At 42.2% G+C, this 288,358-nt stretch overlaps 8 protein-coding genes and 2 long non-coding RNA genes across 14 annotated transcripts; 5 read left to right on the top strand and 5 right to left on the bottom strand.

The window, feature by feature from the left end:
- Positions 1-6,163: 6,163 nt before the first annotated feature.
- YWHAB (tyrosine 3-monooxygenase/tryptophan 5-monooxygenase activation protein beta) lies at positions 6,164-29,088 on the top strand. 3 transcript variants are annotated; one of them, XM_003253614.3, is made up of 6 exons: positions 6,164-6,457; positions 22,084-22,386; positions 24,550-24,673; positions 25,518-25,681; positions 26,564-26,659; positions 26,946-29,085. In XM_003253614.3, exons 2-6 carry the CDS (start codon positions 22,087-22,089, stop codon positions 27,000-27,002), a joined length of 741 nt encoding a protein of 246 aa, XP_003253662.1. In that variant the 5' UTR covers positions 6,164-6,457; positions 22,084-22,086; the 3' UTR covers positions 27,003-29,085. The 3 variants fall into 3 exon arrangements, with proteins under 3 accessions (XP_003253662.1, XP_030682240.1, XP_030682241.1); XM_030826380.1 differs by lacking the exon at positions 6,164-6,457 and adding an exon at positions 7,493-7,550 and having other exon boundaries at positions 26,946-29,088; XM_030826381.1 differs by lacking the exon at positions 6,164-6,457 and adding an exon at positions 8,138-8,315.
- A 1,515-nt stretch (positions 29,089-30,603) lies between these two features.
- PABPC1L (poly(A) binding protein cytoplasmic 1 like) lies at positions 30,604-57,391 on the top strand. 3 transcript variants are annotated; one of them, XM_030826377.1, is made up of 15 exons: positions 30,604-30,879; positions 33,147-33,340; positions 37,256-37,371; positions 39,738-39,877; positions 40,015-40,109; positions 42,428-42,565; positions 45,324-45,419; positions 48,746-49,012; positions 50,487-50,577; positions 51,202-51,330; positions 53,513-53,619; positions 54,719-54,812; positions 56,139-56,269; positions 56,749-56,823; positions 57,201-57,391. In XM_030826377.1, the coding sequence occupies exons 1-14, from the start codon at positions 30,687-30,689 to the stop codon at positions 56,815-56,817; spliced, it is 1,860 nt and encodes a 619-aa protein (XP_030682237.1). In that variant the 5' UTR covers positions 30,604-30,686; the 3' UTR covers positions 56,818-56,823; positions 57,201-57,391. The 3 variants fall into 3 exon arrangements, 2 of the variants coding, with proteins under 2 accessions (XP_030682237.1, XP_030682238.1); XR_004033049.1 differs by lacking the exon at positions 50,487-50,577 and having other exon boundaries at positions 48,804-49,012; positions 51,217-51,330; XM_030826378.1 differs by lacking the exon at positions 57,201-57,391 and having other exon boundaries at positions 30,687-30,879; positions 51,217-51,330; positions 56,749-56,817.
- Positions 57,392-60,173: 2,782 nt separating this feature from the next.
- Positions 60,174-77,571, bottom strand: TOMM34 (translocase of outer mitochondrial membrane 34). Its single transcript, XM_030826379.1, has 7 exons — positions 77,279-77,571; positions 73,508-73,607; positions 72,195-72,347; positions 68,951-69,120; positions 65,892-66,039; positions 61,499-61,625; positions 60,174-61,257 (listed from the first exon to the last, which is right to left on the bottom strand). Exons 1-7 carry the CDS (start codon positions 77,403-77,405, stop codon positions 61,153-61,155), a joined length of 930 nt encoding a protein of 309 aa, XP_030682239.1. The 5' UTR covers positions 77,406-77,571; the 3' UTR covers positions 60,174-61,152.
- A 46-nt stretch (positions 77,572-77,617) lies between these two features.
- LOC115837986 lies at positions 77,618-78,935 on the top strand. Its single transcript, XR_004033050.1, has 2 exons — positions 77,618-77,743; positions 78,445-78,935. It is a non-coding gene; the product is annotated as an uncharacterized LOC115837986 (long non-coding RNA).
- Positions 78,936-80,922: 1,987 nt separating this feature from the next.
- Positions 80,923-83,600, bottom strand: LOC115837957. The gene is made up of 3 exons (XR_004032997.1): positions 83,259-83,600; positions 82,696-82,819; positions 80,923-82,586 (listed from the first exon to the last, which is right to left on the bottom strand). It is a non-coding gene; the product is annotated as an uncharacterized LOC115837957 (long non-coding RNA).
- A 21-nt stretch (positions 83,601-83,621) lies between these two features.
- STK4 (serine/threonine kinase 4) lies at positions 83,622-200,170 on the top strand. The gene is made up of 11 exons (XM_003253617.4): positions 83,622-83,746; positions 89,095-89,175; positions 95,468-95,596; positions 98,904-99,018; positions 104,228-104,392; positions 112,146-112,313; positions 114,261-114,398; positions 117,480-117,608; positions 118,259-118,445; positions 144,285-144,442; positions 195,221-200,170. Exons 1-11 carry the CDS (start codon positions 83,712-83,714, stop codon positions 195,377-195,379), a joined length of 1,464 nt encoding a protein of 487 aa, XP_003253665.1. The 5' UTR covers positions 83,622-83,711; the 3' UTR covers positions 195,380-200,170.
- Positions 200,171-211,495: 11,325 nt separating this feature from the next.
- Positions 211,496-221,393, bottom strand: KCNS1 (potassium voltage-gated channel modifier subfamily S member 1). The gene is made up of 4 exons (XM_003253619.3): positions 221,187-221,393; positions 219,426-219,504; positions 217,918-218,960; positions 211,496-215,630 (listed from the first exon to the last, which is right to left on the bottom strand). Exons 2-4 carry the CDS (start codon positions 219,499-219,501, stop codon positions 215,160-215,162), a joined length of 1,590 nt encoding a protein of 529 aa, XP_003253667.1. The 5' UTR covers positions 219,502-219,504; positions 221,187-221,393; the 3' UTR covers positions 211,496-215,159.
- An 8,292-nt stretch (positions 221,394-229,685) lies between these two features.
- Positions 229,686-235,187, bottom strand: WFDC5 (WAP four-disulfide core domain 5). Its single transcript, XM_003253621.3, has 4 exons — positions 235,013-235,187; positions 230,839-230,979; positions 230,605-230,745; positions 229,686-230,217 (listed from the first exon to the last, which is right to left on the bottom strand). Exons 1-4 carry the CDS (start codon positions 235,095-235,097, stop codon positions 230,213-230,215), a joined length of 372 nt encoding a protein of 123 aa, XP_003253669.1. The 5' UTR covers positions 235,098-235,187; the 3' UTR covers positions 229,686-230,212.
- An 8,189-nt stretch (positions 235,188-243,376) lies between these two features.
- On the bottom strand, positions 243,377-244,412 carry WFDC12 (WAP four-disulfide core domain 12). The gene is made up of 3 exons (XM_003253622.1): positions 244,322-244,412; positions 244,060-244,218; positions 243,377-243,895 (listed from the first exon to the last, which is right to left on the bottom strand). Exons 1-3 carry the CDS (start codon positions 244,398-244,400, stop codon positions 243,798-243,800), a joined length of 336 nt encoding a protein of 111 aa, XP_003253670.1. The 5' UTR covers positions 244,401-244,412; the 3' UTR covers positions 243,377-243,797.
- Positions 244,413-270,583: 26,171 nt separating this feature from the next.
- On the top strand, positions 270,584-273,045 carry PI3 (peptidase inhibitor 3). Its single transcript, XM_003253623.3, has 3 exons — positions 270,584-271,503; positions 272,362-272,637; positions 272,871-273,045. The coding sequence occupies exons 1-2, from the start codon at positions 271,425-271,427 to the stop codon at positions 272,634-272,636; spliced, it is 354 nt and encodes a 117-aa protein (XP_003253671.1). The 5' UTR covers positions 270,584-271,424; the 3' UTR covers position 272,637; positions 272,871-273,045.
- The last annotated feature ends 15,313 nt before the right edge of the window (positions 273,046-288,358 follow it).

Raw genomic sequence — 288,358 nt, 5'->3', positions numbered from 1 at the left:
GCATGGTGGCACGCACCTATAATCTCAGCTACTTGAGAGGCTGAGGCAAGACTCGCTTGAACCTGGGAAGCAGAGTTTGCAGTGAGCCGAGATCATGCCACTGCACTCCAGCCTGAGCAACAGAGTGAGACTCTGTCTGGGAAAAAAAAAAGAATAGGTTCATGGATAAACACACTATGGTAGATTCATACAAGGGGATATTTTTTTTTTTATTTTTTATTTATTTTTTTTTTTTATTATACTTTAGGGTTTTAGGGTACATGTGCACAATGTGCAGGTTTGTTACATATGTATCCATGTGCCGTGTTGGTTTGCTGCACCCATTAACTTGTCATTTAGCATTAGGTATATCTCCTATTGCTGTCCCTCCCCCCTCCCCCCACCCCACAACAGTCCCCGGAGTGTGATGTTCACCTTCCTGTGTCCATGAGTTCTCATTGTTCAATTCCCACCTATGAGTGAGAACATGCGGTGTTTGGTTTTTTGTCCTTGCGATAGTTTACTGAGAATGATGTTTTCCAGTTTCATCCATGTCCCTACAAAGGACACGAACTCATCATTTTTTATGGCTGCATAGTATTCCATGGTGTATATGTGCCACATTTTCTTAATCCAGTCTATCGTTGTTGGACATTTGGGTTGGTTCCAACTCTTTGCTATTGTGAATAGTGTCGCAATAAACATACGTGTGCATGTGTCTTTATAGCAGCATGATTTATAGTCCTTTGGGTATATACCCAGTAATGGGATGGCTGGGTCAAATGGTATTTCTAGTTCGAGATCCCTGAGGAATCGCCACACTGACTTCCACAATGGTTGAACTAGTTTACAGTCCCACCAACAGTGTAAAAGTGTTCCTATTTCTCCACATCCTCTCCAGCACCTGTTGTTTCCTGATTTTTTAATGATGGCCATTCTAACTGGTGTGAGATGGTATCTCACTGTGGTTTTGATTTGCATTTCTCTGATGGCCAGTGATGATGAGCATTTCTTCATGTGTTTTCTGGCTGCATAAATGTCTTCTTTTGAGAAGTGTCTGTTCATGTCCTCTGCCCACTTTTTGATGGGGTTGTTTGTTTTTTTCTTGTAAATTTGTTTGAGTTCATTATAGATTCTGGATATTAGCCCTTTGTCAGATGAGTAGGTTGCAAAAATTTTCTCCCATTCTGTAGGTTGCCTGTTAATTCTGATGATAGTTTCTTTTGCTGTGCAGAAGCTCTTTAGTTTAATGAGATCCCATTTGTCGATTTTGGCTTTTGTTGCCATTGCTTTTGGTGTTTTAGACATGAAGTCCTTACCCACGCCTATGTCCTGAATGGTATTGCCTAGGTTTTCTTGTAGGATTTTAATGGTTTTAGGTCTAACATATAAGTCTTTAATACATCTTGAATTAATTTTTGTATAAGGTGTAAGGAAGGGATCCAGTTGCAGCTTTCTACATATGGCTAGCCAGTTTTCCCAGCACCATTTATTAAATAGGGAATCCTTTCCCCATTTCTTGTTTTTGTCAGGTTTGTCAAAGATCAGATAGTTGTAGCTATGCGGCATCATTTCTGAGGGCTCTGTTCTGTTCCATTGATCTATGTCTCTGTTGTGGTACCAGTACCATGCTGTTTTGGTTACTGTAGCCTTGTAGTATAGTTTAAAGTCAGGTAGCGTGATGCCTCCAGCTTTGTTCTTTTGGCTTAGGATTGACTTGGCGATGCGGGCTCTTTTTTGGTTCCATATGAACTTTAAAGTAGTTTTTTCCAATTCTGTGAAGAAAGTCATTGGTAGCTTGATGGGGATGGCATTGAATCTGTAAATTACCTTGGGCAGTATGGCCATTTTCACGATATTGATTCTTCCAACCCAAGAGCATGGAATGTTCTTCCATTTGTTTGTATCCTCTTTTATTTCATTGAGCAGTGGTTTGTAGTTCTCCTTGAAGAGGTCCTTCACATCCCTTGTAAGTTGGATTCCTAGGTATTTTATTGTCTTTGAAGCAATTGTGAATGGGAGTTCACTCATGATTTGGCTCTCTGTTTGTCTGTGATTGGTGTACAAGAATGCTTGTGATTTTTGTACATTAATTTTGTATCCTGAGACTTCGCTGAAGTTGCTAATCAGCTTAAGGAGATTTTGGGCTGAGACAATGGGGTTTTCTAGATATACAATCATGTCATCTGCAAACAGGGACAATTTGACTTCCTCTTTTCCTAATTGAATACCTTTTATTTCCTTCTCCTGCCTGATTGCTCTGGCCAGAACTTCCAGCACTATGTTGAACAGGAGCGGTGAGAGAGGGCATCCCTGTCTTGTGCCAGTTTTCAGAGGGAATGCTTCCAGTTTTTGCCCATTCAGTATGATATTGGCTGTGTGTTTGTCGTAGATAGCTCTTATTATTTTGAGATACGTCCCATCAATACCTAATTTATTGAGAGTTTTTAGCATGAAGGGTTGTTGAATTTTGTCAAAGGCCTTTTCTGCATCTATTGAGATAATCATGTGGTTTTTGTCTTTGGTTCTGTTTATATGTTGGATTACATTTATTGATTTGCGTATGTTGAACCAGCCTTGCATCCCAGGGATGAAGCCCACTTGATCATGGTGGATAAGCTTTTTGATGTGCTGTTGGATTCGGTTTGCCAGTATTTTATTGAGGATTTTTGCATCAATGTTCATCAAGGATATTGGTCTGAAATTCTCTTTTTTGGTTATGTCTCTGCACAAGGGGATATTTTTAAGCAATCAAAAGAAATAAGCTATCAAATCATAAAAAGACATGAAGGAAACTTAAATCACATTACTTAATAAAACAATCCAGTCAGAAAAGGCTACATATGGGCTGGGTACAATGGCTCACACTTTATTACCCAGCACTTTGGGAGGCCAAGGCTAGAGGATTGCTTGAGCCTGGGTGTTCAAGAGCAGCCTGGGCAACATGGCAAAACCCCATCTCTATAAAAAATACAAAAATTAGCTGGGCGTGGTAGCACACACCTGTAGTCCCAGCTACTAGGGAGGCTCAGGTGGGAGAATCACTTGAACCCGGGAGGTCGAGGCTGCAGTGAGCCGTGATTGCACTACTGCACTCCAGCCTGGGTGACAGAGTGAGATCCTGTCAAAAAAAAAAAAAAAAAGAAGGAAGGAAGGAAAGAAAGAAGGAAAGAAAGAGCAACATATTTTATGATGCAACTATATGATGTTCTAGAAAAGGTAAAACTATAGTGTAAAAGGTCTGTGGTTGCCAAAGGTTGGCGTGAGGGGAGGGAGTAAGGGATGAAGAGTTGAAGCAAAGATTTTTAGGACAGTAAAACTTTTATTTATATACATGACATTATGCATGTGTCAAAACCTATAGAACTATGTACAACATAAAGAATGAACCCCAATGTAAACTACAGACTTTAGTTAATAATGATGTATTAATACCGGCTCATCAATTGCAACAAATGTACCACTCTTAATACAAGATGTTAATAATAGGGGAAATTGTATGGAGGAGGGAGAGGGAATGTGGGAACTCTGTAATATCTGGTCAATTTTTCTGTAAACCCAAAACTGTTCTAAAAAATTAAGTCTATTGGCCAGGCACAGTGGCTTACACCTGTAATCCCAGCACTTTGGGAGGCCATGGCAGGAGGATCACTTGAGGCCAGGAGTTTGAGCCCAGCCTGGGCAACATAATCAGACCCTGTCTCTACAAAAACATTTTTAAAAATTAAGTCTATAATTTGAAAAAAGATTCATTGCAGTATATAAGGCTCAAGTATCACTTCTTTAAGGAAATCTTTCCTGCTTTTCCATCATATTCCCAAGATGGGTTAGGTGCTCTTCTCCCAAGCTCCCATAATACCCTGCACATATATTTATTTCTATGCTTGCACCTACCACATTGTATTTTAACATTTCTCTGTATCGCTGGCAGTTCATAGCTGTGGTTTGCTGACCCTCAGCCTAGAATGCAGAGATGGTGAAATAAGCTAATCCATGCAACCCTTTAACAGTCACCTAGGAATGCCTGAAAAAGGGCACTTCTGTTCCCTCCATGCACTGTTGATGTCATTTGTGGCATTAGCCCTCTGGTCCATTAGGTTATTTTATGGATGATGGCATAAGGCACAGTCACGTGACATTAAAGGTTACTTAGCCTGAGTAGTCTCTAGATTACTGGCCTAGGGTCTGCCAAAGACAATCCTCATGGGGAAGTTTTTGCACTAACCTCTCCAGGATTCAAATCCAATGGTTTTGACCCAAAACCATGCTGTTTACATTACACAACACGTTCTCAATCTTGTTCAACTTAAAAGGTGGCACAGTACAGGGGTCACTGGCACACATGCCTACATGACAGATAACATAAGTGACGAAAGCAGACTGAGGTCGAGAAGGGTCCCTGGCATTTGGGAAAGTCCATGCCCAGTCTAGAATAGGCAGCCACTCCTTGGCTTCAGCCAATTGTTGCCACACAGAAATTTGGACACAGTATTACCAGACAAGGCAGAGAGGCAGATTTCTGTTCACACAGAAACTTTTCAGTTTAAAAAACTGTTGGCAACTAAGTCAAACTGTTTAGAAATACTGGGGATGGCATATTGGGAGGGAAAGGAATCATCCAATTGAATTGGGGTATTTACGATGGGGGAGAAATAGCAGCTAAAGGATAAGGGCAGCTTTTGGAGAAGCCTGATTGTCACACTCAAGGAACTTATATATTGTCATCTAGGTCTGAGTGCACACCAAATAATTTAAGCAAGAACAGGACACGATTAGAATGGTATTTTTAAAAGATCACTTGGCAGTTGACGGGCGAGGCTGAGAGTAAAACGGTGAATTAGAAGTCTGTCATTTAGCTAAGTAAGGGTAAAGGCAAGACGGCAAAGGCCTGTTTACTTGGTTCTTTCTCCTACCCGACTGCAAACTCCAAGACAGCAGGGCCCCATCTGCCTTGTTCATTGCTGTGTCTCCAGCACTAAGCAAAAAGCCTGTTCAACATTTGTTGAAAGAATAAATGAACAGGACAGAGGGAAGGCGAGAGGCATTTTGAAGGACTGAGTTTAAAAATCAACTACCTTGAAGCCGGGCAAGGTGGCTCATGTCTGTAATCCCAGCACTTTGGGAGGCTGAGGCGGGTGGATCACCTGAGGTCAGGAGTTTGAGACCAGCCTGGCCAATATGGCGAAGCCCCGTGCCTACTAAAAATACAAAAACTAGCCGGGAGTGGTGGCATGCACCTGTTATCCCAGCTACTCAGGAGGCTGAGGCAGGAGAATTGCTTGAACCTGGGAGGCAGAGATTGCAGTGAGCCAAGATTGTGACACTGCCTGGGCGACAGAGACAGACTCTGTCTCAAAAGCAGAAACAAAACAAAACAAAACAACAAAATCAACTACCTTGAGAGGAGTAAAATGTTGGTGATTGTGAGAGCAGTCATGGAAGGGAGGGGAGCCATGGAGGCCTGTTTCCTTCCCTGAACTTCCTCAAGGAGAGGGCATCTTAAAGAAGAAATCATGTACACAGATTTTTGTGGGGTTTTTTTGGAGACAGGGTCTCACTCTGTCTCCCAGGTTGGAGTGCAGTGGCATGACCATAGCTCACTGCAGCCTACAACTCCTGGCCTCAAGCAATCCTCTCACCTGAGATTACAGGCGCGAACCACCGCGCTCGGCCCTACACAGGTTTTTAAAAAAGACGTTTGTGCGTTGGATTCCTGGCACTTCACGTGGCCTCTTCAGTCTACCGAAGAAGGAAAAAGTAAGTACCCTGAATGATTGAAAGGATTAAGTGAACACTGAGGGATGAGCAATTTCTGTTCTTCCCTGGCTCCAGTATACACACAGCAAGACGACTGACATCGGCCTCCGACCCAGTGAGGATTACTTTCGGGGTGGAGGGGGAACTGCTAAACCTCGACTCTTCGGGTCTGGCCCTGGCGCGTTTCCAGTCTCAGCAGAAAGGACAATCCCCATCCAGACCACACTCCTAGTCCTCCTTGTTCCCACACAGCCCCTATCTTGACCACCCCCAGCTCCGCCCTCTCTCCTCCCACCTCCTTTTCCCGTTCCCCCGCCCCATTTCCTTCTTCTCCGCCCACCTCCTCCTGGGTCCCTCCCCCGGCCATGCACCCTGCCCCGGCCGCTGCAACCCTGCCCTTCGCTCTTCTTCCTCCTCCCTTCCGTCTGCGCCCCTCCCGTGGGGCCGCGGCAACCCCGTGCCTCGCTTGCCCAATGAGAACACGGTTTGGGGCGGGGCGCGGCCAGGACCGGAGCGGAAGTGGTGATCGGAGCGGAAGCGGAGCTGCCGCCACCGCCGCCGCCGATTCCGGAGCCGGAGTAGCCGCCGCCGCCGCCGCCGCCGCTGCTGCAGCCACTGCAGGCACCGCTGCCGCCGCCTGAGGAGTGGGCTTGGGAAGGAAGAGGTCATCTCGCTCGGAGCTTCGCTCGGAAGAGTCTTTGTTCCCTGCAGCCCTCCCACGGTGAGTGCGGCGCGGGGTCCGACCGGGGCCCCCGGGGGGCCAAAGTCGAAGCCCCTCTTTGGCTGCTGCGACGACGGCGGCCCAGCGGGTGGGCCCCGGGGGGTAGCGGCGCGCTGCCTGTTTCGCTCCGCGCGGCCGCCAGCGGCGAGGCCAGACCTCGCAGCGGCCCCTCCCTGTTTCCGGGGCTGGGCCCTTTACCTCTTGGAGAGGCCCGGGCCGCCTGAGGTCCTGCCGGCCGGGCGGGGTGCAACTCCGTACTGCGCCGTAAGGGACAGCGGAGCCGGGGATCCCGGACCCTCCCTCACTATCTGCTTCGGTCCCCACGCGACCCCTCCCTGCGTCTTGGTCGGCAAGAACCGTCCCCTTCAGCCCTGTCACCTCTGCTCCGTGCTTTCTGGTTTCCCAAAAATAAAATTTAATCAAACGCGGGTGAGTTTTCTAGCCCCAATCCCCGTGTTTGACTCCTCTTGGATGAGTAAGGGGTTTAACCTTGGGAGACAGCAGTGGGGGAACCCCCTCCCATTTTGCAGTAAAACCATTTCATCATCCTTCATTGGTTATGGAGCCTGGCAGGACCCAAGATTTCCTAGGAAGGGAATTGGGTTTGAATCAAGAAAATGTGTTTGTTGGAGCCGGTTACTGAGTTAGGCCAGATCCCCAGGAAAAAATATCAGGGGATGAGAATCGGAGTATTTTCCCACAGTATTTACCTCATTTAATGCCAGATTCTTTTGTGTCTTTACCCCAAATTCCCCCATATTGTGTGTTAGCACGTTTTTCGGTCTGAAATTTGCCCGGTGGCTTCCTGGTCGGGGGGTGGGGAGCGGAGGGAAGAAGAGGTGGGAAGGTGAGTGCATCTTTGCCGCAAATGGAGAACTCCCATAGAATGGGGTTTTCAGAGGTGGCAGCCTTGGTAAGCAATTTGCCAACCTTCCCGTAAAATACATGTTTCTTGTCGTTGCCTTCATTGCATTTCTCTTTGGTAAGGCTAGATAGCTGGTCCTGATTTTGCTTGCCATGTGTGGGAGATGGAGTTTGGCAAGATGATGCTATGAACATAAAATCAACCTGCCTCGGGAACCAAAAGAGAAAGGTGAAGCACTTATAAGAATATGAAAATTGTCTGCATTTCTCATTCTGTCAGTTCATGTGAAGCCAGACACAGATGCAGTTTGTAGACCTGGACGCTGCAGCTTTTGCATTTTCATGTTGGAAATGTATATACGTATTTGTTCTTGGTGAATTTCTTCTTGACTGCTTCCAGTGTACCCTATTTCTTACTTAGGGATATCTCATTTGTTTGAGCCCTCATTTTTCTTGGATCCCTGTCCTTGGCAACACACAGTGTGTGAGTGTAAAACCTGTCAATCTTACTGGACCTAAGTTAGAAATTTAAGTGTGGCTTTCAAAATGGAAGGCTAATAATCCTGTAGCAACTGCAGAATTATTTTCCTGGCCTGTCCGTCCAATGAGATAAGAAACCATTCACCTATCTTGCAGATGAAGTCTTTATGAGAAATGAGGTGATTTGGCCTAGACTATACACCTAGTTTTTTTCAAATTGAATATTCTCATTCATCAGTAGCAAATATTTATGGATTGCCAGCCCCTGGAGTATGACTCCTACCCGATAATCTTTTGTACATTTCACGTCTTGCAGTGCTTGTTATATTGAAGCCATTTTAGAATTGGAGCGCTATAGATCAGGGAGGCAGCCTCTATAAAACCAGGCTGAGCAAATTCCCATGATGCTGGTTCTCTAGGCAGAGTCTCCAGAGATTTGGGCCGCTACAAAAAGTACATTTTGCCCATTTGGCTGTGGATAGAGAAGCAGGAAGAGCACTGGACTTGGAGTCAGGTAAATTTGGTTGAAATCTTGCCTGCAATATTTTCTAGCTTTCTGAACAGCATGTTAATCTCTGGTTCTTGGTTTTCTTATTTCCAGGGTTATCATTTTTTATAAACTGTAAATTGTTTTACAGTTTATAAAAATGTAAATTTTATAAACCTTTTTTATAAACTGAAAATTGTTAAATATAAGCTTTTGGTTTGTTTTTTAATCAGAGTTCACTATTAATGGCTTTTTCTCTCCAGTTAACATCTGATGACACTAAACCCTGCTTTGTACACATGTTGCTTTCAAAAAATGGTATATTATTATAGGACTTTATTTTGCATATAGGCAAATCCAGTCTTTCTGAATCATTTTCTCGTCTATATAGCACAAATGGTAATGCAGCTTTTGATATATTTTTGTTGTGACAAGCTCAATAATGAAAATAAGCATCTGGGATATAGTTGGGGTTCGATAGATGTTATTTGACCATCTGCATGAATATACACGTGTATAGATTAGACATAGCATATATGCTGTTCATGGACATTTATATAGAATCCATCCATTTGTGATTTATTCGCCAACTAATGAGGTGGTATCAGACAATTAGTCTATAATAATAGTTACCACTTACAGTACTTACTGTGTGCTAAGCTTTCTTTAAGCACTTTAAGCATATTAGCTCACTCTTCATAACAACCAATGAAAGGTAAGACTGTTAGCCCCATTTTACAGATGAGGAAACTAAGACACTGAGAAGAATAATTTTCCCGAGGTCTCACACACAGTGCAAGGTAAGTGCCAGAACCAGGAATGAAACCAGGTGATCTGGTTCTGAGGAATGATATTATAGATTTCTACATGTGGTAGAGACAGCACATGTATATGCTTTATGTGAACACCATTTAGTCCTTAATTTTTCTTTACACCAGTCCTAATAAAGTAAACGTTTGAATGGGAATATTAGCTATTTTTGAAGATAGATACAGGACAATTTATTGTGGAGCATATACCCATTCTGGCCTGTAGGGATGATAATTGCTAGCATGCATCAGGAAGCAAGCTTGTGAACAATCCAGTTTTTCTAGTACTTGCTTCATATTAGGGAGAAAGTCATCAGTTACTTTGGCATAGAATTTTGGGCTCTTCATCTAATAGAATTTGATTGTGACCATTAATTTTTGTTTATCTTACTACTTCATCAGTAGATGTTCAGATTTTTCTCATTTTATTGGCAGGGAGGAAATGAGGAAACATAGCTACGTAAATAGAGAGAAACTTCTAAATTAAAACATCCTGTTGTGCTACCTGCTGTTTCGGTGTCAACAAACTGAGTTTTCCTTTAAATGCTGGTACCTTAGAGAATCAACTAAAATTTCCTTGTAAAGATACTTTTAAGTTCCTTGTTTCTACATTTTTCTAGGGATAGGGAAAGATGACAATTCACTAGTTAAGGGGCAAGAAATTATGGTTATATAATAGCAACCTTTAAGCGTCAGAATCCTTTTGATCTCTATGTGAATATGATCTTAGCAGTCATCTGTATGTCATGATGGAGAAACTAATGGTTGGAGCTGGATTCTGAGGGAATTTTTCTAAGGGGAATACTTGAGGAAACATAGACTAAAAGTGCTTTCTGTCTCATGATATGTGTGCTGAAGGCCAATCATCTTACTGCTTTCTCTTCTAAAAGATTTTCTAATAGAGGTGTGGTTATATGTATCTAATACTCGTAATAAGATGTAAATGATCAGTAGCCTCAAGTCATTCCTAGCAGACTGTAGGTTAGTTGACTTTTTTTTTTTAAATTCTGGCCAGTTCCTTATTATGTAAGTTTTTCCCGTACCGGTTAGTTTATTTTATTGTTTTCCCTAAGAGAACCAACAGGAAGTTATTTCCGAATGGCCTTGACCAGGACAAGAAGATCGAAGGCTACAATAAAGTAGATACGAGTCCTATTATTATTATTTGCCCTCAGCTAAGAGCTTTCCTTTAAAATTTGACATTTTGATGAGTCTTTGGCATGTTTTTATGCTGTTTTTAACTCCTTGATTTTGTTTTTATTTTTAAAGCTAGATACATTAGCTTAATAGGCCTGTTTTAAAATTTCACTGTTAACAATCTTGTATAGTTCTTTTAAAAACTGACAATTCTCTCTTTTCCTTAAGTAAGCATTGGAGATCATAACTGATCTTTAGGAGATAGGGTTACATAAAGGAAAGAGCATTAATTTTAAAATTAATGTTGGTTTAGATCCCAGATTTGCCATATATAGCTGTGTGACCCTGAATGAGTTAACTCTTTGCATTTATAAAAGGGGACAATGTCACCTGCCTCATAGGATACTTAGGATCAAATGGGTTTCTAGGAATCCCTGAGTGCTTTGCAGGCCATAAATGATGGATGGATATTTTTGTATTTACTAAACGAGTTAGCTGGTTTGGGTTTTTGTGTAGTGAACTTTTTGTATAGCGAACTGATTGGACTTCTGAATGGAGGAGATGGACAGAAAGTAATCCAAAGGCTTGTTGAAAGTCAGTTTGAATCTATAAATACAATGATTGGTAGCTGAAAAATGTTAGTCAGAATGTATAGTGTTGCCTCTTGATGAGAGCTGGCTGGCTTTTTTCAAAAAGTAGTCTTAAGACTATAAAAACAGTCTGTGTTTTATAGGTCAGATGTGTGCTACCTTCCTCTGTCCACATAGGAAATAATTGCTTTTTCACTTTTTAAGAATGCATCAGTTGATCAAGTAGTCACTCAGTGTGCTAGGCCTTGTGCTCCACATTGGGTGTCCAAAGATACAAATCTGGATTCCTACCCCTTTTTTTTTTTTTTTTTTTGTGAGATGGAGTCTTACTCTGTCTCCCAGGCTGGAGTGCAGTGGCACGATCTTGGCTCACTGCAACCTCTGAAGCCCGGGTTCAAGCATTTCTCCTGCTCAGCCTCCTGAGTAGCTGGGATTACAGGTGCCTGCCACTGCGCCCAGCTAATTTTTGTATTTTTAGTAGAGACAGGGTTTCACCATCTTGGCCAGGCTGGTTTTGAACTCCTGACCTTGTGATCCACCTGCCTCGGCCTCCCAAAGTGCTGGGATTACAGGCGTGAGCCACCGCACCTGGCCGGATTCCTACCTTAAGCTCACAATCCAGTGTGGGAGCCAGCAGAGACACTTGCATTGCAGTGAACTGTGATAAGGGCCATTTTAGAAATAAGCATAGGGAAATTGTTACATGCCTTTCTTTTAAAAGTCTTTAAAGAAAGCAGAGTACGTGTAAAGTTTCCCTTCACTGGCTGACCATTTGTTTTTTAAGTTTTGTGTGGAATGTACTGTGGATGCCATTTATTTGAGTGCTTACTGTTTTGCATCATAAACAGTTTTACTCCTTAGAGGAACCCTAGTAAGTAGATTTGCCCATCTTTTTTTTTTTTCTTCACAGAGTCTTGCTCTGTCGCCTAGGCTGGAGTGCAGTGGTGTGATCTCAGCTCACTGCAGCCTCCGCCTTCAGGCTGCCTCAGCCTCCCAAGTAGCTGGGATTACAGCCGCCTGCCACTATACCCGGCTAATTTTTTTATATTTTTAGTAGAGACGGGGTTTCACCATGTTGGCCAGGCTGGTCTTGAACTCAACCTCAAGTGATCACCCTCCTCGTTCTCCCAGAGTGCTGGGATTACAGGCGTGAGCCACCACGCCCAGCCCAGATTTGCCTGTATTATGGATGAGAAAACAAATTCACAGAGGTCACATAGCCTGTGGACTTGGTGTGCGGTACTGGTAAATCAGACTGATTGGCTTCATTATGTCAGTGGGCCCCAAACTGTAGAAATTATTCATAAGGTCAACCAATTGGGCTGTCTTTATGGATCAGAATTAACATAGTGTCTTTTGGATTGATTACTTAAAGCCAAGAAGTCAATTTATTGTCCTATCTACCATTAAGTCACATGTGTAACCTTGCGCCTGTCACTTAACATCCTCAGTAAGTTTAATCATGGCTAATTGGACATAATTAGCAATGATATTCAACAACTGATGCGAAAGAGGGAAGGAATTTTGAAATAATAGAAATGCAGTTTCTCTCCAAATTCAGTGTTCACTGGACATGGTGCTAATGACTTTGTATTACAGATATGCTGTGTTTTGTTTCCTAACAAAGAACCTGCAAATGTTTGAATGGAATTAAATTTATTGCAGGACTCTAAATTTTATGTGTAGAATGGCACACAGACAGTTTTATAGTGGGTGTTTTTTAGTGAGTAGTTTTCTCTGAGAGCCAGGAGTGTTTAACTTTTTCTGGGTAACACCCACTAACCACCTGGTCCCACTGACTTTCTCAGTCCCTCCTGCAGTAGCTTGGCATCTGATTTTTCTTCAGCAGAGAGACTCCAGAACTAAAACTTCTACTTTACAGTGCTGTGGATGCTCTGTCTGGAATGGTACATCTGTGAATGCTGTTCAGAATATGTGATCAGTTCCTTACCCCATTGAAACATTTGAGCCTAGATTTTTCAGATTTTCTTGTCAGTTTTCCTCCTCCTTCTTATTTCTTTATCTGCTTTGGCCTTTGATTTTTATTTCATCTAGAAAAACATACAGGCACTTTATTAATAACATCTCTTTTTAAGTCACAACCTAGCTACCTTTAAACCTCTTTCCTCTAATTCTTTCTGGTTGGTTTTCTAAGGAGAGGCATTGTAACCCTTAAACATGCGCTGTGTTTTTTTTTTTTAATTGATGCATAATAGATATACATGTGCTCTTTTCTTGTGTTTCTACCACTAGAGTTTAAGCTCTCTGAGGGGAAGACTACACTGCTTTCTTTTAAATTCCTCTCAATGAATAATCCAAAGAGTGCTTAGGAATGTGATAGTTTTTCATTTTGTAGTTATTTCAACACACATTGGATTATATGTGTTACATTTTTGTGAGGTAGCTTAAGAATAAAGAATAAGAATGGCTTATGAGCCTTTAACCAGCACTATATGGGCATTTGATGTTCATTATCTTATTTGATAATTATTAATGTCTCCTTTTAACACTGAGAAAACAAGATTCAGATAAGTTACAATGTGGAAATGTAGAAAAATCACCTACTTTCTCTTTAGAAGCTCAGATGTGTATGTAAGGCTTGCTAAAAGCAGACCCCACCATATATTTTATATGTATAGAGCTTGGGTAATTCCTGACATATAATAATGGAGTCCTCATTTGAAATTTCTAACAAATTATTAAACTCAAAGCTTATTATTTTAGAATTGAGCATGTTCTTTTCCTTGAAAACAAAACATAGCTGAAAGCCAGTGCTTCTAAAGGCCACAGCTGTCATTTTCAACTCTTTCTGTCTTTGCAGTGCCTTTATAAAAAAAAAAAAAATGGATTAGCAATAGGTAGTCTTCTTTTTCTTTTCTTTCTTTCTTTTTTGATTCTTATCCTAGGATGTCTGCTCTAGCCACTGGGAAATAACTTCTCAGTATTTTCACCCTGACAAGAAAGATGTCCCTTGGGGAAGGAATTGAGATAGAGGGGCTAGGCTGTTTCCTAGACCCGCCATTTTCAGCATTTATTATCTGATTTAGGATTTTGTTTCTTTGAAGAAAATCCTATTTTGTGAGTACCTTTAGAATTATTTTTCATAGCTGTTTATCTGCACTAGTGGTTTGTCTTTAAACAGAAAAACACCTTTTTTCTTAAAAAAAGAAATAGTACCAAATTTTTTTAAAAGTATTACATACTTGAAGAAAATTAAAAAGATAAGAAAATGAGGATATAATAATGTTATTACCTAAAGAGAGAACCAGTGTTAACCATTTGGTGTTAACCTTTCTGTTCGGGTTTGTTTGTTCTTTAGGGGATATTTTACAGAAATAAAATACTATTGTGCAGCTTCCTCCCCCCAGCCCCCATTGCTCTTAAATAAATCTTTTAATGACATTAAATCTCTTCTTTTGGTGGCCACGTAATCTTGTACCATCTATCTTCCCCCCTCCTCCCCTTTTGTTTTTTGAGATGGAGTTTCGCTCTTGTCGCCCAGGCTGGAGTGCAGTGGCGCAATCTCGGCTCACTGCAACCTCTACCTCCCAGGTTCAAGTGATTCTCCTGCCTCAGCCTCCCGAGTAGCTGGGATTACAGTCGTGCACCACCTCGGCTAATTTTTTTCTGTTTTTAGTAGAGACGGGGTTTCACCACGTTGGCCAGTCTGGTCTCGAACTCCTGACTTCAGGTGATCTGCCCACCTTGGCCTCCCAAAGTGCTGGGATTACACGCATGACCCAGTGCACCTGGCCAATCTCCTTATTTTTTAAACCATTCCTGTATTGTTGGATATTTAGATTTGCTTCCATTTTTTCACTAAGCAATCTCTGCGTTTATCAACAAATGCTTCCCAGTCCTGACTTGCTGCATCCAGTGGCTTAGAACAGATTGACAGCCATCATCATCATGTAGGTGTGCTGGAGAGCTCCTGTTCTCAAGCACATCAGTCTCTTCCTGAAATATGCCCAGCACAAGGAAAATCTCTTGGCTTACTGCAGGGTTGGGCCCTTTGTGGCCTCTAATGAGTTTGCCTGCACCAGTATCTTGATGCTTCTGCAGTGGTGCCAGGCCTGATGATGAGACTATAGTCTTTCAAAAACTTTTTAGGAGACAAAGAGTTATCTTGCTGACTTTTTTTTTAGTGGGAACCTCATTCAAAGTCTTGGAACAACAGGTCTTGATTAAAAGCCATCATGGCATATCACTAGAAAATTCAATTAGAAACTAATGGATAAACTTCAGTTACAGTTAACATGTATGTCCATTTTAACATAACATACTATCTGTACAAGATTAATCTAGACTTTGCTTTTCCTTCTCACAAAATTGTATATTTAAAAAGAAAATTCAAGCTTATGGTTTTCTGGGCGACTGCAGTGTAATAGTCGTGGAGAAGAATAATATTACTTCAGTTTGATTTTGCACTATCCGTTTTCCAAGGAAGATTTCCACATTTAGTATTCTTTAATTCCCTGCCCCTCATCTTCACAGCAACTCTCCTGAGGTAGATGCCATCTTCATTTTATGGATTGGAAGGCTGAGATTTAACATGCTCACATGGCTGTATAGTGGCACATTGCTCTGTGACACACAGTCCTGCTGCCTTCTGACTATACTACATGTAGGTACTCTGTGTTCCTTGTACTCTCCCAATAATGATTTGTAGAAAAACTTGATATTCATTTGCATATGAGTTTTGTGTTTAGCACAGTTATAAGCATTAAATGTGAAACAAATGTGAAGCTTTCCTTTGAGGGCACACACGTGAAGCTGTAAATGGTACAGTACTCATCTGTATCATAGAAAGGCATAAAGAAACCCTAGACCATGCAGTAGGCTATAAGTATATTCGGAGTCATAGGCAAGGTAAATCAATGAGGGCTAGGGCAGTCAGGGAAGGGTTTGTAGCCCTAGAAGAATGGATGGGGTTTGGATAGGCAGGCAGTAAATAGGAGAGCACTGTAGATGAAGGGAACTACAAAAGCAGTTTCAGACACGTTTGAGCATGGTGTTTATAGGGCATGCGGTGCTGGCCAGCCTGAGAGAAAGGTACATGTTGGAGAACAGTGGATGAGAAAGCCAAACAAGTAAAGAGGAGACAATTTATCAGGAATTTGAAAGCCAGGTAGAGCTTAAATTTGATGGAGTAGCCAAAAGGGAGTCATTGGAAGTTACTGAGTAAGGACAAAGGCAAGACTAGAGGTAATTTAGTAAGAGTAATTTTTTGTTTGTTTTGAGATAGGGTGTCTGTCACCCAGGCTGGAGTGCAGTGGTGCAATCGTGCCTCACTGCATCCCTGGCCTCCTAGCCTCAAGCGATCCTCCCATCTCAGCCTCCCAAGTAGCTGGGACCACAGGCATGAGCCACCACACCTGTCTAATATTTTATTTTTTATAGAGACAGGGTCTTACTATGTTACTGGTCTTGAACTCCTGGTCTCAAGCGATGCTCCAGCTTTGGCTTCCGAAAGCACTGGAATTATAGATGTGATCCGCCATGCCTGACTGGAAGAGTAATTTTGGAATTACTCTTTGAATTTCAGAGGGCACAGAAATCCAAGAAGGAACTAGATACAAATGTAATGAAGATTTAATATGCTTGCGAGGCTAATAGGTGCTTTGAATTATTTGAGAAAAGGGAGAACTCTACCAACTCTGCAGTTTTATGCTTACATTTCAGGATCAGTTCGTTCATTCAGCAGATATTTGTTCCTACCAATTATGTACAGGATGCTGTGGGAGATATGCCCAAAGGAGCTAATGGTGTAGGAAGGGAAATAGGAGATACTATATAAGTAATTTTAGTACTGAAGAAACGTGATAAGACATTGACAGGTATCAGCGAAATGCTTTGTAAGAATATATTCATCTTAGAGCAGTGGTGTCCTGTAGGAATAGAATGTAAGCCACATGTAATTTAAATTTTTCTGGTAGCTGCATTTAAAATCTTTTTTAAAGTGAAATTAATTCTATTTGTTTTTACTTAACCCATTATGAACAAAATATGATTTCAATATGTGGCACTAGCCACATTTTAAGTGAATAGCCACATGTGGCTATGGCTTAAACAGCTTAAAAAAGGCTTCATGGAAGGCATGGTATCTGAGCCACACTGTGAAGAATCTTGTATGCAGAGTAAATTTGGGAAAAGCCATTCCAGGTAGAGGGAGTGGCTTAGTGAGCAAAGATAGAAAAGCGTACTTTGTATGTAAGAAAACCATTTTGGCAGAAGCACATATGATGTGGAAAGCATGATGTGGGGGTCTGGAAGATAGGTTGGCAAGCTTTCACTGATAGGGGAGGAAATCTGACTATGCTTTTGGCGTCAGGGAACTTTAAGGAATTTTGAGCAGGAAGTGACTTGATCAGAGTTATAGGAAAATGGGTCTTATAGCAAAGGCATGGAGGGGGCTGTAGATAATGAGTGACTGAAAGCAGTGCCACTAGGGCAAGATTTTGGATGGGAGATTTATTGTAGATGTAGAAATAGGAACAATTTCATTTCTCCTTTGTTTGCTGCCTTCCTCCAAACTGCTGGGTGTTGTGTAACCCATTTCCTGTTGAAATTGGTCTGGTTGCTTCAAAATCCATGTTATATAAGTCAAAAGTTATGTAAGCAGTAGCCATCAGGACCTTTAGCTATGGATTTTGTTTGCTGTAAGTTGTTTCTGTATGTGTATAATTAAAAATATTTGAAACAGATAAATGGATACAGATTTTAAAAAGGTGTGCATTCAGTCTTTATCTTACCATGATGGTTCTCAATCTCTAAGAAATCTTGCAGTAATCTCAGAGAAGCTTAGAATAGCTGACCCCAAACAGAAAAGGTACATTCTATTTTGGGAAATAGGGAAGGCATATTTGGGAGGTCCCATTGAATAGTCCAGATTCTTTGGAGTAGTATGATTTAACTTTTAATCCTTGAGAAGGAGAGAAGTAAAAGGGGGGTAGCTTAATTTTGGGGCCTAGTAGCGCTGAAGAGGTTGATGGCATTATTCAGCAATGGCAATCCTTTATTACTCCATTATGTGATACCACATGGGATGGCTTAGCTCTGAATTGGCTTTTGGCCAGTACTTGATGATTTGGAGTCATCCATAGGTAGAGTTGCATAGGTACTGTTCTATGAACTTTGAAGTGGGCCTCTAAGTGACAGTTCTAACTTTGAATTAGTCTACAGACGGGAAATTTTCTAAAGGTTGTTGGGTCATTGAAAGTTGGCTTCTTTCTGGTGTACCTGGCACTTTTAGGAACCATGAAGTAGGGTTATTTAATGATGAAGATATTTATTGTCCTGATCTCAAAGACCTTATGGTCAAGAAAGTTAGACATATTAAGACAGTGGTCATCCTTTGGTATCCAGGGGGTGTTGGTTCCAGGACACCTGGGGATACCAAAATCTGAAGATACTTGTTTATTTTGTGTTTTTTTCCACTACGGTTGGTTGAATCTGTGTATCTGGAACCTGCAGATATGGAGGGCTGACTATATATAATTTTAAGATTGATAGAGTGTTTTTGATGTACTTGTATTAGAGTAGAACAGGTTGTCTTGTATCCAACAGCTCCGGCATCTCAATGTTTTAACCCAGCAAAAGTTTCTTTTGTTTTCACCCTGCGTGTCCAGTGCAGGTCTGCAGGAGTCTTGCACTATACAGTCACCCGGGGACTCAGGCTGACAAAAACTCTACAGTTGCATGACTGTACCACCTAGAATACATGGCCGTCTCAGTGGCTGCTGTGAGGGAAGAGAGCCTGGGGAGCCACACGTAGGATATTCACAGTGTTAGCCTGGAAGTAGCATCATTTCTACTTATCTTTCATTGGACAGAACTACCACGTGGCCTCTTCTAACTGCTGTGGGGGTAGTGGGAAATAGAAGGGAACAAATGGAATGTTTCTTGAGGATTACTCTCTCTACCTTAGCTTTATTCTAGTGTTGCGAGTGAAGATGTCAGATGGATCAAAGTGAGACTTGCCTCACTGAATGTAAGCTTACAATTAGTGAGCCTTATATAAGACACAGCTCTGCATGTGATTTAGATAATAAGTAGTAGGAAGAAAAATCATAGTTATGAACTGGAGAATCAATTCTTTCTGAATCACCTAGATTTTGAGTGTATCTTATTGTGCTCCCCAAAACATTTTTAGGTGATAAGGCCCTGTGTGTAGAATTTCTCTCTTGAAAATACAGAAATGACTTTTGAGGCAAAACCATTTTGTGAGTGGAGGTCATATCATACTTTCTTTTTTTTTTTTGAGATGGAATCTTGCTCTGTTGCCCAGGCTGGAGTGCAATGGCACGATCTCTGCTCACTGCAACCTCTGTCTTCTGGGTTCAAGCGATTCTCTTGCTCAGCCTCCCCAGTAGCTGGGACTATAGGCACGTGCCACCATGCCCAGCTAATTTTTTGTATTTGTAGTAGAGATGAGGTTTCACCGTGTTAGCCAGGATGGTCTTGATCTCCTGACCTCTTGATTCACCTGCCTCGGCCTCCCAAAGTGCTGGGATTACAGGCCTGAGCCACTGTGCCCAGCAGAATATGATTAATTTAAAAATAGCAAAGAGGCCAGGCACGGTGCCTCACACCTGTAATCCCAGCACTTTGGGAGGCCAAGGCGGGCAGATCACCTGTGTTCAGGCGTTCAAGACCAGCCTGAGCAACATAGTGAAACCCTGCCTCTACTAAAAATACAAAATCAGCCGAGTGTGTTGGCGCATGCCTGTAGTCCCAGCTACTCGGGTGGCTAAGGAGAATCACTTGAACCCAGGAGGCGGAGGTTGCGGTAAGCCGAGATCACGTCACTGCACTCCAGCCTGGGTGACAGAATAAGACTCCATCTCCAAACAATCATTTTCAGAGCCTTAAATTGTGATACCATGTATATAGTAATGAAAGAATTTGTTTTAAAAATACTGACATTGGCTAGGCACGGTGGGTCACGCCTGTAAGTCCCAGCACTTTGGGAGGCCAAGGCGGGCAGATCACCTGAGGTTAGGAGTTCAAGACCAGCCTGTCCAAAAATGGCGAAACCCTGTCTCTACTAAAAATACAAAAGTTAGCTGTGCCTGGTGGCACGCGCCTGTAATCCCAGCTACCCGGGGGCTAAGGCAGGAGAATTGCTTGAACCCTGGAGGTGGAGGTTGCAGTGAACCGAGATCGCACCACTGTACTCCAGCCTGGGTGACAGAGTGAGACTCTGTCTCAAACAAACAAACAAAGCACACAAAAAAACCTGACGTTACTACTACTGTTTAAAGTAGCATTTCATGTTTTTATAGCTCAAGATATTAGCATATTTTTATACTGTGTGGCACAGATTGATATATCAGTATTTAAACCAACAGTATGTAAAGTTAACTCTTCTTGTTTAGTAAATAACTTTTCAATTATTTTATCCAAAAATTACTTACTAAAATTACCACACTCTGTAAATGGTGATTATTGCAGTGGGGAATTGACTGCGGTGAGTTGGTAAGAGGTATTCACTGATTGGCATATGGATTTGATAAATTGATAAACTGAAGTCACTAGGATTTTTGTCTATTTCAGAAAAATTGTAAATGAACTCAGTTATGGTTCAGATGAATTCAGTTATGGTTTCAAGTTAAGTTGCTGTACATCTTATTATACACCCCTTTCTCTTGGAACCCATACCATATACAAAATTAGTGCCTGATATTTTTATATAATGCTTTATACTTTTCAGGGTGCCTTCACATGTATCAGGTCTTTTGTTCCTCATAACAGGCCCACTAAAAGAGTTGGTAGTGTTCTTTCTTTTGTTTTAGAGACGGGGGTCTCACATGGTTGCCCAGGCTGGAGTGTAATGGCACGGTCACAGCTTGCTGCATCCTGGAACTCTGGGCTCAAGTGATCCTCCCACCTCAGCCTCCTGAGTAGCTGGGACTACAGGTGCACACCACCACACCCAGCCAATTTTTTCTTCTTTTGTAGAGATGAGGTCTTATTCTGTTACAGACTGATTTGCCAGGATAATCTTGAACTCTTGGGTTCCCAGGCGTGAGTCACCACATCCACCCCTGGGTAGTGTTCTTATTGCCCGGTAAAGAAACTGAAGCTCTCAGGTTAAGTGATTTAACCAAGGTCATGCCACTTGTAAGTAAGTAGCAGAGCTAGTGCTAGATAGAGCCCAAGTCTGACTGCCCTTAGTTTATGTTCTTCCTGTGCAGTGTGTCCTAGTAACAAAGTTAGCAGATTACAGAAGATATGATAATAATCTTTCCCATCTTTCAGGTATCTACTGCTTGATGGGTGCAGCCAAATAGATCATTTAAAATCATATCTTTTGCTTCAGGATTGATTGAAACAATCATCATACTTACTTTTTCCTGTACTATGGAAAAAACAGGTTTAGTCAAAACCAGAGTTCCTTACAGGACAGTGAAGAGAGGACTTCCTGTATTACAGGATATCATTGGATTAAAGTCATTAAAACAAACAAACCAGACAATTACTGAGAGAAGTCAAGGACATATATATAGTAAGCATAAACTTTTTTTTGAGATGGAGTCTCACTCTGTTGCCCAGGCTGGAGTCCAGTGGCGTGATCTTGGCCACTGCAACCTCTGCCTTCTGGTTTCAAGCGATCCTCCTGCCTCAGCCTCCCAAGTAGCTGGGATTACAGATGCCTGCTACCACGCCCGGCTAATTTTTGTATTTTTGGTAGAGATGGGGTTTCACCATGTTAGTCAGGTTGGTCTTGAACTCCTGACCTCGTGATCTGCCCACCTCGGCTTCCCAGAGTGCTGGGATTACAGGCGTGAGCCACTGCACCTGGCTAGTAAGCATAAACTTGTAAAGAAATAGTTATTAAGCAGTCTGTATGTGCCAGGCAGGTGAATTAGGTTAATGGAAGAAAACAAAAGCTCTAGAGCCAGATAGATGTGAGCTGGAGTTCTGGCTGTCTACCATCTATTTGCATGTTGCTCTGGGCATATCACTTGCCTTCCCTCACCCTCCATTTCCTCACCCATAAGAAGGGGAAAGGAGTTGTTATGAATATACCTACTCTGGGACTGTTGGGAAGATTACTTGACCAAAATAATATAAAGGCCTTAGCAAAGTACTTAACCCTAGAGGTGTCTGATATATGATCAATATTGTTGATGGCATTTGGAACGAGATGTTTCACATTTAGTATGCTGCTTTCCAGATGGGTTGGAAGAAGATTCACACACGTTTCCTAGGCCCCGAAACCTGACATTTGCTCTTTTTCTCTTGCTCTTGTTCTAGGGAATGACAATGGATAAAAGTGAGCTGGTACAGAAAGCTAAACTCGCTGAGCAGGCTGAGCGCTATGATGATATGGCTGCAGCCATGAAGGCAGTCACAGAACAGGGGCATGAACTCTCCAATGAAGAGAGAAATCTGCTCTCTGTTGCCTACAAGAATGTGGTAGGCGCCCGCCGCTCTTCCTGGCGTGTCATCTCCAGCATTGAGCAGAAAACAGAGAGGAATGAGAAGAAGCAGCAGATGGGCAAAGAGTACCGTGAGAAGATAGAGGCAGAACTGCAGGACATCTGCAATGACGTTCTGGTAAGAGGCCAGTGCTTCTGCTTTGAACAGTGGTTTCTAAATAGTATTAATTTAATGTATAAATGCAGACTCTCAAAACAGCTTATGAGAGAGAGGTGTCTGAATATACTGGAAAGCTGCCGGCCATTCACAACTAATTTTTAAGCATATGATATAATTTTTGTCACCTATTGCCTGATCAAAGGTTGTACATCACTTCTGAGATATTTTCCTCTCCTATCAAAAAGACCTGTGAAAAACAGTGACATTTATTCAGCCTCCCTCCATCTTTTAAAATTGAGGCCAGATAGACAGGATTTTAATAGATACAGCTACAGATAGTCTATTGTGTATATTAGTCAGAGTAGTGATGTCATCGCCAGTAGGGGAGGGAGATGAAAAAGCTGAGCTGCCTTTCAGCCTCGCCCCAGTCATGCCTTCACACTGTAAAGTCCTACTTTGGTCTGAAAGTTAGGCACATCCATCAAGTTCGGCATGCATCCCAGAGCCAAATTCAAAGTGTTTTGGGCATTCTCCTCTCTTGTATTTTACATAAGCCCTTAGTCAGATGATTGATTCCCTCTGGCCGCCACTTGGGATTGAATGGGAGGGATACGTACTCTAAAACAAATCATAATCATATTGTCTTTCCCCCACATCCTGAGCCCATTGGGAACTTTCTTTTTCTTCTAGGTGAAATCAGGTAAAAATGAACTCAGTGAGGGCTGCTTTGAAGGGAAAAAGAATTCACACTTGGGGACCTACCACCTTCCCTGCTGGCTGCCTTTCCGAATTACTGCCCATGGCTCCTTTCTTTTGAAAACCAGTACAAAGCTTGTCAGCCATCAGGCAGCACCCCTTATCCCTAACCCATTAGGAGTTACACACTGTCTACAAAGAATATTAAAACGACTACCACCCCCTGCATCTTCTCACTGTGGTTGATTAAATCCCCTTATAACTAAGCTTTGCATTGAGCTTCTCTTTTTATTAGCCTCATGGCGTAAGAGTGTCATGACTAAATTTGTTGCCTGTTGGTAATTTGGGGGTTTGTTAATGGTGCACTAATTCCTGAATGTTAGGTACATCTGGTATTCAGATGAAGTATGTCATGCATTCCAAGGGCAAGAAAGTTCCATAATTCATGAAATGTAGACCAACTTTTAAGAGCATCTGAAAGAATGTGAAGAAGAGCTTGGTACTTACTGCCTCTTAACCAGTTTTTCAGGATGCCACATTCTAAAACAACTCTTCGAAAATATTGCTCTGTATACGAAGCTTGGACTCCTTCAGAACTACTTTTGTTGTAAGCATAAATGTTTAAAGGAATTTATTATTAATAGTATTAGCTACTCTTTGAGTGCTTACTACGTGCCAGGCAACGTGTTAAGCGCTTTATGTCTGTCAACTTATTTATCATTATAACTACCCTAGAAGATGGCTATACCCTAGAAGATGACCCTTCGTATAGCTGAGGAAACTGAGGCTCAAGGTGATTAGGTATTTGTCCAGAGTCATACAGATACAGATAGTAAGTGGCAGAAGAGGGATTTCTACCCAGGTCAGATTGACTTTAAACTTAGTTCTTGGCAGTTTTGCTCTGTTGTCACCTTTTTCCTCCAAGGAAAGATATTTTTTTCCCCTTTAATTATAGAAGTAATACCAGTTTGTGGGTTTAAAAAGGGTGGGGAGAACAAGTCAGAAGAATATAAATAAGAAAGTAAAAATCACTTATAATCTTGCCACCCAGAGAACCATTATTAACATACTCCTTCCAGGCTTTTCCCTTATGTATTTGTGAGCATGTACACATATGTATCTTAATGTTAAAATAGGATTCTTGTGGTATTTATAATCTGCTTTTTTTCACTCAGATTTCTTTTGAGAGCCTTTCCATTATCTGTGTAGCTCCGCATCATTTTAAAGGCCTACAAAGCATTTCATTGTATGGCTATACTTTAATTATCCCCTATGGATGGTCAAAGTGATTTTTAACAGAAGAATACAGGCATCTGCTGTAATGACCTGGGCTAAACAACATTTAGTAACTTGGATGAAAAATTGGTGTTTTTTTAATCTTCCAAAAAATTATTTAGAAGCAGTAGTGTGTATCTTGAATCTCAAACATAGTTTTAACATCTTGTGAATAATTCTAAATTCTTAACAATGTAAATCACTTTTTAGGAGCTGTTGGACAAATATCTTATTCCCAATGCTACACAACCAGAAAGTAAGGTGTTCTACTTGAAAATGAAAGGAGATTATTTTAGGTATCTTTCCGAAGTGGCATCTGGAGACAACAAACAAAGTAAGTAATATCTTTAAAAAGAAATTTGACCAGTAATGGAGCCAGTCTTCTTTCACAGGGACTTTTAATGATTTTTTGCTTCGTCTGTTCGCCATAGACACCAATGTCACAGTACTAAGAATTTAAAAGACCATAGCATTGTGATGAACGGGGTCATGGGTGGGCAAATAAAAATTTATCTGACAGGGAAATATGGAGGGCATTAAAAATCTGGTGCGCAGTATATTTAAAAAGATCTTTATCTTGAGTATTATTTATTAGCTCTCTTTTTAGCAGTGAAACTTTTTATACTTGGTGGTATGAAACTACCCTAGTGATGCATTGCTTTTATCACATGTGATGATCTTAACCACACTATTAAGTGCCTATGTGCCAAGTACTTTCGAGTCTCACTTACTCTTCACACAGCCTTACGAGTTAGGTGGCAGGCTGCCCATTTTTCAGATAAACTGAGGTTTATGGAGGTTTTTACTTGCCCCAAGCCACAGACCTAGGGAGTAAGAGCTGGGAATTAAAGTTTGGATCTATCGACTCTAAAGCCTGTGATCTTTGCACTAGAACATATGGTTTTTCACATTCTGTGTTGTTAGAGGTTATAGCTATATTTCTTAACTGCTTTAGTAGACTTTGTCATCATTGTTTTCCCCCAAAGCATTTAATATACAACTTGGTTTAGAATAAATATCTAACAAATGTATAATTGAATGGCAGAGACACTGACACCTCATTTGATAGGTCATTGCTCCTGCCCAATTTGGGACTGAGAAAATAATTTGATAGTTGGTCCAATGTGTGATACCTATGAAAGAACCAAGCCTTTAATATTTTCATCTTTGTGTTACAGCCACTGTGTCAAACTCCCAGCAGGCTTACCAGGAAGCATTTGAAATTAGTAAGAAAGAAATGCAACCTACACACCCAATTCGACTTGGTCTGGCACTTAATTTCTCAGTCTTTTACTATGAGATTCTAAACTCTCCTGAAAAGGCCTGTAGCCTGGCAAAAACGGTGAGAAAGACCCTTTGTGATATCTAACCATAGCAAAACAGTGCTTGTGTTATTAACTTCTTTTTATTCCTGAACATACTCATTGTCTTGGACTTTTTTTGAAAGATTTTCTGGGGGTGGGAGTGTATCTTTTATGAGATAAATACAGATCTGTTACTTTTTTAATTCATTCTCAATACCTTCTGCTGACTTTGATTACTGTTTTTTGCGGGGTGGTTGTAGAAAGTTCCAGGTAAATGTAGTTAGTTGTTTCTTACCAAGCTTTGGGCCTTGGTTATACATTGTAATTCTTGTACCAAGATTTGAGGTTATAGTTGTATAAAAGAAATACACACCACATTCTTGTTGTGTGTTGGATTACCTTCCATATTCTTCCTGTGGCCTTTTCTACATATTTTTTGTAGTCCCTCAACATGCACACAACTTTTTAAAAATATTTTTATTCGGGAAAGGTGCCTTAAAGTTCCATCACTTAAATCAGATTTAGTGATGTGAGTTTCACTTTATCCATTGTATCCAGACCTTTTGAGTTTTAGTTGAAATAAATAAATAATTTTAAATAGGAGATTGCTAGAAATGTCTTTGGTAATTAAAAAATCACACGCATTTGCCCAGAATGACTGTGCTAGGGTTAGCAGTAATACTGCTTAGTTATTAGGTACAGCAAAGTTCTTATCTCAGAATTTCTGTCATTGTTGGTTGGTGCTTTGTAAATATGCCATATACTTCTGCTGGAAACAGCTAACAGACAGGGTAATAACAGCCTAGGTTCCCCCAAAGTACTGTACAAGAAGATAAATTATATTCACTTAGCAGAAAAAAAGTGGGCTAAACTAGCTCCAGAGAACTTGTGAATTCTTTGCTAAAGGCTCTTTGTTTTAGGCATTTGATGAAGCAATTGCTGAATTGGATACACTGAATGAAGAGTCTTACAAAGACAGCACTCTGATCATGCAGTTACTTAGGGACAATCTCACTGTAAGTACTACTTCCACAGGGTTTATAGTCTCTTTCCTATTCACCTACTTAATAATTCACTGTTATCTTCAAGAGGGGATTTGTACCCTGTTAAATGTAGTTACAGTTTTAAGTTGTTAAATTTGTTATAAATGACTGCTGAAGTTTTGACCTTGGCAGTCATCCCTGTCTGCAGTGACACAGGAATAATTTTAAACTGTTGAGTGAGATAAGATTATACATACTGGGCCACCTACCTAGGGAACTTTTAGTAGCCCTGCTTTGATTATACTTCTTTCTCTTGCAGCTGTGGACATCGGAAAACCAGGGAGACGAAGGAGACGCTGGGGAGGGAGAGAACTAATGTTTCTCGTGCTTTGTGATCTGTTCAGTGTCACTCTGTACCCTCCACATATATCCCTTGTGCGATAAAAAAAAAAAAAAAAAAAAAAAGAATCGTACGTCGACTTTCGATTTTTCACAGCCTCAGCTTAGGAAAAATGGTTCATGGGATAAACAGCTGGTATTCGTATCTAAAACCCAGATTGGTCACATAAATGCCACGGCATTCCGAAGTTTTGATTTTGATTAACATTGACAGGATTACTGTGTGTTTAATTTTTTTTAAACTGAACACTGTGATTATGGGGTTTTGTAATTTAGCAGAACTCTTACTGGTAGAAAAAATAGACCTGAATTATGTGTAACTTTTGGAAGGTTTAATCTGATATCAAAATAATCATTGAAACACAATTCCATTGTAAAGTTGTACAGAAAGTTATAGAGATTATATTGTGATGCTGGAACTTGGAGTGAGACACACATCATTTGGCATTTGAGTTTAATGGTAATTCACAGTAATGCTGCCGTTGTTCGGGACTTAAAGACACTTGACCTGTTTGGGCTGTTGCCACTTAAAAGTTCATGACCACAAATGTCCACAGTGTCTTCCTCTGAGGAAACTCGAATCTTGAAATGGAAATTCTTTGTGGCAGATAACTGGCTTATGACACCTTGAAAAGTTCAAGTGCTCATATAACATACCAGACTGAACCCCCTTTCCTACAGCAATATGTTCACTATGTTACCAATTTGCAACTTGTGCTTCAATAGTGGAATCTATTTTCATTGTCAACACTGAGCTAAAGAAAAAAAGCCGTGTGTTTTATGAATGACCTTATCTGTTTCCTGGATAATACCTTTAAGAGTGATGTCCTGAGTCAGGCGTGGTGGTGCGTGCATCTAGTCCCAACTATTTGGGAGGCTGAGGCAAGAGGATTGCTTGAGCCCAGGAGTTTAAGGCTGTAGTGCCGTATGGTTGCACCTGGGAATAACTGCACTCCAGCCTGGGCAACATAGCGAGACCTCATCTCCAAAAAAGAAAACAAAACAAACAAAAAAGGATGTTCTGTAGAGATGGCCTTTCACTTGAGGAGTACTCAGTTTTCAGGTTCTTCCTAGCTCGGGGCTTTTAAATTTTGAAATCTAAACGTTCTTTCCCACCATCCTTTTTGCCTATTGACCTTGGTTTTCTCTTCTAAGTTTCTGTCCCTCTGCTTCCTTACTTTTTTTCCTTTTTGAATTCTATCTTTATCTGTCTTTTGTTCACCTTTTAATGCTATATATGGGCAGGGGTGAGAGACATTACTGAGCACCTTGGTGAGCAAGCCTGGCTTTAAAGAGTTGAGAAGTGCTTCTGGCACCAGAACTCTGTCTTCCTCCAGTTCTCAACACAGTGTTGCTCTTCAGTCATACCAGGATCTGAATCAAAAAAGTATTTTTAAATATCCATGATTTCTGCCTGTATTGAGGCTAGCCCTGATCATGCTTTTTGTGCCTGTCACCAGGTCTCCCAAGTGCACTCATCCAGCTCAGCGCTCAGATGTGTTTAAGGAGACCCTGTATTCAGGGAAGTTGCGTGGACACTGCAGTGGAGAGAATTGAGAATAGTCAGGCCTATCAGTCTCACAGAATCACCCCTCTAACTTTAATATTCCACCTAGCTGTAGAGTCCATCTGTTTGTCCATCTGCTGAAATGAGAAAAGAAAAATTTATGCACTGATTTAAAACCAAAAAAAAAGAAAAAAAACAACAAAAAAAAATCCCTCCTTTCTAGCTGAACAAAAATGTGCAGTTAATACTTGGCGCTTGAAAATGCAGTAGTGAATGTGGAACCAAGCCTGTCTGTATATCTGGTAGCTCTTTTCTTGCTTTGTTTTTTCTTACCAGTATTCTGCCTAACGTTTGCTTCTGTGATGGTTATATTGCCTAGCAAGCACACCCGTGGTTGTGAAAATAGTATAGCAAAAAAGAAAAATCCCCGGTTATTGATGTACTAGATTTGTGTATGTCTTTTAAACAGTTCTAGTTTCACCTTACACAGAATAATCAGGAAAAGTGTAAAAATTCAAAAGTGAAATAAAAATTTTATCAGTTAGTTGCCTGTCAATTGATGTGTCACCACCATCTCTGTTGCTACCAGACCTAGCTAACTATTCTGATCACACTTATTTTTAACTCTCTTTTCTTTAAAAATAGGCAAACAGTTTTATTTTATTATTTAGGACCAGAAGTCAAGGTGTTATCCAGGGGGAGAAATTACCATTAATTCAACAGCCTCTTTCCACCCGTTACTTGATACCTCTCTACTTTCCACAACAAACCATGCAGGTATTAGGTCCTCTTTCCTCTTTAGTGACTTCTAAGATTTGGTATGGACAGTTATTTTGCCTTGTATTCAAGCCCCCCATCCCTTCCCTATTTTTTAACCCTGAGATACAACCAAGCCAGTGAAATATGTTACCTGTGGTTGCATGAGGCTTGGTCATCACCAAGCTGGTGTCTCACCTGTCCTCACACTATGGTGGCCTGCAGAGCTGGTTCCTCACAGGATTTGCCCCTTCTGAAAACATCCACACTACCACAAGGAGAGAAAAAAATCGGGATAGAGGGGTCTTTTTTAGCCCAAGATTAGAATTAGTGCTTCCTTGCTACTCTGAGGCTGGACAGCCAGATGGGCACCTTCTGTCCCTAGCTGGGGAGCTGTTCCACCTGTTGAAGCCACACTCAACCAGAGGTCAGTGGGGGCCTACCTGCTTTGTTGGATCAGTGAGACCAGAAAAGTCCTATCAGAGGAAACGTGAAGTATTGGTGCTCAGTGGAGTAGTTTTTGTGTTGTTTTTAATGTCCCTATACCAGATTGACGCTGCAAGCTCAGATTCACAGTCTTGCTCTGTTTAGGTCTTGCTCTGCTATTAGTTCCCAACTGTCCGCATTTAGGCTGAGCCACAAGTAACTCAAGTGAACCTCCCTGGTGTAATGGATGTGTAATGGCTTAGCAGAGGGACAGGGAATGTCCCAGGAAAAGGGGTCTGGGTAATATGAGCCAGTACCAAGAAAGGCCTTAGTCTCCAGTTCTCACGTCTCAAAGCCATTTCCATCCTTGGTGCGAAACGGTGGGACTGGATCAGGCCGTTTGGAGGAAGACATCTTCAATGGAGCAGGATAAAATGCTCTACACAAACTTTGAAACAGTGGCCTCTTGGGAATTCCGCTTGTATGTGAAACGCAAAAAGCGCGGTCTGGGTCTCCTTTCATTCATGTCAGGAGGGAGTCATTCCCATTTTACAGAGAAGGGAAACGGGTTCAGAAAGATGATCTATTCCGGGGTTAGAACTCAATTCCCTGCGTCCTTTCCGTCCCGGTCCTCGGCCCTTTAAAAAGAGCTGGGGGTTTTGAGAGCCACTCAAGTCCCCGCAGCCCTGCTCAAGGCCAGGTTGAAGGCTTTTCCCGCCTCCCAGGGCGGGGTCAGAGGTGTCCTCACCTGTAGCTTTTAGATCCCCAAGTGCTCACAGGTGGGGTGCGGGCCCAGGAGGGATCCCGGGGAGGGACGTCCGAGCGCGCCCACGATTGGTGCGCAGGGACCCGGGGGGCGGTAAAGGGAAGGGGCGGGCCCGCGCCCAGGAAGGAGGGCTCCCGCCGGGTGAGCGCCGGGCCGCTGGGTGACCCGGCTCCTGCTTGCCCCGCAGCCCCGGCCCCCTGCCCACCATGAACGCCAGCGGCTCGGGCTACCCGCTCGCCTCACTCTACGTGGGCGATCTGCACCCCGACGTGACCGAGGCCATGCTCTATGAGAAATTCTCTCCCGCCGGCCCCATCCTGTCCATCCGCGTGTGCCGCGATGTGGCCACCCGGCGCTCGCTGGGCTACGCCTACATCAACTTCCAGCAGCCCGCGGACGGTGAGCCCTGGGGGATGGGGCGGGAGGGGACGGACCGACGGACAAGCAGGCGGACAGACAGAAGCCGGAACTGGGCCGCTTGCGCTTTCATCTTACACTTTGCAGCCGGGGAAACTGAGGCTCAAAGATAACAGGGCGTTGGCAGAGGCCTGGCCCCCGAGACGGGAATTGGTAATTAGTGTGGTTTACTGCTATTCCGCTACAGAGGAGAGAGATTAGGGCCGAGTGAAAACAGATACAGGCTTTGGGGGCGGGGTGGGGTGGGGTCAGGCGGACGAGGGATAGAAGCCCAGCAGCTGTGTGACTCTGGGCAAGTTACTCGACCATTCTGAGCTTCAGATGCCTGTCTGGAAAATGGGGGTCCTAGCTGCCTTATAGAGTGCTTGTGAGGATGAGAGATTCAAAGCACCTGGTGAGGAAGATGCCCAAGGCGGCACAGCTGGTGAGCGGGGAGGCAGGAGAACCCAGCCTTGGGCTCAGCCCTTTCCCAGCGCGACGTGAGATCCACACTGGGCGCCTTTACCTGCACGGGCTCTGAAAAACCGCTGCCTCCAGGCCGCAAGGCCGCTTTCTCAGAGCTGATAGCATTGATTAGAGCTTGTCCGATGAGTTTGCCTGCACTTCTGTTGAGAGTGGAGAGGATGAAGATAAGAGCACCGGGTTTCAAGGGCGTTCTGCCACTAGGGTGTGTTGGGCAAGACTTCACCGTCTGCACCTTTTCGTCTGCAAAATGGGGCTAAGGCTTATTCTCCGATAGCATAAAGAGTGGAGAACTGGTGTCTATGAAGTTATCTCTTGTATCACTTGTTACCTCGTAAATGCTCTTAAGTGATACGGGCGCGGTGGCTCACGCCTGTAATCCCAGCACCTTAGGAGGCCGAGGTGGGCAGATCACTTGAGGTCAGGAGTTCGAGACCAGCCTGGCCAACATAGCGAAACCCTGTCTCTACTAAAAATACAAAAAATAGCTGGGCATGATGGCGGGTGCCTGTAATCCCACCTTCTGGTGAGGCTGAGGCACGAGAATCGCTTGAATTCAGGAGGCAGAGGTTGCAGTGAGCCGAGACTGCGCCATTGCACTCCAGCCCGGGCGACAGAGCAAGACTCCATCTCAAAAAAAAACAACAACAACAAAAAAAATAGTAGCTTTAACATTCTGACGTAAGACTCCAGAAACTCACCCAAAAAATGCCCGGGGTCCACTAGAGGGATCCCTTGCGCCAGGTCGCCTGGGTGGACCGGGTAGTTCCCTGAGTGGGTGGTTTGCTAGGGAAGGGGTTTTTCCGCGGGGCCTGTTCCCCGCCCGTTACTGAGCTGGATTCCTGGGCACCTTTCTTTGTTCTGCTTTGCTCCACCTCCTGCCTCTTCCCGTCTTCCTCCAAGCCCTGTGAATAAAGTGGGACTTGCCCTTTTTGCCCCACCTCATAGATGGAAACCGTGCTGCAGAGAGAAGGGTTTTGCCCCAGGTATTTATGATAAGACTAGGTGGAGAAGCCGGGCTTCCTGAAACTTGCTCCACTGTGTTCCCCACAGCCCCCTTCCACGTCTCTGCACTAGCAGACTCCCTGAAACAGGTCATATGTATCACCCGGGAGGGACACAGGCTGCAGCAGTGGCCGGAGGCTGGGCATCGGCTGCTGTTTTGAGACATTATTTTGTGTCAGGCACAAAGTTACAAACAAGGCACCTTGCATACCTTCTTTATTTTTCAGTCCCTCCAACAACCTGGTAGTTGGCAGTATCTCCCTTTGTTAGGTGTGGAAAAGTAGGTAATATTATCATCATTCCCCCTTTACAGGTGAGGAACTGGCTCAGAGAGGTAACGTCCACTTTCCCCAGAGCCCGACTGCTTGAGATCTAACCTCAGCTCTGCCCTGCAGCACCTCTGAGTTTTAATTTCCTCAAAGTGCTTGTCATATGGACATTCTTATCCACTCAGTGTACTTTAGAAGCCAGAATAGACCTGACACTGCCACAGACCTTTCATGTTTCTTAGTCTCAGTTTTCCCATCTGTAAAATGGGGGGCAGGAATCCATGCTCATGTGGCTGCAGGGAGTTGAATGAGATCATAACTGGAAGGTTGGGGGAGCACCATACACACTAATTCTCAGCTTATCCTTCCTGAGCCTTTGGGCTCTTATCTTGGGTGGGACCCAGACAATGACTTTCTCTTTATTGGCTCCTAGTTAAGCACCTCGAGGGGTGGGTGATCAAGGTAAGAAAATTCCCTTAACTTGCTAATTTCTCTCTTCTTCCTTCTGTCCAGCGGAGCGGGCACTGGACACGATGAACTTTGAGATGCTCAAAGGCCAGCCTATTCGCATCATGTGGTCCCAGCGAGACCCAGGACTTCGCAAGTCAGGTGTGGGCAACATCTTCATCAAGAACCTGGAGGACTCCATTGACAACAAGGCTTTATATGATACCTTCTCCACCTTTGGGAACATCCTCTCTTGCAAGGTAGAGGATGAAGGGTGTATGTCTTTGGGTGGATCGGTGTCAACTACCTGCCTGGTAGAGGGATGACAAGCAACACCTCACTTTACAGTTTACAAGGTCCTTTCAGTCAAGTTTCAGGTACAGCAAGCACTGAATGATAGCCGTTCTTTCAGTTTCATCTTCCATGAATGATCAGACGTTACCTGTGTATCAGTCAGCTCTCGCTGTGTAACCACCCTCAAATTTAGTGGCTATCAACAACAATCATTTATTTAGCTCATAATTCCACAGTTGGCAATGGGCAAAGTTCAGCTGGGCAGTTCTTCTGGTCTTGGCTGGGTTCCCTCCTATGCCCACTGAAAGCTGAGTGGAAGCTCTCGCTGGGTATATGAGGGAGTGACTGGCTGTCAGCTGGAACATCTCGGCTTTCCTCCCTCTGGCCTTTTGTCCTCCAGTAGGCTAGTCCAGGCTATTCTCATGGTATTCTCATGGCAATGGCAGGGGCTCAGAAGACAAGAGTGGAAGCACACCAGGCCTCTTGAGAACTAAATGCAGAACTGGAACCATCACTTCCACTACATTTTTTTTTAATTGAGATGCAGTCTCACTCTGTTGCCTAGGCTGGAGTACAGTGGCGTGATCTCAGCTTACTGCAACTTCCTGGGTTCAAGCCTCCTGAGTTCAAATGATTCTCCTGCCTCAGCCTCCTGAGTAGCTGGGATTACAGGTGCAAGCCACCATACCCGGCTAATTTTTGTATTTTTAGTGGAGACAGGGTGGGTTTCACCATGTTGGCCAGGCTGGTCTCGAACTCCTGACCTTCTAGAGTGCTGGGATTACAGCCATGAGCCACCGCACCTGGCCACTTTCACTACATTCTATTGACCAAAGCAAGTCACAAGACCAGCCCACATTCAGAGTGAGAGGGGAGTAGAAATTATAGAATGAAGGGTGTGGCTACAGGAAAGCCATTAATTGGGGCCATCAAGGCAATTAAGTTATTAAATCTTGTTTTTAAGATTGTCTTACATTAGATGTAAGTTCCATCAGTGATCTTGTTCTTAGTCATTATTGTATCCCAATACTTAGAATAAGATGTGACACATATTAGGTACTCAATAAATATCTGTTGAGCCAGTGGAGGTATATCATTTGAGAAGGATTCTGATTATTTCTCCGACTTTCTATATAAGGATGTCGAGGATCAGCGGCCATATAGCAGGTCAGTATGTCTGGAACAGAGAGCTTAAACCTGGGGGTTCTGCTTCTAGATTTTATGAGGATGGTTGATTAGTTACCCTGTAGCCTTTGGAGTGTCTGCTATTCTAGGGAGGATTGGGACAGTTTTTGTAGCCTATGTGTCAGAACTTTTTGTTTGTTTGTTTTTTGTTTTTTGTTTTTTTTTTGAGGTGGAGTCTCACTCTGTTGCCCAGGCTGGAGTGAGTGCAGTGGCGCGATCTCGGCTCACTGCAACCTCCTCCTGCCAGGTTCACGCCATTCTCTTGCCTCAGCCTCCTGAGTAGCTGGGACTACAGGCGCCCGCCACCACGCCCAGCTAATTTTTTTGTATTTTTAGTAGAGACGGGGCTTCACCGTGTTAGCCAGGATGGTCTCAATCTCCTGACCTTGTGATCCGCCCGCCTCAGCCTCCCAAAGTGCTGGGATTACAGGAGTGAGCCACCGCGCCTGGCATGTCAGAACTTTTATCAAGTGCTATTGTGTGCCAAGCGTAATCCTGAAGTTCCCAATGAGGGCTCTCAAATTCCCGTCAATAAGAGGCTATCCCTGTGGCTCAGAGGAGCAGGTAGACTTAAGGAGATGTAGTAATGCACTAAGGGTTATCTGTGACAGAGAGACGGGGCTGTTTCCTGTCTTTGAGGATCAAAGGAAGAAAGAGACTCTTAACTGTGTATTAAGTTCTTCACAATAATAATGGCAGATTTATCACGTACTTTCTGTGTGTTAGGTTTTCTGCATACATGTATACTCCTTAAAAGGGTACCTGGCACACTGTTAAGCTTCTAAGTGATAACTGTAACAATCAAAGAATTACTTCTGTTGGCTGACCTTGGACAAGTCATTTATTCTCATTTTCCCTCTGGGGCTCAGAGGTTAAGAAATGCCTGGAAGGATTCTCGTGGCATAGATAACAAGGGAAGTATGTAATGCCCTTAGCAGGTTTTTGACCCACAGTGGGGACACAGTCAATGTGATTAAATCCGAATGGCCGAGCTGAGGCTTGAGTTGAAAGTGGAAGGACCCTGTTTCAGGATGAGAGGTGGAGGGGTATGTGCAAGGCATGGGTTTGGAAGCAAGATCTGTTGTGCAGCACCCATTGGGGAGCCTCAAATGCCAAGTTGATATAGTTCTGTGGATAGAAGCTACTAGAGATTGAAGGGATGTGGTCAGAATTACATTTTAGAAAGAGCATCCCAGTGGTAGTGTGCAAGTTAGGCTGAGAGGCAGTGCTTGTCATCAGGCAGAAAATGCCACTAGCTGAGCTGATCCTGTAGCCACAGGGATGAGTGGAGCCACAGTCACCTTGAAGTGGGGGTTAGTGGTCTTTCTGCGAGTTCAACAAGAGGGATGGGGACTATGTGAACTAGAAGGTCTTTCCCTGTTCTCAAGTTCTGTCCTGCTGGCCTGAGTCAGGAGGGTTACAGAATGGGAATAGGATATTGTGCATCTTTAAAAAAAATTGAGGCCGGATGCAGTGGCTCATGCTCCTAATCCCAGCACTTTGGGAGGCCAAAGTGGGTGGATCACCTGAGGTCGGGAGTCCAGGACCAGCCTAGCCAACATGGTGAAACTCCATCTCTACTAAAAATACAAAAAACTAGCCAGGCCTGGTGGCATGCACCTGTAATCTCAGCTACTCGGGAGGCTGAGGCAGGAGAATCACTTGAACCTGGGAGGTGGGGGTTGCAGGGAGCCAAGATTGCGCCATTGCACTCCAGCCTGGGCAACAAGAGTGAAACTCTATCTCAAAAAAAAAAAAAAAATTGAAATGAGTTTGTTGTTGCAGTAATTCATGAATTGGTAAAGTTTAAACAATGTGGAAAGGAAGAAAGTAAAAAAGAAGCTCCATTTCTTTCAGCCCTAGTTCCCAAAAGTGATATGAATATGTTTTATGTGTCATTTTCAAAATTTCCAATGTGTAGATGCCCACTTTAGCCTGAATGGATTTTTTTTTTCACTTAACAAGACTGTCAGCCATGTAATCTACCACATTCTCTTCAACTGTGCATATACAGTAGACTGGTATACCATCGAGGCTTCCCCTTGATGAATACCCAGGTTGTTTCTAGTTTGCTGATAGAAACAAGGATGCAGATATGGGGGTTTGAATCTAACCCTTTTGCCCATTGCCTTAGGAAGACAATTAAAAGCCAGTATGCAGTATAGATGAAACCTATGTTCATTTCGTTCTCCCTCTTAAATCTGTTTTTTCTTTTCTGTTTTTATTTTTTTGACACAGAGTCTCACTCTGTCACCCAGGATGGAGTTCAGTGGTGCAATATCAGCTCACTGCAACCTCCACCTCCTGGGTTCAAGCAATTCTCCTGCCTCAGCCTCCTGAGTAGCTGGGATTACAGGCACCCGCCACCACATCCGGCTAATTTTTTGTATTTTTAATAGAGATGGGGTTTCACCAGTTGTCCAGGCTGGTCTCGAACTCCTGATCTCAAGTGATACGCCCTCCTCGGCTCCCGAAGTGCTGGGATTACAGGCATGAGCCACTGCACCCAGCCTTCCTTAATCCGTTAATTTGAGTGGCGGCACTCTCTGAGCTTCCATATCCCATCCCTAACATGCAGGATTGCCTTTTCCATGCACACAGCAGGCATGCAGAGACTGGTCGTGATCACCTTTGCCATTCCTTTCTACCTGAACCCTCTGTCAGGACTCTTCCTGTCCTTCCTCCCTGTGGCCCAGGTGGCGTGTGACGAGCATGGCTCCCGGGGTTTCGGCTTTGTCCATTTTGAGACCCATGAGGCCGCACAGCAGGCCATCAACACCATGAATGGGATGCTGCTGAATGACCGCAAAGTGTGAGTGGCTGGGCCTGAGGGAGGGGCGGAGGCCGCAGGGACAGAAGCATGGCACCACTGACTAGGAATTGATGCTACCCTCAAGCTGCTAATGGGCACCAGGCACTTGAGTGGCAGGCAGCCCTCCTAGAAGTGTGGCCTCGGAGCAGCTGCTCAACCTCTCAGGGACTCTTTCCTCACAGAAAGATGGAGCTGATGATCTGCATTAGAGTATTGTTCTGAGTGGTAAAGGAAGTGGTGATTTTAAAACTCTAGAGGGACTGGCTAATGGTCATATCATCAATGGACTCAGTGTTTTCATCTGTTTTCCAGCCTTCTCAGTATGGGGTGTATGTGTGCGTGACAGGGTCTTGCTATGTAGCCCAGGCTGGACTGCAGTGGCACGAACACAGCTCACTGCAGCCTTGACCTCCTTGGCTCAAGTAATCCTCCTGTCTCAGCCTCCTTTGTAGCTGGGACCACAGGTGACCATATGCCACCATAGCTGGCTAATTTTTTGATTTTTTTTTTTTTTGGTAGAAATGGGGTCTCACTTTGTTGCCCAGGCTAGTCTTGAACTTTTGGGCTCAAGTGATCCTCCTGCCTCAGCCTCCTAAAGTGTCAAAATGCTGGGATTACAGGCATGAGCTACCGTGCCTGGCTTTTTCTTTAAACCTTTCGTGTTTCATGAGATTTTGGCAGAAAGAAAAGTAGGCATATGCTTAGCCTGCCCTCATCATACTGTTAACTTTGATATCATCCCCACTACACAGATGGGAAAACTGAGAGGCAGATAATAGAGAGAATCTGCCTCTGGCTGTTCCCTGCCCAGAATTTTGATTTTGCTCATCTGAGAGGCCAGCCCCCATGGTCAGAGCCATGGAGAGAAGGTGGCTTTGAGCTGGGGGATGCACTGAGAGTCATTTTGTCCAGGGTTACTCAGGGGAGGGTCCAGTCAACCTGTCAAACAGATCTTGGTGGGCTTTTCCCAGTTCTCAGAAGAATGCTCTCCATTAGCTCCAGTTTACTCAAGTTCACTTTTGCCACTCAGTTTTCTTCAAATTTTGGTGCCTGGTACAACTTTGTTTGTGCTAAACGTGCTATAGATACCATCAGAATTTATTTTTATTTTTAAAATCTGGGATACTCTCCTAGATGTGTTTACAAGAACTTGGAAATTGGCCGGGCGCGGTGGCTCACGCCTGTAATCCCAGCACTTTGGGAGGCCGAGGCGGGCGGATCACGAGGTCAGGAGATCGAGACCATCCTGGCTAACACGGTGAAACCCCGTCTCTACTAAAAATACAAAAAAATTAGCCGGGCGAGGTGGCAGGCGCCTGTAGTCCCAGCTACGCGGAAGGCTGAGGCAGGAGAATGGCGTGAACCCCGGGGGGCAGAGCCTGCAGTGAGCCGAGATCGCGCCACTGCACTCCAGCCTGGGTGAAAGAGCGAGACTCCTTCTCAAAAAAAAAAAAAAAAAAAAAAAAAAGAACTTGGAAATGAACTTTTAAAATTAATCTTGTGACTGGGTGTGGTGGCTCACACCTGTAACTCCAGCACTTTGGGAGGCAGAGGTGGGTGAATCACCTGAGGTCAGGAGTTCGAGACTAGCCTGGCCAACATGGTGAAACTCCATCTCTACCAAAAATACAAAAATTAGCTCTGTGTGGTGGCACATGCCTGTAATCCCAGCTACTTGGGAGGCTGAGTGAGGCAGGAGAATCGCCTGAACCCAGGAGGCGGAGCTTGCAGTGAGCTGAGATCGCACCACTGCACTCCAGCCTGGGCGATAGAGCGAAACTGAGTGTCAAAAACATAATAAATAAAAATAAAATTAATCTTGTATTTAAGTGATTTTAGTCAATGCCCCCCATAGCAACACTAGCATTGACTGCATCTGATTTACTTACCCCTGCTTCCCCAGTGCACCCAATACATGTTAATAAGCAAAGCCCCATGATGAGAATTTGAGTTCCAATTTTACAGCAATGAACTCTGAGGCTCAGAGAGGTTAAGTAGCTTGCCCAGGGTCACACAGCTAGGCAACTGCAAAGAGCGAGGATTCAAGCCCTTGTCTGTCTGACTCCCAGGCTCATTCTTCTGTGCTCTCAGCTGCCTGGTATATAATAGTAGTTATGTGTGCATTTGTCGCAAGAATGAAATCTTCTTAACCTTCTGCTGGGGACAAACTCTGGAACATAATATAACATCTTAGCTGTTGGAGGTAGCCGGGCCTTGGGGATGTTCTAAGGAGTATTGTCCTGCCCAGTTTCCTGATGAGGGATATGTAAGCCTGGAGAAGGGCAGCAGTTGAGCAGGAGTTGGCATGGGGGTGGCTGATGGCTGGTAGCTGTCCACAGCCATCAGCCAGTGTGTCGTGACCACAGCTTTGTGGGCCACTTCAAGTCTCGACGGGAGCGGGAGGCGGAGCTGGGGGCACGGGCCCTGGAGTTCACCAACATCTACGTGAAGAACCTCCCGGTGGATGTGGACGAGCAAGGCCTGCAGGACCTCTTCTCCCAGTTTGGTAGGTGTGTCCCCAAGGGAGCGGGGGTATCACTGTTTTTCCTCTTCCCTTCCAAAGTCTGGTAGGGAGGAGGGGCTCTCCTGGGGTTTCCTGAGGACTTCCCAGACTCCCCTTTGAGCCAGGTTGGTCCTTTGCAGGGAAAATGCTGAGTGTGAAGGTGATGAGGGACAACAGCGGCCACTCGCGGTGCTTTGGCTTTGTCAACTTTGAGAAGCATGAGGAAGCCCAGAAGGTAGGAGCCTCCCCATGGCTCTGTTCCACAGCAGGGGGACTGAGCTGGGACTAGGAAGAGGGCCCCAGCTCCCTATAGAGGGGAAGAAAGTCCCTCCCCGGCCTAAACCAAGAGGGTGGGAGAGTCCTGTGTGCAGGCAGAGCCCTTCCTTCCTGTGGTCAAAGGCCAAGGGCTTCATTCTTCTTTGGTCACTTCTAAGCCCTGAGGTCTGCAGAACCGAATATTTAGGTAGGAATGCAAAAGTCATTATTATATAAAAATATTTACTCATGAACTGACCACTTAAATCAGTTTCCACCAGGTGTGGTGGTGTGCACCTGTAGTCTCAGCCTACGTGGGAGGCTGAGGCAGGAGGACCCCTTGAGCCCAGTGGTTTGAGTCCAGCCTGGGCAACATAGCAAGACCCTGTCTCTAATTGTTTAAAAACTGTCCAGATGTGATGGCTCATGCTTGTAATCCCAGCACTTGGGGAGGCTGGGTGGGAAGACTGCTTGAGTTCAGGAGTTCGAGACCAGCTGGGCAAAACAGCAAGATGCCATCTTCACACACGAAAAGGCTTTCACACTTAGCAAAGAGGATTATTTTGTGCCATGAAATCCAACTCAAAGTAAGGACGTTGATGATGCTGTCATGCCACTATGAAAGAATTATGCTTGCTTCTTTGTTCGGATTATCCATGTGTAGTTACAGTTAGAACCTAAATTTTTTTAAGTTCTTTTTTTAATGTAGTTTTAGGTTCAGAGCAATGTTTAGTGGAAGGAACAGAGGTTTTCTGTATACCCCATTCCCCAACACATGAACAGCCTCTGCCATTATCAATGTCCTGCTCCCAAGGGTTACATCTGTTACAAGTGATTAACTTACTTTGACACATCATTAACACACAGTCCCAAGTTTACATTAGGATTTACTTTTGGTGTAGAGTCTAGGGGTTTGGACAAATGCATAATGACATGTATCCACTATTATGGTGTCATGCAGAGTACTTTCAGTGCCCTAAACATCCCCTGTGCTCCATCTGTTCATTCCTCCATGCCCCTTAACCCCTGGCAACCAGTGATCTTTTTACTGGCTCCGTAGTTTTGCCTTTTCAGGAACAGAGAGTATGTCACCTAGATTGGCTTCTTTCACTTAGTAATACACATTTAAAATATAGGAATATATAAATATTTACATTTTATTTTATTTTTATTAATTAATTAATTTATTTTTGAGACGGAGTCTCACTCTGTCGCCCAGGATGGAATGCAGTGATGTGATCGTGGCCCACTGCAACCTCCGCCTCCTGGGTTCAAGTGATTCTCCTGACTCAACCTCCTGAGTAGCTGGGACTACAGGTGCCCGCCACCATGCCCGGCTAATTTTTGTATTTTTAGTAGAGAAGGGGTTTCACCATGTTGGCCAGCCTGGTCTCGAACTCCTGACCTCAAGTGATCCACCCACCTTGGCCTCCCAAAGTCCTGGGATTACAGGCGTGAGCCACTGTGCCCAGCCATTTTACATTTTAAATGTGGGAAACTTTGCAAATCTAAATTTTATTTTATTTTTATTTTATTAAGACGGAGTCTCACTCTATCGCCCAGGCTGTAGTGCAATGGTATGATCTCAGCTCACTGCAACCTCCGCCTCCCAGTTTCAAGGGATTCTCCCACCTCAGCCTCCTAAGTAGCTGGGATTACAGACGCCTGCCACCATGCCTGGCTAATTTTTGTATTTTTAGTAGAGATGAGGTTTCACCAAGTTGGCCAGGCCGGTTTCAAACTTCTGTCCTCAAGTGATCCGCCAGCCTTGTCCTCCCAAAGTGCTGGGATTACCAGGTATGAGCCACTGTGCCTGGCCATCAGTTTTATTTCTTAAAATACACCCCCAGTCCGATTTTTTTTTTGAGACGGAGTTTCACTCTTGTTGCCCAGGCTGGAGTGCAATGGCGCAATCGCGAACTCGGCTCACTGCAACCTCCACCTCCCAGGTTCAAGCGATTCTCCTGCCTCAGCCTCCCGAGTAGCTGGGATTACAGGCATGTGCCTCTATGCCTGGCTAATTTTGTATTTTTAGTAGAGATGGGGTTTCTCCATGTTGGTCAGGCTAGTCTCGAACTCCTGACCTCAGATGATCCGTCCCCCTCGGCCTCCCAAAGTGCTGGGATTACAGGTGTGAGCCAAAGTGGATATACTTAAGTGGCCTTTGTCCTGGTACTGATTATTCTCAGCTGGTGTGGTCAGCCTGGTTTGCAGGTGGCCCCCTAGATCCAGAAGATGAGCCTGGGCCAGGGCCACATCTGAGTGGTTACCAAGCATGTTCCCTCCTCCTCTCCCCAGGCTGTGGTCCATATGAACGGGAAGGAGGTGAGTGGGCGGCTGCTGTACGCGGGCCGGGCCCAAAAGCGCATGGAGCGGCAGAATGAACTGAAGCGCCGGTTTGAGCAGATGAAGCAGGACCGGCTGAGGCGTTACCAGGTGAGGTCAGGCTTCCTCGTGGCAGCCACTTCTGTGTGAGAGCAGCTGTGTGTCGGGGGCCCTGAGTGGTGACTGTTTCCTCTAGTTAACCTACTTCTGGGCACTTGGCTCAAGGTGGGAATCGAATGAGCATGGGATGGCCCGCACTGCCTGATGTATAACAGTGAGAAACTGTGCACAACCCAACTGTCCAGCCATGATAGGGGTTAGTAGGGGTGCTGGGGACCTCTTGGTTAGAATAATCCTTCATGTGGGACTGGTTAGCATCCCACCCAGCCCACTCAATCCCAGTTGCATCCTCTAGTCTCAGACAACCAAAGTACCCCGCATATTGCCAGATGCCCCTAGAGGAAATCCTACTCCTGGTTGAGAATAATCAGGCCAAATATGTTACATCCAAAAGTTGGAATGTTGGAGAGCCTTTGAATTATATGGAGTTAATAATTAAAGTGAATATTGTAGGTTGGGCGTGGTGGCTCACGCCTGTAATCCCAACACTGGGAGGCTGAGACGAGTGGATCACCAGGTCAGGAGATCGAGACCATCCTGGCTAACACAGTGAAACCCTGTCTCTACTAAAAATACAAAAAATTAGCCGGGCGTGGTGGTGGGCGCCTGTAGTCCCAGCTACTTGGGAGGCTGAGGCGGGAGAATGGCGTGAACCCAGGAGGCGGAGCTTGCAGTGAGCTGAGAAAGCACCACTGCACTCCAGCCTGGGTGACTGAGTGAGACTCTGTCTCAAAAAAAAAAAAAAAAAAAAAGTGAATATTGTAAATATATTGTAGATCAGTGCAATTTAAAACTTCATTGGGAAGTGAACCCCTCTAAGGTTTTTTTTTTTTTTTTTTGAGACAGAGTATTGCTCTTGTCACCCAGGCTGGAGTGCAGTGGCACGATCTTGGTTCACTGCAACCTCTGACTCCTGGGTTCAAGAAAGTCTCCTGTCTCAGCCTCCCGAGTAGCTGGGATTACAGGTGCGTGCCACCATGCCCGGCTAATTTTTATATTTTTAGTAGAGATGGGGTTTCACCATGTTGCCCAGGCTGGTCTCGAACTCCTGACCTTGTGATCCGCCCGCCTCGGCCCCCCAAAGTGCTGGGATTACAGGTGTGAGCCACCGCGCCTGGCCTCATTTTTGTATTTTTAATAGAGATGGAGTTCATCATGTTGGCCAGGCTGGTCTCGAACTCCTGACCTCAGATGATCTGCCCGCTTCGGCCTCCCAAAGTTCTGGGATTACAGGCATGAGCCACCATGCCTGGCCCCCCTCTAAGATTTTTCATAAAAGTTCTAGATCCTTCATGGAGAGGGGCATATAAATATATACATCCACACAAAAACACGAACACATACTCAGTAGTCCTCAGTGAGGAGCAGTTTTGCCTCCTGGGGGACATTTGGCAATGTCTAGAATTTTCAGTGTCGTGTGGGTGGTGGGGTGCTACTGTCATCCGTGGGGTAGAGGCCAGGGATGCTGGCAGACATCCTACAGTGCCCAGGACAATGCTACAGCAAGGAACTATCTGGCACAAAATGTCACTAGGTCTGAGGCTGAGAAACACATACATCCTCTTATGTACATACAGTGTGTCCAGGGGCTTTCAGACCTGCAGAACAAAATACTCATCACATAATCTACGAGAGCAGGATGCCATGCTGTACAATTGTGTGGTCTCTGTTCTCTTGTACGTTCATACACTGTTGTGTTTGGGAGGTCTGGAAGGAGAAAAGTCAAGGTGCTAGAGGCAGCTGTCACTCAACAGTGAGGTGCACAGACTCTGAAGTTAGTCTGCCTGGGTTGTCCTGTCTCTGCCACTTAGCTACTGTATGATCTGGGGCAACCTATTTAGCTTCTTTGTGTTTCAGTTTTGTCTGTAAAACAAGGATAAAAGTTTCCTTCACGCAGCGTTGTTGTGAAGATTAAAAATCAAAATGTGGCCCAGCATGGTGGCTCATGCCTATAATCCCAACACTTTGGGAGGCCGAGGCAGGCAGATCACCTGAGGTCAGGAGTTCAAGACTGGCTTGACCAACATGGAGAAACCTGTCTCTATTAAAAAATACAAAGTTAGCTGGGCCTGGTTGCACATGCCTGTAATCCTAGCTACTTGGGAGGCTGAGGCAGGAGAATCACTTGAACCCAGGAGGCAGAGGTTGCACTGAGCCGAGATTGCACCATTGCACTCCAGCCTAGGCAACAAGAGCAAAAATCCATCTCAAAAAAAAAAAAAAAAAAAAAAGTCTTAAAAAAAATCAAAATGTATGGGAAAGCTCAGAGTGGCACCTGGCACCAGCATGAGTAAGTGCCCGAGGTTCCTGGGCTGGCAGGCGGTGGAGGGGCAGCTTGCCTGTGTTAGGGGTCTGGTCATGGGCCGGCCTGCGAGGAGCTCTGCCTCCTGCTGCCAGATGTCCACCATCTGGAGAGCTCGGCTTGGGCTTGCTCTGCACCTCAGCCTGCCACGGGACCTGGGACATCCTCGTGGGCCCCATCTGTGAAATGGGGAATAGCTGTGGTGAGGCTGGGACCAGTGCAGAAGTGTGAGAACTGCAGGGGAATTCGGGATGTGGGGACTACAGCTTGCATGTGATGGGCACGCTGAGGGATGTGGGTACCTGGGTGCTGAGGGAGACAGGGAGCAGGAGGCTGGGCTGGTGGGGCTCCCCGTGCCCCTTGTGCCTGTGTCAGCCCCCTGCTCTCCCCAAGGCAGTTGGGGCTTGGAGGGGAAGGAGCCATCCAGCAGTTTCTCTTCCCTCCCAGGGTGTGAACTTGTACGTGAAGAACCTGGACGACTCCATTGATGACGACGAACTGAGGAAAGAGTTCTCTCCCTATGGAGTGATTACCAGTGCGAAGGTGAGGGCTGGGGCACCTCCGGGGGACAGCGTTCCCTTCCATCCTCTCACCACCATCCCCCCACAACCCCACCCCTCTGCCCTCTCCCAGCGGCCTCCAGGGGGTTGGTGCCAGCTACCCCTTCTGGGGCTCTGCTGACCCCGTTGGAGCTTGTAGCCCATCTGCAGCCTTGTCTGGGCTGGAGGGGAAGAGGGTAGAAATATAGTCCCAGTCACACAGCTGGACTTGGGGCTCACTGTAACCTTGGCATTTATTGAGTGCCTACTGTATGCCAGATTCCAGAAATTCACATCTTAGTATTTCCATTGACTTTTGTTGTCTGGCCTCTGCCAGTGACATCACCCTCCTGGGCCTCCGTTTTCCCATCTGGAAAGTGAGAGGGCTGGACTTCGTCATTCTTCATTTGTTCTTACCTATTTCTGGAGCACCAATTGTGTGCCCAACCCTGTTAGGCCCCTGAGATATGGCAACTGGCCCATCTACTCAGCAGCTCTATGAGCTTTAGCAGATGTGTCTTATAGATAAGGACACTGGGCTCACTGGATGGCTTTCGACTCTGGCTTCTCATTACAACCCCCTGGGCAATTCTTAAATACACACACCTGAGTCAGGCATGGAACGTGGATCCCCGGGGTGTAGGGCCTGGTCTTTTTATTTTTTTTTAAAAGCTCCCAGAGGCTGGGCAATATGGCTCACGCCTGTAATCCCAGCACTTTGGGAGGCCGAGGCAGGCAGATTATGAGGTCAGGAGATCGAGACCATCCTCGCTAACACGATGAAACCCCATCTCTACTAAAAATACGAAAAATTAGCCGGGCATGGTGGCGGGTGCCTGTAGTCCCAGCTATTCCGGAGGCTGAGGCAGGAGAATGGCATGAACCCAGGAGGCAGAGCTTGCAGTGAGCCGAGATCGCACCACTGCACTCCAGCCTGGGCAACAGCGAGACTCCGTCTCAAAAAAAGAAAAGTGCCCAGATGGTTTTTAAGATGATCCGGTGTTTATTCATTCTATACTTAAATACCTGCTGTTTTACCAGGCTCTGTGGGAAACAGGAGCAAATCAGATGTGATCCTTGCTTTCGAGTAGCTTATAGTCTAGTGAGGAAGTCAGCCCGTCACTAACTCAAATGGATTATAAGATGGGGGACAGTATGGGAGGCAGAACTACAGGAGCTCAGTGGAACAGAAGGGAAGGCTGCCTGGAAGAAGTGGCAGTAGCAGCAATGTTTGACTTGGCTGTGAGGAGGTAGGGAGCTGGAGTGGGAATGAGAAATTTTCCAAAGAGATCAGTGTGAGTGACAGGATGGGGGGACCCGCCTGAATGATGTGATGTTGGGTTCTGAGGAAGTGGTCTAGAAGTTCTCTTTTGGCTATTGAGTCCAATTGTAAACATTCTTCAGGGAGCCTTGTGTTTGGAGGAAAAAAGGTTGTCTTTTAGGTTAAGATCCTTTTGAAAAATGCGAGAGAAGGCTGTGGTACATGTAAATTAGGTATCAGTAAATTTGATTACACATCATAAAAAGCTAAGGGCAACAGGATGAGACCTCATCTTTACAAAAAATGAACAAAATTAGGCATAGTGGTGCTTGTCTGCAGTCCCAGCTACTTGGGAGACTGAGTTGAGAGGATCACTTGAGGCTGGGAGGTTGAGGCTGCAGTTGAGCTGAGATTGCACCACTGCACTCCAGCCTGAGTGACAGAGTGAGATCCTGACTCAAAAGAAAAAAAAAAAAAAAAAAGGAAAGAAAAAAAGAAGATTTTAAAAATAACTCTAGTCCTTATGGGCTGTATGAGCCAGGCCAGTGTCTTGACCCTAAAAAATGATTAAAAACCCAGGGCCAGATGTGGTGGCTCCTGCCTGTAATCCCTGCACCTTGGGAGACCTAGGCAGGAGGATCTCTGGAGACCAGCCTGGGCAACATAGTGATTGCCGATCTCTACAAACTTAAAAAAAAAAAAAATTAGCTGGGTGTGGTGGTGTGTACCTATAGCCCTAACTACTTGGGAGGCTGAGGCAGGAGGATCCCTGGAGCCCAGGAGTTTGAGGCTGCAGTGAGCTATGATCATACCACTGCACTCCAGCCTGGATGACAGAGTGAGACTCCATCTCTTTAAAAAAAAGAAAAAAAAGACAAACCCTAAATGCCATGTGGGTTGGATTCTGGAAGAGAAAAAGAATATTAGGGGAAATAAGAGTGAAATTCCAATGAAGTCTGGAGTTCAGTTAATAGCATTATGGTTAATAGGAGCTAGTGGTATAAAACAGTTAATAGCATTGCACCAGTGTTAATTTTGTAGTTTTGAAAAATGTACTATGTTCACATTGGGGGAAACTGGGTGAAAGATATACAGCAGGCCAGGCATGGTGGCTCACGCCTGTAATCCCAGCACTTTGGGAGACTGAGGCAGGCAGTTCACTTGAGGTCAGGAGTTCAAGACCAGCCTGGCCAACATGGTGAAACCCTCTCTCTACTAAAAATACAAAAATTAGCCAGGTGTGATGGCGCACGCCTGTAGTCCCATCTACCCAGGAGGCTAAGGCAGGAGAATTGCTTGAACCCGGGAGGCTGAGGTTGCAGTTAGCCGAGATTGCGCCACTCCACTCCAGCCTGGGTGACAGAGTGAAACTGTGTCTCAAAAAAAAAAAAAAAAGATATACAGTAACCCTCTGTACTGTTTTTGTAACTTTTTCTGCAAAGTAAAAAGGTTATTTTAACAAAAAGGCTAAGAACCTCTTTCCCAAATTCCTAAAGAACTTGGCTTGGTACTTAGCAGAGGCAATAGAAGCTTACCAGAACCGTGTGTTGGGTTGAGTCCTAGCTAACATATGAACCACTGGCTGAGTGACCCCAGACAAGTCACTCTTTCGCGTCTCTCTTATCCCGGCTATAAAGTGAGAGCCGTGATGCCTCCCGCATCGGGAGGTTGTACATGTGAGGTGTGAAGACATGTAAAGTATCTGGCATGCAGCAGGCCTCATAGATGGGGGTGCGTGCTGCATCCCTCAAACAGCTCAGTAAATGGGGGTGCATGCTACGTCCCTCCATCACTCCTCAGTAAATGGGGGTGCATGCTACATCCCTCCATCACAGCTCAGTAAAGGGGAGTACACACTACATCCCTCCATCATAGCTCAGTAAACGGGGGTGCACACTACATCCCTCGAACACAGCTCAGTAAACAGGGGTGCACGCTACATCCCTCCATCACAGCTTTCTCGCGGGCCTGCCCAGTGCTGGGCTTGGCCCGTGGGGAGGAGGGAGGCAGCGCAGCCCCAGGAGCCTTCCTTCCCCACCCCAGCAGCTCTTGTCTTGTCTTGCTTTTAGGTGATGACAGAGGGTGGCCACAGCAAGGGGTTTGGCTTTGTGTGTTTTTCCTCCCCAGAAGAGGCGACAAAGGCCGTGACAGAGATGAACGGGCGCATCGTGGGCACCAAGCCACTCTACGTGGCGCTGGCCCAGCGCAAAGAGGAGCGGAAGGCCATTTTGACCAACCAGTACATGCAGCGCCTCTCCACCATGCGGACCCTGAGCAACCCCCTCCTGGGCTCCTTTCAGCAGCCCTCCAGCTACTTCCTGCCTGCCGTGCCCCAGGTGACGGCCTGCCCACAACTCCCACCACAGCCTTCTCCCCTGCCCCAGCCAGGCAGAGCATGAAAACTAGAGTTCTAGGGAAATGGAGGTTTCTAACTTGCTTCTGCCAAGGACTCATTAGGAAGTCTTTGTTTCCCTCTCTATAAAAGGGTGAGATAGTGTTAGTCAAATGGCATTTCCAGTGAGAGAAGCTCATGAATGTTGTGCTGAAAAAGACTCTTAATGATCCAGCAAGTTTGGGAAATGTTGCGTTAAGCAAAATAAACCTACATTTCCCCTCCCCTCCCCTCCCCTCCCCTCCCCTCCCCTCCCTTCCCTTCCCTTCCTTCACGGGGTCTCCATGTCACCCAGGCTGGAGAGCAATGGCATGATCGTGGCTCACTGCAGCCTTGAATTCCTGGGCTTCAGTGATCCTCCCACTGTAGCCTCCTGAGTAGGTGGGACTACAGGTGTGTGCCACCATGCCCAGCTAATATTTTTGTTTATTTTAAAGAAGGGGTCTCGCCATGTTGCCCAGGCTGGTCTCAATCTCCTGGGCTCAAGCAATCCTCCTGCCTTGGCTTCCCAAAGTGCTGGCATTACAGGAGTGAACCACCGTCCCCCACCCTACATTTTTTTAAAAATTAAATTAAATTTTTCTTTTTTTGGAGATGGAGTCTTGCTCTGTTGCCCAGAATGGAGTGCAGTGACACCATCTTGGCTCGCTGCAAACTGCCTCCTGGGTTCAAGAGATTCTTGTGCCTCAGCCTCCCGGGTAGCTGGGATTACAGGTGCGTGCCACCGCACTCGGCTAATTTTTTGTGTTTTTAGTAGAGACGGGGTTTCACCATGTTGGCCAGGCTGGTCTTGAACTCCTGACCTCAAGTGATCTGCCCTCCTTGACCTCCCAAAGTGCTGGGATTACAGGCATGAGCCACCATGATCAGCCCTAAATTTCTTTACTGTCTATGCTATTCTACCCTAAGATGCCGATATCTGCTGAGACTCTCCAAAACAGGCACAGATTATCCAGCATTTCCCCAGCTTAGATGGTCATTTTTTTGTGGGATGCCTGTTAACATCTCCCCTGGATGTTAATGTTCTGAGGAGCATGGTTTGGGAAAGGACCTCGTGGGACTTACAGGAAGTAGAAAGATGTGACCCATTAAAGGCCACCAGGGTGAGAACATTCCTCTCCTTTTAGCAGTTGCTTAAGCTACACAAGTTGGAGTAAGATGTCACCCTTTTTATCCAGGTCATTGGGCTAGCTGACAAGGAGCCAAGATTGAAATCTAAGATCTTTGTCCTGCAGGATTCAGGGCTAATGGACATCCTGAGATGGGAGGAAGGAGCTTTCATTTCAGTCTTGTGGGTCTTGACTCACCAGTCCCTGCAGGAGCCAGTGGAGTTCCTGCCATGGTGTCCCTGAGGAGGTGTAGCTTCTCACCTACCCTGCCGCCAAGCCCCTCAGTCTGGGTCTTCTTTTCCCATGCAGCCTCCAGCCCAGGCTGCATACTATGGCTGTGGCCCAGTGACACCCACCCAGCCTGCCCCCAGGTGGACGTCCCAGCCACCTAGGCCTTCCTGTGAGTGACCCAGCCCCTTCCATTCTCAGACTGGCCTATTGGTGTAGGCCCTGTGGGGCAGTCATAACACAGGGATGAAACCTGGCTCTGCCACTTCCCAAGGTGGGTGACTTCACTTCTCTGAGCCTCAGTTTCCTCTTCTGAGCATGGGCCTGAATGAGATGTGTGTAAATTACCAAGCGCAGTGGTGAGCCAATGAAAGACATGCAGCTAGCCACCAGCAGTCATCACCAAAGACACCTCTGATTTGTGACTCTGAAAATTCTTGCAAAGCTGAGAAGGTGAAATTCCTCTGGCTCTATTGTTGACCAAAGGCCCTCCTCTGTAAGAGTGAAATGCACGCTCACTTGAAACTGTCTTGAGGGACTAAGGTGTACGATCCTGGTGCTTATGCAGTTTGGGGCTCTAGGTAGACATGAACTGGCTTTGAAATTGTAGATTCCTACACTCCCCTTTTCTGGAGTTCTGGGTCTAAGTGAATTGACTCCTATTTCTGTTGTGAATGTTGTAGTTTCCCTTCCCATTCTCTTGGTGGCCCTGGAAGCTTCTAGGCACAGTGTGCCACCCTGATTATTCCCACCGCTCCATCCAACTTTTCTCTCTCTGTGGTGTCTGCACCACAAGCTGCCTACCCTCCAGGTGCCTCGATGGTCCGGCCACCAGTCGTGCCTCGGCGCCCGCTGGCCCCCATCAGCAGTGTCAGGCAGGCCTCCACCCAGGTGCCACGCACGGTGCCTCATACCCAGAGAGTAGGTGAGTGTGGGTAGGACCAAGGGGAATGGGGGCGGGGCAAAGTTGGCACTAGGAGTCAGGACCAGCCTCCATGGTGACCTTGCCATACACCCTCTTGGTGAGCAAAGCCGACTTCGGAGACTGTAGCGTGGTGGTTAGCTTGGCCTCAAGTTCCTGAGACCAACTGACTGGGCCCTTGCTGACTACTATATCTGATCATCTAATCTTTAAAATGGGGACAAAAATAGTACCCCCATTTTATTGTAGAGAATTTAAATTCTTTTTTTTCTTTTTGAGGCAGAGTTTCGTTCTTGTTGCCCAGGCTGGAGTGCAATGGCGTGATCTCTGCTCACTGCAACCTCCGCCTCCCAGGTTCAAGCAATTCTCCTGTCTCAGCTTCCCAAGTAGTTGGGATTGTAGGCATGTGCCACCATGCCTGGGTAATTTTAGTAGAGACGGGGTTTCTCCATGTTGGTCAGGTTGGTCTTGAACTCCCGATCTCAGGTGACCCGCCCTCCTCAGCCTCCCAAAGTGCTGGGATTACAGGCATGAGCCACCGTGCCCAGCCTTAATTTTTTTGTTGTTTGTTTGTTTGTGTGTTTTTGAGATCAAGTCTCACTCTGTCGCCCAGGCTGGAGTGTAATGGTGTGATCTCGGCTCACTGCAACCTCTGCCTCCTGGGTTCTAAGCAATTCTCCTGCCTCAGCCTCCCGAGTAGCTGGGATTACAGGCAAGCGCCACTATACCTGGCTAATTTCTGTATTTTTAGTAGAGACAGGGTTTCACCATGTTGGTCAGGCTGGTCTCGAACTCCTGACCTTAGGTGATCCACCAGCCTCGGCCTCCCAAAATGCTGGGATTACAGGCGTGAGCCACCATGCCCGGCTTGTCGTTGAGGATCAATGAGATCATGCATGCAAGGGCTTAGCACTGGGCCTCAAGCCAGGTAAGTATTGCAGTGACTATAAACAAGGGTGTAGATTGTGGCTGTATAGCAAGCGCATCTGTTCTTTCATTCTGCAAATGTTCTCACATCCACAGTGTGCTGGGGCCCCAAGCTCAGCACTGGAGGTTCTGCATGAACAAGGCATACTCAGTCCCTGGCCTTAGGTTGCTGCCAGGCCCTGACACCCCTGCTTATTCCGTTTTTACTGTGGTAAAATACACATAACAAAATTTACCACTTAACAATTTTTCAGTGTACAGATCAATGGCATTAAGTATATTCACACTGTTGTGCACTATCACCACTATCCACTCTCCAGAGCTCTGTTCATCTTGCAGAGCTGAAATTCTATACCCATCAAACCATAACTTCTCCTTCCTCCTCCCCCTAGCCCTTGGCAACTGTCATTCTACTTTGTCTCTGTGAATTTGACTGTTCTTGGTACCTCATATAAGTAGAATCATAGAGTATTTGTCTTTTTTGTGGCTAGTTTTTTTACTTTACATGTCTCAAGATGTATCTAGGTTGTAGCGTGTGTCAGAATCTCCTTATTAAGGCTAAATAATATTCCATTGTATGTATAGACCTCATTTTTACTTATTCATTTATCTATCAATGGACGCTTTTCTACCCTTTGGGTATTGTGAATAATGCTGCTGTGAAAATGGTTGTACAGGCTGGGCGTGGTGGCTCACGCCTGTAATCCCAGCACTTTGGGAGGCCGAGGCGGGTGGGTCATGAGGTCAGGAGTTCGAGACCAGCCTGACCAACATGGTGAAACTCTGTCTGTACTAAAAATACAAAAATTAGCCGGACGTGGTGGCATGTGCTTGTAATCCCAGCTACTTGGTAGGCTGAGACAAGAGAATTGATTGAACCCAGGAGGGGGAGGTTGCAGTGAGCCGAGATCACACCACTGCACTATAGCCTGGGTGACAGAGCAAGACTCCATCTCAGGAAAAAAAAAAAAACAGAAAGAAAATGTTTGTACAAATAGCTCTTTGAAACCCTGCTTCCAATTCTTTTGGGTGTATACCCAGACGTAAAATTGCTGGATGATATGGTAATTCTGTTTAACTTTTTGAGGAAGCCCTATACTGTTTTTCTGTAGTGGCTACATCATTTTACCTTCCTACCAACAGTGTACAGTGTTCTAATTTCTTTACATTCTTGTCAACTCTTGTTATTTTCTGTTTTGTTTTGTTTTTGGATAGCAGCTATTTGAACTCTGCTTTTGTTTGTTTGTTTGTTTTGCAGCCAACATTGGTACTCAGACCACAGGACCCGGTGGGGTAGGATGCTGTACACCAGGCCGGCCTCTCCTGCCGTACAAATGTTCCCCAGCAGCACATAGCACCTATCGGGTAAGGCCAGCCCAGCTGGCTGCTCTTAGCCTGGGCTCCTGGCCGCCTGGCTCAGAACCTTAGCTAAGGTGTTGGGCCTTGGCTTTTCTTTTCTTGGCTTGTAAAGTTTCATTTATTAATGTGTACAATCAATGAGAGATCACCCTTACAGCGAGAAGGGGAAAGAGGGCCAGTATTACGTTTTATTTACAATTTGTTTTGCCTCGGTTATTACCAAAATTAATTTGGATGTCGTTAGTATTTGTGATAAACACCAAGGAAAGGTATTCTAAGAATATGCTGATTATTGAAGGGATGTACTTAATCTTCAAAACAGAAAATACGTTCTGTAATCAAAGACTGTGTATTTATCTCCCTCTCCTAAAAAAAGGTCTAAAATTCAGCATTATCATACCCTATGTAGAATTTCAATGTGTCTCTTCTGAACTATTTCTTGCAAAATGAATGAGAATAGTCTTTAAACAGCAAAAATGTCTTTTTTTTTTTTTTTGGACAGGGTCTTTTTTTTGACAGCACCCAGGTTAGAGTGCAGTGGTGTGATCATAGCTCACTGCAGCCTTGATCTCCTAGGCTCAAGTGATCCTCCCACCTCAGTCTCCAAGTACAGGCATGTGACCCCATGCCTGGCTAATTTTGTGTATTTTTTGTAGAGACAGGGGTCTCACTGTGTTGCCAAAGCTGATCTCAAAGTTCTAGGATTATAGGTGTGAGTTACCACACCCGGCCAAAAATGTTTTAAAATTACCAAGATGTGAAAGGGTGAGAGGTGTGCTGGGGACGTGTCCATAAATCTACTTGATAAAAAGTGCTTTATTTGGCACAAAGTTATTGGTAACACAGGGCTTTCATTTATCAATGTTCATCAGGGGCCTTTATAAGTTTATAGCACTACAGGAAATGTCTAAGCTAGAGGCAGGACTTCGTCTTCTAATCCACTTTGCCCTTGTTGGGGACTCTCCACCCCACCTGATCATCCAGACCTTGCCCTCTGTTCCCCTCCTCCAGTGCCTCCCTGGCCTTCTGTTCACTTGCCAGGGTAAGTGTTTTGAGGACATGCCTGTCCACGGTGATTAAGGGATGTGTCCCCGGCACCATGCAGGTCCAGGAGCCGGCTGTGCACATCCCGGGACAGGAGCCCCTGACCGCGTCCATGCTGGCTGCTGCGCCCCTGCATGAGCAAAAGCAGATGATTGGTGAGTGGCTGGTTCTCCTACTCTGGAGCAAGAAGAGGAGGGCTGCGAGCTGGCTAGCCTGCTGGGAAACACCCTGAGTGGTGGTCCAATGTGAGGTCAAAGTCCAGCTTTGTCACCGACCCCCCTACTGGGTGACCGTGGCCAAGCTGACTATTCTCTAGGCACCTATTCTCTTGTCTTAAAACCCTGGTCAGACTGGATGGTCCTGAGGTTTCTTCCACTGCTGCTGTCCTGTGACTTTGAGGTTGGGAGACACTCCAGATGTGGGGAGATCAGGGAACAAAGGGAGGAGTGGGGGTATGGTCTTGGGTTTCTGCCGAGAAATGGCCTGTAGGTGGGAGTTAAAGTTCCTCACACCTCTCCTGAACGGGAGGAAGCTGCTGTTCACGTTTCCAGTGCTCAATGCAGGCAGGTGGGGAATCTGTGCATTTGGTAAATACATGATGTTCCCCATAGATTCTGGATTCCTTGTGCAATTCATCTCCACCCCTAGTGTCCATGGCAGGCCCTGATAAAAATGCTACTAGGTGAACACAAGCTTGTTCCTGGTTGGCAGGTTCTTTACTGCATAGCCACCAAGACCTCTAGATCCTTCACTGAAGGCCCCCATTACCACCGCCCCATTGTTTCCTCAGCTTACTTAGGGTTTTGCCACGTTACCCCTTCCCCTCACCCCAAATTTTTTTTTTTTTTTTCCTGAGATGGAGTCTTGCTCTGCTGCCCAGGCTGGAGTGCAGTGGCACGATTTCGGCTCACTGCAACCTCCACCTCCCGGGTTCAAGTGATTCTCCTGCCTCAGCCTTCTGAGTAGCTGGGTTTACAGGCACATGCCACCATGACCAGCTAAGTTTTGTATTTTTAGTAGAGATGGGGTTTCACCATGTTGGCCAGGCTGGTCTCAAACTCCTGATCTCAGGTGATCCGCCCACCTCAGCCTCCCAAAGTACTGTGATTACAGGTGTGAGCCACCATGCCTGGCCTCACCCAGAAACATTTTAAATGAGCTTAATGGAAGTAGAAGGCTTTGTTAGTAGTTCTCGGTAAACATCTTCACTTTCTTCATGGGAAGACCCTTTCCGCCCCCACTTAAGGCACCCAGTCCTGGCTGGGCCCTGGACACATTGCTGAGATGGGCTGACCACCAATACCAGGCCTGGTCATTAAAAGTACCTTATGTTAGAAGATCAAGTGTTAAATGTCATAGCCTAGAAGGAGCAGTTCTGGGAGAAGAACCCAGATGTCCTCAGTGCTCCACTCCATATGAGCCCTGGGATGCTGGGGTGTGAGCTAGGCAGTGCACGAGCCATTGGAGGGTGTTCCACACAGGGGAGCGTCTCTACCCCCTTATCCATGATGTCCACACCCAGCTGGCTGGCAAGATCACGGGCATGCTGCTGGAGATCGACAACTCGGAGCTGTTGCTCATGCTGGAGTCTCCAGAATCCCTCCATGCCAAGGTAAGCAAGAGCCTGGGCAGCAGGGAGCCCGAGGGGGCAGGAGGAGAGCTAACGACAAGGGCTCTCCTAGTGGAGCCAATGGGCAGCTGTTTGGCCAGATAAAGTGTTTCTTCTTGCTGATACCTGAAGGCCTGCTGAATCTTAGAGTGGAAGGGGCCTTAGGTAAGGGTTTGCTACTTCAGCCCTTCTGTAGACTAATCCTGTGTTGTTCTGTAGGTAGGTCTTTTGGTACAAGGAAGTGTGTTGTGACTGAGTGTAAGGGTTAAGGTTTTTCCAGCTGTTCAGCAGTGTACCTCTGTGTCAAAGGTGACAGACAGGGCCATGAGATCTTGCAAGCAGTTGTGGATGGGAGGGTTCCACAGAAACCATGTGGATGGAGGAGGATCCTGTATCCAGGATGCTGAGCCAGGGGGAGGTCAAGGCTCTTCTGTGACCTGCTAAGAGCTGCGCTAAGCGCCCCCGCCACTCATGTCTCACAGATCGACGAGGCAGTGGCCGTGCTGCAGGCACACCAGGCTGTGGAGCAGCCGAAGGCGTACATGCACTGAAACCAGGTGGGTGGAATGGTGGCAGAAGCAGCTGAGCCCGGGAGAAGCTGTAAGGAAATAGGCAGGGACTGACTTTCACAAACACTGAGAATTATGCTGTGTCCCTGGCTTTCTCTGAAGCACCAAGGAGTTTGGAGGAAGTCGTGAGAATCAGAGGAGATGATTAACTGTGATCCGAACGGGGGGTGGTGGAGGGTGAAGGAGGTGCCCTCTTGCCAGCTGCCCTGCCTGGCTTCATGCAGAATAGTTTGGGCTTTCCCGGGGCCCTGCCTGGCTCCATTCTGCCTGCCTGAAGGCCTGGCCAGGATGTAACCACCTTCTTTATTGAAGACTGGGTGTCTGCCATACTTTAAAAACACTTATTTTTACATTTTTATCCTCAGAAAAGGAAATCCTTGCTTCCATGGCTGCCAAAAGGACAGTGTTTCTGGCTCTCAGCCCTAAGGCCCTGCAAACTCTAACTTATTTCCCAATTAGTCTGTATCTATACTTGGGCTCTGTATGTGAATGAAGGTTGGTCACCCATCCAGCCTATTACCTTTTGCTTTATGTATTAAAAGTGCTGCAAAATCTGCCTTGCCTCCCAAGAGGCCCTTTTGTGTCTGAGGGAGGTGGGGACAGAGTAAAGGGTAGACATGACTGGGGTGGGCCTCTGGCTCTAAGAAACAGAAACCCTAAAGGAGTGCTGAAGTACACAGAGGGCATGTACACAAGAGCAGGAGAAGTGTCAGGAACTGACCCATCAACAGTACAATGGATGATGACCTGGATATCACACAATGGACCAGAGCTACAGGGGCCCCCATCTGATGTGCATGCAGCCCCTGGCTTGGGCACCCTGCAGGGCAAACACCCAGCTGCTTCTCGGCTGGCTAAGGGGTTGTGTAAAATAATTAACCCTTGTAGGAACACTTTAGGGTACCTTCCCAGGTCAGGATTTTCCTCCCCTGCAGGGAATGGGGAAGTCTCTCGAAAAGCTTCTTTGTGTCAGTTAGTGCTCACCTCCTATCAGGGACATACAGTCCAGGTCTTTGCCCTCTCCTGTACCCAAGCGGCCAAATGAAAGTGGCTACTATGACCCAAACAGACTGGGTTCTGCTAAAAATTCACCAGCAACACATCTGACTGAGTCCTCAGGGCTGCTCTGCCACTCTCAGGTCCTCACTCTTCCTGTTCTCCACTCCACAGACCTCCAACCTGTCTTCGCCATGCCCTGCCCACTTCTCTGGCTGCTTTTAATCTGTTGCCTGTGCAGATCCATCGTCTTCTCCCCAAATCCTGACTGCTGGCATTTCTTTAGTCTCAGTCCTGGGCCCTCTCCTTTTCTCATGCCATGTTCTCCTGAGCTATCTAATTTGCAAGCAGATCTTCAATTTGTACCCAGTCTAGGATGACTCCGTTTTTTAATTCAGCCCAGTCAACTCTTAAGAGCACCTGAGTCACCTCTCTCACATTCCACCGCCTACCTGCCATCAGCTCCTGGTTATCTCGCTAACATTCATGTCTAAAATCAAGCTTATGATTTAACTAAGTTCTCTTTCTTTTTCATTCCTTGGTTCTCTTTTTTTTTTGAGATGGAGTCTCACTCTGTCGCCCAGGCTGGAGTGCAGTGACGTGATCTCTGCTCACTGCAACCTCCACCTCCTGGGTTCAAGCAATTCTTCTGCCTCAGCCTCCAGAGTAGCTGGGACTACAGGTGCATTCCACCACACCCAGCTAATTTTTGTATTTTGAGTAGAGATGAGGTTTCACCATTGGTCAGGCTGATCTCAAACTCCTGACCTCAGTTGATCCACCCGCCTCGGGTGGGGTTTACAGGCCTGAGCCACCGTGCCCAGCCTTATTCTCTGATTTTCTCTTCCAGTGTTCTGTCTCCATAAATGGACCCACCATTCTGTATCAAAAGCCAAAATCAGAGGGTTTCCCCAGCCCTGCTGCCACACCACTTTCTCTCCTCCCATCTTCCAGCGAAAATCCACCAACATGACCTCCTACCAGATCCAAATCCACTACCACTACTTAGTGGAATAAATCCACTAATTTGAGCTAAGCTCAACCCCTGTGCTCACTGCCTTCTGCCAGTTAACTGCATCTACCCTGGCCCTCCCGCAGTCTGTCTCCACCATGCAGTCCTAAGGCTTCTTTCAAAATGCCTCTCTAATGTCTCATCCTTGCATAAAGCCTGCAGTAGCTTCCCATCATTAGAATAAGGACTACTTTACATAGCCTAGGAGACCCTGCATGATCTGCTCTCTGCCCTGTCATTCCCACCTAACGGTGTTTTACCTTCTCTGGGAGTTGGGGTAGAATTCCATTACGACCATTAAGACAGTCACATTGATAGCTGTGTGTCCCTCTCCTAGAAACATTAACCTATGAGAAGCAGAAGTTTTATTCCTCAAAGCATCTCTGGAAAAGACTAAATGATGTTAAGTTTCAAAGATGAGTGATGGGGATGAGGAAGCTTATGTTGTGTTCTTCAGACGTTTTTGAAGTACAAAATGAGTAGCCTCTTTGGGTTGTGCCGGCCCCACCCTGTGTCTTCACTAGCAAATCAAGTTGCTTGCCTTCTAGAGCTCAGAATGATGTAAATCAGTTGTGACTGGATGTCCTCACATCCGTCCTGCCTGCTTATGAGGAAATAAAAGGGTTACGGTGCCCCACTTTGAAACTGTCCCTTGACTGTGCTGATGGGGTTTGTCTGACTCTAACTCTGCTTCAGCCTGGATGTCTGTGACGGCTCAGACAACAGACTCATCCTTAAGAGAGCTCAGAGGTGGTGTGCTTAACACCGAGTGCTGCTTAGCACTGTGTGATGGGAGCCAAGGGATAATCAGACCGCTTTGTCTACTCTGCTCTATGGAATCCTAAAACTCTACTTCCATAAGGTGAAAACCAGCCCAGGAAAGGGAGGCAGCCCTTGATTCTAGCTAGATCCTAGAGCACTCTCCAGCCTCACCCCAGACCATGTTTTGTGAATTTCATCAGCCCTTTTAGGTCCCTGTACTCACTGGCCATGCTCACCGTTCTGTCCACGGTGCTTTCCCTCCCCTCTTCACTAGTTAACCTCCCCGTTTGGAACTCAATTCAACCTTTACTTACTCAGGGACCCCCTTCCCTCCACTGCATCAAATTTCCCCTTTTGGGCAGGGAAATCACTGATGACTGCTTCACAACACTCAGGCAAGCTGCAATTTTACATGTGTGTGGTTGTCTGATTAACTTCTTGCCTTCCCACTGGACTACCAGCCCTCTGAGAGCAGGGGCTGTGTCTATTCACTGCTATCTATCTCCCTAGCACTATTCACAATGCCTGGCCCATGCAGACATGTCAATAAATTTGTTCAACAAATGAATGAATGCCCAATAAGCAATAACTTTTATTATTACTACAGCGTTCCAGGTGCAAAGCTGAAAAGGCATAAATGAAAGCACAGCAGATACTGATGTAGAAGAAAGCTTTTTAATGCAACAGCTTAAACACACAGTTCAACAAAATCAGTCAGTTCAAATTAACTTCAACATATTACAAAGAACTATGAAGCCCAGAGAAGGCCACTGTTGGAACAAAAAGCCAAGTCCCTGCCCAGAAAGCATGGACACTGACCAAGGAGGCCTCCTTCCCCCTCCCACCTCCAGGAGGAGCAGCCACAATCACTGGGCTCTTTAAACAGCTTAGGTGCCTCTCTGTAGAAGGCAGCAGCACAGTCAAGGACAGCCATCCAAGGGTCAGGGCTCTGCCTTCCCACCAAAGGAGGGCCCGAACAGAAGGCACTGGGGCTCAGACACAGGAGACTGTGCAAGGACAGGACAGGGCAGGGACAGCAGCTGTATACCTGGAGAGACTGCAGCCCTGGAGAACCAGCTCAACAGGCTGCTTTGGATCAGGGCCTTAGGTTTATCCCCCTCCTTCCACCCCTGCCCAGGAGCTCAGGTTGTTCAGATGAACTGCAGTGAGGTGGGGTCTGGGAAAGCTACAAGGGCAGCACTCAGTCTGCAGCACACTTGGGCAGGACAAAGCCAAATGCTTTGCTGATGAGGATCTGTTGGTGTGATCAGCTAGCTGGGCCAGGGGGAATAGGGACAGAGCTTCAGCTTCATGCTTAGCTCTAGTGGGGACCTTTCTGGTGCAACAACCATGTCTTGTGTTTGACTACACTGAGCTTAATTTGAACAAGCAAAGTCTCTTACAGGGTGGGAGGCCATCAAGGGGCTGAGGAGGGGGCTTCAGAGCTCACTTGGGGCAGGCTGGGTTTCAGGAGTGGGCACAGAGCAGGTGGCCCATGGCTTCTCTGGGTAAGGTCAGGCAGGGGTTCCAGCTGCCCTGTTGGGTTTTTAGTGTAGGTTCTGCTTCACTTCCTGCCGCAACTTCTGTGCAGGACCATTCCTAGGCTCAATCTGTAGGAGGTTGCTGATGTCTGCAAAGCTGGATTTATAGTCCTAATAGAAGAAAAGACAAGAGTGTGGGGGAAGGTTCCTGGACTGGGGTGGGGATAGGTGCTGAGGCAGCAAAGTGTTTTCAAACCCCAGCCCGCAGGCCTGCTCTGAGTTATCCTGGGCCCAGGATGAGACGGAAAAGCTGCAGATATTGTCTCAGCTTGGCTATACCCTGTAAATGGTGACACTGGCATAAATCTCTGTAGCTATGTTGGGACCTTTTGGCCAGGATTTTTTTTTTTACCTTGAGTGCTTTGTGGGCTTGAGCCCGTCTGTAGAATGCCTTCACGTTCTTTCCATCCAGCTTGAGGGCTTCTGTGCAGTCCCTCACTGCTTCTGTATACTGCTTCAGGACCAAATAGCAGAGCGCTCTGAAGGGGAAAGACCATTTCAGAGGTTTCAGTCACTTCTTGTGGGCCACCCACATGCCATGCGGTAGTTTGAGAAGTGATCTCCAATTTGCTGAACACCTACTCTGTGCTGGCTACTTTGTATCTTCTTAAATCCTCACAACAATCCTAGCCCTTTTCACGGATGAAACATGCTAGAGCCTGGGCAACACAGGGAGACCCCATCTCTTAAAAAAAATAAAAAATAAAAAATAAAATCTGATTGTTACTGCCAAAATGCTTTCCAAAAAAGCTGAATACTTATTGACAGAGCCTATTTTCCTACAACTGTACCAACTTTGGGTCTTAAATTTTAATGTATGCCAATATGGAAGAAAACAGTATCTGTCTTAGTTGCTTAGTTGTGGGTAAAGCTGAACATCTTCAATAAGGGTTTTTAATCTTTTGAAATCAAACTTCTCTAACTTTTCCTTTAATGACTTCTGTAACATTTTTTTCCCTTCACATAAGACTACCTTCCCCACTGCGAGACAGTTAATCCATGTGTTCTTCTAGAACTTAATGGTTTCGCTTTTTACATTCCAAACTGTGATCCACTTAGAACTTACTTTAAAATAAGAAGTAAGGTAGGATTCAAGTTTAACTCTAACCTGGCCAACCCAACACCTCTTATTAAGTAATCTCTCTTTGCCCCAGACTTTATTATACACCAGATGCTCTCATGTCGTTGTTCTCATTTTTTTCTAACAAAGTTACCATGAATTTAAAGAAGAAAATTCTACTAGTCCTTTGTGATTGCATGGAATTCATAAATGAATGGAGAGAAAAAATCTTCTCCTTGTAACAACTTAAAAGACAGGCACAAATTCTTTGGCAATCCTCCCACTGAGAAGCAGAGGTGTATCTGCTCTCTCTCTCTGAATTCAGGCAGGCTCTGTGACTGCTCTGACCAACAGAGGACAGAGGAAGGGACACGATGTGTCTTCCAAGGTAAGGTCATAATAGGCCTTGCAGCTTCCACCTTGGTCTCTGGAAACACTCGCTCTTGGAGCCTTGAACTGACAGGGAAGAAGCCAACTACTCTGAGGCCACCACGCTCTCAGGAAGCTCATGCCAGCACACATGAAAAGGCTGCTAAGAAAGTGGAAAGAGGTGCCAGCTTGCTCTAGCAGTTCCATTGCCCGGCCATTTGAGTCAGGTAGTCCAGCTGCCAGACATTCGAGGAAGAAGGCTTTAGAGGATTCCAGCCCCAGCTACCATCTTGCTGACCCTGCATGAGAGACCCCAAATGAGAAATGCCCTTCCCTAATTCCTGACTCACAAATTACAAGCAAAATAAAATGGTTGTTGTAAACCACCAAGTTTTAAAATAGTAGCCCGTTTTAAACTTTGAATACAGAGGAATTCCTTTTTATTTGGAGATAGGGTCTTGCTCTCTCGCCCAGGCTGGAGTGCAGTGGCATGATCACAGCTCACTGCAACCTCCGCCTCCTGGGTTCAAGCGATTCTCCCACTTCAGCCTCCCGAGTAGCTGGGATTACAGTGCGTGCCACCATGCCCAGCTAACTTTTGTATTTTTTGGTAGAGATGGGGTTTCAACATGTTGGCCAGCCTGGTCTCAAACTTTTGACCTCAAGCGATCTGTCTACCTTGGCCTCCCAAAGTGCTGGGATTACAGGCATGAGCCACTGTGCCCGGCCTGAACATAGAGGAATTCTAAGGAAACTAAAGTTTCCTCCCAATGGGCTTAGCAATTTAAAGAAATAGCCGAGTGTCTGGGAAGTAGAGGAACCACAGTGTATCGTGACTTCGGAATAGAAATGTGGTGATTAATAGGGTCATGTGAGTCTTCTAAAGACTATATTTAAGATGAACAAAATGCATAACTTCAGGCAATAAAATAAACCCCCTTGACTTCTGGTAAATGAACTGACTCTGTATCCCGTCAGAAGGGTTTTAATTACAAAGGGGTTGGGAAATAACACAAGTGAGTGAAAGGGAAGTAAGCTTTGGAGTCACAAAGATCTGGCTTAAATCTCAGCCACCATGTACTAGTTGTTTAACTTTGTGGTCATTAATTCATCTTTCTGAGCCTGATTAGGTAACACAGGACAATGACCTAAGCTGAAGAACTGTTGTGAGTACAAATGAGATTGTTATGAGAGCTGTTTCAGGGCTGGCAAGTTGTAGGTGCTACGCACTCAGATGTCACCTGCACAAAGGGAGCCAAAGTAAGCCAAAGCCTGGGCACTGTGTCATTCAGATGAGTGTACATGAGGTGGAGCATTAGACTATATCCAAGACATTCCAGGACATGGTAAAATGTTAGCCACAATGGCTAAAAATTCAGTCTTGTCATTAGTCCTCTAGATTAAATTATAAATCCAATGCAATCACAACCAAAAGCTGTCCAACAAGATATTTTTTTGAATTTGCCAAAATGATCCAAAGGTTTAGCTAGAAGAACAAACATGGGAAAATACTAGAAATGTTCTGATTAAGAAGAATGAAGAAAAGACCAGCCCTATAAGATATTATAAAGCAAAAGTAATTAAAACAGTGTGGCACAGACACCCGCATGAGGAACAGTATCTAAACTAGACAAAACACAGCTCCAAATGTGGTAATGATCCAGAAAAATGAGTTAATGGAGGTGTCCAGCCGCATAGGTAAGCAAGGTGAAAGAGGGCCCAGAGATAGAGGAGTTAGAAGATGCCGCACAAATATGGAACAAATAGGCTGCAGGTTTCTTTTTCAAATTAGCCTGGCAGACTGAGGCCCCTCTGGTCCAATCAGCAATAAAACCACATAAAACCACAGGTGCAAAATTCCAAAATATAAGCTTTAAAACTACAAGTTCTCTTTCCAACTCATCGGGCGGCAAAACCTGATCTGAACTGACACGAAGCTATTTAGTTTCTCTATTCCACCCCATGTGAACATGGAATTTTCAAGTTTCACTGGCAGAAATACTAACAATTAACTTCTGCAAGCTGCCCCAGATGCTGCTGGGGTGTTACATAATTCAGACCATATTACCTCACTAAAATGGGAAACACTTCTTTTTTTCTTTTTTTGTGACAGAGTGTCGCTCTGTCACCCAGGCTGGAGTGCAGTGGCACAATCTTGGCTCACTGTAACCTCTGCCTCCTGGGTTCAAGTGATTCTCCTGCCTCAGCCTCCTGAGTAGCTGGGATCACAGGCATGTGCCACGGCGCCCAGCTGATTTTTTGTAGTAGAGATGGGGTTTTGCCATGTTGGCCAAGCTGGTCTCAAACTCCTGACCTCAAGTGATCCTCCCGGAGCCTCAGCCTCCCAAAGTGTTGGGATTACAGGCATTGAGCCACCGTGGCTGGAAAACACATTTTATCTCAAGAGTTTGGAATAAGGAACAATGTGTCTATATTAGATCCAAGATTTTTGAACTAGAGAGTGATACGTGTATGCTGGTAGGGAAGGATAAACAGATTTCTAACATTTTATAATAAATGTTTTATACTAAGCATTTGGTTTTGATATGGTCTCTTGCTGAATGTTTCAAGCTTCTGAGAGTAAAAGTAACAGGAAGATCTTGTTGAAGTCAGATTCCAATTCTGGTGCCAACATTTACTGGCTGGGTGAGTTTAAGGCAAAACCCTTCCTTCTCTGAGCCTCAATTTTCTCAACACTAAAAGAGAAAGACCACCTATACCTCCGAGCATTGTTGCAGAACAGTCACTCCTACACAGTGAAGGGACCGCACCCTGGCTCCCAGGCTCTCAGTCAGTGGTCACTGATGGCAGCTCCTGGTGCAGGGCTTTCTACAGGCCCACAAGTCTAACCCTTCAGGCTAGACTGTACCCGTCCTTCCTGCTCTCATGCCAGGCAATGGTTACTTCACACTTTGACTTCTGGGCCAGTGCTCTCTGACAGAAATGGTGCCAAAATTTCTAACAGGAGGGTCTTGGAGAAGGGTAGGGAGCAGCAGGGTGGGGCGGACAGGCTAAGAGACTTGTGTTAGGGTTGTGTTTGCAGAGCAGGCACACTGCTTTTAGTTACATTGTATGCTTATGAAAATTCTGGGGACAGGGGCCAACAAAGCCCAGGCTACCATTTGGCATCCCTCAGTTTCTACCCTTTTGAGAGAATGAATGCCACTGGCCATGTCTAGCTCACAACGTGGATGCCTATTTTCAGCCATAACATACTTGAGTAAATGCTAGGGATGAAGGGTCCGTTGCAGTCCAAGAGAAGACTATGGAACAAATGTCCTGAAATGCCCCAGGCCAGCAGCTATATAGGAGATACCTGTTGCTGTACGTGGCAGATTCCAGGTTACTACACAAGAGGCTTTCACTGTACTTCTCAATAGCTTTCTTATGGTTTCCCTTCTTTACAAGCTCATTGCCTTCTTCCTTCAGAACTTTGGCTTTCTCCACATCCCCAGCAGAAGGCACTAGATACAAATTCAGAAGAGGAAAAAAACCATGGAGCAGCACCCAACTGAGATCAGTGAGGTCTCTTCAGCATCGTCCCTTCCAAACTGTCTACAATCCTCTCCCCCAGAGATTTCCTCCCCTGTTGTAAATCATCCTTCCTGATTAATGACTTCCCCCAATTAATAGCTTCTGGGCAATTCAACAGTTTTTCATCAAGAACTTGGGGACTCCTGATATAAAAACATTTTTGCATGCACATAAAAATATATAAATGATAAAAAGCAACCCAGGTTCTAGCCTTGGCACTGCCTCTTGGTAGGTGGAAGATCTACCTTTTGGACTTCAGTTTCCTCACCTATAAAATAGGGCAATACTAATTCCACAGATGGCTATTTTCAGGGTCAAATCTGAGAGTATGTAAGAAAGTACAGAACACACTATAAACTTAAAGCAGGACAATAAGTAAATAAATATTAATAAATAAACATCTGGTAAAGAAAAGGTATAGCTTCTGGGCTGTGAGAAAAGGGAGAAGAGCCTGCTATTCCTCATTTCTGGTTTGGGCTGAGCCTGTGAGTATCCTCCTTCATCTAACACATGCAACTCTGCTCCAGCCTTCAAGGAGAGGAAGCAGAGAGAACAAGGTGAAATCCAAGCTGCTCAACTTGGTGTTCAGGCCCTTCACTGCTTGGCCCCAATTAATTATTCCAGCCTCGGCTCCATATCCTCTGCTTTTCAAATTTTTTAAAACTATCTTTATAAAATACTAAATATTTATGACCAGGGTAAGATGATAGGTTTACACCCTGAATTCATCGCCTGGTTTAAGAAAAAGAACATAACTAGGACCTTTGAAGTCCTGGGGGACCTTCCTCAATTCAATCCACTGCTGGAGGAAACTATTATCCCCAATTCTGTGCTTCTTCCCCACCTTTTTAAACAGTATAGCTATATACAACAGTACCCACAGACCATTTGCTGTTTACTTTGTTTTTGAACTTCATACAGAAGAATAAGTCTGTGTATTCTTTTATGACTTGGTTTTTCTTTTTCCCCTTAATGTTATATTCCTGAGATTCATCTGTGTTGATGCACAGACCTGCAGCTCCTTCATTTTCATTGCTGCAATACCAAAGCCGAATTGTCCATTCTCCCATTTATGGAGATCTGGGTTATCTCCAGTTGTTTTTTGCTATTACAGTCTTCTACGAACGTGTGTGTACGTCTCCCTGTGCATGTGCACACAGGTTTCTCTCGAAGTAGGGCTTCAGCTTCACTGGCACCCTGCAACACACCACTCTGCAGTCATCCTTATTCCTACTGTTCTCCCCATGCACTTTCATTCTCCAACTCTCTCCACTGTCTCTGCCAAGGATTCTCCTTCCTTCCCACCTGATGACCTCCTTCTTCAAGGTCCAGCTCAAGGCTTCACCTCCACTGCCACCCCTTCTGAGTCTTTCCCCGACTCTCTCATGCACTTAAGTCAGTTTCTATCCTGAAATCCTCAAACAGTAAGACTCTAAAGCACATGTTCTTCCTCCTTGTGTTTTAAGACACTGTTGACATGTCTCAGTCCCTGGGCCAAGACTACCTGTCCTCTGTGTCACACTGCTTAGCATACACATGGCTCAGTGACCCTGAAAGAATGAAATCAATGGTAGGTGCACTGATTGAAAGAATGAAATCAATGGTAGGTGCACTGATGGAAAGAATGCAATCAATGGTAGGTGCACTGATGCCATCAGGTTCATTAGCACCCCACATTTTCATCCTAGAGTGGGGAACACTTACCAGGCTCCCACAAACCAGAATGAATGCTACCCATGACCAGAGAGGTATTCTCCTGTAGACAGTGAGTAACTCTTGTCCTCCCCTAACACCTAAAGGTCACTTACACATGGCAGGGCTCCATCTCTGATCCCTTCTGCACCTCTAGCCTGAATCCCTAGCTTGCTGGACTGGGACCATTCCCCTGGAACATTAAAAGAGCTTCCTAGTGCCTGACAAATGGCCTCTTCATTTCATACAGTTGAGGTGAGGAGTCTCCTGTTTTTGGCTGCCCAGCTTGGATCTCCTTTCTCTTCTTCATCCTTCTCCAGGGATTCACACAGTGTACATGCTCCTGGGAAGCATCACCCTCTAGCTCTGGAGGTGGGGCAGGTGCCTCAGGGGTGACCTAATTACAAAATCTCATCCCCCGGTTATGGTGTGTACTTCAGGGAATGGCCTGTGACCATGAAGACCAGAATAGATTGAGAAATCGATTGAGAAAATATGTGAGCAAGAGTTTTTTTGGGAAAAAAAATCCTATCTTTTCCTAGTGAGCTATCAGAGAAAGACTTTCTCTGGTCATGAGGCATGGGGTATGGATGAGAGGCCAGGAACTGCTATAGCTATTTTGCTACTAGGAGGGAAGCCTGCCAAAGACAAAGCTGACACACAACAGAAAATAAAGCTGAGATAAGTACAGAAAAATGGAGTTAGTCTGTTAATACACTGAGCTGCTGGAGCAAACCTTGCCTGAATTCTCTCTGGATTTTTCAGTTTTATGAGCCAATAAATTCCCTATACTATTTTTACCATGTTGAGCTTTCTGTTTTTGCAACCAAAAACATCCTAAATACTACATCCCAAGTGCTACCAGAGGAAAGAGAAGGGAACTCACACTGCATGCCTATGTGCCAGGCTGGGAGTTTTACGTGTCTTATGTCGTTCAGTCCTCATGGTTGTGAGGAAGACTTTATCATCACCCTCACTATACAGCTGAGAAAACAATCTCTAAGAGGTGAAGACTTCTATTTTGTTTTATACTTTGTTCCAAAGATTATTTTTATAATTCAGCTAAACAATGCCAATTTTTGCAGGACTACTCTAAAGAAAACGGATAGCGGGAGATTGCAAGACTCTGGGCAGGGAGTCACAGCTCACCTCTGTTCTTTGTAGCTGTGGTTTCTTTGGATTTACTTTTAGCCATCTCTTTGTGGTTCTCCAAAGGCAAGGAATTCCACCTCTTCTGAGCAGAAACAGGCACCAAGGGGATAGAGGGCAGCTTCAGGCGCCACTCAGGCCCAAGCGAGTCCATGAGAGCTCTGGTCATTCTGGAAAAGAGGGCAGGATTGCAGGGAGGTTTCCAGCTGGGTCAAGAAGATATTTCTCCTTTCACACACCCGTGGGAGGTAGGCCTTTTCAGAAGAGCCAGAGGTGCCACCCTCCCCCTGGTCGGAACCACCTCTTTAGCTCCTCCAACATGTGCAATACAGGAACCGGAGTCTGCCACCCATAAACACCATCTCAGATCAGTCACCATGACACTCCTTGAGCTTGGTCAAACTATGTTACCTTTGAAGTGGTGATCTGTTGCTTGTTAAGGATACTTAAACCATGATCCAAAAAGACTATAGTTTCTCCAAGAAAGAATCGTACGTTTTGTTTCATATTTTGTCAATGAATCGAGTACACAACCATGCAAGCACCTGACATTTAATGCTCAGGCTTTTTAAAAAATGCAAAGCTTACGTCATTCTCAAATCTTACAACTCCTCAGGGGTTCCCAATTCCCTAGGCTAATGTGGCCTGTGAGATCTGGTCCCCACCCTTTCCTGTCCCCCTTCACTGTGAGCCACATTCCCTTCTGATCCTTCTGTTCAAGACTTTGCACATGCTTTTTCCTCTACCCAGAACAATCATTTCCATTTTGGAAAAAGATTGCCACCTTCCAGACACGGCTAACTCCAACTTATTCTTTGGATTTCAGCTTAAAATGCCACCCAGGGACCAAGTTCATTCTGTCAACTGATCTCCAGCACCTGGTATGTCACCTGGCAACCACCAAGGCCCAATCAGTTATGTGTTGAATGAGTGAATATGCTAAATGTATACTTTTTCTGCTCCTACAACCATGTTTCCTATATTACAAGAATAAAAACCACAGACTAATATCACTACAAATTCCAAGATGTCTCTGGCTAGGCTGTTTTCCTGGCGGCCAAGCTATTTCAAACCTCTGCTCTCCTCAAACCTGTTCCCTGGCCCTTCCCCTTTTTTAGAGCAAACTTCCTCATACCCCAAATACAAACCTGCCTGGGTGCCCAATCCTTCCTATTTCTCTCCTGTCACAACAGAAGAGACAATGGGACCAATCCTCCCACCTAGGCTCTGGATCCCATCTCCTCTTGCCTCTTTCAGGGACCACACCCAGGCAGCACCTCCCTCTCCCACATCTTCATCCGTCCTCTCTACTAACTCCAACAATCAGCATTTAAGTCCCTTTAACTCTTTCCTCACCTAATAAAACTACGCTGGACACCCCTTGCCATCACAGGTATACTCCCCGGCATCCCTTCAAGCCTGACTTTCTGAAAGCATTGCCCTCTGGCTCCTGATCCCACTGACCAGTTTCCATCAGAGCCACCAGTGACTTCATTGCTAAACCTTTAATGTAAGCTCCCTGGAACACCTGACACTAATGATGTCTACATCCTTATTGAAATACTCCTTCCCTTGGGACATAAATGCCCTGTTTCCTCCCACCTCTCCAGCTGCTGTTCCTCTGTAAGTCCCTCAAATGCTGGAATTTCTCAAAGCTCCATCCTCTTCATGCTTGCTGTGATGTTCTTTTTCTCTCTCACAGCCCTAATCCACCTCTATGCTGATGACCCTCAAATCCGTATGTCTGGCCTGTATTTTCTTCCTTTGCTCCATGTAAATACCCAACCGTCTTACTTAGATCTCTAGTCTTATGTCCCACAGTCACCTCCGACTGAATGTCAACAATCTGAGTGTCTTCTTCTATTCCTCCCTTCTCGCTATCCCGCAACCACTAAAGCTTGTTGATATACTTCCTGCATGTCCCCTGACTGGTCCCATTGTTTTCTCTCCACCCTCTCCCCTGGATTGCTGCACGGCTCCTTTCTATCCTGTTGCCCTTCATATCATCCCTCAACATGGCAGCAAAGAGCTTTTCTCTAAAATACATATCTGCTTGTGTTGCTCCAAGCTAAAGACCTTTTCATAAAGCCTGACTTGCTCAGGATTAAGTCCAAGCCCTGAACACTGGGTCTTATGTGACTTGGCCTCACCAACCTGTCCCAAGCTGAGCTCCTGCCTGCAGCACCATGTGAGACCGACTTCTTACAATTCCTGTGATCTGTCACACTTGCTCACCCTTGCACACGCTGCTCTGTCTTCTGGCTCACCCCCTACCCCATATCTCTCAGTCTTAGCTCACCTCCTCTGAAAAGCTCTCTCTGGCCTCCCCCTCTCCCTCTCAGCTAGCTAGGTGGCTTCTTTCTGGCCTCAGAGCCCCCTGTGCTGCCTCCTACCATGGCGCTTATCATGTTGTACTGTGCTTGCCTATTACTGACTGGTGTCCTCCTTGAGACCGGGACCTCTATGAGGGCAGGAAGACATATGTCTCAGTCATCAGCCCAGGTCCTAGAGCAAAGTCTGTCACATAATTGGTAGATTTTGTGGGATCAGATAAATTAAAAAGGAGGCAAAGAGAAAACAAAGAATGCTGGCAGACAAGTCAAGCCAGAAATAAAGCACTAAATACATACCATGAAGTCCTGTTAAGGGTTTGCTATTAGTGTAGTGTTTGGCTTTCTAGCCGCACATGCAGAGGGGAAACATGATCAGTTATACAAATGACAATATCCATGAGATAAAAGCCAATAACTGCTCAGAGACCAGAAAGGAAATGCACCTGGGGAACGGAACCTCTTGGAGGGGTCACAGTGCAATATACTGAACCATGTCCACAAACCATATCCTTTTAGGCTTGTCATAGCTGCTTGGGCTTGTGTCTTATTCTTCCAATTAGTGTTAGCGTTTTGAAGGTTAGTGGGGTCTGTACCTCTTTCTCATTTTGGTATCCCCCACTGAACCAGGCACAACACCTTAAACAGCGCACAATAAATATTACTGTGTACATAGACACTGTGAGGCACATGTAGGCAAATATCAGTCAATCAATCTTACTAATTCTGATTCCCTGAAAACCTGCTAAATACAAAAGCAGATTTTCCTTTCACACCTTCCCTTCATGCCCATCGGGAGTTTTCTAAGTGTAGCCAAAGGGATCCCCTCAGAAGACAGACAAGGCAATGGCCTGCAGCCAATCAAGAAGGACAGGGAGTTGCCGTGGAGACCACCTGCTGGGAATGGAGCTCACCTGTTGATGCCTTCTAGGGCTGACGTCACACTATCATCAATCTGCAGCACAGTCTTATAGTCAACATAGGCCATAGGGTACTTCTCCAGAGCCTCATATGCAGATGCTCGCCGCAGCAGGGGTTTAATGCTGAAGGGAACCAAGGCCAGTGCTCTAGAATAGGAGGCAAAAATGTCAACTGGCTGGCTGCTGAGCCACCAGGGTTTCCCTGCAGTTTCTTCCAGGCAGGGTTATCTGGAGCACTCAGCGTACAGGAAGTAATTTCTGGCTGAGAGACATGGCTAAAAACACCAAACCTCAGAACAGGGATTTTTCAACTTAGACTGAAGTGAGGAGGGGAAAGAGGGTGGAGAAACATGAATTTTGTTAAACGTGCATGCACGTGCATCAATTTTCAGTTTCAATTCCCCCCAAATCAAGAACAAAAGCCTCATGGCTTTCATGCTACTATGTTTTTTTACAGTTGTGATCTAGCGGGAATAACAAACAAGCTTTGGAGTCAGATGGGGTGGTGTCTGAATTCCACCTCTTCTGCTAACTATGTAACCCAGGTAAATCACTTTACTGCCCCAACCCTCAGCAACTAAGTTCTGGCCTGGGACACATGGTAAACGTACCCCACAGATTGGTTGTGAACACTCAAAGACGGAAATCTAGCACAGGGCATGGCACAAATTAATTCAGCACAGGCTCTGTGAGCATGCTCACACCCCTCCTGCTCTCCTGGCTATCACCAGGGCATGAGTCTAAAGCAATGTCAGAGGACATCAGATCTGAGAACACATTTCAGGTAAATGTGAGAGTTTAATGATGATAAAAGAATATTAGACTGGCTTGAAGAAAAAGAGGTATGAAACATTGTTCAGTGTCCTCTAAAACTGGTCATTCATGAATACCATTTTTTTCCTTTCTCCTGAGACAATCTATTAACCTCTATTCCTCCTTCTTTCCTTCGCTCCCTTCCCCTCACATACTCCCATCCCAGAAAAACACCTGGGGAAGCCAGTTACTGGTCTGCCACTCCACCTCATTCCCAGGTTTCAAACTGCACAAAGACTTTAAGGCCTGCTTCTAACTGCCCATCCCACTCCTTTTTCAGCAGCAGAGCCAAGACTCCAAAGACGCACGTCAGGGGCCATAAGGACCAAATAGAGACTCCCATTCTCAGTGACCTGGTGAAACTCAGTGACACTTTCTTAATATCTGTCCCAGATGTAATTGATGGGATCCTTCCAAAGAAGAAACAAGCCAGATTAACCCGGCCTCCTCTTCTGAGACTCTCAGGCATCCCAAAGTTACCCTCGGCCACTTACGAAGTGCAATCTTTGATGCAGTCTCTGCAGTTTCCATCCTTCAAGTGACACGCTGCTCGGTTGGAATAGAGAACACTTTCTTCTTCTGGGTCTGAAGAACCTGCCCAGGTAGAGTCGGAAGATGATCAGTTTGGGAAATGGGTGCCTCAGGGCATTAGGATACATTTCATACTCAGAGCTCTTCGGGCTTTGTGTTAAGGCAGTAGAGGTAACTATAACCTGATCAGGCTTGTTGGTCGGCTGGGCTGGCATGTTTGTCATTCTTATGTGACAGCAAGGACACTGAGCTTTCTGCCATTCAAAGGGAACCAAGTATTTCCTCATTCACTCATTCCAGCACTGAACTTGATAACAGACAAAAGATATACATGAAATAGCTAGCTTCTGCCTCAAAGAAATCCGTGCTGTAACTACTTGGGTTTGGGTGGGTAAGTGGATGGATAGGTGTGTATTTTATTACAAAAAGCATTTAAATCCAAGAAAGAAAAAAAAAGAAAAGAAAGGAAGGGAGGGAGGGAACAAGATGATAAACACATGATAAATGGATTGACCAAAAGTTGTAGGGGCACAAAAGACCCATGAAAGACATGAGACTAGTTTTACCTGGTCAAGCCAGAGAGGACTTTGTTAGGGAAATGATAATTGAGCTGGGTGTGATGGGAGTACAGAGAACTTAATCAGGAAAAAGCCTTAAGCTACCCCATGGGGAGAATTATTAGACATTTTTTGAGGCAGTCCTTACCCTCAGGAATCACAGAGGCTCAAGTCCTTCACTGTGGCCACAGTGATCTTTATTTATTTATTTTTTTTGAGACAGAGTCCCACTCTGTTGCCCAGGCTGGAAGTGCAGTGGAGTGATCTCCGCTCACTGCAACTCCACCTCCTGGGTTCAAGCAATTCTCCTGCCTCAGCCTCCTGAGTAGCTGGGATTACAGGCATCCGCCACCACGCCTGGTAGAGACAGGGTTTCACCATGTTGGCCAAGCTAGTCTTCAACTCCTGACCTCAGGCTATCCGCCTGCCTCAGCCTCCCAAAGTACTGGGATTACAGATGTGAGCCACCGTGCCCAACAAACAATGATTTTTATTTTTAAAGATAATTTTCAACCATTTCATACCCACTAGTGTGGGCCATAATTTTAAAAAGAATTGAAAACAGGGTCTCTTTTTGAAAATTTTGAAACATCCAGAAAACCATTATCTCAGAATCCACCACTAGATTTAGCACATGTTATATTAGTTCCCAACTTTTTTAATTTTTAGAGACAGGGTCTCCCTCTGTTGCCCAGGCTGGAGTGTAGTGGCACAATCATAGCTCACTGCAGCCTCGAACTCTTGGGCTCAAGTGATCTTCCCAGCTCAGCCTCCCAAGCAGATAGGACTACAGGTGTGTACCACCATGCCCAGTTAATTTTTAAAGTTTCTGTAGAGACAGAGTCCCACTGGTCCCACTGTGTTGCCCAGGTTGGTCTTGAATGCCTAGCCTCAAGTGATCCTCCTGCTTTGACCTCCCAAAGTGTTGGGATTATAGGCATGAGCCATGGCACCCAGCTCTTAAAAATTTTTTTGATAAGCTAAAACTCCAGCCATGCCCATCCTTATCCCTGTGCTCCCTCCCCAGACTCACAGAGGCCCATACAATCCTGAAGTTGGTATGTAACATTTTCAAGCATGTTCTACATTTATGTGTGTGTGTGTGTGTGTGTGTGTGTAACAGGTAAGATACCATTTTATGTCTATTAAAGCATTTCCTAAGAGGCATCATATTGCCTATCCTTCTGCAACTTACTTTTTTCACTAAGTATCCTGTTGCCATATTGGTATTTGATATCTTTCATTCAATACCAACAATAACAAGCATCTTCCCCTCTTGTTTTGCCAGGCCCAGCGACGGAAAGCACAAAGACCAGTAAAATATATCCTTGCCCTTAAGGAGCTAATAATAAGTACCCAAAACCTGTAATCCATCTTGAGTCACCAGAGTACGGTTGCTCAGAAACAGCAGTGGTGCGGTGGAAAGGGCATCAACCCTGCGATCCTGACAAGTCACTCCACCCCTCTGATCACACGTGCCCACCTACCACATGAGGATATCACTTCACAGACTTGCTGGAAGGGTTCATTGTGTTAGCCTGTTCCCTGAGCTCTCTTCGTGATCAAGAAGACTGACCAGAGAAATCAAGAGACTTGCCCAAAATTACCTAGAAAATCTGTAGCAGCAGCAGCAGAACCAAACTCTGGTCCTTGCTAAATCTAGATACCAGGCTAGCTTTTCTATGGACCCAGAATTAACCCATACAAATGTACAAGCTTTTCCAGACCAGCTGGGGTGAGATGAATGAAAATGGCAGCAACATCAATACCTCAGCTTCCTCAGCAACTTCATCAAGTAAGGCTGACATGAGGAAGTGGGCCTAAAGGAGAGTTTTCTAGAAAAAAAGAAGGGGGCAAAGGAGTGGTTTGAAACTGCAAAAAGTGCAGACAAAAAAAAAAAAGAATGAAATCTGGAAAGGATGTGAGGAGAGGTCTAGCAAAATGATTAAAAATTTGGACTTAGCATCAAAATCAAACAGATCCATATTCAAATCGTGGCTCTGCCATGTCTTCACTGTGTAACCCCGAGGGAGCCAATTTAACTCTCTTGGACTCCTCCTTTCTAAGCATCTTATCCACAGGGCCATAATAAAGATCAAAGGAGATCGTGTCTAAAATGTCTAGCACATGGTAAAGCACTCAACAGATGCTAGCCAAGTAAAGTAAAAAAAAAAAAAAAAAAAGGAAGGCGGCAAAGGGAAATGGGTACTGAACGGTGACTCACAGAAACCAGGATCCAAGGCTCCTTTCAAAAGTCAAGGCTTTAACTAATGAGCGTTTCTGATTAAGTCACTCTGAAGAAGGGGCTTTGGGCAAAGGTCTGCGGTATGCTGACGAAAGCTGGACGCTGGAAGAACTGGTAAGAATATGCTATTCTTCTGTTTCAAACTCTCCAGTAGCTTCCCATCCAGTAGCTTTCATGCCAAGCTTCCAGTTTGGCATGAAATCCAAACTCCTTAGCAGGGTTTAAAACACCTCCACAATAAATAAGGGTCTGCCTTCCTAACTGACCTCATGTCTCCCTATTCCCTGCCCTGGCTCACTATGCTTTGACCCCTGAAACACACCATGTTTATATCGCCTGGGGGGCCTTCCTGAACATTGCAGTTCCCTTCAGGACCGAAAACCTTGTGCGCTTGGCTTCTCATCATTTAGACATCACCTCAAATATCACTTCTTTAGGGATGTTGCCCTTGATCTCCTACTCCAGTCAACTCTATCACATCACCCTATTTGTCTTCTTCCCAACCCTGATTATCCCACAGGTCTCATTTACTTACTGACTCGCTTAAGACTCACGCCCTCCCCACCGCCCCCACAAGAATGCGCCGTCCTTGAGAGAAGGGACTTTTTGTGTCTTGTTACACAGGCGGTATATAACAGCTACTCAACAAATACTAACTGAAAAATGAATCGCTGCAGGGGAGGAGGGTTTAGCTCTATCCTCAGGGCTCAGAACGAGGCCTAAATAACTTAGGATGGGGGCCAACAGGGCAGTTAACAAGCAGGTGAAAAGAAAGGGCCGAGGAAGTTTCTGGTAGGATGCCGGAGTCGGAAGGGGCTGGAAGGGTGGGAGGGCCGGGCAGGACTGCTGGCCGCGGGCAGCGCGAGGCCCGGGCGTTGGTTGCGGGGGTTGGAGGAGCAGGCCCGGGGGCGAGATGGGGGCCGGGGTCATACCTTGCGCCTGCAGCACCCGCAGCGCGCGGTCGTAGAGCGCGGAGGCCTCGGCGTACTGGCCGTTGCGGAAACTCTCATTGCCGGCGGCGCGGAGCTCCTCCACAGAGTCTGGGAATTTGGGGGCCATCCCGGGGCGAGGCCAGCGAGTTTGGGGCGCCTTCCGTCCTCCCCCGTGTGGTGCGAGACACCCTCCACACGCAAGCGCCGGCGGCGAATATCTCCGCCCCACAGCGAACCCGGCGGCGAGGGGGCGGGTCGGGGGCGGGGCCTGCGAGACCTGGAGGCCCGGAGCGTCCCGCCCTCCGCGCGTGCTCGGTTTGGAACTTAGGCTCCCCTTGCACGCGGGGCGGCTGCATGCTCTGGGCTCCCTGCGTTGCTAGAACGCTGTGGATGACGCAGGGAAGGAGGCTGGCCCCGCTATCAGGGAGATTATGTCCTAGTGGGGTCCCCACAGGCCATTAACTGGTAAGCAAACGAAGACTCTAATTTCATGTGATTAGTGCTGTAAGGAAAACAAAACAAGATAATACAATGGAAAGTGACCACGTGTGGGCTATTTTAAATAAGGAGATGAGGGAAGGCCTTTCTCAGGGGATAATAATTGAGCTGACACCAGACAAGATTTAGGGAATGCTGTTCCAGCCAGAGGGATGGTAAGTGCAAAGGTTCCTAAGGCTAGAAAGTACCTGGCACCTAGTGCTCTATAGATATTTATTTAATAAATTAATGCACAGGTGGATTGATGGTGTCAAAGTCAACATATAGAGATGAATCTCTAAAGTTTAAATATTTTATTTGGGAATCAAGAATTGCAATTCAGGGCTTACACACAGACCAGGTTGTCTTTGGTATGTCAGAAGAACAAAGAGAAGGTTTGTAGATTTTATAAAACAGAAATGTTACATATTGCTCTTCAAGGAAATTTACTGGCACTAGTAAAGTGGGGGTTTATCAGCTTCTTGGGGTGCTGGCAAGCTTTGATTGGTAAGTGATAGTGGTGGATAAAACTCAGAATTGTAGCAGGCTGTTTCAGTAGCTATTAGATAAAACTGGTTTTAGGTTACAGCAGGCAGTTTTAGCAGCCAGGCTTGCAAAAAAATTGCTTTTTTGGAGCAATGTTATATGCCCTAAGTATTTGTTCCCCCGGCCTTTCAATTCTGTCTTAGTTGGATATGACAAGAATGACCCAATTCGTATGATCAGCTTTCAGAATGGATGAAGATCTTTCACGGAGGGTGACTTCAATTTATCTCCAGCCTCATCTGATGTCTCTATGTCCCACGCATTGCTATCTGCACACACTAAGTTCTTGCTTCCTAGCCTTTGCTTGTTATCTCCCTCTTCTGGATTTTTTTTCCTAAATACTTTTTCTCCTGCCTAATCCTGAATTAACTTAATAACATTCCATTCAAACTTCATCTTCTCTGAAAGCCTTTCCTGATTCCAGCCCCCTCCCCACCCCCCACTATGCTCCCTTTGCTCCCTATTGGTCGCTAGCTTTATCCCTAACTTTGCATTTGTCACCCTTTGATTGCCAGTTTGTAGTTTTCCTTAAACACTGCGAGGTCTTTAATGGCAGGAAGTGGGTCCTCTTTATCTTTGTTTATCCAAGACCCTAATAGGGTCTGGCATCCAATAAACGTCATTGATTGATAAAGATCTAGTCTCTACCTTCAGGAATTCAGTTATAATGATCTGCATACACTTAACTCCACCAGACTATAAGCTTTCTGAGGGCTGGATGGCTGTTCCATCTGAAATGCTTCCCCTTGCCCCCTGCTCCCACCAAGGATGAACACTAACTGTGGTGGGAAAACCAGATGAGGCCCATGCTGCTGGCTGGCTACTCAGTGACTTCCATCTTTGCTTCCAGGAGCCTGAATTTTGCCTGAGACTCTCCCAGGCTGGGGAAGTGAATCAGGATTGCTCTAAGTCAATTAGAAAAATGTAATTTTCTCTTGCCAGTGATTCATCAAGGGATGCACATGTGATGCTGATCTGGGCAATGAGATAAAAGGGAGTCTGAGGCCGGGCATGGTGGCTTACATCTGTAGTCCCAGCACTTTGGGAGGCCGAGGTGGGCGGATCACGAGGCAGGAGATCAAGGCCATCCTGGCTAACACAGTGAAACCCCGTCTCTACTAATAATACAAAAAATTAGCTGGGGTGGTGGCACGCACCTGTAGTCCCAGCTACTCAGGAGGCTGAGGCAGAATAGCTTGAACCCGGGAGGTGGAGGTTGCAGTGAGCTGAGATTGCACTGCTGCACTCCAGCCTGGGCGACAGAGCAACACTCTATCTCAAAAAAAAAAAAAAAAAAAAAAAAAAAAAAAAAGAGAGTCTGCTGGGTGTTTATGGGAAAGGTTTCCCTCCCCATAACAGAGAGGTACTGGGTCAAGTAGCCATTCTTGCTCTCTTTCTGCTTTGGGTAGTGCTGGGTTAAGGATATGATACCTGGAGGTGTGGCAGCCATTTTGCAACTGTGAGGCAATAAACACAAGTATGAAAAGCCAACATGCTGAGTAGGATGGGAGGGGAAAAAATGAAATCAATATTGCTGAGTCATTGAATCAACTGCTGACTTATTGGCTTATTAATAAACAATAAAGGCAAGGTGTGGTGGCTCACACCTGTAATCCCAGCTCTTTGGGAGGCCGAGGCGGGCAGATCACTTGAAGTCAGGAGTTCAAGACCAGCCTGGCCAACGTGGTGAAACCCCATCTCTACTAAAAATACAAACAGTAGCTGGGCGTGGTGGCACGCACCTGTAATCCCAGCTACTCAGGAGGCTGCCGCAGGAGAATTGCTTGAATCCAGGAGGTGGAAGTTGCAGTGAGCCCAGATCACCGGGCTGCTGCACTCCATCCTGGGCAATACGGCAAGACTCTGTCTCAAAACAAACAAACAAACAAACAGTAAATGCCATGGTGCTTTAAGCCAACATTCAGATGTTTTCACTTGCTTGCAGCTCAGTATTTCCTGAGTGGTTTATCGGATAAGTGTAGCTGTGGCAAATTTTATTTTCCAAAAATGGCCCCAATAATATTTCTGGTTCCCCAAGCTCTTCCAGACCCTTGCCACTGCCTTATGAGGGGGTGGAGTCTATGTCCCTTCTCCTTGAAACTGGGTGGGCCTTTGTGGCCCCCCTCCACAGTGGTAATGACATTAAGTATCTTCCACTAAAAGGCACTGCAGCATCCACTTGGCTCTCCCTCGGGAACATGCTTTAGAACCCAGGCTTTATTTTGTGAGGAAGCTCAAGAAAAGTGGAGATGCCCCCAGCCTTCAGACCCAAGTGAGCTTCCAGCCAACAGCTAGCACCAACCTGTCAGCTGTGTGAAATGCCTTTTGGACAGGGCTGATTGATCCTGATTGACACCATAAGCAGAGATTAGCCTTCCTGCTGAGCCATGCTCAAATTGTAGATTTCTGAGAAGAAAAAAAGACTGTTGCTCTATGCCTATAAACTCTGGGGTGGTTTCTTACACAGCAGTCAATACCTGGAAATCCCTTCCTGCAGTGCTTCTTATAAATACCAGGACTGATAAAAACAGTACTGAAATAATTTGAAGGAGGGACAGATGAGAGGGTCAGGGGAGGGACAAGGGAACAGAGAAGTCTTCTGGGAAGAGGTGTCTTTTTTGGTAAAATAGCTTTATTGAGATATAACTCATATATGTTCACCTATTGAAAGTGTACAATTCAATGCCTTTTAGTATATTCAGAGTTGTATAACCATTACCACAACCAATTTTAGAACATTTTCATCACCCCAAAATGAAATCTCACACCTTTTAATCGTCCCTTCCAATTTACCTATGCTCCCTTCCACCAGGGCCTTAGACGACCACAAATCCACCACAGGCTCTATAGATTTGCCTATTCTGAACATCTCCAAACCTGCCAAAGCTATGCCATTAAAAGGCACTACAGCAAACAGCATCATGCAACTTGCATCACACTGGGGGCCTGGCACAGAAGTGGTGGTGGTGGCATCAGGCAGGGCCTGATCCACGGGGTCCAGGGTGACCATGTGGGTCATGCAAATGGCATTACACAAATATGCCATGCTTGGCTAAGCTTTTTGTAGAAAAGGGGTTTCACCATATTGCCCAGGCTGGTCTTGAACTCCTGTTCTGCCTTGGCCTCCAAAAGTGCTGGGATTACAGATGCAAGCCATCACGGCCAGTCCCTTGAATACTGTTATGCAATTGTCCCCCATTTTCCGCCAGGTATTGGTTCCAGGATCTATTAGGATACTAAAATGTGAGTATACTCATGTACTATAGTTGACCCTGCAGAACTTATGGAAATGAAAAGTCAGCCCACCCTATACACAGGTTTCACATCCCATACTTTATTTTCCAACCATGTTTCATTGTGGATGCGGAACCGTCTGATAGGGAGGGCTGACTGTATTTATTGAAAAACAAAACAAAACAAAACAAGGGTTGTATTAGTGGACCCATGCAGTTCAAACCCTTGTTCATGGGTCAACTGTATATCCAGAGCTTATAGGAAAATACCTCTCCCAGTAACCCTGCTCAGCATTTCTCTCTTAAGCTATTATTATGATGAGCCACTGTTTGCTACTTAAATTTAAATTTAAATAAAAATGTGGCCTTTCAGTTATGCTAGCCACATTTAAAGTGCTCAACAGCCATATGTGGCTAATGGTTACTATTTCGGACAGCACATATTTAGAACATTCCCATCATTTCAGAAATTTTCATTGGGAACATTCTGTGGAAAAAGGGGGCCATCATAATGTGAGTCCATCTTCTGGAAAAATCCTGGGAAGGGGACAAAGGAGGGATGTTTGGCATTGTGTAATGGTAATTTGGTATTTAATTTTCAAAAATGTTTACCCAATTCCTATTCATCAGCCAGGTGTGGTGGCTCTTGCCTGTAATCCCAGCACTTTGGGAGGCTGAGGTGGGAGGACTGCTGGAGCCCAGGAGTTTGAGACCAGCCTGGGTAATAATAGGGAGATCCTATTTCTACAAAACACCAAAAACAAAACAACAACTTTGCTGTTGTGGAGTCAGGACAGTCCTGGGTTAAAACCTTTGCTCTCCTTAGCTGTGTAAACCGTGGGTCTCAGCTTTCTTATCTGATAACGGTAGGTACTTCTTCCTAGGGCTGTTTTGAGGATTAAGTGAAAGTCCGAGATTGTGTCTGGCACACAGTAGCTTCTCAGTAAATGTTTTCCTCCTATGTCAGGGAATGGCTCCTTTATCCCGTTTTGGGTCCATGGGTGGCCCTGAAAGGTGGGTGCTCAGGTGTTAAGTTCTGTAGATGGCATATCCTTGGGAAAAGCAAGGCAATTAAAAACAGAGAGGTTGTTCTGGTTGTTTTCTCCTATAACTTTCCCCATGGGTCAATTGGGTAGAATCTGCCATTTTCCTAATACTCACTGATGGTAGTGGCATTCGGAAGCACAATAGCTGAAGCCGGAGCTCTGAGTGGAGAAAAAGGTGTGTCTCTCAGGCCCAAAAAGAGGTTACACATCCATGGCTGTCCAGTTTGGTGGTGCAGGCCCTGAAATCAGACCAACCTGGATTTAAATCCCCAAACCTATACTCTAAGCTATGTGACCTTGGGCTAGATACTTCACCTCTCTGGTCTTATGAAATAGGAATAATAATAATACCGTCTAGGTTGTTAGGAGTATTAAATGAGGTAAAGCCCTGAAAGCGTGTAGGGACTGTATTAAATCATTAAATAAATAAAAATGGGGATGACCTTATAGGCTTGACATGAGGGATTAAATGAGAGAATATATGAAGACAAGTACACGGCAAATGCTTAATTAATGTTGCTTATTTTTATGTCTGCAAACTGACTTAAAGGGGAGGCCTTTAAGAAAGACAGTGGGGCAATTTGCGCGTTGATGCTCCGTAGCATCCTAGGAGAAAATGTGCAGGGGGCCCGTTGGGACCAGAGTTCAACCAGGTAAGTGGCAGAAAACCACAAATACCTCCAGGCGTTCCTGGGGCAGCGCCGCCTCACCAAAATCATGCAAAACTTGGTTTGCTAAGAATCGTCAGCTCTTCTAAAGGAGGCGCTTCACGCATCTCAGTCTGTGAAATGGGGCCCAGGACCCAGGTAGAAGTGCGTTCTCGGCCTGGGGACCGAGTATTTTGTGCGCTCCGGTATCGCAGCAAGACAGCGAGGCTGACACCCTAGAGACCAGCGGGCACCGCCTGCAGGCGCCTTCACCAATTGGCGGTTCCGGGTCCGCGCCCCACCGCGCCACAAGACTCACGCCCGAACCACGTGACCAGGGCCGTGGCTCCGCCCCACTCCCGCGCGGCGCTCCGCTTCCGGTAGGGGCGGAAAGCGGAAGTGTGGGAGGGTCTGCGGGGCGGGCTCAGGAGGTCCGCGGGGAGGATGGAGCAGTGAGCGGGTCTGGGCGGCTGCCGGCAGCGCCATGGAGACGGTACAGCTGAGGAACCCGCCGCGCCGGTGAGAGGCCACTGGCTAAGAGGACGGGCATGGGGGCAGGGGAAGAAAAAGCGGGAACTGGTTGAGGGGAGACACCTGTGTGGGAGTCCCCGGAGCGAAGCGACCCAGCTGATGGGACACCTGCTGAGTGAAGGGGGGGACGTCTGGTGGGTGAGGGTCCGGCTGAGAGGAGCATCTGCTAAGGGGGTTAGACTTGGGACCGGTTAGAGGGAGCACTCGCTGTGGTGAGACTCTGCTGAGGAACGTGGAGACAAGTTAGAGTACCTGCTGAGGCCGGGCCACTCGGGGGAACGTTATCCAAGCAGGGACTCACGGAGGTAGGGGCGAATGCTGAAGCAGAATCTGTGAGGGATCTCTTTAAGGAGGTGGATCGAGAACTGGCCAAGAGGAAGGCCGGGTGGACTTTCTAAGGGTCTCAAGTCCCACTTGAGGGGTGCGGTGGGGGGGATCTGTGGAGCGGAAAAGCTTTCCGCCTAAGGCTGAAAGCATGCGAGGAAAGGTTGAAGGTCTAGCAAGGGAGGGGATGGTGGAGGGTAGCATTTCAGAGGATGCTGTTGGTGGTGTCCCCACTGTAGGATGGCATCTTTTATTACTGATGTTCAGAGTGTCTTCCTAATGGTCTTCACATCCTCCTCAGCTCTTCAGAACCTGACATTGGGAGGTAGGTAAGGAAATAAGAGGATATTTTCGAGATGGGGAGACTGAGGTCCAGAGTGGTTGGGAAACGTGTTTCCTTCTTTACTCCGGGTCACTGAACCCTGCCAGACTGTGCCCTTTTCAGGCCTCAGTTGTTTTGTGAATATCAGCACCAGATCTAGTGGTACCTGGAATTGCTTTAGGTCAAGATCAGGATGATCCTAGAAAATCTCAACTCCTGGATTTCCCTTGTGGACATCCCGGGTCTTTTGCCACTCTGCCACATCTGGAGAAAGGTAGGGACTAGAGACCGAAGAAGTCATGCTTCTCTGAGGTTCAGTGTGGTTACTTCTATTTCACAGAGACGTCTGACTTCCTGCAGCAGAATGAGCTCTAAAGAAGGAAGTGTTCAGGGTGTGGAAGTGCAGGGCAACCAAGAGGTGAAAAGAAGGGATTGACTGCCTGGGCAGCACTCTTAGGGGTTGTTTGAGCTTGGGGGTGTTTGAGGTGCACAAACATTGCAGAAAGCAAATAGATGGTTGGGATGGGCTTTGGATTCACCCTAGCATAGTGTGCTGAGACTGTAATAGTAATGATTATTACACTCATATTGCACTTACCGGGTGCCAGGCACTGTTCTAAGTGCTTTCCATGTCTCCTGCTGAAGCATATGAAATTGCTGATGTTTGACCATCTTTGAACCATAAAAACGGTAACTTCATCTGGTTCAGTTTATTGACTCATTTGAACCTCACAACAATCCTGTGTGGTAGATATCCCTATATATCTGTTTTACAGATGATGAAACTGAGATACAGACAGGGTAGTGATTTGCTGGGAGAAGTCATAGCAAGTAAGAGGTAGAACTAGGATTTTAATATCCATGGGGTCTGGTCCAAAGTCCATGCTCTTTTTTCTTTTTTGAGACGGAGTCTCACTTTGTCGCCCAGTCTGGGGAGTGCAGTGGCGCAATCTCGGCTCGCTGCTATCTCTGCCTTCTGGGGTTCAAGCGATTCTCCTGCCTCAGCCTGCTGAGTAACTGGGACCACAGGTGCGTGCCACCACGCTTGGCTAATTTTTTGTAGTTTTAGTGCAGAAGGGGTTTCACCGTGTTAGCCAGGATGGTCTCTATCTCCTGACCTCGTGATCCGCCCATCTCAGCATCCCAAAGTGCTGGGATTACAGGCGAGAGCTACTGCGCCTGGCCATGCTCTTAACTGCCTCACTCTGATGCCTCTCTAAAAGTACCCCTGTTTCACAGGTCTCTGTGTATGTTAGCAGATATTTGCTATAGTACCATAGTGATCCAATTATAAATGCACACTAGTTATGTTTCTTTCTGAACTACGTTCGTTCTTCTTAGTTTCTTTCTCTGAGGCCTTGGTTTAATTGAAAAGAGGATTAGGAATCTGAGTTTTGTTTCCCCCTTTGCCCTGTGTTACATAATCTTGGGCAAAGGACTAAAGTTTCTTGGCATGCTCATTCTTGTATCTTTTGGATTTTAAAAAATGTATTAAACGCACAAGAGAAGAGCATTGCAGGACTGGGTTCTTAAGTGGCTGGTGATTCCCTGCTCATTGTAACTAGTAGATTGCCTAATTTGAAGCAGATCAATTTTATTATCATTTGTATCAGTTTATTAGGACATGACAAAGTATCATGGAGTGGGTGGTTTAAGCAACATAAATTTATTCTCTCACCGATCTGAAGGCTAGAGATCTGAAATCAAGGCATTGTCAGAGTTGTTTCTTTCCAGGCCTTTGCTTGGCTCGTAGATGACCATCTCCCTGTGTCTCCGTGTTTTTCCCTCTGTACCTGTCTGTGTCCTAATCTCCTCTTATAAGGACAACAGTCATATTGGATTAGGGCATGCCCATATGACCTCATTTTATCTTAATTAAGTCTTTAAAGGCCTTGTCTCCAAATACAGTCACATTCTTAGGTGGTGGGTATTAGGACTTCAACATACGAATTGGGGTAAGCTGAGGACAGAGTTTTATTATTTAAGATTCTGTCCATTTATCATGTATATTTGTTGTAATCCATGTCAAATTCTGTGTGGAAAAAGAAATAGTTACACATAAAATGAACTTTATGGGAGTTCTGAAATGGGAGAAAGCTTTGAGAATTAGCCAAACCTGTAAGTGACTACTTCATAGACACCATTATTTGTGTTTGGAAAGATACAGGTGTCTTTTCAGAAATTCAGATGGCATGTGTTTCCAACAATCCCAGTGCAGGAAATGCCCTTTGTGTTCGTGAGTTTGACATTTGTGTGTGTGTGATTAAGTGAATGATGACAGATTGGTGTCTCATATATGAGTTAATAATTTAAAAAAATGAGTTGCCATTAGATTAATGGTATAGTGGGAGGTGTAGAGTGCATTCCTGGGATGCTGGCCATCCACATGGCCATCTGACTTAGGAGAGGAGCATCCACCAGTATTTGGTCCATGGATGCTCTGTTGACCAGGCTTGTTCATTTATGAGCAAGTGCTGAAACTGTCTGGAACCTGGGGAAGTCCCAGATAAGAGAACTGCATTATCAGAGTCAGGCTGTTTTGGTAATAGTGTTTGTTCTGTGAAGAGTCATGGTATAAAATATTATGAGTCACTTATCAAAATATTTTTATAGAAATGTTGATAATTCAGTAATACTTTTTAGGTGAAATTCTGTTTTATTGTGATAATTCACAAAGATTGCTGGTGAAATTCGTGATTCCCATCATTAAATTTGTGGATCCATTTCCAAATATATTTTGACCACCTCTTGGTTATCAGGCACCGGAGATGTAATAGCGCCTTAATTTCAAGTTGTTTTTAATAGCCCAAGATCAAAAACAAACAAAAAAGCACTTAGGTTGTTTCAAAGAAGTATCCGAGCCGTCATATAAAGTTTGTCTGTCAAGGTATTATCAGAGGTTTGCAGCTGTCTCTCTCAAGGCAGTGGCAATTTCCTTTGTTATGCTGTGGTCCCTGAAGTAGTTGAAATAGTGACTTTTGCATTTTGTAAACCACAGAGAGTCAACACTTCAAAGAAACATATTTGATCTTCCTTTGTATAAGCTGTTTATACAACTTTGATTATACTTGAGAAATGAGGTATTGTCCAATGTTTATACAATTACAATTCAGGACTTTACCAAAAAAACCCTGGCATATGAGTTGTTCCTTCTGACTTCTGAGTTTATAGAAGTTTCAGTTCTGAAGTTTAAGAGGAGTTTCACTTCATCCCTTTTCATTTTGAAGGTAGGAGTTTTTATGATGTCATTGGTATTTAATTTTTAGGACCTTTTGATTTTCAAAGGTCACTGTGATCATTTTGTTCTGTTGATATCAAGTTAAGGCAGTTTTGACTTGGAGGAGTTCTCCGTTTCTCTAGTACATAGTCCTTGATATTCATAAACTTCTGTAAGATTGTCCTTTTGAGATCAGTGTTTATTGGTAGATACACTTGATGTGGTCAGGGTTTTTGTTGGTTTGTTTTATTTTTTGTCTTCTGATTTTAATGTGGTTTATTTAGGAAGATACACATTTGTGTGTGTGTGTATATGTGTGTGTATTTAAGTCTTTTCTTGTAATAATTGATATTATCCAGCTAGTCTAAACCTTTTTTTTTCTACAAAGAAGTCTCCAGTGTGACTACTTCCATATTTCACCATTTCCTCAGCTCTCTATTCTTTGTTGTTCTTTGTAGTTTCAGGAAGCCATTGTGTAGACCACACACACACACACACACACACACACACACACACACATATTCCTTGGCAAGTTCCTTCTTTAAGCTCATTAGTAATTTTCAGAGATCTCAGAGTTTTAAAAAAGTGTTAATTTACAACCTCCCATGTTTGTTATGATTGTCTAGCATAGTCAGAAATCTGAATTATCTGGAAATTGTGAGCAGCCAAGTACCTTTGATTTTTGGGACTAGTCAAAGGTATGTATCTACTCATAGGAAGGTCTTTGTGAGAATATCTGAAACTCTCAGCTGCCTAGTGATTTTTGACTTTTGATCATGTCTAAACGTACACTTTCCACTCTCTGTTTCTGTGATACCTATAGAATTTATGTGTTTTGACAAACTTAAAAAAAACTTGCTAATGGAAGAGCAAAGGTTTCCTGTGTCTTCCTTAGTCTGCAGTCCAATTCATAGTTATGTTTCAATTCATAGTTACCTTACATTAAACACCTTTTCTGAAGAGATAATTACATCATTTTAATTCATGAAATCTCAAGATTTAAATAGATTTTGAAGGATACATCGAATGCTTGAATCTACAGCATTTCAGCCACATCATTTTTTTTTTTTTTTTTTTTTTTTTTTGAGACGGTCTCTCTCTGTCACCCAAGCTTGAGTGTAGTGGCACAGTTTCGGCTCACAGCAAACTCTGCTTCCTGGGTTCACACCATTCTTATGCTTCAGCGTCCTGAGTAGCTAGGATTACAGGCGTGCGTCACCACAACCAGCTAATTTTTTTGTATTTTTAGTAGAGACGGGGTTTCACCATGTTAGCCAGAATGGTCTCGATCTCCTGATCTCATGATCCGCCTGCCTCGGCCTCCCAAGAAACCCTGTTTCTTAAAACAGTCTTAACTAGTGAAGACTGTATAGAGAAGTTCCTGAAATGCTAATTATAAAATAAATGATATATTTTATGTTCTAGTTGCTAGCAAATAAAATGTATTTTGTGTTTATATTTCTTTATTCACAGGCAGCTGAAAAAGTTGGATGAAGATAGTTTAACCAAACAACCAGAAGAAGTATTTGATGTCTTAGAGAAACTTGGAGAAGGGTGAGTGTAAAGAAACTATGGGTAGGCCATTGGGTCCCAGTCTTTCTCCTGCCCCAGAAGAAGCAGAAAGATATGAACCTTTCAGCATTGCTCTAGGTGGGGTAGAAGGTGAATTTACAGCTTGTGATGTCCTTCTTTGCTTTACTCCAATCCCTATTATAGACAGATTTAGTGATTCCTGGTCTTTTTAACACGAAGAATATCTATTGTTTTCTCTTTTGTAGAATCTGTATGATTTTATCTGCTTAACAGATAGCACTAATTAGATTATAATTCCATAAGAAATTTTTTAATTTGCTGTTCATAATTTCTGATTGGTATGCAATAACTGTTTCAATGAAAATCAATTTAATTTAGTATTTTAATATTTGCACCTTTGTGAAATATAGTAAATAAATCAAGCACTATCACCACCTTCACAGCTACTTAGGACATCCACAATCCTGGGTTGGGAGCCAGTGGATTTCGTGAAACACAGATTTGTTAATGCATTTGTAAGATACTGATGAAGTGATATTAGTAATGTGCAGTGACCATCATTGACTTTCATGATACAATTAAGTTTACATAATTTTTGTACTTTTATATATCATTTTAATTCAATCCTGTGTATTTATTCCTTCTTCTGTAATGACCAGGAAATTAAAATGTTAATGACACCATTTCTTAAGTTTTTCTTGTTAATTTTTGAATAGGTGATACAATCATATGATTCAAAATTTAAAAAAATATTAAGACGCATACAATAAAAAAAAAAAAACTGCCTCCTACCTCTCTATGTCTCGTAGCCACCCAGAATCACCGAGGGTAGCGGCTTCTTGTGTGTCTTTCAGAGACAGGCTATGTGCGTGCGGGCGCGCGCGTGTGTGTGTTTGTGTGTGTGTGTGTGTCTGTGTGTCTGTATTTTTAATCCCTTGGGAGTATTTCTGGTTCAAGGGAAGACCTGACATACTAACTTGTAAAAACAACTACCAACTGATGACAATATGCTCTTTAAAATCATTTCCTTTATGTCATTAGATTATTTTTTGGGTTTAGTATTTTTTATATTAGGAGACAGATTTACAACGTTAAACCCAATCCTGGATTACATGAAATGGTTTTTTTTTTTATGATTTACCTCCTTGTAAAAAACATTAGTCATCGTCTTTTTGTAAGTTGGAAAAATACTCTTTGGAATCCAGCAAGAAATCAAGCAGAGAAGGGAAGTAAAAATGACACACCAGCTGTGCTGTGAAAAGACAAGTCCAAGATGAATCTGAAGACTGCCAGTTGACTGGCATCATTAAAGGTATGGGGAAATGACAGTCCCTCTACATCTGTTGCCTGCCATTTTCAGCTTCAGCTTGCCATCCTTGCTATTTTCCCTAAGGCAGCAAGGCCGTGACCTTTAATCTAACAATGCTCATAAGTTATACTTAGAATAAGGTCAAGACTGATAGGCGTAATTGACTATGTAACTTATTTCTCTCATTTCTAATACAGTTTGCTCTTACTACTATAACGTGAGGCAGACCTGGGTTAAAATCCTTGCTCTACTGTTTACTGGTCATAATAGACAAGTGGGCTTAAGCAAATTGCTTACTATTTTGGAGGTTCACAATCCTCATCTGTAAAGTTGGGATAATAATATATCAATTCATAGAGTTAGGTTATTACCTGAGGTAATTGGGGTAAAGTATAGTGCTTATTACAATAATAATGTTCAGTAAGTGGCAACTATTGCTATTCTATTTTAAATGTATCAGCTGAAGCATTTTCAAGACCTCATCATGTCAAGTCTTAAAGTATCTTTAGGTGTTCTTATAGGTAGCTCTGTTTGAGCTGATTGGGTTTGTGGAATGTCTAAGGAGGATTATAGACAAAGAATATATCAGGAATATAATGTAAACAAAAAATAAGCTAACTATGATTTTTTAAATTGTATTTTATTTATTTGTTTATTTATTTATTTTTGTAGAGACGAGGTCTCACTGTGTTGCCCAGGCTGGTCTCGAACTCTTGGCCTTAAGTGATCCTCCTGCCTCAGCCTCCCAAAATGCTAGGATTAGAGACGGGAGCCACTGCACCTGGACAAATTGCGTTTTAGATCTATGGATGTCTTCTGCAAGGAATGTGGAAATTTCCCCATGAAGATATCACCAGGGAGAAAACAAAGCTTCAGATCTTTCTTCCCATACTATCGCCTTACTGTTGTAAATAATACCAGATTTCTGGTATTTCTTGGATTTCTGTTATTCTGACTGAATGAACCTAAGCAAGCCTCATTTAACTAGGAATATTTTGAAGGAAGACCTTCACTGCACTTCTTTTCCAAACATGTGACACAATGCTATTCTTTTTTTTTGAGATTAAGTCTTGGTCTGTCACCAGGCTGGAGTGCAATGTCACAATCTCAGCTCACTGCAACCTCTGCCTCCCAGGTTCAAGCAGTTCCCCTGCCTCAGCCTCCTGAGTAGCTGGGACTATAGGCACACACCACCACGCCTGGCTTATTTTTTGTATTTTAGTAGAGATGGGGTTTCACCATGTTGGCCAGGATGGTCTTGATCTCCTGATCTTGTGATCTGCCTGCCTCAGCCTCCCAAAGTGCTGGAATTACAGATGTGAGCCACCACGCCTGGCCAGTGCTATTCTTAAATTGTTCTGGAGGATGAATGGTTTGTGAACTCTCACTGACTTGTATCTTGTGAAATGAGCTCTGGCTAAAAAAACTGTTGGATTCTGGAGGCTGCAATCATTCTGTGTTATGAGGATCATATGGATCTGTGGCAGAATAGAGCCAAAGCTCCAGACCAGGATGGGTGGAGAGCACTTGGGAAGTATTTTCAAGTGGAGCCTAGCACCTTTTTTCTTCTACTTAAAGTTGTATACATTGACTCATTTAAATTTTTATCATAGAATGATAACAAAAGCATCTTGCCCATGGTTTCATAAAAAATGAGTGCTATTGTTAAGACTTGTATCTGGTTAATTTGGCCTCAGATACTGTAATATTTCCATTTTTCTACATAGATCCTTGCCTTGCATGGCTTATGTAAAACACCTACTTCTCCGTTCTCTGCTGTCAGTTGTAATTCATTGAATCATCGCATTTTGTTGTAGGGAATCAAGTTTTAAGGGACTTGCTTGTGAGTATGATTGCTGAAATCTTCTAACCCTCCCCCCCCATCCCCGCCTTCAGAATACTGTAAATGCAGTATATGGAATCAGGAATCTTAATTTCATATGAGCTATCAGAGTTTTCCTTGCTATCAGGATGCATAGGGAGGTATGAAGAGTGTTCTGGTCAAGATTGCTGAGTGAGTGTATGCAGAGAACTTTCTAATTCATAAGAATAATGAGTGAAAATTATTTTAAATATAAGGATATATAGACAGCTGTGGACAAGGGATAGGAAAGAAATCTAAATAATCAGCGGAGACTAAAGCATGCCTTATCCTTGTCAGGAGATTGCATTTGAGCTTCCTACATGAAGTTGGGGGCTGGAACTTGGCTCTCCGTCTGTGAACTAAAGCTGAAATAAATTTGCCTGACCACAACCAGAAAGTGTCATTTGCCTGTGGCCTAGGGAAAAATTGATATACTGGTTCGATAATAGGAACTGAGCTTGGATTGTATTTAAGTATGGTATCTTGAAGGGCAAAAACCCCAAACTCTGAATATAAGACCTGGTTTAAGTTGTATATCCCAGACGACTGTACTGAGAAAACCATGAAATCATCTGACAGTTGAGTGTGGTATAGAGGAAAATCATTCAAGAGAAAATGAAATCTGTGCAAGGAAATCTACTGCCATGAGATAATCAGCAGAATGGGAGAATTCACACTGAAGGAAAAAGAAATAATGGAGCAATCTCAAAAAGAATTTAATATGATTACAATTTTCAAAAAGATCAAGGAGGAGATAACATTTTTAAAAGAACATCACATTATTAACATGATTATTAACACATTTGCCCAAAGGCAGATAAAAAGTTGGGAATCTTGGCAATGAAAACTACAACAATTGAAGTTTTAAAAGCCCAATAAATTGGATAAACAGTAAACTAGACAAACTGAAAGGAGAATTTGTGAATTGAAAGATAGAAATGATACTGATCACAACATGCAGAGCAGAGAAATACAGTGTTGGAAACCAGGAAGACAACATAGATTGAGGAGGTCTAATACAGTTTCAGTAGGAATTCTAGAAGAAGATCCTAGAAGTGATAGAGGAAATAATCACATAATAATCCTGAGAGTTTTTCATTCTTGAGGAAAGACACGAGCCCTCAGATTGAAGAAGTTTATGAAGTGCCAGATCAACTCCTAGTTACATTACAGTAGAATAGTAGACTGTTAAGGACAAAAGAAACCTTAAAAGCTATGGGGAGATTACCCATGGAAAATGATAATCTGATGAAAGCAGACTTCTCAGCCACAATCGATGTTGGAACACTGCAACAACAGTGCTGAGGGAAAGCTGTTGTCAATCCGGTATCCAACCAAACTATCATTCTAGAGTGGAGGTGAAATAAAGACAGTTTCAGACATACAGGAGCTAATTTATCAAGAATGCCTTTGGATGGAAGTAACAATACCCAACAAACAGTGGCTAACCAATAAAGACATTAAGAACCAAATAATACATCTAGGGGTGTGAGATTCGAGAAGCGGTTAATTGGCTTGACAATGGTTTGACATCTGGGCAATTCTCATAGTCTCAAATGGCTGCATTAGTTTCAAGCATCATCCCTCGCATGGCAGTAACCAAAGTAAGAAGGGAAGTGGCAGGTGGAAATGGGCCTTCTTGTGTGCTTGTCTCCTACTAGGGAAGAAAGTCTTTCCCAGAAACCTTTCAGCAGAATTATCTTCAAATTTCAGTGGCCAGAACTGGGTGACATGTTTGCCACTAGTTCAGTCACCGGCAGAAGGGAATAGGAATTCTGTGAGTGGCTTGGACTACCATGGTATATCTCCTGGGACCAAGCACATCACCACTGTAACAAATTAGGAGGTTATTTTAGCAAGGAAGAAGGGACACATGCTCAACAGTTGGCTCTGTCTGGCAAAAAGTATTTGGTGTGATATTTAAGGATCATTATGCTGCTTTTGCAAGTATGACAGCTTCTAATGGAATGGAATTTTTTTTATGTGCTCTGCATAGACTTAAAAAGTTTTATGTTACTTTCACATTAAAACAGTTCATGAGCATCTATTTGGCAGTTAGAGTATTCTACTTTGACATAGTAGGTGGCACCGTTATTTTGATTTTTTTTTTCACCAAGACAGTGTGAAGATACAGGTGTGTTGGGAAATATGAAAGAGAGTTTACTCAGTATTGTTTCACGGACAGCTGCCCAGGATTCCAATGAAAATGTTATCTGTATAAAGTGATGATGGTATCTCATTTGACCATCACAAATGAGATACCATCACATCTTGTAAGGTAGTTTGTATTATTGTCATTTTACAGATGAGAAAATTCAGGTACAACAAGGTTAATAAGGTGTAAATGATAGCTAAATGTAGTGTTGGTAGGACTCAAATCCAGCTTCTTTACTTTCAAAATCTAGTGGACTTGTAGCCTCCAAATTGACTAGATACATAAACTTTCTTTTGATGTTGGGCTGTTAAGGGAAGATGGAGTAGGAAGCAAAGAGTGTGTGTGCTGTGTTTACCTGATACTAATATTAAACAGGCTTAGATTTTAATTAGTTTCCATAATATTTTAAGTATTATTGTAAGTAAGAGGAGCAAGGACAGAAAGATCTTGTGGTACTAGAGTGAATGCAATAAAACAAAGACTGCCACTTCCATATTGTACCCCAGTATAGATGCGGAGACATCATAAGCTTTGTTTTCAGACACACCTGGGTTCAGATCCTGGACTGATAACACAACTGGTTTCAAATCCTGGACTGATAACTTATGTGACCTTGGGCAAATCATAAACCCCTTTGAACCTTTTTACATCATCATCTCATCTTCATTTTTTGTAGGAATGAATTGAGATGGTGTACAGTCTCTAGCAGATAGCAGGCATGCAGTGCATGGCAGCTACTATATTACCATCTCATAATAATACATTCATTACAGTTATGAATGTGACGCTTTCAGGATGCCATTTTGTTGTAGTTCTCTTGACAGTTTTTTCCCGAAAAGTATTTTAGCTATCTTAGTTTTGCAAGTGTATATGTATTAGGCACTTAGGGATATATGTTAGAACTATCAGTTGCTTGTGTTTTACCACTTCTTATATCTTGGCTTGCTTTGACTTTATAAATGTTCTTCTTCTCCCAAATTTATAGGTCCTATGGCAGCGTATACAAAGCTATTCATAAAGAGACCGGTCAGATTGTTGCTATTAAGCAAGTTCCTGTGGAATCAGACCTCCAGGAGATAATCAAAGAAATCTCTATAATGCAGCAATGTGACAGGTAAAGGCATGTGGGCTTCCTTTGGGGAGAATGTGGTTTTGAATTAGCTATGATTGTGTAGAGTTTGATACCTAGAGACACATTTACTTAGATATTTTCAGAAGGGAGAATTCAATGGAATCACTGTGCATTTTCTTTTCAGAAAAAAATGTGATGATAATGGTTGTTTTTGTAGCTAAACCTCCGTAATTTTTATGCATGGTGTTTTGTTTTGTTTTGTTTCAATTTTTCTTTCTTTTTTTTTTTTTTGAGACAAAGTCTCGCTCTGTCGCCCAGGCTGGGGTGCAGCGGTGCAATCTCGGCTCATTGCAACCTCTACCTCCCAGGTTCAAGTGATTCTTAAGCCTCAGCCTCCCAAGTAGCTGGGACTACAGGCATGTGCCACTACTCCCAGCTAATATTTTTGTATTTTTAGTAGAGATAGAGTTTCACCATATTGGTCAGGCTGGTCTCAAATTCCTGACCATAAATGATCTGCCTGCCTTGGCCAAATCCCAAAGTACTGGGATTACAGGAGTGAGCCACCATGCCTGGCTTTTTTTCTTTTCTTCAGTGAGCCCTTTTAGAAACTAGGAAGAAGAGGCAGAAGGTGGTGCTTGCTTTTTTTTTTTTTTTTTTTTTTTTTTTTTGTGATAATGATCTTTTTTACTTCCTATTGAGAAAACATTTCTACAGAGATAGCTAAGAACAGATAATGCAAATGTTTTTTAGTTCTAGAAACCTTAGAATATCAGGTAAATCTATAAAAAAAGAGTAGTTATGTATATACTACTGTTTGTTCCTTCACATTAAAAAAAATTATTCTAGCTGAGAGTACTTAAGTATTTATTTTTGAGGAACTAACATTTGTCAAATGTTGTAAGCAGGAAGTCAGACCAAAAGACAACCACAGAAAATCACGTGGTTTGCTCTGAAATTCCATGACAACATGGGTTGGTCACTGATAGAGCAGGCTTCCCCAGCACTGTTTAGATTAGAGACAAACACAAAGTTAGGGGCAATGCCAACTCTAGGGAGTTGAAGATGGGTGAGAAATTCTCTCAGTTGAAGCTGCATTCATTCTTCTGAAGGCTTTTTGGTCAGCAGATCAACTTAGTACCCGCTGTTTGCAAAACTTCTACATTAAGGGTTGGGGGGCTACCTACCAAAAAATTAGTCCGGAAGCCTTTCCGTCTCACGGACTTGGGAATGTAGTCCTTTCTTTTTTCTCTCCCTCCTTTTTTTTTTCCCTTCTATTTTTGTGATTACTGTCTACTAGATAAAATGCCCATTTTTCTTGATTGGATTGACCAGATGAAGGTGGCAGTTTTCCATTTGCTTCTTTTTCAGATACATTTTGGAAGTTCTTTCCATTTGGCAAATTGGGACTTAGTCACTTTCGATAGACTGTGCAGGAGCTGTGTTCCAAACAGAGTATGGGAATGTCTTTAATTAAAGAAGAGATATTTTCAAGAGTCTACTCTGTGCTAAGCTCTGTAAGGAATACAGTGAAATACAGAGCAGAGTCCTTGTGCTCTGGGAGTTTATAGACTAACTGGACAGGCTAAGTGTATATATATATACATATATGTATATGTAGAAGAGAATCTAGCCAACAATGCAAGACTATGGAGAACATATTCCAGTAGTAAATACTTGATAGCAATGGCCTACAGTATTTAACTCCTGTCAGTATTGTATTACAGGGAGAGTAAATGTGTTGATATTTACCTTAGACGCTTTTTTCATTAATATTTAATGTGTGTGTGTGTTTTGCTGTCCTTGTCACTGGCGTGTTTCCCAAGGTTTGAAGAGGAAATTCTAAGAGTTCTGAGTTAATGAAGCCAATTTGGTTTTAGCATCAGTTGTTATGAAACTTTATTTGGCCATGATAACAATCTAGCCAGTTAAAGCTGGCAGTTCTCAGAGGGCACATTATTTTATTTTAATAGGATATTTGATATTTCTCTGAAATTTCTTGTTTGGTATCTCTCTTCCAGCTCGAGACCTAAAATTCCAGGTTTGATCCTGAACATTTTTTCTTTATAATAGGTTGTAGTGTGTGTATGTTTTCATTACAAAGTACATATGACTTCTTAGAAAAATTCAAAGGAATAGAAAAGAAAATCACTTTTCCTTTTGGAGAAATCATCTTTTTTTTTTTTTTTTTTTTTTTTTTTAAGACAGAGTCTCCTCGCTCTGTCGCCCAGGCTGGAGTGCAGTGGCGTGATCTCGGCTCACTGCAAGCTCCAGCTCCTGGGTTCATGCCATTCTCCTGCCTCAGCCTCCTGAGTAGTTGGGACTACAGGTGCCCGCCACCATGCCAGGCTAATTTTTTGTATTTTTAGTAGAGACAGAGTTTCACCGTGTTAGCCAGGATGGTCTCGATCTCCTGACCTCGGGATCTGCCCGCCTCAGCCTCCCAAAGTGCTGGGATTACAGATGTGAGCCACTGTGCCCGGCTGAAATCATCGTTCTTAAATACTGCTTGATACACATATTCTTCCAAATCACTTTGGAGTTTTACAATAATTACTGTTTCGTAGCCTGCTTTTTCGTTTGTTTGTTTTTGTAAACACAATATCTTCTCATGTTATCACATACTCCTCTATAACATTTTTCATGCATTCACGATATTTTATTATATGGCTATAGCATTCTTTGTTTTTTTTGAGATGGAGTCTTGCTCTGTCGCCCAGGCTGGAGTGCAGTGGCGCAATCTTGGCTCACTGCAACCTCCACCTCCTGGGTTCAAACAATTTTCCTGCCTCAGCCTCCCGAGTAGCAGGGACTACAGGTGCACACTGCCATGCCTGGCTAATTTTTTGTATTTTAGTAGAGACGGGGTTTCACCATCTTGCCCAGGCTGGTCGCAAACTCCTGAGCTGAGGCAATCTGCCCGTATCGGCCTCCCAAAGTGTTGGGATTACAGGCATGAGCCACTGCACCTGGCCCTGTATCATTATTTCTTAAATAAACTCCCTAATGTTGGATGGACATTTAGATGATATCTAAATTTCCACTTTTGTCAATAGTGCTATGATGGTAACTATTACTTTTTGAACATTTATAATTCTTTTTTGAGGATAAATTGTAGACATAGAAATGCTGGTTAAAGGATCCACCGTGTTTTTTATACTTTCGGGATTTACTACCCTCCAGAAAAGCTATACCATTTTCCATTCTTATCAAGAGGTTGCCCATTTTATCCTTAACTATGAATAATTGATCTTTCCAGATGAGGAATTAATTTTTATATGCTTAATAGCATGAATTAAGAGATGTTTGAAGGCCATTTTATTAATTTGTATTGTCTCTCTCTCTCTAGCCCTCATGTAGTCAAATATTATGGCAGTTATTTTAAGAACACAGACTTATGGATTGTTATGGAGTACTGTGGGGCTGGTTCTGTGTCTGATATCATTCGATTACGAAATAAAACGGTAGGTTTACCTTCTAGAACAATGCAACTGAGCTAGTTTCTTATGCCATCTTCTTTTCTCTGCCTCTTTTTCAGGGCGTTCTCCTACTAGAGAGACGACTGTCAGATTTCCCCTTTTCCATGGTTATTTTCCATCTTTATTCTTTTATGTCTCCTAAGTGTGACAGCTTTTTTTTTTTTTAAGAGACAAGAGTCCCCTGTCACCCAGGCTGGAGTGTAGTGGCACAGTCATAGCTCACTACAGTCATAGCTCTACCTCCTGGGCTCCAGTGATCCTCTCACTTCAGGCTCCTGAGTAGCTGGGACTACAGGCGTGTACCACCATGCCCAGCTAATGTTCTGTTTTGTTTTTTAATTTTTTTTTTTGTGGAGACGGGGGTCTCACTATGTTGCCCAGGCTGGTTTCGAACTCCTGGCCTCAAGCAATTTTCCCACCTCGGCCTCCCAAAGTGCTGGGATTACAAGTGTGACCCCCCCATGCCTGGCAATGTGGCAGTTTTGACACCAATTTAGTCCAGTGATTTTTAGCATGCTTTGGTTATTTCTTACTGGGAAAAAAATGACTGTTAAATCTTGGTTATAGAATGAATTTTAAATGTTTGAATTTGGATTTGGATTTGGGTTTCTGCTTCTACCTAGCATGTTCACAGATTAACTTCCTCTATTTCCTGTTAATCAGAAAATAATCCCCTTAATGAAAGATGATTTGCTGATACTGTGGTTGCCAGTGTAAGACCTAGGAGTCATGGGTTCTAGTTCTGGTTCAGTTACTTAATCTCTTTATGTATTCATTCAGTAAGTATTTCTTGAACACTGTTTTAGGCCTGAAGGATCTAATAGTAAATAAAACAGATGACAACTCTGCTGTCATGGTAGTGTACTTTGGAATAGGGCAACAAAAGCAAATTAATGGTAACTATTAATAGAAAAGATATAATAATGATGTATACTATGAAGAAAATGAATGAGGATGAAGTGATGGTAAAGTTGTGGAGACTGGTGGGCTATTTTAGAGTAGATAGTTGAGGAAGATCACTCAGAAGTGGTGATGTTTACAGGAAGACTCAAATGACAAAAAGGAGCTAAGAGTCTTGAAGGAACATTGTAGGTGGGCAGTAACGAGTGCAAAGACCTTGAGGCTGGAATGAGTTTGGCATGTCTGAGTGATAGAAGGGCTACCATGACTAGAAGGGAATAGGCAAAGGAGAAGCTGTAGGAGATGAGGTTTGACAGGTGGGCAGGGCTAGATGGTATTGGATATTGTAGGTCATGGGAATGAGTTTGAATATTATCCCAGGTACGATAGGAAACCATTGCTGGATTCTAAGCAAGTGAGCAAGTCATCTGATGAATGTTTTAGAAAGATAACTCTGGGGCTGGGTGTGGTACCTCATGCCTGTAATCCCAGCACTTGGGGAGGCTGAGGCGGAGGATTACTTCAGTCTAGGAGTTCGAGGCCAGCTTGGGCAACATAGTGAGACCTCGTCTCTACAAAAGAAAAAAGAAAAAAAAAATTTGTCAAGTGTGGTGTCCTGCGCCTGTAGTCCCAGCTAACTTTTGGGGTGTGATGGAGGTTGAAGTGGGAGTATTGCTTGAGCCCAGGAGGTTAAGGCTGCTGTGAGCTGTGATTGCGCCACTGCACTGCAGCCTGGGCAGCAGACCAAGACTCTGTTTCAAAAAATAAAAAAGATAACTCTGACTTCTGGGTAGATTGTGGGTGGATAAGAGGAGAAGCAGGGAAAATCTTAGCCTGTAGTTTTTTTGTCTTAATAAGAAAAATAAGAATAATAATATCTGTATTACATATTTGCAAAGTTGGGAAAATTAATTTAAATATGTAAAAGTACTTTGTAAATTGTGAGGTGCTACACAAATTATAAGGTGAGGATGTTTTAAAACTGAGTTATAACTTTTGGATTATTCATATACTATCTTCTTAATTTACATTATTCAGAATTAGTGTGTTTGCTTAATCAAATAGCAAGTTCTTTAGGAATAATATCCTAACATAAGATATATGTAAAGAAGTTCCAAAACTGGAATAATTTATTGAATTAAACATTGGACTTCAGGGCTTCTTATATGCAGCATTAAGTCAATTTATTTCAGGTGTTTTAAACCAGTCCAAAATTAATTTTGATGGCACTTTTGGTTGTTTTTTTTTTTTTGCCATTGTAATAGTAGGTTATTATATTTAAGAAATTTTAACTTAATTACTCAGTGCTGGTTTTTTTTTTTTTTTTTTTTTTGAGACAGTCTCCTTGCTGTGTTGCCCAGGCTGGAGTGCAGTGGTGTGATCTCAGCTCAGTGCAAGCTCCGCCTCCCAGGTTCATGCCATTCTCCTGCCTCAGCCTCCCTAGTAACTGTACTCCCTAGTATAGGCGCCCGCCACCACGCCTGGCTAATTTTTTGTGTATTTTTAGTAGAGACGGGGTTTCACCGTGTTAACCAGGATGGTCACGATCTCCTGACCTCGTGATCTGCCTGCCTCGGCCTCCCAAAGTGTTGGGATTACAGGCGTGAGCCACCGTGCCTGACCTAAGTGCTGATTTTTAAATTACTACGCGTTATTTTGCCAAATGTTATAACTTTGCCCCGTCCACCATGATATCCACTAGCTGCGTGTGGTTATTAAGGACTTAAAATGTGGCTAGTCTGAACTGAGATATGCTGTAAATATAAATTATACACCAGAGTTTGAAGAATTATTGCCAAAAAAATTGTAAACAAAAATCTTTGATTTTTTCATATTGATGACATGGTGGAGTGATAATATTTTGGATAAATATGGTTAAGTAAAGCAGATTTTCAAAATTAATTCTTTCTTTCTTTTTTCTTTTCTTTTTTTTTTTTTTTTTTTTTAAGATAGAGTCTTGCTCTGTTGCCCAGGCTGGAGTGCAGTGGTGTGATCATAGGTCACTGTATGTTGGAACTACTGGGCTCAAGTGATCCTCCTGCCTCAGCCTCCTGAGTAGCTGGGATTACAGCACCAGCCACTGCGTCTGCTTGTTTCCTTTTTCAATGTGGCTATTAGAAAATTAAAAATTATATTTGTGGTTCCCATTATATTTCTATTAGGCAGTGCTACTTTAGCTGATTAACTTAGCTGGTTAGAATAAAGAGGTGGTAAGTCAAGTCATGACCTTTGTTCTCTTCCACTATAGAAGGCACCCCAGACTCTAGCCTACTACCTTGCCAATAGTGTTTGCCTGGACTTTAGTGAAAGCTTTATCATTTCTCTCTGACCTTTGGCATAAATGACTTAACTTGTCTGTGCCTCAGCTTCATTATGTATAAAATGATGATGATAATAATAGTTCCTCTACCTCATTTAGTTGTTATAAGGATGAAATGAGATTACAAACATAGTGCTTAGCATAGAGTAAACTCTTAGTAATGGTTAGCCTTTATTTATTTATTTATTTATTTATTTTTGAGACAGAGTCTGGCTGTGTCACTCAGGCTGGAGTGCACACGATCTCAGCTCACTGCAACCTCCACCTCCCGGGTTCAAGTAATTCTCCTGCTTCAGCCTCCTGAGTAGCTGGATTACAGGCGCCTGCCACCATGCCCGGCTAATTTTTGTATTTTTAGTAGCGACAGGGTTTTACCATGTTGGCCAGGCTGGTCTTGAACTCCTGGCCTCAAGTGATCTGTCTGCCTCGGCCTCCCAAAGTGCTGAGATTACAGGCATGTGCCACTGTGCGTGGCTTTTTTCCATATTATTAGCATAGTACCTGGCACTTATTAAATATTGATTGATAATATTAGAGGTGTTAAATTATGACATCTTAATTGATTTTATGATACTCTTAAAGAAAAGTTATATTCCTATTTTATAGATTGGGAAACAGGCTAAGAGAAGGTCAGTAACTTGCTTAAGTCACATGAAAGTAGAGCCAAGAGTAAAAGCTATGTCTTCCTAGTCCCAAATCCTATATTTTTTGCACCAGAGCGCACTGCATTTCACATCTGAGTTGTTTGTCAGAAGGGGAACTGTGTAACAGTTTGTTGATAGATTTTGTTTAGGACTGGTGTTGGGTCTGCAGAAAGTCTATATTGGACAGATCAGATATTCTATACTAGTTTTTAGCATTCTCACTTTCATTTATTTATCATCGTTCAACAGATATTTTTTTCAGTGCCTACTGTGTGCCGGGTGGCTTTATTGGTATTAGGGAAACAAAAGTAAACAAATCAGACATTTTTAGGAGCTTGTGTTTCTAACAGGGATGACATCACATACATAGATAAATAATGGGTAATATGTCAGATGGTAGTATACTGCAGTGACAAGGTAATTTAAGGGAATAGAGTATGAGCTAGAAATGGAGTAAGAAAGCCCTCTCTATTTTCTGAGGAGGTGATATTTGGGCAGATTACAAACTGAGGAAGCAAACTGGATAGACATCAGGATGAAGAGAATAGGCAGTTGAAAAGTCCCAGAAAGGGGAATGTGCTTAGAGTGTTTGAGGAACAGCAAGGAAGCAAGCCCTTGTTGAAACAGATTGAGCAGGGTAGAAAGTAGTAGAAGATGAAGTTAAAGAGGTAGCTGGGAGCCAGATCATGTAAAGCCTTGGTAAGGACTGACTTTCGTTTTAAGTGAGTTAGGAAGACATTGGTAGGTTTTGACTCTGGCTCACATTTTAATTATAGCTTCTGTGTGGAAAATACATTGTAGAGTGTCAAGAGCAGAAGCAAAGAAGCCAGTGAGGAGATTATGAGAATAGTGCAGGCAGGACACAATGGTGACTTGGACCATGGTGATTACAGACAGTGTATTTGGATATACAGTATTTTGAAGATAGAGAAAAGTCAAGGATGACTTCAAGGTTTTTGACCAGAGCAACTGAAAGAATAAAGTTTCCTTTTACTGAGAGAGGGAGGACTGTGGGAGAAGTAGAAGATTGGATGGATCAGAGGGAGAGGGGTAAGGTGATAGACATAGAGTTTGATTTTGACATGTTATGCTTATCATGCTGGCTAGGTATTCTAGTTGGAGATAAATAAATCTGATTGAGGGGAGATCTGGTATGGAAATATAGCCTTGGGAGTGGTCAATGTATCTATGGTATAAGCAGTCAAATGCTGTTCACAGGTTGAATAAGATCTGTTTATATTAAAGAAAGGTGTTTGGATCTGATTTTTTGTCCTTTTTCTAATGCGCTGATGTAAACTGATAGAATTTGAACTTCTTATTCTTTTTTCAGTTAACAGAAGATGAAATAGCTACAATATTACAATCAACTCTTAAGGGACTTGAATACCTTCATTTTATGAGAAAAATACACCGAGATATCAAGGCAGGAAATATTTTGCTAAATACAGAAGGACATGCAAAACTTGCAGATTTTGGGGTAGCAGGTCAACTTACAGTAAGTAAAAATATTACTTGTATTGATAATTTTCAGTTCTGTCCTGAGAAGCAGTTCCTTTTATTTACCTATTTTTAAAATATAATACTTGACTTAATTGTATTAGTAAAAAATCACAATCTGCCAATAAGTTACAAAAGAGCTAGTCAGTGGGTTATTTTAGATCTTTTCCTGGGGTTCAGGTCACATAGCTTAACTTTGTTTAACTTTTATAAAGATGAAAAGTAAAACAAGAAATGATAGATTACTCTAGTGCACTACATCAACATATTTATAAAAGGAAGAAAAATTAAGTCCAAACTTCTTTCCTTGACTAAGACATAACATCATCTCATTCAACTTCCAGGTAGTACTTGGCAGTTACTGTACTGAAAACACTCTCTTCGTTTGAGTCCAGAATACAGTCTCTTGATTCTTCTCCTGCGTAGCTAGTGCATGGAAGTGAAAAAAGAAAAAAAAAAAAAACTTGTTTTCAAAATAGGAAGTCTAGAATTATTTGATTCTATAAAATACATAAGTATATATGAAAGTATATATAGAAAAATAGAAACAGTTCTAGGCAGGTATACTCTAAAATTTGCAAAAATATTACATATCAAGTGGTTTTCTTGGGTGGTAGAATGAATATATATAGTGTGTGTTTAGAACTGGTGTTATGTGCAGTTTTTATTTTTTTATTTTTTTTTTATTATAAGTCTGCCTGGGACATGTTAGGGAGCCTCAGGTATTATAACAGCACAGAAATTGCTTTGATGTTTAAAATAAATTAGAACCTTATTCAGTATTATGATTTGTGGGCTCTCCGAAAGGTTTTGTTGTTAACACACAAGTAAACAGTACCAGACAATATTACCTAAACCACAGTCTTAGTCAGGAAACCAAACTGAAAAAATACACCCTCTGATGGTCTATAAAATAATATAATATTGGCCAGATGCAGTGGCTCATGCCTGTAATCCCAGCACTTTTGGAGGCTAAGGTAGGAGGATCACTTGAGGTTAGGAGTTGAAGACCAGCCTGGCCAACATGGTGAAACCCCGTCTCCACTAAAAATACAAAAATTAACTGGACATGGTAGCGCATGCCTGTAATCTCAGCTACTTGGGAGGCTGAACCTGGGAGATTACGCCATTGCACCCTGCATTCCAGCCTGGGCAACAGAGTGAGACTCCATCTCAAAAAAAAAAAATGTGTATGTATGTGTGTGTATATATATATGTGTGTGTGTGTATATATATGTGTATATATATATATACACGTGTGTGTGTATATATATATATATATATATATGAGTATCCATTCCATTTAGTAATAATTTTAGTAATTGATTGATTACCCAATAATGACTTACAGTGTTCTTATTGCTGTAATGCCTGCCGTGGCAGAATTTTTCTCCCCTTTTAATGTGTACAATTCAGTGTTTAGTATATTCACAAAATTGTGCAACTATTACCAATGTCTAATTCCAGAACATTTTCATCATCCTCAAAATAAACTGTACCCTTTAGCTGTTAGTCCCTATTCTCCTCCCAGCCCTTGACAACCACTAATCTACTTTCTGTCAGTATAGATTTGCCTATTCTGAATATTTCATATAAATAGAATCATACACAATGTGCCCTTTTGTTTCTGGCTTCTTTTGTTTAACATAATGTTTTCGAGTTTATCTGTGTTGTAACATGCATCAATTCTTCATTCCTTTTTATTGCTCAGTAATATTCCGTCATGGCTGTAACACATTTTGTTTACTTATTCATTGGTTGAATATTTAGATCGTTTCTGCTTTTTGGCTGTTAGGAATAATGCTACTGTGAAATTTGTATACAGGTTTTTATGTGAACCTTTGTTTTCATATGATACACAGAGTTGCTGGGTCACATGGTAACTCTGTGTTTAATTTTTTAAGGAACTGCCAAACTGTTTTCCAAAGTGGCTCACCATTTTGTGTTCCCTGCTGATGTATGAGAATTCCAACTTCTCAGCATCCTCGCCAACATTTTCTTTTTTGTGTTCTTGATTATAACCATCCTAGTGAGTATGAGGTAGTATCTGTTTGTGGTCTTGATTTGCATTTTACTAATGACTAGTGATGTTGACTGTCATTTTTTCTGCTTATTGGACATTTGTGTATCTTTGGGAAAATGTCTATTTAAATCTTTTGCCCATTTTTAATTGGGTTATTTACCTTGTTATTGTTGAATTGTAAGAGTTCTTTATATATTTTAGATATAAGTCTCATGTACATGACTTGCAAATATTTTCTCTCATTCTGTGGGTTGTCTTGAAGGTGTCCTTTGAAATACGAAATTTTTAAATTTTGGTCATGTCTAGTTTCTTTTTTCTTTTGTTGCTTGTGCTTCTGGTGTCACATCTAAGAAATCATTAGCTAATGCAGGGTCATGGAGATTTACTCCTATGATTTCTTTGAAGTGTTTAATAGTTCTAGCTCTTATATTTAGATCTGTAATCTGTTTTGAGTTAGTTTTCATGGTGTGAGATAGGCATCCAGTTTCATTTTTTTACATGTTGATATGTAGTTGTTCCAACATTTGTTGAAAAGACTGTTTTTTCTTTGTTGAAATGTATGAGTTTATTTCTATGCCTTCAATTCTATTCCGTTGACCTATATGTCTGTCCTTGCACCAGTTCTATGCTGTCTTGATTACTGTAAGTTTGAAGTAAGTTTTGAAATTGGTTAAGTGTGAGTGTTCCAACTTTGTCCTTCTATTTCAAGATTGTTTTGGCTATTCTGGGTCCCTTGTATTTCCACATAAATTTTAGGATCAGCTTGTCAATTTCTGCAGAAAAGGCCATTGGGATTTTGGTAGACATTATTTTGAATCTTAAATCAGCTTGAAAATACTGCCATTTTGGCAATATTGTCTTCTGATCTATGAACATAAGCTGTCTTTCCATTTATTTAGATTTTCTTTAATTCTTTTGGCAATGTTTTATAATTTGCAGTGTACAAGTTTTGCATGTATTTGGTTAAATTCATTCCTAAGTAGTTTGTACTTTTTGATGCTATTTTAAATGGATTTGCCTTATTTTCAGATTGTTCATTGCTAGTGTAACATACAATTGATTTTTGTATATTATCTTGTGTGCTGGCACCTTGCTGGACTTGTGTTTTTTTTTTTTTAAATTAACTGTGAACATGTATGTTGTTTTGTTAAAAAAAATGAGATTTTTTTTCCTTCACTAAAATAAACTGAAACTGTAGTATAAGATGATCTGACTTGGCTGTTTGGCTGTGAAACCTCCAGTACTACCAAGTTTAGGCCCCTCTCCGATCTCTTGTCTAGAGGCTGTAGGCCTCGTTGGCAGCCTTCTGGGAAGTGGTGGCGGTGGTGGCAGTGGGGATTGTTAGCATGTTAATGCTCATTTAATGTTCCTGATTCACAACACCACCCACACTCTCTATAGTCTAGAGATCCTCGGTTTCACTCTGCAGAGAGTACACCTCCAGTCTAATGCCAGGGTGGGGCGACGGAAGCCCACTAGTTGGGAAAGGAAGGTTTAGGGTGCTGAGCTGCTGCTTAACTCTTTCAACCCAGGCTTCCTATTTGGACGTCCGTTTTCACCCCTCTTTTCTCTACCTGATGCCACCAATTTCTAAGCCTTTTGGAGGGGTTGGTGTTAAAATCAGATTGTTTCCTAGTTTTCCTGGCGACTGACTGAGGATTCCATCTTATAGTCTGTTCAGTTAGTTACTATTGGGCCATCTGCTCTCCAGCTTTTAAAATTTTGTGACTGTGATTGTTTTCCCCTTTGTTTTTTTATTCTTGTAGATTTACTCTTAAAAAACAATCCTTTTAGTATCTTTTTGAGTGAGTTTTGAGAGATAGTGAAAGTAAAATGTATTTGCTCAAGCTGTCATCTTTACCCAAGACTCTGTAATATTATTTCTGGTGGCAACATGGGTATTTCATTGTATGGATATGGCATGATTTATTTAACTCTTTCCCTACAGTTGGATGTTGGGTGCCCATTAAGGTTGCTTAGAGTTTTCCCACCACTATAAACATAAACTCTGTGATTAACATTCTTGCAACTAAATTTTGTAGCATTTCCTTGAGTAAATCCTTAGGATATTACATTGGAATCTGGGTCAGAAAATATGTGAATGTATATTGGCAAAGTGCTTTTGATGCATAGTGCTGAATTTCTTCTAGAAGTGAACAATTTCAGTTTCCAACTTCAGTATATAAATGTGCTCTTTTCCCCTCATATTTGCTAATGCTGAATGGGTGGTAACTTGTATCTTCCCTGCTATTTCTCAAAGCAGTTCACATATTTTTGCATTTGATTATTGGCCATTTATAACAATTCATTTGTAAATGTTCATTTTTGTGTGTGTCAGTTTTCCTTTTTTTTTGGGAGACAGGGTCTTGCTCTGTCACCCAGCCTGGAGTGCAGTGGCACAATCACGGCTCACTGCAGCCTCAACCACCAGGCTCAGGTGATACCCCACCTTGGCCTCCTGGGTAGCTGGGACTACAGATGCACACCACCACCCCCAGCTAATTTTTAGTAGTTTTTGTAGAGATGTAGTTTCACCATGTTGCCCAGGCTGGTCTCAAACTCCTGAGCTCAAGCAATCTGCCCCCCTTGGCATGCCAAAGTGCTGGGATTACAGGTTTGAGCCATTGTGCCTGGCTGAGTGTTGCATCTTTTAAATAAATCTATTTAAAAAGATAAACTAAAAAAATTTATGTTAAAATTGTTACTCCTTTTTTTGTATATGCTGAAATATCTTCTAGTTTACTAGTTGTCTTTTAATTTTGATTATGGCTTTTTAAAAAATACTACATAAGTTTCCAAATTTTATATAGAAAAATCCATCTACCTTTTATCTTATGGTTTCTGTCTTTAATGTCATGCTTAAAAAACCCTTTTCTCCTTAACATTATAGAACAGTTAATCTATGTTTTTTTTTATTTTTTATTATTTTACTTTATTCTTTTTGAGACAAGGTCTTGCCTGGGCACCCAGGCTGGAGTACAGTGGCATGATCATGGCTCATTGTGGCCTCAAACTCCTGGGCTCAAGCAATCCTCTTGCTTCAGGCTCCCAAATAGCTAGGACCACAGGTGTGTGCCACTTCGCCCAGTTAAAGTTTTAACATTTTTTGTGGAGATAGGTTCTCCCTATTTTACCAGGCTGGTCTGGAACTCCTGCTTCTGCCTCCCAAAGTAGTGGGATTAGAGGTATGAGCCAGCACACCTGCTCTGTTGCTCAGGCTGGAGTGCAGTGGCATGATCATAGCTCACTGTAATCTTGAACTTCTGGGCTCAAGTGATCCTCCTACCTTAGCCTCCCAAATAGCTAGGACTACAGGCATGTGCCACCATGCCTGGCTAATGTACTTTTTTTTTTTTTTGGAGACAGTCTCGCTCTGTCACCCAGGCTAGAGGACAGTAGCGCAATCTCGGCTCACTGTAACCTTCGCCTCCCAGGTTCAAGTGATTCTTGTGCATCAGCCTCCTGAGTAGCTGGGATTACAGGTGCCTGCTACCACACCTGGCTAATTTTTTGTACTTTTAGTAGAGATGGGATTTCGCTATGTTTTCCAGGCTGGTTTCGAACTCCTGAGCCCATGCAATCTGCCCACCTCTGCCTCCCAAAGTGCTGGGATTATAGGCGTGAGCCACTGTGCCTGGCTGTCTAATGTACTTTTTTAAAGTGTTCTTTGGGCTTTGTTTTTTATGTTTAAAATTTCAACTTATTTGAACTTATTTTGGTGAAAGTATAAGGTAGGCATTTAAGTGTAGAGTTCTATAAATGACTAACTAGATTCCCAGTGCTTTTTTTTTTTCATAATCTATTCTTTGCTTGCTGATTTTAAATGACATTTTAATCATATCATGTATATGTGGTATATATAACAGGTTATTATATATACATATATATGATATATATGTACACACACACACACATACATATACACATATGCCATAGTCAACTTCTGGACTTTATATTTTTTATTGCTATGCTATTTTACTAATATAACTTTATAATACAAATCTAAGTGGGGTTAGTGTACACTCATTGCTCTTATTAATTTCCAAAAACTTTCTAGCTATCCAAGTAACCATTTCTAATTGAAATAATCCAGTGAAAACAATTGACTACCACCATTTGAAAACACCCTTGCAAATTTGAAGTTTCAGAGCTAAGGAAATGACTAAGCAGTAAGTTAGTTCCTGTGTTAGTTTTTTACATAGGACTGACAATGAGATTGATTTAAATGACATGTCATTTGCTTCTGACTGGCGTAACCTAAATCACAGGCATTTCAGAAGGAATATCAGTGATGATGATCAGAAGTCCTTTTTCATATTCAGTTCTGTTTAAAAATTCTTCTTTTGCTGGGCATTGTGGCTCATGCCTGTAATCCCAGCACTTTGGGAGGCTGAGGCAGGTGGATCACCTGAGGTCAGGAGTTCGAGACCAGCCTGGCCAATGTGGCAAGACCTTGTCTCTACTAAAAATACAAAAATTTGTTGGGCATGGTGGTGGGCGCCTGTAGTCCCAGCTACTTGGGAGGCTGAGTTAGGAGAGTCGCTTGAACCCTGGGGGCGGAGGTTGCAGTGAGCCGAGATTGTGCCTCTTCACTCCAGCCTGGGCAGAAGATCAAAACTCTTTCTCAAAAAAAAAAAAAAAAAAATCCTTCTTTTGCTAAAGCATAGGAACTGTAGGGAGGTTCTCTTTCAGTAGGGCCATGCCATCCTGAGAAAGTATGCGAATGGTTATTTGCTATAATGTGTACTATATCCACATTTTCTTCTTTAGGCCACAAACTAAGGTATTTTGTATATTATTTTTTATATATCGAGTTTTAAATTTTTTTATTGCATATGTATACTCATGTAAACCTTCAGAATGTTACAGATGTATACAGGAAAGACAGTTAAAATCTTTAGTGATTCTGCCTGCTAGATATAATTAATAGTTTGGTGTGTATTACTCCAGATTTTTTGTGCTATGATATAACAACATTTCTTATTATTGGTTATTGTTTTATTATTGTTATGATCATTATTATATGTATTTTCCTTTTACAAAAACAGGGCTATATTATATATAATTGTACAACTTTTGCTTTGTAGTGTATGTTGTGCATTTTTTTCATGCTAGGAAAAGGTATATATCTTCATTTTTTTTTCTTTTTAATGTGGTATTTCAGTATATGGTTATTTATTATATTTAACTTACTATCTTTTGATGATCATTTGAGTTGTTTCCTTTTCCGCCTCATCTCCCCCATTACAGACATTTCTACAATCTTTGTGCATATAGTTTGAAACACTTGAACATAAGATAGATTTCAAGAAATAGATTTGGATCAAAGGATATGAATATTTAAAAGTTGAATAAATATTGCCAGCTTATGTATTAAAATGTACCAATTTATACTACAGTAACATTTTATTTCAGTGCCTGATTTTCTATGCTATTATCAGCATTAATTATTAATTTAAAATTTTTTGTCAATCTTAGTTTGTGTTTTAATAATTGATTGAGAATCTTTTTGTGTTTCTTTGTCATTTGAATTTCTTCTATGCCTGCTTGATCATGCTCAGAGTATGGTTTTTATGTGTATTTCAAGTACAAGGCATTTTTTTATTGTTAGAAAAGCCTGTTTTTCTCAGTAGTTTTTTTTTTCTTCTTTTTTTTTTCTGTAGACTTCCTCTGTGGACATCTTAGTAGTTGTAAGCTTAGTGTTGGTCTCTCTCCCTTTCTATTTTAGGATACCATGGCCAAGCGGAATACAGTGATAGGAACACCATTTTGGATGGCTCCAGAAGTGATTCAGGAAATTGGATACAACTGTGTAGCAGACATCTGGTCCCTGGGAATAACTGCCATAGAAATGGCTGAAGGAAAGCCCCCTTATGCCGATATCCATCCAATGAGGGTAAGGAAGTGGACAGAAAGCCAGTGGGGTGGTTAGTTACTGATCATCATTAAACAGTTAAGTTCAAGCCAGGTGTTGTGACTCACACCTGTAATCCCAGCACTTTGGGAGGCTGAGGTGGATGGATCACCAGAGGTCAGGAGTTCGAGACCAGCCTGGCCAACATGGTGAACCCTGTCTCTACTAAAAATACAAAAATTAGCTGGGCGTGGTGGTGTGTGCCTGTAATCCCAGCTGCTTGGGAGGCTGAGGCATGAGAATCGCTTGAACTCCAGAGGCAGAGGTTGCAGTGAGCCAAGATCGTGACACTGTACTCTAGCCTGGGAGAGAGAGTGAGACTCTGTTTCAAAAAAAAAAAAAAAAAAAGTTAGTTCAATGGCTTACTTGATAAGGTTGCAAACAATAAATGAATTATGTGTAATTCGTAAGTGTCAGTATAGATGATACACCTCTACTGACTCTAGTTGTAGTCATTAATTAATTTAAGTGTGTTCCACCCCTCTCCATTCCAGAGGTTGTGTATTGATAGCCCTCTGGCAGGACATAGGCCATAGAAATGTTTAGTTTGATTTGTGCTACTCTCTCTCTCTCTCACTCACTCACTGAATAGTTTAGACAACCACATTTTAACATGTCAACATTCACTAGGGCTGAGTAGTGGTTGTCTCCTTTATACAGAGTATGAACTTTCTACTTTATCAGTCTCCATGATTCCCTGTTGTGTCACCAAGTATTAGCTGCCACTTATTACAGTGTTTCTCTAATGTTTTTCTTATAATAGTGTTAAGAAGAAAGCAAACTGTATTTTTGAACGTAGTGTTAAGAAGAAAGCAAACTGTATTTTTGAACGCATATCACTGAAACCCAGCCTTGTTCATTTTTTGTCTTTCTTCTACCTGGCCCCTATAGGTGTTTGAATTTGTAAGTTCTGGTTTGTAGATCCCCAGATTCTCTTCATCTGGAGGCTGTGTACTCTCCAACCTCTATCTCCTTCTAGAATGTTAAGGGCCCATAGAATGCATCTCCAGTGAAGCTCTTCCAGTGCTGACACCCTAAGCAGTTTCCAGGCTTAACTGTCCCACAACCCTTCATTACAGCACTGTTGTAATACACCCCCCTGCCAACCCTGCCTTCCTCAGGGGCTCTGTGGTCCTTTCCATCCTTCCTCACCCCAGTTCTTCCTCTTCTCTGATTAATTAATTCTCCTATTAAAAGACACAAAAATTCATGTTCCCAAGATAAGTCCTCCCTCTTTTTTGGGAGAAGGAGTGAGGAGATTTACTAGTTACAATTTTAGATTTAAAGAATATAATTTAAGTTGCTTATTTGTATAGTGTTTTACTTTTCACAAAACATGGCTTTTTCAAAATTGGAAATTTAATAAATAATAGTCTTATTTTTGGACATAGTAGAATGTAACTGCAACATAGTGGGCCAATTTTTAATTTTTCCCCAGCACACATATGTTGATTTAGCTTAGTTTGGAAGTTAATGACCCCATTGTGATTTTTGGGACTTCCAGTTGATGACCTTATTGTGTAGTTGCTGCTGACATCTGGGGGTGGTAATAACTTTTAAGAGGCAGGGAAACTTGACAACTATGGGACCAAGGTTATCTTTAGGATGTAGATACTCTTAGGACTCGCCTTTCTACTTTGAAAGGCAATGTACTGTGGTTACCAAAATAATAAAAATAAAAAAGCTTGATTGATGTTGTGAGGTTTAGGGAACAAGACCCATATATGAGAGAGGGAAAAGGAGAGAGGGAGGTACATCAGGTTCTTTAGCCATCAGATGCTTAGACTTTTGTTGGAATTTGGGTGAGCTTCTCAGTGGATAAGTGAAAAATCATTTACTAAGCTTCAAATGTAATTCCAGGTGTATTTTTTATTGGAGCATTACTTTTATTTTACCTTATCTTTTTGTTTGTTTGTTTGTTCTAACCAGGCAATCTTCATGATTCCTACAAATCCTCCTCCCACATTCCGAAAACCAGAGCTATGGTCAGATAACTTTACAGATTTTGTGAAACAGTGTCTTGTAAAGAGCCCTGAGCAGAGAGCCACAGCCACTCAGCTCCTGCAGGTATGAATCACCTTGTGACGCCGCCTCGCTCAATTTCATTTACATGCTGACCAAAAGATGCCATGAGGTGACCTACGTGGAGATAGTAAAGAAGTATGAGGCAGGCTGGGTGCAGTGGCTCACGCCTGTAATCCCAGCACTTTGGGAGGCTGAGGCAGGTATATTGCTTGAGCCCAGGAGTTTGAGGCCAGCCAGCATGGTGAAACCATGTCTCTACAAAAAGAATGCAAAAAATTAGCCAGGTGTGGTGGCATATGCCTGTAGTTCCAGCTACCTGGAAGGCTGAGGTGGGAGGTGGGAGAATCTCTTGATCCCAGGAGGTTGAGGCCGCAGTGAGGCATGATTGCGCTGCTGCATTCCAGCCTGAGCAACAGAGTGAGACGCTATCTCAAAAAACAAAGTAAAAGAAGTTTAAGACATTCCCTACCTCTAGGGAGGTTTGAATCTATTTGAGTAGAAAAGAATGTTAAATCATCGAACAAGACAATAATGCAAGAAAATACAGGGCAGTATGGGATTAGAGAAAGGGAACTGACATTTAGTGAGTACCTGCTGTGTGCCACATGCTTTGCACATGTGCCGTTTAATCATCACATAGACCCTGTGAAGGGTGGGTATTATTTCAGTATTATAGATGAAAAAATAGAAGCTTAGGGAGGTTTACTCATTTCGGGTCACTCAGCTGGTAAATAGCACAGTCAATATTAGAACTTGAGCCTTTTTTATTCCAAAGTAGGGGTACCATCAAGTCTACCCAAGTGTGACAAAGAATTAAGATCAGTGGTGGGTACTGTTGTAGTTCAGGGTGGGAGAAGGCCTCTTTGGACTGGAGATGCAAAAAGTGCTTTCCTGGAGGAGGTAGCTTCTAGGCCTGGTCCTTGAAGGACAGGTGGGATGTGGCAGGCAGTACGCTTAGTGGTTAGGAGCTTGGATCCTGGTCAGATTGCCCAGGTTTGAATCCTGGCTCCCAATTTACTAGCTTTGTGATCTTGGGCAAGTAACTTAACCTCTCTGTTCTTTTAGTTTTGTGATCTATAAAATGGGGATATAGTACCTGCCTCATGTGTTGTGATGATTAAATGATATAATGTGTGTTACTTTGAACAATGTTCACGTGTATTGAAGACAGTATGGTATGAATGTGATAAATATCAGCTATTATAATTGGGCTGGGCCAACCGTTTGCAGCCATTTCAGACCCATTTCAGACTCAGTGCCCCCTTTTAATAACCAACATATATATTTAAAAACTCTCATTACTTTTCTGGAATGAAACTCACATATAATAAAACCTTTTTATGCCCATAATTTAAAAAGAATCAATATTGTCTATGATGTGATGGAGAAAAGTAAAGATAATTTGTAATGAAATAATATGGCTTTCAACGTGTGGATACTTCAGCCTGACCCAGTTTGCAGACATAATGAAATAGATACCTGTGCCTGGCTTCATGAATGAGTTTAGATACAAGAGCTGTAAGAAAATCAGAAACTAGCTAGGTGCAGTGGCTCATGCCTGTAATCCCAGCACTTTGGGAGGCTGAGGCAGGCGGATCACTTGAGGTCAGGAGTTTGAGACCAGCCTGGCCAACATGCTGAATCCCCATCTCTACAAAAAAAATACAGAAATTAGCTGGGCATGGTGGCACATGCCTGTAATCCCAGCAGGAGGCTGAGGCAGGAGAAGCACTTGAACCCGGGAGGCAGAGGTTACAGTGAGCTGAGATTGTGCCACTGCACTCCAGCCTGGGCAACAGAGCAAGACTCCATCTCAAAAAAAAAAAGAAAAAAGAAAAAAAGAAAATCAGAAACTACGCCATTTAAGAAATACAGTAAAAAGAATGGGTGGACACTAACATGAAACTGATGTTAAATAATAACAGGCCAGATTTATTTGTCTCATTACAGAAGGTGGGATATGATCTTACAGATTTTCTAAGTGGAAAGAACAAGGCAATATGGTATTATTGCAAATGAGCTGGGTCTTATTTCTAAGTGGATTGCCAAACCTGGATGGGATAGTGACAAAATGTTATGGAAATGTATCTCCTGTGTTGCAATCCGACCACATTTTGAGGTATATTTTCCATCTCTGGAGTTCTTACTTGGAACTTGCATTCTTTGATGGGTGATGGAGAACAGAGAATGGATTGCCAAGAAACAATGGGGACAATATTGGAATAAGTTTGGAAGACAACAGGCAATTCCCCAAAAAGAATTTCCATATGTAACTTTCACAGCATAGATTTCTTACCACGTGCTACAAATACAAACAATAAAAACATATGATGGTATTAATATTAAAAACTTATAAAGCAATTTTTATTAATGAAATTCAACAATACCCCTTTATTTCAAGTGTCTGGTGATTGAATAATATTTGGGTCAAAATCTGTTACATATATATGATCAGTTTTAGTATGTCTGCAGCAACTGCATTTTTGCACTAAAATCCTTTTTACCTAAATGTGTAGTTGGAAATGCTACCATAGAAAGAATAAGTCAGATGAGTAGATTTTTCAGTGATTTCTAAATAATTTCTTTATTCCATTAAGCTCCCCTCTCTAAAATCACCTCCCAAATCACTGACCTTTTTGCGTATCTCTTGAAAACATTTTTTTGGTATTATCTACTAAGGTGTGTACACACCCTGAGACATTTGAAAAATGTGCAGAATCTGCCACAGTTCATGGTCGTACAGGACAGTTCTGTACTTTGCAAAACTGCTAGTGTCCCATGCCATTTGTGCTCACCAAACATTGTGACAGCTATAACATGTTCCCAACATGTTTACACAACTTCCTCCGGGAGATGATACTCCCTATTGAGAATCGCTAGATTTGACAGAGAGAAATGGCATAGGCATTTCAGCCAGGCTGAAAAAGATAGGCAAAGACTGAATTTGCTCTGCTCAGAGTTATAAAGAGAGTGTGGTTTAGCTGTTGTCGGAAGCACAAAGAGAAAGATCAAATTCATTGATTGATTCAACACATGTTATCCAGTACCTACTGTGTTCCAGGTACTGTTTTGGCACTGTCACCATATAAACTGTCTCCAGTATTTTCTACTTTGTTCTTTAAGCACCCATTTGTCAAGAGTGCCAAAGGAGTGTCAATACTGCGAGACTTAATTAATGAAGCCATGGATGTGAAACTGAAACGCCAGGAATCCCAGCAGCGGGAAGTGGACCAGGACGATGAAGAAAACTCAGTGAGTGGCAGCCATTGCTGTGGGCCTCAGGCATTGATGCTTGTTATTTTATGATTGCCAAACCAGGTAAGATGAGTAGGAGATACTGGATCAACTTGCAGCTGGAGACTCTTCCAGCATAACTATGTCCTAACCTGGACCAACACATGCTAGAGGGTTGCTGTATCTGTGCTTGTTCTTCTCCCAGTGCTTCCTAAAACACTTTTCAATTTTCCTCTTTTGCCCCCCTGTCTTTTACTCAATTTAACTTTTTATTTTAGAGAGAGAGAATGCTCAGGTCTGGGACTTGGCTTTTCATATCCTTTTGAGGAATCTGGGATCCATACTTAACATGTAGCTTTTACATTTATAGACTTCCTCACAACCCTGAGATTCCAAAGATGTTCACATGAGTTTCTTAGATCTTTGTTGCAAAACTCTATTAAGAAGAGTGGAGGAAGAATTCCTTTAGGGTTAGATACACTGCTTATTATCACATGGAAAAATTTGTCTTCTTTGCTTAAGTAACAGTGCTTTCATTTCTGGAAGGTGAGTTTAGGACCTGAATAAGCGTTAAATCTCAAAATATTTTCACTAAGATAAGTAGTAGTATTCAGAAAACTCAGTCTTTTGTCAAATTAGCCCCAATTTGAGATCGTATCCTTTTACAGGAAGAGGATGAAATGGATTCTGGCACGATGGTTCGAGCAGTGGGTGATGAGATGGGCACTGTCCGAGTAGCCAGCACCATGACTGATGGAGCCAATACTATGATTGAGCACGATGACACGTTGCCGTCACAGCTGGGCACCATGGTGATCAATGCAGAAGATGAAGAAGAGGAAGGAACTATGAAAAGTAAGGCTTTGAGTAAATCCACTGACTTATTAGACCAAGCATACATATTTCAGAGAAGGCAGATTCTCATGGTTCATGCAGGCTTAGCTTTGAGTTCTTTCTTTTGTCACAACCAAAGGAGTAGAAAACTTGGAGGTTTGCAATGGGGGCGGGAGGTTTGGGGAGGGGGAAAGCTGGCCTGTGGAGTCAAAGTGAAGAAAGCATTGACGGTGAGAAAGGATTTTGCTTTTGAACCAGAACAGCCATTTTCTCATTGAATGTTGTCATTATTTTCCTTCCTTACCTTGATCTTTGGAGGCAAGCACATGCATTGTTTGATGCATAATTCCTGTCAAGGTGTAATGACATTCTGAGTTATTTACTGTACATACATCTTCAGTTTATTTTCATGACAGTTTGGGTCTAACCCAAGTTTACCAACACTGTCAGTCAATGAAAGATGACTGTACAAGTTGAAAAGTTCTATCCAGTTTCTTCTAGTTTAAACTCATCTCTGTTTCTCTCCATATCTGGCTGATCCTTTTTTGCCTGTGACTAGGCCTAACACCTTGTGTTCAGCTCCTATCTTAGAGTGAAATTCTTGTGTCATTCAGTGCTCATGGTGCTTTATGTTTCATCCCCTAAACTCAAGATTAAGGCACTCTAGAAATCCCATGTTTGGTAATATACAAATTATCAACTAAATGCCATGTACTAGATTGCCCTTCTCCTCCCCTCCTGTTTTAAAAGTAGCCAGTATGATTTGTTAAGAATGTTCGTTTTGCAGTAATGAGCTACTGACCTCTAGTTCTTTTCATTGACTCTGAGTACTAAATCGTCTACTTGTCTTAAGGGGTTTAATTATGTAGACGATTATAATCACTGTGTAACACAACTAGGCCGACCTGTTAGCGTGTGTTGTGCATGCACATGTTAGGGAAATTGAAAATGTGCCCATTTTTATTTAAAGAATTAATTTTTTTCCAAATGTGATTTTCGTAATTCAAATGCTAATTCAATGAGTTGTTTATTCTTTTCAGTTTCTGAACTTGGATAGTTTTAGCATGTCTAATGAGAAACATGCATCTTTTATTATTATCATGAAGAGAACTATTTAAAAACCTAAGCAGTCACAGTCTGAGTAACATTAAATACAATTTGTTCACAGTCTGTTGCAGGTTTTGTAATTCTCCTTTTTGGATTACAGATTTGACAGATTTGCCACTTATTTTGAGATTTTTAAAAATTCCTTATTGTTTTAGGAGTTACTTAAATTTATCATTATGGAAAATTAAAATTTACATACATTTACACAGAATAATATAATGACCCCTCTAGACCTATATTACTCAGCTTCAGCAATGATCAACTCACTGCCCATCTTATTTCAGCCCCACCTCACCAAAAAGCAAATAGTAAACACTTTGTAAAAGTATTCATTTTTAAGGCCATAAAAAACAGCGAGAGGAGGAAGGGGAAAAAAAGATTCTTAAGGTAATGCAGGCTTCAAAGTCCTGATTTATAGGACATGCTATGATATCAGTGGTATTTTGGGCAAGATTTTTTTTTTCTGATAATAACTGTAGAAAATAGTAAAATGAATTAAAGTAAACCTCAGTCATCATACCATTTCTTTATAATTGACTTTAAGTATTTATTTATTTATTTATTTTTAACAGATAGGGTCTTATTCTTGCCCAGGTTAGCGTACAGAGGTATGATCAGCTCACTGTAACCTTGATCTCCTGGGCTCAAGCTATCCTCCCACCTCAGTCTCCCAAGTAGCTGGGAGTATGTATAGGTGTGCCCAGCTAATTTTTAAATTTTTTGTAGAGACAGGGTCTTGCTATGCTTTGGGCTCCTGGTCTTCAGTGATCATCCTGCCTTGGCCTCCCAAAGTGCTGGAATTAGAGGTGTGAGCCACCTCTCCTGGCCTGATTTAATATTTAATATTGGACCAGGTACAAGCCTGGGCTCAGATACTGATCTATGTGGTGTTAGATAATTCACTTTCCTCCTATGGGTCTCAGTGCCCTAATCAGTAAAATTAAATAATTACTAAACTTGTTTATTTTCATTGTCCCTTATTCCTCTAATAATCAACACATTTATAAAAATTGTGTAATTCATGACTTACAGAACTGAAATTTCTAGAGGTTAAAATTTGTGAAAATAGATAGACTTTCATTTAGTTCCTTATTTAAACCTCTATGAAATGTTTATCCTTGGAAATTAAAATTATAAATGTTAAGGGAGGCTATGCATGTGTGGCAGGGAGTATATGGGATACGGGAACCCTCCTTACCTTCCTCTCAGTTTTGCTGTGAACCTAAAACGTCTCTAAATTTTTTTTTTTTTTTTGGAAACAAGAGTCTCACTCTGTCGCCCAGGCTTGGAGTGCAATGGTGCGATCTTGGCTCACAGCAACCTCCACCTCCCGGGTTCAAGTGTTTCTCCTGCCTCAGCCGCCTGAGTAGCTGCGACTACAGGCATGTGCCGCCACACCCCGGCTAATTTTTTTGTATTTTTAGTAGAGATGAGGTTTCACCATGTTGGCCAGGCTGGTCTCAAACTCCTGACCTCACATGATCTGCCCGCCTCAGCCTCCCAAAGTGTGGGATTACAGGTTGAGCCACTGTTCCCGGCCTCTAAAAATGTCTTTAAAAAAATGATAACTGTTGGTTAGTCTGAGTGCAGTGGTTTTTACAACTAATTGATCACAACCAGCTTTTTCTTTTTTTTTTTTGTGGTGGAGTCTTGCTCTTTCGCCCAGGCTGGAGTGCAGTGGTGTGATCTTGGCTCACTGCAACCTCTGCCTCCTGAGTTCAAGTGATTCTCCTGCCTCAGCTTCCTGTGTAGCTGGGATTACAGGCATGTGCCACCATGCCTGGCTAATTTTTGTATTTTTAGTAGAGGTGGGGTTTCACCATGTTGGCCAGGCTGGTCTTGAACTCTTGACCTCAAGTGATCCCCCCATCTTGGCCTCCCCAAGTGCTGGGATTAAAAGTCATGAGCCACTGTGCCTGGCCACAACCAATTTTTTCTTTGTTTTTCTCCACTCCCACTGTTTCACTTGACTAGCCTTAAAAATAAAAATAAAAAATTAATAATCTTTTAAGAAATGTCTGTTCGTGTCCTTTGCCCAATTTTTCATGGATTTTTTTTTTTCTTGTAAATTTGTTTAAGTTCCTTGTAGATTCTGGATATTAGACTTTTGTCAGATGGGTAGATTGCAAAAGTTTTCTCCCTTTCTGTAGGTTGTCTGTTCACTCTGATGATAGTTTCTTTTGCTGTGCAGAGACTCTTTAATTAGATTCCATGTGTCAATTTTTGCTTTTGTTGGAATTGCTTTTGATATTTTTGTCATGAAATTCTTTCTTTCTCCTTTTTTATTCTTTTTTTTTTTTTTTCGAGACGGAGTCTTGCCCTGTCGCCCAGGCTGGAATGCAGTGGTGCGATCTTGGCTCACTGCAACCTCCACCTCCCGGGTTCAAGCGATCCTCCTGCCCCAGCCTCCCAAGTAGCTGGGATTACAGGCACGCGCCACTACACCCAGCTAATTTTTTTTTGTATTTTTAGTAGAGACGAGGTTTCACTATGTTGGTCAGGCTGGTCTCGAACTCTTGACCTCATGATCCGCCTGCCTTGTCCTCCCAAAGTGCTGGGATTACAGGCATGAGCCACCATGCCCAGCCTCCTTTCTTTCCTTCTGTTGGATTGATTGAGTCCTCACCACCATCACTTCCTTTTCCTTACCTTAATCCCCTCTTCCCACTCTCTTCTACCAACTGGCAAAGTGTATGCATAAGTATATGCTTACTTAAATTTCTACTTTCCTAATAAATTTCAAAGTTAATCAATATCTCTCTCCTCTTCCTGAATAAGAAAAAGGATTTAAGACACTTTGCCTTTTTTTCAAACTGCCTCTCTCATATTTTGTTATTGTTGTCTATTGCTTTGGTTCACCAGATTTTTAAAAACCATTAGCGGCTGGGCGCTGTGGCTCATGCCTGTAATCCCAGCACTTTGGGAGGCCGAGGCAGGTGGATCACGAGGTCAGGAGATCGAGACCATCCTGGCTAACACAGTGAAAACCCGTCTCTACTAAACAAAATACAAAAAATTAGCCGGACATGGTGGTGGGCACCTGTAGTCCCAGCTACTTGGGAGGCTAAGGCAGGAGAATGGCGTGAACCTGGGAGGCGGAGGTTGCAGTGAACCAAGATCGCGCCACTGCACTCCAGCCTGGGCGACAGAGCGAGACTCCGTCTCAAAAAAAAAAAAAAACACGTTAGCTACTATAATCATTATTTAGAGTCAATACAATTTATGAACATAGTGAGCTACTGATATGTTTGCTTACCTTTGCTTCTTTAAGCTTATACTTTGTCTTATGGGCTCATTTTTCTTCTCCTTTCAGTAGGGTGTAATGGGTAGCAAACTTTTATAATTTGTATGGTTAATAAAAGTCTTAATTTTTTTCTCTTTTTTGAATATAGTTTACTGAGGCATGGATTTCTAAGTTGACTCTTATTTTCTCTTTGTGCTTTGAAGAGATCATTTTGATATTTTCTGGTATCTGTTGATGGTGATGGAAATTCTGTTGTCAATATTGTTCTTTTGTAGATGATTTACTTTTTTCTCTTTTTTTCATTTTCCTGAATATTTTCTGTTTTAACTTATTGTCTCTATGTTGGATTTTTTTTTCTTCCTTCTAATACCGCTTCTTCTGGCTCTGTACTTTTCAATCTAAGGACCCAGGACTTTATTCAGTTTTGGAATATTCTCTTTGGTTTCTCTATTATTATTTTTTTTCTGGGATTTCTTTTTCTCCTTTTTAATTTCATTTTTGTTTCATTTTGTTTCGGATGTATGTATGTATGTATGTATGTATGTATGTATTCCCAGAAATGGGGTCTTGCTATGTTGCCCAGGCAGGTCTTGAACTCCTGGGCTCATCATCCTCCTACCTCAGTCTCCCAAGCAGCTGGGACTACAGGTGCATACCGCTGCTCTGGGCTTGTCTTACAGATTTTTTCTGTTTATCTCTTTGAAGATTTCAATTTCTCTTTTAAAAAAAAAACTTTCAGATCATGCTATTATTTTGTGTTTTTTGGGTCTAATTTTTCTGTTTATTGTGTTTGTTATCTCTCATATTGTTACATTTCTTCTTACACGTTATAATTTTTGTTTTTGAGCTTATGTTTGGTGAGAATTGTCTTGCTTGGAGGTCCTTTGTATTCCTTGGGTTGTACAGGCATCCCTAGGGCCCTATGGGGTATTTCTTTCTAGAGCAGTCTTTAGATTATTTCTCAGTTCCACATTGTACTTGTGGTACAGCCAAGGGAATTGTATTTCTAGAAGTTGATTTTTTCCACCTCTTACCTACCTAAGCAGAAGCCATTTGTAAGCCATCTTCTCAGGCTTCTGGGCAGTATTGTCCTGGCTCCTATCTTTATGCTGGGAATTGAGTTCTGGCTTCCCCCTTTAGAGGTTTGTCTTGCCTTCTGCCTTATCCTGATTGCTATTTGCACATCAGCCTTAAAGCTAAAGTCCTTGTGATTTGGTTTTCCCAGTAGGCCACTCGGCTCAGTGCTGTGGGTTTCTTTCCTGCTTTTGGCATCTGGAAGTTTTTGTTTTCTGGTTCTGAGCACTGTGGGTTGTTTTTTTGTTTGTTTGTTTGTTTTTTAAGTCTTGAGTTTCTGTGTGTTTATAACAGGAGGGGAGACCTTAGCACTTCAGCTCATTCCGTTATCTTAACTGTCTACAGAGATGATGTTTCTCCACTTTCTCTATAAAGGAACAGGTTCAGAGAGATTGTTACTTGTTCATGGTCACATGGCTAGTAAGTGGTGGAGCTGGAAATTGAAAGCGCTTCAGAGTTGGCCGGGTGCAGTAGCTCACGCCTGTAATCCCAGCACTTTGGGAGGCCATGGCGGGCAGATCACAGGGGTCAGAAGATCAAGACCAGCCTGGCCAATATGGTGAAACCCCATCTCTACTAAAAATACAAAAATTAGCCGGGCATGGTGGCGGGCGCCTGTAGTCCCAGCTACTCGGAAGGCTGAGGCAGGAGAGTAGCTTGAACCCAGGAGGTGGAAGTTGCAGTGAGCCAAAATCGTGCCACTGCACTCCAGCCTGGGTGACAGAGCGAGACTCTGTCTCAAAAAAACAAACAAACAAAAAAAAGAAAGCACGTCAGAGTCTATGCTGTCTTCATTCCACAGAGCTTCTGATTTGTTTTGGTTGCCTATTATATTCATAGGCATTAGATCCATAATAGAAAACTCATCATAGTTATGGTGATTCTGGTGCTGTCTTTCACTGAGAATCCAGGGATGGCTTTTGTTTGTTCAAAACAAGTATTTATTCATTTATTTATTTTAAAAATTTCAACTTTTATTTTACATACAGGGGGTACATGTGCAGGTTTGATGCATAAATATATTATACCCAGGTAATGAGCATAGTACCCAGTAGCTAGTTTTTCGACCCATGGTCCCCTTTCTCCCTCTCACCTCTAGTAGTCTGCAATGTCTGTTATTCTCGTGTTTATATCCATGTGTGCTCAGTGTTTAGCTCCCACTAAGTGAACAGATGCGGTATTTGGTTTTCTGTTTCTGTGTTAGTTCACTTAGAATTATGGCCTCCAACTCCATCCATGTTGCTGCAAAGGACATAATTGCATTTTTTTAACGGAGTCTTGCTCTGTCGCCCAGGCTGGAGTGTGTTGGCGCGACCTCAGTTCACTGCAACCTCTGCCTCCCAGGTTCAAGCAATTCTCCTGCCTCAGCCTCCTGAGTAGCTAGGATTACAGGCGTGTACCACCACACCCGGCTAATTTTTGTATTTTTAGTAGAGACAAGGTTTCACCATGTCGTCCAGGCTGGTCTTGAACTCCTGACCTCAAATGATCCACCTGCCATGGCCTCCCAAAGTGCTGGGATTACAGGTGTTAGCCACTGCGCCTGGCCTAATTGCATGCTTTTGTTATGGCTGCTTACATGGATGGTTGCATAGTATTCCATGGCATATATGTATCATATTTTCTTTATCCAGTCTGCTATTGATGGGCACCTAGGTTGATTCCATGTCTTTGCTATTGTGAATAGTGTGGTGGTAAACTCATCGTATGAGTGCATGTGCGTTTTTGGTAGAATGACTTATTTTCCTTTGGGTATATAGCCAGTAATGGGATTGCTGGGTCGAATGGGATTGCTGTTTTAAGTTCTTTGAGAAATTAGCAAACTGCTTTTCACAGTGGCTGAACTAACTTAACATTCCTACCAACAGTATATAACCATTCCCTTTTGTCCATAGCCTCACGAGCATCTGTTGTTTTCTGACCTTTTTTTTAGTGATAGCCATTCTTACGGGTATGAGATATCTATCTCATTGTGGTTTGGATTTGGATTTCTCTGATGATTAATGATGCTGAACATTTTTTGATATATTTGTTGGCCACTTGTATGTCTTCTTTTGAGAAGTGTCTGTTCATGTCCTTTGCCCATTTTTTAATGGAATTGTTTTTTGCTTGTTGATTTGTGTAAGTTTTTTTTTTTTATAGATTCTAGATATTAGACCTTTGTTGAATGTATCGTTTGTGAATATTTTCTCCCTTTCTGTAGGTTGTTTACACTGTTGACAGTTTCTTTTTTTTTTTTTGAGACGGAGTCTCGCTCTGTCGCCCAGGCTGGAGTGCAGTGGCGCAATCTCGGCTCACTGCAAGCTCCGCCTCCCGGGTTCACGCCATTCTCCTGCCTCAGCCTCTTCGAGTAGCTGGAACTACAGGCGCCCGCCACCACGCCCGGCTAATTTTTTGTATTTTTAGTAGAGACGGGGATTCACCGTGGTCTCGATCTCCTGACTTCATGATCCGCCCGCCTCGGCCTCCCAAAGTGCTGGGATTACAAGCGTGAGCCACTGCGCCTGGCCGACAGTTTCTTTTGCTGTTGTGCAGAAGCTCTTTAGTTTAATTAGGTCCCACTTGTCAAGTTTTGCTTTTGTTGCCATTGCTTTTGAGGACTTGGCCAAAAACTTTTTGCCAAGGCCGATGTTGTGAAGGGTATCGCCTAGGTTTTCTTTTTGGATTTTTATAGTTTGAGGTCTTACATTTAAATCTTTAATCCATCTTCACTTAATTTTTATATATGGTGAAAGATAAGGATCCACTTTCAGTCTTTTTAATATGGCTAGTCAGTTATCCCATTTATTAAATAGGGTGTCCTTTACCCATTGTTTGTTTTGTTGGCCTTGTCGAAGATCAGATGGTTGTAGGTGTGCAGCTTTATTTCTGAGTTTCCTATTCTGTTCCATTGGTTTATGTGTCTGTTGTTGTACCTGTACCAGAATAGCATTCTGGTTACTATAGTCTTATAGTTTGAAGTCAGGTAGTGCACTGCCTCTGGCTTTGTTCTTTTTACTTAGGATTGCTGTGGCTATTTGGGCTCTTTTTGGTTCCATATAAATTTTAGAATAGTTTTTTCTAGTTCCGTGAAGAATGTCATTGGCAATTTTATAGGAATAGTATGGAATCTGTAAATTGCTTCGGAGAGTATATGCATTTTAATTATATTGATTCTTCCTATCCATGAGCATACAGTGTTTTTCCATTTATTTGTGTTGTGTCTGATTTCTTTCAGCAGTGTTTTGTAGTTCTCGTAGAGATCCTTCACTTCCTTGGTTACCTGTATTCTTAGGTATTTCATTTTCTTTGTGGCTGTTGTAAGTAGGATTGTGTTCTTGATTTCACTGTCAGCCTGGCCATTGTTTATGTATAGAAATGCTACTGATTTTTGTACATTTTTTTATCCTGAAACTTCACTAAAGGTGCTTATCAATTCTAGTAGCCTTTTGGCAGAGTCTTTAGGATTTTCTAGGTATAGAATCATATTGTCAGAAAAGAGAGATAGTTTGACTTCTTCTTTTCGTATTTGAGTGCACTTTATTTCTTTCTTTTGCCTGGTTCCTCTGGCTAGGACTTCCCAATTATTTATTTGTTTATTTATTTTTTTCTGAGACGGAGTCTTGCTCTGTTGCCCAGGCTGGAGTGCAGTGGTGTGATCTCGGCTTATTGCAACCTCTGCCTCCTGGGTTCAAGCGATTCTCCTGCCTCAGCCTCCTGAGATTGGTATTACAAGTGCATGCCACCACACCCGGCTAATTTTTATGTTTTTAGTAGAGATGGGGTTTCACCATATTGGTCAGGCTGGTCTCAAACTCCTGACCTCGTGATCCGCCTGCCTCTGCCTCCCAAAGTGCTGGGATTACAGGCATGAGCCACTGTGCCTGGCCTCCCAATTATTTATTATATGTAACTTATGTGTTATACTCAATAGGATAGATGTTATAACTGCTAATAATAATTATTAGTGATTAGGCACTTAATATATACCACACACTGTCCTTTAAGCATTTATCCTTTAAGCATTTATCCTTTAAGCATTTCACATATTTTGATCATTACAACCATGCTGTGTGGTAAATAGAACCACTCCCTGTTTAATAGCAGTTGAAATCCAATTGCAGTTGCAGAGATTAAGTAACATGCTTGTGATTATATAATGAGTAACAGAAAAGCCAAGATTTGAACCCAGATATGTTTGATTTCAGAGGTTATGTTCTGAATCATTAGATTATACTACTTCTAGCAGAGCCCCTTTATCAAGTGTTGGGAGCTGGGACTAAGGCTTATGTTACAGATCATGTGTTGGTAAATCTCAGCTTGTAGTAATGTACTTCTCCTTGCTGGTTGTTTTGATAACCAGTTACTCTACATATGTCCTCAGTATTTCCAGAAGGAAAGGACAGATGGTTTTCAGAGGGGGCATGCCTCTGATAAGCTAATGATATTGTTACCTCTGAGGGGATTTGTTTTGGATGTATATATCTGAATCCATAGGAAGGAGTCAGATTGCAGTTGGAGGGAAGGAATTAAGGTGGGATTTGATTGATTTTAAGTGGCCTCAAGCATACATGTGAGAACGAAAGAGGCAAACCATGGTCCACGTTACTTTGAAAACCTGTGTCTGGATAAAATATTAGATTGGGGATTTTGGAAGGCTTCTTCTATTTGTCTAGATATGTTCTTGTTTTTGTTGTTGTTTTTGTTTTTGAATAAGGGCTCTAGAATAACCTTGTTTACCTCCCCAAACAGCAGGACACATTATTGAAGTGACATGAGAGGGTCTGTGTCAGTGTTAGGATCATTGTGCTTTCTCTGGGCCAGCAGAGGGAGCTCTGTATTAAGTTAATGGGTTATAACTGTGTTCCCATTTGAGTTCATAAATCCCCTTTATATAAAGGTAGGCTTTATGCTAGAACAAGACCATTATTTATTCATTCTTAAGTGTATTTTAAGTAACCGCAGTGACACTAGGGCAATGTCTTTATTTTATTTAGTTGGGAGATTGGATACCTCATACTTGGCAAAGTTCAAATAAGAAGTCAGCCAAAACATCTCAAAATAGTCACTTTTTCTCTCCCTTCCCAGATTTCTCAGTGGAATTGACACAATTGGTGTTCTTTTTCTGTAGCATGGTACCATGCATATAGTTTTTAAACTGTAATCAGCTAAAATGGCCTTACTTGAATAATTCAATAAATTTTTTAAAAAATCTAATAATTCTTGTGTAGAATTGACTTGAAAAATATATATATGTATACATACAAATATATATATATTTTTAAGTTAAGTTGTTGGGAGCCAGGACTAAGGCTTATGTTACAGTAAATTACAGTAAAAATATATATATTCCTGATATAGATCAGGAATTTGTTTTTGTTTACAATATGAGCTCCAGTAGTCTGTTTTATTTTTCCATCTGAAAGACTTGCTTCCCCCCTCTATCCAGGTCTTTGATCCTGTCACCTTCTCAGTCCTTCTTTGACCATTTGTCTGCAATAGATTTCCCATCCCCTTCTTATTTTTCTTTTCATCACAGATTACTTCTTGAAATTTATATCACTATTCTCCCATATAAATTTTGTTTTGTTTTGTTTTTGAGATGGAGTCTTGCTCTGTCACCAGGCTAGAGTGCAGTGGCGCGATCTCAGCTCACTGCAACCTCTGCCTCCTGGGTTCAAGCGATTCCCCTGTCTCAGCCTCCCAAGTAGCTGGGACTACAGGCGCACGCCACCATGCCCGGCTAATGTTTTGTATTTTAGTAGAGATAGGGTTTCACCGTGTTGGCCAGGGTGGTCTCAATCTCCTGACCTCGTGATCTGCCCACCTTGGCCTCCCAAAGTGCTGGGATTACAGGCGTGAGCCACTGCACCCGGCCTCTCCCATATAAATTTTAGGATCAGTATATCAAATTTTATAAAATACTACTGGAATTTTGACTTAATTGCATTGGATACATAGATTAATTAGGCAGAATTGACATCTCTATGTTAATTCTTTCTATGTATGAATGTGGTTTATTTATCTTTCAATCTGTTTGGTCTATCTTTTATAGTCTTAGATAATTTTATAATTGTCCCACAAAGATGTTTTAGAGCTTTTTGTTAAATTTATTTTTAGATACTTATTTGTTGCTATTACAAATGGCATAGTGTAAAAAACTTTTGTTTCTAACATTTTTCTTGTATAGACAACTACTGTAGGCATTTATGGACTGTTTTATTCATTGTAACCGGTTTATGGAGATTTCCTTTTTAAGAAAATGGAGACAGTCTTATTGTCTGTGAATTATGATTATAGTTTTTCCTTTTGATCTTTATATACGATTTTCTTCTTCTTCTTTTTTTTTTTTTTTTGAGACACTATCTCACTCTGGAATGCAGTGGTGCGATCCTAGCTCACTGCAGCCTTGAATTCCTGGGGCCAAGCAATCCTCCTGCCTTAGCCACCTGAGTAGCTGGGACCACAGGCATGTGCCACCACACCCGTGATTTTTTTTTTTTTTTTTTGTAGAGATGAGATCTCCCTATGTTGCCCAGGCTGGTCTGGAACTCCTGGGTGCAGGTAATCCTCTTTCCTCAACCTCCCAAAGTACTGGGATTACAGGTGTGAACCACCAAGCCTGGCCAAGGTTTTTTTTTCTTATTAAGACCTCCAATACGGTGTTGCATAGTAGAGCTGGTAGTGGACATTCTTGTCTTGTTGCTCACTTTAAAGAAAATTCTTGGGATTTTTTACCATCGAGTCTGATTTTGCAGCAGAATTTGGTCGATACCCCTTAACAGGCTAAATAAGTTTTGGTCTATTTTTAGTTTAAGAGGTTTTATTAAAAAAAAATATTTAATTGATATTGTTTTGTCTTTTTTTAATTTGAATAGTTAGCTTTTTAATTTTCTTGCTTACTAATACATTTAATCAAAATTGTAACTTTTTCTCTTAGTTCTGTTTTAGCTGTATTCCATACATTTTCATATGTGGTATGTTGTAAATATTTTTTTCCAGTCTGTAGTGCTTGTGCTATACACATTTATTTTTTAACCCATGAGTTATTCAGAAGTGTTTTTTAATAGCAAATGTATGATTTTAAAAAACTGCTTATTTAAAATTTTTAATTTATAGAATGGCAGTTGAAGAATGTGGTCTGTGTTATATCAATTCTTTGTTATTTTTTGAGACATTGTGGCCTATCATGTTATTAATTTTCATTAAATGTGTTTTGTGTGTCTTAAAAATAATGTATTTTCTAATTGTTTGGTGCAGGAATCTATGCAATTGGCAATCAGTTGCTAATTGTCTTTCATTTGTCTATTCTTTACCAATTTTTGATACTTGATCTTTTAGCTTCTGAAGGAGATTTGTTAAAATTGTTAAATTGTTAAAATTGTCACTGTGTGGTTGTGGGTTTTGTTAATTTTGGTATTACTAACATATGTCATCCAAAGTAATATATTGGTGGCACTGAATACAATTGGTAGTACTGTGAAAATGATGGAATTTTTTACATATTTTCTGTTTTATATTAAATTATATATTTTTCTTTTATCTTAATATGCAGAAAAATAGTTTCACCATTATCCGTTTTCAAGCAACCATTTTTTTTAAAGGAGAAGAATTTCTTGTTTTATTTGATCATTATGAAATAGGGTGTTAATATTTAGAGCTAAAATGAAAACGGTCCAGGATGCGTGGCTCATGCCTGTAATCTCAGCACTTTGGGAGGCCGAGGTGGGTGGATCACTTGAGGTCAGGAGCTCGAGACCAGCCTGACCAGCATGGCGAAACCCCATCTCTACTAAAAATACAAAAAATCAGCGGGGCGTAGTGGGGCGTGCCTGTAATCCCAGCTACTAAGGAAGCTGAGGCAGGAGAATCGCTTGAACCCGGGAGGTGGAGATTGCAGTGGGCCAAGGTCGTACACTACACTCCAGCCTGGGTGACAGAGCAAGACTGTCTCAAAATAAAATAAAAAGGATTAATTTTATACTTGATGTAGAAAGAATCCAAACTTTTACAACATTATTAAATATTTAAAAAGTAAATTATATGTTTGAAAGCAAAAAAAAAAATTTTTTTTTAGAGGCAGAGATAACAAAAACATTTTGGAGCAACTGAAGTAGCTTGATTTGCACAGATTTGTAGTTTAGCAGTTAAATGCTTTTGCCCTGTGTGAGGAAATGACAAGCCAAAGGATGGCCACTTGTAATAACATGTACTCATCCACTAAAGATTTGACATGCGGCGGTTCTTCCTCTCAGGATTCATTGGCGATAATGTCATGGTTTTCTTGTCCTTACCACATTTGCAAGAGATGCCTAGCCCTGGTCACCCCTCCTCATCTCCAGGCTTAATAGGTCAATGGGAGGCAGAACTTGGACTACTAATTGAAGGAATGTTTCCCCTGACCAAGCCTTCAAATTAGATTCAGTGAATTGAAGGGAGTGAGATGATGATTCCTCTTTAAAACTTGTACTTAGTGCATAAGATTCTAATTTTTCTCCCAGAGCAACAGCCACATTAATCTCTTTGAAATAGAATTTTAAAGCATAATGACATAATTAAGTTAGGGCAACTAAGAGACATGTTTTAGTTAAATTACTGAGATAGTATTTTGTGGTAAAAACATTATGTGTTTATAGTTCCTCAGAAAGTCCTAAGTTTCATGAAGGCACCTATTGTTGCTGTGAGTTTCCTCATGTTGAAATCAGGTGAAAGGCTAGGCTGTTGTCAAAATGATTTTACTTCAACACCGTCCATCAGATACTGATTTCAGAGCTGCATAAGATGGGAATTCTTGACTCAGAGCCTATTTTCTTTCCATCTGCAGTTTGAAAGGGGTTGTTAGAACATTGTCTCCCTTGTGTGTTATCTGTCTTATTCTCTCTGACTCAGATTATGGCATTTGCAAGTACAGTAATTAGGACATAAAGTACTGCAAGTATTTTAACACTTCTTTTACCACAGTAGCCTTACTGTCCAATTTCTAATCCCTTCGGGATTTAAACATCTATCATCAGAGTATTGTGTTAGTGTATGCTTGCCACTCACAGTCAGCATCATATGAGAGTTTCAGACAGCGTTAATGCAGTTATGCACCCCAAAACTAAAGCTGAAAACATTTGATTTTGTTGGAACCCTATCTCTGAGTAAGGGCAAGAGAAGGACAAAGGAGTAGTGGAGTGAACATTGATTTTTAGCGTCAGTGTCTTTGGCTTGAAACTTCGCTCAGGGTCTTACAGACTACATGACCTTGGTCAAGTTCTTTCTTTTTTGAACCTTAGTTTCCTGGTCTGAAAAAATGGGGTATGAAAATTCCTATTTTGTAATTTTGTCAAGATGATATGAGATCTTTGTATGTGTAAAATAGTGTGTAAATGCTCAAAAATGGTAGGTATTATAATAAGTCTTTTAATGTATGAGAGTGTTTTTTTCATTGGACCTAAACATTTCTTCAACCAGTGCTACTTTTCTTCTTCCTAATTCCTTTTCTCTTGATAGTTAGTTTTTACTTTTAGTTTTTACTCTTGGTATTAATGGTGTTTTGTAAGTGCCACCCCAAGAATGCCTGAGTGCTGACATGAACATGGTTGAGCTAAGGGAAGGTCACTTGTCAGTTTCAGTAACATTTTACCATTGTGCCGAGAAGAGAGAGGGAGGCTCTGTGTGGTGTGTGTGTGTGTGTGTGTGTGTGTGTGTGTGTGTGTGTCTGTGTTTTAAATTCCTTGGCAATAAGATGATACGTGTTTTGAGAATCTGTTAAATAGCTCAGAATACAAGATGACAGATTTTTAAGAGGGCTAGACTTTAGATACACATGAGCCTTCTTTGTAAAGTTTCAGCCTCTTATCTTAATACAGTGGAATTTATTACCGACTGGATTTTTTTTCCATCCCCGAAAGATAACCGCTGTGGTTCACCGTGCATTTTATCAGTAGCTCCCTCGTGGGTGAGATTTACAATAGAAGAGCAGACATCTTGGTACTTAGGTTTTTCTCAGAGTTTCAAAAATAATTCAAGGTTGTCCTGCCAGAGTGGAGACTAAATCCTAATTGTTTGTGCAGTTTTTCTTATTGTATCCAGATGTTGGGCCCCCTTTTATCTTTGGAAACCATTGGCATTCTTGATTCTTTTGGAATGAGCCAAAAAGCACAGACTCCTGGTGCCTGAAAATTCATTCAGAACACCCTGCCAGACCACATTTTAGGATATGAAAGTACCAGATCTCAGTGTAACTTGGGTGAAGGGCTCAAGGCCTATATATTTTGAAAGATAGCTACTCCAGTATAGTTATATTGGTAAAAGGAGAGCCAAGAACAGCCGTGGAGGAAATACATTTTTCAAGAGAGGGCAGTAGCATAATGGTAATGAGGAACATAGGAAAGTGAATCACAAAAGATATACTTTGGTCCTTAAACCTAAGAGGCAGATAAATATTTCTTCATCAGTTAGTGGAATATATTATTTCTCTGGTGCTCTAAGCTTGCTGTTCTGACCTTTTTTTCAGCAAGAAAATGGAGATACATTTTAAAATATCAATTTAAATGGATCTATAAAGAAAAAGCAGATGATTCTTTTCAAATGTTTATGCCCTAGAAATATCAATTTGGAATCAGTATTTGTTTATAATGAATATTTAATGCCAACCAAGAAGCATTTATTAGATAGTCACCATGTGTCATTAACGTGTAGAGTATGAAAACCAAATGAGGCATTCACCGCTTTCAGTAACTTATATATTAAAAGGGGAAGATGACATTTGTCATTATCAAATACTTATGGCATGTGTACTGTTCTAATTGTTCTAATTCCTTATGTGTATAGAGCATTACTCTAGGCGCTTCAAATAATAGTATTCGATAATGACGCAATGTAGGAGAAAGGACCTCCACATATGAAGGTAATGATATACTAAGACAAATGCTAGGTAAGTGGTACAGGAAAGCGTTAAAGGATTTGTGAAAAGGAAGGCAATGACTCAGATATGCAGGAAGGCTGGGGAAGGATGTTACAGGCAGGTGCAAAGTCAGAAAGGTAGAAATGTGTTTTCATTATTCAGGTTGGCTGAAGCAGATGTGGGTGTTGATTGGATTTTGGAAGACTTTGAATTCGAAAATAAGGAGTTTGAACCTGATTCTCCTGTTAATAGGGTATCTGAAGACACTTTGACTAGGAAAGTGATAAAATGGAGTTTCAAAAGACTGTAAAAGGTGAGACCAATTAGGAAATTCTTGCAAGAACCAAGATGTGGACCATTCTCACCTGTGAACATTTTTTTTATCTTTTTAGATGTGCTGCCACTATTGCTGTAGTTAGTAACCCTTTGAATTTTGGATTTAGATCTCTTTGAATTGACATATTTCAGTTCACCAGAATTAAAACAGCTAGAGCACCATTGCCCAGAAATTAAGTCCATTCATATAGAGGCAATTACCAAAACTGCTTAACTGGAAGAGTTATTCTGGGCTCCAGGGAACCTTATAACTTATGATTCCAGCAATTCTTAGTGGTTTCAAAGGACATTCAAAGGAATATTTATGGCCATACACAGCTACTTGGATAGTAACCAGTGTAATGAAATGAGCTGATACATGTAAAGCACTTAGATGCCTGGTAACAAAAACAAAACCCAAAACCACACACTCATAACAAATGTTAGAAAAAAACAAACCCTGTGATAAGAATTGCACATTAAGGCATATTATTCCAAGCCAGAGGAAAACATTTGCAGGATTACCAGAGTTTTTTTTTTTTTTTTCCTGCAAACATTCATGCATGAAACAGAGAAAAAAAGGCAGGCTCTGCCCAGTTCTCTGGTTTGCACAGAATTAATTACAATTTAAGTAGAAAAGAGTCATTTTAGGAATTAAGGAAATAGTAGGTCGACCATTGTGGTTTACTTAGTGACAGTCTGGAAAATGGAGGTTTGAAATTGAAGGTCATGAAGTTTAAGGTCTAGTAGATGGTCATTCCAGTGGAACAGTGGGCTTCAGTCTTTGGTCAAGGTCCTTCGCAGTTATGACTACCCAGGCATTATGTTGTAGTTCATATGAATCCAGAAATAAGAGCAAATAGTAAAGGAAAGGTGTCTTGCTGCTTAAAAAAAATTGAGTTACTGACATATAATTTACACACCATACAATTTATTCATTTAAAGTGTACAGTTTAATGGTTTTTAGTTTATTCACAGAGTTGTGCAACCATCACCACAATCTAATTTTTAAAATTCTATCTAATTTTTAAAGTTCTACTTTTTTTTTTTTTTAATTTGGAGACAGGATCTTGGTCTGTTGCCCAGGCTGAAGTGCAGTGGCATCTGCAGTCTTGAACTGGGCTCAAGTGATCCTTCTTCCTTAGCCTCCTGAGTAGTTGGGACTACAGGTGTGCACCACTATGCCCGGCTAATTTAAAAAAAAATTTTTTTGTAGAGACAGGGTCTCACTATGTTGCTCAGGCTAGTCTCGAACTTGTGGCCTCAAGCCATCCTCCTGCCTTGGCCACCTGAAATGCTGGGATTACAGGCATGAGCCACCATGCCTGGCCACTATTTTTAAATTGAGATATAATTTATATGTCATAAAATTTGCGATTTTAAAGCATAGAATTCAGTGTTTTTTTTAGGATATTAACAAGGTGTTGCAAGTTTAAGCACTATTGAATTCAAGACATTTTTATCATGCCCTCAAAAAACTCTAATCCTGTTAGCAGTCACTTCTCATTCGCCTCTCACCCACAGGCAACCATTAATCTACTTTGTGTCTCTATAGATTTGCCTATTTTGGACATTTTATGTAAATGGAATCATATAACATGTGGCCTTTTGAGAATGGTGTCTTTCATTTTGCATAATGTTTTTGAGGTTTATCCATGTTATAGCATGTATCACTATTTCTTTTTGTTGCCGAATAATATTCCACTGTATGGATACACTGCATTTTGTTTATCTGTTCATCAGCTGATAGACATTTGGGTTGTTGGTTCCATCTGCTTTTACATAGCATTTTTCAAAGAAAAATAAATGGAAGATACAGTTGCTTATGAATTCACTGCTTTGTCTGTAGGCTTAGACAGATTGCTCATTTAGCTTGACAAATGCTGCTTACAAAGAAAAATAGGCCAGTCTTAGTATAGGAATTCATGCATTGCCGGCATCAGATAAAAGAATCAGAGCAAGATGTGGTATTTTCAAGGCTTGATTTCTCTCTTCAGTCCATTCTTTCTACGGCTTTAGGTTTCTTGTATTATCATTCAGCTGAACATCTTTATTTCTTGGGATACATCTGAAAAAATACGCTAGCTCAAGTTAAAACAAAAAACCCACTAGCTAGCTGAAGCCCTGGGGTACAGCATGGCCTTTAATCAGCTTGGAATGATTCTCTTATGCTTTTCAAACTGACAAGCTGCTGTCCAGCACACTTGATCATCTATCTAGCTAACGGGTGCTGAAAGAAAGGTTCAAAGATAAGGTTACTGGGAAAATTACATTTCCCTACTCTTTCTGCACTTAGTTTAATGGCAGTTCTAACATGTCAAGAATCTTTATTTTGATTTTAGAGACTGTACAATATGAGATGTAGCTCACTAAACTTAAAACCTGACATTTGGCATTCAAATCCCATCCTTGTTGGTTACTAGCTTAGAAATCTGCAAATTTCTCACTTGTGAAACGGGCATAATAACACATATCTCAAAAGAATCTTTGAGGATTAAGTGATATAGTACATTTTCTGGCACTTAGTAGATACCTATTGAGTGTAAGGCTTTTCCCCCTCTACTTTATATGGTGGTCATGCAGTTTGGATGTGCAGTTTGGATGAGACCATTATGTGAAAGCACCTAGTAGAAAGCCTGAAATTTAGAAGGTATTTAGTGAATATTAGTTGAATTTGAACCTAAGTTTCCAAAGAATAGAACTCTTTTTCCAGATTTAGGGGTGTATGTTTATATGTGTGTGTGTGTGTGTGTGTGTGTGTGTGTGTATGTGTATGTTTATGTGAAAGAGAGAGAGATGCTGAAACTGTATCAGTTAGCTTTTGCTGCATTATAAACCACCCTGAAATTTAGTGGTTTAAAATAGCCATTTTATTTAACTTGATTCATGATTCTGTAGGTTGGCAATTAGGTTGGACTCAGGTAGGCAGGCAATTCTGGTCTGAGCTGGTTAGCCGTGCTCAGTGGTCAGCTGGTGCAATAACAGCTGGGGATGGCTGATTTATTTGTTGAGACATTTGTTGACTTGGGCCTCTCCACATAGTATTTCACCATCTAGCAGGCTCAATCAGTTTTATTTATATGATAGTAAAATATACAAGACTTTTTTTTTTTTTTGAGACAGGGTCTTGCTCTGTTACCCAGGCTGGAGTGCAGTTGTGCGATCATAGCTTACTGCAGCCTTGACCTCCTGGGCTCAGGTGATCCTCCTGTCTCAGCCTCCCAAATATTTGAGACCACAGGTGCATGCCACCACACCCAGCTAATTTTTTTTTTTTTATACTTTAAGTTCTAGGGTACATGTGCACAATGTGCAGGTTTGTTACATATGTATACATGTGCCATGTTGGTATGCTGTACCCATTAACTCGTCATTTATATTAGGTATATCTCCTAATGATATCCCTCCCCCCTCCCCCCACCCCATGACAGGCCCCACGCACCCAGCTAATTTTTTTAAAAAATTATTATTTGTAGAGACCAAGTCTTGCTATGTTGCCCAGGCTAGTCTCGAACTCCTGGGCTCAAGTAGTCCTCCCACCTTGGCCTCCAAAGTGGTGGGATTACAAGCATAAGCCACCATGCCCAGCCTACACAAGAATTTTTAAGTCTCTTCTTGCTATACATTTGCTATTGTCTCAATGACCAAAGCAGGTTACATAGCCAGGCCCAGAGTCATTGTGAGAGGGCATAAGGTAAGGATGAAGATACCAAGAGGAAATTGTTGTGGCCATTTTTAAAAACAATTTATCATATACTAACTGTGATAGGAATGCAAATCCGTTTACTGAGAATTATTATCAGTCTATAAAATCAGACTTAGAACAGGTGCTGCAATTTAGTGACAGTGTTATTCGCAATAGGAATGCTGTCTTCTTCATATAAACTTAACATGTCAGTAAAGCACTCTCACACATAAGGAAAGAACCATTATGGTGGAGGCATTTAATTTCTGGAATCACTAAATACAAGGATCAGCTAACTATTTTTGAGTGTCTGCTGTTTCTTGCCAGTTAAGGTGGCTTCCCCTATCAGTGAGTTCATTCAATTTTTCACTTTAGTTCCATAAAATGTTATTATCATCTGAATCTCTAGATGATATCTTTATTACAGTTTGAGTCACCTCTTCCATCTGTTAAACCACCAACAACAAAAAATCCAAAGAATCAGAGATATTCTTGTCACTAAAATATTTCTTGAGTCTTAACTATTTTTCACTTTGGTCTTTGCTTTATGCCTGTACAGATCTAGTTGTAGCATGTTTTAGATTAGAGGCATCCAGTATCATAATCCTACTAGAGATAAGAACTTCTTCTTTTGAATAGTTATTAATAACTGAGCATAAATATGTTTTCATATGCTACTGCCAAGTCATAAAATCATGGAATTTTTCAAAGCTGCGTGGAACATTAGATATAATCTGGCCCTGTGTCTTCTTTTTGCAGATTGGGAACCTGTGGTTTTACCAAGATCATATAGTCAGAACCGGAATCTAAATCTTTGAACTGCAGGATAGGGATTTACTTTCCATTTTTTTTTTTATTGTGTTAAAATATACGTGACATAAAATTTGTGGAGAGGGATTTTTCCATTCTTCTGTCTCCAAAATCAACTTTAGCTTTCTGGCAATCGGATAAATGTAACATTTTAACTAATCATTTCGCTATTAAATTTCTAATACATATGTGCATTTTACTTGCAGCTTGTATCTGAATATGTGATTAGATTAAAAAACTTCTCTTTTTATTTCACTTTAGTTTTTGGAACTTTGAATTCTAATAAATGTCAGGTATAATCAGGTCCCTGGTATTGATATCAGAAGGTAAAAGCAAATACATTTTAGATAGACTTTCTTATTTGTGGATTTTCATTGTTGAAAGAGACAAAGAACAGTTGGTGTTTTAACTCCAAAAATTAGAAATTTTTAAGTGGGTTGGTGAGAAAGAAGAACTCACATATGAGGAAAGCAGATGTTCTCACTTTTTCACCTGAACAGTGACAGAAATTAGACAAATGATTATATTCTCGCTTAACAGACATTTCTTTGATTTTTATGACATGGTTTAGAATTAGACCACAGAAATGTTATCTTTAGTGTTTCATCATCCTTGGTTTAAAGATTCAATTTCTTAAGTCCACCTGTATTGTAACTGAAAGTAATTAATGAAGAACCATAGAAATATATTGTTTTATTATTAGATATAATACATTTTAAAAAAGAATGATGCCCTTATGGTTTTTGTAAATGCCATTGGAGAAAAAGTTTTAAATTACCTGTTATTTCTGTCCAGAAATCACCATTTTTATTGATGAACTCAATTTAGTCATTTATCTGTGCATATATAAAGATGAATGGGTGGATGGATAAACATACATGAATGACAGAAATAATGAGAAGAGAGAGATTGGTGTGTGACATATGCAGCTTACTCTCAAATTTTAAGTGTGTATTTCCTAAGAAAGAAGATATCCTCTTTTGTTTGTATTTCCTACAAAGGAGATGCTCTTTTTTGTTACCACAATAAAGTGGTCAAAGAGTGATTTTTTCCTTTTTATTTCTTGAGACCGTGTCTCACTCTGTCTCCCAGGCTGGAGTGCAGTTGCATGATCATGGCTCACTGCAGCCTTGACCTCCCAGGCTCAAGCAGTCCTCCCAGCCTCCCAAGTGACTGGGACTACAGGCATGTACCACCATGCCTGGCTAATTTTTTTTATTTTTAGTAGAGTGAAGGTCTCACCATGTTGCCCAGGCTGGTCTCGAATTCCTTAGCTTGAGGGATCCTCCTCTTTTGGCCTCCCAAAGTGCTGAGATTACAGGTGTGAGCCACTGTGCCCAGCGTAAATAGTAATTTCTCTAAAGAAGAGTTTTCCCTTGTCTCCTAAAGCTCCTTCACTTTTAGATTATTGCTCTGATCTCTTATTGAATACATTCTTTTTGATGCTCAGAGTGTCCAAAAATTTATCAGTGAAGGACCTTCAAGGTGGCTCCTATATCCTTTTGATATGTCCCCATCAGTTTTTGAGTACTTGCTTTTTTTTTTTGGCACAAAAGATATTCCAGATTCAGGTCCATTTTGTAATTTCCCTGCCTTAGACTTGGAGTCGACTGTTTTTCTAATTCTAGTTCCTTTTTGCAGGAAATGGTATTTGGAAACCAATATCTGAGCCACTTACATGTGCTTATCTGTACTGGAGTGTCATTGCTCCAACACCTTTTGATGAAGAAAGCTCAGAAATGTCTTTTTTTTTTTTTTTTTTTAAATCATGAGGTCATAATACCTCAGTTCAAATACAACACAACAAGTTGCTATGCCTTTCCCAATTTCACATTTTGATATTTAGATAGTGTCAGATCCCCTTCACAGGGATTATGCCATTTTGCATTCCAGGTCAGCAATGTGTGAATGCCTGTGCCCCCACAGCCTTACCAACAGATAGTGTGTTTTCAAGCTTTTGAAGCTTTGCCAGTCTGAAATGTAAGAAATGGTCCCTCTAAGTAGTTTTAATTTGAATTTCTCGTATTATGAGTGAACCTCAGCAATTTTTTCATGTTTAAGGACCCGTTGGATATCTTTATGTGTATATTATTTTTGCAAGTCTTTAGTCTAGTTTTCTTCTATTCTTCTGTTGTCCTTTTCTTGATTTAAGAAGTTCTTGGGAGCTTATCTCCCTAATATAGAAATCTTAAAATTTTTTTTTCTTTTTTTTTTTTTTTTTTTTTTTGAGGTGGAATCTCACTCTGTTGCCCAGGCTGGAGTGCAATGGTGTGATCTTGGCTCACTGCAACCTCTGCCTCCTGGGTTCAAGTGATTCTCCCGCCTCAGCCTCCCAAGTAGCTGGGATTACAGGCACTGGCCACCATGCCCAGCTAATTTTTGTATTTTTAGTAGAGATGGGGTTTCACCATGTTGGTCAGGCTGGTCTCGAATTCCTGACCTCAGGTGATCCGCCTGCCTCGACTCCCAAAGTGTTGGGATTACAGGCATGAACCAACACACCTGGCTAAAATTTTCTTTAAATAAAAAGAAAACTCTTTAAAACATTTTTATATTATTTGTCATTTGTCTTTTGTCTTGGCTTCTGAGGTTTGTGTGTGTGATTATTAATTTTTTAAAGTTTGTGGTGTTTTCTTCACATAAAAGGTTTTTACCCATTTTTTAAATTATATCTGGATTTGTATCATAGTTAGAAAGCCTTTTCCGCACTCAGGTTTTAAATGCATTCACACATTTTGTTTTAGTATTAAAGGTTTCCATTTTTTACAATTAGATTTCTTATCTATTTGGAGTTTTCCAGGCTTAAGGTATGAGATATAGATTCAATTTAATCTTTTCTCAAATAGCTGTCCCATTGTTCAGATAGCCGTTTGGACTTTGTATTTTGTTTCTGGACTTTCTATTCTGTTCAGCGGGTTGAGATATTTTGTATGAAAGTATACTGTGTATTGTATATGCCAGCAATTTACAGCACTTTGGAAGTTGGTTGACTCTAGGAGGTTCCCTGAATGCTTTTTTTTTTTTTTTAAATGTGTAGGATTATGTGTAAGATTGCTGCAGAGTTGTCTCTGAGCCAGTCTTCTCCTTTGGTGGTCTGAGAGGAGGGGACTGAGCAAAAGACTCATTGGCAAATCCAGTGCACCACCATTTTTACAAGTTTCATTTTGTTATTCTTCTTGCAGAACTATCTTATGAAGTAGTACCTTAAATTTAATTTAAAAATGAAAACAAGCATGAAAAGTACCTCACATCATACCTAGAGCACACAAAACAAAACACCATATGCTTGCTGATTGGTCCTATCAAATAATATATTTAATTCTTAATTAGTGAGGAGAAAACAGTGTAGTAGGAAACCATTGGCAGTGTGTGGATATGGGCAGATATTGGGATTGGCTGCTGTTGATCTTAGCAATGGTGATAGTGAGAAAAATGACAGATGTTCTGAGAGGTAGGGCGGCTGGCCTGAAATTGGACTAGGAATTGTCACGAAATAAGTAAGATTGCATAGACCAAGGGTGCCTGGAGAGAAACACTTGCTGTTCTTTGTCTTCTACATACCTTCTAGTCTACTTCTTAAGGTGCTGAACCTTCTGGTTGTTTTTCCTGTTTACTGTGGGAAAGGGCCGTATAAACCCCTATGTTCGTGGAAAGCAATGAAAAATACTTCCTGTGTTTCCCTATATTAGAATACTAATCACAGGCACAAAGATACTTCAACCTTTGAAACAGGTACATTCAGCTAGCTTGATTTTTAAATCATGCCAGGTAAAATTATTCTTTCTGCTCTTGTTACTAGTAACTAATAGCTGCTGTATTCTGCTCTCTTAACGGTTACTGCTGCTGTGTAACTGCTGATGCTTTTCTCCAGGATGGTTTGAGGCCCCGTCTAAGTCCCCTTTTACCAGTCTTCCCTGACCACACAGCCTCCAAGAACTGGGCACATATAATTCTTATAATCAATTCTATTTATTTAATACCTGTTCAATACTAACTTCTTTAAAAAATGTTCATAAGAAGTAAATAAAATCACCAGTAGTCCCAATACCAGAGATAAACCCTGTTAACATTTTGGGTATTTTCCCCTAGTTTTTTTTTTTCACCTACATGTATGATTTTATGGAGTCAAAAGCATACTGTATATATAATACTGTATCCTGTTTTTTCCCTTAAGTTTATTGTAAGCCATATGTAGATAGTATTTTTAAAGTTACATGATATTTCATAGTGAATGAATTGTGATTTGTTTTCTTTTTCATGTATATTTTTCTCATTATTTCAGTTAGATTATGAGATTATCAAAGAAAGTCACCCTACTGTATCATCCCTTCTTCCTACTTAAGTGCCTCTAGAGAATATTGTATATGATAGATGCTAAATAAATATTTTGCTTGCTTCTGTTTCATCCTAAATATTATAGGAGCTATTTGCTATAGGAGACTCCAAATGTATTATTTGCAGATTATCAGAATGATTGCATCACCCAAATCTTTCCATCTAGAAAAAGGGACCCCAGGGAAATTTCTGAATGTATTTTAGGGGAAATCTTAACTCCTCTGAAATTCCATGAGAATTTTTTGGGCAAGCATTTGTGCATTTTTCTGTAGTTTCACTAGATTCTTGAAGGAGTCCTTTATCTAACAGAAATATCCACTGATCCAGAGATTGTAGCCCATCTGGAGATAGGTCTGTTTATTAAACTTATCTAAAATTTTAGAGTGTTTCTTTTCATTTTTCATTTTTCTTGGTTTTCAGGAAGGGATGAGACCATGCAGCCTGCAAAACCATCTTTTCTTGAATATTTTGAACAAAAAGAAAAGGAAAACCAGATCAACAGCTTTGGCAGGAGTGTACCTGGTCCACTGAAAAATTCTTCAGATTGGAAAATACCACAGGATGGAGACTATGAGTTTGTAAGTAGTGTTGGAAGTAAATGGTTATGTCTTTGGGAGAAGTTATTTGAAATATCACACATTGAATTATGTCATTTCACTGAAAGTGCCCAAGCATTTTCTTGGGCATTTTGAGTCTCCTAAACCATCCCTGACAGTGTCTCCTGAGCTGAAGGACAATATTTTGATTGGTGTTTGAACAGTTCTCTGGTCCCTAATTAGTGGCATCTTTTTCACTTTCAAAAAATATTCACTTTTTATTTTTGTCCAATTTGAAATTGTTCATGGTGAGAGAAGTATTCAATCATCAAATGAAATTGCAACTGTGTTTAATAGTTTATTTGGGGTTTTGATTTTATATTTAAGAATTAGATTAGAGGGCAGTTGACACTATTTTGTGGTGTCCTTGTTGTTTTGCTAACTATTCTCCTAATTTTAACCCTCCTGAAAGGATTATTCTCAATTTTTTCAGAGGATGAATGTATAATTATTCCAGTTTCATATGAAAAACAGGGTGTGTTTTCCTTTCTCTACTGTGGAACATTTTCCCTCAACCATAGACACTTATTAATGTTCATAGGAATTTAAGGAGTAGAGCAATAAAAATTTTGGGAAAAAGTAAGCTAAGGAGTCTGCATTTTCTTCTTGACTATTACTAGAAAAGATTTTTCTCTTCAGGAACTTTTTATTTTTACATTGTTAAATTCTGAAGTTTTATCCTCATCTGTCATAATTCTGTTGTTCATGAAAGAGCTTAGATTGGGCATTGGGCTTGAACTCTGGTAGGCCTGTCTAGTTCTGGCTTTCCACTGTACTCCTGACTGGCCTAGAGGAAATGATGCCATTCTTCCATAACTTAATTTCTCTTTTATAAAATGGCAGGAGTGTCATAGTTTATACAACTAATGGTAGAGATCCTTTGAGGACCAGAATAACTCATCTGAGGTAAATTAACTGATTAGTCACTGAACCCATGATAGAACCCAGGTTCATTTGTTTTATTACCTGTTTGTTCATTTACTTATCCAGTGTTTTTTTTGTTTTTGTTTTTTAATGTCATGTGTTTGACACTATTCTAGGGATATAGTCATTAACAGAACAGCCAAAAACCCATCCCTCATAGAGGTTTCATTCTAGGTGAAGGAAAAGTATTTAGTGTGTCAAATAGTAGCAAGTATTGTAAAAAATATAAAGCAAAAGGGAGTTTAGGAAAGAGAAAGAGTGTGTGTGTGTGTGTGTGTGTGTGTGTGTGTAGTTTTTTAAAAATAGAGTAGTCAAGGAAGTTCTCATTGGTAAGAAGATGAGGATGTGAACTATGTGAATATCCAGAGGAGAGATTTTTAGGCAGCGGGAATAGCAGATGCAAAGATCCTGAGGCAGGGACTTGGCTGGTGTGTTTATGGAACAATGAAGAAACAGTATGTTTTGGAATGGCATCAATAGGATGTGCAGCAGGAAATGATATCAGAGATATAATGGAGAATGAGATAATGTAGGGCTTTTTGTGTAATAAAAAGGACTTTAGCTTTTCTCTTGAGTGGAATGAAAGACCATTGGGAGGGGTGACTTGATCCTATTTATATTTAAAAGGTATTCTAGTTGCTATATTAATACATTATAGGAGAACTATAGCGTTTCTGAACACAGGTGCAGTGTTTTTATTTACTATTCAAAGGTGGCAAATTATGGGGCACATCTGCTGCTGTTCTCTTCTAGGCCTTTGGCACCCATCTTTTCCAATGAATCGGGGTTCAGCTTCAGAATCCTTCTTAACACAGTGCACCAGGCTGCCACTGCTAATCAGAGTAGACTTATGAAATTTGAATTATTGTGCATCTATTCCACGTTGCCTGTATAGTTGTCTTCAGCATGTGTATAAGGACTGATTTCTCAGTTTAGCCAGTCTTCAGGCAAAGATGTTTAACTGCGGGGTACCAAATCACATCATTATTGTGATAGAATGCTTGAGAATCCTCAAATCTGTAGTACTTCTAAGCCTAGTTTCCTTGTTTTTAAATGTTACAGAAGTTAGCGGTTTTGGCTGGGTGCGGTGGCTCACGCCTGTAATCCCAGCACTTCGGGAGGCCAAGGCGGGTGGATCACCTTAGGTTGGGAGTTCGAGGCTAGCCTGACCAACATGGAGAAACCCCGTCTCTACTAACTGTACAAAAGAAATCGGGCCGGGCGCGGTGGCTCAAGCCTGTAATCCCAGCACTTTGGGAGGCCGAGGCGGGCGGATCACGAGGTCAGGAGATTGAGACCATCCTGGCTAACACAGTGAAACCCTGTCTCTACTAAAAATACAAAAAATTAGCCGGGTGTGTTGGCGGGCGCCTGTAGTCCCAGCTACTCGGGAGGCTGAGGCAGGAGAATGGCGTGAACCTGGGAGGCGGAGCTTGCAGTGAGCCGAGATCGCGCCACTGCACTCCAGCCTGGGGCACAGAGCAAGACTCCGTCTCAAAAAAAATAAAAAAATAAAAAAAAAAAATAAATAAATAAATAAAAATAAAAATAAAAATAAAAAATAAGAAATCAGTTGGATGTGGTGGTGCATGCCTGTAATGCCAGCTACTCGGGAGGCTGAGGCAGGAGAATCGCTTGAACCCAGGAGGTGGAGGTTGTGGTGAGCCGAGATTGTGCCATTGCACTCCAGCCTGGGCAACAAGAGTGAAACTCCATCTCAAAAAAAAAAAAAAAAAGCGATTTTGAAAACCCAGTCACTTTAATCCTTTTTAATTTTTAAAAATATTGTTTATGATATTTTTAGGGCACATGTAATATTTTAGTACCTGTTCATAATGTGTAGTGATCAAATCAGAGTAATTAGGATATCTATTACCTCAAACATTTTTCTTTGTGTTGGGAACATTATAAATCTTCTCTTCAGCTGTTTTGAAGTATGCAAAAAATTATTAACTATAATTTTCCTACTGTACTATTGAATACTAGAACTTATTCCTTCTCTCTGACTGTATTTATGTACCCCTTAACCAACTTCTCTTCATCCCTCTTTCACCTCTTTCCCAGCCACTGCTAACCATCATTCTGCACTCTGTGTCCATAGGATCCACTTTTTTAGCTCCCACGTGAGTGAGAACATGTAATATTTGTCTTTCTGTCTCTGTCTTATTGTAGCTAACATAATGACCTCCAGTAATATCCATGTTGCAATAAAAGAAGCGACATTTCTTTCTCTTTTCTGGCTGGGTAATATTCCATTGTGTGTATACCACATCTTCTTTACCCATTTATCCATTGATGGACACTTAGGTTGATTCCATATCTTGGCTATTGTGAATAGTGTTGCAACAAATAGGAGAGTTTAGATATCTTGTTGATATATTGATTTCCTTTCTTTTGGATATATGCCCAGCAGTGGGATTGCTGGATCATATAGTAGACCTATTTTAGTTTTTTGAGGAACCTCTATACTGTTTTTTGTAATTGTTTTATTACTTTACATTCCCACCAAAGGCGCATGAACATTTCCCTTTCTCCACATCTTCACCAGCATTTGTTATTTCCTGTCTTATTGATAATAGCCATTCTAACTAGGGTGAGATGATATCTCTCTCTCTTTTTTTTTTGAGAGACAGGGTCTTGCTTATTCTCCCAGGCTGGAGTGCAGTGGTCCGATCATAGCTCACTACAGCTTCAAACTCCTGGCCTGTAGTAATCCTCCCACCTCAGCCTTCTGAGTACCTAGGACTAGAGGTATGGACCACCACGCCTGGCTGATTTTTAAATTTTTCGTAAAGATGAGGTCTGGAAATGTTGCCCCAGCTCATCTGGAACTCCTAGCCTCCTACCCGGGCCTCCCAGAATGCTGGGATTACAGATATGAGCCACGGCACCGGCCCTTTCATTGTGGTTTCGATTTGCATTTTCCTAATGATTAGTGATGTTGAGCATTTTTTCAAATACCTGTTGCCCATTTGTATGTCTTCTTTTGAGAAATGTCTATTCAGGCCTTTTGCCCAACTTCAATTCTAATCATTATTCTTGGATCAGTAGTTTCAACGTGTAAAGAATTTATTTCTCTTTGCCACAGTTTTCTCATACTAAGATCATTGGCAGGAAATTTGTTTTGGTGGGCAAGCTACTTATACAGAGGAGCTTTAGTAGGTCTTTAGAGAGAGTACTTTTTATTTTGGAAGTAGATGACTTCTAGAGGGAGTGGGCCCATGGCGCACAGTGACCAGGTTAGCACATTGCATGATAAATCTGAGGTCATAAACTGGCAGCATCCAGCTCACAGACCTTTTTGTGTGTTCTATACAGTGTTTAAATTTTTAAAATTAGTTGCTTATGTTAAAAACTTAAGAGATTTTACACAAAATGTTGGGTCTCCAGCTTATTTCGAAAATGTGAAAGATCTGGCACAGTAGACCTACATTATTGGTTAACGGTTGTCTGGAGCTGAGTGGCAGCTGCCCTCTTTAGGTATGACCTCTCTAATTCTTCACACTATTTGACCTACTTCACTCATTCGTATTAACTGTCTGACCTGTCTGACATTTGGGGGCATTTGATATTGGGACTCTTGCATTAAATTGTTTGGATTTATATATGCTTGAGCCAGCCTATTCTGATATATAACATTCTAATCTATTTGTACCTTCAGAATGTCAAGATAATTTACTTATAAAAGTCTCTTACAAAAAAATTTCAAACTAAGCGATAAAAGAAAATTGAGATGAGAGATACATGAGCTGCTTTCCCAACAAAGATCAAATGAAAACTGTCTTCATTGTTGATATTCTTGTTACATAGCTTTTACCTTGATCCCAAAGCAAGCATTTGAAATAATAGTCTAGAACAGTGATTCTCAAAGTGGTCCCAGACCAGCAGTGTTAGCATCACCTAGAGACTGTTAGAAAGGCAGTTTTTCAGGCCTTACCCCAGGCGGACTGAATAGGAATACCTGGGGACAGCACCCATTGGTGTTTTAACCTGTCCTCCTGGTAACTCTAACCCACTAAAGTTGTTCTAAAAGGTTTTTAGAGTAGTGTATCTTTATACACATTTCTTGTTTTCTTTTCTATTAGGTACTATAGAAATTCAGAGATAAGGATGTATTTCTATTTTATTAACATTGTGTGATTTTTAAATTTCCTTGTTATTCTCCTTTTGAGTCTCCTATACTCTTACTGGAGGTACCAAAGAAGCACATAAAATATGGAAAATGTATGTTTGTCAGTGACATCTGGCAAATAAAGAGCTAGTCCTTTGAAGAAAGTTCTGAATAATCTCCTGAAAGCTTAACGAAGGATATGTGTCAGACTTGCTAACATGTTTCCCTCACAATTGCTTTTTTTTTTTTTTTTTTGAGATGGAGTCTCGCTCTGTCACCCAGGCTGGAGTGCAGTGGTGAGATGATTTCAGCTCACTGCAACCTCCACCTCCCGGGTTCAAGCACTTCTCTGCCTCAGCCTCCTGAGTAGCTGGGATTACAGGTGCCTGCCACCACACCCAGCTAATTTTTTGTATTTTTAGTAGAGACAGGGTTTCACCATCTTGGCCAGGCTGATCTTGAACACCTGACCTTGTGATCCACTCACTCATCTTGGCCTCCCGAAGTGCTGGGATGATTACAGGTGTGAGCCACCACGCCCAGCCTCCCTCATAATCTCTTACAGACTTTCTGATTTCTAGGCAGACAGTATTTAATTATGAAAAAAGATAATTCTGTTTCCTCCTATGAAGGGAATTGCTGTTTTCCAATGACCTTTTTGCCCAAAATGGCAAATAGGAAGTAATTTAATCAGGAGTAGCAGAATTTTTTTTTTTTTTTTTGAGATGGAGTCTCGCTCTGTCACCCAGGCTGGAGTGCAGTGGCGCGATATCCGCTCACTGCAAGCTCTGCCTCCTGGGTTCACACCATTCTCTGAGTAGCAGAATTTTATACTGACAAAAACTTCATATTTGCATCTGAAACTGAATATTTGTCCTATTTCTATAAGTGAATTGCCTATCTGTTAGGTTGAGAAACCCCCCCGAAGATTTCTAATAATGTTTAAGATAGATAGTGATTAAAATATAAAAGGTGCTTGAAAATGTAATAGTCTCTAAAATTGGTATTTCATAGTCTATTAGCAGATCACATTTTTGGAAAAGAATGTAATATTTTATGAGAATTCAGACCTTCCCGTTTTGCCATTCATAAAGCCACAAAAAGCTGTAAACTTAAATCCAATTTGGCTCATGGATCTTCCAAAAACACACTAATATTTTAGCTTAAGATGATCTGGGCTGGGTGCAGTGGCTCATACCTGTAATCCCAGCACTTTGGGAGGCCGAGGTGGAAGGTTTGCTTGAGCTCAGGAGTTCAAGACCAGCCTGGCACATAGTGAGACCCCATCTCTATTACAAAAATTTAAAAAAATGGCCCAAGTGCCAACAGTGGTGAACAAAACAGACCAGGCCCATGTTCTCATGGAGTTTACAGTGAAGGAAACAGACAGTAAGCCAGTACCCTAGTAGATATCAGTTCAGGTAATAATAGTGAATTTTTTTCTTTTTTTTAAAGCACAGTATAGAGATATTGTGAGAAAAGGCCTTGTGGAGAGACAGGACATTCAGCTGAGACATCAGTGAAGAGGGGAAGCAAGTCACAGGAAGGTAGGGGAAGCAAGTACAGAGACTGTGAGACAGGACATAGATTCTGTGTAAGGAAGGAAAGGAGTTCATTGAGGCTGGAGCTGAGTGACACGTGGGATAGCAGTTTAAATGTAAATGCATCAGTAATCACAGTAAATGTGAGTGCACTAAAATCTCCTATTAAAAGAGAAAGAGTCTGGATAAAAATAACAGTCAAATTCCGGCTAAACGCTGTTTACAAGAGATGTAACGAAAAGAAAATACAACCGAAAAATTTAAAACAGAGGAATGGAAAAAGATACACTAGGCAAATACTCAGTAAAAGAAAGTAGGTGAAACAATATTGATATCAAATGAGGCCAAGCATGGTGGCTCACACCTGTAATCTCAGCACTTTGGGAGGCCAGGGCAGGCGGACCACGTGAGATCAGGAGTTTGAGACCAGCCTGGCCAACATGGTGAAACCCCGTCTCTACTAAAAGTACAAAAAATTAGTTGGACGTAGTGGAACATGCACCTGTAGTCCCAGCTACTCAGGAGGCTGAGGCTGGAGAATTGCTTGAACCCAGGAGGTGGAGGTTGCAGTAAGCCGAGATCGTGCCACTGCACTCCAGCCTGGATGATGCAGCGAGACTTCATCTCAAAAACAAAAAACAAACAAACAAAAAACAAATCAGATGAAATAGAATTTAAGACAAAAGAATGTTACCTGGGAAGGATATTTTTATACTGTTAAAAGGTATACTTTATCTAGAAGATGTAAGTCATGCACCTATATGAAACATAATATATTTATCCCAAACTGATAGAAATACAAGGAGCAATGAGAATACTGCAATTATAGCTTCAAGAAGTTAATTAAGAAGACTTAAATATTCTTCTCTCCAAAATTGACATTTCAGTTAGACAAAAAGCTAACACAATTAACAACATTGATAAAACCGAAAATAGATAAAAATTCTAATATATATAAAACTTTAAAAACATGGAATATTCATAAAACAGCTATGTTTTATTCTTTTTTTTAACCTTTATTTCAGGTTCAGGGGTACATGTGCAGGTTTGTTACACAGGTGAATTGTGTGTCATGGGGGTTCGGCGTACAGATTATTTCATTACCCAGGTAATAAGCATAGTATCCCATAGGTAGTTTTTCGATCCTCACCCCCCTTCCACCCTCTGCCCTCAAGGAAGCCCTGATTTCTGTTCTCTTCTTTGTGTCCATGTGTACTCAGTGTTGAGCTCCTACTTACAAGTGAGAACATGCTGTATTTGGTTTTCTGTCCTTATGTTAGTTTGCTTAGGACGATGGCCTCCTGCTCATCCATGTTGCTGCAAAGGACATGATCTTGCTCGTTTCTGTGGCTGTATAGTATACCATGTGAACATGTACCACATTTTCTTTATCCAGTCTGTCATTGATGGGCATTTAGGTTAATTTCATGTTTCTGCTATTGTGAATAGTGCTGCAGCAAACACAACACATGCATGTGTCTTTATGGTAGAACAATTTCTGTGCCTTTGGGTATATACTCAATAATGGGATTGCTAAGTTGAATGATAATTCTCTTCTAAGTTCTTTGAGAAATCGATACACTGCTTTCCACCATGATTGAACTAATTTACATTCCCACCAGCAGTGTATAAGTAATCCCTTTTCTCTACAACCTCGCCAGCATCTGTTATTTTTTTATTTTCTAGTGATAGCCATTCTGACTAGTATTAGATAGTATCTCATTGTGTTTTTGATTTGCATTTTTCTAATGGTTAGTGATGTTGAGTATTTTTTTCACATGCTTATTGACCATGTGTATGTCTTCTTTTGAGAAGTGTCTGTTCATGTCCTTTGCTCCGTTTTAAATGAGGTCATTTGCTTTTTACTTGTTAATTTGTTTAAGTTCCTTATAGATTCTGAATATTAGATATTTCTTGGATGCATAGTTTGCAGAAATTTTCTCCCATTTTGTAGGTTGTCTGTTTACTCTGTTTAAAGTTTATTTTGCTGTTCAGAAGCTCTTTAGTTTAATTAGAACCTATTTGCCAATTTTAATTTCTGTTACAATTGCTTTTGTTGTCTTCATCATGAAATCTTTGCCAGGTCCTATATCCAGAATGGTGTTTTCTAGGTTATTTTCTAGGGTTTTTATAGTTTTAGGTTTTACATTTAAGTCTTTAATTCATCTTGAGTTGATTTTTGTATACGGTTTAAGGAGGCGGGAGTCCAGTTTCCATCTTTTGCATATGGCTAGCCAGTTATCTCAGGATCATTTATTGAATAAAGAGTCCTTTCCCCATTGCTTGTGTTTGTCAACTTTGAGTAACTATGTTTTCTTGTTTTTTTGTTTTGAGACAGAGTCTTGCTCTGTTGCCCAGGCTGGAGTAGTGCACTGGCATGATCTCGGCTCACTGCAACCTCTGCTTCCTGGGTTCAAGTGATTCTCCTGCCTCAGCCTCCCGAATAGCTGAGATTACAGGCACCTGCTACCACGCCTGGCTAATTTTTGTATTTTTAGTAGAGATGGGGTTTCACCATGTTGGCCAGGCTGGTCTTGATCTCCTGACCTCAGGTGATCTACCCGCCTCTGCCTTTCAAAGTGCTGGGATTACAGGCGTGAGCCACCATGTCCAGCCAATGTTTGAAAGGGTTAAACAAGAAATCTCAACAGAGAAATTATTCAGGCCACACTACCTGACTATAATGCAATAAAATTAGAAATTAACATTAAGAAAGTAGTCAAAGCCACTTTATCCCACCTGGAGATATAAAAATATATTCCTAAATCTTACTTTAAAGATAAAGTAAAAATATAAATTATAAACAACTTAGAAATGAATAATAACAATTATACAAAATTCAAATCCCTGTAATTCAGAACCTGTGGGAGGCAGTAAACAGTGGCACTTAGAAGAAGATTTATAGCCTTAAATGAATTTTCTTCTTAGAATACAAGAAAAATTATAAATAAGTTAAAAATAGGATAAAGATAAAAGCAGAATTTAATGAAATAGAAAACAAAACAAAAAATTGATTGGTAAAAACCAACAGCAGGATATTTGAAAGGACCTAATATTTGGTAGATTTGACCAAGTTAAAAAGGAAGAGTGTACTAATAAACTGCAGTAGGTGAAAGGCGAGAGGCAGTTACTAGAAACAGAATATGGCAGTGTGATCAGAGATTATGATTTATAATTTTATGTTATTAAATTTGAAAACTTAGATAAATAGATGTTTAAACATTATGCCATATTTACTTCCCATGTGGAAGTGTAAATACATAAAAATATGCAAGATACTTTTGGACAAGAAGAAGAAGGTTGATCTTATTCTTCCAGAGATCAAAACATACCACAAAACCACAATAATGAAAGCATTATGATATTGGCATAAGAATAGAACATAGGCCAGGGTGTGGTGGTTCACCCTGTAATCCCAGTACTTTGGGAGGCTAAGGTGGGAGGATCACTTGAACCCAGGAATTTGCAATCAGCTTAAGTATCATAGTGAGATCCCCATCTCTACAAAAAAAAAAAAAAGCTGGGCTTGGTGGTACATGCCTATAATCTCAGCTACTTGAGAAGTTGAGGTAGGAGGATCTCTTGAGCCCAGGAGTTCGAGGCTGCAGTGAGCTAGGATTGCACCACTGTATACTACCCTGAGTGATGGAGTGAGACCCCATGTCTTAAAACAACAACAACAAAAGATCAATGTTACAGAGTAGGATTGAGAAACATACCTATGTATGTATAGGTGTATATAATATGGATAAATTTTTAAAAATATATACACCTTTGTTGGATGCATAGTTTGCATTATATATGAGTGTATTATATAATGATAAAATACAAAATAATGCAAACTGTAAAATTTGTGTAAATTAAAACACAAATCATGCTACCATTTCTATGTATATGTACACATACAGCTGCATAGATAAAAAAGACAGGATCTAAAAATAACTTGAAAGTCATTACCTGTGGAGAGAACTTTAGTTTTAGCTGTCTACACAGAAAGAGAATTTATTACTATATTAATATATTACTTGCTTAACTTAAAAGGAATAAATAGAACAAGATACATTTTTAAACTTTCTATTGAGATTTTTCCTGGCTTTAGTTTAAATAAAGCCAAGTTATATATATACAGATTAAGAGAACCACAACACTTTTCAGTCAGTTATCAGCTTTGCAAGTATTGTTGATTATTAGCTTTCAGTATCCTTAGGTTTTAGAGTAAATTTCCTATTTATTCAAATGAAGTTGCTTTCAGATTTCTTATGACTTCTTCTATAAAAAGAGTTGATAGTAACTGGCCCTCACATATTAATTCAATCTATATTTATTGAGGTTCTCTGTGTGTACTATGTGTGAATACATAAGACTGTGAGATCTTTTACAGCCTTCACTTTATCTTACCCGTCTTCGTATTCCTAATACCTAGCAATTGCCGGGCTTGGCACACCATTTCAAATTAAACTCAGACATAGTCTCTGAATTCATTCATTATTTTATTCAACTACTAGTTGAATTAAACTCAAATATAGTCACTACGCTTAGAGAGTTTATGATGTAGCAGAAAATAATCAAATGATTTTGATACATTATACTAATGATAGCTTACATTTATTGAAAATTTACTATGTCCCAGGCATTACATATGTTACCTCGTTCTCAGAACCATCCCATGAGGTAGGAATGTTGTTGTTGCCATTTTAGGGGTAAAAAAACTGAGGCTTAATGGCAAGAATAAGTTCAAGAGATCTATTGTACAACATGGTAACTAGTTAATAAACACTGTATTGTATTTTGAAAATCACTGAGAGAGTAGATTTTAAGTGTTCTTACCACAAAGAAATTGTAAGTATGTGAGGTAGCACACATGTAAATTAGCTTGATTGAGCCATTTCACAATGTATGTACATACAGTATATCCTTATGAGGTTCACTTTATGAGATTTCAGTTACCCACTGCAGTCTGAAAATATTAAATGGAAATTCTAGAAATAAACAGTTTCTAAGTTTTAAGTAGCATGCCATTCTGAGTAACATGATGAAATCTTGTGCCATTGTGCATCATCTCGCCTGGGACATGAATCCTCCCTTTGTCCAGCATATCTGTGCAGTACACGGTACCCACTCCTAGTCACTTAGGAGCCAATTTGGTTATCAGATCACCTGTTGAGGTATAAGAGTGCTAGTGTTCAGGGAACCCTTATTTTGCTTAATAATGTCCCCAGAGTGCAAGAGTAGCGATGCTGGCACTTCCAGTTTGCCAAAGAGGAGATGTAAAGTGCATCTTTTAAGAGAAAAGGTGAAAGTTCTTGACCAAAAATAAGGGGGGAAAAAAACCATATGCTGAGGTTGCTAAGATTTATGGTTAAGAACGAATCATCCATCCATGAAATTGTGAACAAATGTGAATCTTCCATCTGCGAATTGTTGTTGTAATTGTTCTGTGTTATTATTAGTTATTGATAAATTCTTAACTGTAACAACTTTATAAATTAAACTTCATTATAGGTTATTTACGCATGGGAAAAAGCTGAATGTATAGGGTTCGGTGCCATCCACAGTTTCAGGCATCCACTGGGGTTTTCAGAATGCATCCCCTGTGGATAAGGGAGGGACTACTGTATTTCAAAACATCATGTTGTATAAAATAAATATGTACAATTTGTATTTGTCAATTAAAAGAAAACCCTGAGACTAAAAGGGGGTGGTTGACTACAGTTATACAGACAGTTAGTGGCACAGTGAGGATTTTAACCAAAGCAGTTTGACTCCAGAGCCCATCCTTTTAACTGTCTGTACTGTGTGGCATTTTTCTAGGCTATTCTGGTAAGTTCTATCCATAAAGTACATAAAGAAGGGGCTGTAAGAGCCCAAAAGAGAGAGCAAGAACCCCAGGGAAGGCACCAATAAGTGTCATTGGAAGTGTGTTTTGAAAGATGAAGTGTGTCTGTGGAGATACTAAGGAGTGTGGCATGGGTCCAGGAAGTACTGAGTAATTGAGTTGGAGCATTACCAGTGTGGATGTGTGTGAAAGGGGAGGAAGGGAACAAAGGAGAGAACTTCAGGTGAAGTAAATTAATGCCCAATGTACCCTTTTTTGCTGGAAATATTTAGTACTCTTTTAGATTTTTCCTTGGTATATCAGAGAAATTAAAAATAGAGTCCTAATGCAACACAGAGAGCTAATATCCATCTGAAGTTGTGTGATAATGGGTCCATCAGGATATAAAACCACCAAACTGTTAATTCAAAATTAATTTGATAAAAGTAACAGAACCTGAACAAAATTGATTGCTTGGATTCCTTGGATAGTTGTAAGCCATTCAGATGGCTTTTTGTGGTAGAGAAGGAAAAATTCCAGCCCTGAGTTTTTCCCAGGAGGCCGATAACAACCTATGATTCCACGAAACTTTATCTTAACCATTCTCTCCTAGATCAGGGCTCCAAATCTGATTGTAAGTTGAGATTTCTTTGGGTTTTTACAAAGAAGCTTCGGCCGGGCGCGATGGCTCACGCTTATAATCCCAGCACTTTGGGAGGCCGAGGCGGGCAGATCACGAGGACAGGAGATCGAGACCACGGTGAAACCCCGTCTCTACTAAAAATACAAAAAAATTAGCCGGGCGTGGTGGCGGGCGCCTGTAGTCCCAGCTACTCGGAGAGGCTGAGGCACAAGAATGGCGTGAACCCGGGAGGCGGAGCTTGCAGTGAGCCAAGATTGCGCCACTGCACTCCAGCCTGGGCGACAGAGCGAGACTCCGTCTCAAAAAAAAAAAAAAAAAAGCTTCACTGAATTGTCAGAACATAGTCAGTTACTCATTTATTATTAGGTTGTACTTTTTGCTTTTGGCTGCACATGTTAGAAATCAGACACTTGCTGGGAGGTAAGAATTATTACTACCTTATTTATAATTTGAAATCATGACTGATATGGTAGAAGAGATGCTTTATTTGCCTGTGCTTAAGTCAATACTCTCAAGAATGCATCTTGATGTTTTCTGGGAACTCAGTTATCTACAATTTGAAACTTTATCTGCCATTTCATAGAGACAAAAATAACTCTCCCAAAACATTCTTTGAAATTATTGTTCATTTATTTCAAAATGAGTCTAAAAATTAGTTCATATTCTTAAATTTACCAGCCTTTAATGGTAAGGTAAAATTTAATGTCCCATTACTCAGTTACAACAATCATCAAGTCAACTATTCTTGTTTTATTTAATCCTTCACCTCCACTATTCACCACCCACACTGCTTGATTGTTTTGAAGCAAATCCCAGGCATATCTCATTTCTAAATATTTCATATGTACTTATAAAAGATTAATGACCTTTTAAAAAATATAATACCTTTATCATACTTTTACAAATTAGGAGTAATAAATTTCTTTAATGCCAAGAAATGCCTTGTTACTGTTTAGTTTCCTGGATTTATATATATTTTTTAGCTTGTTTGAATTAGGATCCAAATGAGATTTATAGGAGATTGGTTGATATGTCTCTTAAGCCACTTTTAATTTAAAGCCCTCCCTTTCTGCTACCCCTGCTCATGTACTTTGAGATACTGTTGGAGAAACCCAGTTGTTATCCCATATAGTTTCCCTCATTCGGGATATTGCTGATTGCATCTAAGTGCTCTTATTTAGTATGTTCCTTGAGTTTCTTATACATTGGTAGTTTTATCTAGAACAGTGGTCCTCAGGACTGCTTCATACTTATAAACATTATTGAGGACCCCAGAGGGCTTTTGTTTATAGGGGTCATATCTACTAATATTTACTGAATTAGAAATTAAAACTGCAAAATTTTTAAAGAATTTATTTACTTAAAAAAATAAGCTAATATATACATTAATGTAATTTTTTTCAATGAAAAATGACTGTTTTCCCAAAACAAAAACAAATGAGTAAGAAAAATAGCATTGTTTACATTTTTCAAATTTTTTGGCTTAGACAGATAGATGATCGTATCTGTTTTGCATTCAGTCTGTTGTAATATATTGTTTTGTTTGAAGTATAGGAAGAAAGTCTAGCCTAGCAAAAAGAGGTGTAGTTGAAAAAGACAGAACTATTGTAATAGCTGTTTAAGATAACTGTGGATAGTCTTCTTTGACCCTATACCAAAACTCAACAAGTAGTGGTTTCTTATAGGTTAGTTGCAATGTAGAGTATGAAACTAAATTCATGAAATTTTCTTACTGTGTATATTAAAATTCATTAGTGTTTTAAAATTTTGAGTGGAACTTTTACTCACACGTGATTTTGTAACATCACGCATTGGGCATTTGGAAAATGTTGCTTCATTCAGTTACATGGATCTTCTAAATGTTGGCACATTTCATTAAACAATATTAAAAAAACCACACATTCCTTGAAGTTATGACCAGTCTCATCAGAAGAGTATCTAACTAAGTGTAGGGAAGTTGTCAAGCTCACAGTGGTAGATTCAAGTTTTCCAGAATACTAATTTTCATTTGAAGGTTTGAATTTTATCAACTACAACACTCTTAGTTGTTTTCCTTTGAGTGACAGACTCACTTTTTTCATTTCTGAAAAAATGTCTGCCAGACACCCAAGTCTGAATACTCACAATTTGTCATTTTTTCATGTAAAAATGGTGCTCTGTGGAAAAAGCAGCTGGTTGAGCTTGCAGCTCAATTGCACAAATGCTTTGCTTCAAAATGACCATTGTATTTCAGTTACAACAGAAGTGCTATATGCGGACTTCCCATTTCATCATAGATACTATTAAAAAGACATGAACTTTTTTACTACTTCATCAAGGACATTCTTAAGGGTTTTTAAAAAACTGTAGCCAGTGACTGTGAAGAATGCAATAACTGCTGACACTATTTGGTGCCACTTTTTGATTTATACTGAGGCTAACAGTTTTACCCCCCACTGCTTTTGTGTAATCAGTGCAGATGTCAACACAGTAGAAAAGTCAAATAGCGTCTTAAGATTAATATGAAAATAGTTTGGTCTTACAGAGTCCCCTAAGGGGGTGTCAGGGATCTTCCAGGTGTCTACAGGCCAGACTTTGAGAATTGCTGATCTAGAAGCTTGATCAGAATCAGGTTCAATTTTTTTTTTTTTTTTTGGCAAGGGTATTTCATAGGTGGTATGTGTACTTCCATCAGAAGGTTCATACTATCTGGATATATGGTCATCTCTCTTTTTCTGTTGTTAGAAACCAGTGAAGGTCATTGTCTGGATGCCATTTCATTAGAGGTTACAAAGTGGTGACATTTGATCATTTCTTCTCCATTTACCAATTGAAGTAAAGAAGCATTTCATTATTTAGATAATCTCAGGTACAATGTATATAGAAAAGACAGTATGCACTTGATTTTTTAATTTTTATTATCATTTTCAAAATAGTGTATTGGTTCCCTAGCATTCTCCAAAGATATAACCAGTGATTTTTTTGTATCATAAATTCGTGGATTTAAATTTATTTGATCTGTTTCAATCCTTTCAACTATTTCTTATGTTCAAATGGTTCCATCTTGATATAACCCCAGTAGTTACTTTTAAATGTTTTATTGAGGTATGCTTTATATACTCCCTAGTAGTTTGTGAGAGCATCCTTGCTTTCTAGTATGATGAGATGTGAGATGTTCCAGGCTCATCTTGCTCCAAACCTGGAAACAGACTTTTTTTTTTTTTAAAGGAACTCAGGTTTTTAAAATGGGAAATGGTAATTAGAGACCACAGTCTGGGTGCAAGTTGTGCTCACTGCAGTTAGGTCATTTTTTTCTAAGCCTTTTCAATGGATGAATCCAGGAAATGTGTTTATTACAAACTTATGCATTCTTATGCTATTTCCAGTATAGATTGAATACTACTAGTTTCTTCCTTAACCACTTTCATCCCACATCTGTAATCCTTTCCCCCATGCCAAATATCTTCCCAGCAATTCTAATATAATTACTCATTTGTTTTTCAATTCACAATAAATGTCAGCCTCAGAATAATAATACCAGTACTTCTGACAACAATACTGAAAACAGTTAAAGATTTGTGTTGCAGCTTGTTGTCCTTAGGGACATCCCATATAGATGTACAATCAAATTATTATGTGTTAAAGCTACTGGGAATAATTTCTGTGTGGTTATGCCACAAACTCAATTGGCTGATAGGTTTTTTTGTTTCATTTTGCTTTTTGTTTGCGGTGTTGCTTTTTATTGTTTTGCTTTATAATTATATAAGCTATATGGTTCCAAGGGGCAAGTCTACAAAACAAAGTTGTTCAGATTTAGTTTCTCTTCCTATCTCCTCTGTTTCCTCCTTTTTTTATGTTTGGGAGATATACACAAGACACATGCGTGCATGCATACATGCATGCACGCATCCATGCATGCACAGACAAATACGTGTATGTTTGTACTACCATTCTGAGATAACAGTAGTGTCCTATCCATACTTTTCTCTGTTTGTTTTTTGTTAATTATGTATCCTAGAAATTACTCCGTAGCCGTACATAGAGATAGTCCTCATTCTTTTTTCCTATGCTTAGTATTCCATTGTGAGAATGTATTGTAGTTTATTCAGCCAGTCCTCTGTTGATACACATTTAGGTTGTTTGCAACAGTTTTTAAGTTGATTGCTTCATAAACCTATTCATAAATAGGGAATGCAATTTTTTATGATTGTTTTGGTTTTTTAGGTTCATGCTTTGTCAGTTTTGAGAAGCAAGTTACATGTTTTAAGCGTGTTTAGCTTTTTTTTTTTTTTTTTTAACAGCAAGGAGTGGATTTATTCAGAGGTCTCCCTCTTCCACATTTTAGTGCTGTTTGTATAAAGCAGCCCCTAAGACTCTAGTCATAACATCACGTGTCACAGGAAGAGTGAGTAATCAATCTCCTGGCAAACATTGTTTGTTAGCCTGCCCCAGGTATTAAAATGTTGCCGGGTGTTAACAACCTGGAGGACTGGAATTCCTAATTGCTGTAATCAGAACCTGAAATTTTTAAAGTTTGAATCTCATTACAACCAAAGCCAGATTTGGTTCAGTTACTTTAATTTTTCTATAATTTGAAGTCAGAAAAGAAAAAGAAAAACAACTGTAACTTCAGTGTTGTTTATTATTCATCAAGAAGGTTTCAGTGGCTGAAATTTAAAATATAAATTAGCTATTACTCTAGAAAGCACACTTTTTAGTTTTCAGCTGAGATGAATGTATTTTTCTTATTCCTGGATCTATAGCCACGCCTTTGAATTATGATCTCATTCACTTAGACACATATTTTTCACTCTTCTTCTTTTGAGCTGTTAAAGATATTTTCTTCAGTCTTTCTTTTCAGCTTTACCTCCTGTTTTTTTTTCTCACTCGAACTCTTGACAATTCAGTAATCCTTATTCCTGGGACATGAAATGTTGAGAAGACAAAGGAGATTTATGCAAGTTTTCCCACCCATCCAAAGAAAGGGTCTCTATTAGAACTCTTGAAAGTGATATTTGCTTATGTAGCCCAGTGCCTCTGAAAGAAAAAACATGATGCAGAACTTTTCTCATTATCTAAGGTGTGTTCCTGGTGTCATTTCCCTCTCCCAACAGGACCACTTTTACCTAATACAAATCTGGATCTTCCACTACTCAAATGAAATACAACGCAATTAGCATCTTTTGTCTTTGATAGCACACCTACTCCAAGCACCAGTAATGCTGGAATGGAAAGCATGTTTCCTTTCCTTTCTTCATTTCTCTGTTGGAGTTTGATGCTGATATTACTGAGATTTCTAATGGACAGTGTAGGGAGGAGAAGGCTCATTGATGGTAATTTATTGTACTGCTACTGAGAAAAAAACACAGCTCAGGGTATTGGTTGTTCTATACATCCAGATTTTTTGACTGAAAATGTTAGATTTTACTTTTTTAAAAATTTCCAACTTTTAAATTCAGGGGCACATGTGCCGGTTTGTTACATAGGTAAATGTGTGCCATGGTGGTTTATGGCACAGATCATGCCATCACTTAGGTATTAAGCCCAGCATCCATTAGCTATTCTTCCTGATGCTCTCCCTCCTCCCAAGCCCCCACCCTCTGACAGGCCCCAGTGTGTGTTGTTCCCCACCATGTGTCCATGTGTTCTTATCATTCAGCTCCCACTTATAAGTGAGAACATGCGGCATTTGGTTTTCTGTTCCGTGTTAGTTTGCTAAGGATAAATGCTTCCAGCTCCATCCATATCCCTGCAAAGGACATGATCTCGTTCCTTATTATGGCTGCATAGTATTCCATGGTGTATATATATACCACATGTTCTTTATCCAGTCTATCATTGATGGGCATTGAGGTTGTTCATTACAGCACTGTTCACAATAGCAAAGATTTTACATTTGTTTAGAAGGCTTGATAAAGTTGCAGTTGTGTACCAAAGTGACTGTTCTTTTAGTGAAGAAGCAGTAGGTTTGGTAGTTAAGATCATTGGAATCAGGCTTTCAGGGTTCAAATCCTGACTTCACCATTTGCTGAGTAGCTGTGGGCCACTTACCTCTCCTCTCTGAGCTTCATTGTCCTCATCTGTAAAACGTAGTACTAGAATCCATAGGATACATTTTGAACCTATAGGAGAGTTAAATGGAGTAATGCACATCAAGTGCCTGCAATATAATACAGATTGAGTATCCCAAATCTGGAATCCTGAAATTCTCTAAAATTTGAAACTTTTGAACAGTCAAAGAAAGTGCTCATTGGAGCATTTCAAATTTCATATTTTTGGATTAGAGATGGTCAACAGGTAAGTATAATGCAAATATTTCAAAATCCTCCAAAATCTAAAGTTTAAAACACTTCTGGTCCCAAATATTTTGGTTAAGGGATACTTCACCTGTAGTCACTTCATAAATGTCAGCTTCTCCTCCCTCCTTCCACTTTCCCCTCCTTTCTTGAAACATTGTCCATGGAGTAAATTTCATTACCTAAACTTTTCCCCCAGTGATTTGCCATTGCCTTCTGTTATAAAACCAGAGATACATTCCCAAAGAATACTTGCACCCGGAGGGACTGATGTAAAACTACTCTAAAACAAAGGAATTAAAACTGTTACTGCTTGGAAATTGATTACCAAAGTGATCATAGGTATCAGTTTTAGAACTTCCTAATGCTTTCTTCCTTTCTTTTCCTTATATCTCTATACAATAATACAGTGTTTCTTTCCACCCACCTCTCAAATCATGAACTGTTGAGGTCAACATAAATTTTCAAATCTTGAAGCTCTGAAACTACTTCCCTTACAGTAACACACTTCTACCAATAGATGCCGCCCTTTCACTTCTTGAGTGCACAATCTCCTATGTGGCATTTGCTTAAGGCAGACTTTGCTGGCTATGTACAATGAATGATAAAATTACTGAACCAGGCCAGGTGAATGATAAAATTACCGAACCAGTGGCTTATGCCTATAATCCCAGCTTTTCAGGAGGCTGAGTTTGGAGGATCGCTTGAGCCCAGGAGTTCAAGGCCAGTCTGGGTAACATAGTGAGACCCCCATCTCTACAAAAAATAAAAGCACATTTTAAAAAGTTGGCCAGGCAGGGTGGCATGTGCCTGTGGTCCCAGCTACTCAGGTGGTTGAGGTGGGAGGCTTGCTTGAACCCAGGAGTATATGGTTTGCAGTGAGCCGTGATTGTGCCATTGCCCTCCAGTCTGGGCAACAGAGCAAGATCGTGTCTGAAAAAAAAAGAAAAGAAAAAAGAAAAAAGTTACTGAATCACTTTAGAAATTTGACATTGTGTGAAGTGAGTTTCTTTGAAAATAGGGAAAACTTGTAACACAGACCAGTAGAATGAACATTACATTACATCAGAAGAAGGGTGAATGGCCCAGGCTTTAGCTGGGACCTTGGGTGAGTCACCCTTCTCTTTGAATTTGAGTTTGTGGTCTGTAAAAATTAAATATAATAGTACCTATCCGGCTTTTCCCACAGGGTTGGAGAAAGGATCAAATGAAATACACGTTGGGTTATTTGAACTAAGTTTACTTTCAGAACTTTGGTAGAATTTTATTAGCCAAGAATTATAAGGCCATTGATGTTTATTTTTGGTTCATTGTGTATTAAGTGTTATCACTTATTTTTATTTCACATTTTATTTTACTATTATAAAAAAATTAGCTCTTTGAATGATGACAAATAATTCAGAAGTGAGGAAGACAAAGGAGCAGTTAAGCCTGGATTTCTGCTATGACTGTTTGCTGATGATAGTAACATTATCACTTTAGATCTAGGTAGCATTTAATATAGTTAAAGGTGCATTCATATGTTGTTCGGCAATGCTTACAGTGTTTCTGTGAGGTAGCAGGGTGGGGTTTCTTATCCTCTTATAGTTTGAGGAACTGGAGCCCAGAGACATTTTACAAAGGCATCTTTCCTACTTAGTGCCAGAATCAGGTCTGGAACCCAAACCCCTAAGTGGCTTTCTGTCTGTATTAATTCGTGGGTGTGTTTTCTCACATGAAAACAAAAACAAAAATAAAAACTATGCTTACATATTAAATACCCAATATTATAAACCAGGAAAAAGAATCTTCTTTCAAATAACATGTGATAGGGACTACAGTAACCAGGAAGAATGATTTCAGGTTTATTGCATCTTCCTGGGAATTTCGTGACATTGGAGGAGTATTTATTATTAACTCACAGTGTTTTTTTCATGCTTATTGTGAACACAGTGTAGATTGACAAGCTTTGTATTTCATTAATTGTTTATGCAAACAATTCTTATCGGAGCAATTTAATTTGTACTTTCTTTCGCTGTTCTTTCTTATTTACTTTCTAATTATGGGTTGTACAGGAATTTTGCTGTTGTCAGCAAATGTCTTTTTTTTTTTTTTTTTTTTTTTTTTTTTTTTGGAGATGGAGTCTCGCTCTGTCACCCAGGCTGGAGTGCAGTGGCCCAGTCTCGGCTCACTGCAACCACCGCCTCCCGGGTTCAAATGATTCTCCTGCCTCAGCCTCCTGAGTAGCTTAGATTACAGGCACATGCCACCATGCCTGGCTAATTTTTGTATTTTTAGTAGAGATGGGGTTTCACCATGTTGGCCAGGCTGGTCACAAACTCCTGACCTCAGGTGATCCGCCTGCCTCGGCCTCCCAAAGTGCTGGGATTATAGGCGTGAGACACCGCACCCAGCCAGAAAATGTCATTCTAACTAAAAAGGCATTATTATTTTAAGAACATTTTTGGTTTTCGCTGGGTGCAATCCCAGCCCTTTGGGAGGCCAAGGCAGGAGGATTGCTTGAGGTCAGGAGTTCAAGACCAGCTTGGGCTACACAGCAATACCCTGTATCTACAAAAAAAAAAAAAAAAATTAGCTAAGTGTGGTGGTGCGTACCTGCAGTCCCAGCTACCCAGGAGGCTGAGGCAGAAGTATCGTTTGAGCCCAGGAAGTTGAGGATGCAGCAAGCCATGATTGTGCCACTGCACTGTAGCCTGGGTAACAGAATGAGACCCTATCTCAAAACTAAAAGGAAAAAACAAAAAACAAACAAAAAAAAATGTAACCTCTGAGAATAAAGGTATCTATTGCAGAGGAATCTTAATGGATACAGGAAATATTTGATATATTTTCTGGTTATATCTGTCACAGTGTGCTTGTCAGTCTCATTCAGGTACTTGTTCCTGAATTTTTCTTCTCTTCTACTCTGTTATCTATTGTCTAATCAGTATGGGCTTTTCTGCTAATTTGCTTTTCTTTTTTTTTTTTCCGAGATGAGGCCTTCCTCTGTCACCCAGGCTGGAGTGCAGTAGAGCGATCTCGGCTCACCGCAACCTCCGCCTCCTGGGTTCAAGCAGTTCTCCTGCCTCAGCCTCCCGAATAGCTGGGATTACAGGCACCCGCCACCACATCTGGCTAATTTTTGTATTTTTAGTAGAGACGGGGTTTCACTGTGTTGGCCAGGCTGGTCTCGAACTCCTGACCTCGTGATCTGCCCACCTCAGCCTCCCAAAGTGCTGGGATTACAGACGTGAGCCACCACACCCAGCCTAATTTGCTTTTCTTACTCCAGTGTTAGATAATGAATATTTTTAGTAATCTTCATATTGGTTGCTCATTATCTTGTCTTAATTTAAATTTTATTGGCAGAGACACTTGGTCTCTTAAGACTACATTGTGGAATTTGACAAGGAAATGATGAAAATAGCAGTTATTTAATGCTTATTGTGTGTCAGGTCCCTGTAAATGTTTTATCCCATCTTCTTTTCATAATATCCTCACACGGTAGATCTTATAGATCTTATTCCCACTCATTTGACAGAGGCTTTGAGGCGCTAGGTGACAAGAGATGCTAGGTGACCTGTCCCACCCTTGGTGCATGATTGATAAATGATAGACCATTATTTTTCTCAGAATAACATACGCTTGTTTGCATGAGAACGGTTATATATGTGCCGATGGTGAACATTCATCTAATTCAGATGCTGCATCTTTTCTTTCTCTAACGTATGCAGCCCTTAGTGAATTGCCATAGCATGCAGGTACTCAGAATGTGTTATTTGATTATGTTATTTGAGCCCATTGTGCATGCACTCTTTGGAAAACTTTTTAAATTTCTTCAGATTTTCTTTTTGTAATATCCATTCATCTATGTGTATAGGAATATGTTAATTGGACTATAATTTCATAGATGTGGAATTTAGATTTCTTCCCTGCTTCTTTGGTAAAACTGTAGTAAAAAACATTGATTGGAAATACAGTGTTGGGAATTCCCTTGATCGAATTGGATAAAGCATAAAGCATTTAGCAAAGTGCCTGGCATTCCTACTCTATTATTAATATGTGAGTTCCTTTTAGAGTGATGGCTTATTTATAGTGAAGGAGAGCAGTGGATTGGGAATCAGGTCTCAGCTCTGACTATAACTAGCTTTGTGTCCCTAAGTAAGCCACCTAACCTTTCTGGGACTCTGTGTCTTTGTCTACTAAAGATAAGATTAAGTCTTCAAGAGCCCTCAAACTCTCTTGGTCTTTGTTTGCCAATTTAAAAAATGCAGCTAATGCGTCTCTCTCATAGAGATCATATGAGCCTAAAATAAAGAGCTTGTGTAAAGTGTGTAAAAGATGCTCAGTATATATAAGGTTCTTTTCCTGTTCTTTTAAAAGCAGAGAAATGCTTAGGACACCCAGGACACCAACATGAGCATGGAAGGCAGTCTAATATACCAACCAAGAGCGGATAGACTTGGATCCATTGCTGGTTTCATTATTTATGGGACCAGTAACTCTAGGCTTGTCACCCAACCTAGAATGAAGATACTGATCTTATTTACCTCTGAGTTATTGAGAAGATTAATTTAAAAATGCTTTTAAAGTGCTTAGCAGAGTATCTGACACAGAGTAGGCGTTCAGTAAATTTTATTTACATGTGTAACACTTAGGGTGGGAGACATGGATGAAATACCAGAAAAGGGAAAGATACTGAGGTGGGCTGCCCCAAAAAAGGAAGGTAAGAGGAAGACCCACGCTTATTTCACACTTTTGTTGCAGGCCCTGCTAGTTCACACATTGTTTGCTTTGTGATTTTTTTTTTTTTTTTTTGAGACGGAGTCTTGCTCTGTTGCCCAGGCTGGAGTGCAGTGGCGTGGTCTTGGCTCACTGCAACCTCTGCCTCCTGGGTTCAAGTGGTTCTCCTGCCTCAGCCTCCCGCCACCATGCCCGGCTAATTTTTGTATTTTTATTAGAGACGGGGTTTTCCCATGTTGGCCAGGCTGGCCTCGAACTCCTGAGCTCAGGTGATCCATCCACCTTGGCCTCCCAAAGTGCTGGAATTACAGGCGTGAGCCACCATGCCCAGCTGTGATATTTGTTTTATACCTAAGATGAGCTTAATTCTGTTACGACTTTCTTGTTCCTAGGGTGACATTAATTCTGTTATGACTTTCTTGTTCCTAGGGTTTAAATATCAAGGATACTGACTAAAACACTGATAGACCTTTTGTGTTTTCTCTGATTGCTTCCCTTCTGTGCCTGCCTGGAGGCTATAAGTCCTGGAGAGTTCCCACATTGATGTTTTTTTTTTTTTTTCAAAACAGTTTTATCCTGATGGTACATTTGTTAATGTAAAATAGCTCAAGTAAATGTATGTGTGTATGTATGAAAGAGACAGAGAGAGACAGAGAGCTGTATGGGATCCATTAGCTGCTGAGTGTACCCTTTCGTCTAGCAGAATTCACATTGCAGAGCATTGGATCAGAGGGTGGCCAGCAGCTGGAGGGAGAGCAAACTTGAATCTATTTTATAGACCCACTAGTCACTTCCATTTGCCCTTTACTTAGGAGAAAATACACAGCAAAAACTGTTCTTTAGACATGGATGCATCTAGTTTAATAAGTCTTAATGTAGTGCTATTAAAAATTAGGTAAAGTCAAGAAATTTTCTACCCCCTCCCAAGTGCTCTTATTCCTAGATATGCAGGACCAAGCATAAAGTTATTTTCACACATTGGGAAGAAGTGTTCCATTCCAATTTCAAGTGGAGATTTTCCACTTTTGGAAGTGCTACTGAGACTGCAATTAAAAACTACAACTATTCTTTTAAAACAGTTCCTGGGATGAATTAAGATCTTGCAGTAAAAATACCATATACAATCTGTCACATTATCTGTGGAACTTTTCCCTATGCCAGCATGGTCAGTGAGGGTAACAGCTGCCCAGAGTTCATTGCTAAATGGATGTTTAACAATGGTACTATGAATTCAGCACTTCATATTAGAATGGTGCTTGAGTTCCTGGTATTCAGTTAATAGAGTTTTACGTACAGTGATATAGAAAATATGTGATGCACAGGATTTCAGCTTTTTAAGAATTCTTACCACTTCTCCTCCCATCTCAATTTTGTTGTTGTGGAAAATGAAAATCCCACAGGAAAGCCAAGTGTAGTCCTCATTCCCTGACTTCTGGCTTTGTACTCCATCACTTTCACTTCCTTCCCCTCCTCTCTCTACGCTGTTCACCTGGGCCTAAACGTCTGAATGACTGCAGCCTCAAGGAAAGCTTCAAATTAGACTAGATGACCTTTAAGGTTTTGTTAATCCTGAGAGTCTGTTTGTCCACATCAATGAGCTCTTTTGTATCTACTCAAATGTGATAGAACAGACGAGCATTCAGAGTAAGGGGATCTTCCTAGGCTGGCTGCAGAGAGAACAGTCAGCAGTGCTCCTCCCATGGCTATAGATTACACATCTCACTCTGGGGGTATGTGGGTACTGGGGAAGGGGGAGCCAGTTTGGCCTGTGGCACCTGTAATTTTTATACTTTGAACTACTGAAATGGGTCTGAGTTCTCCAGCTCTTCACAGATCCCATCACTTCCTGTTTTTGTTTTATGACTGACCTGTTGTCTTTGCCAGTCTCTCAAAACATTTGTGTTTGTGACCTCTGATTTAACCAGTCTCCAGTTCATGGTCATTTAGGTAGCCTTCAGCTTTTTAATATTAATAAATATTGCTTTAATGACATCTTTGCATGGTATGCCCTTAGAAGTAATTCCTGCAGTAGAATTATTGGGTCAAACTGTTCATAAATTTGAAATTTTGATACATATTGTTAAATTTCCCTATCATTTTTGGTATGTGAATTGTCATTTTATGTTATTTACTGAATTTTCCATGTAATTCTTATTTTCTTTATTGCTTTTAAAGACTTCTTCAGGTTATGAACCTTTTAACATATGTGGTAAAGATACTCTCCTAGAATATCTTTTAAAGCTTTGTGTATGGTATCTAACTTCAGACATTTAAATTTATACATATTTTGATTTATTAGCTTTTTCTTGCGCGTTTCTGGAATTTTATGTCATGTTTGGAAAAGTTTTTCACATTCTAAGATTACAAAAATATTAACCCTTACTTTGTTTTAGAATGTTTTATTATTTTTTCTTTTGCAATATTTATCAGGTATTTTTCTTGGTGTTAAGAGTAAGGTAGCAATCGAGCTTTATATTTTTCTAACAACCAAGGATTTAAAAAAATACATAGTTAATTTAGAATTACCAAATCTTAATAGCTTATAGTACCTAAAAGTGGCTTGTTTTTACAGATAGAAAGTTTCCACTTCCAACTCTGAGTTTTAATGTTTTTCGGCTTTTAAAACCTCTAGAAAGAAACTGTGAACAGAACACCATATTGCTTTTTGGCATTAACCTTAATGCATCTCGAATAGGCTGATTCTACAGAATTTGATCCAAAGTACTTCTACGTCTTGATCCTTTTTTTGCCAAGCAAAATTGATTGTTTCTAACCAAAAGGCCTTTAGTGCTAGACTGAAAGAAAAGTAAGGGGGTCCTCCTGTGCTGGTTGTATTTTATATAATTTGGCATCAAGTACAATGCTTTTTATTTTTCTCTTTAGTTTCTTTCTTTTCTCTAGCCTGTGATGGTCCAGGCGTCTTGTTGCTGGGGGGCTTTTTGTCTAGCTCATTGTTATTGTATCTTTTAGTGCATTCGTTTTTTCATGGTAGTTCAGTAAGTGGTTACCAGGGGTCTTTCTTTGACAGTTATTACTAGCTTCTCTTGTATAGTGGGATTTAGCTGTGGGTTGATTTGTTGTGCTGGTATGTTTTCAGCGCAGCGATGCATTGCTCTATCACATAGATTCTTTTTATAGCTTCATTAGAGGTGTTTTAGTTCCTCTTTTGAATATTTATCTGAGGATCTTAGTACCTTGGCAGTCACACTATCCTAAATTATTATAGTGCCTTTTAAAGTAGATTTTGTCATTGAGGCTTATGTTTAGGTCAGGCTTGCAGGCAGGGAGACAGATTATGCCATTGTGATTGAGAGGCATATAGTGGTTAAAACCACTGGAGTTATTCTGTTAGGGCTCATAGCCTATCTTCTCCACCTATTATGTCACCTGTCTAACCCTTGATTGTCTTATCTGTCAAACATGGTAAAGTCATACCTCTTTCATAGGGCTGTTGTGAGTATCAAATGAGATATAGGTTGTGTAATCCCAAATCTGAAAATCCAAAATCCAAAACACTTCTGGTCCCAGGCATCTTGGATAAGGGATACTAAACCTGTAATGCATGTAAAGCACCTTTAGGACAATGGTCCTTACTGCTGGCCTGCAATAAGCACTTAATAAATATTATTTTCTTCTTTTTTGTTGTTGGTTTGCTCTTCTAGAATGTTACAATGCTATTTTTTTAACCTTCTAGTTGTAAAAACACACTCCTTATAGAAAGTTTAGAGACTGAAGAAAAGCTTAAAGAAGAAAATGTCTCTTACAACTCTTCCAACACCCCTAGAAATAATAATTACACTTTAACATTTCCTTCCAGTTTTTTAATACTTAGATATTATTTTACACAGCTGAGATCATTCTGCATGCATAATAAATCTTGATTTTTTTCACTTAACATATCTTAAACATTTTCTCATATCATTAAAAACACTTGTGAAATCATTTTTAAGGGTCACGTAGTAGTCTGTCACATTATATTCTTTTGATTGATTTAATCATCCTCTTTTTACTTGGCATTTAACATTTGGGGCTTTTTTGGTTGGAGTTGGGTTATTTTCAGGTCATTCTAATATATTAAGCCAGGCTTTTTTCTTGTCAGCGGGAGGTTTGGGGATTGAGTCTTTGTGATTGTTTTTGTTGTTGCGTTTTTTTGCCTGTTGAGTGTGTGAATTAAGCTGGGGTTTTAACCATCAGCACCTGCGCTCTCAGACTCTTGCCACCACCTTTCTGGACAATCTCCATGCTCTACTTTTTAACCTTTTTCTGATGAGTTTCTTTTCTTCTGTGCTAGAAGAAAGATGAATGGAGACTATGATTGGTGTTTAGGTTTCTGACCCGGCAGTGCCATGTGAATGCCCAGTAGCTAGCCAAGCTCAACACCAGTGCCTGTTAATGGCCTTTTACTGAAGTAGTCCTGCCGAGCAGTTTCTGGTGAGAAGACTATCCTAAATTGTTCTTGACAGGGTACACTATTTTTGTTTTAACTTCTTATTTTTCCTATAAAATTTGGTTTAAAGTATGTTGAGACTGAATTTATTTGTGCTTTGGAATATAATGAGAGTTTGTGCTCTTTTCTTTCAGAAAACTAGCCAAGAACAGCAGTCTGGAAAAGACATATGTATCCAAAATTGCCAGGGAAACCTGCTGTGTAGATACGCTTTCTGAGAAACCACATGGTAAATGAATGTCATCTTTGTCTCAGAACCACAGTAGCCTGGTTCTGCTGGTGGATCGTGCTAGCTGATTTGAGCTTGGTTTTTAACTCAGTTATTGAAATGGCTTTGAGAGCAGGACTTAAATGCCTGTGGTTTTTGACCTCAAGAGGTTGCTTAAAACAGTATCAGCCTGTGTGAGCCTGAGACCGTTTTTCATTTCCTTTGTTTGGTTCGGAGACTGCTTGATCCATGACTGCTTGGCAGGCTGCTTCTTTAACATTCATTCTCGTGGCCATTTTTTCTCTGATATTAAACTACAGGGTGATTTTAATCTCAACTACATGGTGAGAAAAAGAGCTGAGTCCAGACTGGCTCAGAAATGGATCCTAAGAACTGCAATAAGTATCATAGCACCTTAGGCCCTAGGAAGGGCTGTTCCATGGTTACTTCTGTGTGGCTTCACTGTAAGCACAGGTGACAAATTGGCATGTCTTGAATTCCTAGAAGCCACTGTCTCTCTCAGTCATCTGTTCCAACACTGTATCAGAGAATGATAAACTTTCAGGATTGAAAAGGGTCTTAAAGGACATATTTTCCAGCTCTTGCTGTATTTCCAACAAGAGGCATCATCTCACATTTGCTTGACTACCTGCAGTCATTTCTGAGAAGGGGGAATTCCACAAGTTGGAAGTAGTTCAAATCATTGCTCAAAGCTCTGTGTAAAGATAGTAGGTTTTTTTTTTTTTTTCAGCCAAAATTTGTCCCCAGGGAACTTCTGTCCATGAAATTTTGATTACTTCTCACAGGAACTTTAGCACAAGTTAGTTGGGATTATCTGGATTTCCCATTTTGCAGATAGAGAAAGCCACCATCTCTTTCCCCTAACTACTTAGTACTATGGTGGCTTGGGTTGAGGAAAATTTGTCAGTTCATTGTTACCAAGGCAAGTAACTAAATCATGGGTTCTCTCTATGCTAACGCTGCCCAGCACCTAGGCTTTACTGCTGTCTGTGCTTCATTCTCTCTCTCTGTTTAGCTGAGAGAATGAGTGTGAAAGCACTTAGCCAATAGTAGTAGATGTTGGGTGACATTTCATTTAAAGTGCAGACTCCTGGCCAGGTGCGGGGCTCACACCTGTAATCCTAGCACTTTGAGAGGCCAAAACAGGAGGATCCCTCGAGCCCAGGAGTTCGAGACCAGCCTGAGCAGCATAGCTAGACCTTGTCTTTACAAAAAATTAAAAAATTAGCCAGGCATGGTGGTGCCCACCTGTAGTCCTAGCTACTCAAGAGGCTGAGGCAGGAGGATCACTTGAGCCCAGGAGTTTGAGGCTGCAGTAAGCTATGATTGCACCGTTGCACTCTAGCCTGGGTGACAGAGGGAAACCGTATCTTTTTCTTTTTTTTTTTTTTTAAAAAAAGGAAAAAGTACAGACTCCAGAGTCAGACAGAACCTGATTCAATTTTGATTTCAACCACTTGCAGGCTGTGTTAACCTCAATGGATTATATAATTCTTCAAACCTCAAATTCCCTATCTGTAGCACTGGGTTAATAATTATAGCTGTAAGATTTAATGAAGAGCAAATGAGATTAATACATATAAAATAATGTATGTATGGCTGCTAATAATGAACAGTTAATACTTAAAAAATTCTGGCTTTTATTATTGCTATTGTTACTATTCCTGTAATCACTGTACAACAAGGTGTCTGAATCCTGCCCTCCCATCAAGGCAATACAGGCAGAGCTTAACCTTCTGTCCCACCTGTCCTTGTGATTTCTTCTCTCCATAGGACTACCCTTGGTATTCATTTTCACCTGATGTTACCAAGAATAGCAATATAAGCATCAAAAGAAGGGGTGGGGATGGGCATGTACACAATTTCTCTGGCCCCTGGATATTGCTGCTTCTCTTACATGGCGAGGTTTCAGGAGTGACCTCGATATTCTGCCGTGTTGTCAGAACTGGAGATTGGGCTTTAACTTTTTTTTTCTTATTTTCTTGCCTTTAGGGAAAACACATATATTCAGAAATATCATGGTTGTCTCTATTTTCAGAGATGGTTTCATCCTCTGTGGCTGTGTCATTTGAGTATGTGTTTTTAACAATCTACTCATTCTACTTTGTCCTTGTGGTCTAGATTTCTTAGTGGTCAGTTTTGTTTGGTTTCACTCCAGATGTAGGACTCTGCCACTTCCCAAGACATCTTAATTTCATGTACATTTTAAAATTTATTGGCATCAAGTTTCAGATTTTAAAACTTGCAGTATCTGTATTCATAGCTTGCTTTTCATTCCTGTTATTTGTTTCTTCTTTTTTTGGGGGGGTGGGGTGGGGATCAATCTTATCAAAGTGTAATTTTTTTTTTAAGCCCAAACCAGCTTTTGGTTTTGTTGATCCTTGCTACTGCACATTAACTTTTGAATTCATTAATTTATGTTCTTACATCATTTTCTTCTTTCTGATTTCTGTGGGTTTATTTTTCTTTTCTTCACTTGGACAATTCAGCTTACTAATTTTTAATTATCTTTCTTTTCTTTTTCTTTCTTTTTTTTTTTTTTTTCTTTTCCTTTTCCTCAAGACGGAGTCTTGCACTGTTGCCCAGGCTGGAGTGCAGTGGTGTGATCTTGGCTCACTGCAACCTCCACCTCCCAGGTTCAAGCGATTCTCCTGTCTCAGCCTCCCAAGTAGCTGGGACTAGAGGGGCGCACCACCACGCCTGGCTAAATTTTGTATTTTTAGGAGAGACGGGGTTTCACCATGTTGGCCAGACTGGCCTGGAACTCCGGACCTCGTGATCTGCCTGCCTCAGCCTCCTAAAGTGTTGGGATTACAGGCGTGAGCCACCGCTCCTGGCCCAATTATCTTTCTTTTCTAACATACGTTTAAGGCTGTAAAATTTCCTTTAAATATTATTTCAACTACCTGCCACAATTTTTGATATGTAGTATTTTTGTAAAGTCAGATTTGTTGAGGTTTAATTTATATGCTATAAAACATGCTCCTTTTAAGTGTACAGTTGGATGAGTTTTAATAGAAATATACAGTTGTATAAATACCACCATAATCAAGCTATAGAACATTTCTAATATCCCATCAAGTTCCCTTATGCCCTGTTTTTTGTCCCTACAGTTTTGTCTTTTCTAGGATGTCAGATGAATGGAATTGTGCAGTATATAGCCTTTTGTGTTTGGCCTCATTCACTTAGCATACTGTTTTGAGATTTGTTCATTTGTTGCATATGTCTGGAGTTTGTTCCTTTTTATTGCTGAGTAGTTTCCATTGTATGGATATTACCAGAATTTATCTGTTCACTACTACTTTATTTTCAGTGGGAGAAAATGAGAATATTTTAATTCTGCATTTGGACTGTAAATATCATCCAGACTCTTCTGGATTGGAAAGTATCTTGGCATTTTTCAAATATAAATATTTATTTAGGTTTTATCATTTTGAAAGTTCTTCCATTAGTGGGCAAACATGAGCTCATGTGTATTCACTTGCACCCTTCCTCCCTGTAGCAGTCTGGGTTCAGAGAGGAGATAGAAACCACACAGTAGGTTAAAGAGGGGAAGTTTAATATAATAAGTATTACCTATGATAAGAGTAACTATCAGATATGAAGAAACTCTGTAGGGTTCCCTAAGGCTGAGGGCGTATATCCAAGGAAGGACAAACTGCCAGGGCTTCAGACCTCATTGGAGAAGATGTGGTTCAGCCCATAGAATCACAGAGGAGTTTGCTGGTTTGACAAGACTGGAGCTGATCCAGAGTCTCTGGGCAAGCCCTCGTTTACCCTCTGGAGTGCCGGCAGCAAGCAGGCCATCCAGTGGGTTACTGGCCATCCAGTGGGTAGTGGGGTGTGGGCCCTGGCTGGGCCAGGAGGCCTTTAGAACACAAGAGCCATGTGGAGGCTTTGGTGTCCATGTCAGCTGAGCTCCCAAAACATTAGGGTAGGCTGAGCCTGCAAGGTCACAGAAAGACCACATTCTAGGCTGTAGCTGGGCCACAGTGTTGATGGTCCTCACACCCATATTGCCAACTCCCATGCTGGACACTCAGGACAGCCTCTTCCTCCCAGTGCTCTACTGAGAAAACTTCACAGCACACGTTCTTCAGAGAAATGCTTATCACAGAGTGCATCTAGAAGGGTGCACTTGGATCTTAGAGGTAACACACTCTCCCTATTCTTTTAAAAAGAAGTACTATCAAGTCAAGAGCAGTAATAACTATATGCTTGTGGTATTAACAATCAGACCCTTCATGAGGGGACAAGAGTTTATGAAAATTAGAACGTATGTAGTTTTAAGTAACAAAGATATGTTTATAGACAAATAGAACTATACCTTCCCATGGGACCTGTGTTATATACTAATCATGATATTGTCACTATTCTCCCCTCTCCCAGTCATTGGAATCATGGATTCCTAGTTGTAAGTCAGACCCCAGATTGGAAGCACTTTCTTTCTTCAAGATGTTTGCTCATTATAGAAAACATTTAGGAAGCGCATTTTAAAGAACAGTTTTATACCAGAGAAGCTAAGTGTTTTTAAGTCTGAGCCTAGATGAGCTTACTGCTAGGAATATGGTGTTTAAACCTTTCAAAATGAAAAACTAGGACACGTGGTCTTCACAAAATTTTTTTCTGGTTTAGGAATTTATACACATTTGAGAAGTATTACCATGGCATAAATTAATTCACATTTGATTATACCAATTAGACAGTTGCCGAAAAGAATAAAGGACTATCCTAAAATATTTAGGCTATATACATACTAATGCTTTTACAGAGTAAGGATTCAACCAATCTTTTTTAGAGTCTTCAACCAGAAAGATGAACAAATGATAAAAACTTATATTTAGCAGTTTGAAGGTCACACGCACACACACACACACACACGCACACACACACCCCTACCCCTATCTAGACCTAATTTATGTTTTTGACACTGTAGAGAGTTCAAGTCCTAAGACTTTATGGCCATTATAAAAAGATTCTGACATGCTTTGCAGAATTCTTGTCTTCTTTTGTTGCACATTTTTTTTTTCTTTCAAAGGATTGCTTGAGAGGGTATTTCTTTTTTGGGTATTTAGGTTGTGAATCTCTCACCCTTCATTACATGGGAGTACCCAGCAGTAAGGCTTACAGGGTGTTATATACTTTCCAGAAACTGAGTGCTATGTACTTGCAATCTTTTCCACGCTGAGAAATCCCCAATTTTAAAACTTCGACCTGCAAAGTAGCTTACTTAGGGAATTTCTATTTGTATTCTTGACAAGTTTTCCGTAAGCATTTTTTTTCTTTTATGTGTTTAAAATTGGATCCTATTTAGTCTGAAGATGCATTTTAAGACTGCATCTATTAAATAAAGTGAGATCAATTTGCATTTTAGCTTTCAAATTTTGCTTGGGATTCTTTGGGCTTTTTTTATTTGGCAGGAAGAGAGAGAAGCAGCTTGGCCTTTTTGCTGTCTTGGAAGTTTCCAGCCCAAGAAAGCATATGGAGGCATAGCTCGCAGGGTTTCTTACGTGATTAGCTAGCTCTTTTCCTGAATTATTAAGCTGCATTAAAACAGTAGCTCGGTGCAGTTGGTGTTTTAGGTTTTCATACCTTCTGAAAGATTAATATTCCTACAAGAATGAGGTTACTTTTGATGCCTCCCTTTAGTGCTTTCAAACATCAAGAGCCTCGCATTCTTGTACTCTACCTTCTATAGACATTTACAATTATTCTAGGAGGTGTAATGGGTGTTTACTAACTTCCTGAAAGTGTTTCTCTCACAGATTGGCTTCCTTAAGTGTTAAATTTATACACCAATTTAAAACTACAGTGTCCCCCTTGTCAATGGAGGAATATGTTCCAAGACCCCCACTGGACACCTGAAACCGTAGATAGTACTGAACCCCATTGCCGTCAGTCAGAACATTTCTGTTCATGTCTTTCACCCACAAATGTAATGCGTTTTCTATCTTAACCAAGTGCCTATCACACAACTGTGGTTGAAACTTTTGCTCCTTGAGGTATGACAGCAAAACTAGCATGTGTTTCTTTTTCCTTCTTCACAGTATTATGGGTAGAAGATTCATTCTTACTGTAATCTTAGCAGCCTTAGTGTATGATTTTTTGTTGTTGGCCAACAATGTTCATCTTTTCACTTAAAGAAAGTACATCATGGTTTCTCTTTGGCATATGTGAATTGCCAGCATCACTACTCTTGCATTTTGGGTCTATTACTAAGTGAAATAGGGGTTCCTTGAACACAAATACTGTGATACCAATTCTGCAACAGTCCATTTGATAACCAGGATGACTACTGAGTGACTGAGGGGTGGATAATGTGTATAGCATGGTTATGCTGGACAAAGGGATGATTCACATCCCAAGTGGGATACAGCAGGACAGCGCAGGATTTCATCATGCATGTCAGAATGGCACACAGTTAAAACTTAGGAATTGATTATTTCTGGAAGTTTCCATTTAATATTTTCAGACTTTAGTTGACTGTGGGTAACTGAAACTACAGATAAGGGGGAATATAATATACTCTTAAAATAGAATTTTTCTTAAAGAGCAATCATAAGCAACCAGGACTAGAGTGAATTTTTTTCATTTCTTTCCTTGTAATTTTATTGCAATTAGGATACTGAATTAGTCGATTATTTTGATTTTGGTATGCATGGGTCAATTTTGAGTAATTGATACAACTTTATTTAATGAACTTAAATTATCCTCTTAGGCTTATGTATTGATTACATACTTTCAATGCTGAAAAGCCTAGTGTCTTACTGGTGCTTGAGAGAACCCAGTAAAAAGTCAGTATCATTTTCAAATAAAGGCTTAAAGATTAAGGATCTATTTCTTTATTAAATATTTATTAAGAATTATTTTTTGCTGGCCTGCTCTCTGAAAATATATTAGATATAGTCTTTACTCTCAAATAGGTCCTACTTTAGTAAAAGAAAAAGATACAGGATTGAGAGAGGAGTTGGAGGTTGTGCTGAGCTGGAAGGTTGAATGGGCAGCCCCCTAAGCAGAAGACAGAAATAGATCCAGCAGAAGCTTGGAGGTGTAAAAAAGCATGGCACCTGAAGGAATTGGGAGTTGTTGTTAGTATTTCTGACTAATGAGCTCATAAGTCTTTTCATTTATTTAACCTAATTTTATTAGTTCTCTGTATCTCAAATGTGTTACTTGATATAAGCAAACTTGCATTTCATTTTTAAAAGTTAAAATTCAGACCTTTCCCTGATTTAGAATGACCCCCTCTTCTCTGCACTATAAAAGTGTGACGAGATAAAGTTTTTTTTTCCCATAGACTGACCACAGGGATTCTTCCGTCTGTCAATTCCTATAGCACATGTTGCCCTGACACACAGTTGGCCAGGCTTTACAGTCAGACACGCTAAGATTCCTATCCTAATTCAACCACTTACAACCTCTGGGACCAGAGGCAAATGCCTATATCTCTCTAAGCCTCCAGTGTCTGCGTCTGTAAGATGAGGGATAAGAGTACTTATTTCTTGGACTGTTGTGAGGATTACTTGAGTTAATGCATGTAAGGTGCTGAGCACAATGTCCAGCACATAGAACTCAATTAAAAGTATCTCTAATTAATGTTAATGATCATTAGCCCTCACTAATACCCCAGACTGTAGCTTGTTTTCGTGACTTCCCTACCTCTTTTCTCTCCACAACTAGCATGAAGGGAGCATGCCATATACTTTTTTTGTCCCATACCCACTCTTACTCACCCATACTCCTCTATCCTTACATGGGTTCTGACACAGAGTGGGTACTGGCTACATTTTAAAAAAGATGTAAGGGCCGGGCGCGGTGGCTCACGCCTGTAATCCCAGCACTTTGGGAGGCCGAGGAGGGCGGATCACGAGGTCAGGAGATCGAGACCATCCTGGCTAAAACGGTGAAACCCTGTCTCTATTAAAAATACAAAAAAAATTAGCCGGGCGAGGTGGCGGGCGCCTGTAGTCCCAGCTACGCGGGAGGCTGAGGCAGGAGAATGGTGTGAACCCCGGGGGGGCGGAGCCTGCAGTGAGCCGAGATTGCGCCACTGCACTCAGCCTGGGTTAAAGAGCGAGACTCCTTCTCAAAAAAAAAAAAAAAGATGTAATGCTAGACATCAGCAAGTAAACCTTGGGGGATAGGAAAGTTTTTGATGGGTTCTTGCTGTGGAGAGTCAAGGTCAAGATGATAGGGAAAAAAATCTGTGTTTGGTCAAAACTATATTACCTTTGGCCAAAGGCTGTTATAAAACTCACAGAACAAAAACAAAACAAAACAGGTACCTTGTGAATTCCAGAGCAAGTTGTAAAAGCTCATGCCGTAATAGAGTTGGAATAAATTCTAAGCATGCAAAATACTACTTTAAGAATTTTGTCCTGTAAATTTAAGAATGTTTTTTAATTACAGTAGCTCCCAAACCTTAACTATGGTTTTGCTTTCCATGGCTTCAGTTACCCACAACCACCGAATATTAAATAGAAAATTCCAGAAATAAACAATTCATGAGTTTTAAATTATGCGTCTTCCTGAGTAGTGTGATGAAACCTTGTGCCATCCTGCTCCATCCTGCCTGGGACATGAATCATCGCTCTGTTCAGCATATCCACTCTGTTGCACCCATTAGTCACTTAGTAGACATCTGGGTTATCATAAAGACTGTTGTAGTATTGGTATTACAGTGCTTGTGTTTAAGTAACCCTTTTATTTTTAGTATGGAAATTTATTTTTTTTTTTTTTACTTTTAGGTTCAGGGGTACATGTGCAGTTTTTTACATAGGTAAACTGCATGTCTCTCAGGTTTGATGTACACATTATTTCATCACCAAGTAATTAGCATAGTACCCAATAGGTGATTTGTTGATCTTTTCCCTTCTCCCATTCTCCACCCTCCAGTAATCCTCTGGAGTGTCTGTTGTTCCCCTGCATGTACTCATGTTTTTGTTGTTTAGATAAGTGAGAACATGCAGTATTTGTTTTTCTTTTCTTCTTCTTCTTTTTTTTTTTTTTTTTTGAGATGGAGTCTTGCTCTGTCTGTCGCCCATGCTGGAGTGCAGTGGTGCGATCTCAGCTCACTGCAACCTCCGTCTCTTGAGTTCAAGCAATTCTCCTGCCTCAGCCTCCTAAGTAGCTGGGATTACAGGCATGTGCCACCACACCCAGCTAATTTTTGTATTTTTAGTAGAAACAGGGTTTCACCGTGTTGACCACCATGGTCTCAAATTCCTGACCTCAAATGATCCTCCCACCTCGGCTTCCCAAAGTGCTGGGATTACAGGTGTGAGCCACGGTGCCTGGCCTCAGTATTTGTTTTTCTGTTCCTGTGTTAGTTTGCTTAAGATAATGGCCTCCAACTCCATCCATGTTGCTGCAGAGGACATGATCTTGTTCTTTTTTATGGCTACATAGCATTCCATGGTGTATATGGACCATATTTTCTTTATCCAGTCTACCGTTGATGAGCATTTAGGTTAATTCCATGTCTTTGCTATTGTGAATAGTGCTGTGATGAACATAATTGTGCATGTGTCTTCATGATTTATATTCCTTTAGGCATATACCCAGCAATGGGATTGCTGGGCCAAATGGTAATTCTGTTTTAAGTTCTTTGAGGAATCACCACACTGCTTTCTGCAATAGCTGAATTAATTTACATTCCCACCAGCAGTGTGTAAGCATTCTCTTTCCTCCACAACCTCACCAGCATCTGTTATTTTTTGACTTTTTAGTAATAGCAAAAAATTCTGACTGATGTGAGACGATAATCTTACTGTGGGTTTTTTTTTTTTTTTTTTTTTGAGATGGAGTCTTGCTTTGTCGCCCAGGCTGGAGTGCAGTGGCGTGATCTCGGCTCACTGCAAGCTCCGCCTCCCGGGTTCAGGCCATTCCCCGGCCTCAGCCTCCCAAGTAGCTGGGACTACAGGTGCCCACCACCACGCCCAGCTAATTTTTTTTTTTTTTTTTGTATTTTTAGTGGAGACAGGGTTTCACCATGTTAGCCAGGACAGTCTCGATCTCCTGACGTCGTGATCTGCCCACCTCGGCCTCCCAAAGTGCTGAGATTACAGGCGTGAGCCACCACACCCAGCCTGTTTTTTTTTTTTTTTTTTTTTTTTGGACACAGTGGTGTGATCATGGCTTGCTGCAGCCTCGACCTCCTGGGCTCAGTTGATCCACCCACCTCAGCCTCTTGAGTAGCTGGGACTACAGGAATGTGTCACTACACCTGGCTAATTGTTTTTGTATTTTTTTGTAGAGATGGGGTTTCACCATGTTTCCCAGGCTGGTCTCAAACTACTAGGCTCAAGTGATCCACCCACCTCAGCCTCCCAAAGTGTGATTACAGGTGTGAGCCACTGCAGCTGGCCTCATTGTGGTTTTCATTTGCATTTCTCTAATGATTAATGATGTTGAGCACTTTTGAATATGCTTGTTGGCCACATGTACGTCTTCTTTTGAAAAGTGTCTGTTCATGTCCTCTGCCCACTTTTTAACAGGAAGGTTTGTTTTTTGCTTATAAATTCGTTTAAGTTCCTTACGGATTCTGGATATTAGATCTTTGTTGGATGCGTAGTTTGCAAATATTTCCTCCCATTCTGTAAGTTGTCTGTTTACTCCCTTGATAGTTTCTCTTGCTGTGCAGAAGCTCTTTAGTTTAATTTGGTCTCATTTGTTGATTTTTGTTTTTGTTGCAGTTGCTTTTGGTGTCTTCGTCATGAAATCTTTGCCAGGTCCTATGTCCAGAGTGGTATTTCCTAGGTTATCTTCCATGGTTTTTATAGTTTTAGATTTTACTTTTAAGTCTTTAATTTATCTCGACTTGATTTTTGTGTATGATATAACGAGGAGGGGGGGGTCCAGTGTTTTTTTTGTTTTTTTTGTTTTTTTTTTGAGACGGAGTCTCGCTCTGTCACCCAGGCTGGAGTGCAGTGGCGTGATCTCGGCTCACTGCAAGCTCCACCTCCTGGGTTCACGCCATTCTCCTACCTCAGCCTCCCGAGTAGCTGGGAATACAGGTGCCCGCCACCATGCCTGGCTAATTTTTTGTATTTTTTATTAGAGACGGGGTTTCACTGTGTTAGCCAGGATGGTCTTGATCTCCTGACCTCGTGATCCACCCACCTCGGCCTCCCAAAGTGCTGGGATTACAGGCGTGAGCCACCGTGCCCGGCCAATGGAGAGTCCAGTTTTAATCTTCTGCATATGGCTAGCCAGTTATCCCAGGACCATTTATTGAACAGGGATTCCTTTCCCCATTGCTTGTTTTTGTCACCTTTGTCCACAATCAGTTGGTTGTAGGTATGCAGCCTTATTTCTAGGCTGTCTATTCTGTCCCGCTGATCTGTATGTCTGTTTTTGTACCAGTGCCATGCTGGTTTGGTTACTGTAGCCTTGTAGCCTAGTTTGAATTTGGTTAAACCAACTTCAAACCTGCAGCTTTGTTTTTTTTGCTTAGGATTGCCTTGGTTTTTTGGGCTTTTTAAAAATTCTGTATGAATTTTTGAACTGTTTTTTCTAATTCTGTGAAGAATGTCATTAGTAATTTGATAGGAATAGCACTGAATCTGTAAATTGCTTTGGGCAGTATAGCCATTTTAACAATGATTCTTCCCATCTATGAACATGAAAGGTTTTTTCATTTGTTGGTGTCGTCTTTGATTTCTTTGAGCACTGTTTTATAATTCTTTAAGTAGAGATCTTTCACTTACCTGGTTAGCTGTATTCTATTCACATATCTTTCATTTCCCTGGTATTTTATTTTTTTGTGGCTGTTGTGAATGGGACTGCGTTATTGATTTGGTTCTCAGTTTGGATGTTGGTGTATAACAATGCTACTTATTATATTTTTGTACATTGATTTTATATACTGAAACTTTGCTGAAGTGGTTTATCAGATCAAGGAGCTTTTGGGCAGTCTATAGGGTTTTCTATGTATAGAATTATATTGTCTGCAAACAGATAGTTTGACTTCCCTTCTTCCCGTTTGGATGTCTTTTATTTCTTTCTCTTGTCTCATTGCTCTGGGAGGACTTCCAGTACTTTGTTGAATAGGAGTGGTGAGAAAGGGCATCCTTGACTTGTTCTGGTTTTCAGAGGGAATGCTTCCAACTTTTGCCCATTTAGTATGATGTTTGCTGTGGGTTTTTAGTAAATGGGTCTTACTATTTTGAAGTATGTTTCTTCAGTTACTAGTTTGTTGAGTTTTTTTTTTTTTTTAACACGAAGGGATGTTGAATTGCATCAAAAGCCTTTTCTGCATCTGAGGTAATCATGTGGTTTTTGTTTTTGTTTATGTGATGAATCACATTTATTGATTTGTGTATGTTGAACCAATCTTGCATCTCAGGGATAAAGACTACTTGATAGGGGTGGATTAACCTTTTTATGTGCCGCTGGATTCAATTTGCTGGTATTTTGTTGAGGATTTTCACATCTATGTTCCTCGAGAAGAATGGCCTGAAGTTTTTTGTTTGTTTGTTTGTTTGTTTGTTTTGGTGGTGGTTGTTATTGTATCTCTGTCAGGTTTTGGTGTCTGGATGATAGACATAGATGGATGCCTCATAGAATAGGTTAGGGAGGAGTCCCTCCTCCTCAATTTTTTGGAATAGTTTCAGTAGGATTGGTACTAACTCTTCCGTATACCTCTGATAGAATTGAGCTGTGAATCCATCTGGTCCTGGTTCTACATTTTGTAGCTTGTGTGTATAGAGAGAGGTGTTCATAATAGGTTCTGGGAGTTTTTTGTATTTCTGTGAGGTCAGTGGTAATGTCCTCTTTGTCATTTCTGATTTTGTTTATTTGTATCTTCTCTCTTTTTTTATTAGTCTAGCTATAGTCTTATTATTTAATTTATTTATTTATTCAGAAAACCAACTCCTGGATTCATTGGTCTTTTATATGTTTTTTCACATCTCAGTTTCCTTCAGTTCAGCTTTGATTTTGGTTATTTATTTTTGTTAGCTTTGGGGTTGGTTTGCTCTTCTTTCTCTAGTTCCTCTAGTTTATATGAATAACTCTTATTTTACTTAATAATGGCCCCAAAGCATAAGAGTTGTGATGCTGGCAATTTGGATTTGCCAAAGAGAAGCTGTAAAATGCTTCCTTGTTTATCTCTTACCGTGCCTAATTTAAAAATTAAGCTTTATCATAGGTATATATGTATAGGAAAAAAATTGTGTATGTGTATATATATACACATTATATACATATACATATATATATATACACATTATATATCTACACACACACACACACACACACACACACACAGATATCTAGCTAGATAGTACCAAAATATATACATCTGTGGTTTTGGATATCCACTAGAATGTATCCCCTGTGGATAGGGGGACTACTGTAATCACAAAAAACTAACAGTATGCAAGTACTTCATATTTTATAAAATGTTATTTAAAGAAGAAAACTTGTTTTTTGTGTTTGCCATTTATTAAATCATATTCTTTATACATACACACGTGTACACACACGATGTGCTGAGTCTCCTCTCTAGGCTCTGTAGACAAAGTCTTTGGGTTATTTGAACCCAGTCTTCTAAGAGATCCATGTCAGAGGTCTTGTCATTACATCACCATGCCTACTTGAAGCCAGATTTCTTTGATTCACCCAGGCTTATGATCTACATTTCATTCCAGTCTTCTTGGTAAATATTTTTTATATATGTGGTCAAGTTTTCTTTGGAATTTTGATAATGAGAATTACAAGTGTTGATTAATTATAAACCTAAAATGGGATTGAGGCAATTGTTAACTCATCATGGTTTTGCTGATTTCTCTCCTTATTGGAGAAGAATTAGGAAGACTTTATAGGGGACTGATGGAAAAATAATTTGGCATGACCATAATTTGAGTCAGAGAAAGTCTCTTATTAAAATTCCCACAAGGCTTATTTAAGGAGCAAGGTCTTTTGAAACTAATGGTGTGGTACTTACTTAATCCACACAAGTTATGATTTGATTGTCATCTTCTTTGATTTTTCTGCTTGGCTTTCTGTCATCTGATGAGAGATTACTGCATTACCTAAGAATCTCATCTTATTAGAGTCACCTCTCCCTAAACTAGAATCCATTCCTAAATAGTAACATGTTCACATCAAGAAAGAGTAAGTATCCTCAGTACTAAATTAGTGCTCTAGATGCCTTTTGACTGCCTTTGTACATTTTTTTTGTTGCACTTTTCCAGACTTTCTAGTGGCCAGAATGAGATATGGGATGGTATGATGATGGCTTCATTCAACTTTTTAGCTTCTATCAAGCTTCCCTGTCATCTTGCTAAATTCCAAAGGTGTGTTCTTTCCTCATTCCTGGTTACAATAAAACATCACCTGAGACAGGATCAGTCTGACTCGCCCATCCAGAAGGGATGATGTGTTTGAGAAATCCTGTTTGTGACACTGGAGGAAGAATTGTGAGTGTTCATATATGATACATATGGAATTGAAACTTGTCCTTAAAAGCTCTGGCAGGTCTCTCTTTGATGGTTTTTAGGGACAATAGACTTTTGAGGTGAGAGTTTATAGTGGCAGAGGAGCAGAACTTTGAAATAGGCCTAAACCCTGTACTTTGGATATGGGCCAGACCCATTTGTGTTCCCTATGGGACTGGTTGACAAGGGAAGAGGAAGCTCTACCATACATTCTCATGTGTTTAGTGTAGCTTGACTCTGCTGATTCAAGATGGGCTAATTGTCAGTGTAATTCCTTTGAATTATCTTTGTGATGAAGTATCAGCTGGAGCTTCCCAGTGGGTCTCTGGGCCAATTATGCAGCTGACTTTGAAAAATGGTATGATTCAGAATTTCAGAGTTGCTAAGGTGATTTAAGAATAAATCAGTTCCCATCAGCCTTCATTATTCATAGTGATGCTGGGAATCAGGACTTTGCCGTGGCCTGGTCCAGAGGAAATAAACCAAGTGGGTATGATGTAGGGTTTCTCACAGAGTTCAATAGAGGTGCCTCTGTGTATGTGGTATGTGTCCTGCACCGTGTTGTGAGCTCATCTTAGAGCAACAGCAGCTATTATTTACATTACATACTTCCTTCGTTTCCCAAAAAAGGATATAAGGTGGTAGCCCTCACCCACTTTCTTTCTGGTGGATGCATGACATTATGTTATACACCTTACCAATACCTCCAAATCTTACAACCGCCCTTGTAGAACGAATAATGTCCTCCATTGAAAAATGAGAAAATTGAGGCACATATTAGATGATTTATGCAAAGGCATCCAACTACCAAGGGCAGAACTTGTATGGAACCCGGTCCATCTGACTTAACACCAGTGCTCTTGCCCCTAACCTGAGCTGCTTCTCTGACAGGTGTATTGCCCTTTATATTCATGTTGCCCAGCAGTGTTCCTGGCCTAGTGTAGCTGCCAATAAAATTGGTTGATTTGATTTGAATCATATTCAGCACCCTGGAGTCACTGCACCTCAGCAGCAGCACCATGTGTGTAGTAGGCACTTGGTATTTTTATGTGAACAAAAGCAGCAAAGTAGACAGCATACCCATTTTACAGATGAGAAAACAGAATCTCAGAGAGGACAAGTAACTTGTCTAAAGTCACCCGTTACCACTAGTGGCATTTCTGAATGTGAGGGCCATCTGATGTATCTAATGTCAGCTAAATTCATAATTCTTCCAGTCTTCCACATTTTTCACAAACACACTTCCCATTTCCAGAAACCCTTCATATTTCTTCCAATTGCTTGTTGTCTCTTCTAATTCCTTGTTGTATCACTTAAATTATTTTCCCACTCTTATCCTCAGTGACCTCATCTCTAAAAGGAGGATAATGATGATACCTACCTTACAGATGGATTAAATAAAATAGTGCAGATAAAATGCTGAGTTCAGCACTTAACAGATGCAAATGGTGAAGTAATGTGTAGAATCCAACAGTAAGACAGCATTTGTATTCTGCTAACAGAGTGAGGCTGAACTTTAAACTAAAAATATATCTACTTTAAGATACAACACATTTCCAAAGATCACATCTTTTAAGAGAAATCTCATCTGCACAAATGTTGTTGCTTTTACTTGTTCAGACATCCTTTGGCAGACATCAGACCTCATCACACTGGGTAAAGGTGATGGTGAGGGAAGTCTAGGTGTTAGACAATAGTGAGTGAGTGAGTTCCTATAAGACATTAGTACTGTCAGGCTCGGAGCCCGTCCTCTTCCTTTACCCAAGACTGATGTGTTGCTTAGCCTTGTTATGGCAAGGAAATTCTAAATAACCATGATTAAGAGGCTTATTTTAGGTTCTCCTTCCACTGTGATCTCTCCCAGAAAGAGACTCAGAAATCCTTATCCTTGGTCTGATCTCTTCAGCAAAACCCACCTTCAGTAGCAAGTCTGTGGCTCTAGGGTTGGCCTTTATTTTGTCTTGTCCAGCAGGATCGTGTCTCTTATTCTTTTGATGATCTCATTCTTTCCGAAGTGTATTTCTTATAACAGAAGTTCTTTTTTGTTTGAATAAACAGTTTAAATGGACATGCCTTTAGAAATAACTGAGCCGAGACTGGAGCCCTGCTTCTTAACAGACAGTACAAAACACAGACATTTTCATTAAGTGAACAGAGATTTCCTTTGATTCCAAAAGAATGTTGAGGGGAATTACTTTTAAGTTTAAAAGCTCCTTGAGGGCAGAACTCACTTCTTATTCTACACTAACTCTTCTCAGCACCCATCCAGAACCTTGTTGCATATGATGATGCCCCATGTAAGCTTGCTTCATTGGTTTCAGTGGCTTTTGTTCTTAGTTGACTAGAAATGAAGGATAATTTATTCATTTCTTCAACCAGTATTATGTTTAGCATAGTAAATAAGACAAGGTCTATCCCTTATAGAACTTATATCCTAGTAAGAGAGACAAGTAAAAGAAAATAAATAAAAATAATTACAAGTTACATGATTGTTTTGAAGAAAACAAGAGGCTGAGATAGAGGATAATGGAGAGGAGGCAGCCTTTCTAGATAAGATGGTCAGAAAAGGCTTGCCTGCATCCTCTGAGTAGTTGACATCTAAACTAAAACCTGTAGGATAAGGAAGAACAGGGCATGAACCATGCAGGCAGAAGATTCATTAACTCTGTAGGCCACTGAGGCTGGAAAAAGTATGGCCTGTTTGAGGATCTGAAATAAAGTGTAGCTGTAGGGTTCTGAGCAAAGGAGAGAGTAATAGATTATGAAGTTGGAGGGGAGGCAGGGACCAGCCATATGAGGCCCATGTAGCCACTGATGAGTTGGATTTTATTCTCAATGCAATAGGAAAGAAACCTAAGGGTTATGTGATTGGATTCATTTCTGTATTTTTAATTATGTTTGTTGCTGTGAGATGATGATAGCCTGGACCAAGGTAGATGGAGATGGAAAAAAGTGGTTGGGTTTGAGTTATACCAGTATTTCAGGGACAAAATTGATAGGACTGCTAAAGGATTGGATGTTGGCAGGAGGCGGGGGTGAGGGAAAAGGAAGGATCGGGAATGATTTTGAGCAAATGGAAGGATGATGATACCATTCCTGAGATAGGGAAGACTGGGGAGTAAGGAGACAAGATTTGGGGATGAGGAAGGGATGTTACTCAAGAGTTTTGCTTTGGATGTGTTAAGCTGCAGATTCTATTAGCATGGTGGCTCACACCTGTAACCCCAGCACTTTGGGAGGCCAAAGTGGGTGGATCACCTGAGGTCAGGAGTTTGAGACCAGCCTGGCCAACATGGTGAAACCCTGTCTCTACTAAAAATACAAAAATTAGCCGGGCGCAGGTGGCAGGCACCTGTAATCCCAGCTACTTGGGAGGCTGAGGCAGGAGAATCGCTTGAACCCAGGAGGTGGAGGTTGCAATGAGCCGAGATCTTGCCACTGCGCTCGCCTGGGGGACAGAGCCAGACTCCGTCTCAAAAGAAAAAAAAAAAAACTATCAGATCTCATTAGACTTACTATCATTAGAATAGCATGGGAAAGACCTGACCATGCTATTTAGTTACCAAGATTTAATTACCTCCCACTGGATCCCTCCCATAACATGTTGGAATTGTGGGAGCTACAATTCAAGATGAGATTTGGATGGGGACACAGCCAAACCATATCACAGATTTTCACAAGATAATCAGGGACTGAAATATCCAGTGAGAGCTGATCTGGATGTGCGAGTATGGAGTATGGGTATCACAGAATAGAGAGGATATTCACATCCTATGGGATAGATGAGGTACTGAATGGTGATATTTCCCATACCTCGTGAAAACAGCTCAAGCTACTTACATGGCTGGATTGAGAATTTGCTGCTTCAAGATTCTGGCTGTAGCAAAACTGTAGAAACACAGTTATTTTACTGCAAGATATCCATCTGAAATGTATTTATGCCACCAAGGACCAGGAAGGTGAAATGCTACACTTGGCGCCATGAAACTATTGTCTGAGCTTGTTTTTCGGAAAAATCCATATCTGGATGATATGACTGAGTCATCAGCAGTGCCTGGCTGGCTGTGTTGTAATAGGTCAGATGTAACTTAAGCCCCAAAGTTCTTAGGACAGCCATAAATTAGTCTGAAGGTGGCTGAGATAAGGCAAGGGTGCTTGTTGCCCCCAGATTAGAATCAAGGGCAACAAAACTGCCTAGAAATTGGAAACCCAGGAGAAGCTTTAGACCAGAGACAGGCAGCAATACTTTGTGAGAATTTTACTAACAGAAAAATAAGGAAGATACAGAATCATGTTTATCAAACTTGAGGATTTATAAGAAATACCTGTATAGCTTCTTTATTTTAGTTTATTTTAGTATTATTTATTTATTTTTGAGACAAGGTCTTGCTCTGTTGCCCAGGCTGGAGTGCAGTGGCTCAGTCACAGCTCACTGCAGCCTTGGAGTGGGCTTAAGCAATCCACCCATCTCAGCCTCCTAAGTAGCTGGGACTATAGGTGTGCACCACCACACCTGGCTAATTTTTTTTTCCCCCATAGAGATGGGATCTCACTATTTGCCCAGGCTGGTCTGGAGTTCCTGGGCTCAAGCAATCCTCCCACCTAGGTCTCCCAGAGTGCTGGGATTCAGGCATGAGCCACCGTGCCCAGCGTGAATAGCTTCTTCAAAATGCAAAATCCTGTGCCTCACCTTCCAGGGAGTCTTATTAAGTAGCTTTGGATTGGGGCTCAGGAATCTGTATTTTTAGCAAGTGATTCTGATACAGGTGATCCATAGGTCATACACTGAGAAACATTGAGTCTGGAAAGACTTCTGAGATCATCTAGTCAGCCCTCTGTCACAAATGGGGAAATTAAGGTCTAAGGAGGAGAAGGGGCTTGCCCAAAGTTGCAGAGTAAGTTGCAAAGTCAGTGCAGCTCCACTAACTTACATTTCTTCATTTTACAAATTATTCTTCATCCTAGTGGCTAGATGAAAAGCAAGTCTACCCTCCTAATTCCCAGCTCCCCTTCTTTCACGCTATTTTTTATTTTCTTTTTTTCCAGAGCACCTTCTAATATAAAAATAATTTACTAATTTACTGTGTTTATTGCTATTTTCCTTGCTTCATTAAAATGTAAGCTTCAGAAGGGCACTGATTTTTGTTTGTTTGTTTGTTTTCACTAAAGTAGCCTATGTGCCTCGAATAGCACCTGACCCATAGTAGGTGTTCAATGAGTATTTATAAATGGATGGGTGAAAAATATTTTGTTATACTGTACATAAGTTAACAGGTATTATGTACCAGCCCTTAGGCATTAGCACAAAATAGAGTAGAATATTTTCTTTTTCACATGTTTGATTCTAGCTTGAATTAGAGGTTACAGAAACAGCTTATTTATGGAAGATTAATTAGAGACTTACCAATCATATATACAATAATAATAATAACAATAGCAACAATAACAACAGTGATAACTTCCATTTATGGAATATTTACTATCTGCCCAACACATACCATATGAAGTTCTGAGCTAAGACCATCAGACCATTATCTCATGTAAGTCTTAGTACCACCCCAGGGTGGAGGAACGAAATAGTATTGTCTGTTTTTCAAAGGAGGAAACCGAGGCTCAAGAGGTGAAATTACTGCTTAAGGTTACATAGCCAGTACAGATTTAGGACCTGTGATCCCAAAGATTACATTCTTAACTACCAGTTACATTCAGCAGTAGGCTTGGGGAATTCTCTCTTTGCAGAAGGAATTGAAAATGCCAAAGACTAGGCAAGCATTGCTATTAGGGGTGTCCTTGGGCCAAGAACACCAACCTCTAAGGTAGTATAAAACCACAGGCTGGAAAGATGCATTTTTTTTTTCAGCCTGACTTTCCAGCATTTACCCACACTCTCAAGTCTTCCATTCTCACATTACAAAGCACCTTTCATCTTGAACTATTAGGGTTTTCTCACTTCTCAGACACCCTCCCTGAAGCAGGCCAAGGAAAATTCCTGTGGTGACAGGCCATTTCTAGGGAGGCCACTGTAGCATTTCACACTTGCTCTCACCCCACCCACTCAAGGAAGGGTAGACAGACAGAGGGCCCTTCACCCAGCTCCTATACTACTTTCCTGTGGAGACCTCAGGAAGGGGCCGAGGATCATGATTTTCTAAATGTGGGCACAACAGACCTCTTGTAAGACTTTGAGTTCTTGAAACACTGTACCTATTAAACTGGTTGTGAGCACACAGAATAAAATATCACCACCCACTGTGGATAATGTCAGCATTCATTCCCACCCCTGATAGCCAAGACTGGCCAGACTTGGAATCACTGGACACTCCACACATATGGCAGCAGAGCCCCTTGCCCCACAGCTGCAGACACAGGTTGAACACTGGTACACCCCTGGGCTTTTATGAAGAGAGAGGCTTATAACACCCATTGCTGTCTTTACACACACAGTGCAGCAGGTACTGTGCTGAGAACTTTACAGCCATGATCTCATTTAATTCTTATAATACATGTGATGAGGCACTGCTGTCTGACTTCTGTAGATGGGGAAGGCCTGGAGAGATTGGTAACTTGACAGAGTCTCATGGCATCTGCAACAGGCAGAACCACGTTTTAACCAAAGGTTGAGTTAGTTCTAAAACCTGTGCTTTGCTAGTCTGCTGTTCTGCAACACTGGTTAAGAGCATAGACTCTAGAGCCACACTGCCTGGGTTTGAGTCTTGACTCTGCCACTTACTAGTTGGGAGACATTGGGCAGGTTACTTAGCTACCCTCCTCCTTGAGCTGTTCATCTGTAACATAGGGATAATAATGTCCTTGTAGCATGGGTTGCTGCGAGGATTAAAGGAATCCATATATGTAAATCACTCAGTGTCTGGTGCATAGAAAACACTAAATGCCAGCCATTATTATTAATTTATATATCAGCTCATTGTTTTTCTCTGGATGATAGAAACTTAATCTCAGAAGTTTGAGGTTTTTCCAACTACCCACCCTTACCCCAACCCCTGCCAAGGGTTGCATCTGTATTCCCAAGGGCCTTAGAGTGTTACCTGGTATATAGTAGCCTCAAGTAAATGCTGGTGATGATAACAGGGCAGTGTCAAGACATTGGGGGTATGGGAAGGCAGGGTTAGGGGATGGCATCTGCGCCTCATCAGCATCTATCCTCCGTGGTGTCATATCCTGAAAGTGGGAAAGGTGCTGTCCAGATAGATGCTCATCTTGTGGACAGAACAAGAACAGGGAGGCAACCATTATTTCACATACAGCAAGTGACTGTTATTTTAATGCCCTAACAATGAATCTATATTTAATTAATTTAAAAGATAGGGGAGGTAAGAGTATTATTCACTAAGTTCTTGGTCAAGGCACATTAAATCAAAGTGGTTAGCACTTAGATCTCTTCCAGGGATAAATTACCTCAGACAAGCTTCAAGGTATGCCATTCTTTGGAATGAATTGTCACTTTCCAACCACCACCACCCAACCTGTGATCTGACCACAGTGTCTCCCTCCTGTCTCCCTTCCCTCTGGGTGCCTGGGAAGGCTGGGCTTCTCCACTGTTCTGCCACTGACTTAAGCTTTGTTGTGACTATACTTTCCACTTCTCTTCTAGCTTAAGAGTTGGACAGTGGAGGACCTTCAGAAAAGGCTCTTGGCCCTGGACCCCATGATGGAGCAGGAGATTGAAGAGATCCGGCAGAAGTACCAGTCCAAGCGGCAGCCCATCCTGGATGCCATTGAGGCTAAGAAGAGACGGCAACAAAACTTCTGAGCAAGGCTAGGCTGTGAGGGCCCCAGCTCCACCTAGGCTTTGGGTGAATTCTGGATGGCTTGCCTCACGTTTGTTAGCCGGCACTTCTGCTTTGTCGTCTCTCCACAGCACCTTTGTGAACTCAGGAATGTGCGCCAGTGGGAAGGGCTCTCTTGACAGTCAACGTTCCATCTTGATGTGTGTATGTACATTGGCCAGGTATATTATTTCAAAGGATTTATATTGGCGCTTTTAACTCAGAGTTTTAAACCCCAGGAACAGAGACTCCTAGTTGAGTGATAGCTGGGAAAGTTTTACATTGTCTGTTTGTTTTTCTTCTCCCAATAGCTTTCAATTGTTCTTTCTGGAAGACTTTTAAAAAATATATAAATATGCATATATATATATAAATTATAAATAGATTCCCCACGCAGTGTGGTGGCATCTCTGTACAGGTACAGTTTTAAACAGTTTGCCTCTTTTCTGTAAGATTATGGTACTGTGGAACATGAGGGCAGAGTACACTGGGAGGCTGTTAGGGGGTCACTGAATCCCAGGAGCCAACCTCCCCCTTTGCAGGGCTGCATTTAAAAATTAGATTTGGGACAGTTCTTTTACCATGGTTTCAGCCTTGTGTGGTCATCACTGGCTTCTGGAGCTATTGGTGATGTCCAAGGGAAAGCTTTGAGAGTTTATGTTTACTCTTTGAGTCCCAGGAGAAGCCTGGCACCCTCTTTGCAAATTGGCCTTTGCTCTTTCAATGCCTTTCATCCATCTCCACTCTCTCACTGCCTAAAGTCACAGCACAGATACTGCCCAGTGCCTTAAGAGGAGACATGATCCACTGAGGGGATAGGTCTACCAGGAACTCTCAGCAAACACGGGGCTATGTTCAGTCCACAAAGGAAAAGCATTTTCGAAGCTCTCATTGTTCATGTAAAAATCATACATGTGGCATTTTGCTCCACATTCCTTACACATAGGGGTAGAGGGGATTGCGTTTGTGACCCATATTCAAATATGTGACTGTTTTCTTTTCTCTTTTACTGCTAAGCAGCCTGGAAAGGATAAATGAATATTAGACTAAGATTTGTTCTCCAGGAGGCTCAATCTGAACACACAGAATGTCAGAGCTGGAAGGGACCATAGAGATCATCTGGTCTGACCCTCTTGTACAGATGATCGGAAAACTGAGGTGTAGAGAGGGGAATGGCCAAAATCACAAAGTAAGTTAGCGTAAGAGCTGGAACTAGAATTCAGGGTCCTGACTCCCAGGCCACTGAACCATGCAGCCCCTTCTTTGGGGGAAGAGACCTGTGTCAGTCTTGGTTAATTGTTCCAGGGAACCTTGCTAACAGAAACTTGCTCTTGCCTTGGCTCTTCAGTAGATGACCTGGCTGTAAAGAGATTCCCTGGACAAGCCAGATCATTCAGTTTCAGCGAGTCCTTGAGCTCTGCAACATCTGCCAAATATAGCAGGCAAGCACCCATGGAGGCAGGTTTTGGGCCTGAAGCAGATCAGAGGGCTTTGCAAAAGACAGCATAGAGCCATCTTCCTGCAACTTTACCTCTTTCCCTCAGATGGGGAGCCATGACTGGGTTGCACCTCAAGATACTGTAATTTGACTCCATAATTGCTTTTGCTCCTGAAACCTGGGAATCAATGGAAAGGCAGGGAATGTGCCTCTTCTGTGGCCAGATTCTGTTATTTGCAATTAAAGCAAGTTTTTAAAAAATGCAAGAGGCAGTTGTTAGTCTTCAGGGCTTGGCCACTGAAATAGCTATGTGGCAGATACGGAAAACAGGACAATTTGAGGATCTTGCTGGAATAATAAATGGCAGCTACCATTTGTTGAGCACCTATTATATATCAGGCACTGAGCTGGGTAGGCTCTAAACTTCACAATAACCCTGTGACTTAACTACTTTATCTCCATTTTGTAGTTGAAGAAATAAGTTCAGAGAGAAAGATTCCTTCCCAAGGTCATGCAGCTAGTAAATGATAGAATCAGGATTCATAGCATCACTATAGGGGATCATATTTACACAAAAAAGGGAAGTCACAAGCCTTTTTAAAATGAAGTGACCACCTTTTCTTGCATAGACTAAATAACTCTAACTGGCATTTTTAGGTTGGAAAGACAGCTGAATTAGTAGTTAAGTCTGATAGCCAAGTAAGTTTTAAAAACCAAAGCATCCAGGTTACACACCCCTGCACCATTTGCTGTGCTAATTAATAGTTCTGTCTCTCCCTCTTTCTTTTTTCTTTTTATTTTTTGAGATGGATTTTCGCTCTTGTTGCCCGGGCTGGAGTACAATTGCACGATCTTGGCTCACTGCAACCTCCACCTCCCGGGTTCGAGCGATTCTCCTGCTGGGATTACAGCATGTGCCACCATGCCCGGATTATTTTTTTGTATTCGTAGTAAAGACGGGTTTCACCATGTCAGTCAGGCTGGTCTTGCACTCCTGACCTCAGGTGATCCACCCGCCTTGGCCTCCCACACTGCTGGGATTACAGGCATGAGCCACAGCTCCTGGCCTCTCTTTCTTTTTTAGACAAAGAGCTTTGCACTTGGCCAGACAGGAGGAGAAAGCCCATTTTCTCCTTTCCTAAGCTAGATCCAAAAAAAAAGAAAGTTCAGTTTTCCCCCATAACTATTCTTGGGTCATGAACTTTGATCTGGAGTTTGTTTTGTTTCAGGCATGTGTGCACCCATCTTGCTGATCCAACAAAGTCTATTGCTTACCAGTCTAGCTTGATGGAGCCTTTTGGCCAGAAGTTAGTTTGTTTTGGATCAGAGAAATTTCCTGACAAAGTATATTTGTTTTCTAGTGACAGAAAGGCAAAGGAGCAAGTCCTAGTTTTTGTTGTTGTTGTTGAATACTAAATTTAAGATATATCAGCTTGCTTTCAACGAGCCTTGGGCTTCCGTCATTGCTTGAGCATTTGCAACTCGAGCTTCCAGAGAAATTTGAGGTCCTCGCTTGTTCTCTGCCTTCAAGAAACAATGACCTGATTCTGTCTTTAAAAAAAAAAAATCTCAGAAGTTGTTGTTTTTTTTTTTTTGAGACGGAGTCTCACTCTGTCGCCCAGGCTGGAGTTCAGTGGCACCATCTCGGCTCACTGCAACCTCCGCCACCCAGGTTCAAGCAATTTTCCTGCCTCAGCCTCCAAGGTAGCTGGCACTACAGGCGCTGTGCCACCACGCCTGGCTAATTTTTGTATTTTTAGTAGAGACAGGGTTTCACCATATTAGCCAGGCGGGTCTTGAACTCCTGACCTCGTGATCCACCTGCCTCAGTCTCCCAAAGTGCTGGGATTACAGGCGTGAGCCACCCTGCCTGGCCAAAAATCTCAGAATTTTTAAGACTATTTTAATTATCCCATCAGTAATTTTGAAGCACATTCCTTTTTTTTTTTTTTTTCCTTTTTTGTCCCTTTCCCCAAGCCACCAGTTGGATGGATGAATGTTTGACAGGGAAGAGGAAGGGTGGGAGGATGCATGGATGAGTGGATGAGTGGATCAATAGACATATTGATAAATAGATAGAACCAGTCATCTGAAGCAACTTAAGAATTGTAGCCTTGACTCCTTGAGACTGTAGATTTCGATCCAGGAAACATTTATTTAGCACCTGCCAGATGCCAGAAATTTATACCATTTAAAACTCAGTAAGTCTTTTCAATATCAGGAATGAGAGAAGTGACATCATGATACATCCTATGGGTATTAAAAAGCCAATAGAATATTATGGATAATTTTATGCTAATAAATTTAACAACTTCAACATCATAAACAAATTCCTTGAAAAATAAAAAGTACCAAAATTCATTCAAGAAGAAATAGATACCAGCCTGAACAACATGGCAAAATCCCATCTCTACAAAACATCAAAAAAAAAAAAAAAATTAGTCGGGCATGGTGGCGCACACCTGTAATCCCAGCTGGTCAGGAGGCTGAAGTGGGAGGATCACCTGAGCCCAGGGAGGTCAAGGCTGCAGTGAGCCATGGTCTCACCACTGCACTCTAGCCTGGGTGACAGAATGAGACTCTGTCTCAAACAAAAAAAAGAAGAAGCAGATAATCTGAATAGCCCTATCTATAGAAACTTAATAGTGCTGGGAGATGTAGGTATTATTATCCTCATTTTACAGATGTGAAAATTGAGGCTCAGAGAGGTAAAGTCTATTGCTCAAGGTCATGTGGCTAGAATATGGCAGAGCCAGGATTCAGATCCAGGTCTTCTGATTCTTATTCCAGTGTCCTTTCTAGCATTCCATGTTGCCTCTAAAGATTGCAGCTCCTTATTTACTAGAAAATTGTTCCTGCCCAATCTACATCTCCACCTCACCCCATCTTTTCTTAAGCACTATGTTTGTGTTTTTATCAGTATTATATTCATTGTCTTTGGAATACATGTTCTTGTTTGTGTTTGGAAAAAAAATCTCTTTTACCAGCTTGCACTCGGACCAACTTGGAAAAAAAAAAAAGCTTAAATGCTGTTGCTATGTACAGTTTAAAAATGTGAAGTTTGTAGCTTTAACTTTTTGTAAGAAAATCTAATAACACTGGCTTAAGTGCTGACTTGAAATGCTATTTTGTAAGGTTCGGATGTAAGTAATCAATTGAGGTCAGCAGTTTGTATGAGACATAGCTTCCTCCATTGCCCCACTCTTTTTTTTTTTTTTTTTAAGTTTGAGATGCTTCCTGTGTTTTTATGTTAGAATTGTTGTTCTTCTTCCTTTCTTCTTCCTATACCTCATCACGTTTGTTTTAAATAAACTGTCCTTTGGACCACAAACCCTTATTAATGAGAACCTCCATGTATAGCCTGGATAATGGTGTTGTGAACAATCTTTGTGACATTGACTCTGTAGTGTGTTTATTCTAAGATCCAAAGCTGGGGAGAGGTTGGTAAACTTTTCTTGGGCTTCTGTTGTGTGCCAGGGTACTGAGCTAGTTATCAGGAATATAATAAAGATGAACCAGACACAGTTCTTGCAGGGTATTTGGGGAGTTAGCCAAGGACAAAAACACACAACATTGAACATACCATGGTAGAAGAAGGTACAGGGCCTGTGAATACACAGAAGTGGGCGTGACGGTTCTGCTGGGATGTCCAAGGAAACGCTTCTAAAGGAGACAATATACCTTGAAACTTTAAAAATGAAGAAGAGATGGCTATATTAATACAGAGTAGGAAGTGAGGGAGAGAAGACATCCTGGACAGAAGAGCCCGCCTGTATAAAGCCTCTAGTGTGAGATGATCACCTTGGAATCCTTCATCCTCATCTGCTGCTGCATGAAGCCAGGCCAGACGTGGCCCAGCATTCAGAGGTGGAGCAGCAGGTTCCTGCCCTGGTATGGCCCATTCTTATCCAGGAATAGTTCTCCAGCCTGACCCTAGGTTTTTTTTCAGCCTTGAAAGTTGCCCCACAGCAGAGAGGGAATAGAGTTACATTGAAAAGTAAATGTAGTTCTCTTGAGTGAAATTGCTGTACAGTATTTAATAGAATAGTTCCACAGTCTATGTGTATAACTGTCATGTTATTCTGTGGGCCTTTCTTGGAGTGGGGTGATAAGTGTGTTTATTGTTCCATAACTTACTCACCTCACTCCTTGAAATATTTAGTGTACCTTCCTTCCTGTGGCCAGGGTTGATGACAGATGTTCCTTATTGATCACACTGAGAACCTATGGCCAGATGAAGGAAAGAAGGAGGGATGAAGTAAGTTTATATTTATTAAGCACTTTTTATCTGCCAGGCACAATGCAGAGCCGTTTAGATGACTTCATTTGTTTTCTCACACACACTCTTAGGTATATGATGGTGTACCCTTTCTATAGACATATGGACTTTTACAGTGTGCAGTACTTCCCACCAGGGGGTGTTTTGGAAATGTATGAGAGTGTTTTTGTGGTGATAGTGATTGAGGAGCCTTACCAGCATTTAACGAGCAGGGGCAGGTGTGCTAGATGCTCTGCAGTGCATTCTGGGACAGTCCTGCATAACAAGCATCTGTCCAGTATCCAACACAACATTCAGATGTTCCACTGGTTATTAATTTTGGTGAAAATTTTGTTTATAAACGTGATACTAAACCAAAGTTCATTTACATGTAAACACAAAGTACTTTTTATATGGTTTTACTGTTTTGTTTTTTTTTAAGAATGAACTATGAAGAATGGAGAGACACTTATAGTTTGTTTTGTTTGGACCTTTACTAAGAGTTGTTCTCCATTTCAGAAAACCACATCATCAATGGCAGCGATGCTTGTGATTTTTGAGTCACTCATTCAAGATTGGTTTAGATCTGTAGCTGTTGTTTCCACAGAAAGTCTATGTGACATGTAAACATGTGGTAATTTCAGAGAACAATGAAGTACAGCAAAAAGAAAAGAACAGGGTAATGGGATTGAGAGTAACGTGTGCATGTGTGTGCGTGCACATGTGTGTATGTGTAGGAAGAGATGGCTTTATATAGAATGATAAATGACGCTTCTGGAGAAACGATGTTTATAATGAGACCTGCCATGACAAGAAGGAACCAGCCAGGCTGAGGGAACAGCAAGAACAAAGACCCTGAGATAAGAATAAAAGTTTGGCTTGTTGGAAGAATGGAAGGATTCTTCCATGGCTGGAACAGTGTGTACAAGGTGGGTGAAGGCAAGAATGTTCAGGGCCTTGTGGTCCATGGGAAGGGGTTTGGGTGTTATTCCTGATGAGATGGAGAGCCGTCAAAGGGTTTTAAGCAAGGAACTGGCATGATAGATTTATGCATTTTGAAACTATGCCTTCATGAAATAGTGCTCAACTTTAGTCATCAGGAAAATACAGTTGGCCCTCTGTATCCATAGGTTCTACATCAACCAACCATGGATCAAAAATATTGGGAAAAAAAAATGGCCCAGCACAGTGGCTCACGCCTGTAATCCCAGCACTTTGGGTGGCCAAGAACTCATTTGAGGTCAGGAGTTCAAGGCCAGCTTGGCCAACATGGTGAGACCCTGTCTCTACTAAAAATACAAAAATAGTCGGGCATGGTGGCACGCCTGTAATCCCAGCTACTCGGGAGGCTGAGGCAGGAGAATCGCTTGAACCCAGGAGGCGGAGGTTGCAGTGAGCCGAGATTGTGCCACTGCACTCCAGCCTGGGTGACAGAGCGAGACTCCATCTCAGAAAAGAAAAAAAAATTGTGTCTGTCTTTCTTCCTTAAACAATACAGTATAACAGTAATTTGCATAGCATTTACATTAGGCATTTTGTGTAGCATTGTATTAGGTTTAAGTAATCTAGAAATGATTTAAATGATACAGGAGGATGTGCATAGGTTATATGCAAATACTAGGACATTCCATATCAAGGACTTGAGCATCTGCATGCAGATTTTGGTATCCATCAGAGTTCCTGGAACCAATTCGCCACAGATACCAAGGGACAACTGTACAGATTAAACCTTAATGCATTACTACCATGTACGCACCATAATAACTAAAATGGAAGAAATAGAAATGCTAGGTATTGGTGACGATGTGGAGCAACTGGAACTCAAGTACTGGTGAATATACCCATGACCTAGCATTCCTTCCCTAGGTATTTTCTCAACAGAAGTGTGTATGCTTTTTTACCACAAGACATATACTAGAATATTCATAATGGCATTATTTATAATTTTGCCAAACCGGAAACCATCCAGATGCCCAGTGGCAGCATAAATAAATTACATAGATCCGCATAGTGGAATACTATACAACAATGAGAATGAGCTACCTATAGCTACTGTGGAAATAAGCAAAAGGGTATTGTGAGCTTGCTACAGCAAAGAAGTCAGCCACTGTTACTTGCATTTTGGCAGAGACTCAAAGGCAGGCAAAGGAATGGGAAAGCTCTACAGTAGAAAAAAAAGGAAGGTTTCAGGGATGCCCTGTTGGAAGCTGTTGGCATGGGAAAGCTGTAGGTGGGCTAACTTGAAGCAGGACATCCTATGCGATTGATTTAGGGGTGCACATTTGGTTTCTCTGTTTGATCCTAAGTTGGAAGTGGGACAAAAATTGGGGAAGCTGTCAGTTATTAATCAAGTCCTGACCATTTTGGCTTGATTGTTACAGAAGTTATTGTTTAGCTTCCTGGATTGCCACTGGAGATAGCAATCTGGCTTCCTGCAAGTCTGACTTACAGCAGGCTGGCAACCTGGGCTACTTATTGTAGATAAGGGGTTGGTTTCCTGAGCAGGTTACTGCAGGTTGTGGGTCAAAGTTACTGCAGGTTGTGGGTCAAAGTTCTATTTATATATATATTCTGGGATTGTCCATTTGTACGTTCAGTCTCTCAGTACATGCAACAATATGGCTGTATCTCTCAAACATTTCAATGAAGCTAGACATACCCATCGATGGATGAGTGAATACACAAAATAGGGCCTACAGATAAAATGGAATATTATTCAGCCTTCAGGAGGAGGAAATTCTGACACCTGCTGCAACATGGATGAACCTTGAGGACATTATGCTAAGTGAAATAAACCAGTCACAAAAGGACAAATACATGATTGGACTCACATAAGGTACCTAGAGTAGCAAGGTCTCTTCATAGAGACAAAGTAGAATGGTGGTTGGCAGAGGGAGGGAGAGAGGAATAGGGAGTTAGTGTTTAATGGGCACAGGGTTTCAGTTGAGGAAGATGAAAAAGCTCTGGAGACAGATGTTCTTACACAACAATGTGAGTGTACTTAATGCCACAGAACTTTACATTTAAAAATGGTTGAAATGGTAAATTCTATATGTATTTTGCCACAATAAAAAAGCCAGACACAAAGTAGTACATACTATGCAATTCTTTTTATATACAGTTCAGAACCAAGGAAACCTACTCTATGATGTTAAAAGTCAGGGCAACGTTTGCCTTTGTTGGTTGTGGGGTAGTGACTGGATGTGAGTATGAGGAGGGACTACAGTGCTACTCAGGTTCTAATTCTTTGAGTGCTTGTTACATAAGTGTGTTCATGATGAGAAAATTTATCAATGTGAACTCTTAGGATCTGTGCTTTTTTTTCTCCATATGTATTTTATACTTGAATAAACAAGGCTTTTTGCCTTCTACTCCACTGGGCTGTTTTAGAAGCTTCCAAGACCATGGATGGGAAGGCCCCTTGGAAACTACCTAGGCCTCTCCAGATGTAAGGGGTGGTTACTCTTAGCCCATGAGCATTTATCCCAGCCAGCATCTTGTTCCAATGAATGATCCAACAGAGGCCCAAGACTTGGCAGTGTCAAGCCTGGATTCAAACTTTGGCTTCTTGACTCCAGTGTTCACTCCAGGACCCCAACTATGGCTTCAAGTGTGAGTCCAGTTTGTGATCTCTAGATAAGCAAACCCCTTCCTCTCCCAGTGCCCTCTGCTTGGAGTTGCTTTGCCCTCCAGAGGAAAACAAGAGCCCTGGTAGAGGCTGCTGAGCTCTGTTTCCTTGCTTTGCATTTGTTTGGGCTGCTTTAATATTTAACCTTGTGCCAGGCATTTTCATATATATTATCTTACCTGAACTTGACCATAACACTCTGAGGTGTGGGTGTTATTAAACCAAGATAAGTGAAGAAACAGGCTCAGAGAGACAAAGAAACCCAACCAAGATCACACACCTCATAAGAAGCAGATTCAAGCCCAACTTTCTGGCCTTAACCACATTCTTTCCTCTGCATGCATGGCATCCCTGATATTCTTCCATTTTATTCAAATATTTTAAATAACTCACTGTCTGAAGCCAACACAGAAACACAGAGCAGAGAGACAAGCAGGGAAAAATGACGTGATGACTTCAGTGGAACCTCTGGATCCACCTGTACTTAAGTCACTTTGTTGGGTCTCTTTCACTTGTACCTGAAAGATTCCTTATTGATCTAAGTACGTAGGAAAAGATGGTGGGGAGGTGGGGTGGGGGTTGGATACCAGTTGGGGGTTGGTCCTGATATAATACCCCTTAGAGGTCAACAGGTCTAATCTAAGGTCACACAACTGATGAGTGGCAGGGCCAATATTTGAACCCAGATGTGACTTCAAAAACCAAGGTGTGTGCAATTCTTCCTCTTGAATGAATGAATTTCTTGAGGGTTCTGAACTCTGCCCTTCTGAACAAGGTTAAATACCAGTCTACAACTGCTCTTGTCCTTCTCTTCCTTTCTAGCAGACAGGATCCTGAAAGACACTCCCCACGCCACCCCCTCCCCTTCCTTCTCAAAGACTCCTGTCTTCTAAGATTATCTTCTCAACTTACTAACTTCCTGGAGAATTCTTTCCACACCGGCAGGGCCGGACTGGCCTGAAGTATGAGGTCTGGTATTGAGGACCATCCCAGCCAGCACCTCAGGGCTGTTTCCAGAGCCTTCAGATAGAAGAAACTCATTATAGGACACACACTTCAAAGCCACTTGCTTCATTGGTGCCTGGGGAGTTAAGTTTACCAGACAAAGTGATAATAGTGGGAAGTGGTGCTCAGTGAGTACAATCTGGTATTAAAAAGCCTGAGTTTGAATACCTGATCTGCTACTTTTTAACTGTCTGACCATGGATCTTGGTTTTTTCATCTGTTCAGTGGTGATACTACTATTTTATTGTTGTTGCTGTTGTCTTGTGGGGTTGTTGTGAGAAGTATATGAGATAATGTATGTGAAACCACTTTGCAAATTACAATGACAAGGCTATGTGGAGGATGACTGTTATTTGCTAGGCTATCTTCACTCTTGGGGGCTTCAAAAAGTACTGTATAAGTCAACTGGAGTCTTCCACTCTGATGTCCCAGTGTAAACACCCTGCTTGGCCCTTATTTGAGCTGAACAGCTCTTCTCACTCAAAAGGACTGAGGAATGGGATTTGCTTCTTGTGTGACCTTGGACTTTGGGGTCTCTCTTTTCTGATCTGTAAAATGGGGCTGGAGAGGGGGCAGATCTTCAATCTGATAATCCCTAAGGAATATTATGTCTCACTCACAAGGGAAGTCGCCACCTTGAGGTCACTGCAAAGAGGGTGAAACTATCAGTTTGTTTATCATTAACAACAAGCACATCACATCTCAGAGCCCAGATGTGCTGAGCTGTCCTACGTGCCCCCAGTTGCTCCCTAACATCTCTGGACATTATCCCTCCATTTTACAGAAGTTGAAACTGAAGACCAAGAGAGCAAGACTGCAGAGGATTACTATGAGATCTGTCCTGTACTCCCTCTTCTGGGAACTGCTTGACTCCTACTCCAGCCATAGGTTCACATGATCCAACCCCTTCGCCACAGTTGAGTGATCCAGTCACCTCACCCAAGGTGACCAGTCTCTGGGCCAATCAGAGATTTTTCAAACTGGAAATGGGAAGTTCTCTGGTGGAGGCGCTACAAGATACCAAACTGGGAGATGTTGGTAACCCTGTTATCTACCATGTGATGCAGAAACCAATCTCCCTCTGTCTATCTGTTTCTCTGTCTCTCATTCTTGATTTCGTTGTTGCTGAAACCAAGCCGCCTGGCTGCCATTCTCACTCAGTGGTATTGTAAAAGATATGTGTTGGTTTTGTCTCCCCTGGATCCTTTCCCCTCATTTTAATGAAAGGACCCCCATTTTCCTTCAGGGAGCTACCCTTCTGCCATCTATGTCCTGGTGGGACTGTTTGTGATAGTTCCTCCCATCTCGCCCCAAAGTCATGTGATGAGCATATGACCCAAACCAGTCTAGTTAGACTCAATCTTCAGGGAATTTTTTAGCTTGAGCAGAGTGATTTATACAATGGAGGCAGTTGTCACTAAGCTATTTTAATTGCAGTGCCCCAAAGAGGTGATTTATGAGTTTTACCTACCTCAATCCCTATGTTGCTCGAATTGCTGTCTTTCTCAAAGCCTCATTGTTTAATTTGACTTTGATCCTATCCAGTACCTTTCCAATACAGTCCTTTTTTGGCTTAAGTTTTCCAGAGTTGGATTCTGCTGTTTGCAACCAAAAATTCCTAACTGATACAGAAATTGGAACTAGAGTTGAGTTGTAGACACCATATCCCATGTGGGATATTCAAAATTATTGGACTGTGATGGGGCAAAATACAATGAGGTTGTTGCTCATGCTCTAGTCTGGGAAGCCAGCAATGGTCTGCAATGGTAAAGGCCTATGTCTTACATTACTTCATAGCATCTGACCACTGAGAAGGCTCTCAGAGAAGGGATAACACGTGTCACAGTTAATTTTAAGGAAGTGAGGAATGTTCAGGCTGTGTGATAGAGCATTTTGTTTCTAACTGCATATATTAATATAAAGGGAGAGTCAACAAAGGAAGCCCCAATGCCTTTTTTTTTTTTTTAAACAGAATGAACGGACAGCATTTCTGTGACTACAGTAAAAGACTCTTATGACTTGCAGTAGGGCCGAGTTCTCCAAATACCAAAGTTGGCAATTGATGATGCAGGCTGCTGAATTCACAACCCTGCTGCACTTTGTGAAGTTAGGCATTAACAGGCAGTGGGATTATGACAAGTTGGAATGATCATATGAGAGGATGTGGGAGGAAACTGAAAGCTCTCTAAAACACCGGGTGCAAACAATTCACACCTTTTCTTACAGGAGAAAGCTCACAATTTCCTGCTTGCCCCATCCCTCAAGGCTACTTAGCTGGAAGGTGGGGATCAGTTTGACCTAGAGCATGACAAGTAGACACAGTAGGTAAAAATCCTGGACCCATACAGAATTGAAGAAACTTGTTAACTGACACCATCAAAAATTTGGGGAAGTATCTGTGGAAATGGATATTTGTGGTGCTTTATCAAGGAAGGTGGAATGTAATTTTGGCTCAGGCTGATCTTCTTGATATGGATTCACTTGCCAGGGATTATTTGGCATTCTCTGTGCTAGCTCCAGGAGCTGGCAAGGCTCTAACAATGTGATGAGTTGGCTAATGCAAACTTAAAACAAATGCTGGCCCGTGTGAAATGGAACTTAAGGGCCCCAAATCCCTTGGCATCATGTAGAGGAAGAGATTCAAAGATTTCTGAAGACAGGAGGCTGGATTGGATCTATTTTGTGCCTCCTTCCCACAAATACCTCTAACTGTAGCCCTCACACTTTACCCTTGCTTTGAGGAAAGTCAAGAATGCTGGGTGGAGGGGCTGCAATTTGAAATAGGTTGCCTGATTCAGAGGGGAAGAAGAATGCAGAGATGTGGGAGGCCAGGCGTTGGCACTTTATCCTCAGAAATGAAGTGGGAGTGATCTCTGGAATATTCAGTAGGCTCTGTATGAGGCAAGAACTCATGGTGTAGTGTTACAGGCCAAAATAATGAGGGTCATGATCAACTCCGTATACTACTGGAGGCTATATGAGTAAGCAGCAAACTGTTTCTCATAAATGCAGAATGTTGGCAAACTGATGAACTGCATCTGCCACCCGGCAGGAATGCTGAGGGCAGTCACATCCCAAGCATAGTGTTTCTTGTGATTAGGTACATCTGAAGCCTGTTAGTAACAATATGAACCTGTGATCAATTAAGCAGCTGACCAGTCATTACCTCCTCCTCCCTGCTCTTGTTACCCAGTAAATAGGAAGGACTGTGGAAGCTCGGGGGCTGCCTTTGCTCACTAGAAGCAGGGAGCTCTCTTCTTCTTCCCCTGGCCCCTTCCTTTAAAATACTTTCTTTTGTCTTAAGTTTTCATTTCTATGTTCGTCCCTTCATTCAGTCTTGTAATGACGGTCTCAGGCAGTAACAGTAGTAAGCTGTCGTAATGACGGTCTCAATAGTAACTGTGGCAGACTGCCACAGTGTAGGGCCCTAAAAAGTTAAAGGCAACCCACTAAAGTCTTACTTGATTTGTTTAACCAGCAAAACATAAGAAACAAAACAAAGCAAAACGAAAACCAAAAACACCCTCTAGTTCTGGCTAAAAAAAAAAAAAAAGAGTCACGACTTGAGCCACTGTGATAGTTACAGATCATCACCCAACACTGGGCTTGCGTTTATTGATCTAAAGCCCTTTGATTGAAGGATCTGCTACTCGCCTTTGAGGAAGGACTCTGCTATACTACATGAGTGTAATGTGAATATTTCTCTTGCCCTCTCCAAAAGGATCTGTGGCCATTTCCCAAGGTAACTGGATACTGGGGAAAGGGAAATACACCATTCAGGGAACCTTGATGAAGACTTCGAGCTAATACCAGTTTCTTGGGTTCAAGAGTACCACTGTAGGTCCATCTATCATGTGAAAAATAGTGTTTTGGCTTTTGTCCATGCCACTGGAGGCCTAATGGAATTCCAAAAGTATTCTATATCAGCAGTTTCAGAGAGGTAGTTGGAAAAGATCCCCACATTGGCTCTCTGACCCATGAAGTGAGGGCCATTGTGATACAAAGGCCAATAGAATCCAACTGAACAACTGTTTCAAAATAGAAAAGTCAACAGTAGTAACACATCTTTAGGGGAGGCTGCAGAGATTAGTGTTTCTACCAAAGACCTTGCAAGCTGATGACTCCAATCAAAACACCATTAATTTCCTCCAGTAGGTGCAAAATTAGATGGGTCTTGGAAAATGATAGTGGATTACTTTAGTCAGGTGATAATTCCATTTTTAACTGTTGTGTTAGATATATGCTCATCATTACAGTCCCTGGAGTCATGCATCTACTAGTTTCACTCTCTACTCTGAGGAACAGAAACCACTGGAAGCATTTTGCTATTACCTAGAAGGGATAAGAGTTTTCATTTACTGTTCTAACTCAGGCATACCTCTGTTCTCCAGCTCTGTACCAGGAAGGCCTTGATTCCCCGAATATCCCTATTCTAAAAGACAGCAAACTAATTTTGACTAAATCACATTAACAGGGCCTGGAGAGCACAAAGGAGCAGACACTTCAGCTCTGTAGGTAAGACACATCTTTTACAAGGTGGGAGATAAATCCAGTGTACCTCAGTGAAGTTTCTTAAGAGTGTCCAGTACCCTGGACATATGTGTAGTACTTCTATCACCACAAAAGAAGTACAATGTTAATTTGGATTTTGTTGGTTCTACTGCTATCAGATCCTGGCTTGCTACTGGGCTTTGATGGTGAATGAAGGCCTAACTATGGGATATCAGGTAATCTTATGACCCAACGTGACCAACTATGATATCATCCATCCAGATAGAAAGTCAAGCCTGCCTAGTAAGGACTCCATCATCAAGTGTATCCATGGGTACATGGGATTTGGCTCACGTAGACCCTAATGATGTAAGTTGATTGCATGAGAAGTTTGCTTTCAATCAAGTTGCATGTTTTCTGATTAAACCCAATGACCCACTTGCAAATCTATTGCTTCCTATCCCTATGACTCTGAGCTCCGCTGACTTAGAGATTTTGTACCCAAGGGAAGAATACTTCTTTGGTACCCAAGGGAAAAATACTTCTTTGGTACCCAAGGGAAGAATACTTCTTTGGTACTCAAGGAAGAATACTCTGAATTGGAGACTGAGACTGTCACCTGGACCTTCTGAGCTTTTCTTTTCCCTATGTGTGTATAAAGGGAGTTACAGTCTTGATTAGGGTAATCAACCACCCTGTCAAGGGGAAATATGGTTACTGCTACACAAAGTAGGCAGAAAGGAATGCAAGTAACTCCATGGAATTCCTTGGGGAATCTTCACATGTCAGCAGGACTAACAAGTACTCAGATTCGCTAGGAATAAAGGTTTAGGTTACCCCATCAAACAATCCCAACCAACTAAAGTGCTGGCCAAAGGCAGGGGGCATGACATGGCTCACAGAGAAGGGATGTTATAAATGCCAGTGGCAGCCTTATGACCATTACAGAAATGAAGACGTAGCAATGGCCTCTTTTCCTCCTTGCTGTGTTTTTCTTTTCCTTTCCTCTAGTATCATATAGGGTATGCTGGTGGCAGTTACATTTACCATTTATTCCTTATATTACAGGATATTGAGACAGAATTAGTGGTACCAGTGGAAGAATGAACTTACAACTGGATTCATGAACAGGATATGCCACATAGGGTGTCTTTCCTTTGGGGAGATCAGTATATTTTGGTTATATATGAGAGTTTCCTTATGTTAGAAACATGCATAAATCTGTGTGTATGGGAAAAGGATGGGAGTGTATGGTATGTTATTTTTGCCTTTTGCCTTTATTTTGGTGACAATACGTGGTCTTTTCTTTGGGTAAGTACCTTTCCTCCAACTGCCGCAAATACGAATACGGTACCTTGCCCTCCATCCCTCCCAAGAGAGAGGCATATGACTCAAGTGAAATCAGACTCTCTCCTGGGATTGGAACTGTGAGCAGGATGATACAGGGAAGGAAGGTGACTGGAGGCAGATCATGTGGGTGGCAGTGTCTTAAACAGAAGGTTCATGAGTCTTGCAACTGAGGTCCCTAGAGCTCCCCTCATTCCTGTATTTCCTGAGGCCTCGTCAGTCAGCTCTTCCTTTGGTCAGGTGAATTTCACAGATACCCTTCTGTAGTGGGCCAGATGGTGGCCCCAAACATATGTCCATATTTTAATCTCTGGAACCTGTAACTGTTACCTTATTTGGGAAAGGGTCTTTTTGCAAATGTGGTTAAGGATCTTGAGATGAGGTCATCTTGGATTATCCTGGTGGGCCTAAATGTCATCAAAAGTGTCCTTATAAGACAGAGGCATTGGAAGATTTGACATACACAGACAGTGAAGTGAGATCAGAGGCAGAGACTTGAGTGATGCAGCCACAGCCAAGGAAAGCCAAGAATGGTGGCAGCCACCACAAACTAGAAGAGAAAAGGAGAGGGTTTCCCCCTAGAGCCTCCAGAGTGGAGGGTGGCCCTGCTGACATCTTGATTTTGGATTTCTGGCCTCCAGAACTGTCAGAGAATACATTTCTACTGTTTTAAGCCATCAAGTTTGTCTGAATTTGTTACAGCAGCTGCTGGAAACTAATATATCTTCCAATAAATTCATTTTTTGCTTAATGTCAGTTTCTGTTGCTTATACCCCCAAACTCTAATTGTTAACAGTCATTCCTCACTTTAATTATTTTATAAATTAACCTTTTTGACCAAGTTTGTTCCAACTGAATTCCTGTCACTTGCAACCTGTTCTGGCTGGCACAACCACGGACAAAGTCTGTGCCAAATCCAGGACTGGAGCCTGAGAATGTGGATTCCAAGTCACTCCACATATTGCCCACCCTCTCCAGTCACTCAGACAGCATGTCAGGGAGCCATCTCCACACAAGCAGAAACACGTCCTGGGGCCCAGCTCTTTATTTGCATAATGGTTTTCATTGATACATGGGAAGGGGAGCGAGTTGTTGCTTTTCTGCCAGGACCACAAACAGCCTCATGGTGGGCTCAGGCCAGATGATTCTCTCTTGAGCTTTCTCCACACCAGTATTAGGGACCTGTTTGTAGGGTCAGAAAATATGGAAGCCATCGGGTTTCTTGGTGTGTTCCGCAAGACCATAAGGGTGGTACATTAAGCCCTTCTGATCTGCCCCTAACCTAGGTTCAGCTGGGCCTAGATGTAAGGAGCAGAGTGTGCAGAAGGGCTGGTATGTGTGTGGTGAATTCAAGGGAGGCCCTTTCCTGCTTAGCTCCATCCTCTGTTCCAATCTGGAGACCCAGAATCCATGCGTATGTAGGGGGCCCACTATGTACTAGGCCCTGTGTATGACACACACCTTCACACATGCCATTCTCTCTGCTTGGATTACCCCCCCCCCCCCGGAACCTCATTTGCTTAATTAGCAATTTATCATTTGGATGGCAGGTTAGATTGTCACTTGCTCAGGAAAGCCTTCTCACTTTCTCGGGCCATGGTCCCTGATACATTATACACACCTGTACTTAGTAGAGCTCACTATGATATATTTATGTGATTATTGCATTAGAGTCTATCTTCCCTACTAGTCGGTAAGCTTCATGAGTATAGGGATATATTTTTCCACCACTGTATCTCTTGAGACTAGTAAGCAGTCCACAAGTCAGAAGCCAGTAAATCAGAGTGGCTGGGCATAACACAACAGCATGTGTGTCTGTTTGTGGGTGGCAGCGGGGGAGACACTATGGGGAACCTGAGAGTACATGCCTCATGCAAAGGCATTCAGATTCTTAAAATATAATAAAAATACTGTTGGACTAAGCCAAAACATGACTGCAGGCCACACACGAAGCCCCAGTTTAACTCTTCCAATGGGTATTTGTTGAGTGAGCGAGTGAAGAACCTACAAGGAATATATTGTAAAAACTTCAAGAACCAAGCAGGGACAGGGCAGGCGGAGCTGAATGGACCTCCTTTTCAGTCTTGTTCACACCTTTTTGAGGGCCAGGTCTCTCTCTGGCTATCTTTTTTTCCCCTCTGAGCTTGGCACCTAGTGGGCTGTAGGAATTGGTTGATCTATTCAACATTTACCAAACACCTGCTCTGCACCAAGCCCAGAGTTCAAGCAGACAATGTCTTCCATCTTGAGGCTCAAGGTGATGGGACAGAGACAGCCACAGTCAGACAACAGCACAGTGCTGGGTGCTGTAGCCACAGTATGTGGAAAGGGCTACTGGATCCCCTCCTCTGACTTTCTCAGCAAGTGAAGAGAAGATTTGGCAGGTGGGTATGAGAGATATGCCCCCAGCAAGGATGAGGGGGCTGGAGCTGGCCAGAAGGGAGAGGACTCTCACACATGGGCCTGGATGGGTACTCTAGGTAGGGCTGGACGTCTGTGTGATGGGCAGAAAGGAATTGCCAAGGTCAGACTGTTGGGGGAGGGTCTGGGAAGCCAGTATTCATATATGTCAGCCCTCTGCCACCAACATTTCAGAGCTGAACTGGCTTTAAGTTAGACACCCCTCTGCTCTCCTTGGCTTTCATTGCCCTCTGGGTCACAGATTCTGACCATTTGACAGAGGGGTTGGAATCTGGACTTGGGGGCAGGGATTGGACCACTTTACACAGCAGGTCCCGGCGCAGCTAGGTTGTCTAGATCTCAGGCCAGGGGCCCTTCAGATTTTCTTTCTCTCACATCAACCCTGAGAGGAAGGTCAGAAGATTATTGCTTAGCAAATCTTGCATACCAGCTAAAGAGGCAAGTACAATGCTACGGTACTTCCTCCCAGGACTCATCCTCCTTCCCTCCAGGACTCATCTTTGATTGCTGACTCCTGTTGGATGCTCCTAGAAAGGAACCACAGCTGAGATCCGGAGCTCCTATATCCAAATCTCCTGTCTGGACCCTTCCCTGGCTCTGAAAGGGATTTCTTATCTTGTGGATCAACTCTGGGGATCCAAAAATCACCAAAAACCACATGCAAACTTCATGAGGGCAGAAGAAAGATGGAGTTGATGGAGCATTGCTCCAGGCCCACCAATAAGCCCAGATTCCAAACCTGACTCTGCCACTTCTAATTGTGACATCTGGGAGAGGCCTTGCTCATCTCTTAGCCTCGGTTTCCTCATCTGTGAAGTGGGGATAATTATCTTTCTCCAACACAAGGCCAAACATGACCTGGCTCATGTGCAGGAGGTGCTCAGGAATCATTAGCATCCTTTCAACTTCCTCCCTCTGGCTCATGCCTGCTTCATGAATGGCTTGGAGGCAGGTTTATAAAGCTTTCTGAGTTGCTTGCAGAATCTCATAGAATCTAAGGTAGCACTGTCCTGCCCTGAGCCTTTGGAGGAAGGAATGCAGCTTTTGAATCTCATTTCTCAGGACAGCATGAGTGATCGTGAGAGGCTCACTACCATGAAGAACTTTAGCAGGGGAGGAATCTCTGCTGTCTCAGCTGACTGTAGGGGCATGGCAGGGGGTCACGGATCCCTGGTTTTAATACATCTGAGGGTGTGGAGGCTCACTGGGGGCCTGGCTCTCTAGATCTGCAGGCCGTCCCTCCTGAGAGGTTTCTCGGGATGTCTCCAGAGATGCCTCCGACACGCCATCAACGCTGCTCAGCAAGTCCTCAAACTCCCGGTGGTTGCTGTTGCGCACGGCTGCCTCCAGAGCCTTCTGGCGCCGGTAGAAGTGGGAGAACTTGTTGAAGATGATGGTGATGGGGAGCGCTACCACCAGGATGCCCCCTAGGATGCAGCCTGAGGCTGCCAGCTTGCCAGCCACCGTCACTGGCACCACATCCCCATAGCCCACGGTGGTCATGCTCACTGTGCCCCACCACCAGCAGGCTGGGATGGTGTTAAAGCCCACGTCCTCCTCCTTTTCAGCTGTGTAGGCCACACCAGAGAACACTGACACACCCACGGCCAGGTACAGCAGCAAGATGCCCACCTCACGGTAGCTGTGCTGAAAGAGAATGTAGAAAGCCAAGTCAGAGTGGATGGGCTTACAGTCCTGGTATTAGGCATGTGGGGAAACTGAGGCCCAGAGAGTATAAAGGACAGGTCCAAAGTCAGCAAGATAGAGCTGGTGCTAAGGCCCAGGTCCCCTGACTTTAAACTAAGATCTTTCAACTACAGTTGGCAGCAAAACTCCCCGGTATTGAGCACAGGCCTAAGTTCTATTGTCCAAGGTATCTGCGAGGCTACAGCTGTTTTTTCTAACTCCGGGGTTACTGGTGGCACCACAGCCAGGGAATGAAGAGCTTGTGATTTTTACACTGTTGCAGAACCAAGAGACCCATAGTTTATATTCCATAATGCAAAGTTGGTTTCATGTACTTTTGACTGGTCTGAAAAGTATAAAAATATTTTTTGCTCCTTCAGGAAGCTGAGAGGACATAAGTCCCCTGGACCACCCACAGAATTCACTTTCCTATGGCTGTGTATGTTTGCTTTGTCCCTGAGGCCAAGCTCTAGGGCAGTGATTCTCAAACAGGGTGGTTTTGCCCACCACTTCCCCCCCTCCACCCTGCAAGGGACATTTGGGAATGTCTAGAGACATTTTTGGTTGTTGCAACTGGGACAGGTGTGCTACTGTCCTCCAGTGGGTAAAGGCCAGGGATGCTGCTAAACATCCTAAAATGTACAGGGCAGCTCCCACATCAAAGAATTACCTGGTCCCAAATGTCAGTAATGCAAGGCTGAGAACCCCTAGTCTAGAGCAGAGTCTCTCCAACTTTAATGCGTGCAGGAATCATGCAGGGGTCTTGGCAGAATGCAATCGCATAGTCTTGGGTAGAGCCAGAGAATCTACAAGTCTAGGAAGCTTCCAAGTGATGAGAAAGCTGCTGGTGGTCAGGGGCCTCACTTTGAGTAGCAAGGCTCTCATCTGGAGTATATTACACCTGCATCTTAGACCCTGGCAGCCCTGATTAGTAATACTCTTCTCCCCTACTGAAGACAAAGCTAGCAGTGTCAGGCCCTGGCTCTCTGCATGGAGGGGACAGGGCAACGTTCTGGGGCACAGGGATCTTCCCTGGGGAGATGCTGAGCTCAGGGGGTCTGGCGAATGTAATTTCTTATACCTGGATTCTGCCTAGGTCATCTGCCAGCACCCAGTATCCTGAGGGCATATAAGAGGCTTTACTAAGCCATGGGTGGAAGGGATCTTTCTTTTAGCATTGTCTGGGGATTATCAGCAGGGCCGCATGGAGCTTTAGGAGAAAGAACATGAGGTGCTGGAGCCAGGCACAGCTGGATTCTTCTCTGGGCTCTACTGCTTATTGAGGAACCTCCAACAAGCACTGTCACCTCTCGGAGCCTCAGTTTCCACCTCTGCCAAGCAGTGACAATAACACCTCTGTTTTAACCTCTCACGAGCTCTCCTATACCCTCGGGACAAGTCCAAAATCATGTGCCAAGACTTCATGGCCTTTCGGTGCCCTGCCCCACTCACCTCTTCAATCTCATCTCTGGGAATCTCCTTCCCTCCATGTCCCCCTCCCAGCATTCATCCTGTTCTCTCTCCAGGCCTCGGCACACGCCGTTCGCCTTGCCTCCCTCTTCAAACCAGGCTAATTTCACCCCCTTGAGTGCAAGCTTGCCAGGGCAGTGATTCACCCACAATGCAGCACCTGGCACAAGGAGAATGCTCAGTAAACTGCAACCAGGCTTTAAAGAGCCAACCCTCCAACCTCAGCTTCTTCATCTACGGGAAGAGAATAAATAATAGCATCTTCCTGAGGAAGTTCTCCTAAGGACTAAATTGATAACGGATGTGAAATTGGCACAGATTTAGTGCTCAATAAGTGTTAGCTCCTGGGGCTATTCCTAGACTTTACCTATTAAGAGTGACCTATGATTATCAGAGTCCCCTGATAGTGCCAGAAGAAAGGCTCTAGCAGAAAGCCATTTAGCATCCTGCTTTGCGCATCTTTGTCATATATATAATTTGATGTTTGACAGATATATCAAAAGTGATCTTTGTCTTTTTTCTTTGTTTTGAAAAAGAAAGACAAGCAAAGCTATGCCCCAGTTTTCTCCCCAGGAAAAAGAGATAACGGTAAGCCCTTCTTCCCAGGGCTGTTGGGAATGTGAAACATACACCTGGTGTCCAGCCCTGTGCCTGGCATAAAGGACGGCATCTCAGTTCAACGTAAGCCTGGACTCGGCAGGCTTGTAAGTTCACCTGCTAACCTGCCGGATGGCGACCCCCGCCCATCCCCGCTCCAACCTGGCCTCAGAGGCCGTACCTTGAGCGTGGCTCCCAGCGAGCGCAGCCCGGTGGAGTGGCGCGCCAACTTGAGTACGCGGAAGATGCGCATGAGGCGGAACACCTGCACCACCTTGCCCAGGTGGCCGAACTCCTTGCCGCCCGAGCCGCCCTGGTCGCCCAGTGCCACACCAGCCAGCAGCGTGAGATAGAAGGGCAGCACAGACACAATGTCGATGAGGTTGAGCGGGTGGCAGAAGAAGTTGCGCGTACTGGGCGCCAGCAGGAGGCGCGACGACACCTCGAAGCTGAACCAGGCGATGCAGAAGTACTCGAGGCGTCGCAGCACCGGGTCGTCGCGCACGCCTTCCGGGCTGCGGCCCGCGGCCACCGCAGCCACGGCGGCCGCCGCCTCGCGGGCCTGGTACTCGGGCAGGCTGTGGATGCACATGGCGGCGATGGAGGCGAGCACCACGCTGATGGAGACGCAGCTGAAGAGCTTGCTCGGCAGCGAGTAGCCCGGGTTCTCCATGGTCAGCCAGAGGCGGCGGCGCAGGCGGCCACAGCGCGCCGCGCCATAGCGCGCCAGCTCTCGTTGCACGTCGGAGATCTCGTCAGGGCACGGGTCCACGCTGCTCGGCGTGTCGCTGTCCTCGTCCCAGGCGTGCGGCTGGCTCAGCCGCCTCTCCAGGTAGCGCGCGCGGCAGCACGCGGCAAGCGCGTTCTCGCCCAGGCCCCAGTAGTCGGCCTCCTGGCCAAAGGCGAAGACGCACAGCTCGTCGAGCACGTGCAGGTGGCCAGTGCGGTAGAAGTGCAGCAGGCCCAGGAAGAAGCCCGGGTGCCGGTCGAAGTAGAATTCGCGCGCCGACTCGTCGTAGTCGTCGCACAGGCGCCGCGCCTGCTCCTCCGACGCCGCGGCCTGCAGGCGGCCCAGCCGCGTGCCCGGGAAGCGCGCCAGGGCGCGCGCGCTCAGCTGCCGCCGCACGCCACCCACGTTCACGCGCAGCGCCTCGTCGCTTCGCCGCCAGCGGATCCCGGTGTCGGGGGCCGGGAACTCGCTCACAAAGGCTTCAGTGCTCCTCCCTGCGGACACCAGAAGGGCGCGCTGAGGAGTTCCCGGGCTTCCCTTCCTGGAAGACCAGGTTAAAATCCCCTCCTCCATCCAACCAGCCAAGGGGTGTTAGAGGCTCTGTGTGAAGCATCTGGTATGCAGGAGGCGCTCAGTAAATGTCAGGTGCCCTCAGGACTCAGAGTCAGGCCTGGCTTTGACTATCCTTCATCCCCATCATTTGACTTTGGCCAAACCACTGACCCACCCCACCCCCATTTCATTTTTCTCCTTTGGAAAATAAATGCTGAGATCTACCTGGAAGGATATGAAAGCGACGGAATCGCAGGATGTCCTGGCACCTAGTGGGTGCTCACATAGGATGTCTTCTTTTCCAGGACAAACTTGGATTTATTTACACCAAAGGTCTGCTGTGGGATCTTGGGCCCGCCAGCCCTCTGAACCTGTTTCTTCTGCAAAATGAGGATAGTAACACTTACCTGCTAGGGGTGTTGGGAGCACCACTTTAGACCGGAGGTTCTCATAGTGTGTTCCCCGGACCAGCAGCATCAGCATCACCTGGGAATTTGTCAAAGATGCAAATTCTCAGCCTGCCATCGATTTACTGAATCGGGAACTCTAAGGGTGGGGTCTAGCAGTTTGTGTTCTAACAAGATTGGAAAGTGATTCAGATACATGGTCAAGTTTGAGAGCTCCTGCTTTAGATTATGTAAAGCATCTGTAGAGTCAGCCAGACCTGACCTTGAACCTTGGCTCTCTTGTGTCACCTTAGGCAAGTAACATCACCTCTCTGAGCCTCTGTGAAATGGAGATAAAAATATTCACCTCAAAGTGTGGTTATGAAGATTAAATGACCTGATGTCTTTCTTGGGCTTGGCTCACAGAAGGAATTTAATAAATTATTTACTGGTGTCACTATCTTCTAGAGTCAGGCAAACCTGGGTTTATCTCCACCCCTGATGCACCTGGGGCCTTGAGGAAGCTATTTATCCTCCAGCTCTCAATTTCCTGCACAACGTAGACAATAGCACCTACCTCCAGGGATGGCTGGAGGATTAAGGTAGATTATAGAAAGTGCTCAGCCTTAGTGGATACTCAGGAAGGATTTAGGTTCTTCCACTACCCACCAACTCCTGACTGCTAGAATTGGGGGCTAGTGACACCTCCTCACCACTGGCAATCTCATTTGCACTGTGGGTTCAGTAATATCTACACTAGGGATTAAGTGTGTGTAAAGCACCTGGGCTTGGCATTAAATGGATTTGGGGTTCCACCCTTAGCTCTATCACTTGTGTGACCTCAGGCCAGTCTCCTTCCCACTCTGGGCTTTAGCTCTTTTACCTCTGGAATGGGGATAATGTTGCTTTGGATGAATCATTATTGTGGTATATGTTCAAAGCCCTGGGAAAACAGTAGATGCTCCATAAATGTTAATCCTGTGTACTTCCCTGTGGTCAGACCTGAGTCTGTCACTTACTAGCTGCTGACCTTGAGTGCATTCGTTGCCCTCCCTGGGCTTGTTTCCCTGTCTGTGGAACCGGGTAGCATCCTACTTTCCAGGAGAGGCTCAGAGAATTAAATGATGCAAGGTGTTTATCGGCAGCGTGGTCCCTGGCACATAATCAATGCACAATAAACATGTGTGATGTAGCTCCACTCCCACCTCCACTTGGATCTCCACCTGCATTTGGCATCAAAAAATGAAATTTCTAATCCAGTTCCATCACCCATTAGAAGCATAATATTGGTCAAATCCCTTCATCCATCAGGAACTCACTTTCCTGCTCTATGAAACGGGATAATTAATTCAACAAACATTTTCTGACAAGAACCTGAATATCAGTAAGAAAGATCAAGTGACTTGTTCAAAATCACCCAGCTAGTCCATGGCACAGCTAAGGTTGGAGACCAGGTTTTTTTATTTCCTTCTCTCTCCACACACTTATTTTGAGCACCTCCTATCTACTAGTCACTTCTCTGGGCTCCATGCACACCTCACTGGGTTTAATCCCTACACCAACCCTGCCAGGGAGGTTTTCTAATCCCATTTTACAGATGAGCAAACTGTACCAGCCAGGGTCTCCAAAGCGCGGCCACCCCACACTGCTTCCTCTTTGGCGGGGGGTGGGGGTCCTCTTAGAGGTGGTAAGAGCACCAGGATCCCCAGGCAGCCCCGCCTCCCACTCTGGCTGCCCGGGACCGTCCCGGAGCCACGTCCCTCCCCAAAGGAGGCCCCTTACCTGTGGTGGCACCTCCCGGGCGCCTCACGTGTCTGTCCCAAAGGCACCGAGGCTGGGAGCCGCTGGCTATACTCGATCTCGCCTCTGCCCCGCCGGCCCCGCCGAGCCTCCTGCTGCAGGCGGCCCCGCTGCCCTCTCCTTCCTTCTTCCTTGCCTAGTCCCCCGCGGCTGAAGGCCGCATCGATCGCTGCCGGAGGAGGGAGTGAGGCCGCTGGCGGCCGGAGGCGGCGGTTTCTATTCCTGACTCGGTTGGGGGGTGGTGGTGTCTGGAGACTGGGCCTACCTGCAGGGGCATCCTCCGGAGTTACGGGGCCGGGAAGGAGGGGTCATTTAGGGCGTGAGGATTCCCCCTAGAGAGGGATTTCAGCAGAAGCTTCTCTGGCAAAGGAACAACAGTAGAAATGATTTGCTTAATTGAGTGTTTAGTATGTGCCAGGGTACTTCAGCTGCTGCAAGTGATTGATCTCAGTTATTCCTGGCACACACTTGACAGGGCCAGGATCTTATGTCCCCCATTTTAGGGGTGAGCTCCAGTCATTTTCTCAGACCGTGGGCATCTGAGTTAGGGAGGTGTAGAAGGTGGCGTCATCTCCCTTGGAGCCCCAGGTTCTTCCTAGGTGAGTTGTGAAGCTTGAAACGATTATTTTACCCCTGAGGCGCAGTGTCCTTACCTGCCCACGGGTTCCTGATTCCCACCTGCCAAGTGGGTTGTGAGGGCAAAGAACATGTGCCAAAGAGCTTTGTAGAGGTTGTGAAATCCCCACACATGTACCTGTTGTGTGGCTGCTGTGTGCCTGGTTGGGGAGAGGCTACTGGAGACTAGGGCCTGGATATGAGCCTTTGCAAATATTGTTATTTATAATAATGATAATTACCAACACTTATTGAGTACTTACCTTGGGTCAAGCATAGACCTCAATCTCACTCAAACTGCAAATTTATCTGTGGGGTAAGTGCTACTATTATTCCTATCTCACAGATAAGAACTGCTTTGAGAGATGTGGTGACCTGCCGGAGGTCCCATGGCTGACTTCTGAGTCCTCTAGGACAGCACAGTCCAACACCTATAATGTGAGCCACGTATATTATTTTATTTTATTTTATTTTTTATTTTTTGAGATACAGCCTCATTCACTCTGTTGCCAGGCTGGAGTACAGTGGCACAATCTTGGCTCACTGCAACCTCCGCCTCCCGGGTTCAAGCGATTCTCCTGCCTCAGCCTCCCGAGTAGCTGAGATTACAGGCACCTGCCACCACCACGCCCAGCTAATTTTTGTATTTTTAGTAGAGAAAGGGTTTCACCATGTCGGCCAGGCTGGTCTTGAACTCCTGGCCTCAAATGATTCACCTTCCTTGGCCTCCCAAAATGCTGAGATTACAGGCATGAGCCACCGTGTCCGGCCCACATATATCCTTTTATATTTCTGATTGCAACATTTTAAAGAAGTAAAAAACAGGCGAAATTTCAGTTACCCCTTGAACAGTGGGGGTTAGGGAAACCACTCATCCATGCCTAGAAAATTAGAATATAACTTTTGACTCCCCTGAAACTTAACTAGTAATAACCTACTGTTCGCCAGAAACCTTACCAATAATATAAACAGTCGATTAACACATAAATAGTATCTACATATATCTTAGGCATTCACGACATATCTAACTTATTCTTAAGGCTTTTGATATTTCTAGTCTACATGGTTCATCTGTAAGTTTTTTCAAATTGTCACAAATCTCCAAAAATTTTTCAATGTATTTATTGGAAAAAAATCTGCATATATGTGGACACTAGCAGTTCAAACCTGTGTTGTTGCAGGATCAACTGTATGTTTACTGATGTCTTTTATTAAATCTAAAATATTATAATTTCAGCATCGGAATCAGTAGAGAAATTATTGAGATATTTTACATTTTCCTTTTTTTGTACTAAGTCTCTAAAATCCAGTGTACTAATTTTTCTTATTGCTACATAACAAATTACCACAATTTAGTAGCTTAAAACAATACAAATTTATGATCTCATGGTTTCTGTAGGTCGGAAGACTGGGCATGGCCTGGCTGGACCCTCAGGGTCTCACCAGGTTGAAGCCAAGGTGTTGGCCAAGGTTGAGGTTCTCATGTGAGCTTCAGAGTTTTCTTCCAAGCTCACAGATTGTTGGCAGAATTCATTTCCTTGTGGTTATAGGACTGAGGTCTCTCTTTTCCTGTTAGCTGTCCCCTAGGGGTCAATCTCAGATTCTAGAAGCTGCCTACAGTTCCTGCCCCATAGGCAGTTCATAGCATGAATGCTTGCTTTCTTTCAGGCACATCAGAGTGCTGAATTCCCCTCCTGTAACCAGCCAGAGAAAAATCTCTGACTTTAAAACTCTCACCTGATTAGTCCAGGCCCACCCAGGGCAATCTCCCTTCTGCCATATAATATACATTCACGGGTTCCATCTACACTTAAAGAGGAGGAGATTATACAGGGATGAGGATCATTGAGGAGGGATCATCTGAATTCTGCCTCCCATATATAAATCTAGTGTAGTAATTTATTTTTTATTTTTTGAGAGAGATTTTTTTGAGATTTATCTATAGCAAATCTCAGTTTTGACTAGTCACATTTTATGTGCTCAGTAGCCACACATGGCTCATGGCTGCCATATTAGACAGCACAGCCCTAGGCTGTGCCATTTTAGTTTTTCCCTCGAAAGAAGAAGTTAGAGCAGGAAGCTGCTTAGTGAGCATCTTGCCCAATTCCCTCATTTGACCAACAGGGAAACTGAGGCAGATTTCCCGAGAAGCAGGTCTTCTGTTTCCTGGCCTAAGAGTTTGTCTGCAGCCTTCACTACCCCTCAGGACTCAGGAGTTTTCCCTGGAGCTGCAGAGACTGTTTCCAAAACTGAGAGAAAAGACAGACCTATTTCCCAAGGGCAGAAGAGAATGAAACCAGGATCTGGTTTCATCCCCAGATTACATAGTGAGAGGTAAATGAAGTTTTGGTGGAATTTGTGAGCCACAAGAGTGGGAAGGACAGGGCATCCCTGTCCTTCAGGTACCATGGATGGTCTGTCTCCCAAATTCTCCCTCAATCCCTGACCAGGTTTAGTCGTTGGAATCCATGGGGTTTTACCTTCAGAGTAAGCTTGATTTTGCAGAAAATACAGAAAACTTTGGAATTAAGTAGACCTGGATGTGACGGGCATCTTCTAAGATGTCTCCCAGTGATGTTGGCCTCCTGGTGTTCATGCCCTTGTGCAATCCCCTCCCCTTGTGTGTGGACAGGCCTTACTGAGTTGCTTCTAATGAACAGAATATAGAAAAAGTGATGGGATGTCACTTCTCTGATTAGGTTACTTAAGGCTGTGCCTTCCAGCTGGCTTTGATGAAGCAAGTTGCCAGGCGGGAAAGGTAAGAAAATGAGGGTGACTTCCAGCCAACAACCAGCCAGGAGCTGTGGTATTCAGTCCATTAGTCCTCAAGGAACTGACATTCTGCCAACAACCCTGTGAATTTGAAAGTAGATCCTTCTCTAATTGAGGCTCAGATGAGGCTCCCACCTTGGCCGACCCCTCGAGTGCAGTCTCGTGAAGCAGAGAAACTGAAGGAAAAGACCCAGTTAAGCTGTGCCCGGGTTCTTGACCCATAGAAACTGTGAGATAATACATGTGTATTGCTTTAAGCTGCTGCATTTGTGAAACCTTGTTACACATCAATAGATAATGAATACACTGGGTTTGAATCCTGCCTTTGCCACTAAACTGCTGTGTGACCTTGGGCCAAGCACTTCTCTTGGATCCTTATCTTCCTCATCTGTAAAATGGGAACAACACCTACCTTTCAGGATTGAGACGAGGAACAGCACATGCCGTTCCCTCTCCATGAACAACTCCTCCTGCCCTTTCTTTACCCTGCATATCAGTTAGAATTTAATTTAGCTGCAGGAACAGAAACAGAATTACAGTGACTTCACTAGACAAGAGTTTGCTTTTTTTTTTTTGGCAGGCCGGGGTAGGTACAGCTGCTCATGAATAGCCCTGAAGACCCAGGCTCCTTGTCACTTCCTCCTCCACCTTCTTATGTGACTCATTCGTGCCCACAGCTCCTCTGGGATCCTTTACCGCTTTTGTGCACACAGGCTCCTGGTATGTTTTTCCTCCTGACAGCTGGTATCTGGGGCTTTCCTGAGGCTGCCAGAGCCTGCTATGGTTCCACACAGGGAGAACCTGAAGTACCTGAGAATGTATGTGCTCCATCTATGCTTGTTTCTAGAACTGCCCTGTGGGACTTCACTGGATTTCACATCATCACTGGCTTCTTCTCTTTCTGGTGAACTTCTGTACTCCTGTAGCCATTTTTCCTGGAAACATTTCCAAAGCATCACTGTCATATGATTCTTCATCTCAAGATTTATTCTGGGGGAACCCAACTAAGACAATCCTCAAGGACACCAGATAGCTGTTCTAGTGGCAGCAGCCATGTTCCAGGAAGGACACAGGGTAAATGGATGACAGACAAAAGGCCAAGTCCATCTCCTTAGTTAGGAAAACTATAGCTTGCCATGTAGCCCCCCAGTAGATTTTCCTTACTTCTGATTGGCCAGTCTTGGGTCACATGATCATTGTTTGGTGCAAAGGAGCCTGGAGAGGAAACATATTTCTAAAATTTTAATTTACCTTTAAAATTGAAATATACTGTTCCCATGGTAAAGTGCACAATGTTAAGTTACAGCTGAATGATTTTTTTTTAAATAAATGTATGTATCCATTGTAACTACCATCCAGGTCAAAATATGGAATGTCACCGGCACTCCAAGAGCCTGGGGGTGGGGCAGGGCAAATATTTCTAACCAGCGGCACTGCTATTGGTAAGGAAGAAGGGGAGAATGGATAATTAGAAGTGTTCTACTTGGCTAGCTCCTGCTAAAACTCAAAGTCTTGACCTGGATATCATCTTCAGGAAGACTTGCCTGGTTTCTAGGCTGAGTTAGATCTCTCCTGGCCTCCCATAGCCTCCCAGGCCTCTCCAGTCTGGTATATGTCATGCAACTCTCTAGCTAGGGCTTTGTCTCATCCACTAGTGCATGAGTTCTGCGAAGCACAGCCTAGAGCCTATATTAAGTGCTCAGCAAACATTTATTGAATGAGTGAGGGAGGAAAGCAAGGTTAGAGTCTGCAAAAGGAAATCAGCCTCCTAGGAGACTTTCCAGAAAGGCAGCGGAGACAGGCAGTAGAGATAGAGCTGACTGGGTTGGAGCTGAACTCGGAGCTGGCATGGCATAGACCAACTCACAGAACTGCTGGAACAGGGAGTGAGTTAGCCAGGAAGCTGAGCAGGGAATCTAGAATGGGCTGTGTAGATGCTGCTACCTATAGCCAGAGAAGCCATGGTCTGTGACCTGTCACCTCCTGCCATTCCAAGGACCTAGCTCAGAACTCAGAGCTCCAGGATAGTCCTAGGGATCTTGGCAGCCAAGTCTTAACTGGCTTAACTGGGAGCTTCCTGCCGCGACCCCCTAATTTTCCTCCTGATGCCTTTGAGGAAAGAAACCTAGGGCAACAAGCTGTGTATCAACAGGCTTGGGTTCCAGTTGTCTAGAATGAAGTCTGGTCACTTAACCTTCTTGGGTCTTTGTGATCTTCATTTTTCAGATGTGGACACTGAATCTTCAGATGGGAGGAATCTTCAGATGGGAGGAATCTTCAAAGACCGACTGTAATTAATTAGTGTAGTCAATAGGGATGTAAAGTTTATGGTTAGACTGCTTGGGGTTGAATCCCCGCTCTAGTACTTACAAGTTGGACAACTTTGACCAAATTAACCTCTTCGTGCTTCAGTTTCCTCATGTGTGAAATAGGGAAAAGTAATGAAGCCTACCCGATAAGGATACAAGGATTTAATGAGATTATACAAGATTATACATGTAAAGTGATTAAAATGATACCTGGTCCGTGGCACATGATCTGTAATTGTTAGCTGTTGCTGCCTTTATTACTCTCAAGGGAGGAGTAAGGTATGGTTTAATCCTGGCTATATCATTTCTCAGCTGGGGGTCTTGGGCAAGTCGCTTATCTCATAGCCACTATTTCTTCACTGTCAAATGGGAATAGCCTTTCTCAGGGTCATGGTTTGGATGAATGAAATGATGTTTAAAAGTGGGAGATCTACAGTAGACATTCATTACAGACTAATAACCAGAATCTGAATTAGTCAAGCTCTTACTGTGATAAATCTGTGACAAACAACCCCTGAATCTCTGTGTCTTCTTACCACAAATATTTATTTCTCTTTGGCGAGTTTGAGGCTTGGCTGGTCTGGCTCAGCTTCAGGCTTGCCCCAGGTGTCTCTCCAGCAAGACAAGTGGCTCCGGGCAAGCTCTTCTCATGGCAGAGGGCAGAAGCTCTAAGAAGGGTGGAGGTCAGGTGCGGTGGCTCACACCTGTAATCCCAGCACTTTGGGAGGCTGAGATGGGCAGATTGCCTGAGGTCAGGAGTTCAAGACCAGCCTGGCCAACATGGTGAAACCCTATCTCTACTAAAAATATAAAAATTAGCCGGGTGTGGTAGCAGGTGCCTGTAATCCCAGCTACTTGGGAGGCTGAGGCAGGAAGATCACTTGAACTCGGGAGGTGGAGGTTGCAGTGAGCCAAGATCGTGCCACTGCACTCTAGCCTGGGCAACAAGAGCGAAACTCCGTCTCAAAAGAAAAAAAAAAAAAAAAAGAATGGTGGTGTTTTGTCTTTAAACAGGCTACACTGTCACTGCCACCCACATCCCATTAGCTAAAACAGGTCTCCTCGCCAAGCCCAAGTCACTGGGGCAGGATGTACACTCTCCCTGAGGGAAGCCACTGTAAGCATGGGGTGGGGAGGGGAAAGGAACAATTGTAGGCAAATAATCCAATCTACAATATTATCTGTGTTAACTGTCTGAAGCTATATGTAGATGGGGAAACTGAGGCCCAGAAAGAGGAACAGAAATATCCAAGGTTGCTCGGAGTCAGTGACTCCCAGATAGTTCTCCTTCCCCTCTCCAAGACCTCAGTCTATATCCATGTAGTTAGCATTTGGTACTTTTGAGTCAACCGTTCAAGCATTTGAATCCTATGGGAAGGACAAGGAGGGTGAGGAAGTAGAATCCCTTCCATCTTCCAGTGGGGCAAACAGAAGCCCAGAGTGCAGAAGGAAGCACCTGTCATCATACTGCAAGGTCAAGAGAACAGGGAAAGAAGACCAAGGATTCCGAAGTTTACCTCCACAGTGGACTTCCCAGTCCCTCAGTCTTGTGCTGGACACAAGAGGCCCAGCAGATAGAGCAGGGAATTTGCCACCTCCTTCCTGGGAGGAAAGTGGGAGAGTCAGGAATCCAGCTGTCCCTTGGGATGACTGTCATTCCCTCATTGACCCCTTCTCCCCACAATAAACACTCATTAAACCCTGACTGCCTACTGGACCCAGGAGAAACTGAGGTGAGTGAGGTGGAGAGAGACCCACCACAATAATGACATCCCGACGACTTGAACAACATTTCCCCAAATTTTGGGCAATTTGCAGTGACCTTAGTATGTACCTGGATGCAGTGTCAGGCAACATGGACTCTTGGAGGGAGAAAGTCATACCCTTCTCAAGCCTTCTGATTACCCCAGGGAGAAAGTCTCAGCTTAGACATTTGCATCTTTTTTTTTTTTTTTTTTTTTTTGAGACGGAGTCTCGCTGTGTCACCCAGGCTAGGGTGCAATGGTGGGATCTCGGCTCACTGCAAGCTCTGCCTCCTGGGTTCACGCCATTCTCCTGCCTCAGCCTCCCCAGTAGCTGGGACTACAGGCGCCGGCCGTCACACCCGGTTAATTTTTTGTATTTTTAGTAGAGACGGGGTTTCACCATGTTAGCCAGGATGGCCTCGATCTCCTGATCCACCTGCCTCGGCCTCCCAAAGTGCTGGGATTACAGGCGTGAGCCACCGTGCCTGGCTGATGTTTGTATCTTTAACCCTTTAAATCTTCATTGATTAAAACATAGACTGGCCATGCGCGGTGGCTCACATAAGTAATCCCAGCACTTTGGAAGGCTGAGGCAGGTGGATCACTTGAGGCCAGGAGCTTGAGACCAGCCTGGCCAACATGGTGAAAACCTGTCTCTGCTAAAAATGCAAAAATTAGCCAGGCATGGTGGTGGGCACCTGTAATCTCAACTACTAGGGAGGCTGAGGCAGAAGAATCTCTTGAACCCGGGAGACGGAGGTTGCAGTGAACCAAGATCGTGCCACTGTGCTCCAGCCTGGGCAACAGGACAAGACTGTGTCTCAAAAAACAAAAAACCAAAAACATAGAGTTAGTACAGGCTTCAGGCTCAGTCTTGGCAGGTGGCTATAGCTAGAGTTTAATAACACTATTTAATATCATTTAATCTGATAATGATTTACTTTAATGGAACTGAGCTGTTTCCACTGCATTTGTTTTCATAGTTCCATTTGTGGCAATTGATCTCATTTATCTCATTTATAGTAGTGATATCAATTTTCTTTTGAAATGAATTTAGATACAAAAGTGAGTCATTTAAAGAAAACATTAAGTAAATGGTGGTACAGGCACCATGCAACCTATCATGGTGCTGTTTTGTAGGTATGGTGAAAATCATGAAAGAGGCGAATGATGTTTGGAAAACTCTGCTAGAATATTCATTCTGGATGGTTGGGCTGCCTGAGGGAGAGGTCAGGGTCTGCCGGAATTGGGCATTTTTGGTGGAGGAAGCAGCATGTACGGATTGGTGTGAAAGTGTTAGGAAGGGTGGGAAGCTCGTATGGCAGTGGTGCAGGGTACTGGGTTGATACAGAGGGCTTCCTCCGAGCTCAGGCTATGGACTTTGACTCCCAGGAGGAGAAACCAGGGGTGGATGGGTTGCAGGGAAGAGGCCAGTGTTTATCAGAAGGCTGGAACCACCACTGGTAGAGATAGTGCTGTCCAGCGGGCAGGGCCCCAGGCCTCCCATCGTGAACTCTTTCCGCTGGTCCCCAGCTTAGGTTGCAGAGCCACAGATCCTAAATCAGAATTAGCCTGAGGAAGGAGAAAGAAAGGGTTAATTCCTTCCCATAATAGGGCTCTGGTTTCTGGCCTTGGTCTCCCATCCATGCCCCACCAGCTCAGCTCTGGTTGCCACCAAGGCAGGACTCCTCCGACCCCTTCAAAAGGGCAAACTGAAGCCCAGAGCAGTTTAGGGCTGTCATCCAGGTGCCACAGCAAGCTCAAGAAGAGAACCAAGGGCACCCGGGTCCTCTGTCATCCTAGCAGGACTCCCCCAACCCCAATCCAATTCCCTAATCCTGTCCATGGGAGGCCCTGACTTCTGGGGAGGCATCCTGTCAAGCTTGTAGCAATGAAGAAAGTATTAGAGCTGGGGCTCAGAGAGGGAAGGCACCTGCCCTGGGCACCCAGGAGCCATACCTCTGGCAGGATCTCGGCAATCCCGGCCGCAGGCGCTGTGGCAACATCGCTTTTTGCCTGAGCAGTCTGAGTCCTTGTGACAAAGGTGGTTCATGGGGCTGAGGCAGCGCAGTTGGTCCTTGGGGCAGCTGCCCAGCTTCACTGCAACACAGGAAACTGGGTGAGCTCTGTCCTTGCCCACCGGCCCTGGAGCTTGGGGCTTGGGTGGTCAGCAAGGTGGAGGGGGGCATTTACCAGAGACCCTGGGGACGCACTGGCGGAAGCAAGCTCTGTAGCAGCACTTCCTGGTCAAGGGACACTGGCTGTCTTCCACGCACTGGTCGGGTACCGATAGGAGGCAGGGCCCATCATCTGGCGGGCAGCCCCCCGATTTCCCTGTAAGAGAATCTCCCAATATTGCCGCTGGAGGAAGCTCACGGTTATGTAATAAGTGCTGACCTGGGAATGACAAGATCTGAATTCTCCATCCCTTGCTTCTTGCCTGTCTTTTGGCTAGTTGCTTTTTTTTGTTTGTTTGTTTATAATGACTCCAAGCCTCAGTTTTCTGGCTGTGAAATGGGAAGCTGGGCTAGTTTGAGACTCAGGTGGCACAAATGATAGGGGAAAATGAAGCCCAACATCTCCACTGTGGCCAATAAGGCCATGCCTGGTCTGGGCCCTGCCCATCTCTCTAGCCCCATCCTCTACTGCCCTTCCACTCAGTGCCTCCTGATCTGCTCCAAGCAGGGCTCTTGCTCTGGCTGCATCCTTTGCCTAGTGTCCTTCTTCTATACTCCATTCGCCTGGTCAGCTCATTAGGACTCAGCAGAAACATCGCATCCTGAGAAGACCCTAGTTCTCTGACCCCACGTTAACTAGGTCAGCACCCCCCGCACCCCCCACACACTCATTTCTTTCCTCCAGAGTTTGTGACGCTGCATCTGTTTGTCTGTGTCTCTCACTTGGCTGGAGGTTATGAGAATAGACACCCTGCTAGCTTTGCTCACCATCGGTCCATATCACAGCACTTGGCGCACAACAGTGGGTGCTCAGTGACTTGGAGGGTTTTGAAGTGAGGACCAGCATTGCATGTGCATCAGCAGTGGCCAGCCTGGTGCACTGTCACAGCCACAGCTGGCCACGTCTGCACTGTTGCGTTCATCACTGTTGCAAATGGCATGGTTTCAAGGATCGGGTATTAACTCTGTCTCCGAGGCACTCCTCTGAATGGTATAGAGTGTTCCGTCCCAGAGCTTACCTAACCATTCTTCTTGCTGGGATTTTGGGCCATGTTCAGATTTCATGCACAAAGCTGGAAATCAGTATCCTCCTCCATGTAGAGGAGGAAATCAAGGCCTGAAAGGGGCAGTGACTTGTTCAGACCCACATGGGCTGGGCTTAGGACTCCCAGGACCCGGCTCCCTCTGACCTCTGTGAGTCTCCACCCTGAGCTGTCTTTGAGCTGTAGGGATGGAGCAGGTCCCAGGCCTTCAATTCAATCCAGCATCAGAGAAAATGTTCAAGAGCTCCGAGGGGCAGCTGGATCTGGTGCTGTGACTTTACCTCTATGTCCGCCCCTCCCCCTTAGCCCCCTGCCTGGGTGCTGGCTGCACACATAAGTAGGCACCTTGCTCACATCACGTGCTCTAAGTCAACTTCAGCTGTCAGATCGGGTTGGTTTAAATTGAATTGCTGCCCCCTGCTGGACAAAGAGAGGCTTGGCGTGGGGAGGGGGGAAAAGTGTGGGTTTGGGGTGGTGGGGGTGATGGCAGGGCTCCTTCTGGGAAACTGTCTGAGGTCCAAGGTTTAGCCCTGAATTCACAAGTCCAAGCCAAAGGTGCGCAGGTGCGCAGGTGCCCACCAAAGGGTGGGCCAAACGGAGCTGCCTGCACTCAAAGCTGGTGGAGCCGGGTGGGTCAGGCAGGGAGAGCTTCTGTGGTGAGGGGCCTGGAGCTGGCCTTGGGGAATGGATTGATAGGGATGAGGCATGGCAGCTGGCATTTCCAGTGGAAGAACTGCGATAGCTGCAATGTGGAGGTGGGGATAAAAGCCTGGCGTGTGCAGAGCCGGCGTGAGAGGCTCTGGGTGGTCACACTCACTCTGTTTGCCTGCCTTTCCTAACGTCCCTCCAAACCAGGTTCTCCACTCACAGACGTGTACATCGAGACAGACACACACACAGATGGTCATCCGGATGCATGCGCCATGGGTGTGTAGACTTAGAGAGCAAAAGAATCGTATCCAAACATGGTTAAATATATACACTTGTACACACAGACGATACACACACATAGTCAAATACACAAGCACACTTAGATCTAGACACACAATTAGCTACAGGCTTAACAATAAGAAATTGCAGAGAGTCAACTGTTTTATCTACAAAAGTAGCAATTTTACATGGTTCAACTTAATACACACATATATACATACGGACATACATCAGATAGTTATATATATGCAATATATTTATAAACACATATATAAACAGGCCGTCATGTATGTACATATGAGCTGGAACATAATCACTGTCATATACACATGCCTACCCACATAGATACATACACACAGATAGACACTCAGACACACACAGTTATGTATATAAATATATAGCATATGTGTGTGAACAGAGAGACATATATACGCATACACAGTCATATATACAGAATCATATGCACAGAGCTACACAGACACATGTATCTTCCCATTACCACATAACCACTGACAGCATTTAATTAGGCACTTGCTGTTTATCAGGGGCTATGCCAGGCTCTTTGTATCAGAGACACCCAGACGTTTGAGTGAGAAGGGGCGGAATGGGGAGCTCTTACAAACAGAGGTGGCTGGGCTTCCACAGGCAACAAACTGAGGCTTCCCTTCCCTTGGCTTCGTCACCTTCCTCCATTGTCTGAAATTCTACCAACAGCTCGGCAATGTCTCATGGGAGAGAAACCAGTGGGGGACAAGGTGTGGTGAGCTGGGAGAGAGACAAGCATGTCACACCTGCCCATGCAGAGTGGCCCTGCGCAGGCTTGGTTTCTGCTGTGCCAGCTCTTTGCCTCTGAGCAGCTGGGCTGAATATTGGGGTGTGCTCCCTGGGAACACAGTGACTCTGCCAAATCACCCACTTATGCTGTGCTTACTGTGTGCCAGGCCCTTATTCCTCCAGACACTATTTACTCCGGAGAGAGAGGCATGGGACCTGATTTTACAAGGAGTAAGTCTCCAGACCTGTCCTGTTGCCTTCCAGGAGTGCCCTGCCTGGAAGTCCTAATAAACTCATGCACTTGCCAATCTGGCCTTGCCTAAGTCGTTCTTTGTTCTCTCAGCTCCTTGCTACGTTGGGGGTGCATTCTCCTGTACAGTCCTGGGTTTTTGCTGTAATAGTTGGTAAGGTGAATGTTTCTGATTTCAAATCCTTGCATTCAAATGCCACGTTTGGCACTAACTCAAGAGTCGGTCTTTGACCTTGTTAAGTGGCTCCCCACTACGCCTCAATTTTCCTCATCTGCAAAATGGGGATAAAAATAGTCCCGTCCTCATAGCATCGCATGGAGGAGTTACGTGGTGATGGTGCATGAATCACAGTCAACACGGGGTCCAGCCTTGGAGCTCACCAGTGTACTTCCTTCCTCAGCCTGTCCCCATTACTGTCCCCTTTCTTTAAGGCAGGGCCAGGGTTGCACGGGTGAATGTAGGTTAGAGTGTCCCAGCCCCAGAAGAGGACGGAGGTGGAGGCCTCACCCAGATCAGGAGTCACCTGTCTAGCCACTCAGCAGCCCTCCCTCACCTGTCAGCAGGCCAGCCCCAGCCTTGTCAGGGGTGGGAATGGGGACAGGAGGTTGGGGGCGATGAGAGTTAGACAGAGCTTCCTCCCCACAAAGCCCAGATCCCAGAAGCCACACCCTCTCCTCAATTCCCAAGTCCTTTCCACAGATGGGGTGGTGGACCCACTGACCCAGTCACGCCACAGTCCAGCAGGCGCAGACAGGGTCCCTCCCCACACCTGGAGGCACAGAGACACACATGGACAGGCACCAAGCTCAGACACGTGCATGCAGCCATTCCTAAGCATACGTGTGCAGACAGAGCTTTGCACAGACAAGCAGGCACAAAGACACACGTCTACACAGACAGGCACATGTATTCCCCGCCCCGTCACCCCCTAACATACAGACAGGCACACACAAGCGCTGAGAAACTGGCAGAAAAGACACTTACAGATACCAACACAGGCAGGTGGACAGATACAAATGTACACAAATAAAAACACAGTCTTCTGAAAGCACTAAGAATCAGGCATCCACACATACACGCACATCACACGCACACACCCCACAGGGCATTACCTGCCTTCCCCCAAACCTTACTCTCTCTAGAGAAGTAGAGACAATCTGGTCCCCACAGCAGAGGGATTTCCCGCACTCACCTCCCTTCTTCCTGCCAAAGACAGCAGGCAGCTGACTCCCCACAGCCAGGAGGGTCCCCAGAAGGAGGAGGCTCTGGATCCTCATATTTCTGCTGCCGGCTCAGGGCCCAGGCCCCCCAGATTAACAGCTGCAGCCTCAGGGAAGCCAGAGAAACTTAGTCAGGAGAGGAAAGAGAGGGGTGTGGAGTGACACCGTGCCTGCTTCATCTTGGCCCCACCCCCTGAGGGCCCGGAGGCCTCAGTGCAGGGGATGCTGTCACAGTAGCTGAAGATAGGGTGGTGGCACATCCTGCATGTGGGGGACTCAGATCCAGTCTTGCCTGTATCGGTGACTTGGGCTGTGATCTTGGGCAAGTCTTGTCTCTCTGGGCCTCAGTTTTTTCATCTGTATACAGGGTGAAGGTTGTTGAGTCAGATGCTTGCTTTCCCGGCTCTCAGAGATGTTGAAGCCCCAGTGATGTCTAGGCAGCGGGTAGAGGTCAGCTTTGAGTAACAAAGGAGTGGGGGTTTGCAGAGTTCTGGATGCCTAGGAAGGGAGAAGGCATTAGGGTTAGGCCAGAGCTTGCAGCCAAAGAAGGCTGGCCCAGGTTGGCATAATGAGTGAGGCCAGCCCTGGCCTCTCCTCTTGGGTCCTGTGGATGGGAGAAAGACCACCGCGCCTTCGGTGAGATCACCAGTGGCTTCTGGTAGAACTGCCCTCTTCCTGGAGCTGGCTTGGCTGTCAAGGGTGGGGGAGCATGGCTTTGGGCTTGGCCGTTTGCTGGTCACAGCGGATGCGTGGCCACTGAAACCTTTTCTCTGGCCCTAAGGGATCCTGAGCAAAAAAATGTCATCTCATCCAGGGACCCCCACCTTAGATTTCGTATCTCTGATGTTGGCTCCTGCATTTGGTAGAAGAGAGGGAGCTGAGACTTGACATCCTAAGGGACATCCTAAACAGAAACTCCATCGAGGTACATTCTCTCAGCCTTCCTATTTGAAAGACGAGGAAACTGTGAGATAGAGATGAGAGGCGACTGGCCCAAGGACATGCAGCTAATTCCTGACTAAGCTGGGACTTCCCACTGTGGCCTCCCCATCATCCTCATTCAGTTCCTGGGTTTTAAAAGCAGGTCAATGCCTCAACTGATCCTGAGAAAGGAGGGTGATATTACCGGGCTTGTCTCACTTACCCATTCCAATCCAGGACAGCCCTGGCAGCAGGAAGTTCTTCCTTGGGTTTAATGTGAATCTCTCGTGCTCTCTTCTAAGCTATCAAGATAGGAGAGGCTCTGCCTTCTATGATCTGATGTTACTTTTGGAATGCTAGCACCTCCTTGGAAGCTTTATTTTGGAGGACAAATATATGACCCCTTCCTTCCTCCCTCCCTCTTTTCTTTTCCCCACTCCCTCCCTCTTTTCTTTTCTTTTCTTTCTTTCTTCCTTTCTTTCTTTCTTTCTTTCTTCTTTTTCTTTCCTTTCTTTTACTTTCTTCTTTTTCTTTCTTTCTTCTTTCTTTCCTCTTTTCTTTCTTTCTTTCTTCTTTCTTTCCTTCTTTCTTTTCTCTCTTTTCTTTCCTTTCTTTCTTTCTTTTTTCTTTTCTTTCTTTCTTTCTTTCTTTCTTTCTTTCTTTCTCTCTCTCTCTCTCTCTCTCTCTCTCTCTCTCTCTCTCTCTCCTTCTCCTTCTTCTTTCTCTCTTTCTGTCTCTGTCTTTGACAGGATGTCACTATGTCACGCAGGCTGGAGTGCACAGTGCCATCATGGCTCACTGAATCCTTGACCTCATGGACTCAAGTAGTCCTCCTGCCTCAGCCTCCTGAGTACCTGGGACTATAGGCGTGCACCCCCATATTTGGCTAGTTTTTATTTTTTGTAGAGATGGGGAGTCTTCCTATGTTGCCCAGGCTGGTCTCTAACTCTTGGACTCAAGTGATTCTCCCACCTTGGCCTCCCAAAGTGCTGGGATTACAGGGGTGAGCCACTGTGCCCAGCCATTAAATGCCCTTTTTTTTTTTTGAGACAGAGTCTTGCTCTGTCATCCAGGCTGGAGTGCAATGGGGCGATCTCTGCTCATTGCAACCTCCGTCTCCCAGGTTCTAGCAATTCTCTGCCTCAGCCTACAGAGTAGCTGGGACCACAGGCGCCCACCACCACGCTCGGCTAATTTTTTGTATTTTTAGTAGAGATAGGGTTTCACCATGTTGGTCAGGCTGGTCTTAAACTCCTGAACTCAGGTGATCCACCCACCTCGGTCTCCCAAAGTGTTGGGATTACAGGCATGAGCCACCATGCCTGGCCAATGCTTTTTAAATTAAAATTATTTTGTAGACATTTTCCTGTGCTGTGAAATGTTCTCTAAACATCATGTTTTTTGATGGCTGCATGCTGTTTTGTTAGATCTGTATGTCAAAACATCACTTCAGTAAAGTTTTTAGGGAAAAAAGATATGCCAAACATACATAATCAGTATCCTATTATGAAACATAGAGGTTTCCAATTTTCCACTCTCATAAATAAAGCTGTGATAACCATCTTTTTGTGTACATTTTGGAGTCACATCTCTGACTGTTTTCTTAAAGTAAATTTGTCAAAGTTAGAAATGCTAGGTCAAAAGGCCTTGTGATGTTTCCAGGCATTGGATATATCTGGTCAAATTAAATTTCAGAAAGGAAGTAAGTGAGTGTACAAGAGCCTTCACCTGCCCTGCAATAGGTGTCTATTGTTCTGTCTGCCCAGCATCTCTTCCTTCGGTGGAACCATTGCTCCCTGACTCCTGTCATTCTGGTTGGTTGCCGATCAGCAGGTACTTCTCCTATCAAAGCTGAGGGCACTCAATCCAGGTTACACCCACTGCACTTTTCTCCACCCTTAACTTGCCCACGCCTTCATTAGAGTCTTGAACAGAGAAGCCAGTGCTCTAAACAGAACAGTCCAAAGATCAGATGCTGTTGCTCACAGCCAAAGATCCTCAGTGGATATTCTTACTACATACAGAATATTAAAAAAATAAGTAAATAAAATCTTTGCTAATGGAAAACAATATTTCATTTTAATTTGTCTTCCTCTTCCTCTTAATACCCATGATGGTAAGCATTTCTTCATATTTGCATACTGAATGTATCCTTTCTCTGTGAATTGCCTGTTTTTGTATTTTGCTCATTTTTATTGGGGGTCCTTCTATTTTTGAGTTTTAAGAGCTGTTTATATATTAAGAATCTATTAACCTGTCATACACAAGGGGCAGTATGGTGAAGTAGTGAAAGATGTGTACTGGAGTTAGGCAGACCTAGTTTTGAATCTTGGTGCCATAGGCTCTATCTGACATTAATTTTGTAAAACCCCTGTTTATTCTTGTATACCAGTAGAGATAGAGATAATCATATATATTTTATAGGATGGTTCTGAGAACTGAATGAGATAAGCTTGATAAATACTTTAATGCTATATTGCAAATATTTGTTTCCTCGTTTTTGCTTAGTATCAAAGGATTAAATTTTAGGGTAATCAATCTTTTCATTCATATTTTCTCCTTTTATTTTTATGCTAAAAAGGCTTTTTGACTCTGATGTCAGATAAATATTCACTATATTTACTTGTTATTATTTTGTGATTTTTGAAAGATATGCTAATTCTTTAATCTAGCTGAAGTTTATCTTGGTATAGAGCGTGAAATAGGAAATATCTTTTTTGTAAGTAATTAAGCAATTGTCCTATGATCATTTAATGAATAATTTAAACTTTTGCCATTGATTAAGAATTAAAACTTTATCAATAACTTAAGTCTTGTATGTAACAGGGGCTGTTTATGGGTTTTCATTTTTTTTTTTTGAGATGGAGTCTTGCTCTGTCACCCAGGCTGGAGTGCAGTGGCACGATCTTGGCTCACTGCAACCTCCACCTGTCAGGTTCAAGCAATTCTCCTGCCTCAGCCTCCTGAGTAGCTGGGATTACAGGCGCGTGCCACTACACCTGGCTAATTTTTGTATTTTTAGTAGAGACAGGGTTTCACCATGTTGGTCAAGCTCCTTTTGATCTCCTGACCTTGTGATCTGCCCGCCTCAGCCTCCCAAAGTGCTGGGATTACAGGCATTGAGCCACCGTGCCTTGCCCATTCTTTGCTTTTGACTGTTCATTCTTATGCCAGCACAGGCGAGCATGTATTGTGGGTTCAGTTCCTGACCACTGAAATAAAGAGAATATTGCAATAATGTTTGGCTAGTTTTTATTTTTTGTAGAGGCAGGGGTCTTTCTATGTTGCCCAGGCTGGTCTCTAACTCCTGGACTCAAGTGATTCTCCCACCTTGGCCTCCCAAAATGCTGGGATTAAAGTGAGCCACGTGGATTTTTTGGTTTCCCAGTGTATTTAAAAGTTATGTTTGCACTATAGTGTAGTCTATTAAGTACACAATAACATTTGTCTAAAATAAATATATACCTTAATATAAAAATACTTTATTGCTAAAATATGCTAATAATCACGTAAGCCTTCAGTGAGTCATCATGTTTCTGCTGGTGGAGGGTGTTACCTTGATGTTGAGGCTGCTGAATGATCAGGGTAGTGGTTTCTGAAGGATAGGTTGACTGTGGCAATTTAAAAAAATAAGACAACTATGAAGTTTGCTACATCCATGGACTGTTCCTTTTTTTCAACTTTCATTTTAGAATTAGGGGGTACATGTGCAGGTGTGATACAAAGGTATATTGTGAAAGATTTCTCTGTAGCATGCAATGCTGTTTGATAATATTTTATGCACTGTACATCCTCTTTCAAAATCAGAGTCATGGCATGGTGCAGTGGCTCATGCCTGTAATCCCAGAGCTTTGGGAAGCCAAGGCAGGAGTATCACTTGAGCCCAAGAGTTTGAGACCAGCCTGGGCAACACAGTGAGGCTCTACCTTTACAAAAAATTAAAAAATTAGCTGGATGGTGGTGCATGCATATAGTCCTACCCCCTCGGGAGGCTGAGGTAAGAGGATTGTTTGAGCTCAGGAGTTCAAGTTTACAGTAAGCTATGATCATGCCACTGCACTCCAGTCTGGGCAACAGAGCAAGACCCTGTCTCTGAAAACAACAACAACAACCAACAGTTGGAATCAATTCTCTCAAACCCTGCTGTGTTATCAACTAAGTTTACGTAATATTTTAAATTCTTGGTTTTGTCATTTCAGCAATGTTCACAGCATCTTTACTAGGAGTAGATTCTATCTCTCAAAACCACTTTCTTTGCCCATCTATAAGAAGCAACACCTCATCCATTCGGGTTTTATCATAAGATTGTAGCAATTCAGTCACATCTTCAGGCTCCACTTCTAATTCTAGTTCTTTTGCTATTGCCACCACATCTGCAGCGACGACTTTCTCAACTGAAGTCTTGAACCCCTCAAAGTCATTCATGAGAGTTGAAATCAACTTCTTCCATACTCCTATTCATGTTGATATTTTGACCTACTCCCATGAATCATGAATGTTCTTAATAGCAGTTAGACAGTGAGCCCTTTCCAGAAGGTTTTGTTTACTTTGCCCAGATCCATCAGAAGAATCACCATCTGTGGCAGCTATAGCTTTATGAGATGTATTTCTTAAATAATAAAACTTGAAAATTAAAACTACTCCTTGATCTGCAGAATAGATGTTGTGTTAGCAGGCATGAAAATATTAATCATCTTGTGCATCTCTATCAGAGCTCTTGGGCTATCAATTGCATTGTCAATAAGCAGAAATATTACAAAAGGAAAGTAGAAATCTTTTTTTTGTGAGCAGTAGGTCTTAACGGTGGGCTTAAAATATTCACTAAACTATGCCGTAAATGGATGTGCTGTCATCCAGGCTGTGTTGTTCCACTTATAGAGCACAGGCAGAATAGATTTAGCTTAATTCCTAAAGGCTCTAGGATTTTTGGAATAGTAAATGAGCATTGGCTTTAACTTAAAGTCACCAACTACACTAGTCCCTGGTAAGAGAGTCAGCCTGTCCTTTGAAGGTTTGAAGCCAAGCATTGACTTCTCTCTAGCTATGAAAGTCCTAAATGGCCTCTTCTTCTAATAAAAGACTGTTTCATCTACATTGAAAATCTATTGTGTAGCGTAGCCACCTTCATCAATTATCTTGTGTAGATCTTCTGAAGAATTTGCTGCAGCTTCTCCATCAGCACTTGCTGCTTTACTTTACACTTTTATGTTATGGAGATGTCTTCTTTCCTTAAATCTTGTGAACCAACCTCTGGTAACTTCAAACTTTTCTTACACAGCTTCCTCACCTCTCAGCTTTCATAGAATTGAAAAAAGTTAGGGCCTTGCTCTGGATTAGGCTTTGGCTAAGGGGATGCTGTGGCTGTTTTGATTTTTTTATCCAAACCACTAACATTTTCTCCATATTAGCAATAAGTCTGTTTCACTCACCATTTGTGTGTTCGCTGGAGTAGCTGTTTTAATTGCCTTCAATAACTTTTCCTTTGCATTCACAACTTGGCTAACTGGTAAAAGAGGCCTAGCTTTAGACCGTTTTTGGTTTTCAACATGCCTTCCTCACTAAGGTTAATCATTTCTAGCTTTTTTTTTATTTAAAGTGAGAGACATGACTCTTCCTTTCACCTGAACACTTAAAGGCCACTGTAAGATGATTAATTGGCCTTATTTCAGCATTGTTGTGTTCCAAGGGAGAGAAACAGAGAATGGCTGGTTGGGGGAGAAATCAGAACATATGCGATATTTATCGATCAAATTCACTGTCTTATGTAGGCACAGTTTATGGCACTCTGAGACAATTAGAATAGTATCATCAAAGATCACTGATCACAGACCAACATAACAGATGTAATAATAATGAAAAAAATTGAAATATTGTGAATATTACCAAAATGTGACACAAAGACACATAGTGAGCACATGCTGTTGGAAACATGCGGCCAATGTACTTGCTTGGTGTAGGGTTGCCACAAACCTTCAATTTGTAAAAAATGCAACGACTGCAAAGCGCAATAAAACAAGGTATGCTTGTATTGTGGTTGTAATTGTTGTAGCTCCGTAATATGTTTTAGTGACTGGTAGTATCCATTACCCTTCATTAGTATACATTTTCAGTTTTCCAGGTTACAAGTATTTTATTGTTCCATGTGAACCTAATGATCATTTTGTTAAGTTGCAAAAACTTAAAAAATAAAAACCCTTGTTTTTATGATAAAACGTTTTAAAAAATGCACAAAAGAACAGCCGATACTTTTATGGAGCCTACACATCCATCATCCAGATTCAACAATGAACCATTTTACAAGAATTCCTTCATGCATATCCCCACCTCTTTTTTGGCTGAAGTATTTTAAGGTAAATCCAACCCATCTTATACTTTACTTTTAAATACTTCAGTGTGCATCTCTAAAACCTAAGGACACTTTCTCACATAATCACAATACTCCTGTCACACCTAAGAAAATTAACTGCAGTTTCTTAACATCATCTAATATTCTATTTGCATCTTGTTTTTCTTATTGTCTCAAAAGTGACTGTATGGTTGTTGGTGCACATATTGCATTGGCTGTAATGTATCTGAAGTTTCTTTTAATCTAGAACAATCTCTCCAACTCTTTTTTATTCTCCTTTCCTCCCTCCTTCTTCTTCATGCTATTGACTTGTTGAACAAAACAGACAAATTGTTCTTTAGAATGTCTCATGTTGCTTCCCTGTGATGTTTTTCATCTTCTTTGTCCTTCACGTTTCCCATAGATGAATGCTAGCTGTAGAGGCTTGGTGAGGTTCATGCTCAACTGTCTTGGCAGGAGCCCTTCTTGAATGATGCTGTGTGTTTTGTGTTGCATCACCTCAGGAGGAACGGAGGTCTGCTTTACCCATTTTTAGCATTGTGGAGACAGATTAATGTGTTTTCGGTGTGCACCTGAATCCTCAAGTTGTAAACTTGTGTTTCCCCTGTTACAAGCTGTAAATATACCATGGGCTGATGAAATGGTGCCCTGTAAATATTCAGAAGCCATGGATGATCATTGCCAGAATCAATTATTTCATTAGGGTTTGCAAAACCCAGTGGGTTTTAATTTTAATTAAATTTATACCTTGGTCAGGTATAAATTATGCTGACCAAGATGAACATTTTGTGGAGGCTTCCTGCTTGGGGAAGAGTGTATCTTTTAAAAAACATTTATTTATTTATTTATTCTGTAGAAAAGTTTAGTCTATTTATCCAGATCTTTTAAAATGTCATTTAATAAAGTTTCAGGGTTTTCTTTCAGAAAATTTCTGTACATCTCTAGATTTGTTTATTTGTAGGTATTTTATATTTTATTCACTTTGATAATGTTGAATAGATATTTTTTTTTTTACTATTAGGTTGTCTTAGCTGGTTTGGGCTGCTATAACAAATTACCATAGACTGGGTGGATTATAAACAGCAAATATTTATTTCTTACAGTTCTAGAGGCTGGGAAGTTCAAGATCACGGCACCAGCAGATTCAGCATCCGGTGAGGACCAGTTTCTCATCTCTGACAGCACCTTCTAGCTGTGATCACACATTGCAGAAGGGCAAGGCAGCTCTTTGGGGTCTCTTATAAGGGCACTGATTTCATTCATGAGGGGTCCATTCATGAGCATTAGGGAGGAGGACCAGGTAGAGAGGGAAAGTACAGTCCCTGGGGTCTGGACTTTTCATGACTCTTCCCTCTTTTTGGGGAAAAGGACTTCAAGCTCAGGTTTTCTTTGGTGGGGGTGGGTATTGCTTCTTCCATATTCCAAGTCTCAGGACACTCAGGGGCAGGTGCCAAGTGAGAGTGACCCCCAGAGGTGGAAAGGACCCAGCCTCATTTCTGAGGACACCTGGTAGAGGAGGAGCCTGGAGACTTGGCCTCCCATCCTGGCTCTGGGTATGGCCTTGACACGTCTTCATCCTTGTTTCCTCCTTTGGACAATGGAGATGTTCAGACTAGTTGGTCTCTGACGGCCCTGCCAGCTTTAGCCATCCCTCCTCACACCAGCTAAAAGGAATAATTCCTCCGAAATTTCATGGGTCAGATAGAGGCAGGGGAAGGGACAGCCCCAGCCCTGGGAGGCAGGTCTCCTTACCTTCTTCCAGTTCCTTCACAGGAATCACACACTTGAAGCCACAGTGCAGGTAACAACACTTCCTTTCCCCCAGACAGTCCTGGTCTGTGTGACACTGGGGAGGATCGGACTTGAAGCAGCGTATGTTGTCAGCTGGGCAAACTCCCGCTTTCTCTATACCTAGTGGAGGAAGCCACAAGGTGAGATGAGAACTCCAGCCCCAGAGGGCCCCTCAGGACCTCTCCCCAGCCCAGCCCCACCCAGCTCCACCATGTCTGCTCACCCTCTTTAACTCCTTCCACAGCCACCAGGGTCACAAGAGCGAGAGACACCATGAGGACCAAGAAGCTACTGGACCCCATGTTGCCAGGCAGGTGCTTGGCTGGGAGCTGGGCTGAGCCTGGCTTTATAGTGTCCCTGCTGGGCGTGCCAGTGGGTGGAGCTGAAGGCTCAAAATGGCAAGGGAGGCTGCACTTCCCAGCTCTGTTTGGAAATGGCCCCTTTTGAGGAGGGACTTGGGGCTTTCCCTAAGGCTCTGCACTGGAATAGATGAAGAAATCCAACAGCGACCCTCGTTCTTTGCACGACGAGAAGAAATGGCCACCTGATTGACCATTAGGTGCCACCAGGGCCAAACTGTCTTATGGAAGGAGGAAAAGAAGCACAGAAAGGGCATGAAATTACTCAAGTTCACACACGAGGCAATGGCAGGGCCAGACTCCCTCAACTCCACCATGTTCTCTATCAGTCCCTCTTCAAGCCTGATTCACCTGGGACCAAAATCTTCCCTCCTTCCTGTGCTGCCTCGGACTTGTTCTCAGTTCTCTCCTCACCGCAAGGAAGAATCTGAATGGCGGTGCTTAAAATGTCTGTCCTGAACATTCACTCTCAGCCTTGCGCTCCAGCACCATGTGCTCCTTCTCCCCGCCAAACTCATGTGGCCTGGAGGAAAGCAGATCTTGGACCTGTCACCAGATGTGTGACTTTGAAAGCGGCTTCACCTTTCTAAGCCTCCGTTTCCTCATTCATACAATGAGCATAATAATTATACTGTATCGTCTTCATAGGATTTGTTTTCCCTCCTCTGCCCCTGCAACCCCCAAATTCCTGGATTTGGAAGAAGACATGGATGTGTGTGTGTGTGTGTGTGTGTGTCTGAGACCAGGCTTTTGGAGTCCTTTCTTTGAATGGGTACTAAAGAGAGGAAAATCCTTCCTGTTGGAAAAGTTGCAGATATAAGCCCAGAAACTCCAGAAATTTGGTCCTGGCCCTGGTGAGAGAGAAATTCTGAGAAGATAAATCTAAGATGCTGATAAGAAGAGATGAGAGATGGACAGGGAGTAATTTTGAGGAAATTTAGTCCTGCACTAACCTTTTTCCTGAGATCAGCCCCACTCATACTCAGGGTTAGGTTACCACCCAATACATTCACCTTTCTGCCTAAGCTGGTCTGAATTGGATTTCTGTCATTTACTAACAGGACCCGTGAGTAATGCAAAGATTTGGATTTGGGGTGTTCCACATCCTAAAGTGTGGAAGGGACTGAGTTGGGGTTAAGTAGAGGCAGGGAGGATCCCTCCATTCCTGGAAGTGAGCCAACTCCTTATTAGATGGTGAATCTTTGGTTACAATCTCACCAGTCATATCCTTGGACTCAGATCATTCGGATACCAGGGATGGAGTCTGGGAAGTTAATAAACAAATACTGGAATGTTGGAATGTATTGGCTATTTTCTCCTCCAGCTTTTTATTATGAACTTTTTAAACATACAGAACAATTGAAATAACAGAACAATGTTACTTGTGTACCTACAACTGGATTTAACAATTATTAATATTTTGGGATATTTTAGAATATCTATAGCTACATTTGTTGAAATATTGGAAATGAAATTGAATACATTATGTTCCTATTTCCTAAATACATCAGCATGCAAATTCTAAGAATAAGGATATTCTTCAATATAATCACAAAGCCATTATCATATCTAAGATAATTAATAGTTTCTGCATGTCATCTCATAGCCAGTTCATATTTGTTTCTCCAGTTCTCCCCAAAATGTCATTTGTAGTTGACTGTTGGTGATACTTCTTTAAAAAAGTATTGTATAATAAATCCTACATATGAAAGAATGTAATCAACATTCTATACCTTTTGAAAAAGAATAATAAACACCTATGAACCTATCAATTTAGAATAGGACATTACCATCCCTACTTCAGAGGTAACCAGTATCTTGAACTTTCTGTTAATCATCCTCATGTTTTCCTTTAAAGTTTTGCTCTCTTGCTATGGCTTGCTTAGTGATGCATGTTGTTTAACTTTATGTAAGCATAATTATGGCCTAAATATTCTTTTGTATTTTGCATGCTTTGCTCAACACTGTGTTTTTAAAAAAAATTGTGGTAAGAAATATATACTGTAAGACATGACCTCTTAACATATTTTTAAGTACATGCTACAGTATTGTTAATTGTGGGCACAATGTCATATAGTAGGTCTCTAGAACTTTTCATCTTGCATGACTGAAACCCACTGAATAGCAACTCCCCATTTTCCCTCCCCCAGACCCTTGGAACCACCATTCTGTCTTCTGCTTCTATAAGTGACTACATTAGATACCTCATAAAAGTGGAATCATGCAATATTTGTCCTTTTGTGACTGGCTTATTTTGCTTAGCATAATGTCCTTGAGGTTCACCTATGTTGTAGCATGAGACAGAATTTTCTTCTTTTATATGGCTGAATAATATTCCATGGTATGCATATATATATATATGTATATAATCTTTTTTCCTTTCCCCATTTATCTGTCAGTGGGTCAATGCACATTTAGGTTTCCATTTCTTAGCTATTGTGAATATTGCAGCAATGAACTTGCAGGTGCGAATATCTCTTTGGGATCCCGATTTAAATTCTTTTGAATAAATACCCAGAAGTGGGATTGCTGGATCATGTGGTAGTTCTATTTTTAATTTTTTGAAGAACTTCCATACTGTTTTCCGAAGTGGCTATACTCCTTTAAATTCTCACTGACAGTGCACAAGGGTTCCAATTTCTCCACATTCTCACTGGGACTTGTTTTCTTTTTCTTTTCTTTTTAAAATAATGGCCATCCTAACAGGTATGAGGTGATCTTATGGTTTTGATTTGCATTTTCCTGATGATTAGACATGTTGAGCATCTTTTCACATACCTGTTGGCCATTTGTATATCTTCTTTGGAGAAATGTCTAAGTCTTATTCACTTTTAATTGGGTCTTTATATTTATGTGTATGTATATATATATGCATATGTACACACACATATATATAATGAAAAAGAAAAGAAATATGTATTAGAATAGAAGAAGAGAAAAGCCATTGTTTGCAAACGACACAATAGTCTAACAGAAACCCAAAAGAAACTACAGATATATCATGACAGACAATTTTTCAAGATTAGCTGACACAAAATCAATATATAAAAGTTAACTGCATTTCTATACACTAGAAATATTGGTTAGAAAGATGTAATACGTTAAAAGCAATAACGTGTAAAATATTTAGTAATAAAGGCAACCTATGAGATAGGAAAAATATTTGCAAACTACATATCAGGTAAGGGGTTAATTTTCAAAATATATAAAGAACTGCAACTCAATAGCAAAAATATGTTTACATATATACATATATATAGCAAAAATATGTTTATATATGTACATATAAAAGTACATTTAGGCTTACATTTAGGTTTCCTAGAAACCTAGACTGTCTAGGAAGCAAGCCCCATAAGGAACTTCTCATATTTTTATTATAAGAAGGTAAAATTGCAGGGGACAATGTTCCTGTTTTGCAGTAGTAAACTACCTTCTCAAAAGGTGGTTATTTTGTCCCCAGGGGACTTTGGCAACGTCTGAAGACATATTTGATTGTCACGACTGGGGCAGATGTGCTTCTGACACCCAGTGTCTAGAGGCTGAGGTCGCTGCTAAATATCTAACAATGCATAGGACAGCTTTTCACAACAAACAATGATCTGTCTCCAAGTGCCAGTAGTATTGATGTTGAGAAATGCTGCTGTCCTGCCTCACTGACTAAAAGCCGTGCATGGCCTCAGAACACCTCAATGTAGGCTGAAGCGAGTAATGATGGGAGTGTCTGCTGGGAGTATCCCATGCTTAGGAGTGCTGATCCTTGGCTCACTGGTTTCACCTAATAAAGGCATTCCTTAGCCCATGCCATGTGACCTTGTGGAATTCATCCCCTGTTCTGCTGAATCAAGTTAATAAAGTTCCCTTTTAATTCTAGTTAGCTAAGAGTTTTTCTCATGAAAGGATGTTGAATTTTTATCAAATGCCTTTTCTTCATCAATTGAGATAAATATATGGATTTTCCCTTCAATCTGTTATTTTGTGAATTACATTAACCAGATTTCACATTCGTTGTCTTTTTTTGGGGCATCATTTATTTATGTGCTTCAAGAAAGTGGAAAGCCTTGAACAAAAATGGCCGAGCCTAAAACAGATAGGGAATAAAAGGGAAGATACATTTCTCGTAAACATGGAATATGTATTCCTGAAAATCATTAGGTTAGAGTTTTGCTCACTACAAATAATAGGCCTTCCAGAAAAAATAAGAGTTGAAGTAGAACATTCAGACTTGTGCAGTCTCATAAGTAACACATCAAACAAACAGAAGCCACACCCAATAAAAACATGACCACAGTGTTAAACATCTTCAGGTCCTGATAAAGAAATTATGTAGTAAATGTAGCACTTTACTTTGACAAAAAATGGGGAGTTTGCTTGGTAAGTGGGTATGGTGAAATACTGTTGCTTTTGAGGTATGTACAAAAGGTGGAATGAAGGACATCATCATTCTTGGGACTAAATGTTGTTATACTGGAGGGTCATTGTCTACCTTTTACTTCCGTACTGGCTTCAAATAGCAATCCGCTTTGTCGATTTGCCAGTTCCTCCCTTTTGTAAGGAAGCTGTATAACTCTAAATGAAACTGGACAACTGCAAAGTTCTATCCTGATGCTCTTGACATTAGAATCTTGATCTTTGGCTGGGCGTGGTGCCTCATGCCTGTAGTCCCAGAACTTTGGGAGGCCAAGCCGGGCGGATCACTTGAGATCAAGAGTTCAAGACAAGCCGGCCAACGTGGTGAAACACTGTCTCCACTGAAAATACAAAAATTAGCTGGGTGTGGTAGTACATGCCTGTAATCCCAGCTACTCGGGAGGCTGAGGCATGAGAATCACTTGCATCTAGGAGGCAGAGGTTGCAGCGAGCTGAGATCACGCCACTGCACTCCAGCCTGGACAATAGAGCGAGACTTTGTCTCAAAAAAACAGGCCGGGCGCGGTGGCTCACGCTTGTAATCCCAGCACTTTGGGAGGCCGAGGCCGGCGGATCAGGAGGTCAGGAGATCGAGACCACAGTGAAACCCCGTCTCTACTAAAAATACAAAAAATTAGCCGGGCGTGGTGGCAGGCGCCTCTAGTCCCAGCTACTCGGAGAGGCTGAGGCAGGAGAATGGCGTGAACCTGGGAGGCGGAGCTTGCAGTGAGCCGAGACTGCGCCACTGCACTCCAGCCTGGGCAACAGAGCGAGACTCCGTCTCAAAACAAACAAACAAACAAACAAACAACAAAAAAAACACAACAAACAAAAAAAAACTTGACCTTTAATCCACTACAATTGTTTATCAATCTCACTTGAAGCTGATAGTAACTGATGTGTTAGGCTCACTAGCAGTCTCTTCTCTGATGGAGTGCAACATTTAGCTTATTGCTGTGGCGAATAGCATATGTTCTCATTTATTTAAAAATATTTTATATTTCAAACTTCTCAGTATTTAAGGCATTTCTTCTATTTATTTATTTTTACATTTTTATTCATTTATTTTTTTAGACAGAGTCTCCCTTTGTCGCCCAGGCTGGAGTGCAGTGGTGCAATCTCTGCTCACTGCAACCTCTGCTTCCTGGGTTCAAGAGATTCTCCTGCCTCAGGCTCCCAAGTAGCTGGGACTACAAGCTGGCTAATTTTTGTATTTTTAGTAGAGATGGGGTTTCACCATCTTGGCCAGGCTGCTCTCAAACTCCTGATATCAAGTGATCCACCCCCATCAGCCTCCCAAAGTGCTGGGAATACAGGCGTGAGCCACCATGCCTGGCCTTGAGGCATTTCTTTTAAAATCATGTTTCAGATTCTTGTTTCCAGGACATTGATCACAATATTAAACACTTCTATCAAGAAGAGGATAGAACTCACAACAACGGCATATCACACACTTGGTAGGGCAATGCCTATAGGTAAACTGAGATAAGAGGGAGGAGATGAAGTGTGTGTATTTTGTGTGTCACTACAGAGATACCATGCTCAATATTTTTGCATTCGATTGGTATTATATGACAGGACAAGGCACAATAACCTTATGAAAAGCTGTATTAAGCCAATTTTACATGTTAGTGATTTAATTCCTTATTTATCTACCATGTATGAACATATTCTGCTTGTTAAAGCACTTGCTTCAACAGGAGAGACTCCTGTGTGTGTGTGTGTGTGTGTGTGTGTGTCTGTGTGTGTGTACCTTTCTGTTAATGGGAGGTGACATCACAGTAATCTTTGCCCTGACAGTGTGCCTGACTGAAAGTATAAGGTGAATTAATGGCCTTGTTAGAAATTGTGGGATCCCAAAATATTTAATGCCTAAAAATCAGGAAACAATCATCCGAACCCCTTCTCCACCTTCCACGGAGCCAGACAAAGGAGCAAACGCTTCCTTAAAGGAAGATCAACCAGGAAGAAGTTATGCCTATTCTTTAGCTACTTTTTCCCTAGTCTTAAAGATATGAAATTCTATTTAAAGTATTATCACAATAATATATGTACACAGTATAAAATGTAAAGTGTAAAACCAGGTTTACAATGAGAATCTCCTACATTGCTCCTATTTACTTTGATTCCTGATACCCAGAGGTCCTGATACCAGAGGTGACCACTTTTAGCTCTTCTAGCTGTTTCCAATATTTATCTCCATGTTTCTAAATTACATTCTTATGTATTATTAATGTTCTTACATTTTTATGCTAAACTATGTATTATGTAATATTGTTAAATTTCTGAAAATTTAAATTTGGATTAAAAATTATTTTATTGTGGTAAGAACACTTAGCATGAGATCTACCCTTGTAACACCTTTTTAAGTGTATAGTACCATATCAACTCTAGGCACTATGTTCTACAGCAGATCTCTAGAACTGTTTGATCTTGCATAACTGAAACTTTACCCATTGAATAGCAACTCCCCATTTCCCCCTTCCTGAAACCCTTGGAAACCACCATCATACTTTTTGCTTAGTAAGTTTGACTACTTTTGACAACTCACTTACAATTATAAATGTGGAACCGTGAAATATTTGTCCTTCTGTGATTGGCTTATTTTGCTTAGCATAGTGTCTTCAAGGTTCATCCACGTTGTAGAATAATGAAAAGATTTCCCTCTTTTTTGGCTGTTTAAATTCCACGAAATGTAAATACCACATTTTCTTTACCCCATTCATCTGTCAATAAACTTTTAGTTTGTTTCCACCTCCTGGCCACTGTGAATAATACTGCAGTAAACATGGGAGTGATCAAGGATGTTGGTAAACATCCCAGAATGCACCAGACAGCCTCCCACAACAAAAAAAAATTGTCCATCCCCAGTGTCAGTAGTGCCAAGGTTGGGACTCTCTGTCCTGATCCAAGCTATTGCAGTATTTCTTATCTGGATCACAGAAATAGCTTGATAACCCATATTCCCACTGACAAACCACACATTCTCCAGAATGATCACATAAAACACATATTAGTTCTTGAGTGTTTGTTCTTTGACTTTATCATATTCTATTCCATCTCAAGGCTTCTGTAAATACAGGTCCCTTTGCTGGAACATGTCTTCTCCACCTCTTGCTCTTTGACCACAACTTGGCTAAGTTTTTCATATTCTTCAAGTCTTAGCTCAATGGTGCTACATCAAAGAAATCTTTTTCACCCTCCCTTTTAATTTTTCTCAGAGCAGATAGTTTTATGCATAGTTTATTTATATTTGTACTCAAATTTACCAAAGTTTGTAATGACGTATGTATCTGTGATTTTCTGTAGTCGAGAGAAAATTGTCAAAATTATTTTCCATCACTCCCGATACCTTAATGTGTATTTCCCTCAAAGATATCCTCTGTCATGACCACAATACAACCATGAACATCAGGAAATTAACACTGATATATTCTTGTCATCTAATAGTTCAACTCAAGTTTTACCATCATGATGAGAATACTTAAAATCTACTATCTTAGCAGTTTTCAAAAATACACAATATTGTTATTAACCATATTCATCATGCTGTACAATTGATATCTTGAACTTATTCTTCCTATCTAACTGAAATTTTGTATTCTTTGACCAACATCTCCCCACACTCCCCTTCCCCCCAGGCCCTGCTAATCACAATCTATTCTCTTCTTTTATGAGTTCAACTTTTTTTAGATTCCACATGTAAGGGAGATCATGCAGAATATGTCTTTCTGTGCCTAGCTTATTTCATTTAACATAACACCATCCAGGTTCGTCCATTTGTAACAAATGACAAAGTTTTGTTCTTTTTCTAAGGCTAAATAGTATTTCATTGTGTATACATATATTTTCTTGATCTATTCATACATTTTTGCACACTTAGGTTGATTCCATATTTTATCTACTGTGAAAAATACTGCAATGAACATGGAAGAGCAAATATCTCTTCAAAATGCTGATCGTAATTCCTTTGGATATGTAACTAGTAGTGAGATGGCTGGATTATATTTTAGTTCTATTTTTAATTATTCAAAGAACTTCCATACTATTTTCCATAATGACTATTCAAATTTACATTCCCACCAATAGTGTGCAAAGGCTCCCCTTTTCTCCACACCCTTGGCAGCATTTATCTTTTGTCTTTTATATAGTAGCCATTCTAACAGGTATAAAACAATGCCATTGTGGTTTGTTTGCATTCTCTGATTATCAGTGATGTTGATTGTTTTCAAATATACTTATGGGTTATTTGTATGTATTCTATTGAAAATATCTATTCAGATTCTTTGTTCACTCCTTAATTGGGTTATATTTTTTCTATTGAGTTGTTTGAGTTTCTTATATATTTTAGATATTAATCCCTTATCAGATGTATGGTTTGCAAATATTTTCTCCCATTTCATAAGTTGTCTCTTCAATCTGTTGTTTCCTTTTTTTGTGCAGAAGCTTGTTAGTTTGACATAATTGCATTTGTCTATTTTTGCTCTTATTGCCTATATTTTTGGGGTCATATCCAAAATATAATTGCCCAGAACAATGCCATGGACCTTTCTCACTATATTTTTTTCTAGTAGCTTTACAGTTTCAAGTCTTTAAGTTTTTAACCCACTTTGTTGATTTTTACATGGGGTGTGAGATAAGGGTCCAATTTTAGTCTTCTGCATATGGATATCCTGCTTTGCCAACATTATTATTGAAGAGACTGTCTCTTCCCCATTGTGTCTTTTTGGCACCTTTGTCAAAACTCAGTTGACTGTAAATGCATGGATTTATTTCTGTGATGTCTATTTTGTTCTATTGGCCTATGTGTCTATTTTTATGCCAGTACCATGCTATTTTTATTACTATGGCTTTGTAGTGTATTTTGAAATCAGGTAGTGTGATGCCTCCTGACAAAAAGATTTGTCACTTTTGCGCAAGATTGCTTTGTTAAAGCAGTCTTTAACGAAAGGTCTTTTGTGGTTCCATGTAAACCACAGGGTCCTTTATGGTTCCCTGTACATTTAAGGGCCTTTTATTTCTATTTCTATGAAAAATATCCTTGGAATTTTGATAGGCATTTCATTGAATCTATAGATTGCTTTGAGTAGTATGGACATTTTAACAATATAAATTCTTTATAAACATAAAATAATATTTTTATTTACTATGTCTTCTTGAAGCTGATAACAACTTAACTTTGATCATGTTAAAACTCTACATTTTGATTCCACCCTGTCCCCCTTTTTTAAAAGATAGGGTCTTGCTACATTCCCCAGGCTGGTCTCAAAGTCCTGAGCTCACGTGATCTCCCTGCTTCAGTCTACTGAGCAGCTGGGATTATAGGCATGAGCTACTGTACCCGGCTCCCACATTAAAAATTTTTAATGTTACAACTTATATCTTTTTATATTGTGTACTCTTTGACAAGTTATTGTAGCTTTTATTATTTTTAATAGTTTTGTGTTTTAGCCTTCATACTAAAAATATTTGATTTACATGCCACCATTATAGTATTAGGGTATTCTGAATTTGACTATGTACTTACTTTTATTAATGAGTTTTATACTTTTGTATGTTTTCATCTCACTTATTAAAATATTTTTCTTTCTGCTTGATGAACTTCCTTTAGCATTTTTTGTAATACTAGTCTCATGACAATAAATTCCTCCAGCTTTTGTTTGTCTGGACAATTTTAATTTCTCTTTCATCCCTGAAGGACACTTTTTTTCCTTCAGCACTGTGAATATATCATTTCACTTTCCTGGTCTTTAAAGTTTCTGCTGCAAAGTTCACTGTTAGCCTTATTGGAATTCCCTTATGTGAATTGCTTTTTTCTTGCTGCTTTCAGGATCTTCTCTCTGCTTTTGATTTTTGACAGACTGATTGTAATATATTTTGGTGTAGTGTTGCTTGGTTTAAATTTTATTGAAAGCCTTTGACCTTCCTATACCTATATATTTATGTCCTTTCCCAGATTTGGAAAGTTTTCTGCTATTATTTATTTAAATAAGCTTTCTACCCCTTTATGTCTCTTCTCCTTAAAATCCCATAACTCAAATATTTGCTCTTTTGATGTTGTTCACTACTTTTCATTTTTTTTCTTTTCTCTCATCTGAGTGTATATTTTAAAATAACTTTTCTTTGAGTTTACAGATTCTTTCTTCTGCTTGATCAATTCTGCTGTTGATGCTCTTTATTGAATTTTTAATTTCATTCATTGCATTTTTCAGCTGCAGAATGTCTGTTTGATTTTTTAAAAAATGGCTTTACTCTCTCTATTAAATTTCTCATTTTGGTCATTTACTCTTTTTCTGAGTTCATGAATTGTTTCTCTGTGCTAGTATTATTTTTTGAAGTTCATCAAGCTGCCTAAGAATAATTAGTTTGAATCCCTTGTCAGACAGTATTGTATTTCTCCACTTCTTTGAGGTCAGTTATTAGGAGATTATTGTGTTCTTTTGGTGGCATTATGTCTCTTTAATTTTTCATGTTTCTTGTTCCTTTATGTTACTATCTGTGCATTTGAAGAAGTAGAGACTTATTCCAGGCTTTTCAGACTGACTTTGTCTGGGAGAGCCCTTCCCCAGTCAGTCTGTCCAGAGATTCTGGGGAGACCATTGAGTGTGGTCTTTGGGCAGGCTTGAGTGCTGGGGCAGCCTAGCCTGGTGCCTGGGTCAGCAGGTGGGTGGACGTGTTACCTGGGTGGGGTTGGGCCTGAAATCTGTATTCATAGGAGCTAGCCTGAAGCCTGGATCCATGAGAGCTGGCTTGCTCTTGGGGTGGCCCTTGAGCCTGCGTCTGAAGGGGCTGGCCAGGTACTGAGATGAGCCTGAAACGTGGGTCCACTGGAGCAGGCCTGTAGCCTTAGTCCAAGGGGTCGGGCCTGGGTCCTGGGTCCATGGTGTCTGACCTTGAGCCTGGGTCTTCAGGATGGTACTGGATCCTCAGTGCATGGGGAACTGGCCTGGTATTTTGGTCTACTGGGATGGGCCTGGATCCTGGGTCTGCTAGAGCAATCCTGGACCCTTTGTCTTCTGGACTCTGAGAACACAGAGCCTGGTCTGAGTCTTGGTTTGGCCTCATGTTGTGGCAGTTGTAGTGCCTGGGTCTGTGGGGGCTTGTCTGGATCCTGGCATTGCAGATGATGGCCAGTTTCCTGGAGACATGTGTGCTGGCTTAGAGCCCTGGTCTGTGGGGACCTGCCTGGAGCCTGAGTTCACTGGGGCTGACCTTGGGGGCTGGGTGTGTGGGTGCTGGCCTGGAGGCTAGGTTCACAAGGGTTGTCCTGGGTCCTGGCCATAGGGGCTAGCCTGGAGCCTGAGTCTCTGGGGTCCAGTCTAGTGCTGCGGTCTACTGAGATAAGCTGGACCCTGGGTCTACTAGGGTTTGGGGCCATAGGGAACATCATGGCACTGGCTCAGAGACAGCTAGGGACAGTACCTTTGCCTCAGAGACCACTGAAATTATTCAAACTGGCCAATCTAAGACACTTACCCTGCCTCACCTGCTCCTTCTTGCAGGAACCACAGAAAAGGTTTGCCCACATTTCTCCCTCACTCCATCTCTTGACTGAAAAAGGTGCTTCCTATGTGCCCCCCTGCTCTACCCTTCCCATGGCAAGGTGTGGCTCTCCTTTGAGATATGTGAGTATAACAAACTCTCTTTTAAAAGGCAGTCATCTCCTGATATGTTGGCCTTGTCATATCTAAATAATATTAAATACCTAAATAATATTAAAACCCAATTTTTTAAAAAGGAGCTTGGAAGGCAAAGGACTAGAAAATCAGTAGCAAGGATGTCTGTGATAGGGCAAGAGGACCAACATGTGAGCGGACATTTACTGTGAAGACTTGTGTATTACATATTAACACCTGCTGGGGAGCATCTATGATGGATTAGACACTGACAGCCAAGATGAAAAACTCAACAAGTTAACATTAACCAGCTTTCTTTTTTTCTTTCTCTTCCTCTTCCTTCCTTTCTTTCTTTTTTTTTTTTTTTGAGACAGGGTCTAGCTTTGTTGCCCAGGCTGGAGTGCAGTGGTGCGGTCTCCCCTTACTGCAACCTCTGCCTTCCAGGCTCAAGCCATCCTCCCACCTCAGCCTCCTAAGTAGCTGGGATAACTAGCCTTCATCACCATACCTGGTACCTGGAGAAGTAACTGTGCAGCACAAGGTAGAGGACAGTGGTTAGCATGGAAATGCACCGTTTAGATCTCCTGCTGCTTCAGGGTGTGCAACTGATGGATGCCCCCAGCTACTGTCCTCTGCATCTGCCACTATGTCTGTGCAGAAGTCATGGATGCTTCCCTCAGGTTACTCCCAGCCAATGACTGAGTGAGGCCCGAACACTAAGGCAGGCTCATTCTGAGACCCGGGTCTCTTCTAATAGGTGACTTCAGTTCAAGCCTTGTCTTTCAGCCTGGCTGGCACTTTACCAATGTTGTACTTCATTCTGAGACTCTTCCTCCTTCCTTCTCTCCTCCCTCAGAGCAGGCAGCCCTGCATCATGGTCTCATGCTCTCCTTGCCACTTTGGCTACCTCCCTTTGCCCCTCACAGGCATTTTCCCTGACACACACTCTTGATTATCTAATCCTGTCTAGGCATCTGCTTTTCAGAGTGAGTCCTAAACAAACCTACTCACCTATAGTTTTGGTTTGAATAGTTCAGGAAATGATGAAAAAAGGGAGAAGAAGAGGAAGAAGATGGGAGAAAAGAACATGCTTTTTTTTCCTTAATAGTTATTACTATCAGGTCAAGATTATTAAATTCCATTAGAAACATTAAAAAGATTAAGGTATGCTTTTTAAATGAAATGACAATGTTCATCATATTCTTAAAAGTTTATTCTTTGTAACTATTATTCAATTATGATAAAAATGTTAGATGTCAACTTAAAGCATGCTAAGGAATAATTGGCTTTTCAAAATTTGTTTATAATAGTTACAAATAAAATTTTGGAAGACTTGTCCAGACTTCTACTACCTTTGTGGCCCTTAACTAAATGTGAAATAGTAATCATATCCTTTTTTCAGATCCTAAGGGAAAAGCCATAAAGGATGGAGAGACAGACAGAGATAGAGAGAGAGAAGATCCAGCAGTCTTACAGATTTTTCTGTGGTTTTAAATATACAATGCTTTACCTCTTTGTCTTCTTGTCATATTAACAAGCATTTAACTCTAAAAGGACATCTTGGGCCTGGGAAGATCATGGACAAATTGGAGACCAGTTATCCAAATCTGAGCCTGTAGCACTGGCGTCTCCTCAGGCTTGGCTAAGGAGTTTCCACCTCGAGAGAGAAAATAGAATCAGGGATGTAGGAAGGTGCAAAGGTTCAGGGAAGGTTCATCCTGGCTGGTACTTTGTCAATGCCAGGGGACATGGCATTGCAGGAGACATGATTCTGTGTCCCGGGGCGCTGTGGCAGAAATCCTGCTAAGTACTCACCTTCACAGAAAACTGAGATATGCTGCCCTAGAATCAGGGACTGGGGATCAGGGACTCTAGGCAAGCCACCCTAAGGAATGATGAATTTATAATCCCTGACCTTACAATTTAAATACGAAAAGAAAGGTGCTGTGAAAGGTATCGTGAAAAACTGAAATAATAACAATAAAAATTCAATAACCCTTGAGCAACTTAGAGATTATCTGGTCCAAATGTCCCCTTCATACAGAGGAGAAGGGTGGTGCCCCTTATGTGAAATGGACAGTGCATATTCTGAGCAAGGAAGTCTATTGAGCCGCCCCTTTCACTGTTCAGAGGCAGATCTATGGGCCAACCCAATCTGAAAGCTCTGATCGCAATGATTTCCAGAGGCATGGGCAGTTCTCAGCGCCTTCTAAGATGAATGCTTCTGCAGGAAGGTTTCAGGGGCAGCCGAGAAGGGCAGATCTGGGGCTCCTCACCTCAATTCAAAGTCCACCAGGGCTCCGTACACTAATGTTGACAGTTGAAGAAGCAATACTTCTCGACCCCCAGGCAGGCTTTATCGTGCCAGCACACAGGTAAGAGGGTGAAAGGGCAGGATAGAGTAAACTCTGGGCAATATCCAGGTTTCGGTGCAGCTGGAGAAAGATGACACAGGGTGAGTCGAGGGCAACCATAAGTCACTTCCAGGCATCGGCCAGCTCGTTCCACGGATTCCTCAGAGGAAATGTTCCCTAACCCCAACCACACCCAGGATTGTCACGCCTTACTCACTCACACTCTTCAGGATTCCAGGCTGAACTATGCGGAGGCAAAGGAGGACGGTCACAGAGAGTAGAGAGAGGCTGCTCAGCTTCATGGTGCAAGAAAAGGGCGTGGGTGCACCTGGAGGCGGGACCTGTCTATGTCAGTTCTGGCGGGGCTCCACCAGCAGGCGGCGCTGTGGCTCTGCGGGCTGGAGGTCAGAGGTGTCTCAACTTGACCCGGAACCATCAGCTGTTTCCTTTCACCTCCAGGAAGAGACAACGTTGAAACAATTTGTGCGGTATAGTTTATGAGAGCCCTCGTGGACAGCCTTTCTTCAGGGTGTTGCAGGGCTGCCCTGGCTCTTCCTCATTCTGACTTTATCCAGCGGATTTTGAGGCAATAGGAGGGCATTGTCTTTCCCCAGGCTTGCATCAGGTCTGACCAACTCCGCTCTTCCCAGTGTGTATCCAGAACAATTGAAACCTACCCCTCCCAGTGGTGTTCACATATGAGTGCATTTGGGGTACCACATCGACGTTGAAACACACACAAAGACAAAGCAAGATACTGTGCTATTAGCAAGATAATTTCTAGATTCACAGAAAATATAAATGCGTTATGAACTACAGAGAAATAAGTTTCGGTTGCATTATTAGTGTTTGCTCCTTTAATTCCTGTCCTTATGTCACCATGACTCTGCAAAAACTTTGTTTGTTGATAAAATTAAAAGTCTAACTAGGTCATTTTGGAATGTGACCCCTAGGCTAAATAACCGTTCTGCCTCTCTGCACTCCTGTAAAAGTGTGTGATGTACTTACTCACTTGGTGGCTGAGAACACAGCTATCAGTAATGGTGAGAAATCGGTTATGAGTGCACACAGGAAAATTGGTACCTGATGTGGAAGGTAGAGAAATACTGAGGAAAAAGCTCTGTGAAGCAGGTGTTCTATCTATCATCTATCTATCTATCATCTATCTATCTATCTATCTATCTATCTATCTATCTATCTATCATCTATCTATCTATCTATCTATCTATCTATCTATCTATTATCATCATCATTCTTTCCTCTCTTTCTAGTGCAATCTTGTGGTTACCTCCTAGCTGTGTGTCTTTTTGCTGTTTTATGACACGAAGCCAGAGAGTTGATATATCCTTGAGGTAGGACAGTAAAGGTATGTAGCTGGCCTTGCCAGCTGAAGGCAAATTGCTTCTGGTGGGCCTTATGGACAGGAATGGAGGAAAAGGTATTTGCCAAGTCAATGGCTGTACACCAGGTACCAGGAGATGTGTTAATTTGCTCAAGCAATGAAACCACATCTGGTACAGCAGCTGCAATTGGAGTCACCACTTGGTTAAGCTTATGATAATCCACTGTCAGTCTTTAAGATCCATCTGTCTTCTGCACAGGCCAAATGGGAGAGTTGATTGGGGATGTAGAGGGAATCAGCACTCTTGCATTTTTCAAGTCCTTGATGGTGGCGCTAATCTCTGTAATCCCTCCAGGGATGTGATATTGTTTTTGATTTACCATTTTTCTAGGTAGAGGTAGCTCTAATGGTTTCCATTGGCCTTTCCCACCATAATAGCCCTCACCCTACCAGTCAGGGAGCCAATGTGGGGGTTCTGCCAGCAGTTAAGTATGGCTATGCCAATTATGCATTCTGGCACTGGGGAAATGACCACAGGATGAGTCCAGGGGCCCACTGGACCCACTATAAGTTGGACCTGAGCTAAAACTCCATTAATTACCTGATCTCAGTAAGCCCTTACTTTTGGTGCTGGAGGACCCCAATGATGTTTTGGGTCCCCTAGAATCAACGTCTGCTTAGAGCCAGTTTCCAGTAGTCCCTGAAATGTCTGATCATTTCCCTTTCCCCAGTGCACAGTTACCCTGGTAAAAAGCCGGAGGTCTCCTTGGGAAAGGATGGGAGAAAGATTCACTGCATAAATTGGCTGTAGGGTAGTGGGGTCTTTCCTCAAGGGGACCTGGCCTCCCCTTCATTCAAGGGGTTCTGGGTCTGTAAACTGGTTCAAGTCTGGAAATTGATTAAGGGGCCATGATTCTCTGCTTTTATAATTCAAATTAGTCTTTTGTCCATTCGACCTAGAAGTTTTATGTTTGTATAAATTAAATAGGAACGCAGTAGACCTCCTATCAATTTCACTTTTTAGGAACACTACGATTAATTAGCCAGTGCCAGAGCTCTACATGAGTCAGACTGATTGCTGCTTTGCCTCTGCTTTCCATTATGGTAGCTACACCCACCTTGCCTTTGACAGTTGAGTGCTGCCCCTTGGCTCCTGCCACCTCGGGCTTCAGTTACTCCCATTGTATTTAAATTTTGTAGTTAAGTGACTGCGGTTCCCACTGTTAGGTCTGACATACAGAAAAGAGCAATTACAGGGCTCTTCAAAGATGTGGGTGCTGACCTCACAAATCGATTTCACAAGGCATTGGTCAAGGGTATATCTTCTGGACCCTCCCAGCTGGGATGAGTGGGTTTAAAGTGACTAATTCACTCCAGCATCCCAATCTCCCTAAGCCTTTGGATCTCCCATGCTGGATGCTTCCTGCCTTTGAACATTGGACTCCCTTAAGCCAAGGGAGATCAGGCATTTCCAGCTCACTCACAGTGGGCCATCTTTTAATCCATATTTCAGCTAAACAAGCAAATAAACTATTAGAACCTTTTAAAACTCCCTGAACTGCAACATTAAATGCAGAGTCCCTACTTAGTCGGCCTAAATAAAGAAATTCAGCCTGATCCAACTCTGTGTTCCTTCCACCATTATCCCACACCCCTAATATCCATGTCCATGCCTGTTCTCCAGATTTCTGCTTATATAAATGAGAAAACTCAAGCAATTCTTTTCGAGTGTAGTGCATCTCCTCATGGGTCACACTTCATCCTCACCTCTAGGGGCCTGCTGGAACTTTAGTCTACTTATAGTTCTAGAAGCAAACAGGGGTGTTGGGGGTGGCTCCTGAGGAGAATCAACATTATCTTGCCTGGCAACTGCCTCAGGGGAGGCCATCACTGTTGCTTCAGGCAGCACAGGGTTTATCTCCCCAGACAAAGGTGGAAAGGCTGATGGCAGCACGGGTCAGGGAGGTGATGTTGCCACTACTGGGGTGAGGAAGCTGTTTCTTCTGGCAAAAAAGGTTCATCAGAGTTTACAAACTCAGTGTCCTCAGCTTCATCAGGGTCCTCCCACATGTCCCCATTCCAAGTTGCAGGGTACCATTCTTTTCCAATCAATGACACCTGGCAAGGCTGTGCATGCACCTTTTGTTGCATGTCAGCCACTCACATGATAAGAGCTTGTGTCTGTTTTTCCACAATTTCAGCTCTTTCTCTAAAGGAGATAAGACTCTCAGTCAGGGCAATCTTAGCAGATTTGAGACTCAGTATCTGCTTCTGAAGCCGGGAGATAGAATCCCTGAGTTCATCATTTTCTTTCATCACTTTGTCCACTGAACTTAGGAGTAACCAACCAGCTTCATTATGTTCCTTGGTTCTCCACATATGGTCAAAGGTATTATGTATAGAATCACTAAACTCCTTGCCTCTCACAAGTAGTGAATCAGGAGTGTCAAATGCGCTTATTTTGCATAACTCTCTGAACAGTTAATGCCACGGACTATCAGTGTTCTCCATACTACTATTAGAACTAGAGTTCTTAGCATTTTTTGGTCTAATCATATTAAGCAGCCAAGTCCAGAAACCTCAAACCAATGAAAGAACTCCATTTTTAATATTCTGTTCCTCTAGAACCACTCTTGGTATCAAAATCTGTATTAGTCAGGGTTCTCTAGAGGGACATAACTAGTAGGATATGTATATAAATATGAAGTAACTCACATGATTGCAAGGTCCCACAATAGGCCATCTGCTAGCTAAGGAGCAAGGGGAGCCAGTCCAAGTCCCAAAACTGAAGAACTTGGAGTCCAATGTTCGAAGGCAGGAAGCATCCAGCATGGGAGAAATATGTAGGCTGGGAGGCTAGGCCAGTCTAGTCTTCACATTTTTCTGCCTGCTTTATATTATAGCCACACAGGCAGCTGATTAGATGGTGCCCACCTGGATTAAGGGTGGGTCTGCCTTTCCTAGCCCACTGACTCAAATGTTAATCAAATGTTAATCTCCTTTGGCAACACCCTCAAAGACACACCCAGGATCAATACTTTGCATGCTTCAATCCAATCAAGTTGACACTACATATTAACTATCACAGTAGTTTCATAGAAATAGCATTGAATCTGTAAATTGCTTTGGGCATTATGGCCATTTTAACAATATTGATTCTTTCTAACCATGAGTATGAAATGTTTTTCCATCTGTTTGTGTAATCTCTGATTTTGTTCAGCAGTGTTTTGTCATAATTGTAGTGGAGATGTTTTACCTTTCTGGTTAGTTGTATTTCTAGGTATTTTATTTTATTTTTGTGGCAATTGTGAATGGGATTGCATTCTTAGTTTGGCACTCAGGTTGGACATTGTTGGCGTACAGAAATGCTATTTACTTTTGTACATTGATTTTGTATATCATACAGGAGCTAGGGCCTGCCACAGGGGCCTCACAGTTCTGCCTGGTGCCCTATACTACTGTGGCTGAGCTGGCACCCAAGTTGCAAGACAAAGTCCTCTTAACTCATCCCTCTCCTCTTGTCAAGCAGAAGAAAGGGGTCTCTTTCAGAGCTGTGTGCTGCACTGCCTGGGGTTGAGGGAGGGTGATGCAAGCACTCCTTCAGCTGCCCAGGCTGGTGTCTCACTAGGTCGCATGCACCCCATGTCCACTGGCCTCTGAGCCAGCAGCACTAGGATTTGTCCAGGAGTTGTAGTCCTTTGTGGCCTAGACAGCCTTTCAAGTTTATTTACTAGCCCATAGCACTTTAGCCTGCAGTGGCGAGACTTGCCAAAACTCAAGTTCCACCTGCTAGAATGGGTGATTGTCCTCTGGCTAAGGGTCATCTAAATGCACCCTCCATGGGCATCGGCTGAGTTATTTCTGGTGTTGACAGCACTGAGTTCCAATGCAGAGTCCCACAATCACTGAGCTCTCCCTCTCCCAGTGCACGTATTTTCTCTCTCTGCCATGCAGCCTCTGCTGGGGGATGGGGAGGGGGGTGGCGTCAGCAATTCAAGACTCTTTCATACCCTCTTCAGTGTCTCTTTCAGCAATATGAAGTTAGATCCAGGTATTGAGATTACTCACCTGATTTTCTGTTTTTTATGAAGGTATTCTTTTTGTGTAAGTAGTTGTTATATTTGGTGTACCTATAGGGGGGATGATCCATGGAGGCTTCTATTTGGCCACCTTTCTCTGTCTCCAACCTCCTGTTTGTTTTCATTTTTTAAAACATATAAACAGTTTGTGCTCAATTATAAATTTTCCCCGATCCATGGAATGTATTCACTTAATTATTTGTTTGGGTATGTGAAACTTCCAACGTGGTTCCAGAGTCAGGTCTATGCATAAAGTTATATTCAGAGAAGAATCAGGTCTCCATCTCCATTCTCTCTCTCCTCTCTACACCATTCCTGACAACACCCTGTAGGTGATCACTCTCATGGTCTCTTGGTTTTTTCCTTTGTGTGTTTCTTTTTTCCTGCATTGAGTAGATAAATGAATATTTTCTTCTTTTGCTTTATTTATTAAAGACACTTTCACTTCATAATGTATCTGGAAATCATACCTCAGTTTATAGCCATCTTCACCATTCCTCTGAACAGCTGCATAATACTTTGTTGTATAGATGTACTATTAACACCATTTACTCAACAGCTCTCCACTGTATAGGCATGTGGGCTGTTTTCAATACTTTGCAGTTACAAACAATGCTGCAATTAATACATTTACTTTAATTTTCCCCATTGGGGCTTGGATTGTCTTATTGGTCTGGCATTCCTACTGTAACTCTTTCAACCAGGGACAACCTAAGCTGATCGATGAATATCTTTTGTGAAAGACCTCTGTGTCCTCCTGTCTTGGTCGACAACCTGTGGAAAGAAAAATGATTTGATATCATCACAGATCTTTTCAATTCCAAGCTCTGTTCTGGACTCCAAAATAATTTTCCCATCTGTATGAAGAGGGCAGTTTTCTAGGATATGTCAGCAGGGATTTCATTCTAAATTCAATGGGAGGTTGTGTCTCAGAGCATCTGTTACAAGCTGGAAAGAACCTGGAGCCTATTCTGACCCCTAGGCACTCTGCAATCCTGGGGTCAGACACACATGGCTGGCTAGAACAGAGCCTGCAAGTGGCTCCAGTGTGCCTGAGGTCGTCAGTGATGCTCACTGCTTTGCCCCTGAAATGTACCCAGAGCCTGGAGAGATGCTATCTGGGCTCCTTATCACAGAAAAGCTTTGTAGTGCTGAGGTCTCTAGGTCTCCAGTGGAGGAGGGTCGTGTCAGTTGAGTTGTGCCTAAAACCACACTTTCTGACCTCTCCACTTACAAATCACATTGAACATCGCAGCTGCCTTTTCTGGGTAATTTCTACCATTTTTTCTAAAAAATGGAAACCTTTATCTTTGTTTCTTTTTTTCATTTCTCCCCAACAAAGAAGCCAAGGTTGCCCGAATGGGGCCATCAGTCTCCGTACAATCAAGAAGTAACATAGTCAGGACTGCTCAGAGGGCCCCATGAATCTCAAATCCCTTATTTTTCTGTTTTTTTTCCCCCCCAGAAGGTAATTTCAGCTTCAGAAATGGACGAGACTGTCCAAAATCCTATATCAGGTTGGTAGCACAGATGGGGCTACAACAAAATCTGTGGAAGGAAAACACGAAGTTTTACTTTCCCTGGGACCCAAGATGTAATGAAGGTGGCTATTGTAAACAAGTTTCATTCTTGGCTTCTAAGTGTAATAATTTCATTCCTATTTTGGGGAAATTAACCACCATATAAGCCCTGGAAGCCAGAGGCTGTGCCACTTTTTATAACAAAGCGGGAAAATCTGGATGCTTGTTTTCTCTGCCTCCACGGAGAGACAACCTCATAGGAGCACATGCTGGGTTAATGTCATATGATGCACAAACTCTAAACTGGACTTGGGAGCTAGTGATAATAGGATGTGAACATTTATTCCTGGGACATTTATAGCAATGGCAGCTGTATTTGACTTTTCAGAAGAGAAATGGAAATGATGGTAGAGACATTGGCTGTGAGACATGTAACCTCCACCTGCTTTCAGGTATCACAAATGAGCTCCACTAAGGCCAGGATCTGGCTGATTTTGACTGTTATTCTGCATTCATAGCCTTGCTGGCTTTTTCCTTTTCTTATAACTTGGGTTTATAGGTTCCCTAATGGTTTTGTGATCCATTTAATTTTAACTGAGCCAAGACTGACTTCTTTGCAATTAAGAAGTGAATGACTGGGTGACTCTTGTTAGGGAATAGATGTGTGGAGAGCTCCATGAATTACTCTAAACCAACAATCACAGCTGGTGAAAGTTATTTAAAAAAAATTTTTTTTAAATCATGCTGCTATAAAGACACATGCGCACGTATGTTTATTGCGGCACTATTCACAATAGCAAAGAGTTGGAACCAACCCAAATGTCCAACAACGATAGACTGGATTAAGAAATTGTGGTACATATACACCATGGAATACTATGCAGCCACAAAAAATGATGAGTTCATGTCCTTTGTAGGGACATGGATGAAACTGGAAAACATCATTCTCAGTAAACTATCGCAAGGACAAAAAACCAAACACTGCATGTTCTCACTCATAGGTGGGAATTGAACAATGAGAACTCATGGACACAGGAAGGGGAACATCACACTCCGGGACTGTTGTGGGGTTGGGGGAGGGGGAGGGACAGCATTAGGAGATATACCTAATGCTAAATGACGAGTTAATGGGTGCAGGAAATCAACATGGCACATGGATACATATGTAACAAACCTGCACATTGTGCACATGTACCCTAAAACCTAAAGTATAATAAATAAAAAAAATTAAAAAATTAAAAATAAATAAATAAATAAATAAAATTTTTTTTAAGATTTTATTTTTATTGTACACATTTAAGGTATAAAACATGATGTTTTGATATACATATACATAGTTAATTACTATAGTCAAGCCAATTAACATATTCATCATCCCACATAGTTTTCTTGTTTTGGGAAGACCACATGAAATCTACTCTCTTACCGAATTTCCAGTAAACAATACTAATAATGGAGTAACCCAGTGACTTCTGCTCTGCAGTAGCAGTGTGAGGAGCTCTGTGGAGATACTCTTCAACCAAACAACCATCTGGGAACTGTCCTACATGCATACATTTATTTTTAAAACTCTACTAAATCTTGAAAGAACACAGGGTGTCCATGCCATTTGAGCCATAACCCACTCTGTACTTTCTACCTCCCATCTCTGCATGAGGGAAGCTGCACTTGGGGCATGTATAGCCAAGAAGAGGGAAAATCCCTTTTCTCCCACCTCCCTGTCAAGGATTATGATGTCTCTCTAAGAAGAAAAGGCTGCAAGCATCTCTTAACCTCCCTTCCGGGTGATGTTGTAGAGGTTGTATTGCAGGTGTGTGTGACCAAGAGGTACGAGGCTCCGTTCTCCCACCCAACACCACTTGTATTGTAGAGGGTGTACCTCAGGCATTGGAGGTAAAGAATATTGTGACCCCATACCCCCTGGCACAGCTAATTAGTAGGGTAGAGTTTTCAAGTTAGGGAATGCATACCAACAACATCAGAGGCTACTGCTTATGCCCAGAACCATGTTGGTAAAACAAGGCTGTCACCCTGAGAGAAGTGGGCCACTATTTCCAAAAAACTCCACAGAAAAAGCTCACTGATTTTCCAATGGTGAAACCTAGGCTATAAGAACAGAGGGCTCCAAAGTCCTCCCAAAGAAACTGACTATTATCTTGGAACAGAGTGTGAGGAATGTCTAGACTAGTGGTGCTCTTGAAAACAATGGGAATTTTAGTGGTAAACCATGAAGAGGAGGTTGGCAGCTCCATGGCAGAAAATCTAATGATTAAGGAAACTGAACATACCACCAGATAAAGTAGCATGTGAGAATTCCCAGAAACATATTGAGGGTAAATTGTCATGAAAAAGGGAGTTACCCATGACACATTTTAATGCTACCAATTTTGTCATAATAACATGTCAACATATTTAGAACACATGGTATTAATGAAGGAAATACACACACATATCAATGGAAAAAAAAGAAACTTGATGCCTTCGAAAATCTAGCAAACAATAAAGGCAGAATCCTGCATTATCCAAGAAATGTTAGATAAGTCAGTAAATGATATTAAGACAGATTACCAGCAATTCAGGGGAAATACTGGATTTGTATCTTACACATTATCTCAAAGTATGTTTCAGATGGTCAAGAATTTAAATATAAAGATTGAACTATAAAAGTATTCAAAGAACACATGAGTGGAGTTTTGTAGAATGTTGATATGGGAATGACTTTCTGGAGCAAATTGATATTGTTAACCATATGCAAATAAAAAAATTTTGTTGGGAAAAATCTAATATATTGTAATATAAACAATTAGAAATTCAAAAATATGAGTACAATCATGTGATAGGAATAAATGTATTCTATATTATATTTAAAGAACTTTTATAACATAAAAGAAAACAGATGATCCAATAGAAAAATGAGCATGAACCACGTATACATGATTTATGGAAAAAGTAAGTAGATAATAGATGTATGAAAATAAATACAACTTCAACCAAAATTAAATAAATGTTATTTAAAACAAACACACAAGTCATTTTTTTGTTCCTATGGGATGGTCTTTTTACTAATGATTATGGGCAAATTTCATTTGCCAGTAGTCTGTGTCTCAGTTATTGTGAAATGAATAACTTGATCTCTTAAGATCTTTCTTACTATGAGAAAGATTTCAGGGATCTTATCTAAGGTCTCTGCCAGGTGAAGAGTGAATTTGCAATAGAGAAGCAGAAAATTTGTGCAGTGGAATCACTGTAAGTGAGGATGCCAAGGTGATGCAGAAGACGTTGATGCTGGCAGACTTGACATTTTGTGGCATGTCACTTTATTTTTTATTTTTATTTTTACTTTTTTTGAGACACAGTCTCACTCTGTTGCTTAGGCTGGAGTGCAGTGGCGTGATCTCAGCTCACTGCAACCTCCACCTCCCGGGATCAAGCAATTCTCCTGTCTCAGCATCCCAAGTAGTTTGGACTACAGGCGCATGCCACCACGTCCGGCTAATTTTTGTATTTTTAGTAGAGACGGGGTTTCACCATATTGGTTAGGCTGGTCTCAAACTCCTGACCTCAGGTGATCCACCTGCCTCGGTCCCCCAAAGTGCTGGGATTACAGGCATGAGCCACCACGCCCGGCCAGCGTGTCACTTTATAATCACGTTCCTTTCATCTTCATGGTGTCCCCAGATCTATGTTTTTCTTTGATTGCACACCTTGTCTCGGTCATCCCGTTACTCTGATTCCTGCTATTACCTTGCTTTCTGTCTTGGCAAAATGAGTTCATCACAAGTCTTTCTTGAAAGGCTACCGAATCTTCCTTCATTGGTCAACAACAACAGTGTGGCGATTCCTCAAGGATCTAGAACTAGAAATACTATTTGACCCAGCCATCCCACTACTGGGTATATACCCAAAGGATTATAAATCATGCGACTATAAAGACACATGCACACGTATATTTATTGCAGCACTATTCACAATAGCAAAGACTTGGAACCAACCCAAATGTCCATCAGTGGTAGACTGGATTAAGAAAATGTGGCACATATACATCATGGAATACTATGCAGCCATAAAAAAGATGAGTTCGTGTCCTTTGTAGGGACATGGATGAAGCTGAAAACCATCATTCTCAGCAAACTATCAACAAGGACAAAAAAACAAACACTGCATGTTCTCACTCATAGGTGGGAATTGAACAATGAGAACACTTGGACACAGGAAGGGGAACATCACACACCAGGGCCTGTTGTGGGGAGGGGGGAGGGATAGCATTAGGAGATATACCTAATGTAAATGACGAGTTAATGGGTGCAGCACACCAACATGGCACATGTATACATATGTAACAAACCTGCACATTGTGCACATGTACCCTAGAACTTAAAGTATAATAAAAATATATATATATAAAAAATTAAAAGGCTATTAACTTCCAAAAAAAAAAGCTTACCAACAAGAAAAAGCTCAGGACCAAGCAATTCACAGGCAAATTGTGTACCATGTATAAAGAAAAGCTCATATCGCTCTCCTAAGATCTTTCTTACTATGAGAAAGATTTCAGGGGTCTAAGCTAAGGTCTCTGCCAGGCGAAGAGTGAATTTCTCAGACAATTGATCTCCACCCCCAGACTTAGATAACCACTTCTGGAATTCCCTGGTTCATATATATCACCTTTTCCAGAAGAAGGAACCCCCTTTTTCCCCTTTCATTACCCATTCAAATAAAATATTTTAATAGACCAGACCAAGTTTCACACACACAGCACACACACACACACACACACACACACACACACACACCCTACTTGTGGTCAGGGGTCAGGCTTTCATGATTAGCAGTCCCCATTAGACTCACAAGCTGATGGTTCAAAGAGACAACCATTCTTCACAAGAAACAGGGTGCTGTTCAAAGAAGTGGGAAGGCATGCTGGACACACACACTGTAGATGTCCAATGTATACATGATATGTGTTTTCTACTCTTTTCTGATTATTTTCTCCCTACCACTGTGATTTCAAGGGCATCATCCCTCTTCAGACCTAGAATTCCACCTTCCAATTACTTTCTTGATGCATCTGAAAGGCCGTCTCTGAAACAGCAAAGTGCGATAATTAGTCATTATGTATTCAAGGCAAATTTGTCTTACAGAGTTTTTTGCAGGACCAGGGAAGAAGGAAGGAAACGCCCAGTTTGATGCTGGGAGTGGTAAAATGATAAAGTAGATCTGGGTGGGGTTTGTAGCACCAGAGCATAATGGGGAAACACCTTGGTTTTGTAATCAAGACTGGATCTACCAGTGACTTGCTGAATAACCTTCGGTCATTCCTTTCTCTTCTTGGGCCTCACTGTATTTCAAAACATGAAGAATTTCATTGTAATGTTACCTAATAAGTGAGCCAGCACTTCTACTCTGTGAGAAAGTAGGAAAGCTCTTGGGACAATCAGAGATGATGTGATGTAATGTCCATTAGTTCTCCCTGTGAATAATCCTTGGGGAAAGCCCCCAGGTCCCTCCCAGAATGGGGTGGATATTTCCCAGTATAGCTAAGGACATGTCCCTTGATAATACCACAGACCCGCCCCTGGAGCCAGGCCAAGCTGGACTGCATAAAGATTGGTATGGCCTTAGCTCTTAGCCAAACACCTTCTTGACACCATGAGGGCCAGCAGCTTCCTGATCGTGGTGGTGTTCCTCATAGCTGGGATGCTGGTTGTAGAGGCAGCTGTCACAGGAGGTGAGTGAACAGGTGACCTGCTGGGCTGGGTTGGACTAAGGGGAAACCATCTGGGACACCCTGGGCCAGGACAGGGAGCACTTCTGAAGCAGTAGGCAGCACTGGAGCCCAGATTTCAGCTTTCTGTTCTTTGCCATCATATTCAGAAAAAACAGGACTTTGGCCGGTGGACTCCACATGCTTTCCACCTCAGTGACTGAGATATCAGGACTGTTTGTGGAAGTAATGTTGGTGTGTAGCCTTGGCCTCAGATGTCAATACCTGTGAGGAATGTGCAAGAAAATAATGAACTCCAGGATTTGAAGCCTTGGGTGTGGACACAGTCCCCTGTTTCTCTGCCCCATAAAAGCACCAGAGTAATCAGTACTCTAAAAGGAGGTTAAGAAACAACGAGGCTTCAGGAATCATGTTGTTTGAGGACCCCCATTTTATAAGGAGGGAACCAAAACGTAGAAATGAGTGAGCAATTGCCAAGGTAATTCCCAGAGCCAGGATGGGGCTCAAGTCTCCTAGTATGTGGCTCAGGGTTCTTTCCTACTCCAATGCTCTTCCTAAGAAATGACAATGTGTCCTCTTCACTGCTGGGTGTCACCCCAGTCTGACCACTGCTCCTGAGAGACTTGGAGTGGAGGAAGGGGGAAGAAACAAATACTCAAGGGAACTCTGGTCCTGTAGACTCCCCCAAAAAAGGAAGAGGCTTCCAAGAGTGTAGCTCCCCCAGGTGTACCTTCCCTACTCAGGTCATGGTTTGAAGATGCTGCAATAAGCAGTGGATGGACCCAGACCCAGAGGAAAGACATGGCAGCTGAAGCGGGGGATTACTGGGTATAAATGTGGGCTCGTTTCTTCTTTTAACAGTTCCTGTTAAAGGTCAAGACACTGTCAAAGGCCGTGATCCATTCAATGGACAAGATCCTGTTAAAGGACAAGTTTCTGTTAAAGGTCAAGATAGAGTCAAAGGGCAAGGGCCAGTCAAAGGTCCAGTCTCCACTAAGCCTGGCTCTTGCCCCAATATCTTGATCCGGTGCGCCATGTTGAATCCCCCTAACCGCTGCTTGAAAGATACTGACTGCCCAGGAATCAAGAAGTGCTGTGAAGGCTCTTGCGGGATGGCCTGTTTTGTTCCCCAGTGAGGTGAGCACTAGCTGGAGAAAGAGGAGACCCCTGAAGACACAAAAGAAGGCTGAGTGGTGGGGAACCATCCCAGGTTGGTGGGCGGGAGGTTGTGGGAGGTGACAGAAAGACTGGGAGACTGAGGGGTCTGAGAGGCTATAACCAGAGTGCCTAGAAGGATGATCTGTCTTCCTCACTGCCTCTGAGTGCTTTGATGTGCTGACTCTCACCTCTGATTCTCTTCTCTTCCACAGATGGAGCCTGTCCTTGCTGCACCTGTGCCGTCCCCAGAGCTACAGGCCCCATCTGGTCCTAGGTCCCTGCTGCCCTTCCACTTCCCACACTGTCCATTCTTCCTCCCATTCAGGATGCCCAAGCCTGGAGCTGCCTCTCTCATCCACTTTCCAATAAAGAGTTCCTTCTGCTCCACTTGTTTCTGGTTCCTCTGACTTCTGGGCTCCTGGATGCTTTGGGGAAATGGATGGAGAATTGGGACTTCTTCTCTCCAGTGAAGAGGGGCAAGGGTCCCATGGTGAAAGAGAGCAGAGCGGGGGGAGGAAACAGGAGGCCCATTGCTAGGGCTTCATATTACAAATCCAATAATCAGCCCCAGTGCTGCCATCTCCTTTTCACCAGGAAATGGAAATCTGGAAATCTTGCCTTTGGCCAAGGACCAGGAAAAACACAAAACACAAAAAAATAAATAAACGTTACATAAACCATAAGCAGGTCTTTTTTTTCCAATCCACCATCAGTCCTGACCTGGCTACTGTCGGCCTTGCCAGTGTGACCAGCCAACCCTTATGGCTGAACCTACAGCTCCCCGCTTCCTTCTCATTAATGTTTCCCAGGGATCTATATCTTTTCAACATGACACAGAAAGGATAATGTTACAGATGCTGCGAAATTCCTGCTCTTTAGAATTTCACTGGTTTATGCCTGAGATTCCTCCATGATGTAGCATTCCTTTAGGTTAAGCAATATTCTCTTCCAGATTTCTGTTTTAAGATGTGGATGAGGAGGCAAGATACACTAAGTCTTTCATACTGTGGTGTCAGAGGTTTGGGTGAATAGCATTCTCTGGAGACATACATGTTGGCGGCAGGGCAGACTTGAGTAGTGGAGAAAGGGGCAGGAATATGAGCAACCTCACGGCTCTCCTGTTGACCCACTCGTCCCACTGCCATTGCACAAGGATACTCTCAGAGAAGGCCATAGCCCCCAGGCGGGGAGCAGCCTGGGTGAAGGGGAATGAGCACAGGCTTGAGAGTCAGGTGATCTGAGCACTGGCTTTGCCTCGCCACGTATTGGGTGACCTCTGGCAAATGTATGTCTCCCTTTCAGGCCTCAGAGGTCTATTTCAGTTGAGGGGGTAAGGTATAATTATTCTGCAAAGGAAAGTCTAATCCTGCCATTCTGGGATCTGAAACAGCTCCTCTTGGGTTCCTGCTCTGAGAAGACATGGGGAGCAGAGGATTGGGGTGAGACACTGTGGATCACTGAACGACTTTGCCCCATCCACGAGCATCTGAGCCATGATTTTTCCCTATTGTTCAGGGGCTAGTCCGAACAACAGTAGTGTTTCGACACTAGGGTGTCTTGGAGTACAGGTGAGAGCAGTACCCAAACTTCTGGCTTGACAAATACAAAATACATCACTGGAGGAAATAATGGTTTCTGTTTTTTAATATTTACTCTATTTCCTATACCTAGTAGATTACGTGTATTGTCACTTATTTTTCATAAGTCCCTTTCAGATGGCCATTATACATATTTTATTTTCTAATTTTGTAAAAAGATTGAAGCTAAGAGAGATTAAGTAACCATTAAAAACCACAAGGTTTGTAAGTGATAGTAAATGATATTTTTATTATATGCTAGCAACAATCAGTTAGACATGCTGCATTTTCTATTATCGATATCAACAAAATCACACCATTGCTATAAATAAACTTAACAGGAGAGAGGCAGAGCTTTAAAAAAGAAATCTATAACTTTTCAGGCTATAAAAATGCTTGAATATATACATACTCACAATACATGAATATGCACATATCACAATACATGAAGACTATGTGGTGAAGATGTCACTATTTACTCAATATTTAATATTTATGTAATTTATCCCTAAGGTGTATTATACCCAAAATCCATTTTTAATATGGTGTGGTTATGGAGGTTAAGGGAACTTGAAACCATACTTAAGTTTATGGGGAAGCATAAATTCTTGTGAATAGGCATAGATGTTTACAAATGAAGATTAACCCTAGGGCACTGGAACCTCCTAGATTTAAGAAAAAGTTTTGCAAAGTAACAATAATCAATATGTTGTTTTTGTTAGAAGAATAGTCAGGTTAAGAAATCAATAGAAATCAAAAGAAAACCCAGAATCAGACCTCATTATATCTAATTCAGGTAAAGATCAATGTCAAGTTCCAAAACAATGAAGAAAACTTGAATTTTTTAAGAAACAAGATTCAGACGGTATGTTCACTATTTACAAAAACAAAAGAACTAACTCTTGTCTGAATTCAGGCAAAGATAAGCCACTGAGAGAGAAAAATTGAAAGATTCCAAAAAGACACTTTCTTTTCCCTCAGGAAGCAGGCCAGGAGGCCAGTCTATGCCCAGCAAGGTAGCTGAGCAGCTCAAGGTCTCACAGACACCAGTGATTTCTTCCATCCAGGATTGGCTGTGGAACAGAGACTGTAATTCCTTTCATGTTCAATCAGGCAGGGACACATCTCCCAGGAAGACCCTGCCAATTGCAATAGTCCTCTGACTGCAGTAGGAGACGGTGGAGCTGATACTGGGCCCCTCAGGATCTGCTGTGGGGCAGTGGCTGGAGAGCCCGGTCTCATTGGCTTAGAAAGACTGCACATCTTCCAGCAAGCTCCTGCAGACACGTAATAGTTTCCTGTTTCCTGCAGAAGGAGCTGAAGCTGGGAATGGCCCCTCGCTTGGTATCTGCTGTGGGATGGAGGCTGGGGATTCCATCTTGTTGACCAAGACAAGTACATATCTCCCTGCAAGTCTCAGCACTGAAAGGATAGTTCAATTACAGCAGGAAGTGTCAGAGCTGAGACTGGATCCCATCTCGACCTGCTGTGCAACAGAGGTTGCCAAGCCTGTCAGGGAGGCTTAGGATCTTAAGCTATGAGATATGTGTGAGTCTCCCTCTGGGTTGTTGTGTGAGCAGCTCTGAGCTGGGACCTCAACTGATGGGGTCTGGAACTGAATCACAAGGCAACTTTCAGGTTCACTGCCTAGTCAGTGAGCAGAAAGGCCTTTCTGCCAAAGCCCTAGTGTGTGTCATTCATTCTGGGCCCCACAGCAGATGGGTTTGATTTCAGGCTCAAGGCCAAATGTAACCAAACCCCTGAATGGGCCGTTTCCGGGATTGAACTCTGGAGCCAGCTCAGCAGATCAGCCACGTGGGTGTTGATCTGCACTCTCAATATGACCCTCCAAGGTCTCGGGCTCCACCAGAGTTTCACAAACTTCCCCCTGAATCCAGATCCAGAGGCTCCCACAGAGAGACTTTGGACTGTGGATGAGTGTAGGATTCTTGTCATTCTGGTGGAACATGAGCAGGTGCCTTCTATTTCACCATCGTGGTTATGTCATTCCTTCCTCAGCAGTTTTTTTTGGTTGATTTTGCAAAGCTTTAAGTTTTACAGTGGGGCTGGAAACAGCAGGAGAGTGTGAGTCCCAGCCCTGGGATTTGTTGTTTGCTCTCTTTTCACTGACAGGTATTTTGTATTTTTGGCATTCTTTGTTTTCAAGTTATGTTAAGGGTGTGATTTTGGTTAGAAATTTCTTAGTGGTGGTGTTATTTTATACCTCTTGTGGAGGAGATTGTGGAAGTTACTCATTCTTCCTCTTCTGCCTTCTATTGTCTTCAACTACCCCAAAAAAATCTCCTGGAAACTACTCTCTGAAAGAAGTTAGAGAAAAATTATTAATGCACTTGAAGGAGATCAAGAAAAAAGAAAGCGTGAGTAATGTTTTGGGTGAGCTGAAAAGAAGCTATTTTTCTTGCTTCCGTTTCATTTCTTCCCTCTGCAATAATTCTGGATGTGATCCATGCGTTGGATGTGTCCTCTAGACACAAACCAGATTTCAAAAGCAGATATGGGGTACCAGTTCTCCCAACTTCCCAAGCAATGAGAGGTGCTGTTACTAGGGAAGACAGCCTTGTCCAAGGAGTGCTGGAACCAGACAAGGGCTTGGAGACTCAAGACCTCAAAGAGAGGTATGAAGCCCCAACATGTTTCACTTTGCTGCCCCTGCATGGCCTCCCTAGAAATATTGACACCTGATTAACAAATCTTGAATGGCATAAGGGACAACAAAATGACTGTGGGGAGATGTCATTTCCCTCCTTACTTTATCCAGATTGCACAGACTCCTGAAGGGAGAAATGCATTTCCTAATTTCACTCAGTAAGTCAAGCCCAGAAAAGAACTGGTTCTCTGATTCCCAGACATGGGTTTGTTGTACAATTGTCTGAAAATAGCTGACTTGATCAAATTGTTTCAAATGTAATTTCTATAATTCCAACTGATGCCTCAGTATTTATCTCCTAATACTTGGAGTCTTTCATTGTTTTCCAATTGTTTAGAATTTCAAAGGAAATTATTAATTAATAGAAGTAAGGAATTCACAGCATGAAGATGGCCCATTTTGGGAGATGCGACTTTGGACCAAGTATCTTTTTTTGTTTCTTTGTTTTGTTTTGTTTTTTTTGCCACATCTAAGGTTGGTCCTGCCCACCTGGGAGGCTGTGTAACTGGGCAGAAAAGGGAGTCTTTCTACCCACGTTAACTTATCCAGCTTCAAGTCCCTTCCGGATACCCTCTGTCCTCCAATTCCCTTCTGGAATTCAGGAACAGGTAGTACTGTGCCACCTCCCAGACCTAAGTCTTACTCCTAACAGACCTGGATGAGTTCCCTGTTCTCACTAACCTCAGTAACACCATCTGGAAAAGAGAAGGCCTGAGCATGTGGAGTTTTTCAGCCCCTCTAACAGAGCCTCCAAACTATCTAGAGCAAGCTTGTCCAACCTGTGGCCTGCGGGCTGCATGTAGCCCAGGATGGCTTTGAATACGGCCCAACACAAACTCGTAAATTAGTTTCTTTGTGATTTTTTTTAGCTCATCAGCTATCGTTAGTGTTAGTGTATTTTATGTGTGACCAAAGATAATTCTTCCAATGTGGGCCAGGGAGGCCAAAAGATTGGACACCCCTGGCCAGGCGTGGTGGCTCACGCCTGTAATCTCAGCACTTTGGGAGGCCGAGGCGGTTGGATCACGAGGTCAGGAGATCGAGACCATCCTGGCTAACACGGTGAAACTCCATCTCTACTAAAAATACAAAAAATTAGCCAGGCGTGGTGGCGGGCGCCTGTAGTCCCAGCTACTTGGGAGGCTGAGGCAGGAGAATGGCGTGAACCCGGGAGGTGGAGTTTGCAGTGAGCCAAGATTGCACCACTGCACTCCAGCCTGGGTGACAGAGCAAGACTCCGGCTCAAAAAAAAAAAAAAAAAAAAAGATTGGACACCCCTGACTGAGAGTTTTCTAAGGAGAAATTTGACTATGTGGGTAACTTTTGGGAGGAAGTCAGAAGAAGGGGAAAAATGACCAGATTTGGGGTCCACTTGGCACATTTAAGTCCTCTAAAATGCCATTTGAGTGACTCACAGTGGCTTCATGAGCATAGCAGACATCAAGTTTTCAATTACAAGAGAAGACATATATTCTCTGCTCTCCTCCATTTGTTTCCACCATCTGGATCCAATAATTCAAAACCCAGCAGGGTTCTGGCTTCTTGTCTGAGGCCAGCAGCCCTCTGTTCGTCCCTGAGGCTTTACGATCATTCCCAAGATGGAACGATAGAGCAGCCACTGGTCAGCTTCAGGAAAACTCAAGCCACTTCTCATGCCCTGTCTAGAACTGAGACAGAGAGACTCTTCTCCAACCAGTCATGTGGGTCAGCCATCTCAAGGGTAAGCAGGTGTCAGCCGTAGGAGGTAAAAACAGGCACCCAGTGTTTATCAGCTCTTAGCATGTCCCCTGATTACACAGCCTTCCATCCAATTTAGAACAGGAAGTACCCCTTGACATTATCACGAACCACCTTCTCACATTAAGGAGGAGAAAACAGTCCCAGAGAGGAGAATGAAGGTCTTTCAGTCACAGAGTGCTCCGTAGCCTTGCTGGGCCTAGAACTAAGATGTAGCGCTAACTTCCTAAGAAGATCACTTTGATGGATCCACCTGATCTGGGCCATGAAAGATGGTCCATTGGATTGAGCCTGACAGCCTAGAGTGATGGAACAGCATAAGGTAATGTGTGAAAGCAAAAACAAAGAGAAGACACTGCAGATGGAAGCAATCTGGCTGAGATGGTTTTCTACAACTCTGTGACAAGTCAGCTATTCTGAGTGGAATTTTCAGCACCCCCTTATTCTCTCATTTTAATTATCTTAACTTTCTGTATTTTTTATTCTTATCTCACATGTTTCAATAAAATAGCTTTACAGTATCTTTTAGCCTCTTTCATTGTGGAAAGGACTGTAGGAGTTTTAGAGACAATCCTTTTACCTCGTTCATTTTTACGTTTGTTAGAACTGAATTCCAGAGATAGGAAAGAATTTGCCTAGTTTTTAGCAAATCCATTGTGATACCGAAAAAAACAAAGAAGCCATGGAAGGCCAGGCGTGGTGGCTCATGCCTGTAATCCCAGCACTTTGGGAGGCCAAGGTGGGCAGATTACTTGAGGTCGGGAGTTTGAGACCATCCTGGCCAACATGGTGAAACCCTATCTCTACTAAAAATACAAAAATTAGCCAGGCATGGTGGCAGGCGCCTGTAATACCAACTACTCAGGAGGTTGAGGCAGGAGAATTGCTTGAACCAGGGAGGCAGAGGTTGCAGTGAGCTGAGATCGCGCCACTGCATTCCGGCTTGGGCGACAGAGCGACTCCATCTCAAAAAGAAAAAAAAAAATTCAAAAGAAACATGATGAATTCTGAACTTGTGTTTAGTGTTCAGTGAGATGGTATAGCTTTCGTATTGATTCAGACGTTAACCTTTCCCCAGTGACTGCTTTTTGATACCCTTTGCTTCCTTTCTTATTGGACTGTCCAGATTATTTCAATCTATTTGTAGGAGTGCTTATTATTTAAATAAGATTCACCATTTGCTTTTATACATTAACAAATATTTTTTCTGGTGAGTTGCTAACTACAGTCATGGGTCACTTAGTGACAAGTGACATGGTCTCAGAAATGGGTTGTTAGGTAATTTTGTGGCTTAGTTATGCAATGCATGATTGCATTCTTTTCCTTTGCTTATATCATATTTTCCCTTCCAAATATTATCGATTTTCATAATGTCAAATTTTAATCATTCTTAGGAATTCCTCAAATCAGTATTTTACAAAAAAAAAAAAACAAAGATAAAACCAAAAACCTCACCAGACTTTCAGGATAACTGGAGTCTTGGTGGTCCACTTTATGATGTTCTTGTATCTTGCACCTTGCAAGAGCATCATAGAGTGGACTTACAGGAACCTAGATGCTATAGCTTACTACACAGCTAGGCAATATGGTATAGCCTATTTTTCCTAGGCTACAAACCTGTACAGTATGTTATTGCACGGAACAGTGTAGTCAATTGCAACTCAATGGTAAGTACTTGTGTATCTAAACATATCTAAATGTAGAAAAGGTACAGAAAAAATATGATAGAAAATATTTAAAAATAGCATACCTGTATAGAGGACTTACCATGAATGGAGCTTGAAAGTCTGCAAGTTGATTGGTCTTGTGAATCATTAAGTCAATGGTAAGTGAATGGCAAGAACTGGGACATTGCTGTCCACTACTGTAGACATAAACATTATATGCTTAGACTACACTAAATTTACTTAAAAGTTTTCTTTCTGCAATAATAAATTAATCTTAACTTACTGTAAAATCTTTATACACTTTTTTTGTTTTTAATTTTTTCACTCTTTGGTAGTAAAACTTAGCTTAAAACACAAACACATTGTACAGCTACCCAAAACTATTTTTAAAAATATCCTTATTCTATAGGCTTTTTTCCGTTTAAATTATTTTTTTTCCTTTTAAAACTTTTCGTTGGCTGGGCGCGGTGGCTCACGCCTGTAATCTCCACACTTTGGGAGGCCAAGGCAGGCGGATCACGAGGTCAGGAGATCGAGATCATCCTGGCTAACATGGTGAAACCCCATCTCTACTAAAAATACAAAAAGTTAGCTGGACATGGTGGTGGCTGCCTGTAGTCCCAGCTACTCGGGAGGCTGAGGCAGGGGAATGGCGTGAGCCTGGGAGGTGAGTGGAGCTTGCAGTGAGCCGAGATCGTGCCACTGCACTCCAGCCCGGGCGACAGAGGGAGACTCAGTCTCAAAACAACAACAACAACCACAACAACAAAAACTAATATACAAACACACAATAGCCTAGGCCTGCACAGGGTCAGGGGTCAGGATCATCAATATCACTGTCTTCCACCTCTACATCTTGCCATGATGGAAGGTCTTCGGGAGCAAAAACACACAGAGTTGTCACTTCTGGTTATAACAATGCCTTCTTCTGGATTACAGACTGAAGAAACTGCCTGGGACTGTTTTGACTTATTTTTTAATTAAGTAGAGGATGGACACTCTAAAATAATGATAAAAAGTATAGTATACTAGTTATAGTAACATAGTCACTTACTATCATTATTATGTACTGTGCATGATTGCATGCTGTACGTTTATATGACTGGCAGTGGAGTACGCTTGTTTACTCCAGCATCACCTCAAACATGTGAGTAGTGCATTGTACTGTGACATTACCACAGCTATGACATTACTAAGTGATAGGAATTTTTCAGCTCCATCATAATTTTATGAGAGCACCATCACATATGCGGTTCGTTGCTGACCAGAACATTGCCTTATGCTGGAGAAGAGTATCCGAGCACAGTTGCTGCTTCGAGTCACTCCAGGGAGATCTAAAATTCCAGGTGGGAGCACTGTGTCTGCTGAGCATGTCCAGAGATGGGAAATAATTTGCCTAAATTTGTGATACAGGAAATGAAATGATAATATGATAATTTTTAATTTGTGTTTAATGATAAACAAGGTGGTACACTTTTCGTATTGATTCATGTGTTAACATTATTTTTTCCTGTTTACTGTCCTTTCATACCCTTTGCTCTTTTTTCTACTAGGTGTCCATAATATTTCAATTGATTTATAAGAGTGATTCTTCTACAAAGAAAACCTACCCCTTGCTCTCATACATTTAAAAATTTTTTTCTGGTTGGTTGTTAACCATTGTTTTAGCTAGAACATATATTTTAACCTTACAAAGTTTTTCAATTTCTATGAAGTCAAAATTTTAAAATATTCTTACAAAAATATTCTCCAGTTGAGTATTTTACCAGAAAAATAAAAATTCGCCAGACTTCGAGGGTAGCTAGAGTTATGATGTGCTTGTGAATGTAAATCCCCCAAGGTATTCTTACAAAGCCATATCATTACACAGAAGAATGAGAAAACCTCAGAAACATCATTTCTTCAACAAAACCTGAAGTCAGAGAACAGTAAAAACTTCAAATTATACAGAAAGAACAACTGATTTTCAGTGCAGAGCTCTCTTGAACTTTTGCCTCTGCCCTTTTCAAAGGAAACATCGGGGTCCAGAAATACGTGTGTAAAGAATAGGAGAGCCTATGATTGAAATAAACTCATTCCCAGAAGGAGGACGTCCACATATGAAAATACAGAGAAAGAGTCCTGGAGGCTCAGAGCATTTGCTAGACTTTCTGTGTGCTGGTGTGCAGTCCTTGCTGCTGTTAACACTTTACTAGGGTGCATTTGTCACAAGGAATGAACCAGTATTGATACATTATTATTAACTAAAGTTCAGACTTTGTTCATATTACCTTTGCTGTTACCAGGGTCCTTTTTGTTTCAGGAGCCCATCCAGGACAATGTGGATTATAATTAGTGGTCATGTCTTCTTAGGCTCCTCTTGGTTGTGACAATTGCACACATTTTCCTTGTTTTTGAAGAACTTGACAGTTCTGAGGAGTACTGCTGAAGTATTTTATAGAATGTCCCTCAACTGAGATTTGTCTGATGTTTTTCTCATTATACTGGGGTTGTGGTTTTTTGGAGGAAAACATCAGAGGTAAAGTGCCCTTCTTATCATGTAATATCCAGGGTACTGACTTCAACATGATTTACTATTGATGATGTTGACCTAGATGGCCAGACTGAGGCAGTGTTCGTCAAGTTTCTACACTGAAAAGTCAACCTTTCCCCCTATCCTTCCATACTATATTCTTTGAAAGGAAGTCACTGCACAACCATACGTAAGATATTCCTTAAAGGGGAAGTATCTAAATAAATTGTTTGGAATTATTCTGTAAGAATGATAGATAATTATAATTATTATTCAATAATAATTATAGATAGAATATAATCTATAAATATCTGATGTCAGATAATTGTTTATTATCCCTCATTTATTTACCTACTCAATTGTTTATTTATATCAGTGTGGATTCATAGATATTTATTACATACATTGGTTATAACTTGTTTTGTTGCTGAAACAGTAAGAAGGACACTTTTGAACATTGAAAGCCACAATTCTCAGTAAAGATATTAGTTATGAGTATGTAAGCACTATATAGCACAGAAAACACTTTATAAAGAAGAAAATATGGGATACACCAAGGAGATATAGATAAAAACACACTAAAAGTAGGAGAATTGAACACACTGTATTGGTTACAAGATAAACCAAGTGGACAAAAAAGTAAACAAGGATACAGAGGACACACCCAGGCCTTAAATACTTGTATCAACAAAAATGAAATAAGAAGGGTAAATGAATCAAATTTTCAACAAAAAAAGAAAAAGAGAGAATAAGGCCAAAAAAAAGCAATAATAAAGATAAAAGCAAATTTTTGAGGTCAAGAAGAGACAAACAGTAGCTCTAATTAATAGATTTAAATATGTTTTTGAAAAAATTACAAAATAGGCGAATCATTTGCTACTATAGTCAAGATGAAAAGGAGTGAAGAACAGCTAAATAAAATCAAGTATAATGGAGGGAATCACCACCAAAAGAGGGAAAAAAGAAAGCCTTGAGACTCCTCACCTCCTGGCTGCTGTCCTGACCCTCAAGGTCCTGAGGATGAGGAAGCTGGGCAAGGGACAAGGCCACTGGTTGTCACCTGTCTGGGCATCGGGTAAGGGCTCCTATTCTGTATCTTCCCTAACATACAGCAGGGGCTGTGAATTTTAAGGATCATGATGAATAATGTTTTAGCTTTACTAAGCAGGGCTCCAAACAAACATCATGATAATTAAAGGGCAGACTCTCTAAGTAGCATGTCTTCTTAGTCAAAAGAAGATATTTATTCTAAATTTTTAGCAGGGATACCCTGCCCTGAGGAGGGCATAGTTACACCCAGAAATGAGAATGTGAGTCCTACCACCAGGTAAGCCACTGACATCAGCAGTGATCGTAGCTGAAGGTGGGAGACTTTAAAATGAGAATACAAGAGGGTGATGATGAGAACCAACTGCCACCCACACAACAACTGCAGAGGCCACAGCTGTTGTGTACCCGCTTCCCTTCCACCTTCTTATGGTTTATCTCAGAGGGAGAGCCGACCAGAGCCTGGGAGAAGCTTCCCAATGTGTGTGGAGCCCGGATCCCAGCAGTGCCAGGGGTGCACTGTGGCTGACAGAGGTACTGCTTGAATCCCCCTTCAAGGAGCACCTTGTTGCCCAGCTACATGGAGTGTGGTTAGCTAATTGCTGCCAGCCACTGCTCGACCTCAGGCACAACCTCAGTGTTTGAGCTGAGATCACACAGAACCAGGGCCCTCCAGCCAAAGGCAAAGTAAGGCTGTAGGATGAGATTCTACCCTTCATGTGCAATGTTGAACTTCTCTTATAAAAAATTCTTGCTCTTTCTCCAGAGCTTCCTGTTGGGCTGACAGAGATGTTGTCAGGAGAGATTGCCAATGGTGTCCTTTGCCTAATCCTGCTTCCTCGCCTTTACTTTCACAGGTGTGACCTCACAAGGCAACTTGCATTGTTAACTCTGTCTCAGCCCCTGAGAACCCTGAGCTTGCTGGATAACCCAACCTGCAAAACACAGCTTACAGAATTCTGAGAAGCCTGAAGATTCAGGATCAGGACCATTGTAAGATATGAGTGTCTAGGTAGCATGACAACAGCCAGAACCACTTGTCAACAATTGTGTGATGTGTACACAGCTGCTGCAGTCCTGGACACTCATCACTGCCACCCATGACTCTGGAATTGGGTATTGCTGTGGACAACAAAACTACTGTGTTCTGGGAAAGAATGCCCCTTCATCCTTGCTTCTTTGAGTCACTCAATGGAGATCCAAGGTGACATATGGGAGCATTACATTTGCTGAGCATGTTAGTGCAGCCCCAGGCCTCAGGGGTGAAGGAAAGTGCCCCCTGTTTTTTTCTGTTTTTGCAGTAGGAACCCAGCTCTGTCTCTTAGCAAGTCTCAAAGATGGCCTTAAATAGGGAGATCCACAACATAACGAGGGAGTTCCCCGTAGTGGACAGTCAAAAGCATGGACGCATCACCCACACCAGGGATCTTCCTAGGGTTCCAAACTCCCCTTGAAACTTACACGTTGGCAGGTATAAAGTGAACAGCACAAATGTTCACCTCTGGAAATAGAAGGGACCCTCCCTAATCACCATGGAAATATTCCTAAGAATGTGCCTTTTCTTATTGGGCAGAAGGCCAGGTATCTTTTTTTTATCAGTTTCTTCAATGGCAGTAATTTATTTCACAAGGTCACCTTTAACGGGCCTGACCCATTTTTCTGCCTATATTTTAATCACAGGCTGCATCCTCAGCTTCTCCACACTAGATGATACTTTATCCTCCCAGCCTACCATTTAGTGTTTTTATGGGCACGCTCATTCCTCAACAATACTGGTCCCACAGTCTTTTTCTCTCCAATCACAACAGAGCACACCACTGCTGCCTCCAGGCATGGCAACCCCATGTCTGGCCACCAATATTGCCAAATTGGACACCACTTCCACTCCCCCCCGGAAATAGATGCTGTAGCCATTTATGTCACTGCTGCTGGAGTAAACTCTCACTTCCTACCACCTCCATGTCTGCTTTTTTCTATCACCAATTCTCAGTCCATTGCAGTGTGTACCTCTGACTGTGTGAACCAGTGCATATGCACATGCGGAGGCTGCCAAGAAGTCAGAGAAACAGGCATGCGGACTTTGCAGCTTCTGCTTGGAATGGTGTTTGTAGGCTTAGAGGCTAAGACAGGAAAGTTTCCCACACGACCATTCTCATCCCATTGTGAGCACTGGAGCACCTACTATGCCCCTCCTTTCCTTCACTCTGTGTTCTAGCCCCAGCTTATGACCTACAGTTTTAATCAACTGTAAAAAGGGAATGGAGATTGGCGATAGTAGGGACTCCACCACCTCTTGCCTGGATTCTCTAATCCACTTACTTTCTTGAAAAGGCATTTAAAATTCTGTAATATGAGGGAAGATCAAGAATTATGAGAATGATGAGAAGTTCAGGGGCTGCATGATATTACTGAAATTAAACAGAGACTCTAAAATGGTAAATCACTGCTCAGAATTTGCATTGCAGTCAGAAAAGATATGGTTATTCTGGGACAGCTCCACTGCTACCATGTTCCTCCTAGATGCATAATGTTCTCTAACAAAGCAGTTTTTGCTGAGACTGGAAAAGCTGATAACAGATTTGCAGGCTCTGTGTGCTCCATGGGGGTTGAAAGCGGGGATCACTAATGATAATTTTTGAACAATCTTCTTAGGCCTTCCTTGTCCAGTACCTCCTGGGATGGGGACACTGTTCTAGCCAGCCATGTGTGTCTGTCTTTTGGAGCCCAGAGTGATAAGCATCATGCACAAGTACCAGGTGCTTCTCAGCTTGTAACACATTCCAACTTTTCTTGAATTTGAAGTTGGAAAGTCCCTTTGAAATATCCAGACAAAACCCCCCATCTTGTGGATGGGAAAACTGGAATCTAGGGATCCATCAAAGTTTAATCTAGAAATCAGGGGCAGAGCTGGGGTTGGGAACTATCTGTTCTAATATGATGTCATTCCCTTTGGTAGAATGTTGAAAAAGCAGGAGGATTCTTTAGCCTTTCAAAAAAGACTAGTTGAGGGGTTAATTTGCCAAAAAGCACAGTGACAATAGGAATTCCAGGAAAATAGAATGATCCAAGCCAAAGCGTGGAATCAAAGAAAAACATAGATTTGAGGAGACCCCAAAGAAGTCAGCAACTCAACTATAAAGTAACCCTCCACAATATGCTAATTCTGCCACCATCCAGGTCTTCCGCATCAACTTGGTGTTCTCACTTGTGGTGTGCCCACTGCACGAGCTTTCTGCTCTTCTACTGCACATTCACAGCTCACTTGGAAGAAACTTTAGTAAGATTCTTGGAATCTTTCTCACAGCAGGAAGAGTCCTAAGAGACCAAGCTACTCCTTTTACAATAATTGAGACACAGACCGCTGGCAGATGAAATTTGCCCCAAATTTGGAAGACCATCTCATAGGAATGACAACAAAAGACTCATGTGTTTGTTTTAACTTGGTGTGGTTTTATTTAATTATGGGGGTAGTTTTATTTATTTTCAAATATGTAGTAGCTACTCGCATTACTTTTTAATAAACCATATGTTCATGGTCTATGTTTATTTTTCTATTAGAAGATCTATTTTCCTTATTATGTTTTAAAAATTCTTTCAATTATTTTATTTTCAATTTTAATTATTGAAAATTCTTTCAATATATTCCCACCATATGTGTTTATGCATTTTAAAAATTTCTGTTTTTTTACTGTATGCATGATTTTCCCTGTAAAACTTTTTATTCGCTTGTAGTTAATGATATTAATTTACTTCAGAAAATCATTCACATATAAATATTCTACCAAACTTGTCTCATGTTTACTTTGAATACTTTTATAGTTCGATCTTTATGTTTAAATCCTTGACCTCCTAAAATGTACTTTGAAATAATGGGTGGAGTGGAAATCCAGTATTTACTCCTTGAATTGCTGGTAATCAGTCTAAACATCATTTGCTGAATTACTAACATTTCTTAAGTGATGTGGAATTCTGCCCTTATCATTTGTGAAATTCTCAAAGGCATTGAGTTTATATTTTATTCCATTGAGATGTGTGCATTTTCTCACCATTATTGTATGTCCTAATTATGTTGACATATTTTTGTGATAATTTTGGTGGAATTAAAATGTGTCATGGGTAACTCTCCCATGACAATTTATCATCAATATTTTCCTGGAAAACCTCAAATGCTTACTTTATCAGTTGGTATGTTCAATTTCATTAATCATTAGATTTTTATCTCATGGGCTTCCAACTTACTCTTCATTGTTTACCACTAAAACCCACTAAAATCTCCATTTTTTTTTTTTTTTTTTTTTTTTTGAGACAAGGTCTCACTGTGTCGCCAGGCTGGAGCGCAGTGGCGCAATCTTGGCTCACTGCAACCTCTGCCTCCTGAGTTCAAGTGATTCTTCTGTTCAGCCTCCTGGGTAGCTGGGACTACAGGTGCGTGCCACCACGCCCAGCTAATTTTTGTATTTTTAGTAGAGATGGGGTTTCACCATGTTGGCCA

This window comes from Nomascus leucogenys, chromosome 13 (assembly GCF_006542625.1).
Source record: "Nomascus leucogenys isolate Asia chromosome 13, Asia_NLE_v1, whole genome shotgun sequence".
Taxonomy (NCBI): Eukaryota; Metazoa; Chordata; class Mammalia; order Primates; family Hylobatidae; genus Nomascus; species Nomascus leucogenys.
The sequence above is the reverse complement of the archived record's forward strand: the minus strand, read 5'-3'. Positions and strand labels throughout refer to the sequence as shown.

Bases quoted from the DNA above. Each gene is read 5' to 3' on its own strand.
- STK4 (XM_003253617.4), top strand. From the start codon at position 83,712: ATGGAGACGGTACAGCTGAGGAACCCGCCGCGCCG. The intron at 104,393-112,145 runs GTAAGTAAAAAT...TTTCTATTTTAG, and splicing joins GGGTAGCAGGTCAACTTACA to GATACCATGGCCAAGCGGAA. The intron at 117,609-118,258 runs GTGAGTGGCAGC...ATCCTTTTACAG, and splicing joins AGGACGATGAAGAAAACTCA to GAAGAGGATGAAATGGATTC.
- WFDC12 (XM_003253622.1), bottom strand. From the start codon at position 244,400: ATGGGGTCCAGTAGCTTCTTGGTCCTCATGGTGTCTCTCGCTCTTGTG. The intron at 244,219-244,321 runs GTGAGCAGACAT...TTCCTCCACTAG, and splicing joins TGTGGAAGGAGTTAAAGAGG to GTATAGAGAAAGCGGGAGTT. The intron at 243,896-244,059 runs GTAAGGAGACCT...CATTGTCCAAAG, and splicing joins TGTGAAGGAACTGGAAGAAG to GAGGAAACAAGGATGAAGAC.
- KCNS1 (XM_003253619.3), bottom strand. From the start codon at position 219,501: ATGCTGATGCTGCTGGTCCGGGGAACACACTATGAGAACCTCCGGTCT. The intron at 218,961-219,425 runs GTAAGTGTTACT...TGGTGTCCGCAG, and splicing joins GCTCCCAACACCCCTAGCAG to GGAGGAGCACTGAAGCCTTT. The intron at 215,631-217,917 runs GTACGGCCTCTG...ATTCTCTTTCAG, and splicing joins CGCTGGGAGCCACGCTCAAG to CACAGCTACCGTGAGGTGGG.
- YWHAB (XM_030826380.1), top strand. From the start codon at position 7,509: ATGAACATAAAATCAACCTGCCTCGGGAACCAAAAGAGAAAG. The intron at 7,551-22,083 runs GTGAAGCACTTA...CTCTTGTTCTAG, and splicing joins TCGGGAACCAAAAGAGAAAG to GGAATGACAATGGATAAAAG. The intron at 24,674-25,517 runs GTAAGTAATATC...TTTGTGTTACAG, and splicing joins ATCTGGAGACAACAAACAAA to CCACTGTGTCAAACTCCCAG.
- WFDC5 (XM_003253621.3), bottom strand. From the start codon at position 235,097: ATGAGGATCCAGAGCCTCCTCCTTCTGGGGACCCTCCTGGCTGTGGGG. The intron at 230,980-235,012 runs GTGAGTGCGGGA...ATTCTCTTACAG, and splicing joins CTTTGGCAGGAAGAAGGGAG to GGAAATCGGGGGGCTGCCCG. The intron at 230,746-230,838 runs GTAAATGCCCCC...CCTGTGTTGCAG, and splicing joins GTGCGTCCCCAGGGTCTCTG to TGAAGCTGGGCAGCTGCCCC.
- TOMM34 (XM_030826379.1), bottom strand. From the start codon at position 77,405: ATGGCCCCCAAATTCCCAGACTCTGTGGAGGAGCTCCGCGCCGCCGGC. The intron at 72,348-73,507 runs GTAAGTGGCCGA...CTCCTATTCTAG, and splicing joins TGCATCAAAGATTGCACTTC to AGCACTGGCCTTGGTTCCCT. The intron at 61,626-65,891 runs GTATCTCCTATA...TTTCCCCTTCAG, and splicing joins TCTGCCACGTACAGCAACAG to AGCGCTCTGCTATTTGGTCC.
- PABPC1L (XM_030826377.1), top strand. From the start codon at position 30,687: ATGAACGCCAGCGGCTCGGGCTACCCGCTCGCCTCACTCTACGTGGGC. The intron at 33,341-37,255 runs GTAGAGGATGAA...CCTGTGGCCCAG, and splicing joins GGAACATCCTCTCTTGCAAG to GTGGCGTGTGACGAGCATGG. The intron at 50,578-51,201 runs GTGAGTGACCCA...CTGCACCACAAG, and splicing joins CCAGCCACCTAGGCCTTCCT to CTGCCTACCCTCCAGGTGCC.
- PI3 (XM_003253623.3), top strand. From the start codon at position 271,425: ATGAGGGCCAGCAGCTTCCTGATCGTGGTGGTGTTCCTCATAGCTGGG. The intron at 271,504-272,361 runs GTGAGTGAACAG...TTCTTTTAACAG, and splicing joins AGAGGCAGCTGTCACAGGAG to TTCCTGTTAAAGGTCAAGAC.